The sequence below is a fragment of the Aulonocara sp. 'chitande type north' Nkhata Bay genome, linkage group LG5 (genome assembly GCF_057382095.1).
Source record: "Aulonocara sp. 'chitande type north' Nkhata Bay isolate Kocher_YH1m ecotype deep benthic linkage group LG5, A_spYH_male_GT1.1, whole genome shotgun sequence".
Classification (NCBI taxonomy): Eukaryota; Metazoa; Chordata; class Actinopteri; order Cichliformes; family Cichlidae; genus Aulonocara; species Aulonocara sp. 'chitande type north' Nkhata Bay.
This window is the reverse complement of record NC_141348.1, coordinates 29,636,092-29,888,999: the sequence shown is the minus strand read 5'-3', so window position 1 is coordinate 29,888,999 and position 252,908 is coordinate 29,636,092. Positions and strand designations below refer to the sequence as shown.

The window sequence follows — 252,908 nt, the reverse complement described above, 5'->3', positions numbered from 1 at the left end:
GCAGGACTGTGCTTTTCCTAAAGCATACCTAAAGCAAATAAACAAAAACAAAAAACCTCTTTGTAGGTTTTGGCTTTTTGTCAAAATCTGATTCTGATTAGTCTGAGTACTCAAAGTGAAGCGATTTATTTACAGTACAGTACCATGAATATGTTTAGAGATTAAAATGAGGGCGAAAGAGAGGGAAGGTATCATCAAGAGAGAACAGGCCGGTTTTGTTGGTACAAGAGCAGCTACTGGATCTCTTCAGCAGATTATCTCAGTGAAATGTAGTTTCCATTTTTATTTTTCACCGGGGCCTCTATAAAAGCATCGCAATTACTACACATCACACCACCAAATGTTAATACTCCTGCTATCGATCATTTAAAGTGCTCCCACTAATAACGATCTAAGAAGCAAATAAGCATCGGGTAAATACATAACACACAGTAATTACATCATAAAAGCAACAATATAAAAACAGGATATAATGAAATAGATATTGTGAAATATCCTTTTACATCATGTGAATTGTTGGAATATATACTGGAATAAATATCCACTCAAATCTTGAAAGTAATCATTGAAGAGCAGCAGGCAGTGCGTGATTAAATAACGACTTAAAAAAAGTCAGAAGCCTGTTATGAGAAGTTATTTTAAAATAGAAAGTGACATTGATTGCCCAATTCCCTCAGGCAGTGACCAATCACAATTTAAGTCTGCACTGAGAAGCAGCCAGAATGAGCCAGTGCCAGAGGAAACCTAGATTCTTTGAGGTGAAAGCATCTGAAAGGTAGCAAGACGGCAGGTTTAATGTGTTTAGAAATCTCTCAAAATCAGTTGTGAAAGTGACGGATACCCAGTGTGCGAGAGTAAAGACAGATGTCATGTGGATTCTTTTAGAACCTATTTTGTTCCAGCTGGAGGCTGACAGGACCATTAAACTGATGTAAAAATAGAGGTTGATGCTGCAGTCTTGATGAGAAGAGACATGAAATCCCCTCCCTCGTTTAAGCAGAGATAAGAATAGTTTGTTTTTTTTGGTAATTCCCACGAGTAAAGACTGCTGCTTTGGGTTCTTTGCACCTCAAGTTAGTTTTTAAAAATGCTGTTTCTATGGAATGAGCCAGATAACTGTGGAGAGACAAAACAAAAGTCTTTGTTGTGAGACATTTTACAACATCCAGCTCTGTTTCAAATGAACTCTCATGAAGGTTGTCAGAAATGTTTTGAAAGGTCCAGTGCGTTTCAGCAATATAAATGTTTGTTGTTGAAAACTGCAATAGAGAAATTTAGATTGGGAAAAAACATCAGTTCAAATAGAGGTTGTTAGTCAATCACCTAAGGGGAAAGCGAATATCCTGTTCAGGAGGTTACATGAGCTCTGACCCACTGTGTCGATCGTTTGTTCTTCACTCAAAACAAAACTCCTAAGCACTGGGTTGTTTTTTTAAAAAAAGACAAGAAAAAGTAAGTAAAAATCAACAATATGGTGAATCAGTCTCACTCTTTTTTTTCACTCAGTCTACCATAAAGAAAGATAGCCATTCACACTGACTTTCACAAGGTCTTTAGATCGTATGGAAACCCAAAAAGGTGCAAGGAGAACATGCAAACCCCAGATGACCAGCGGGTCTGATACCACTGCTGCTGCCATGCAACAATGATAGCCACTCCATCACTACACTTTATTGCAGGTCCAAGATGTATCCAAAAAAAGGCAATCAAAAAGGTTAATAAATAAATGGCATCCAGGGAGCACACAAGGGTGGCAAACAGGAACACAACCAGATCCACAATCAAGACCGTGGCAGTTAAGTCTTTGTGTTATATTACCCTGCAGTACTTAAATGTTATTCTTTACTAATACTCATACACTGTGAAATTATCTGTGTTATTCATGCATATAAAGAAAATCCTTCTGAAAATGTGAAAATAACTGACATAGCCCTACTATTGTTAAGTAGTCTACCTCACCTTTATTTAAAAAGAGTGATTCAATTAATGCAATGTAATTGATGTCAGTGTTCCCCAAGCCTCACCAGCATGCACACAGCCTGAATAAATTCAACAGACCTCACTGTTAATCTTCAGGATGTAAAACCAAGAAATTACAGATAATCATCTTTTATTTAACACTCTAAAAGATGGATTTCACTGCTAGAAAGTCAGTCACGTCATGGAGCTATAATACTGGGATATAAAATGGTAACCCATACCTGACAATAAAATAAAGAGACAGCTGTGTTTTAAAGGGGCTTGAAAAGAGGAAATGACCACAATGTCTTGCCGGCCCTCTCTTCCATTATTGTTCAACTGGTAACCATTAGTAGTTTTGTCACGATTGACGCTGGCCAACCGTGGGGATGTAAGGAAGGAGGACCCAGGCGTGGAGTTCTGAATGCAAACAGCGCGTTTATTTACAGTGAAAATGGAAAACACAATAAATCCTCAGTGCGTTCCCGACTGCTTTGACATGTCCTCTTCCCAGTGCTAGTGTTCCTGTCTCCGCTTCTCAGTGTCTGAGCACCCCGTGCTCTCTGCTCTCTCGTCTCCACGCTTCTCCTGGGGAAATCAATCAATCAATCAATCAAAATTTATTTATATAGCACATTTTAAAGACCGAAGTACACCAAAGTGCTTTCCAGTAAAATCCTGATACAGATAAAAATCACAATATAAAATATAAATTACAGATATAAATAAAATAAAATATAAAATAATTAAATAATCTAAATGCAAAGCCAGATGTAAATTACCCTAATTAGCCTTAAATGCCAGGTTAAACAAATACGTTTTTAGACGTGATTTAAAAGACTGAATTGAATCGGATGCGCGAATATGAAGAGGAAGAGTATTCCATAACCTCGGTGCGGCAACGGCAAAGGCACGGTCTCCTCTGGTCTTCAGCCGAGACCTAGGTTGCACTAAGAGCAGTTGGCCCGATGATCTTAGTGCTCTCTGAGGGTTATACAGACAGAGGAGATCAGCTAGGTAGTCAGAAATAACAGAGAGGCCACCATCAGACACACCACCATGCAGCAGACTAAACTTAGTAACTGGTCAAGAGACTAACTTGAAGCCACGCAATGATCCAGCATCGGAGGGAGCTCCACCACACTCTAAAGTAACTCCTCCGACGGGGCTTGATCAGCTGTATGATGGTCTTCAGGTGTGGCCAACCACCTGGCAGGGCCACACCTACCAGGCCTGAAGGCGCCTGTAAACAGGTGCTCCCAGACACACCAAGACACACACACACACACCTGCAAGCAGGGAGAACGAGGGACAGCAACATCAAAAACACATATAATAAAATACAGGTCCATAACTGCTCAGAGACCCTGGATCGCTCAGATCCAGGGTCCCTGACAAGTTTGTATTAGGCTGGTGTTTATTAAGGTTTTTTCTTAGTTCACTGCAGAGCGAGTTAACCACAAGCCCTTTTCACAAAAGATATGCTGACATTTCGTGAACTGTGTGGATCATTAAGTGGATGAGAAACCAAACTGCAGAACAAAGGACATGTAAACAAAGGCTCATTGGGGGGGCTGATGCAAAGCCCAAAACAAAATAAGGTCCCAAAGGTGATCAAACATATCCAAATCTGACCACAAAAGGAATTAGAACCACTAGGGATCTATCCAGGAAATCTCAGAGGAATGCAGGCAGACAAGCAGGCAAGCTACACAAACAACACAACAGAGAACAGAGAGAAGACTGAGGCTTTAAATAAACAGAGGCGTCACAGAGGACTGGACACAGCTGTGTCAAGAGAGACAGGTGAGGACACAAAGACAGTCAATGGGATGAAGTCAAATTCAAAATCAGACATGATTTTAACAAAGTAAAATAAGAAGTAACTCACAGAGCAACCATTAAACACAGACCCGAGGCAGCTAAGCACAAAGCACACACTTCACTAATACTAAACTAGGATTAAATATAACAACTAAAAGGCTCAAAATGCAAGTGTAACTAAATAAACAAAGCAAGAAAAGAGGCTCAGGATGAAACCAAACAGAAAACGCCTAAAGATACAGAACTCAAAGAATATGTGCTAAACATAATGTAAAACGACAGAGGGGAGGTTAGAGTTACATATACAGAACATTAATGAACTCAAAAAGAAAACAAGGGAACACAAAACCAAAGATTCAAAAATATAACAAAGGACCAATCTGAGGAAAATATGTCAACACAAAATCTAAACTATTATCTTCAAAACAAGACTAAAACCTGTGACTCATAGCATTTAATCAATAATGGTTAACGTCAGGGTTTAGCTCCTTCAGTTTGTTGAGGCCAAGTGTTGGTCTTTGCTCTAGAAAAAATTACATCTTAAAAAACAAGAGTCCCAGTCCCCAGGGGGACTAAACGTTTGGGAGGACTTGAGCCTTACATTTGTGTCCCCATGCAGCTGATATTCTAGCGTATTCCAGCTGCCACAGCGCAAAAGCCAGGGAACAATCTATGCCAAGGCCATAGATATGTGAATTTTAACAGTCATGTTTCACCTAAAATACACATCACATCTTTGGCCATACTCATCTTCAAACGCAGCAGCTCAGAATACTTTAAACGACCTTTCATCATTCAGCCAACAGGGGGCAGTACTTAGCCACGGTGATGAGAAGAAAAATCTCTCGAGCTGCAGTGACGTGTTCTCTTCCTTGATCCTTCTTCTCGCTTCAAAATTCAGTTGACAAATGTGTCAGCTGTATGCACAATAAGCTAAATGCGCTGTAACTCATCTGCTGCTGTGTGCACTGGTTGGGTAAACTGTATCCTCCAGTGGGTAAAAGGACTGTGCTGGCCTAACCTGGGCTTTTCTTTTCGTCATGTAAAGTGGTGAGGCTCCAGCCTCTCGCTGCATTATTAATGAATCTTTTTCTGGCATCACATCCCTTCTATACTCTGAAAACTGTGGGAGGAAGAGACAAGCATAAATCTGGCGGTTGTCATGAAGCCTCCACCTATCAAGGCGCCAAAACATATATAATACACTCTGAGAGCCAAATGAGTTGAGTGCAGGTTGTTTTGTTTTTTCCTGAGGACTTATCTGGAGCACACAAAGATACAAATCCAGATTAACCCAGAGTTAAGACTGATTACATTTAACGTATATGAAAATGTTCTCTGCAGCCTTATACTTAAGAGAAGGAGCTTAAAACTATGCATGCTATATACTGTAAAAGGAGTTCATGCCACTAACCTTTGCATTTTTAGCTGTTAAGAAAAATGCTAATAAAACAAAACACTGAATGGGCTCTTCTGAACCTGCTGGGTAGCACTTAAAATTCACTGCAAGATTAATGTCAGGAAGGGAACATGAAAATACTAAATTTACGATTTCTAGTTTTTGGCCAAAGGGGTTTGGGGGCGGGCGTGGAAGGCCGGGTTATGTAAAAGGATTTGTAGCTTGGTAATTTCCTCAGAATAGCTTTCTCTTTTCTCCTTTCCATTTTAAACTCGTAAACTGTTTCCCTCCCTGCAATCCATAAGTCCTCTCCACCGTGTTACACTTAAAACAATATTGGCTTAATCTGAAAGGGCTTAAAATCCCAGTTTCCCTGGATGTAAACTCATTCCTGGTGAAATTAATCGTCATCACTTGCTGGGTGCGAACTTCCCTAAGAGACACGGCTATCGTAGCTGGAATGCTGACACTGACCCTATTCTATCAATCTCGCATTAAAAACACTCAGAGCATTTAAATATTTCAAAGAGCTTCTCCAGAGAAGCTCTGAGTGTGCGTGTGTGTTGTATGTGTGTGCCATTTTCCTACTGACAAACACTATTGAACTTAAAACACCAAATGAAGACTGTAGAGCTGAATGACATAAACTCCAAGTTAAATCTGTTAGTGCAAAAGTAATCCCGTCTTTGTTGTTTCCCTCCATTATTTACACTGTTTCAGAGGATATAACATCACGTGAATAAAATAAACATGCTCAGTGTCTATATACCATAGAGAGGTTTGAGAAACGACTGAAGTGAGAGAGGGAAGTTATGAATATATCATCAAGCAGTTAGTCTGAGATGTTTCCACTGTGCTGCACTGTTTGGTGCATCGCTGTGCAGTTTACCTATCCAGTCTCTGCTAGCTTTACAAAGAAAAGCACTGTGCAAAAGAGACACATGTCTATGTACTTTAAACAGGTAAAATCGACATTGACCTGGCCAGCAACAAAGACAGGTCCGTAGTGTTTTCAAGGCTTTTGTTTGTGTGGTTATGATCTTTGTCCTTGTTTTCTTGATAGCTTTCATTAGGTCTTTTGATGTTTACTTTAAACCTTCAGTGTAAAATCCCATCTGAGAAAGCGGCTGTCAAGGAAACATTCACACTGGCATCAGGTGTGATGATGAAGTCAAGCAGGTCCTCAAAGAGTATGCCTGTAATTAATATTATGTTTCTAAGATAGAGTCAAGGATAGTTCAAATGATTCATCTCATCTCTACAAAAATCTCTGCTCAAAGTCACACATGGTCATTTTATTTACTCCGAGGGTTTTCGTTTTATGAGTTATTTGACAGATGTGTTGATAAATGTGAACACGGCTGAAGTAAAAACAAAAAATAAATAAAACATTTTGTCTGGTGTTGATTTGTTACGTGAGCAGCACATTATCTGAAACTGCATAAAACTCAGGTTCAAAGTTCAGTATTTTGTAAACAACAACAGCTGAGAGAAAGAAAATCTCACCAAAAGGTCAGTGCTGTGCTTGTTTTGGAGCTTTCCGTGATGTCACATGCTTTTCATCACCAGATGTCCTGCTCAGTGAATTGCAGATGTTAAAAATCAGTCATTTATTCTTTTTTAAATAGTTTTTTGGCTAACAACAGATCACATGACTGTTTGAATTTGACAAACTCATCGACAATACATTTTTGGGCAATTGCATAAGTTTTGTCATTTTTACTCTTCACAGAAGATTTTAAACCAAACGATAAAGATAAAGTGCAGACTTTCAGCTTGAATTCAAGAAGCTTAACAAAAGCATTGCATCAACTGTTTAACTGCAGCCATTTTTATACACAGTTCCTCATTTTCAGAGGCTCCAAAGGAATTGTGCAATTGACTGATAAATTATTTTATGGCCAGACAAGCCTTGTTCACAAGTTGTTACATGAAAAGCTTAATAATTAAGCAGAAAAAAAGATTTTCCACGTTGATTCCAAGAGTTGATCTTGCGTTTTCACTGAAATACTCGAAGTCCAAAGAGATTTTGATGTCAGTGAAAGAATGCATGATTGGGCTGAAAATCCAAAATAAACCAATCAGCAAAATTTAAAAAAACAAAAAACAAAACAAAAACTTAGGAGCACCCAAATCCAAGTTAGTGTAGCTCAGTCATCAACTAATTAGAAGGTTGGTTTTTGAATCCCTGCACCAGTCTGCATGCCCAAATATACTAGGGCACACTCCATGGCCACTCAAGAACAAGAAGAGCAGATTAGACTTTGCTGGTGAAAAGAGCCTGCACAGTTCTGGAAAAAGAAATCTCAAATAGATGAAACCAAGATTAATTTGAGAATGATGGCAACAGAAAAGTACGGAGCATATCACATCATCTGTCAGACGTAGTGAAGACAATGTTATGTCATGAGCATGTATGGCTGCCTGCAGAGCCAGGCTGTTGACAGGAGTAGCAGGAAGGCCTAACTGCTCTGTTCAGATTCATCTGAAAGCTAAAAAATAATGATTGGGCAGCATTTCACAGTGCAAATGGATAGTAGACCATCTGAGATAGTAGCCAAGTCAGTCACCTGAACAACCCAACAGAGCAGCTTTTCAAGCTGAAAGACTCACAAACAAGCATCAATTGAAAAACCTATGGACCTAACTATAGCCATACTCTGTGCTTCCCAACATGTTGTAGATTTCCAGCTTCCTACCTCACTGTTTAGATCACTCGTGCCAGTCTCATAAAGACACTATTGAAAAATTTATCAAAAGTTCAACAAGAGACTGTCCTCCCAGGAAAAACAACTTCAGTCATTTCAGCCTGTAATGAAGACCTCTAATGACTGCATTTATTATCATGGGAGCAAAGAAGAAAGTTCTTCTTCAAACTTAAAGTTTGTTTTTCATGTTTCCAAGTCTCAATACCAAAAATAAAACTTTTGAGCTGTATCAGAGGCGAAATCTTCAAATGCTTAAATTTTTGGGGCAACTGGTATCTCAAACTAAAGTGAAGAAAAACAATACTGCAAATGTTTCCTTTAAAACAAAAACGAAAACAAATTTTGCATCAGTTGCACAACAAGAAGTTTTTTCTGCACTTTCAGTTACATTATAGTACCCTGGAGAACATCAACATTTAATGTGTACACACTCTAGCAGAAGTAGAAGAGTAGGATGAAGAGCATCAGTCAATAATTAATGTTTAAAAGGTTTTGAAAGTTCTGCTGCTAGTTTTGGTGCTAAACCTCTCCAAGGGCTCAAAAATGTGTGCAGAAAACCGAGCCGTGTCAATGTACAAGCACCCAATGAGAGCTGGCAGTGGTCTGTTGAGGACTTAATGAGCTGAGGACTATGGGGAACAAAGGCAAATGTCATGCTTGGTATTAACGTGGACAGGCTGTGTGAGTAAAACCTGAAGAAGAAGGACAGTTAAATGCCAAGTCAGGGCAACAGAAAATACGGGAGTCCTTGAAAGCATGGTTACTTGCTGCTCAGACACTTAAAGAACATCTGGAGTAGCAGCCAGTCAGTCCAGCTGTCAGAATCAATTAAATCACAGATGAAGCATGCAGGCCTGCTCATCCTCCGTCCATGCTGAGCTCACACTATATGGGCTGTCATGGATGTTCTGGATCTGGAAGTATTATAAGAGTGGGCAGGGAAGGTAAACACAAACCAGGGTCAAAAGGACAAAAAATAGTAAGGAAAGATAATTTTGCAGCCAAACATAACCTAAAAATAAAGTTGGTTTCCTAATTCTGAGGAAAGGTCAAAACTACTCAGTCAACACATTCAGAAAGTCTGCTCATAAAATGTTACTACTTTGCACCACTTTTTTACACAAAATCAAATTAAATCTTCACACTTTTAATTACTCTGATTATTTGTGAATTTGTATCCATCTAAACCTAAATAAGCTACACTGAAAGGAAAAAAAGATTCTTTACTCTCGATAAACATGAAGCAATAATTCTGAGTCAGATGCAAATGCAAAGGTTTATTCATTCAAATAACGAATCACTGAGGGATGATGTGCTTGGTATAAACTGGATATCGATTAAGTAAATTTCTTTAAATGTAACATTTTATATTGTATTTTGAGCAGATTTTTTTTTATTATTTCAGTGTGTGATATATGTGAATCTCCTGAATTTGAGTTGAATTGTTCAGTACCTAAGTAGAGCAAAACAAGGGTGAGCTGACAATTGTAGAGCCAAAGAAAAACCAATTATATCATAAAAAACGTTAAGTAGTGGAAACTTTTGGGTATTTTAGTGCGGCTACTTCTTGAATTTTAACACACAATATTCTTGGCAGTGCAGGTTTTATTATAAAGTATCCTAGCTGCCCTAGACTGTAGAACACATACATTTGGATACTGACTTTGATATAATTCAGTTATTGTGTTTTGTTGTGTGGAAAGAACTTCTAACATAAGGAGGTTTTGCAAGTTCTCTCATTCAGCAGGGAATGTTAAAAAAGATTGACTCTTACCAATTTGGCATTTCAGAAGCTATTATACTCCAGATTAAAGCATTTTTTTCATGCTTTTGTTTTCTAATTTGGTTATATCATTATTTATTCAATAGAGTTTGTCCATTATTTATAGTTTTTCATTATTTTTGAAAAGGTAAGATAAAAACAATATTTATTTATTTATCTGTTTAACATTCAGTTTAATGGTGTCTGTTGAAAGTTGTTTTGTGTTTTGTTTTTTTTTTCCTCGTGTGTGTATGTATCTATAATAGAAGGGAACAGTTGACAAGCAGATATTCCAGCCCGCACCTCAAAAATAACCTTGCTTTCTAAGATACAGAAAAATGTAGTTTGTGCTGTTATGGGGTTGCAAGTTCTTATTGCCAGGGTTGATTTTGTGTTTTACGGACTCTGACCTCTGATCTGTTATTTAGCATTCTCTGCTTTTGATCATAATCTGAGTTTTGTTGTTTGGAGTTTTTTTGTCTCTATTCTTGTAACGCTTCCTTGTTTAGTTTTTTTTTCTTACAGCTTTTGTTACCTGGTTTTCTGTTAGATCAGTATTGTTTTGACCCTGGTGTTTTACTCTAGCCTTCCCAGGATGGAAAAGCTAGACAAAGGCTTCCTTTTGTGACTTGATAAGCCTTTGCCTCAGTTAGTGATTCCCTGTTTAGTTACTTCCTGTTTGATTTTGGTACTCTGTTTTTGCTGACACCTTGTATTTAATTTTACTTCCTCCCTGTCGTTTCAGCCACGAATCCCACCAGCTACCTCTCCCCTAATTATTTTGTGTCCATGTTGTTTGAGCCTCTCCTTATCATGTTGTCCACATTTCCTAAGCATATTCTGGATGTTTGGCTTCCTTGTTATCTTCTTGATTGTGAACTTTGTGACTTTGTCATTTTTTAATTTAATTTAATTTCTGCTTTTTTTGGACCATGAAGTATTAAAGCTTGTTAAAACTTTATCTCTACCTCAAGAGTCCCACATATGTCAAACTTTGTCGTTTACACAGAATTCTGGACATTTAATGCTGGCACTGTTAATAATAATATGTACATCAAATGCAAGAAAAGGACTTACTAGTTCTAAAATGCCCAGATGGGACACTATTTGGACTAAATTGGGCCAGCTGCACATGACACATTACAGTAGTTTTATTACAACCCTGTATGCATTACAACCCTGATGTTGGATGAGAGAGTCTGGCTTTCAGCCACCATTCATTCCAAAGGAGATCAGGGCCAGTCAAATTCTTCTATAGCAAATTCATCCAACAGAGCCATAATACACCTTGCTTTCATCATGTCCAAACGGGCTTTCTCAAGCTGAAGCATTTAGATTTCGCTTCTCTGGAACTAAAAAGGAGGCTCTCAGGTTCAAGCCCACAACATTTCCCCCCAAAATTTAACTGGCACAGTGGAGAGAGACAGGTAATGTTATCCTGGCATTTCAAAAACTCAGATTTATCCATCAAACTGTCAGGTAGAGAAGCATGAGTCGTCACTCCACAGGACAAGTTTCCACGGTTGCAGAGTCCAGCGGAGACATGCTTTACACCGCTCCATTCAAAGCTTGTCAGTCTTCTTGGTGATGTAAGGCTTGAAGGCAGCTACTCCGACATTAAAAGCCATGCCACACCTGGCTCACAGTTTTTGTGCTGATGTTAATGATGATGTTTACTCACTATGAAGCTCATCCCTCGGTGACCCCTCTTTGTAACTTTACTGCCTGAGTTGCTGTGGTTTCTAAACACTTACTCCTTTGCAATAACACCACTTACATTTGATGATGGAATATCTAGTAGGGTAGAAATTTCACAAGCTAACTTGTTGCATCAGTGGCATCCTATTAAAGTAACATGCTCAAATTTATTTAAGTCTTTAGAATGACCCATTATGTCTTAGTCATCAAATTTGGCATTCTGAGTAAGAGATGTGGTCCAATACTTTTGTCCATATTGTTTTTTTCGTTACCGCAAAAATTTTGTCTTTGTCTTTGTACTTTATTTTTTAAAATTCTTGACGTATAATTCATTTATCCTTTACTTTAAGGCTGCTAGTTTTTACTTCCTTGTTCCACAGCACAAGTAGAACAGCTCCCAATACTTACAAGGGAGTAAGGATCTTAGGAACCAGCAAGTATTTTTAGCTACCGAAAACACCCTGAATTTAGAAGAACTATGGGGTGAATGTTCAGAAATTACACCATGAGTCAAGGAACATATAAGCAAATATGTCCTCTGCTTTTACTTTAACAGAGCCTTTCCATGAAATCTATTTTTGCTTGTTGCTATATTGAAGACGAATATTAAGTAGACTTTGCACAGAGTAAGATCTAAAAGACTGGGGGATGATAACCATTCCTTTCTGCTCTGCTTACAGTGAAATCGAAAGCTTTAAAATCTGTACAGGAAACAATTTTTTTTTGTTAAACTGCTTCAGAGTTATCAGTACAGGTCTATGTTAAGTACTACCATAAAAGACTGTAAGACACTGCAGTGAAGGCAAATTGAAGCATTTTATTTGAGAGTTTGTAGTTCCAGTCAGGATTAACAGGTCAAACAAGCACATCTCAGTCTCACACTCAGGAAAACTGTCTCACTGGAGTTACTATAATTATCAACAAAATGTCAATACTCTGAGCCTCAGTATTTAAAGCTAATGCTGTGAGTACTGGACTGGGGTAGGGTTTCTTTGGGGGGGCTGCTATAAATATTGCATGGAGGACGGATGAAGGGAATAAAAATGTCCTTTTTTCCCTTTTTTTTATTAAGAAAAATGCACTTCACGAGGAGAGCAAGCCACGTGTCATATAAATACGGTCGGACTGTGCTTCCAGTATTGTAGTGTCTGCAGGATTTAAAGTATCACGTGACTTTTCGTGTGCTAAGCTCTGGCAGAACATCACAGATTAGTGTTGCACGAAACGACTTACTACAACACATCTGTACTGTAACACAGCCAAAACGGTGTTTTTGTTTTTGTTCTCTTTTAAAGTCCGATTCACATTAAAGATCAACGCGTTATGCAGCATATTCACACTGGCCCAGTAACTAACAGTGAGTCAGACACCTGGGGGATTCTGTTCAGCTTGAATAATTAATTCCTGTTTAGTAGAAGAAACGCTTGTGTGGTGAGATTTCCTGACGAGAGATGCCAGCACGCGCTGTAACAATTAATTTGTGTAGCTTCAGAGAGGTCGCTCCGTGTTGCAACCCCACCCTTCGACAGCACACGGCATTTTACACCCGCTGTTCTGCATCCCGTGCGCGGCCCGTGCACTTCATAATGTTCCCCATTTCAGTCAGTGACAATATCAGAGAAATCCGGTGGCAGCCATCTTAGGTGTGCCACTGCGTGAAGTTATGAGGGGCTACACTAAACGCGGAGCCGCGCGCGCTTCAGACTCGGATCTTTGCTTAGAGTGCGAGTTCAGGACCACGGCCAGCTCCGGTCGACCGGGTTGGCAGGAAGGAAGAGGCCATCTCCCGCTTTCACCGAAAAAAAAGGAAAGGGGGAGGGAAAAAGCCGATCTCGTCCCCTCACAATCCCTACACTACAATCCCTCCACCCCTCCTCTCCGACTCTTCTCACCTCCCCCTCTCACATCCGCAGCAGCGACTGGCCAATAAAATACCGAAAATACGTAAGCACCGACGAGTGCTCGGCGCAGGCGGAGAATGGTCAGTGTGAAGCAGACTATAGCTCTTCCAGCATTACTCGTATACAGCTGACATCCCTCAGCCAGCGAGTACAACCAGGGCCTATCCCTAACTCGACTTCAGGCACATCCTGCATTATATCTATGCACGGGTAAGACAGCGGCTCGGCCATCATCTGGGGATATATACATATATATATATATATTTAAAACAATTTAAAAAAACCCCAAACAAACTCAGTTAGTAGGTTCGGATTTCTGTATAGGCGCACCACTTCTAGTGCAAGATGTTAGATCCGTCGTCCAGCGAGGAGGAATCTGATGGGATAGTGGAGGAGGAAAGCAAAGAGGCAATGGCTCCTCAGGCCGGATCCCGCATCTCCCCGAGCAGGACCAGCGAGAGCTCGGGTGGACTAGCGCCCAGCAGCAGCCGCAGCAGTGCCCGTCCTACTAGCCCGAGCCCCTCGGCCGTCAGCGAGGAGAAGGAGGATCTGGAGAAGCTGCACAGAGAGGAAGAAGACCGCAAAAAGAAGCTGCAGCTATATGTTTTTGTCATGCGATGCATCGCTTACCCGTTCAATGCAAAACAGCCCACAGATATGGCAAGGCGGCAGCAGAAGGTAAGAGCACCCGGTGCAAAGGCATAACTGATAGCCACATGATGACGAAATACCTCCTTTCATATCGCAGATGTTGTCATTGATGACCTACATAAACCAGAGTACAGGTCTGGCCACTAGGCCCTATCCGAAAGCGCATGGAGACAGCAAGGTGCCAGTGAAAGCACCGTTTGTTTGTTTGACGCAAAATGTTGAATTCATGGAGCATGACAGGAGCATATAAAGGTGCTTCGAGCTTCTGGTAGTGAAGGGGACTCGTGGTGCTGCAGAGCTGCAGGCTGAGTGCAGTCCATGTTCCTCCAGCACTCTAGCTCGTAGATGAAAGCAGCCCTACAGCCCAGCAAGCCCATTAAGTGAAAGGGCGTTCAGGAGATGGTGGATGGCAAGTCACAACAGGACAGTGTCATTGCCCTTGTTGGCCTACATTTTTACCGAACTCCCGATGTCAATTAGATATGCAGCTGTATATTGCTCTGTCCTGCCTGCTTGGCGGATACCCAATCCCAACCCGTTTGCGCCATCACTTATCCCGTCAATTTGGCCTCCCAAGGTGACTTTTAGGCACAGACCTCTTGAGGAGGGTAGCTTAATGGCCTCTCTTCTCTGAAGATGAGCTTTGCTCCTCTCAGTGGCCTGTAGAAAATTAATTGCATTAAAACATTTTCAACGTTGACACATTTTTAACCTTTTACTATTTATTATTATTATTATTATTATTATTATTATTATTATTATTATTATTATTTTAACAGGACATTTATCTTATAAGATTTATATACCTTAGCTACTGTAAAGGACAGGGCCAACACCCTGGCTTCTCAGGCTGCTATGTTGGTCCACTGATGTTGATGCCAGTTTTGGGTCATGCTGTCCTTACTGTCAAAGTCACCATGCACAGGCCTACTGTGCTAAGGGGAACGTTCAACTGATTGTAAGTTAGGATAATGCCCCTTGTATATTTCCTTTGCTGTATGCAGACTATCTGTTTGACTGACCTGTCAGTTATGAATTAAGAAGCCTCTGTATGGATCAGCATGTTTTATATAGAACTGCTTGAATACTGAAACCTTGTCATCACATTGCATGACAGTATCAGGTTCCTAAATCTCTCCTCAGAAGGAAGAAGTTCTTTGTTACTCACTGTGGTCAGGAGGCTTTCAGAAGAGTCATTCATTTTGGTCGCTCATTCATTTTAACACCATGAATACTACTATGGAAATATGCATTTATAAGTGCTGCTTTCATTTAACATGCAGACAACTTGTCTTCCTCTGGTCACTGTTAAGCCATATGGTCTGAATTTTCTGCTGACTCATGCACAAGTCCATGTAGGAGGCATAAACTGCAGTGTTTCCGTCCATTTGTTTGTTTGTAGTCTGTTGAGCGTAGGTTACTGATAGTCTAATGCACGCCTAGTAATGCACTTTCATATCTGGTTGCTCAGGCAGCCACAATTCTCAGTTGTAGGTGAGTGAATATCCGAACAAACAATCAAACCAGGAACTCAGAGTGTGTCTGTCTGCCCACAGTCTAGCTGGTGTTTCTGATTTGATCCAAACATGGATAAAAATCACACATTAAAATAATTGAAAAAAAAAATCTCAATTTTAGGCACAGTGAATTGGTTCAATCCAATCACTTGATGAGCATGGCTTATAACACAGAACTGTTAACAAAATGGTGAGCACCAACATTTACGTTGATTATTTTGAGGCAGTTGTGTGCATTTATAACATCATGGAGTTAGACAGTAGTCATCAGTTCACTGTCTTTTAATTATATTTCTGTCTTGGGTGGATATGGAGAAATAATTTATCACACAAAAAGAATATTTAACATTTGTCTAATTACATTTCTATGGATTCATCTTAGCCATGAACCTCATGTGAATGTGGGCTCCTCAGATGTCCATAGACAATAATTTATTAAGGTAATTCCTCACAGTGTTGGCAGCACAATCTAATATGTGCCCTATTACAATTTTAGCTATTATAGATTAGTCACAGAAAAATGATGAAGCAATTTCTGTAATGAAAAGACTTAAAGGCCTCAGCAAAACATGTGGAGCAGCTCCATGATAATCCGTTATTAGAAGCTCTGGCACACAAACAGCAGTGATGGGCTATCACAGAGAAACAGGCCAGGCTGTAGACTGTGCAAGCTCCACTGCTGCTTCTTGAAATATGTTGCCATAACCTTGTGGAAGATAAGCCAACAGGGCAGGAACAGGAAGGTGACTCTTTTTCAGGGTATAAAAAGTAAATCTTACAGTACAGTCTGAACAACGTCTTAAAAAAACAGCAGTTTGTTCCTGCTCACTGCTAGCTTGGGTGTATGTGCATGACTGAGTGGTGACACATGTGTTTGCTTAAAAGGCTAAGTATCTTGTGACCCACACAGCGAATGTGTTGAGTATTGAGGTTACAGACAGATTGCGTTGGTACAATTTATGAAATTTTAGCATCATTGTGATGGTCCCAGAGGGCAAAAACCTCTTTCATTCAATGGGAATAAACTGCACACAGAGGAGTTAAATAAATAAAATACAAAATACCAAATTTCCCCTTGTGGGACAATTAAAGGATTATTCTATTCTATTCTATTCTATTCTATTCTATTCTATTCTATTCTAAAGACATGTTGGCAATACAGTAAAATCACAATTTTGCATTTTGTTTTCAAAGTATAATGCAAAAAGAAATGTATAGGTTTAGAAAAATATGACTGTTTTTAATGGCTAGCAATGTTGATCTGATGGTTGTCAGCTTGTTTGGTTGGTCAGTTTGACTTTATTCAGAAAATGTAAATATTATGTAACAAGTGTTTGGTATTTAATTGGACTGCCACTAAATGTTTGTTAAAGGAACACCTACCAAATGTGTCAATGAGAGCTTAACTTGTTGATGTGTACAGCTCAAAGCACAAGAAACAAGCAGGAACGAAATTCTGCTTTGATTCAAAAATGTAGCCAAGGAGAATAAAATGTTTGCAGTCTGATTAATCAAACCAAGACCATTTGCTTTTATAGATCGCAGTTTATGTTGATTTTCCAAAGTGAGTAACTGTCCATGTCAGAATTACAAAGTGTGATTCCCTTGAAGATAATCTGACCTAATCAGTTCATCTGCCAGCAGGTTCACTTAATAGAGTTCCTTCTGGCTCAGCATTTTAATACTATACAGTATGCCATTTATACTGTGAGGGAGAGGGGCTGTGAATTGTACAGCAGGGTTTGTGATGTGAATTTGAATTAGACTGAAGTGCAAACCGATGTTTGCCACACAGGTGTTTGCAGAGAACTGTGGGAGTTCCACTGTGAACAACTTTTCAATGAGTGAAAAAGATGATTGTAACGTTGCACTTGGCTCACAGATTGCAGATCTGTCTAAATGAACATCTAATTTTTTTCATTGGTGCTTTTGAACAAAAGCATCAATTTTGCCCCTTTCAGTTTATATTTCTCAGTGTTTCATTTTCGTTTCGATTGTTATCATTTCTGAGGTTTAATCTTTCATTTGTTTAGGGGCCAGACTGAATATGTTAAGAATTGGTATAACAACGCAAACACTTTGTGAAAGCAGTTGATTTACTGCCATGCAGACGTTCCTGTATTAATAGCAGCTGCTGTTAGCTGTGTAAATACAAATTATATACAATTTCAGCTGCTATTTGTTTCTTTAAAGTATGGTAATGTTTTATTTTTGTTAACTAAATCCACTTAATCACACTGACTTTCAGTTTTTAGTTTACTCTAACTTTGGCAAAAGACAGGAGATTATCAATATCGAAACAATAACACTGGTAGCGGTCAGGGTGTTTGCATAGACATTCAATGTTTATCATTGCTATTGACAGCTGCTACATTTGTTTATTGGATAATTATTGTAATATTCACGATTCAAGTGACTACTGCACGGTTTTAAAAACTGCACTGTGTAGTGTGCATTCATCTCTTTACTCAGTGGCATGTATATTGCCCCTATTGCCTTCTATTTCTACCAAAAGACACCAGATTATCTGAATGGTGAATATGTAGATATAAACAACTCAGAGTGAACTGACAAACCTCAATATATTCATAAGACATTCAGTCATATGTGCAAAACACAGTGGCACTAAATGGAGAGCTGAAGTATGGCACTGAAATCATTTGCATTATTATGTAAGATCGCTGAATGGTGTTCTGCTTGAAATTAAAAAAAGACATCCTTCGACAATAAAAGAAGCTTCGCTGTCAATGGCAAAGTCAAGCATTGAGCTGAAAATAAAACATGTCAGTCAGCGCTTGAGAGCTGATAATAGGAAAAATTGTTCTCTCCCATTAAGCAGCAGTCTTGGTAGCATGTTTTAGCACCGCTAGTATAGGAGAATAAAGGTGTTTATTGACGGTGCGGATAAGCAAGTGAATTCAGAAGGGGTGACAGCTGAAAAGCAGCAGGCGAAATACCCCCTCACCCACGATCTGTGCAGCCACGTGTAAATTATCACAGCTTCTCAAATTAAACATCCTCTCTATGGGGACATAACGAAGGAGGGAAGCTTAGATCTTATTTGTCAGAATACTAACAATGTCTTTTCCTAACAGCGCTGTACTTTGAAGGCAAGAAATAGGGATCAAATTGAATAATATGTGCTCTAGTAATAATCCAACATTTTGGTGTGATGCTCACATGACATGTGCCATGTGCTCAAAAAACAGGCTACCAAAATGCAAATGTTAGAGCACAGAGTCCTGGCATGTAAATGCATGGGAGTTTAAAGCTGGTATGGATGGCATCATGTGAGGGATTATTCCACATAGGTGGGAAGACGTGAGCGTGATCTGGCTTAAAAGCAATATCCCACGTAGTATTTTATCTCCTTCAATGGCTCTCAAAATACAGGATGTGCTTGTTAATTATAGTCTCGTGTGTCCTCACCCGGGCTATGAATTCTTGTTGGCCTTTCAAAGCAACAGATACATTTGTGCCAACGAATGTTAACCATCAGTGTGATGTGAGGCAAGATTTGTCTGGCTGAGAATAGCTGCTGTGTCCCAACACTGCATTCATGCATGGAGACAAATTAAGCAGGATTGTTTAATTGCTGCATAAGTTTTCATTCCTGCTCCCAGTATTGCACATTCGCCTTACTGGAAAAAACTAGTGCAAAAATAAGGGTCGGCTTATTGAGAGAAGACCAAACATTAGCAATTCTAAAGCGGCATTTCATTTATCATTTTTACTGGTATACAAGTTTTTTTTTTTACTGAGCTTACCATAATTAAAACTGCTACTGCTTTAGTTTTATGTATTTAATCATTTTGGTCTATAATAAGCAAAAAGCAGGGCAAAGCTGTATTTATTCAATGTATTCTCATGTAAGTTCACAACAACAGGCACAAGCTCACTTTTTATCAGTCAGAAAATTTGACTTTGAAGTTATTTTTGTTTACATTTTTGTTTGAAAATTGATTAATGATCAACGAAATGCTGAAATGTTCCCATTTGCTGTTACATCAGTTGACTATGTGATTAATCAACAAACTGTCTGAGCCCTGATCAACATGCTTCCTGTAAGCAAAGACCATTTTATTGGAAGTGTAGTGGAAGAAAACAGCAGGGATCCATTTGTACTTTGTGCCAAATGTTGACATTTACACTGCAGCAGTTGCAGCATTTATAATGCCTGTCAAACTTTGCAGAGATGGAGAATTCATTCTGAGATTGGTAGCCTGCTAGAGCGAGATCAAAACAGGTCTGCACGTTTGACAAAACACTCCTTTAACCTTGAAAACGTGCAAGGTTAAAGGGCTATTCATAATGACATGTGCATTGCCTAGTCACGCCTATAAGTGTGTCATGTAAAGGAAAGCAAATCGAAACTAAATCAGCTATTGTAACATCTTCCTATTTCTGGCTATAATCGCATACTTTTTTCTTATACTGTAATTGTGACATAATTACAAGACAGTTGTCTCATAATTATGGGACTCTGATTATGCGTTATGGAAGTTATAATCACTCTAAGAGAACTTTTGTGAGTCTTTTGATGGATACTATGTGCGGCTGCATGTCATCACACTTTCTGATCATTGTTGAGTCCCCTAAGAGAACTCAGGCGGCTGTTGGTGGTTATTTAGGGCTCAAGAGTTTGTTGGTGCAAATGTGTGCTGTTATGCTGAACCCTGTGTAACATTGCTTCAAAGGGAAAATTACACAGGTATGAGTAAAAAGGACAACAAGGAGAGATACTGAGAGAGAGATTACTAGTGGTGATTTTCCACATTAAAGACAGAAGAGCTATAGCAGGGCCATTACTGCACCTCTCCTATCAGTCTCTCTTTCCCACTCTCCACTGAGGCACAAAGAGCACAAACAGCAGCCTGGAGCAGGCATGAGGCGGTATGTCAGGTAGATACTCTGAGTTTATTGTCACATGTTCATGCAACCAGTGCTTTAATGGTTCCCTCCTTAACGAAGCTCAAACTTTATACTCTTTCAGAGGCATTCTTCTGTGATATTGATGTAAAGTAACACAGGGGGTGTCATCAAGCAGTAAGACAACATAAAAAACAGACTTAAACATAGTGAGAAACTGTTAAAACATCTCTCAGGACATGGATTAACGCTGAGTCTACAACCTTTTATTGGTGAAGACTGTTAAGCCTTCCCAGCCAATAAATATTGGATGCGCGTTGATCTTTCCTATCACTAATTCTACAAAAGTTTTTCAAAAGCCTGATTAATTCAGTCTGTGTGATCTTTTTTTTCAACACATCTCGTGCCGCTTTCTATTGGTGAAAACCCACAAAACAAACCTTATTGAACATCAAACAAGACTCTTGTGAGATAATCACCTTTGAAAGCTAAAAGGAGGGAACGAAGAGAGAAAGTCGGAGAAATTACAAAGGAAGACAGTAAGTGATTTGTGATGGGAGGGTGGTTGCAGACTCTTAATGAGAGTAATGCACCAGGAATGGAGTTACTGATTCACAGTCAGCTTCGTGTGCTCTACGGTATAAAGTAATGCAGTGGTACTGCAGTGTGTAGCCCTTTAATACAAAACTGTCATGGTTGCGGCTGTGTGCAGGCAGGATGAGGACCCAAACGCAAGCTCACAGAGGCAGGAATGAACTCAAAACACAGCTTTATTGCTGGAGAGAAAAACTATACAGACTAAACTGGAAACTATAACATATTACACAGAGAAACACACAGCCATGAATGAGGGAGATCGCAACACTGATACAGGGAAACGCAGGTCTTAAATACACTGGGAAATAATGAGGGGAATGAGACACAGAAGGGGAGCACAGCTGGGAGAAATCGGACATAACAAGACCCAAGGGAAGCGAAACTCAATACATTCATGTAGGACACAGATCTTCAAAGTAAAACAGGAAATGTAACATAGACGCAGACTTGACTAGGGGAGACAGAGCAACTAAGAAACACAGAGAACAATAACAGCGGCTAACTAAATACTCAGAAAACTAAAGAGAATACAAGAAAGCCAAACTAAGACACTAGACTAAAGAATAAACTGGGGCAAGAAAGAGAACTACGATCATAATACAAAAACTCAGAGACACAAGAAACTCAAAACACTGGGTCACCGACCCAGGACCGTGACAAAAACAAAGAAAAAACAATATCAAATCTTTGCTTAATTGCCTATTTGTGTTAACATATTTGTGTTTGTGTATTTTAAGTTCTGGGAGCATGCTCCAAAGTCACTTTCTTCCAGTTTCCAATTTAACTATAGATTTAGTTCAGGCCTCCGTCATTCGTTTCTCCAAAATTCAACAGAATCTGTGGCTCTTGTTTATCATATTTCGTACGTACATTACCACACATTTCTAAAGTGATCGAGGAGTACAACACATGTGCATTTAATTACAGGTCAACAGATGAATTTCATCAAAATCTGTCAAAGAGAATTTGAGTTTGGTGTTCTTAATTTGTGAGTGTTCATATTCATGTGGTTTTACGTTCGCTTCTGCTAAGCGATTATTTTCATCAAGCGAATGAACAAAATGAAGAACCAGCAGAACAGACTGCTGCCTGTGAGATGGTGGTGTGTGGTAATGGATGACACTTACTAGAAGGGGCTTTGCTGGTTGTGAAAACAGTGTTTTTCTGAATATATCAGCAGCTCCACAGCTCCCGAATATGACAACACCGTGAAGGCTAGTTATACAGAACCGGAGCCTCTTGTTTTATCCCTGTTTGCCGTGTGTCAGGCTCTGTCTGTGGAGTCTGCACCTGGCTGTTTGCTAACCCAGCGGAGTGGTATTTACTCACACAATGCTGTGTGTGCATGTGACTTCAGAACAAATCTACGAGTGCATGTCTGGTTCCAGGATAATAGCTTGTGGATGTGTCTTTGTATAATTGTAGTTTTGTGACCATAGTCGCTACGCAGTGTTGGTGTTTTGTGTTTGATGAAGCCTGCTGTTGGTAGATTTTGTGCAGCTGTCATGCAGTACTTGCTCCTGTACCCTTGTTTGCTGTTTACTCAGATGTGGGCTGGTGGTGTCATCTACAACATGAATAACCTTGTCTGGTGATAGCAGCCACTGATAACATATTTGCTAAAAACCAAGCATTGAGACAGGGCAAACAGCGGCAAACAATAGAACTGAGTTTATATAACACCCTTTCTCCAATTTTTACATTAGATTTCACAAATGTAAAGTTTACATTTTTTTTTATCTCTATTGATATACAGATGTGTAATTGTATGTTTTCTTTTTAAATATTTTATTTCGTTTTAATGAATCGATTACACATCTGTTTTACTTCTGCCCAACACAGAAAGCTGTTCATTTATTTTGCTGCCATTTAATTTGGGAAAGCAGCCTAATTTAACTTCCCCCTCCCCTGACATTATATAACTTTAAGGAGCTCAAGTGTGAGTCAGCAAAGCAAAGTCCTTATCGTGCTAAACTACACAAGCTACAGTACAGTGCACCACATTCAATTAGCTAATTACTCCACCGCAGACAGTGGATACAGTATACATCACAAGCTGATGACATGTTGATTCAGTCAAAGAGATACAAATATCTATATGAATCCAATCATAATGTACTGTGTACTGAAAATTTACTGTGAATCAGGTGTTATCCAACTTACTGTACTTCAGATTACATTCAGGATCTCGGATACAACATTTAATCTCAACAATGTCCATTGTTTTAGTTTTGCACATATTTATAAAACCTTAAATTAATTTACACTTCCCTTTGATGGTTTAAGATTAGATCTCATACATTTAGAGTAGTACAGGTACATTTTTTTTTTCAATTTTAAATATCATGCAAAAATGGCAACTACAGTTGAGGTCATTTGCTACCATTAGATGTTCAGTTTTCTAAATGTAAAATGTCCTGATTAGAATGCATGTTGATCACAGTTTTTAAGATAAAACCAATGTACACGAAGAATCAAAAACAGAAAGACTGGGTTTTTTAATCTGTTTTTATTGCAATTTTTGAAAGTGGTTTTGAGCAAGATTTTTCCAGATTTTCTGAAGATCTTTTTGACAGCTTTTCTCTTATTTATTTATCAGTTTTAGAGAACTTTTGTTTGTTTGATAAGCCGTTTCACTCTGAGCTATGAATTATTCAAACATAACAAAAGCACCAAACTCAAAGGAAGAACCAGTATTGTGTCTACGCATAACAGACAACTGAAATACAACAACTTAGCACTTAGTTTCTAGCAACCTGTCACAAAAACATATAATTTGCTCTGATTTCCTGAGTTGAATCTATGGAAAATGCCAAAGATAACACAGTTCAATAGTTTTACAACAACAACAAGGTCAGTCCCAAAGAGTGATTAGCTGAAAAATTGTCGTATCCCAGCATCATGCACAGTATCCTTAAAAGTTTAAGGAAAATGGAAAACTGGTAGACAAAAGATGAAAAAGTTATGTACAGCAGAGGCACACTTTCTAAAAGTTGTGTCTTTCAACAAAAGAAAGGAAAATCCAGCAAAGACCTGACATAGGACCTGAGAAATGCATCTGGGTCTTTAGCTGAGACATCTACTGTTCACTGGAGCCTCATCAGAAATGGTCTCAGTGGAAGGACAGCTGTTCTTGACAGCCACAGGAAGGGAAACTATGAAAAAAATGGACTGGACTGGAAATCAGTGGGCTGATGGACTGATGAATCCAGTTTTTTTGGCTTAAATCATTATTAACACATTTGGAGGAGGTATAACAGTGACCGTCTACAGTCATCCTTAAAACACGGTGGAGGCTCTGTCATGACTTTAAGTCAGTGGTTCTGCAGATCTGGATCTGGTCAAAAATATAAATACAGAAAAGTGTGGTTCCATAGTGTAGTGGTTTACGCTGACTCAAAATGCCTTGGGGACTGCGTCAGGAACAGCATCCAGCATAAATCTGCTAAAACAAGCATGCGGCTCTGAGAGAAGCCAAAAGTAAATTTACGAACACAGAAAGGCACCCTCAGAATTTGGTCCATCATGTAATGCCATTGGAGAGCATCTGATTAGCAACAAACACAATGGCATTGCAATACAAGCATAGCTGGATAAAAAACATCAACAGCAACAGAAACAATGGATCACAACCAATCAAGGATCGGCCTCCGCAGAGCCTCAACATTATTGAAGCAGTGTGGAATCATCTTGACAGAGAGCAAAGGGGAGCCAAATTCCCCCAAAAAAGAGCTTTGAGTGACCGGGAGAACTAGGACTCGTTAAAAGAATGACAAGAAAGCTTCTCTAAGAGGGTTCAGGCTGTGTTGAAGAATAAAGTAAGCCATACCGAATATTGACTTTCAAGATCATTAGTATAGCACAACCCTTGCATTATTTGATATACTGTATTTCTGATGCAGTAAATCAGAGCGCATTTTTACCATTTTCCTTGTAAAGGCTTTGACCCCATCATGATGTACAAAACCAAAACAGTGTACAAATGAAAAATTAACGTCCTAATTCCAAATAACAAAAACAAAGAGTTATTTCACAGCAAATGCAGAGACCCCGACTCAGACTGTGGCAAAATAGAAACATACCAACAGAAGAACAGAAAATTACTCCATAAGCTCACTGAAGAATGACTAAAGGTCACTGATGTTTTACAAGACATGCGCCTGAGGGAACTTAGTACCGCGAATCTCTGTTAGAGACTCAGTGGGCATTTAGATACAAACTGAAATTATGCAAAGTTAAAGTAGACGGACTTTCTAGCACACAGTAACAAAGAATATTCCCTAGAAAAATTAGCAGGGAATTAGGGAATTTATCAGCGCTAATCCTTCATCGTGGCCAGTGCCCTATCTTGTGACGTAAATCTGCTTTTGGTCATACAAAGTTGAAATACTGAATTTATTGAAGTTTTATGCAACCTAACTATCATCCACATGGCCGAAGTGAAATATTTACTCTCAGTTTAAACTGCAATGAAGCTGCTGTACATGTGCATGGCTCCTCTATTGATATGTGAACGGTGATTAATACCAATGCCCACTTCATTGCCAGCGAATGAATCACTGGGTAACACTGCAATCTTGATAAGAGCCACAGAGAAGAATCAATATGACCAAAGCAGCAAAGTATGTCTTGGGAGTCTGGCAATACTGATGAAAATGCAGGCATTTTCTTTCATCCATTAACACAGCACGGTTCTCCAATGAGGGAATAAATGAAAGCACAAAAAACTCCAAATACTTCCAGTAGTCAAGCTGTGCTTCAGCTTTCTCCCCACATATGCAAACTTGAATGGAGTTAGTAGCTTATTATGTTGTCACATGATCTCAGATCAGCCCGAAGAAACTGTCAGTGGAAGAACTATTAGCTTTGACCTTTCAAGGTAAAATCTTCAAGTAAAACACAAATGTGCTCTCCCACTGTTCCAATCACAATATCCCATCTTTTTGTCATTTTTACTCCAGTACCTTTTTAAATGTTATATTTGAAAAGAAATATCTCACATTCATATCATGTTATTGAGGACAGAAACAGTGAGGTTTTCTGTATTTCATTTTAATTACTGAAAGAACAGATTAATTATTGAAAGAGCTGCCTGATTCATTTTCTGCCAGTTGATACCTTGACTAATTGTTTCAGCTGTAATTACAAACGCTCATTAATATCCAGTCATAATGGTCACAAATCTGTTCTGGTCTACACAACACAGACTTTGTGTTGTGCACAAAGTCTGCAGTATAAAGAGTATATATCAGTGCTTGGCTCTATTTATGCAAGCTACACTATGAATGACCTCAGAGCTAGTATTACAAGTGTTAGCTTTGCTAAAACATTTCAGTCAGCCTGATTCATCTTTGTTTTTTGCCTCTTTTGAAAGCTCAGCAGTAAAAAGCATCTCTCAGGATGCATTTTCCTCTCTGTTTGACATATTATTCACATTGCTTTCTTTGCCTGTTTTTGAAAAACATTGTACATCATTACTGAGCATGCGACTTCAGTCTGAAGAGCCACACTCCTGTTTAGAGTTTTATTACACAGAAAGCTGCTTAGGAAATTTCCATCCATCCATTCACTTTCTTAATTGTGCTTCTAGGCTACCTGTAATAGGAGGAGAGGTAGGGTACAACCTAGACAGGTTACTAGTCTATCACAGGACCAACACAAATAAAAAGAAAACTAGAGCCAGTTTAGAATCACCAGGGAACTTAACGTGCATGTCTTTAGACAGTGGGAGGAAGCTATAACCGGTATAAACCTGGTATAAACCCGATATGGATTTATACCAGATACAGGAAGAAAATTCAAACTCTACACAAAAAAGCCAACCAGGACACTGAGGTCAGACTTCTCTGCAGGTATTTCTGAAATGTATAAGAAATGTGTTATTGGGAGGAAATATAAAGGGAATTAAATCTTCGAAATTAAAGTAACTCAGTTTATTATACAAGTGAAAACAGATGTTTTTATCCTCAACCTCACTTTCAGATATGGATAATATCTGACTATGGACAAGTGTGTCAACCCCAGCTCCCGTGTATCCGCATAGACCAGAGCAGTTTGCATACTCGTGTTAATATTAACATCTCTTGCCTTAGGATGTTCCTTAAACGCCATGGTTTATTAAAACACAGCAGGAATTGCCTAGATTTTTCTTTAATCTCACATCTAGCTGTGGGAAACATGAATTAATCTGAAACCTGAAGCAGAGGGGCAGTATCGATCCCCGATGTAGATGTGCCGTTTTATGTTGTAAGTGGAACTTGTTTGGACGTTAAGTGGATGTATCATCCTGAGATCCTCTGTACCACAACAATCGCCTAAAGTAAAAGAGATGTCTTGGTGAAATGATTTGTGATACCTCCAGTTTCAGTCCATATTATTTTTACTGGACAGGTCATCTCATTTTTAACCTCTGGTGATAGTATCGACTGGCTGGGTGTTTGTATTTTGACCTGAATACGTTAAAGCTTTCTAACTCTGGCACTTGGCTCTAATAGTGAATTCTTAGAGGCTATTACTTTCTGAGCACTATCAAACGGGGTTGGGGTAATATGATGGACACACAGATGGTGTTGAAATTGCCTCACAGGCACACGATATGTGGTGCTTTTCCACCTCACTCCTACACCAAAGTCTGTCACTTGCAATGTGCTGCTGAACGCAGGCAGACACACACATTACCAGCAGGTCCCGTATAATAACAGGTTGAACTGTAAGATTGAAGGCACTTATCAGAGGGAGACTGTCAGTCTTGACCTTTAGATTACTGAGTCAGTAACCATGTGTGAAATCAATACATGGACATCAAGACTGTAATGAAGATCGAAACTGGAACAAAAGGAAGTGATGGAGAAAATCTTACTCATGTGCACAGATGTATCTCAGGAAGTTCACAGATAACAAGCACGCCATGTTATGTACTTTAGCTCAGAATAATTTTATTTAACTGATGTTATAACATGTTATAACAAGTTTATAATCTATAGTGAGCCATTCTGTAATGCTACATAGGTCAACATGATGATGTTAAACAATTTTATATTGACTGTAGTTTTGCAATTTAGCGTGCTTTGCTAGCTGCTAATCAGCAAAATTCGAGAGATTGCTGAGACAAATATAGTCAGTAGTTTTGTAGGGGTTTAATATGCAACCATTGCACACCTTTTTAGCTGTGTGTGATTTATTTAGTTTGGCAGATTTCCACTGTTTAGGTTTCAAGTGGGGAAGCCATTAGGCAACGCATTTCATCTATAAGTGATGGTAAAAAAGGAGTATGATTGGCTGTTGTTCAGAGGCACTAGAGGTAATGTGGGTTTAGGATGTAGATGCAAAGCTGGAGCTAGCAAACACTCAGTGTAACATCATAAATCCACTTGCACTTATATTCTGTGGGCTACGACTGAAGGAATGAGTCACAGAATGAGATACAGTTAAATGAAATGAATTTGAATAAGAGGAGATATTTGGTGAAAATGGCGAGAAGCATGCTCGATGCTTGTTCCGTGATTTGTGTGAATCTGACCGAGGTAAACAATGAAAAACTGGCTTTATTATTTGGTTTAAACATTTTTTTCTCATGACACAATCTTTGTTTGTTCTTGCTTCCACAGATTACCAAGCAGCAGCTTCAGCAGACCAAGGATCGCTTCCAGGCCTTCCTCAATGGAGACACACAAATTGTGGCTGATGAGGCATTCATCAACGCTGTGCAGAGTTTCTCTGAGGTACTAACAACCCACCCTACGTAGCCATAGCAGCACAATCACAGTAATAACCTTTTCATTCAAGCTCAGGCGCTTAATGCTTCCAAATATGCTGCATTTCGTATGATTCTAAATGTTCACATTTTCACTCTTGTAAAGAAAAGCGCTTTTTGTTGTGTGTGCAGGATATTCCGCATTATTCTCTCTAAAATGTGTAGCTTTCAATCTAAAAAGTCAGAAAAGCACTGCACAGCGCTCTTGCTGTTCCATGTCAAAATGCCTGAATTCTGAGTGGTAAAATGGTGGCTGAAGCTTTTCACTGCACAGATTATGAGTCAGAGCATGTGGTTGACACAGCCATCTTTTCCAAGCTCACTATTCAATCTGCAGATGAAAAAGTCATTACTACAATGCTTACAGGACAAAAGGAATTACATATAGGGGGATGTGTTAAATTAGTGATGGAAAAACAAGCCATTATGAAAAACGTTAATGTGAGACTGGAACCCTCAGGAAGCGCACACACAATTACTCTTTTTGCAGAAGTTAATTAGGAGATAACTGACACAGGCGTGACAGCTGAACAGGAATCTCATTTATTTTGTGATATTTAATATTAATGTGAAATACACAACAAGTGTTCAGAATTAAATATTGAAAACCTGAAAGTGTGCATCCCTCTTGCACTCATATGTAGGGTACAAGATGTCTTATATGGTCATTCAGCCATCATTGGTGTCATAGAAAAATTTATGGTAAACACATTTTCATAAAATAAGGACATATGAATTTCAAAAATAAAATGTCACGAGTAATTTACTGCTGCACTCTGGTGTTTCAGCACAGTAGTCACTGCTTTGAGTCATAATGAATGCTAAGAACAAAATTTGACTGTCAAAATAACAAAGCAGTCATCTTTGATAATTGCTTCACAGTGACAATATTGCCTTGTCTGGATGTCTCCCTGTTAGGCTGTCATTAGCTGCACACAGAATGCCTGTCTTGAGTCACAGCAAATGCATACATGCTCTGATTTTTCACTCCAAAGTTATTATTCAGTTTAATGGTTTTGTTTTGCTGTTGAAGACAGATATTTGCTGTTTGAAGCCAAGAGTGACAGCAGAGCTGCCATATAATTACTGATCAACATTTTTTTTTTAAATCCATTTCCTATTCAGCTGCAACTATTGACACTGGTCTTTCACAATGTAGGTATTTCTTAAGAGTGACCGTGTGGCAAAGATGGTCCAGAGTGGTGGCTTCTCAGCCAACGATTTCAGGGAAGTGTTCAAGAGGCACATCGAGAAGCGCGTGCGCAGCCTTCCGGAGATCGACGGTCTGAGCAAAGAGACGGTGCTCAGCTCCTGGATGGCCAAGTTTGACACCATCTACCGTGGCGATGAGGATCCGCGGAAGGCGCAGCAACGCATGACTGCCAGCGCGGCTTCCGAGCTGATCCTCAGCAAGGACCAACTGTACGAGATGTTTCAGAATATCCTCGGCATCAAAAAATTTGAGCACCAGCTGCTTTATCAAGCCTGCCAGGTAAGGCATCACACCTGTGTGACACATGGCTTTGCTCCTTGACTCAAATACATGCAAATTCTGTCCCAAGTTGGGACATGCCAACCTCTGAGCATGGTCCATCGACTTCTAATTCCTTAATTAGACTAACTGTTTAACATTATGCACAGTGCAAACTGTTACTGTGGTTTATTAGATCCCTCCTTTGTGTTTACTTTAACGCTGCAAGTTTATTTCTTCACCTTTTTTTCCCCCTTTGCAACTATACGCCACAACTTCTCGGTTCTCCTGTCTGTGCTGTGGTTAGAACACAACAACAACAACACACTTTATCCTTATAATACCACAGGCTAGTTGCCTTTTTGCAGGGTGTGAACCGGATAATTTGTTCATAGATTATTAATAATAACAGTGGCACATTTATGACTGTAGGTGCATTTAGAGTTATAAATATTTGTCCCATATGGAACTGTTAGTGCTAGTGTTAAATGGGGATATTATAAAAGCAAATTAGTCTCCTTGACATATATCCCTTGATACCAGACAAGCAATGCTCCATTGTAGTGGAGATATATTGTGATTGCTGGTGGATAAAAGTGGACACTTGGGTGCTTGTGTCAGACATAACTCTCCTTCCCTTGCTGTCTTTACTGCTCACTATGAGAAAGCTAAAAGCACTGCTAATGTTGCCTTTCTTTGCGATTTGGCAGCATTTGGAGGAAACCTCTGAAATGTTCGTATCTGGTCACTAAATAATTTCATTTAGTTCTAATGAACACATCTTATGGGAGGCAGTTTAGTTTTTAAAGCACTTAGCTACTTTGGATCAGGTGTCATTCTACCTTCAGCAGCTGCTAAAATACAAGCAGATGGCATGAGATGCTAGTAAGATAATTAAATTAGTTTAGTATTATTGAAATGTTTCAGATGGAAACTAACTATATAGGCAGTGTTCTGCATGTGTGTATTGCTTATGAGCAATACATGGCGCTCATATTCAGTGTGTTTTTCCTCCCAAGCCTTTAAAGATGCTTAACCTATTTTTTTATACTCTGGCAGCAGAGCTGATGGTATAGGGTCACAAATTTGCATGCAAAACATGCAATTTCTTCAAACAGAACCTAGCTTGAACAATGCAGATCAAGAATCAACAATTCACCAGTACAAATGAACAAATACAAATACACATGGTGCATAATTGTATTTCTTCACCCTTGCATTGCAGTTGCAGGTAAGTTGGTCATTTACGCGTCTCCTCGTGAGTGAAACAATCTGAATAAGTGCGTTTGTTTTTATATCTGTTTTCACTGTAACTGTTGTTCCAGGTGTTCTTGGCATCTTGTTTCATTTCTTTTGCTGCTGTAATAAATGTATTTGACTGTACTATTGGTGCCTTGGAGCATCTCTCAGTAAGCAACCAGCTGCTGCATACTGCCCTCTACTACACGATAAAATCCGCACTAAAAGGAAATGCAGCAATCCAGTCTGCATGGCTCAGGGCTGCTGGGATTTGATGAAAGGTTTTCATGGATTGGCTGGGATTCAGAGGCCATCATTTTTTAGCTGTTATCACTGGGTATTTATATTTTTTGCACTTGCATTCAACTAGTCAAAGGAAACACTGGTCTATTTCTGTCTCGTGCTAAAGTAAGAGCAGCCCCTGGAAATGACTAACAGACTGATTAGACGTGTACGGCCAGCTGCTGCGCCAGCCAAACTCTGAGCATGGTCTACTGACTAATGGCTGCACATTTATTTATCTGCAGTGACACCAAGCATGACCAAATAACTTAAAAATGTGCTTGGTGTCTACACTGAAAAGTCATAATTAGTCTAATCTATGGTGAAGTCTGTGTCCACTTGTAATTCTTCATATGATAGCGTTTATAGAAAAATATGTTTGTATTGGGTTTTTCTTGAGTAAAATAGTAATGTGAGAAACCAGTTTTAAAACGTCTAGGAAAACTTTTCATGTATAAGTGTTGAGAGTTTTGTGAGCATTGGTTAACCTGCGATGGAAGAGCTTTTTACTGCTGTTACAATCACTTTTTGTGTGACCTTATTTGTATGATTGATGGAGTGCTAAGTTATTAGCTAACTTGCTGAAACTTGAGTTTCATCAGTAGACTGTAAACAATAGAACCAGGCACCTACCAATTAGCATTCGGTAGCAAATAAAATACTCAAATTTCACTAACCAAAATTGGAGCACAGACTTTCTTGACGGCTGTCTGTATTTTTGGTCAAATATTTGCAATAAAAATGTTCCAAAAGCCATTAGGACTACAAACAAGGATAAATTTGGTCCAAATTTCATGACTCAAATTAGCTGAGGTGAAGCCAAGAAGACACCTACTGTTAGCAAAGATTAGGCCTTTACAAAATTTGAATTCCTTTTGTAGCCAATATACAGTTGTTGTGATTGTTATGGTTAGCTTTATAGACAAAAATTGCTATGTGTTGTTGTGAAGTTTAACATGGGCACCTAGCATGCAGCTTTATACTTGGATGTTAATTCTACAGGGATGTTATAACTAGGGCTGGGTATCTTCACTGAATTCTAGAATCGATTCGATTCAATTCGATTTGAATCTGGGAAATTTTGCCTCAGACAGTCAGAAATATTATAATTCAGATCAGTACATTTACATATTTTTGTATCTATAAAAAGGAAGCTGACGCTTTCCAGACTTTATCAAAGGTGTGAGCGTCACAGCAGATGCCTTTGTGTCAAAGTAGCTGAAGATAAAACACAGAAAAACATGAAGGTGATTTTCCTGGCCTGGGATTTTATAAAAATATTCTGCAGTACATCAAAAACAAAAGAAAACCATTAATCAACATATGAACATTACCTCTGAAGTTACAGCGGTTTTATTAGAGACAGCGTTTTGCATTTTGTATAATTTTAAAAAGTTTAAATTTGTTCAGAAGCCTATTGAACGGCAGAAATTAGGTTTTCTTTTCGGAAGTAAGTAAAAGGAAAAAAAAACATCGGCCGACAGCGCTGTAAATAACGGTAGTCTTGTGCATAACAAGCAAGTGAATAATGCAGAAAACAGATTTCGGGGATAGACGGGAAACTGTTCTTGAAGTACACTGAGAAAGAGAGAGAGAGAGCTGTGCATGAAGTGTGATTTTATCGTGGTAGAAGCAAAACAGTGAAAGTCAGAGGGAATCCATGACGATGTTTATGTGAAGCGCAGTTTGGATCTTCTTTTGCTGCTGGTTCAGTCAATATTGTTTGGAGAGAGATAAAACTAACAGCTTTGGAATCAGCGCAAAAAGGGAGTAAACACAAAGCGCGGACCCGCCGAAACATCAGAATCAGCGAGCTGTCGGCTTTCAGCCTCGACCGTGTCCGTGCCGTCGGGTGAGAAAGGCGACATCTCACTGATTCTGATCCGCAGGTCCGCGCTTTGAGTTTACGTCTTTGTGCAGAAGCCGTGTACCTGCTCTCATTTACTGTTTTAAATGTTTGGTGGTTGTCAAAATTTTGTGACGTTTCACCTGAGATTCTGGAATTTTGGGCAAAATACATTTATATAAAAAAATCGATTCAGGATTTTAATGAATCGATATCACGTTATCCAAGCCAGAATCGATTTTAATCGATGAATCAATTATTAAAACCCACCCCTAGTTATAACCCCCTCTGTGGCATAACTTACACCATAATCTGATGGTGCACCTCTATTGAAATGTAATTGTCACCTTGTCACCACCTTCTTTTATATGTGGCAAATCAACAAGGTAACTAACACATAAAACAACACACGCATGAAAGCTGGTAACAAGTTCAGCCAATTATGTAGGTTACATTGTAATGTAGGCTCTACAAGGATTGCCTGCAGAAGCCTAAATCAGAGAAAACCCACTTTAAGTAGCCAATACAGCTTTTGGCAGTTTTTTCTTTCTTTCTTTTTATTAGCTCAAGAGTTGATGCCTGCTTTTATTGCTATTAGTTTGATTGTGTGACTGAATTTTTTTAAGGTATTAGTTAAAATTATGGAAGTAACACAAATCCAGAAACAAACACACTGCTTTAAAGTAGCAGTCCGGCAGCTCCTATGTTCTGCAAGGTAAAATTATAGCTTTTGTAAAAAAGAGTCTGTTGATTTTTACAATCGGTTATCCATCAGGAAGAACTGCGGTGAAAATAAAATGCAGACTTAAACTGAGGAATTGATTTTTACTTTTTTATAGATTTCCGTCTCTGTCCTCGGCAGTGCATTCTTTAGCTTTGGTCCCTATGATAAGTAGCTGATAGTGTAAACTACAACACAATTTAAAACACAGAAACAAGCAAACAAAGAAATCAAACCAACCCATAAGCACTTATGTTTGCTCTTGCAGCTAACAACAGGACATTTTGTATCCATTGCTAGTGGCTGATGCATTTTTGTTAATGGCATGAAACTCACTTCTCTTGCACTCACCTCAGGAGAAGTGAGCATGAAGGGATGGCATTATGCACGCTTTCAGGTCAACAACTGCTCGGTAAAGTTCTTACTCTCTTGTAGAGCTTGGTGGGAACCTAGTTGCTGAAGGAACTGAAGTAATTAGCTGACAAATCATTTCGGCACGACTAATGCTACCACTGCTCGCAGATTCTCATTCTGAGTTGTTTTAATCACTGATATTTATTCACATCAATGGGCTCTCACTTAGTGAAATGATTCTCTAATCTCGAGCGACTGATTAAATTACCTAAGCCTGGGAATAAGAAGAAAAGCACAAACAAAATGAAACTTTCCCCTCTGAAGAATTGCAAATCATGGCCTGTAGACACCCACCCAGAGCGAAAGATGATATTCCAATCAGTTTGCCTTTGACAGGTTTTTAAAGGAGATCCCTCCTTTTTCCCTTAAATTTGTTATGTCAGCAACTGTTAGTTGGGAAATGAGGCCTGAGCTCTTCCTGGTTTAGCCTGTTGCTGATATAATGGCGTAATGGAGCCTCTTCACTCCACACAGGATTGGGAGAGGATGAAAGCATTTGCTATGCCTGGCAAGCCACCTCTTAGCTGAAAAAGCAGTGATGTGAAGCTTGATGTGTGGATGGAATATAGACAATATTTATTATATGGGAAAACTATAAAACAAACTATTTCCATGTTTTCCAAATCTCCATTATCACAGCAAAATAACAACCTCTTTTCCTGAAAAGTGTACTAATAGACTATTTTATAGTCCTAGCTTGAAATATTCCCTAAGTCCAGTCCTTAAGACATGGTGCCAACTCTCTGTGGGAACACCAAGTGAGTCGTGACATCTTCTTGTTTTTCCTCTGTGCTTTGATGCATTTGAGCATCCCAGCTTTACCTATAAGCAGAAATCAGTACTTGGAAACCCATGTGGAGTCATTTCTCTTTATCCAGAGACACTCACTAACCGGGGAGGCTTTTGCATGTTGATGGGCCCTCTCTCACACTTCCATCTTACAGAATAGCCTTGATATTGATGTGGTTCTGTAGCCTGTTTTGGTTTTCTAGCCACAGATTGCATTGAATCCAAGCTCAGTTTACTTCAGCTTCTTGCATTCAAAGATCTACCATACCGTTCCATCCCATATTCTCTGGAGGTTGCAAAACATATTAGGAAACCCTGATAGTGAAGTTTTTTCTGAAGGTCTCCATCTGCCGTAGCTCAGCTCTCTCCGATCTCAGCTTTTGTTCTTCCCTTGTCTGAGTGATGACCTTCCCGCCTACTCTTGCTGATAGTTTCTCAGGCAACACAAGCCTTTATCTCTGAGACAGACTGCCCTTGTTTCACGGCACACTTTGGCTACAGCGTTGCTGTGCTTGAGCACCAGCTTTGCCTGCTTCTAATGGGGTTCACTCTAGCTCTAGGATGCTTTTGCCAAAAAGCCCTATGACCAAATTTTCCACCATTGTTTCATATAGAGTACACTGCCAAATAAGGCATGGACGTAATCAAAATCACTTACATCATAGCACCAACTTGCAATTAAGTGTTGTTCTGTTGATAGAGTTATTATAGGTCAGCTATAAAGATCAAAAAAGCTATGCCCATCACAATGTATAATAGGCTGGACCTGGTTTAAAAAGATCATGCAACAGGTTTGAAAACAGATTCATCCACATGTCAAACAGCTTCCATAAAATGATTTCTGTGCAATGCTTCGAGTTCAAGGCTCTTATCAAGGCTTCTGAAAAGTAGAGTTACAATCTTAAACACTCATATAATAAGTGTAACGTAACATATCTTATGTGTTGTTAAGTGCTGTAAGCAGGAGCCCATTGATGTGAATTTGTATTTGTATACAAGTCTATCTCTAATAACTCAAATCATTTTTTAGGACTTTTTAGGACTCAGGGTGAATATAATTCATGCCTACTTCCTGTTTTGAGGTGTCCCTAGGTTTTAAGAACAAGGCACTGTGTTGAAGATGAGCAGAAATGAGATGGATGTTCTTGAAAAAAAAAATGTAGTTGCAATTACATTTTCTAACTGGGGTACCTTGCACGATGGTGCGCTCAAATAACTACAGCCTTTTCTCACATCGTGCAGATTAACACACATAAAGCACAAACGCATTGATGCAGACAGCAGCAGTTCTAAATATAGGACAGCTTCAAGTCCTGCAGGTCCCATCTAGCTCCGATCTAGCCCTGCCCGCCCTGTCTTTGGTCTTTATAAAAATCTGCCTCTGGCAATGTTTACAGGCTGCCGCTAATGTCCCAGCATCCACCTGGGAATGTGTTATCAGCTGAGCTGTTAACTACCCGCCTGCTTCTGCTCTGTCACCTTTAACCTGCTGTCAGTCTAGCTAACACTGAGGAAGTGTCACCTTTATTTAGCTGCAATGGTGCTGTAACATAGACAGAAATTTACCTTTTAGCCAGTCTTATTTATATGAGATTACCTGTCCACCTATATTGTCCCTGAGAGCCACTGACAATAGTGACCTTTCAGTAGTTGTAGGCTTGATAAGATTGGGGTGCAGTGGGCCTCAGTAGGTGGTGGCTGTTAGTTCCATCAGCTCTCCTCCCCTTTCACAGCAAGCACTGTCTTTCCTTTTCAAAGCTGTCAGGGCAGAGATGACAGTAACAGGAGAAATGCGACCCCATCCCCCCCTTCACATTGCACCCGTTAGATTCACGTGCTCTTTCCATGTTAGCAATTTTGCAGATGAACTGCAATTTACACATATCTGTAATAAAATATGTGTTAATGCCTTGTTCAATTTCACTTATAAAAGATTTTCCTGTGAAGAGATATTTCCTTGACATATGGGTTTAGGTCCGTCGTATTCTCTGGATTTAGCAGGAGGGGGAAAGCACACAGCACACATACAATAAAAATGCAGCGTCAGACACTAACAGGCTGAGCTGCTGAATTTCCAGGCTGTTCTTTTGGGATTGCAAGAATCAGATGTCGCTTGCACCGCAGTCCAACAGTACCCAGATCTCTGAGCGTTTTGACAGGCAGCACAAGACCAGCAGCAGCAGGGAAAGAAGGGAAAGGAAAGCATATAGGATCATTCAGAGCTGTGGCTGTGGATAAATCTGTTTTTGGGGTTTTTTTGCTCTTGGACAATGAAAATAATACTCTGGTTCATGATATTTCCTGCCACAGGATGCTCTCCATCATTTAAGAGTCTCAGCGTGGCAGAGTACTGCTGTGCTTCTAATGCAGACATTCTGCTGCAGCTGGTGGCAAAGTCTGATTATGTGCTCTACTAAACAGGAACTCTGGGTTATGTAGTAGGGTGGCTGTTCAGTGGCCAACACTGGTAGCACACCACACTTGACAGTTCACCATTTAACACACATCTGAATATATTACAAACTGATAACACATTTCAGTAATGAAAACAATATTCCATTAATTGCATGACTAAGCTTCTAAAATGTATTGCCTTTTTTTCAATGTACAGACCGTGACCACGGGTGTCTGTGTCAGTCTTTTCCCTCCTGTGTGTTACTTACTACACCCCTCCTCTGCTTCTAATGGCTGCACCGTGACTTCACCTCATTCTCTCTTAGAAAGGATTGCTGGAAGGGGCGAAGAATCAATATGGCAAAGCCTGAAAGACAAGGCCTGTTAATGTAATATAAGTGAGTGAAATACCATAAGGCACAGAGAGGTCAGGTCTGGCACGCATTCCATTAGCAGGAGACCAGAGGAGTTTAAAGCACTGTTATCACAAATAGAATCGGGAGCTCAGCTGGTGAGACCAAGTGGCTGTGATACATTACCCCTCTCAAGAACACCATGCTATATGCGTTGCATATTTTATGGTATCCTGCTTCTGTTGGGGCACTATTTCATGTTATTTTCAAGCTTGTCATATTGAAAGTCACTTAACCCAATAAGGGACATATAGTTGGAAAAAGTATTGCCACATTTTCAAATAACTGAATGATTTTTTTAGACAGTGAGAAATATAAAATATTTTAAAGAACTTATATTATTACAGTGCAGCTCATGCTCCTGCTGTGCATTGAAATATTAGAGATCACAGGTTTCTTCTACAATTTTGCAATGTTTTTATCGACAGTCTCTTGTCCTGTATGTTTGGCAAACTGAAGTATTTTTATTCTAGAGATTTACTTTCTCTTGAAAGTAAATCTCTGATACGGTATGTGTGTGCCACGAAAACTGTAGCGTCACATTTTCCCACCAGTTTTTATGCTCATGTAAACCTCAAGAATTTTACAGTTTAACAGCGCCTTGGTGAGACGGGGCTGATTTTTATTTTTCACTGTAAAACTCACGCACACCACACCGCTGGGTGGAGAGGTTTGTGGCTCCCCAGGTGCAACTGTGCTGCAAAAAACACCCCATCTCAATTAGGCTGCAGACCTCATAGTGGGAACGGTGCTGACTGGTGAGTCACAACATCAAATCTGACAAGAATGAGACATTTTGGCTGAGAGAATAACTGAAGGAGTGAAACATGCAGAAGCACAGTGCATGAAAAAGACATCAGCCATTTCCACTACATCCTCGTGTCAGCTAATATAAAACTCTCATTCATTATTGATGTAAGAAAGACGCAGATTTCTCTGCTTATCATTACTCTGGGGCAAATTTTAGGCGAACAGATGTCAGGCCTGCATCTAATGTTGTCCAGTCGAGGCACTTTTCAAATATTGTAAATGAGTTGCGTTATCTCTCGTTTTGATCCTGTGCACCAGAAAACGTTCTGGATGGCTCATTTCAAGACAGAGCTGTTCTTTATCACTGTTATTGTCATTTCTTTTGGCCCACCCAGCTTAGCCTTTCCCGAGGCATCAATTTAAGATCAGCTGTTTGAAATGTGCAGCTTGACCATGGCACATCTACACCAAAAGCTATAATGTGAATGAACCTGCGATAACAGTGAAAGCACTCAATTAAACAAATGACCCAAGCTCGTGTATTTAATTTGGGATGCTAGAACAATAGAAAGCAGCAGCTTACTGATTTTGGTAATTCATTATTAATGGTGGCACAGTGGTGCAGTGGTTAGTGCTGTCACTTTATAGCAGGACGTTCCTGGAGTTTTAATGCAGTGGACAGCCGGGGTGGGTGTCCCACATGCTTGTTATGTTAACTGGTGATTCTAAATTGGCCGCAGGTGTTAATGTTAGCATCTCTGTGTTAGCCTTGTGATACAGGGAGCAATACTGAGATACCCTCCTGCCTCTTTATGATCCTGAATTGGATCAGTGTTTAAGAAAATGGATGCGTCATTAACATTGGATGTACTGAGAGTGGGCTGAGCAGTAATAGCAAAGGATGTGTGTCATAATGGAAAAAATAAATTAATAAATAAAAATACAAACAATTGCCCCGAACAGCTAATTGTAACCAAATGAGCGCCCACGCAGTTGCTATGCTGTATTCCCATAAACTAGTTCAACTAGTAATCGGAAGGTTGGTGGTCCGATCCCTTGCTCCAGTCTGCATGCCAAATATCCTTGGGCAAGATACTGGCTGCTCTCCGATGCATCCATCAGAGCGTGAATGTGTGTAAATGTTAGAAGGCACTTAGGCTTGAATGGATGTGAAAAAGGCATGTGCATGTCTTCAATTGCTCAGGTAGAGTAGAAAGGTGCTTTATAAGAACCAATCTATGTACCATGTACAATAAACAACAGCTTCACCAGTGTCGCAGTATTTTTTAGTAATAGTAGCTTTTTTGTTTACAACTTTTACTTTATTTATATTCTGTTTCTTGTGATAAATTAGATACTTGCTAAAAAAAAAAAGGCCTCTCAATAATTATCCAGTACCTTAAATTTAATTATCTAAATTTAGAGTTTTCTTTGTTCCGCCTCCAGCATCTGCAGCTGAAAGTGTGCGTGAGCCGATGTTGCCCACATCTTTGTTATGTCATTAATTATTTATGACAGCTTGCCAGAGCTCAAAGACAAAACCACATTCAGTAGAGTGTTTTTCAGTATTTTAGCAACACCAAGTCAAGTTGACTGTCCTTGTGTTTGCGAATCCAGTGCGACTTGAGTCCGAGTCCCAAGTCTACAGCCTCACAGTTCATTCACTCAAATTGAGTCATTGAAAGCAACGCCTTATGTGACTCCACAGGGAGCATAAGACCAGCATAAGACCTCGGGCCATGTGACTTGACTCAGCAACAGCTGTTCCTGAAGTGAAAATCTGAGAGTTTAATAATAAAATTAAAAATAAAAATCTAGGGAGCTTACCAGATCTCTGTAACGTGCTCATATTTTCTGTCCAAGGCAAAGCAGTTCAAGGTGGCATTACTTGCTTCTAATCTCACTTAACTGTTGTGGCCCAAATTACATTGTAGGAAATGTATGTGGCAGCGCGTGACATGGAGGAAGACTGCGTGAAATGAGAAATATATGTGTTCCTGCTGTATCAGTGTTGATTGTTTCCTTAGACCATGTGCCCTCGAGGTCTGATAAACATATCAAATTTATTGTGCTATATGTCATTGTGTTTACTACCGTTCTCTGTGTATTATCACCAACAACTGTTATCTGGCTGTATACAATAAGAGCAATATGCCGTGCAGGTCCTGTCTGGTTCCTCATGAGCGTACGTGCACCTCGTCAGTTGCCATGACATTCCAACAAAACTGGCTAAATACCTATATTCCTATGCAACCTAAACAAGTCATTATTAACAGTAACAATAATGATAATATTTCACATTTAAAGCATTGCAATACCTAGTGGGATTCAACTGACTTGCTTTTCTCTGGTTACCAATAGCTGGACAACCTGGATGAGCAGGCTGCACAGATCAGACGAGAGCTGGATGGTCGTCTTCAGATGGCAGACCAGATTGCCAGAGTGAGTCAGACTCAGCGGGGGAATTCATGCTTTGTTATATAGTTAATATGTTGCCAATATGGTGTAACTTTTATAAACATCGTAGTGGAAGAGAGTAGTGTATGGGCAGTATTTACAAATGTTGCTGTATTTACTTTACACATAATTAGCATTGCTATAGGAAACTAATTAAACTGACGTAAATGAACCTTTCTTTGATATTTTTATCATTTTTATTTTACCCGACTTGTAGTTCTCTTCTGAGCCTTTTTATATTTTTGTCAACAGGGTGGAAAGTTCCCCAAATTTGTATCTAAAGAGATGGAGGCCATGTTCATCGAGGAACTCAAGTCTTCAGTGAATCAGCTGATGGCCAACTTGGAGAGCATGCCTGTGTCTAAGGGCGGGGAGTTTAAACTCCAGAAGCTGAAGCGGGGACACAATACCTCTATCATCGATATGGGCCAAGAGGATGAGAACACGCTGTCCAAATCTGATGTGGTCCTGTCATTTACTTTAGAGGTAATTAGATACTAGATATGAGTGTGTGATGATCAATATGTGAAAATCACAAGCATTACAAAGTTTCGATGGTTTTGAGATGGAGTACTGTACAAATGTTTCAGGCACTCAAAAGAAGTAGGGATATTTACAGAAAATAAACTATTTTGACACATTCGCTGCATCCCTAAACCGTTCTAGACTTTTAGAAAGGTTTAGGGATAGACCCTACGGAGATGCATGTGAGAACACAAGTGTCTGATGCAGCTGACATTAAATAGTCTTTAATTTACTTGTTATTAAGTCAGTGTGACATCTGATTGTGCTATTATGAGAATAAAGCAGGTAATAGCCTGTTGAATTAGATACAAGGACTTCTCTTTCAGAGACATCCTTGTATCTTCTTCCTTTTCGAGCCAGCTCTTTATGAATGTCAGAATGAGTCTAGGACTAATCAGACACCTCGATGATGGTATTGTGAAATGGATATCTGACATATAGCCAACTGTCATATAAATGCAAAACTGCATCTGTCTACAACATAACTTTTAATTCATAACTTGTATCAACTACTTGAGACTAAGTATAGAAACACACAGCAGACCTGTTCAGGGGACTGAACAGACGCCGTGCGAAGAGCAGACTGGCATAAACACATACACACAAAAACCCCCTTTTACCTGCTCCTTAACGGAGCAGGTAAATGTGAGTCATCTTGTTATCGGCTTGTCTGAGATGAGCTATTACCATGGAACAGGGAGCTATCGCACCTCACTTCTTATGATGCGGTGCTATTTTGGAATCAGGAAGTACATAATGTGCAGAAGAATAAGACCCTGCTTCTTCTGTTTGCTCACAAACAATTTGGCACACCACTCTAGAGATTGAAGTCTGAAATTATTTGCACAGTAGCAAAAGAAGTATGTGTTTTTGTGAGGTGGCACTGTGATAGGTCTTTGGTAAAGCACCAAGTTTATTTCCAATCGCTGAAAGAATTCACCTCTTCAGAAACTCGAGGTGGAATCACTTGTGATACACAACAAGTCACTTGATTCCTGCGTTGAGTACATAGAAAGAGCAGATGTTAAGATTTTCATGCACTGTTCAAAAAATTTTTAGAGGAACACCTTGTAATCAGAGTACATCATCAAGGCAATTACATTTCTGGAATATTGATCTGATCAGTTAAGTAGCAGAGGGGGTTGTTAATCAGTTTCAGCTGCTTTGGTGTTAATGAAATTGTACTGGAGGGTCAACAATGAGGCAACCCCCAAATGAGGACTTATTTTACAGGTGGAGGACACTATATTTTCCCTCCTCTTGTTTTCTTACAGTTTATTTCCTAGTTTTGCATTTGATTAAGGCTAGTGTCACAACTGGCAGCATGAGGCGATACTTGGGCCCTGTAGAGGTTGCACAGGTAGTCCAGCTCCTCCAGATTTGCACATCCCAGATCCCGGAGCAGATCCCCTCGCACACCGTCTGCTGTTTAGGAGCATGCCGCAATGTTGTTAAGCCATGCAAACTATCATGTTGGTGCTGCAATGAAATTTGAGCACAATGGATTAGCCTGCTGCAGCATTTTTGGCTTTGGTTATTGGGTGTTTTTAAATTCAACCCCTTGTTGATCATTTCCATTTTCATCAAACCATGTGGCATCGTTTTCTTCACAACACGTTATCCAGTCCATATCAGTAAAGATATCTAGCATGATATTTCTCTCATTGAGATCTGATGCATTTTCTACGTGTTCCTTAAATTTTTTTGAGTGCACCCCCCCCCCCACCCCCACCCCCCACCCCCAAACCCTGCAAAATCTGCAAGATGACTAGATAACAAACAGCATAATATACAGGAAAGTTAAGAATTACTTTTGCTAAGTAAACTCTTGTCTTGCCAGCACATATTTCTGCCTTTGGCTCTCCCATTTGAAATTCATGGTTACAATTTAAGAGTTACCTCTGGCAGTGTTATCTCTATATTGTGTTCAGAGTTATTAAAGAGTGAATATAAGACCTGATGTGACAGATTATTCCTACTAGCACTTTTGATGATAGAGAGTTATACTTCACTGGAAGGAAATCTGAAATTATTACAGCCTGTTCCAGTAAAAAAAAAAAAATCAACTACAATCTACATTTTTGTACAACGAGGGCACTGGCCGTAAGCTTAAATCGTCTTTGTGGCTGGCATACTGTTTCGAAAAATTACTGCCTAGAACTGCTAGCTGCTCATAAGATGCTGACTTTTTAAACTCCGTTCAGATAAATCGCTTTACATCAGTAACCTCCACTGAGGTGTCTATGCTTCCCAGGTGGTGATCATGGAAGTGCAGGGCTTGAAATCACTGGCTCCAAACAGGATTGTTTACTGCACCATGGAGGTGGAGGGAGGCGAGAAACTCCAGACTGACCAGGCAGAGGCATCCAAGCCAACGTAAGAGCCTTAGCACGCACCTGCATGGTTTTCCACATGCATATATATGAATGACAAATACCTTAATAATGTAACTCAAATCAGTAGAGCGTAGGCACTGATGCCTACTGAGGAATCTCTGAAGTCAAACCTCTGGTTTAATGGAAGATGAATGTTAATGAAGTGTTAATAATTGATTTTTGTTGTTTCCTTTAGATGAGCCATCTGTGGTTTTGAGCTTTGCGATCAAAACTATGTAATGGTAACACGAAGTGTAATGTAAGATCCATGCTGAACCACACTTTGAGAAATTAATTGGCTCTGAGAAAAATACTCTAAACGTATGCTGTTAAACTCTCCCACAACCCAGTGGCTTCTTGGTGTTCTCTCTAGTGTTCCTCATTCTCTTTCACAGGCACTTTGTATGTAAATGACTGCATTAAAAGGAAATGGAAAAGCACTGTGAAGTTTACCAAAACATGAGTTTGCTTATTTTCTCAATTGAAACCTTTTTTCTTTTTTTGGACCAGGGCAGGAAATTCAGATCTCAAACACCTATATATGGAAAATACCTGCACTTAATGATGATTATATGATTTGCAGCAGTTGTTGGGGTATTATCTAGAAATGCAACATTCAAACTTAGGCTTTCGTTCCTGGTTCAGTGAGATAGAGAGAGAGAAAGTGAACAGCAGTTGAGGAAGATAGAAAGCGAATGAGAAGTGCAAGCATCAATAGCGAGAACAAGAGATATATTTTTAAACATATTTTTTGATATTCTTTTATTCATAGCAGTCATTTTTAAAGCACACACAACCTTTACATAACCCTGTGAAAAAGATTCTCAATAACTAGACTTTGTGTGAATGCAGAGCAGAGACATAGACCGTCTTGTCTTGCAATTTTAATGAAGTCTTCTTCAGACTCTGTACACTTGTACTGGCTTGGGGAGGGGGACTGCACATTTAGAAAATAAACAGTGGAACAGGGAAACACTGTATCCTGGCATTCACATTATGCTTCGATGCATACCGCTTATGTTTTTGAAGACGATCGTCGGGATTGATGGGCAGCAGCAAGTCTAGAGTCTGTGGGAGCCCTAGACAAAAATTCTCATTGTGTTATAAATTATCTATCTACTCGTTATTATCTATGCCATTCAGAATTGCCTTACCTTTTTCTCCTCTTCCTCTTCTTTCGCCTTTTTCTTTTGTCACTCCCAGATAGACAAAAGAAACAGAGAAATAACCTCCTCTTCATTTTTATTGATTATCTTTCTTTGTATTCAGTAGTGTGTTTAAGTGGTGTCATTCAAGCCAGACTGAGTGAGTCAAGTGAGTGGACCTGCCCAGGCTGCACTCTGTTGATGGATCAGGGCGATTCTCAGTAGCTTCCCAAACAAGGCATTTTTTAGCCCATTATATTATTGATGTACTCAAATAATATTATTATGTTTATTAGATTTATATTAAATTCAATCTGCGTACTATAGATGCTATAGATTCATGTTAGCATCATTATGTATAATGTATAGTTGGGACAAAGGTGTGTGTAAGCACAGCTGTGTATCCTATCATTTTTCCAGAGTAAGTTGAAGCAGAAATGCTGTGTTTCTCTTTGATTTTAAATTGGAACTGAAAGTATCAGAGACCACACACTTCTGGTGACCCGTTAGTAATGATTTTGTCTGGGTGGAGGAGGGGGTTGCTTTTGTAGAAGTCTACACATATAGAACCTAATGCATGTTCCACCTTTAATAAAAGTGGGTTTAAGGAAAATTTGTCTTAACAGTAAATCTCTAGACTCATGGGACAGCACAGATCTTTATTATTAAAGCTGCTGGAGTAAGCTATGATCTACAGCTGAAACCAACGTTTTTGACTGGTTGAGGGTTGTTAAAATCCCATAGCATGTTAAATACAAAATGGCATAACATAGTTCCCTTCTGTGAAATTCCCCATGGTTTGTACATATCCTAAATCATTCCGTTGCTTCCCTTCTTGTTACCAGTTCATTAGACTCGATTAACAACAATGACGGTGGTGATGAAAAATATATCTGCTGCTAAATATATCTACCCTTTTTCCTCTAATTAACCAGTACTGCACAGTACAAGATACAAGATAAATGTCCATGAAACATTCATGCAAATTTGAGCTATTTTAAGGCCCAAATGTCTTCCTCTGATCTCCTTAATTTAAGAACCATTTTATGAAGAGAGACGGAAGGACATGAATGAGGGGACGGATTAGAGGAGAACAAGGCAAGGGTAATGTGTGTGTGTGTGTGTGTGTGTGTGTGTGTGTGTGTGTGTGTGTGTGTGTGTGTGTGTGTGTGTGTGTGTATTCCAGCATATTCCATATGTTGTGGGGACATAAAGCTATTTACAGCTATTGTGAGGAACCCACACATTAAAGTTGCTTTTAGGTTAGGGTAAGCCTCCCAGAAATTATTGTAGTGACTAAAACACAACCGTGTGCGGTTGCTTATATGCAGCACAAACAAGTATACACAAAAAACATTGCAAAGACCTATATGAGATAAATGTGTTAATGTACAGACTGCTGCAGGATATTTGCATACAATAATTGGATGTGTTCAGCAGCCATGTGCTCAGACTGACATTGAACTGACTATCGTGGTTCTGATTTAACTCGGATGAGCCGATAAATGTTTTGACATTCATTTAATTCTCTCGTAATTTTGTAACTCAGATTTTTTTCATTTGACCCATTTGAGCAAGCACATAGTTGTATCATATTTTGTAGGAAAAAATTGCAGGAGGGTAGCGCTTGCACATCCATTAATAGACCTTAGAATAAGCCACAAGGTCACCTTCATGCTGGTACAATGGTTCCATCTGAAATCAACACAGCTCACAGTCACTCCTCACTGTCAGTCACCAGCTCTTCTTCTCTTCCTCTACATGCTGTGTCTGCAACATCTTTGTGTACATAAAGCGGCAATTAATTATGAATGTTAGAAATGCTTACAAGAAAAAAATCCTTTTCTAGATTGGAAACTGACACCATGTTTGTCGTGTCTTGCTGCAGAGTGAGAACTTAGAGCGTGGCATTCATGTTGTATTGCTAAAGCTTCATGAGGCAGCTTTGGCACGTTAGCAGCTATAGATGACAATGAGAGATAACAGAGGCTTATATATGTTGTATCCTATGATTGCAACAAACCGCTTAGTTTCTTGTCATTCTTCTTGCTTGTGCATAGCATAGCTGGTGAGATTCCAGATTGATATTAATGGCTTGCTGTTAAATGATAGCTTATTTTAATATTTTTGTAAACACTGCCACACTCATGAATGGCAGTTTAAACTAAACATTTCAAAACTAATTCTGCAGAATCAGATATACAGTCTCATACATTACCTTACCTGTCAAAACATGGTGCCTAATTATTATATTAAACGATACATACAGGTGAAGTATCCTAGTGCCATAGCCTAAGGCAAATATGTTGAGTCACTGACAGATATCTAATGAAGCAAAAGCTCTGAGCTATTTCAGAAGTGAACTGTAAGACTTCACTCTCACTCCTCACATCATATACTGTACCAAACACACCCTCACAGTAACACTGCAAAATCCCACATCGCTTTTGCCGCTCTGGACTGCTTCCTGCTATTTCGGATCCTCCAACACCCGGACATCCATCTGTAGGCTTCTAGGGCATATATGCACAACACTAACCAGTTTTAGTTGGATATAGTTACTTAGAAGTTCAGAAATAGAGCCATACTTACATGTATATTACTTTTCATTTACCCCAACCTGCCTCAACCTGTTTCTTTCTTTCTCAGTTTGGTACCAGGGGTATCTGACCAGTGAGGCCTTTCCCTAAGCACAGTCTCAGACCTAGATCTTACATAGTCTATTGATAAATGGTGCCTTGCTAGTAAATTGAACATATTTGCAAATAGTAATGAGTTTCAAGCCTACATGGGAAACTACATATATATAGATATATACACTAAGATGTAGTGCGCTGCGTTAACCTCAACTATACTTACTGTTTTAAAACACTCTTTGTATTAGGATATTTTCTTAGCCGATTCCCAACTTTCCTAAGTGTGACCTGTCAATAGTCATTTTTGCCTTTCTTTGCTGTAAATGACAACATATGCAAAACAACATCTAATTTCTCTTAATGCAATAACTTATTTTCTCAATAAAACAACTGAAAATATAGTGCTATGCTTTGGGAAAGATGTCCCTGAGGGGACTTCCCCAAGAGATTAAAAAAGTCCTATTCTATTCTATTCTATTCTGCTCTATTTTATTCTATTAAATGAAGATGAGTTGCTGTACAGCCACCTTTATCTCACATATTTTAGCTTAGCAAACAATAGCAGGAGCAATGAATTTATGCAACAAAACAGATGTCAGACTTTTTTTTTTAAATTTTCTTAATTTTCCAGTATGTGTATAAGTATCAGCAGATACCTTGAAACTGCTTTGATCCTTGTACAGCTCACACTGAGGCTGCTGGCTCATGGCTGCCTATAAGCTCTGGATCGCTGAAGTCCCTTTGCCTTTGTTGCTTCTTTGTCCATGTTCAGCTGGGTGAGGGTGATTTAAGGGTCTAATTAGGTTTGTTGTTACAAATGTTTGTCTGGTGATTCCTTTGCAGTTTACTTTGGTGAACTTTGTGTCTTCACTTACAGTGAGTAGCTACTACACTAATGGCATGTTAGTGTGTGGCTGTGATGGCTGTAAGTGTGCGTGAAAGTATTTGCCTGGCTGCTGTGCACATTTTGCAAATGTTGCACACCCATGAAACGTGGAGAATGCTGGAAATCACATGCTGTCAGTGTCTAGGGCTAATATGTAGTCAGTTTACTTACTGTCCTGGTAGAAATGGTAATAACTAAATGACACCTTTGATACCAGTAGATACTGAAGTAAATTTAATTGTTTTTTCTTTCTTTCTTTCTTTGTGTTTCAAGTATGCAACTTTCATTGTGACCAGACTACTCCAGTCTGGCTGGAACAAGTCATGATGGACTATAGATTGATTCACAACTTGTCTAGAGTGTTTACTGCCTCTCACTGGCTCCAATCCCTCCCGTGGATGAATTATTTATAATACAAATATGAACGAGGACACGTTTTGTTTTGTTCTTTTAAAGACAGCTAGAAGTTCCTGTTTTGCTCTCCACGTGGACCACTCGGCTGCAACTGATAAATTGATACTTCTCACAATATCAACAGACTACAAATCGACTCGAGAAATCTTCAGTACCAAAAATATTGCAGTTGCAGTTTGTCTCTATATAGATTTTAAGCGTTTTAAAGATCCTTGTCTTACTTTTGAGTCACAAAAATCAAGTAGAAAAGATACATTGATTTTGACTATTCTCTGGTCTCTGACTGTTTGTTTATTTATTGCTGACAGAGAACAACAGTCAGAACAAATAAATTGTGTCTGCTATCTTGTTTGTTTTATCCTGACTTTGATTTACTGTAAGTTCATGCGACTTTGCCGTAATCGTTGTTTTTTTTAATTCCTTCAATCAGACCACCTCTATCTTTCTCCTGTGATACAAAAGATTGGAGTGTTTGTGTGCATAAACATTGCATTGTATGCTTCAGTCCCAGGAGGCTCAGCTGAATTTATTTGATTAAACCAAAAAGCATCTGAAAACGGTTTAATTTGAAATTGTTTACTGACATTTTCGGTGTAATTTACATATAAAATACTGCAACTAAGGTGAAATCTGTCTCCCAGACTGACTAGCAATTAAAAATGACAATTGATGGGAACATGGACTCACCGTGGTGTCATGGAAACTAACCTCTGGAGTGCTTTTTGTTGTCTGTTTCAGCTGGGGGACCCAAGGTGACTTCACCACTACACACCCTTTGCCTGCTGTCAAGGTGAAGCTGTTTACAGAGAGTACAGGGGTGCTGGCACTGGAAGACAAAGAACTGGGCCGGGTAACATTTCTGCTTATTGTTTTATTAGCGCACTAACACTCTGATGTTGACATAGCGATGAAAATAGTGCAAACTTGTGTTTTGATTATAGAAATACATGCACAGTCACTCAAAGCAGTTTTATTTATGTAGCTGTGCATCATTCTGATTGTAATACGCTCAAAAGAGTCTCCAGGGTCCCATCACATGACTGCGATTTATAAATAGGGTTTTGTTATTTTGCTCTAGTTCCAGTATTTTTTTTTTTATTTATTTTTTTTTCCATGAGCTCCTTTGAAAGTACAAACGGCTCTCACATTTTGAAATTTTCACATTGTGCTGTATCTGAATTTGACTGCTGCACATCTGTTGAGAGTAGACTGATAAAAAATTCTTGCCTCATTCCTAACAAGAGACTTCCAGCCTTTGAGCATTACTCAAACATGACTCAAACGTGAACAAAGCAGAAACATGAATCGCTTCTTTACCCTGCTTTTTCCTGTCGTGTAAATGTGACAGGTAGTTAAGGAAGGTGGTGTTGCTGGTTTGCGTCGGGGCAGCGGCGCCTCAGACGTCCCTGTAGTGGCAGTGACCTTGGTTCTTTGATCTCCCACTGCAGCAGAGTTGGCAGGCTTCCTCAAAGCTCTTTAACTCAGCAAAGAGAGATTAGACCCCCCTCTTCGGGGAGGGAGAGCAAAGCACAGTTCTTCTTCCTCGCTACCTTTTTTTAAATTTCTTTTGAAAAGCAAACACACCACAAAATCACTAATGCATGCAAGCAGACTGATTGACACTGCTCAGTGTTGTACAGATCAAAGATTTACCACCTGGTCATGTATAATTTCTTTTATTTAATGATCTACTTTTCTGCGAGTGCAGGTTGTCCTCCACCCAACTCCTAACAGCCCCAAACAGTCAGAACTCCACAAAATGACTGTGACCAAGGCCTGCCCTGACCAAGATCTCAAGATCAAACTGGCCATACGTATGGACAAACCACAGAACATGAAACACTGCGGGTAAGCGACCCACTGTCAAGCAGCACATGCAGTGGTGTTCTTATTTTTATATTCCACATCTTTCCTATAGAACTCCAACTCTGAGCTCCTTGGCCTCATTTCTACTCACCTACCATGGAAAAGTACTGTGAAGTGCATTACTCCCCCTGGTGGATGCCAATGTGTAGTTTCATTTAATCATTTTAGAAGATGCTAACACATGCAAAGCGTTTGGCATTAATCACATTTTATTCATGTAACAGTTAAAGTGCACTTCTTAAGAATTTCAACTTCTAATTTCTATTTTTTCGTTATTATGTAGCAAATCCACATAACTTAAGATCAAATATAAAAAACTCCGCTTCAGATGGAGTTAGCATTTGTGTTCTTTATGACAGCTTTACTGTGTTTTGTCATCATGTGTGAACAATGTTTTGACAGGTATCTGTGGGCTTTTGGGAAGAATGTTTGGAAGCGCTGGAAGAAGCGTTTCTTTGTCCTCGTGCAGGTAAAAAACAAAACATGTTTTTAAGATCATTGCAGTGTTTCGGGTTTTGGCTTAAAGGTTCCTGTAAGCCTACCCAATCAATATAGAGCACATGTCATTCAGGAGTCCGTGTCGTTGTTTTATATAAAACTAGCATGTCCCAGTTTACAACCCCAAAAGCTTTAACATCCTACATCCCACATTTTTTAACCGCTAATAACAATTAAATAGTAGTTTATTTGGTCTTATTCCTCACTAGTTGGGCCTGGTCACAGTTTGAGAATCACTAGCTTAAAGATTGTATAGAAAGATTTTATTTGTGACTCATTTGACTGCAATTTTTTTCTTTTTACAGGTGAGTCAGTATACGTTTGCGATGTGCAGCTACCGAGAGAAAAAGTCAGAACCACAAGAGCTTTTGCAGCTGGACGGATATACTGTGGACTACAGTGATCCCCAGCCAGGTGAGGATACACACCAGGACATACCTATACTCACACACACATAAACAAAAGACACACACAATGTAAATATCTACCAGCTGATCCTCAGCTTTGCGTTATTAGGCTTAGATGGTGGCAGGGCTTTCTTCAATGCTGTGAAGGAAGGCGACACTGTGATCTTTGCCAGCGACGACGAGCAGGACCGCATCCTGTGGGTCCAGGCCATGTATCGCGCCACTGGCCAGTCCCACAAGCCTGTCCCACCCACTCAGGTCCAGAAACTAAATTCCAAAGGGGGTGCCTCAGCCCAAATGGATGCTCCCATTTCTCAGTTCTGTAAGTAGCCCAAAACACAACATAATCACCCAAGCAATAGCAGTTTTCATCCACAAAGCAGCGAAAGCTCTAACCCATAACTGTCTCACGCCATGCGCTCCACACTGCAGTCACAATACGTGCTGATAGAACTAACACACAAGCACGCACGCACATGCATTTATCTCTCACAGATCCCTCCAGCATCTGATGGACTTCCACTCATTGTCACCACTCCCACAGTGTGTAAAGGTGCGATTCCATGCTATTTCATCAGTCTGTTCTCAAGGAACAACCAACCTAAAAAAGACCTTATCATACAGAAGTAGGCCATGGCGTGCAAAGATTTTATGAAGATTAAATAGGTCACCATACATAAGATTTGAACATTCAAGCCTACTGGGGTTGAATTCAGACTGACAGTGCCAGGGTGTGCTGCTCTTGTCCGAACCATAGCCCTGTTTTAATACAGTTGCCAACTCTAGATGGCTGCTGCGAGGGCAGCTGTTATTCTGAGACAGTTTCTCAGATGGTCCTCATGTTGAAAATTTTAACCAATTTGTCACTGTACTTGCACTTCTAAGCAGTCCACAGGTCAGGTAGCAAAGTGAAGGTAAGACTGTCTACAGTAGTGTGGCATCTCTATCACCTTCTATTCTGACCGTCTCTTATGTCCCCTCCCTCCTCATTAAAGAAGGGAAAAATATATATTTTTGTAACTATAAAATCTAGAAGCAACATCTGTATTTATTCAAGTGGTTACTAATATGCAGTGAGTCATAATCACTAAGTTCTTATTATTCTTGTGCAAAGGTTTAAACTACCTTAAATTTGCCCATGAGAACACTAACACAAAGCTTATTTACTTACTAAATGTAAACTCACATGCTGCTTAACAATTCACAATAATAGATCCTGCTATTCAGAACCAAACACGACTTTTTTGTGTGCATCTTTTGACTCTTTGGGCTGAGAATAATTTCTTTTTCAATTGTAATGAGATTTTTTTTTCTTAGAATAATTATGTAAATTTAATTGGCTTTAAATACAAATACAAAAAAAACAACCTCAGGGTTGCAATAATACTATTCAAAAGTGCAAAGCCCCAAGTTTACTCCACTCTTTTATAAAAGTATCAGAAGACATGAATTGGGTCACTCAATGCAAATCCTGTCACATGAGATTCTATGTTGTTTCTCCATCGGTTTTTTTGTCCAGTATGTGATCGTTCTTGTGGTTAGTTGACTCCTCTGATGCCAGCTGTTGCCATTCAAAGCCTCTCACAGTGGCACAGACCTCCTTCCCCTCCCTGAAACATTGTGGCACACCACGCGTACATGTTTCACCCCCTGGTGGTCTTGAATGGCACTGGGACCATAACATACACAGCCCTCCTGACTCTGCTGCAGTGAAAGGATGGAAAAGAAGAGTGCTATGAAGGTTCTGCAGCTTTAGTGCACATCAATAAAATGTTAAATAACACAGGTTTAGTCTGTGCAACAGCTTTCTGACATAATACTGCAAATAAATATGATAGAGTGTGAGGACATCCGATCAAAGGCCTTTATTTAAAAAAGAAAACCCCATATCTTGTCGTCTGTCCTTGACTGTAATATTAAAAGGGTTGTTTTCTTGACCTGACTCAGCTCCTCCAGAACACAGAAGACAATTTCTCTCGTGAGGCGTTTCTATCGACTCGGTGCGTTTTTTTGTTTTTTTTTATTTGTTCAAAAACAGATGGACTTGTGGAAATTGTAGAAAAAGAATTACATCATTGCAGAAAAGCTTCCATTTCTGGCTATAGCGGAAATATCAAGCGCAACAAAAGGCAATTAGAATCAGACAGTAAAGTGCAGTAGTGACAACAATTACTTGCAAAACGAGTAGAGTGCACCTTTAAAGTGTGCTTAAATTTGTTGCTATAATTGTAAGAGGTTGGTGATAAAAACCTGACCTTCATTTCATCCAGCACCTTCATAGTCTCTTTTTCTTCTAAAAACGATTCGGGCCACCTTTTACAGTTTCCTTTATAATGTAGGTGTTTGTGTTTGCCAGTGTCCCTTTTAAGAGTAAGCCTTGTGTTTGCTCTGTAATCAAACAAAGAGACAGTACTTACTGTGTAGCTCTTAACTCTTTAAGTAGCTGTCCATAACCAAGAGTAAACTGCAGTAGAGTGATGAGGATCGTAAGCTCTGTCTCCTTCCTCTGTCTCTGTCTGTCTGTCTCTCTCTCTTTCTCTCTCTTGCTTTCTGTCCCCCTCTTCCTTTCTCTAATATGCCTCAGCATCTGTTGTTCACATATCCTCACATGTACTCACACACCACCACCCACAAACTATCATGTTGGTATAGGTTGTTGTTTTTGAGTTGTGTTTTCTTCTTCATGCTTTGCCTGGACCCTTCTTAAGTAATGCAGCTGCTAGGTCAGGGTCTCTCGTGATTGCTCTCCTCCAGCCTTGTTGCTAGTCTTTATGTTATTCTGGTTTGTCCCTTCTTACCCTGCTGTCTTCTAGCTGGACTCAAGGGTAAGTGCTTCCCTGTAGCCGGCACAGCTCAGATAATCCCCGCCGATTATCTGACAAATGCAACGTCCTTTTCTCTCTTCTTTCCTTCTTCTCCTTTTTTTTCACGTCTCGCTTCATGTCTTAGATATTAGTTGAACCTTTTTGTTTTTAACAACCTCAGCTCTGAGGATGAAAGTATAAGCATCCATTCGTGCCAATATAGGATGCATGTATTTTATTCTTAGGAATTATTATTTGGCTCAATAATAGTTAAAGTTGATATCATAGTTGTTTCTGCATAATTGCCTTCTCTCTTTATTCTTATTGGTGGAAGGACCCCTCAGAGTAAAGCGATATCAGGCTAAAATGCGACGTGCTATTCATGAAGAAATGATTTCATAGTTTTGTATTACCAAGAATATTTAGTGTAAATGTCTTATCAAAATCAAGAGCTGCAAACAACCCGATTCACAGACGAAACTGTAAAAGACTAATGTTTACATGTGTTTCTTTAAAGATAGAGATATGGATAAATTACGATGACAGCCTGTGTATGCAGTTGTTTCCCCAAAGTGTTTATGTTAATTATGCTTTACTTCAGAGGGCTCAATTGCTTTTAATTCTTTTTCTTTGAACTTTTCTTGACGAGAGTTGGCAAATATGTACGCGGAGTATTCTGAATGCCAAAGACAAGGAGTAGCTAATGCCGCCCCGTCTTATGATAAAATACTCCGGACTCCCACTCCTTCCTCCTACAGTAGATGGGCCTGTAGATAGAGGCTAGACCGGTAACTACACCTCCAGAAAGGAGCAATCTCATTTGATTTCTTTTGACTGCCCTTGTTTGCCTGAATAGGAGAACACCTGTGTCATGTGTCCATACTTTTGTACAAATACAGGAGTTTTCATTCATTTCCCCCATCTCCCAGAGAATGATACAGTTTTGCCTCTGTCGGCTTCATGCTATTTACCCATGTACTTGCACCAAAATTGTATTGCTACCCTATTAGAGTTCTCCGGTAGTGGTATGCCTGTTAGTGTGCTCTGTAGAGATCATGAATACACTGCAACATATTCAAGTATTGTCAACTTGCAAATGCGTAGAGAAGGGAAAAAAAGAGGAATGCATAAAAAAAAATGATCAAAATTGCAAATTTGAAAATGGGTCTGCAGATGTGCATGACATAATTAAAAGCTTTACGAAAAGTCACACTGTTCTCCAGCATGTAATCATTTATAAATGTATGCAAAAGTACTCTCATATTTACTTTGGCAATTTGGTTATTTTATCTTGAGAGTTATAGTAATGTTACTATAGCATTGAGTGTTTTCTGGACTTAAACTCCATTTTTATTCCAACTAAAGGAAATGTAGCCCACTCTCTGTGTCTCATAGTCCAACACCTGACACCTTGTGCTCACTCTTTGGATGTTTTCTCAACGCCTCACTTCCTTTTTTGTCTGCCACAGTGTTTTCTTTGTCACCACTTTCCACCATGTTATTGTCAAATTGAAAGATTTTCTGACCAACCAGATCCTTTTTCATCCTGTCATCATCTCTTAACCAACGCTCCACTCATCTGTAACGCCGTTCACTGTCTTCTTTCATAGCGTTACCTTTATACATGATAACTTACTGCACCTGTCTTGTCCCTCCTCTCCTCTTCGCTCTGTTTCCCTGTTTTATTGTCCACATTTTACTTGTTGTCTTACAGGTTTTCTTTCTCAGATTGGATTAAAAATTTGCTAAAATGTACCTTCCTTCAGGTTCCTTTTTTGGCAAACTTCAGCTAAGTTTTAGCACCCACATTAAACCCTTCCCCTCTTCCCCCTTCACTGACCTGGAGGTTGATAGATGTCACTTGTGCTTTATTCAATATTTTCCTGCTCTACCACGATCAGGTCTCCGCTTCCCTCACCCACCCCCCAAAATCATCATCACTCATGTCAGTGTCTCTCGGACATGACACCTGTCACTCACACAGAGGACATGGCTGTGCCTCTTATCTATTTTGAAACATCTTCGTCCCCATCATTTTTTCCATTTTTCTCTTTGACAGCTTTAATATCTGCAGAACAAGAAATGACTGTTTTGGTTTAGAGGGTAGAAAAAAAAGATTATCCCACTAATGGTTTCAACACCCATTTTTACATTACTTCCATTCCATGTTTTTCATTTTGTCATTGTTTAATGTTACTAATGTCTTTCTTCACTTAGGGAGCAGGTTTAACATTTTGAAAAGTCCTCTTGTTACAGAGAAGGTTAGTGGCAAAAGCACTGTAGCAAGATAAACATTAAAAACCCAATAGAGCTCGAGTAGAGGTTCAGCATCCATATTCAGAGAGAAATCTGCAAATCTTAAGAATTTGTTTCTCAAAATAACTTTTTTTTTCTTTTGTTAGAACTGTTTTTTACAGCATGTTCAAATGATTTCTCCTTTGCCATATTTGTGCCTTTTTTATTAGCACACGTGTCAATATTTATCAGGACCTGAGTGACAACAGTCGCGAATGGCAGAATCTATTGAATACATAAAGAAGAATGGATCTAATATTTTTTTTTACATATTATTTACAGCATTTCATCCAAACACCTTTTGGCTCTTTTAGGATTTTTTCCCCTGCAAAACTTTAGATGCATGAATGCACATACAGTAGAAACACTCGTCCCTTTGAGTTTAGCTTCAGTTTGATAGAATCTCATCCACCAATACAAGAAAACTCTTTACGCTATCTGACACAATGCAAGTTGACAATGTAAGCTGTAAGTGTTTATAATTTGCCCTTAGAAGTAGCCCAAAAAAAAAGCCTCCCTGGTGTTTCTCGTGTTGTAATGAAGACTGTTGCCCTGTGCCTCACTGATGTCGTCTCCTCTGAACCGTGTGCTTTTCCCTGTGCCTTTGGCCGGATAGACGCTGACAGAGCTCAGAAACATGGCATGGATGAATTTATCTCCGCTAACCCCTGTAGCTTTGACCACGCCTCGCTTTTTGAGATGATGCAGCGACTCACGTTGGACCACAGGCTCAACGACACCTTCTGCTGCCTGGTGAGTTTGTTTCCGCTCGTTGTCGCATGAATGACAGTGAGTGCTCTTTAGTCAGTTGTTATCAAGTAGTACACTGTGTGTCTGTGTTTGTGTGGTGTAGGGATGGTTCAGTCCGGGCCAGGTGTTTGTCTTGGATGAATACTGCGCAAGGAACGGAGTTCGGGGTTGTCACAGACACCTGTGTTACCTGCGTGATCTCCTGGAAAGGGCAGAAAATGGGGCCATTATCGACCCCACACTTCTTCACTACAGCTTCGCTTTTTGTGCCTCTCATGTCCATGGGAACAGGTGTGCGCTAAGTCCTTCTTTATGAAACATTATGACATTTATAAACATATTTACATTTTATGACTTTCAACCTTCATTTGTTACAAATTACACTTTGTCAGGCAAAGCTATGCCTCCTATGGATGCAGCAGTTGAGAAATTTAAAGATGCATTAACACAGGATAAGAGCAGAACGGAAAGGTTTTGTTTCCATCAAATTATTTTTGTCATGTTTATGTTTTCTTAATTTTTTATGTTGTTGTACATTTTTTTGGCCTTTCTTTCTGTAATTTCATGTTATGTTGTTAATCAATTGCGTATCTCTACATATTTCCTTGTTTTCTACCACTTTCTTTGTTTTTTTTTTCTTTTCTCTCTGTCCTTTGTTGCCATAGTCTCTTACTGTCCATATTATTCATCCTCCCATGCATCTGTTAAAGTCAGAGAGGGCATCAGTTACTGGGGCCCACTGGGCTATGAGGTCCTAAAATCCCCAAAGAGCTCCCAAAGCCCAGATCCCCGTGCTGCCTCTAAACGAGCATGCATATTCAAGTTTAGAAAGAAAAAGGAGTCCAAAAATCCACTGATTCAAGGTGAAAACAGGTGAGACATGGTCATTTTTTCAATGTGTAACACTGGAGGGAACTCAAGAAAAAGAAAAAAAAAATCACTCAATCAGTTCCCTGGGGTGTGAAAGCTGTTAACCAGAGATTTGGGGGCTTAGATAAAGGGTTATATACGTTGGACTTTGGGGTTGCAGCTGGGTTAACGTTTGTGGGTGCGATCTTCATAGGCCAGACGGGCTGACTACAGTGACAGTGGATGAGAAGGAGCGCTTTGAAGACATCAAGGAGCGGTTGCGTGTGATATTGGAAAACCGGATTGTAAATTTCAGGTGATTGCCGCCTCACTAAAACCAGATTACACCAAGTCACAAAACATCCCGGTTATTGGTATTTTTCTCTGTTATTAAATCTTCGGTCTTCCCTTGTAGATATTGTTTCCCCTTCGGTCGTCCAGAGGGTGCACTGAAGGCCACTTTATCTTTGCTGGAGAGGGTTAGTAAATGCTTAAATAAAAACATTTTATGAACAATGAAAAAGGTGCCCTCTGAAATATTGAGGTTCTGTGAGTCATCTTCGATGTGGCCTGCAGGTCCTGATGAAGGACATTGTGACCCCGGTTCCACCAGAAGAAGTTAAAGGGGTAATTCGCAAATGTTTGGAGCAGGCTGCTCAGCTCAACTACCAGCGGATTAAAGACTATGCTAAAATTGAAGGTAACCAGAACAACACAATTCACTGTCACATAATGACTGCTGGTATCAGGGTACAAATGCTATGCATCTGCTAAACATTCCTACTGATCATGAAGATGTCATGTTTTACAGACTCAGATTGAAGTGCCCAGTCAGTGGTTTGGTAGAAAACGGCAGAGTGAACAATCAGTATATCTCCATATGTTCTTTTTCTTCTGTAAGACTGCCTGTCATGTTATCAATTAATTTACACATGGTAAATTCACTTGGTATATGGTATATTTGTGTCCATATCCCAAATGATTTGTGGCAAATGATTTGTCACAGTCACTTTCTGTCTCTCAGTCCAATAACTCTCTCCTTTGTTTCAGGCCTGCTTTAGCTCTGTGCTGTTCTGTAGGTCAAGTTGGCTTTTGTGTAGAGGTGTGTGAGTAAAAATGCATTCAAATCCAAAGCCCTGAAATCTGTTGATGTGCCGATCTCTCTTTGTGCCTTGACTATTCGAGCTGTGTAGTATCCTGGCTTCTGACATTTGATGATTGGATTGTAAGTTCAGCTTAAATGACTCCCAGCTCCCAGTCGACACACACTCCCTCTCTTCCACTATCTTACTGTTAGCTCCAACCTCTCTGATACCTCCAGCTGACTCTGCCCGCCCCTCTTTACACTCCCTGCCTTGAAATACCAGCAGCTCTCCTGTCAACTGTGTCTTATGCTCTTGCTGAAGACCACTATCTTCTGCTCCCTCCCCTGTCTGCTCTGCTTTTTTTCCCCCCTCTCCACACAGATGTCACTTTTTCTAACCTCTCCACTATGTGATGAGTGGCTTCTAACCAAAGGAATGCTGGGATTGAATGCATACAAACCAGCATCAGCCTTGCATGTGCTTTGAGACATAACACGGCCTTTCTTTACTGGCATGGATTACATATGAAAAAATACATAAAGACATTTTAGGATGTCTTATTTCTTCCTCTTGCTGTGTCTATTTTTCAACATACCAGTTGCACTGACATGCACATTTACATAGAGATCTCTGATGTTGTTTATGCCTTGAAAGAAATCCCTCAGGGTGCTAAAGATACTAAGGATTGAAACCTTACTATCTTTTCATGCTGTGTGAATTTATTTCCACCTGTCCTTGTGAGGCATCTGATTCAAATTTTACCAACGATTTGACCTTATTATTGGGCCTCCTGCCCAACAGATTGTCTCCTTCACCTGGACAGCCCTCTTCCCATCACCCTCTGACCTCTAGACTTCCCCCTTCTGACCCCATCCTTTTGCATGCCCCGATCCTTTTTTATAGGGAAAAAGAGGGAAATGTTTGAGCACCCTGTCTTCTGCTTGGCATCTCAAGTGATGGATTTAACCATCCGTGAGTACCTTCATCATCTCTTCCCATTCCCCCCCTCATTCTTTTAAGCGCACCTTCACCTCATCCCCTCCCTTCTGCCTCTTCTCTTTCTCCAGAAATGTTGCTCCTGCCATGCTTGTTTTTATCTGTGCCTTTGTCTGTGAGAGTGAGTGGGGAGTGCACCAGTCGAGAGATCTGAGCAGTACCACACAGAATCAGTAGGGGTCCATTTTTTTGCACCATCTGTTTGTGATGGACATGAATGAGCGGTCTGGTCTGTAAGCTTCTTTCTTTTGGTTTGAAGCCCATTCCTTTGACTTGAATGCATTTTTATATTGCTTACATTGGTATCTGTTTTCAGTCATTTGGTCTGATCATGTGTCAGTGGTGTGCTGTGCCGAACAGGTAGGCTTGTTTGTCACCGTGTCTCCAGTGACAGTGAAAGAGCATCTGTTGACAGAGCTATTGAATGGGAGCAACAGGATAGAGTGTATGGATGTAACAGCTCCAGTTTGTGTTTTAACTTGACTCAGGTCAACTCAAGTCACTCAGCGTGTCCTGTCTACGGTCCTTTAAGCTGTTTGTGTCCCCTACCTGTTTGCAATAGTCGAAGCTTTGTCTGTTTGTTAACAAAAAAACATCTTATCACCTTTTTGTTTTTAATTTTCCACAGGCTACTGGTTCAGTGTTTCTATTTTTTATTGTGTGTTTGTGACGTTTGTCTGTTGCCCAGAAGCGTCAGTCCCTGGAGCTGAAAGTGTCCCAGCAGATTCATTTAAAGGGTCACGTGGCGATGAACAACAAGCCTGAGTTCCCCCAAGCCCCCATCCCCTTTCGTGAAAATAACCATAGAGCCGTGCTAATTCTAAACATCTCCTTTTTATCTTTTCTCTCCCCTTTTTCTCGCTGAAGTTGAGAAAGGTCAAAAGGATCAAAAGGATCCAGGTGAACCCATGTTTAGCTTATGGTTTAGCTATAGTGCACACTTACATTTACATATACAAATACACCCACACCTTACACACATGTTTACTGCAAATCAGTGTAAGACATATGCATGCATTTACCATTAGCACATCTTCTATACACACTTTAAATATTGTACAAGTTCTCAAATGTCTTGGCATGTCTTAAAAAAGCAGTAAATCTGTAGAGATTGTACTACTTTATATTTTTCCAGATTCAAATCTGGAGCAGTGAATTATACGGCTGAAAATGTTATTCTCACTCAATTCAAATGTAGTGTACTCACACTTGAATAAAGGTGAACAAGTGTGTTTTTCGGTAGACATGTTAAGACACCATCAAAACCATAAAGTAATGCAATCTCTTACATATGGTCCTATATTTTTATCTACATTATAATGTAATTTAAAAAGACATAAGCAACACTTTAATGCAACCTCCCCCCCTCCCCCCCCATCACACAAATTAGCATACATTTTCACCACAGGCCACACATGAAAATGAGCTCATTATATAAAGATATGCATTATGGGGATTTTTGTCTGGGAGTAAAGTAAAGCAAAGATGTAGCACAGATGCTAAAGACAACCACAAAACCTCAAGTATAAGAAATTTGAGACATCTGAAACCATCCCAAATATCCCCCTTGCCTCCCAGTCAGGAGGCCCTGGGTTTAAACCTGGACAGGGCCATTCTTTGTGGAGTTTGTATGGCTTTCTCTTGGAGCGCATGTGCAATGGAATAAAAAAGCAACAACAAAACAAACAAAACTTTGCTCCTCTTTAAACCATATTATATCTAATTCAAACCCTCGTGATCAGGCATTATTAGAAGTCTTAAATATTACTTTACAGCTCAGTTCCCTCTATGTGGCATTTGAAAGTGTAATCTCTACTGCTAGCTTAGGGTTCCTTCATTTAATTTTTCACCAGGCTCTGAAAAAAATATTCATTTGGCTTGAGCAGCAATACCCGCAGAACCCTAAAATAATAATGAAAACAGCAAAAGGCTTCCAGTTAGAACTGCCGACTGCAGACTTCTACTGTTTTATGTAGAGTTATGTATTTATGTGCTTTTGATTTCAGATCTGTGTAGCCATTCAGTTCCATGTTCAAAATATGTCATGCCATATAATCACAGTGTTCAAGGAACAACTCCATTTCATGACACATATCTGTTTTTATCAGATCGTTCTGCCGACAAAGGTACGAGCAAGTGATTTGGAGCTTTTGCTAATCATAGACCAAAGTCACCAGCTGATAAGTGAGGAACAGCTTTCATGAGCACATAAGCACAGTTTAAGAGAAATCCAAAATCAGCACGCTTGTAAAAAATATTCATTACCTTCAGGAATTTCATCAGATAATTGGCAACTATTTTATTAATTTGATCCAAGCACCTGCCTTTTTATAAAATTAGTTCTAACAAAGAAAACTATGAGCCAGCCAATGTGTGTATTATTATATTGAGATCAGATTACTTATAAAATAATATATATTTAAGAAGATTCTTATACACTTGTTGGTCTTAAGAAAAAAATAATTACAGAAATATGTATAAATGTCCCTTTCATGTAGTTCTAGCCACGAGTGTTTGTAGAGAACCCGATCCTTATTAGACATCCAGTACTATTAGCTTTGAATTAATAATCTCATCCAATCAGATAACTTCAAAGAGAAGGAATGAATAATTTTTACTGTGCGTGTTCACAGAGTATTTTTGGCCATGAGACAGCTCCTTATACAGATGGCTTATTCAGTACCGCTACACAATATGCATGTTTTCAATGCTGCATTGCACCTCCATCTCAGCGCCTCTATTCCTGTGTCTGATACTCCTCCAACATGAGTCTGATTATCCCATAAATGCATCAACTCTGTTGCTTTATGTCATGCAGCCCAAAATGCATACACAGTAAATAAGAACACGCTTTACTTGTTATGGGGGGTATGGTAGGTAAACATCACAGCGTAAGTGCTGTGTTTATACTTTTATTAAACGGTCAAAAATATAAACAGAAAAAAAAAAATCTTTTGAATAGTCATAAAAATCCCCCTGGAATCCTCTGTGCTTGACTAACCACTCATCCCTCACCCTCATCCTTTTGTCTCAGAGAACGTAGGCCGCTTAGTCACGCCTGCCAAAAAGCTGGAGGAAACAATTCGCCTGGCGGAGTTAGTCATAGAGGTCCTCCAGCAGAACCAGGAACACCATGCGGAGGTGAGTGAGAACCCTCTCCTCCTCTCCTCCTCAAAGCACTTTCCCTCTATGCTCTCACTCTTATCTCACTTGCCCCACAGCAGGGAGCTAGCCTTATTATCAATCCTCTATAAATAAAGCTGCTTTCATCTATGGGTAACTAAAAAAAAAAAGGAAAAAACTTTCAAAGATTAATTTAATTTCGGAAAGCTCTAATTGGTGTTCAACGGACCATCGCCACATGGAATCAGAGGGCCATGTTTGAGGGTAGACTGTAAATTAGACAGAAATGGTACAATGGCATCTTTTTTGCTGTGATGACAGTGCATTAGTTTTACATAAGTTGTTAAAATGATAGTATTATGTTGAGGATACTCCAGTATAGATGTTTGGCTAGAAGAAAAAACACAAGGTGAAACAAGTTAATGCGCATTTTCATGGCTTCTACTGCGCTGCTTCCCTTTGGTCACACACAACAAGATCACTTATAATAAACCTCAGGCCTTACACTGAATTTAAAGTAGTAAGTAAAACACATTGTTCCCAAGAAAACTGATCTTTGTGAAATTCAATTAGATGCTTTTATCAATAATACTAAACTGCCATAGTCTGTATTGTAGTGTGTTTTGTGACTCTACCAATGAAAAACAAAAACATTACCTGATTTAAATATGGCTGTTATCTTCTCCAGCGCCGTCTCCTTGTACGCTTTAGGCACCGGCATGTTTAGATTGCTCCCTTGCAGTCCACCATTGTGTCAAAATGGTCAAAAGCCTTTAGCTTGAATTGCATTTTGTGGAAGAAGCCAGAGTTACAGGGACCTAAGTCTGGCAAGCTGGCTTAGCGGGGAGCAACAATCGAAAGCATTAACATTTAAATTCTGAGGGATGAATTCAAAGCTGGTGAATTTTTAAAAAGGAAGCATACTCCTGCTCAGGGCTGGACTGGGACACAAAATCGGCCCTGGCATATTTGGTCCAGGCGTCTCCCTCGCTGTGGTCCCTCCTCGTGCACTTTTTTACGAGGAGGAGTTGACGGTGCAGCAGCCCCGACAGCTAACATGTCGGTTAATTTTGCTGCATTTATTTCTATTTTTCTGTCTCAGCATTTCAGCTCCACTTTTTCGCTACCTCATCAACACTAAGCTACTTGGGCGAATGTAGAGGCGGGCTTGGTAGTTAAGACATTTTATTGGGCAATACAGTGGCAGTAATGAAGCTGAATGAATGGGCTGCTGTCAGTGCTTGTGGGGCCAGTGTGCAGCGGTCTTTTAGTTGCCCCATTGGTCCAAAAGTGAGTCGGCCCACTAGGAAAATGCCCGGTATGCCAGTTTACCAGTCTAGCCCTGCTCTTGGTCCCGCTCCTCACCCGATGAGCCACCTTCAGTCTTGTTGTCTGTTGGCTCTTCCACTGAAAACTGTTTTTTCTTCACTGGGTTGTACTGAAAAGCCAGCTCAGTAATGAGTCTCGACAGGTTGAGGTAGTTTGACACAAAAGTGCAAGTTTGAGATTTGCGGTGAAAGGCTTTCCAGAGGTGCACAGGTAAAAAGCCTTCAAGGAGAGATCACCACATTTAAATCAGATAATGTTTTTGCTTTTTCTTGGGGGAATCGTGAAAGCCATGTAAATGAAACCTGAGAGGTTTAGATGGGAATTCACATAGCCACATGTGAAGTATTTCAAAAAGGTTCAAAAGCCTAAAAAACTGACATGTATGGGTTTAAATATAAACAGAGCATTCTAAGTTGTAAGTTCAAATAGGATTTTATGTGAATAAATATAGTCTTAAAGAAAAGATGTGTGTTGAATAAATCTAGTGGAGTCACAAGTATAATACATCCCAGTGAAATGGAGTGGAGTGGAGGTATAAGGTAGCATAAACTGTAACAACTCAGTCAGTCTTAATTTCACCAGTTTATTCCAATGGAGTCAACAAAGATATACTGCTGTTTTGACATTTAGCATATTTTTGTCCCAAATAAAATGGTGAAATTGACATTAGTTAACTTTTTACTTAAACACAGTCTTTGCTACTGTTTTACCTTTAGATCTGTATGGCTTTGGTTTAGCACTACAAGCTAATGGACATGTTCTCATCCCAGGGTGTCAAACACTGCTGTCCTGTCTAATTCTGCTATATATGTTTGCAGATATATGCAAAAGTTCTTCTTTGTCAAATGTGCCGTGACACACGAACTCTAGCAATACAGGACACCTCCACAGATCCTCCTTTAAAGAAACCAATTTGGCATTAAGTGATTGGAGGAGTCTTTGTGGAGCAAATCACTTTGGTTTGTGAGCCATTTGCGCTTTGTGCTTTGTTTTGCTTGTTTTTCACTAACTAATTTTAAGCATTTAGGCATAAAAATCGACTCGGTTAGAAGTAGGAAGAGATCTCACTTTGGATTTTGCCCCTTTACAACTGTGCACACTGACAAATTGCACTTACCCAGTGGGTTTAACTGTGATACGAGTGTCATCACCAGTCAACACCTTGCGCATATCTCAATATATTAGCAGCTTTTGACAGAATGGTAGTATTTGGCACTCTGGGAATGAGAACAAGCTGAACCAATATTCAAGGAAGGCATCTCCTTTTAAAAATCCATCTAGCTTCCTTATTCCATCGTGTTGGCGACTTTAGACATCAAGCTGATGGAAAGCATGATGAACATGTGCAGCTGTGTAGATCTGAAGGTGATCCAAATGTGATCTTAGAATATACAGATAAAGCAGATTTACTGTATCTCTCTGAATATGCTTGACAGGCGGCAGTCACAAGTTCTGGAGATCAATCGGTACAGTATTTTTTTTTCTTTTTTTCCTCTTCAGTCCCCATCACGACCCTCCTGTATGGCATGTGCGCCACTATGGCAAGAAGCACGTTTCTAGACAGAGAATGAACTCAGTGGGTGGGTTTGTAGGCACAGAAGTGAGAGCAAATCTGTTTAAATATAAATTTTTAAAAAAACACTTTAGCTTGCACAACATAATTGTTATCATAAAGCATGTTCATCGGGCCATAAAGAGGTTTCCTTTCTATCCTAGCATGCTGAACCAGTAAATTTCCTAAAGTATGCTCCATGTGAACCTTTGAAGTTTGATCCTCCATAAACATTTGTTTCCCCTCCATCCAGCAGTTAATTTCACAGTCCGCACCTGTTTAAGCATTACTTCTCCAGCTTCTCCTCTTCCATCCCTCTCTGCTGTCTATTCTCAGTTTACAAACCCTAACAAAGAAATGCTTCAAAAATACATTATTGTTCTGAACATCTTCCTGTATTCTCACTGTCATATGATTGGTGACTGCCCAAGCAGGGAAAAGAGGTATGTAGTCAAGTTGAATGAGAAACTCCCGTAATGCTCTGTGCATGTCCAGTAGATGATTCTACATCTCTCCCCTAAGCAAACTACACCCCCTTTAAGACTGGTCCCTTGACATGGTTGCACTGATACAGCACTAGAGTTTGTTTTGGCTGAACAGTGGGTCTGCCGTAGATTTCTCAGGGTCCTGTATGTGTTCCTTAACCACTAACAAAGGTTGGAGGCTACTCTGCCTGGTGACCTTTGAGCCTTTCCCCTTCCCTGTTGGAAGCTATTTACTGTCCTCCCCTTTAGCTGATATAAGAGTATATATCCTTGAATGCGATGGAGAAGAGCCTTGTTTGCTGCCTGTGTTTCTAACATTAGAGCTATCATGATTTTTAAACGTTTGAAGTGGACAGGTAAGTAGGAAGGTAAGTACGGTTCTGACTGCTGCTGTGGTGGTTAAATAAGGTGGTCGATTAACAATAAACAGCAGTAAAGTAGAGCATGCAGCATAACTTGGAAAAATTCAGCTTCATTAATTGAACTTGGCAATATGTTAGTCTGAATGATAAGCAAATAAGCCAAGCCAAGACTGCCAGCAAAGCAACTACTGTACCTCTGCTGTCAAAGGGTGAGAAAGTCCTGACTGTGCTAGAAAAACGATCCGCTGAATCTCAGACACCTACTTAACTAATTGGAACAGACACACTCCAACACTAGAGATGCTGTATGCTGCAGTCTTTGGTGTGTCTAGACAGTGATGTGCATGAGACACATTCACATCTAGTGGGCTATGGGTTTGTTGGTGATGTGAATGGTGGACCCCCTCATCTCTCAGCTGGAGAGAAAAGCATGCAGGGAGATCCACGTTTGCATGAGAAGAGCACCCTAGATGTAAAGATACTGTCATGAATAGAAGGCACAAAGATGCAACCCCACTGTGCAAATCTTCTCCCAAGTATAATCTGGATTTGAATTCATGTACCAATTAGGAAGAGCTGTGGATTTGATCTAGTTGTATGCCATGGAAAACATACACAAGCACACAAGCTGACAGCTGTGATAGAATTTCTGTTCATTTGAAAGGAAATACCCGGCAATTACAGAATTCACACAAGGCACGGAAAAGTCATTCGGTATCCACAAATATAACCAAATATCTTCTCAAATTAAATAACAGGGGACGTCTAATGGACACCTGTAACAGAGAGAAGCAGCTGGACTGCTCAAAGGTAGTAAATCAGTCTTCTGGCAACTCTGTTTACACTCAATTTTAAAATGCTAACCAGATCACAGATAAACAAATGCAAATAGCTACAGGCAGGTTTTGCAATTACTGAAATCATTTGAGAGGGTGGTCTGTGGTGCATTCGGCTTTATATGTTTTCTACTATAACAGGAAATGTATCATCAATGCTTGGTTGAGAAAGAGAAGCGCTAGGTTATACAGTGATGCTAGCAAACTTGTGCATATGAATACTGTGTGACCTGCCAATTAGTGTAGGTAATACAAAAAGCCCACTTAAAAACCAGGAGTGTGCCCTGCCTCTTACCCTGTGCTGTGAGACCCTGGTAGTCTAGCTGCTTCCCTCTGTTTCAAGTGTTTAAACTAAGTAAACCCAACCAGCTTCTGACTTTAGCTTCATATTCAAGTGTTACATCCAACGTATGAAAAATCAAGTCCCAGCAAGAAAGGGTAAGGATATTTGCCGAAATGCCAAACTATTCTCTCAACACACCAAACATGCATCAACCCAGTGGTATTTCCTTTTAAGAGCGATACTGTCCAGTAGTGTTTATTATTCCCTCCTTTCCCTCTCATCTTTTAACAAGAGGACTTGTTCACCTGTTTGCTTTCCCTCCTGCTGTGTCTCTAGGCATTTGCATGGTGGACAGACCTTATGGTGGAACATGCAGAAAACTTCCTGGCCCTCTACGCCATCGACATGGATGCCGCTCTGGAGATCCAGTCACCTGAGAGCTGGGACAGCTTTCCCCTTTTCCAGCTGCTCAATGACTTCCTCCGGACAGATTGTAAGTTCATGCAGTTGGCCCATCTTTATGTTTCAGCTACCTTCAGGTATTTTCATCTAAAAAAAAAAAAAAAAGTATGATATCCTTTTGTAACACGCTTTTTTTCCCCCCTCATAGATCATCTGTGCAATGGAAAGTTTCACAAACATCTTCAAGATCTGTATGCTCCTCTGGTGGTTAGATATGTGGATCTGATGGAGTCCTCCATCGCACAATCAATTCACAAGGGCTTTGAGAGAGAGTCCTGGGAGCCTGTAAAGTAAGGAGCTTCCGTCTTTATAGCTAGGCTGTAGGATGGCTGGAGATGCAAAGCTTTTTTATGCAGATGACAGACTGACTGACTGTGTGGAGGCTGAAAAATCTGGTAGCGCAGCTGTAATGTTCATCCAAGCTTCCTATAGCTTCACTTTTAAAGAACGAGCCAAGTGTGGGCTGAGCAACCTCTTTATCCTGTAGAAGAAATTGGTTTTTCTAGTCTGAAAATAGTGCTTGATTAATGTATGTCTCACCAATTCTCGCCGACACATTGGGGTCAGGGCAAAACATAGTATCCCTGTTGTTCTGTGTGTGAACTAACATTCATGACGTGTGCTTTGACATGTTACCAGAAAAAAATTTGCCTCCAGTGTGTTATGTTGCTACTTTATTTGTTGTGGCTTTAATATGTCTGCTTTCACATTTTTCTTTCATTGCAAAGATTATATTTAAAGTGTATTAAGGTAACCTGTATTTTCTTGGTCTTTATTCGTGTTCATTTTTTGGGTTTTCGGTATTACTTTGCTTGTCTCTATCGCTGCATTTAATACTTTATGTGTGTGTGTCCAGCTCTCTTTACTCTTGAGTATTTTTGTAAAATGTGAGTCTTTGACAGTTACCGTCCCTTTTATGTGCGTTACTCTTTGTTCCAGTCTTCACATATTTTCAGATTTTACTTTTATGATGAGTGTTACATTGCTTTCTGCAGCTCCCACGCCACTGTTATGGATTCTTTTTTTTTCTTTTTGTCTGTCTTTTCTGCAGGAGTTTAACAAGTAATCTGCCCAATGTGAATCTACCAAATGTGAACCTCCAAATTCCCAAAGTACCAAATCTGCCAGTGCCAGTAGCAGGACTATCAGTTAACCTTCCACAAATGCCTAGCTTTTCTACCCCGTCATGGATGGCTGCTATATATGACTCTGAGTGTGTATTCAACTAGTTCACTTTAGATTTACTGAGAAAGCAGTGATAACTTGGTATGAAGATGCCCATGAGTAAGGACAATTAAAAAAGATTTGCCAAATTTTGAAATTGTAGCAAAAAATGTAAATGAAGTCGAAACTGACATTTAAATTCAACAAAATCTGAATCGGTTTTCTCCTGTGAATACTTGCCACTTATTGCTGTTCATGTTCATGCCAAGGTCACTGAGAGGTGTTAGAGTAGATGGGGACGTGCTTTCTAAAATGAGAGGCTGTAATGCTCTCATTTGTCTCAACATGCATGCTGTTGAGCTGAGGTGTGGAGATACAGGCTGAAAAAAAAAAAACGAATCAAGCAAAAAAAAAAAAAAAAGTAGTTCTAAGGCTATTGGAGTTCTACCGTGCAGAAAATGTTCCCCATTTGAAACATCAAGATCTCCATTGTACAAAATGTGTATCTCCCCAGAGTTGTTGTCCACAAACATTTGCTCTAGTGATGCTTAGCGAATTGTAGATTGTACATGGCCGTAGGTTCATCTCTGACCTTGACCACCTGCTAGTAGTCTGATTGGGAGGGCAGACAGAGCGGTTCGGAGTGGAGATGATAAAGTGGAGAGGCTTAGAGGCAGGAGTTCAAACCTCTCCGCCTCTGTTTTTATCTCCTTTCCTTCCTCACTCTAAATGTAACACTTTTCCCAATCAGCTCTACTCAGGATGGCTAAAAAGGTCTGCATGGTTTGTTTGATAATCCTTCCAGGGGTCCCACCAGCCTGGGGACATGGATGTTGAGAGAGGGCCTGTGATGAGTGAAGCCAATTTGGAGATTTTTTTAAATGTTTTTTGGACACTGACTATAAATGCCTTTTTTTTTTCTTTTTTTTTTTGCACGCCCTCCCTCACTTCCTCCATTCCCTACTCCTTTGTGTGATTAGCTACTGTATCTGCAGTGACTTTACCTGCATGTGGCCACTTCACATACCAGTCAATAATCATACTCTGTAGCATGGTTATTGATCTGTTACAGTAAACCCTTCCCGCTCCTTTTTCGCCCATAAACTGACTGTCCAGAAACTCCTGAACAAACAGGAAAGGAGACACGTAGGTGGACCAGTCAGTATATGGCCAGAGCAAAATTGTGTTAAAAAAAAAAAGTGTAGCGGCACAGCATCCACCTCTGCTCCTGCCACTACAACCCCCACCCCCTCCAAACCTTTAATCCCCCCCCCCCAGGTAACAGGTTGACATTTGTCTTCTGACCTGTGTATGTGTGTTTGGGTCAATGGCAGTAATGGCTCCGGGACATCGGAGGACCTCTTCTGGAAGCTGGACGCCCTCCAGACTTTCATCAGGGACCTGCACTGGCCTGAGGAGGAGTTTGCCAAACACCTCGAGAGCCGCATCAAGCTCATGTCGAGCAACATGATCGAGAACTGTGTCAAACGGTGTGTATTTGTGTGACTGTGCGGGAGATGATGACAAACTGCGAGAGACACAAAAGCTCCAAAATGCAAAGAGTTTGTTTTCTGCATAATGAACATCTGCAGCACATTTTCATTTTAGAGTGTATCATTTTTAATTTGCACTGCAGCACCAGGATGGCATTTGAGTCCAAGCTGGCAAAGAGCAGCAAGTCCACAGATTTCCGCATCTCTCCAACATTATGCACCATGTTCAACGTGATGGTGGACGCCAAGGACCAATCAGCAAAATTGTGTGCTATGGAGATGGGCCAAGAGGTAAAAACTTCATCTGGGGCAATGATTGCATGTTGGACAATGAGGCTTTGTGCTTTTAATTTGCTGACGTGAATACTTTTGTTGGAAATTCTTCTGCTTTCCACAGAAACAGTTCCACTCCCAGATAGACGAGCTGATTGAGGAGAGTGTGAGGGACATGATTCAGCTTCTGGTTGCAAAGGTGCAGCTTCATATCAGCTTACTTTGATAACAATAGTAGAAAAAAATTTAACTTGACTTTTTTAAAATATGATTATTAGATTGTTCATGATTCCTCTCGTTTTTCAGTTTGTTGCCATATTGGAGGGAGTGCTGGCCAAAATTTCCAGATATGATGAAGGCACTCTCTTTTCTTCATTCCTTTCATTCACGGTAAGATTTTTCTTTCTTCAGTCCCTCAGTTTATTTTTCTTGAAAGTATTCTTTAAAAAAATTCACTTTATATTCTGAAAAACTGAATGTATTTCCTGAAAGCCTGCTTTTTTTGTCTCATGGGGGGTTAAAAAAGGGTAAAAGAACTCTAGTTTTGTATCTTTAATAGTAAAATATTCCAAGCCCTAATGAATCTGGCGATAATTAACATTTCACCTTTCAGCCACTGTTTGACGGTTTTGTTTCGACTTTCAGGTGAAAGCTGCTTCAAAATATGTGGATGTACCTGTAAGTTTAACAGCCTCCGACTTTCCTGTTTTGTTTGTGAGCATTTAGAGCTGAACAAAATATCATCTGAGTGATTTTGTTCTACCTTTTTGAAGACAGTAATTATTGGTACAGCCGCTTGTTTGCTCTTCTCCTGAGTCGTGACCCTATTCTTTGTCTGTTCTTATAGAAACCTGGAATGGATGTAGCTGACGGCTACGTGACCTTTGTGCGCCACTCTCAGGATATGCTTCGTGATAAGGTCAATGAGGAGGTGTATATAGAAAGGTTATTTGATGTAAGTAAGATGCCGTCTCCTCCTCACAAAAAGGGAGGGGCCTTCCAAAATGTGGCAAAACAACAGGGCAGAGAGGGATAAGTCCCATTTTGAGACCAGGAAATGTATTTCTGCCTGGAAGAAGAGGCTTTTCTGATCCCTTCTCGACTTTTCTGTCTCTCTGTCTCTTTTCTTTCCGAATCTCAGCTGCCCTCTGCATTCTGGTGTGCATTGCCACAGTGCTTTTGGGCCTTTGTGTATTAAAAAATCAAACTTTTACTTACCAAAGAGTCCATAAAAGCATCCTCAGAAAGGATTATCTAAAGCAGTGCTCTCTGTGGAAAGAACAGAACTGTCCATACTGATCATACGCCAGGACACCAAGTTCTTGTATTTTTTAAGTCACCACTGTCCTCTGCTTTCAGATGCTTTCCACACAAAACATGTCAGCCTCCTGAATGAAAATAAAAACCCACTCAGTCCTTTTGTCGTCAGTCCACAGTGAAGCACCTGTGCCGTTTCTGTGTGTGAAATGAAAACGCTGGGTGAATGATGCACTGCTGGACGGGCCTGGGTCAATCTGAGAGGCTGACATGGCAAATACCCTTGATCTGTTAGAACAGTGGTTCCCAACCACCCAAGGAAAATGCGATCAGTCATGACGATGATGATAAATATGAACAGAAAGGAGACATCACACCCCCCTTTTTTTAATTACACCCCGAGCAGTCTGTTGCGCAACTTAGACTGAGGTGAGTGAACAGCAGTGTAAGCATAAACCAAATTTCATCATTTAGATAAAATGCAAGAGAAAGATGAAAATAGATGCACTGGTAGTAAAAATGATAACCTGCAACAGACTTTTCAGTCCTAAAGTGCAAATTTATCTTTGTAACACCTTTTAAATAAACATTGCAATTCAAAGCATCCCCCAGGAGAAAGTAAAAAGGGGAATAAAATGAACACAAAATGAAAACATGCTTTGAAAAAAAAAGCTAAAACTGAATAAAAAACAGAGTTCGGGAGTCTAAGGTATTGGGAAACAATGCATGTTTGACTCATTAATACTTTAATAGGCAATTACAGATCGCTTTATCTTTTAATAAAAATGAATTCAATTCATGCTTATTTATATATCACCAAATCACAGCAGTAGTCAGCACAAGGCTCTTTATATAAAAGTAAAGACCCTACATCGATGTACAAAGAAACCCACTGATCCTCTGCGAGGAAGCACTTGGCGATAGTAGTGGCAAAAAACACAACAATAAAAAAAAAATTCTCTTTTAACACAAGCAAACCTCCAGCAGGGCCAGGCTCAGGGAGGGGCAGCCATCTGCTGCGAACAATTGGGGTGAGGGGAAAGAGAAACGAAGGGCAACGAGACATGACAAACAACAAACCGGACAAAGCACAAAAGACTAAGCTTTTTCAAATATAAATATAGTCCTAAAAACAGCACAAACGCCTTCTCCCTTTTCTATTGTTGTTTTTACACAATTGATGAGAACAGATGATGAATGACTTCCACCTGCTCGGACCAGGTTTGCACTTTTATGCTCTGGGGGCATTAATAGATCTACTTTAGCTTTCTATTGTTAGTATTCTGAGGTCCGAGCCATTTTTAGTCAGTTTTATGTAACTCCCACGCTGCTAAACTGCAGCTGAACTTCCACACGGCTGTTTCCATTGCCTCCAGGGATTTGAAACATTAATGAAAGCAACCTAAGAAGAAAACATGATGCAGGTTAAAAAAGTATAAGGTCTAATGAGGGTTCATAAAAAGGCATGACTTGGATGTGAATTGTTGGGAACCAGTGTGTTACAGGGGGAAGAGAGCACTGTCTTACCAAACATAATCCTAATGGGATACATTGACATAAATGTGTCCTCCATGTGTGATTCAAACAACACATAATGCTGTGATGTGTCTGCTTCATGTCATTTAGAACCTGTTTGTAAAGACCTGTGTCTCCACAGGCGTGTGATTGCTTTGTGTGTCTGACAGATTCTCAGTTCTTTCTGTGAGGCAGTGACGTCACGTTTTTATGTCTGACAGACAATGGTTTTCTATTTTTGTGCCAGATGAATATGACTTTTTTTTTTAATCTTCTTTTTTATTTGGAGCCAGGAGTGATGCTGTTGTGAAGTGGGTTTTGCTTTTGTCTTTGAGGTCCACACTGGCTCCCCTGTCTCCGTGTGTCCTTAATTTTTTCTACTGTGGAGCTTTTTACCCCCTTGTGTCCCCCGTGTGGCCCCAGAGTGCCCAACTGAGATCCTAGTCAGCACCGTTGTGTTGAAATTGACTTTTTTTTGTTTTGTTTTGAGCTGTGAGTGTTTCAGTTTTAGCAAGTTCGAAGCCGTCAATGTTTTTTTCCTTTTGATTTGAATGCATTTCCATTCATTCATTTGCATGCATGTGGAAGTCGTTCCTAGACGCTGCATAGGCTCTACTTTATCTCTCTTTCTTACGCTGATTTATTTCAATCCTTTTAATCTCCTGTTTTCTGATTAACTTCATTCCTGCTGCCTCCTCTAGTCAAAAAGTGGCACTTATCTCTAGCGTTGCGTTGCCTTGTTTTATCACATTATGTTGGTTGGCATGATTTTAGAGTCAAATAATCTTCCTGTGTACATCTTCTAGCATGACCCTCCTCAGAGTTCTGCCTCATTTGCACATAGAGCAGTCGTCCTTAGCACGTACTCAGCCACTCACCCACCCACCCACCCGCGAAGTCTGCATGCACTGCACGCTCAACTCGACTGTGAAGTGGACAGGCATCTGCAAGTTCAAACCTTTCAACCATTCACCTAATCCTGATCTCAATAAACCTCAACCTAAAAACTAAAAACACACCAACTAAGCTAACTCCTTCCACCTCTAATTCGGGCCTTGTAAAGCTTCTCTGCGTTCCTGCCTACTCACAAGTTTAAAGTTGACCTTTTTTGGAGGTATGACGCCCGTTTCTATCAAACATGGGTGCTGTTCTCTTGTAACTTTGGTGCAGTCTGGAAAATTGCCACCCCAAGGAAACGAGAGCGAAAAAGGTACAAGAAAACAGCACCGCTGCTCCCTGCCTGCAAACCATTTACTCACTCTCATTCTATTTTTCTTTTGCTAATGTACCCGTGTCAAAACTATAATTTCAATTCCCCATAGTAGTTTTCTATCCACAGTGTAGGGCATTTCAAACGCAGCACCGCGTTTCCACTTGAATAAATTATAAATAAAGGCTTAGTAATTGCCTTCAGTAATTGATGGGCCATGCAGCTGCTACAAAATATCGACTTGAACATTTTTTAGAAGTTGAAAAGGTAATTGCAGTTCAAGACAGATACATTTTTCAATGCGTTATGACTTCCCTCTTTTTAATTAATTCCTTCAAGTCGCTGTAATATCAGTGCACTCAGGGAAATTCCATAAACTTGCTCCTTCCATCTCTTCGTAGCGCTATAAATGCAGTTTCCTTGTGTAAAAGGTAAACGTGTGTCTGTTTGTGTCCTTGAGTGTGTTGGGATCACTAAATGAAATTCAAGCAGTTTCCATTTACTTTAGTAAACATTACATAGAATTTAATTTGATTCCATCTGTTGGTTTAGTGCGAAGTGTTGTTGGGGGATTTGACACCAAAGAAGCTCTTCTGTTTTTTGTGTGTCTTATTGACCACTGGGATAAGCTTAAAAGTCCGTTGTTTAGTAAAATGACCCGAGTGCATATTTCTATGACAGGGAACCTATTTTGCTCATTTCAAAATGATATTTTAATTCTTGGATATTGTTACTGTAGCTTTTCATGGTTTACTGCTCAGAATAATCATCTTCTGTTGTTTAATGGCCCTTGGTGGAGCCGCTCAATTCACCCACTGTCTAAAAACAAGCTGTCTTGGCTCCCTTTACCCTCCCTTGAAGCCAGTTTTCTTCTGATTGGTTGCCCCTCACAGACATAAGGTGGGTAGAGACTCTGTGCTCACAGCCACATCTGTGTCTGAGACGACCAAATTGACTATATCTCCTCACTTTTAACATCATGACACCGAGTGTTTAGAGCAGTGTGGATCCTGAGTTTTTGGCACACAGCTCAGTAAGGTCTGCTTTTACTTTTAGCTCTTAGTATGACAATAATTGAATATTTCTTATGGATGAAGTCAAAGCAAGGAGACAGTTTATTGCTTCATGTTTTATGCTAAGATAAGTTTTGCACTAACATTGTGCAGTTTCTCTTACTCAGAGCTAAAAAGCATGTTAATTATGTTTGAGCTTTTTGATTGTACTTACCTATTGTTAAAGCCAGACTAGCTGTTTCACCGTTCCCATTCGTTGTGCTATCCTACCTAGAGACGTTGCACCAGTTTTGATCTTTTCATCCAAATTAGAGACCCCCAAAAAGTGAGAGAAATGTTTGAGAAATGTAGCAAGTCTAATGTTTTACCATACAGTTTGAAGTTGTCACCACTTCAGTGCACCAGCGTTAACTTCCAAAGTTTAACTTTGATATCGGCTCAGTGATTTATATTTAATGCTGTCCGGAACTCCGAGTTAAAAGCACGCGATGAAGAGATGAGGCGATCTGACATGTAGAAGTTGGAGTATTATATCTTTTAATCTACGATCAAAAGAAACAGTTGAAGCACGTCCATGTTCTGTAGCTTGTAATACTTCTGTGGCTCGTGAGATTTTATTTATTTTGAACATGATTTCCCCTTTTTCGAAAACCTCTTAACTTGCATTATTTGCTCGTTCTGACTCATGCAAGAATGGGTTTCTTGTGAAGTGCGATACAGACTTTGTACTGAGCTTCAATCCGAGTGACTGAATGCTGATGTTATTATGAAATGTACATGTTTAGTTCTGGTTTTATACCTGCGTCTTAAAGGTTAGCTTTCTGTCATGGTGTCTTTAGTATGTGTGTGGGTGTGTGTTTTGCTGGAGAGTGTTGTGTTTGTGTTTCAGCAATGGTACACTGCCACCATGAACCTGCTGGGGACCTGGCTCACTGAACGCATGGATCAGCAGCTCCACGTCTACCAGTTAAAAATCCTCATCAGGATTACAAAGGTAAGGTGTTGATAAACTGGAAACTTTTTTTTGTCTACAAATCCTAACTTGGTCTATCTTAGAGCACCGTGGGTTCACATGGATGGGTTTTGGACTCCTGCAGCTTACGTGGTCCTTTAAGATCCAAAAGCTGGCCCATGGTTTCACTATTTCTCTGACTTCCATGTATCTCATGTCAACTTTCTTTTGTAGTAGACACAGCAGGAAGCGTGTCACGTGACATATATATTTGTCTTCATGCAGAAAAAGTACCGGGACTTCCGCCTGCAGGGTGTCCTCGACTCCACCCTGAACAGTAAGATGTACGACACGGTGCGCAACAGGCTGACCATGGAGGAGGCCGCTGCTTCGGTGAGGGAAGGAGGCATGCAAGGCATCTCCATGAAGGACAGCGACGAGGAGGACGAAGAGGACGACTAGACACCGAGACTTCAGCCCCGGCCTCCCTCTAGGACCCTCCCTCACCCCGACCCCCTCCCTTTCACACTTTTGACTTTAGCCTGGTTACCGATGCATGTACCAACTCAGATAGCCACTCTAGGACCTCTTTGTCAGCTCGAAATGCCTATGAAGGAACTATTAACTATAAAAATAGTACTTATACTGAAGAAAATCAAAATAAAAATGTTTTAAAAAAAATAACCATGATTGGCAGTTTAGCTGTGTCATGATAAAGATAGCACCTATCTTGGATTCATTCATTTCTAAATTCATTTCTATGTGTTACTAAGCAATATGGAGAACCATTTGTTTGACAATGTTGAGTGAGATTAATAGGTGTGTCCCTGTCCAATGCAATCCTATATGGCGCTTCTTTGTCGTATTCTACATTCATTAATGGTACATTGTCGTGATGATGAGTGTGTGGACCCTTTTCTTTGTCTCGTCTGTTTTTAAGTGAATGCCAACTGCTTCGAACTGAAAATAAAACCTCTGTATTTGTTTACGGCTGTTACAGATAAACCGTCGTCTACTCACTGTTCTTAACATCGACAGTAAGTCTAGACCTGCATTTTTTATCATGTGTCAATGCTATGTGATCTCATCTCAATTACGAATTAGACATGGTTCAACGGGAATCTTGAACTTCGAGTGGGTATTCTAGAGATGCAATATTCTCATAGCTCCATTTTGATAACTCGGGAGATTCTATTTTTATTTCAACATTAAAAGGCCTTGAAACAGGTTCTATTTTAATTGAGTTGCACTTTTACAAGGAAAAAGAGCAAAAAGAATTTTTTTTATTAAAAAAAAAAAAGTTGGTCCGTCTTTGTTCTGTAATTGTGTAGAATGAGATGTCTGGCATTTGTTTGGGTCTCACTGTTGTTTTGTATATATTATATAAATATATATAAATATAAAATGCTGTACATTGCATTCTGAGCCATTGCTGCATGCCCGTGGGTTCCCACCCTCCCCAAATGCTTTCTGTTTTCTGTGTGAATTAGCTGGTGGATTCATTCTTGCTTTTGCCTTATGAAAGCCAACAGTTGTAATATGCAAGAGCTGTGGCCTCTAAATAAAAATTACTGTACATGTGCATCACCTGTCATGTTTCCTAAGATGTACCTGGGACACAACCGTCAACACTGAACACAAAGAGTTCCTGGTGCAAAGTAACAACATTTAGTAGTTTTGAGTATGAGGATATCCGTGATCTTTAGATTCTGTAATATATGTTTTTCCCCTCTGTATTGCAGTTTGTACATTCATACAGGACTAAATTGAGCGTGTGGACTGCTAAAAGTTAATTATGCCTATTTTTTTCCTAGCACGTATTTATCCATTTTAACCTTTTATATAGTGACAGTTCAGATGGAGAGCAAAACGAAAGAGAGAAAGAGTAGAGAAAAGAGCCCGAGGCGGACTCAAACCCACCCCTAATTTACAATACTTTTAACAGTGCCAATTTCTGCCAAAATAAAGTGCGGCATTAGGGGAAAATGAACCTATGGTGCCATTTCAGCTCATTCGGATTTTCAATTTTATGCCACTTCATATGTCTACTCCACTACATTTCACAGGGAAATATTTCAGTCCACCACATTTATTTCATAGCTCGGGTTACTCGATGTATTAGGATTTTACAGTCATTTCATCATGAGTATAAATATGAATTAGAGGATGTGATAGGTTGACACGGCAGTGTATAAAGATTTAAATGAGCAAATCACTTGCATATATTAACACACAGGATTGTGCGTACTTCTTCCACCACTGTTGTTCGGTGAGAGTGTGACAGCAGGGGGCGACATGGAGAGCAGGTTCCTTATTTTATTTTCCATACTTCATGTAATACAAGGATGCAGTGCACCCAAAGCCAGACTTTATTCAATGCAGAGCAATACAATTTACCTAAATGACAGTATATTATAATATGGTATATAATAGCATCATAGGAATAACTATGATACTGTCATATAAACACGTAATGTGACTGACAAAACCTTTTTTTTTTTTTTTTGAATTTTCGTAAGTTACAGATTAGAGTTAATGACCAGCGTAGCTGAAGTGATCCGAGACCAACATATCTGATATCTGATCTAAATCGTCATGGCGGATCTCAGGAGGGCAGCTTCGTTTGTTGGAGTTTTGCTGAGGTGTTTTCACAAAAGTACAATCTGTTACAGGTCCTCTGTACAAACCAAATATTTGTATGAAAATATAAACTTCTATGATCACAAAGGTTACAGATTTTTTTTTCCTTTTTAAGTAAATGCGTGAAGCTACAGCACTTGTGTTTCAAATGTGAGCAGAGAAAGATGCTGGCATTCACACTCACACACACACCAACACGAGGTGAAAATTTAAAAATGAAAAAAAGTTTCGCTGTGGAGTTTTGATGTTTCTCCAAATGTCAGAGGGGTTTCAATGGATTTAGCAAACTCCCGGGTGGAAAGGAAATAGATGTTATCAGATGAATTTAAAAAATATACATGTTAAAAAAATCAAATTGAATTAAAAACAAAAACAAAATCGATCTCAGAAAACACAACCAAGAGAGGAATGTTAAGGGTTGAAAATGGGTTATAATTACAGTTCCAAACTAACGCAGTAAAGTCCAATAAAATACAATTTACAGTCGGAATTTGAAACCTCGTCACACAAGTCTTTGATCTTGAGCTTGTGGAAGGCGAGTTTGAGGCTAGAAGTGAAACATGCTCAAAGGATAAGTTCACACTTTCCACAGGGGAAATCTGCGAGATTTAACAATATGGATTTCAAATTCTATCTGGTTTAATAGATCTCAGGATAAAACCAATAACATGTTCCAAAGCGGGACCACATCTTTGGTTACAAATAAAGCATCACCTCCCCCCCCCACAGAAAGATTTCACCTAATTTGACTTTTTTCAGTGTTTGTTTACAATTTTAAATGGAAGTAACATAATTTTTTTTGACACTGATCAACAGCGGGAGAAAAATGACCCATATCAATATGTCTTTATATGAATGTAGATTCAGATCGATTAATTTGCAAACACATTCACCCCTTTTAATAAAATCTAAATAGTCCATCCTTCCGTAAGTTAATCCACTTTGTGATGACAGTACATTGAGCAATTTCAGTCCCATGAAGTCCAAGTCCTAGTTCCATTTTCCTGCAATAACTTCATTACGAATAAAGATAACTATCTAAGATAACTATCCAAAAAAAACCCCAAAAAACAAAACAAAACCCAAAAACATCTGAACAAGGCACTGAATAACATCTTCACCAGGACGCCTGGCGGGGATTCTCCTCTGTGGTAAAATTGGGTAAAACAATGAACTATAAAGCATGAATTTCCTTAATTGAGAGCAATTTCTACTCATTTCCTGCTTCATCTTTTTTATTGTGGCACTCTAATGGAGCAGCCTTGAATGATTCACAGTTTAAAACAGCCTCAGTTTATCCTCTTTTAGCTCCTGTCTCAAAGTCTCTCTGCCTACTTTCTGTGAAGGGCTTCCACAAACCTTATGCTTGTAAGGCTCACCTCCACATCTCAAGCTCAGGCATGCACCATATTTTATTTTGATTTATTTATTTTTTTATATATATGTAGAGAGAGAGAGAGAGAGAGAGAGAGAGAGGGAGAGAGAGTCCAGATTAAGTCTTGAAAAACTGGCAGTTTCCTCACATCAGCTTGGCAGGATTATAAAGGACAACAAAACTGCAGTATCTTTATCCACAAAACTGATGTGCACATATCCTCAAATGACTCAACCCAACCAACTTCTACATGCTGCCAAAGATCCCTCTGTGAATGTGGCCTTGAAGTCCTTGAACGTTTGTGCAGAAAAATGTGGGATTTGGATTTTTAAATGTTGAAGACTAATCCGCTGCCAGTTGTTTTCACTTTGACGTGAATTTTATTTATTCATTTATTCAATTTTGGTGTTGATCAGCGTCAAAAATAAATTCTCGTTACATCCACTGCATTGCAAAAACACATGGAGAAAAAAAAATGATGTAGAGCAATTACATTTTGTTGGTACAGATGTTTAACAGCTGAGCTTGGACCGCTTGGGTTAGAAAAGCTCAAAGAAATGCTGGAAAAAAAGAAAAAAAAAAAAAAGAAAGAAAAGAAAAACACAGCTGGAGATTTGTAGGCAATACATGACAAGCTACAGATCTCCATTTATTTAAAAAAAAGAAAAAAAAAAGTAAGTTTACACCAAGGCAGGTGGACAAATAAGGAAAAAACAAAACAAAAAAAACAATCATTGGCTGGCTATTAGGGATATAATATTTATAGATATATTTATATATATTACAAAACAATTTAACAATATAACAATATAAATCCCTGTAAAAAGCAATAAATGTTCACATTAGATGTTGTAACACACTTTAACAAAATAAGCCATAGGTACATTTTACAAGACAGCAGTGAGATACTGGGGAAATAATATATAGGCAGGTGTGAGTCTCTCACGAGATAAAAAGCTTCACCCCTGTGGAGCGGAGCCTCAAAACAGTTAGTCTGACTGAAGTGATAAAGTGACATAATTCATGCTTGTAAAATGAAGTGAAGTTTTGTTCCGAGACAATCAGGAAGCGGATCGCTTCAGCGCATCCCGGCCTTCGTGCCTCGCGTTTGTCTCAGCGCGGTCCAAGATCCGAGTTTCCTCGCGATGCCAGGATTTAATGATGTCATACTTTTGCTCACTGGATTTTAGGCAGTAACACTGATAGTATAGTGCAAACTGGACAGAGCTGCTTATTCCTCGTGTCAAATTAAAACAGGTGCAAACGCTCAGCAGGATAACATTTAAGACAAGAAATAAAGGACAAAAACATAAATATCAAAAAACTTTTATCAGTATAAAAAGTAATAAGGTTATTCATTTTAATCAATAGTCTGGCAAAAAGGCCTCAGAAATGTTCTCGGATTTTTACAAATTAAGTGCCTGTAAGAATGTCCTCAGACGAGCGACTCCATGCTCTCTGCGGGGTCCGACTCGTCTGCGATCACCACCGCCCCATTAGTGTCCATGTGCATGGGGCTCAGGCCACACTCTCGGTTACTGACCAGGCTGAGCATGGCTTTGTAAAGGTACTGGTACTGCTCCTGTGCACACAAACACAAAAATAGGCACCAAGTTCACTCTAAAGATCACTTAATTTTTTTAATATAATCACAAGCATGTCTAGGTACCACCATCAAAGGACGTTTCTGTTACAAACAGATGAATGAAAGTAACTTTTGCAGTGAGTCACCTAAAAAGTAGAAACATCCAGTTCGCCAGCCTTTTTGCCCAAATGATCCATTTATGAATTCTCACCACATACCATAGAAAGCTTTAAAAAAAATTATACTAGATGGTGAACACCATGAGGCATTTAGCAGCTAAAGCCAAAGACATTTTGTCAGGAATTGGTGAAGAAAACAGAGCTTAAGGAAAACTGGACAAAGCCAAGAATACTAATGGAGCTCCATCTCTGCTGAATGAAAAGTGTGCTTGATGTGAAGACACCTGGCAATTTGTGTATCTGCCAGCCTGTTTTTCTGCCTGCTGTTGACAAGAAAATAATCAATGCAGCAGTAAATGCAGCTTAAGGCAGTATTAATTGACTTTCTGGCCACTTGGGGGCAGCAGAACAAGCTGTAAACGCAACAATGTCAATCGCAAGCTAATGAAGTTGATATGCAAAAGGTGTTAGCAACCCAATCCAAATCTATTTATACTTCCGGCAGATACAGAGCAACATTTAGCATTAATTCAGAGGCCCATTCGGAGCAGATACTCGTTTTTAGTTGGGTTTTATGGAAAATGGTGACAGTAGACTACACAGTAAAGCACTGTGCAAGCAGACAATCCACTTCAACTTCAAAGGTGTTTGACGTGCTTGTTAAAGGAAAAAAAAAATGATAAAAATATTTGACAATTGTAACACAAAATTTTAGGCACTCGATGTTTTACCACAGTGTGAACTTACTATGTCAGTGAAGACTCCTGGCCTCATGAGATTGATCATCTTAGCCACCTGATAGATGTCGACAACACCCTCGTTCTCCAGCTGCTGGGACAGCGTGGTGAGGGCACAGAGCATTCCTGCTGACACTGCTCCATACCTGAGAGGAGATACCCAGAATCAGCTCTGCTGGCTGTTTTCCTATTTTTGTGTTATCGCCTTAATGACTGCATATGTAGGGCTAATTTCTTGTATGTCGCTTTATAGCTTGAATACAGCTACTACAAATAAGCTGCTGACGTTATGCATAGTCACTGCTGGTTTCTGGACTACTGTTTTGGTTTTGTTGGTTTTTTTAAACCGCAAACACTACACGTTCGTTCTGCAGCAACTTATCAAGTAAAATGTTGCCAGGCCTAAAAGTAAACTTTGCTTTCTTATTTATTCAACTCTAATTGGGACAAAATGAACATCATGTTCTATTAAGGAAGACTTGAATGTAGCGCTTGTGACCACAAACTCATACCAAAGGGTTAATTAGGCATGGCAAAATTATTAAGTGTCATAAATTGTTATTTTTGCCCTGCACATGCATACTAGTCAAAGACGTCGGAAAGGTTCTTCCTCCCTCCCCCAAAGTTAACGGTTTCACTTTGCCATGTCCCTTTCACATTGAATAGTTCCTTGTGCTTATATCACTCTTAAACTGAGGTTAGATCATTGTGATCTTCATTGTGTGCTCTAAAGACTGACATGTCACAACACAGTATCACTCAAGGTTATCGGACACTGAGAGAAAGGGCTGTCAGCGAGTACACTTGAATCACAATGCCTCGGCAGTCTCTGCACTAGAATCCAGTTGAACTGCATAATGTTTGATTGAATGGTTTAACATTACCAGTTAAGAGTCATGCATGCAGTTGCATATAGAAAGCACTGATGGAGGTCACAACTACATTTGCCACCACTGTAAATAACTGAATAAGTAAAAGTGAGAAAAACGTCAAATTAATTAATATAAAATAAAAGGTACAGTGCCAATTTAAAGGCAAAGTTGTAAGCAAATTAAATTAATTGGGCAGTAAGATGTGTTTCCCACTGACCTCTAATACTACTGGGTGTCTTTCTGCAAGACTCACAACAAGTTAATTTATAAAGAAAAAAAAATCATCACTGCACTGAATCAAAGAAAGCAAAAACCTGGCTGCATACAGCTTCCCTTGTAAGTCATAAGCATCCCATCATGTTCACACCTAGTATATAAATGAGTGGGGGAACACTGGGGCTGTTTTTTTGCTCTTTGACAACTACAGGGAGCAAACAGATTTATTTTTCATTTTGAGGACATTGTGCAATGAGAACTATTCTGATAGGCGCTGCTGTTACCAACAGCAGCTAAGTATTTGTACAGACGTCTGGAGGAAAGACATCAGCTGGGAACATGGAAAACGTTTTGGTTGCCTGGTTACTAAAAACACTTCTGGCGTTTTGGTTTATCCTCCAAGTGCACACACTTAAGGATTTTTCAAAGCCCAAGCCATGGAAAGCACTCCATCTGTATCCCACTCGTGAAGACCCTACATGAAGACCCTACAATGTCACCACATCTACCAAAAATTAAGTTAACATCTGAGGAGACCTTCCCTTCTGAACTCTTCACATTTAGATTAACTTAACTTGAACCTTAACCCAAAGATTATTTAGTCTTTTCTCATCACAAAAGCCATAAAGGTAAATATAAACATACTCATCATGCACAATAGTGGGGCCATCTCGAGTCATGGCTTCCTCCTTGATGACACTAATGAGCTCGAAGGTGCTGCTGAGAGGGGCATCAGGGTTTGGCCATTTAGGGCACTGGAAATGCCTCACCTCCAGAACGTAATCGTCCTGTTGGAGAAGAAGAGCGCACACCCATGACATGTTTAATTAGGATTCTACACATTACAGCATTTCCCCACTGAAATAAAATGTAATAAAGATGATGAACTCCTGACGTGATGCGTCATGTAATAATAACCCAACACTGATGTAATGAGGCAGAGGAGCAGCTACCTGTGTGGCCTCTAGAATGAAGTCATGGATGATGATCTGCTCCTCGTTGGAGAGGCACAGTCTGTCCTTACTGATGAGTGTGACAGTGAAGGCGATGCAGTTCATGGCCTCTTCGCGACTCGGCCAGTAAACAAATTCATCCTCAGCCTGCAGGGAAACCATGAAAGAAACCTGGTATTTACTTTTTCACTAATGATTCATTTTCATTCTAAATGTTCACGTACAAACGGCGCACGTCCATCAGAAACTGCGGGACAGACAAATAAGAAACTTCAGAGAAAAATTGTATATTCTTCCTCCATTACTTACCAGGCCGTGGTTGTCGGGCAACATGACAATAATTTGAGCGTTATGGTCCCAAATCATTCTCCAGAAGTCTGTGGTGGTATGAGGCAAAGGATGCTGGGTAATGATGAACTCATTGCTCCTGTAGTAGCCCTGAAATGACAGACAGTGAGCTTTTAGTTTTTCTCAAGGCCACAGCACTCATGCATATGAAATATTTCCCACACTAAAAAAAAAACCTTAAACGTAGTTAGGTCCATAATTTGTGGAAAAAGTAATTTTGCCTCTGTACACCACCACAGGTGATTTTAAATCAAACAACTGAAATGTGAATGAAATGCAGATTTGAGTTCAGTTGAAATTAAATTTCGAATTAAATGTTTAAGAATTCCAGGCATTTTAATACAAGAGATCCAAAATTTAGTAAAGAATTGACTGACGACCACATTTCATGTCCAGGTGAAGCTTTGTAATTTCACGACAAATGAAGAAGACATAACATCTGAAGCAGATTCAATGTAGTTTTGCAGTTTTTCCTTGTAATTTGAAATAAACAATCAGGAGACGCTTTCATGAATGTAAATACAGAGGGTTTACGACATGGTGCAAACCACTGGTTACGCTCAGGAACGAGAAGAGCAGATCAGACTTTGCCGGGAAACATTTAAAAGAACTCTGAAACAAAGACTTCAGACCGATGAACCGAGACTAATGTACCAGCATGATGACGAGACAGGAATACGGAGAAGGAGAGAAACAAGCATGACACGTCATCTGTCAAACAGGGTGGAGGCAATGTTAATGGCATGGGCATGTATGGCTGGAAATGGAACTCAGTCCCTAGTTCTTATTGATGATGTGACTGCTGACAGAAGCAGCAGGATGAAATGTGACATGTTCAGGGCTATACTCTGCTCAGATTCAGCCAAATGCTGCAGAACCGATCACATAGTAAAGACAATGTGGTGGTTTTGTGAGGTAGAACTATAAAATTCATGTCTCTGCTCAACAAATTATGGACCTACTTGTAACCTCCACATCACAATCACCATCATTGTCATTTAAATATAGATCGCTCTTTCAGAACTAGCCAGGGACACAGCTACAAACTAGTCTCTAGCTCTAACTCTGGTTCATTTATAGCTATTTTCTCAGACACTCAGCACTGTCCCTGTCAAACAATTGCAAGACAGGAAACATCAGTCAATAAAATTCTTCAAAAAAAGACCACCCCAAAACACAAAAAACCCCACAATGACAAAGAGTAAACAAACAAAAAATAAATCTCTCAGGAGCTATCACACTGTACCATTATGTAGGATGCATTAATGTAATCTGTTCCTTTCATGCCAGGCAGAGTGGCGAGTCCAACCCTTGCTCGCTCCGCTGTTGAGAGGCAGAGATAGAAAAACACATTTTGAATCAGAACCCCGGCCTCTGTAATATTGCACTGACTGATAATGCACACATTTATTACCAGTCCCGACTGTTGCTATAGCAACAAGGACCTCCTTTTCCATCATCAGGGTTTCACCAAGGCATGGAAAGATTAACTTATAGGACTACGGCAACAGATTTTAATGTTGGAAATATGAATAAAGAGAGGCTGCAAAATCTGCCATAAGCAAATCTGAGTCCAATTCTCATTTCCTTTCATTTACAAAATTAACCAACACAAGATTGATACGATTCGTGGAAGATTATTTAAACACATTCTTGCCGAGAGCTTGTTCGACATGACCTTGGTTCGCCGAAGCCTCGGCTCCATGTCAAGTATGCTGTTGTAAATACTCACAGGGAACCACTGAGGAATTGCGGTTCTTTTCCTTGTTGCAGTCTTTGTGGGCGCTGAAGCACTCCACAAAGCGTGTGTTGCACTGAGTCAGCAGCTGGCGAGAGAGAAGGCAAAATTAGATTTTAGTCCGGAGAGTCGCTGTAAATTAAAATCAAACACATAAAAACTAAGATATAATACTGTTTAAACCCCAAAATCAACAGCAAGTCTTTCACATTAATAACAAGCATGTGAATCTCAGGAGGAAGTGACATTATGTGGGAGCAATTAGTTTGTCTCTCCTGATGTTGAAAGAGCAGGAGCTTAATGAAACATTCATCAAGCTTTGCATAAGGCGGCAGGGGTGACAGACATGACTTTATTAGCATCAACATCAGAGACGCTCTCAATTTATTTCTGTCTGCGAGTGGAAAGCCGCCTGCGTGTTGCTAACAAGCTTCTGAGTCAAAGACCACCTCAAATGCAGCTGATGGAGCCACTGCTGACGCAGACAGCTCGTCTAACGCGACTAGTTAGACTTGCGCGCTTACTAACCCTGAACTGCTTCTCCAGCCGTGTGCGGCCTGTTGAGTTGGGTGTAAGGACGCTGTTGACATAGCTGTGAAGCTGCCAGGCGGGCACCTCCGTCTCTCTGCTCAGGATAGCCTCCATTAAAGCATCGTGGATGAAAACATACTGCTCCTGGTGGGAGACAAAAGGTATAGAGCATTCAGAAATGTTTCAATGTATCTTTATATTTTGCTTCCAAGGAGCCAGATTCTCCAGCAATATCTCTCCAGGCTTTTTGAAGGTGTTTCAAAGTTTTTATTTTGACAACGCTCTCTTTTCGCTCATTTTCAGTCCAGTCGTTATACCTAAACAGTCTCACAGGAATTTTTTGTTTTGTTTGTTAAGTCACTTGACACTGACCTACGAATCATTCAAACATAAAAAGGCACCAAACTCAAAGGATGAATCAGTGATGTGTCAACACATAAAAGACAACGCAGCAAAGAACTGATTTTAAATTGTATCTTTAGGCACTTTGCTACTGGTAACCTGCTGCAAAAGCACAAAATTTGTTCCCATTTGTTTTGTTGAATATGTGAAAAAAGCCAGAGACAACAGGCACAAAATAGTGTTTTCCCTCCAACCAGATGATTCCCAAAGAGCTTTAAAAAAAACAGAGGAAGATGGACATGTGGAGAACAAAGGAGCCATTCTTACCAGAAAAAGCTGATGTATCCCAAATTACGTAAGAACTAGACTTCATCCAGTTATAGCCACCAAGCCGATTTACTTTTATTGACAAAAAGTGAGTTTATTAATTAAAATGCTTATTTAAAATGATTGTTAGGAAAAAAACATTATTATTATTATTATACATTTTTAATTCCAAGTACTCTTCCATGCCAAGTTTTAGCATTGTTTACTGAAGATAAAAATCAGACATCTACAGACATTATAAAAACAATATATTTAATTAAAATATAAATGATTAGATCATAAATATTGGATTCTGCAGAGTAACTAGTAGAGTCAGTCAAAAGAAATAAAAAAAGAAAACAAAACATTTAATCTGAATTTGTCCGATTCCCCTTTAAAAGTTGCTTCCTGGAAATCTTTCACTGCAGACGTCAAACTGACAGCAGGCAGAAACCTCTCTGTCAAACTGAACCTTTCACGGTGAGGATCATCAGTGCTGATCAGAGCTGGGTCTGCCGCTATGAGCCCGATACCAAAAGGCAGTTTTCAGTTTGAAGAGTTTGCAGGTCAGGAGCGTGACCAGGAGTCTGCTTTTTGTTGGACATTCTCAGGGTTGTATGCCGTGAGGTGGGTCAGCCTGTCATTGTGGACTTCTAATGTAACATCCAAATCTTTGACAGTGAAATCAAAACTACAATACCTGCCTCTAACATTTAGTGAGGGTATTAAGATAAAATATGTAATATCTGGTTAAATTAACTGTTTTTTCCAAGGTAAACTGGTACTAAAAAGCTTACATGAAACCGTGGAAGAGACAACAACATCACATTTCCTGACAGTTGTCTGTGAACTGATCTCATAGAGAAGATAGCAGGAATATAAATGGATAGGGGCAGCAGGTAACTATGACCAATCATCCCATAGTTAAAAAAAATGACTAAAGTGCTGCCAGAGGACAGCCAGTATGGACTCATTCTGGTCTCACCACATCACATTTTGCTCTGCGTGTTGCATTGAAACTGCAGGAAGCGTGACCTTTACCTGAGCTTAGAGTATCAAAGTGAACAGCTTTCATAACTCCCTATCCATCTTTAATCAGAGATGACCTTTAGAGACATTTCCCAGAGTAACTGATTATTTAGTGCTTCTTACCTCAGTCTGGACTAGGTAGTTGCGTTGTGTGCGGATATGTTTGAGAAAATCCAGGACGCTGACTGTGCTTTTGTCCTTGATTTGTTGCAGCATGCTGTCAATGACAATGTATGTTCCGGTGCGCCCCACGCCTGCACTGAAGAGCAGAGCGACAAGCAATATAAGCAAACCCGTACAGGAAGCTTTTGGCCAGGTCAGCAAATATGAGCCTAATGCTAATAAGTAACACTCATCTAGCCCAGGAGCTAAGTAATAATGATGTACCTGCAGTGCACCAGGACAGGGCCCATGTCTGCAGCACGAGCTGCAGACGAGCGGTTGATGAAGGTGAGGACAGGAAGGGTGTACTCCGGTACTCCCATGTCAGGCCACTGAGTGTAGTGATACTGGACCACAATGCGCTCGTTTAGTTTCCCTTTCGGGTTCCCCTTCTGCCCCTGAAAGACATCAGAAACAACATTTCTGAGCACGGAACAAAATAGTCGGGAGATAAACAGCATAGCATTTGAAATCTCCCACTCAGCATTTCTAAACAGAAAAAAATAAAAAAATAAATAAAAATAAAGCCTTTATTTGTTCTTTACAACATTATAATGCGTGTCCTAGCGTAAGCATGTACAAAAAACTCTGGATCTCCCCGTGGTTACCCATGAACTGTGTACGGCTGGCTACTGAAAGAAAAATGGGTGATGAATGAATAGAAAAACTCGCACCGTTCACCTTTACACAAGGACATCCTGTGACTGCTCTGTGCTGTTTGGGTCCACATAATCCCTTAGAGGGTAGGGATACTACAAATCAATATTTCTCAGTGATTGCTTTTATTCTGTCCTGACGCAAATTTGGCACGGCCTCCGTTCACAGGACATGAGGGCTCACTAATGGTTTGATGAATATGACATTTTACTCTGTAACCTGCCCACAATCACTTAAAGTTCTATCCCCACAACAAAAACAAGTTCTAATATTAAGAATAGTTGTTACTAAATATTCGTTTCCAGGAAATGACTGGTGCAAGGTAGTCACTATGGTTACTGAATGTCTGGGGGTGGGGACCATACCAAAATGAATGATAATGAAAGCTGCGTTAAGATTTAACAGTCAGAGAGAGAGAACATGTTGGATAAATGTGACCTGATAAATCTGATTACCCTTATAAATCTGTCCTGATTTCATTTTTTGGGAAGGTTTTTAATTATAATCCACAAACCCCCGCGCCCCCCTCCAAAAAAAACATGACGCATCTCATGTTACACATGGATACAACCTTGGCTTGGATCCGTTGATCTGTTCAGTGTAATCAGATGTTTCCCACTAATTCCAAATTGGAACAATATTAATAATTTTCAGAGTACACAAAAATTCTCTGCCATTAGAGCAGATTCATATTTACGAAATACATTTCTGAAGCAGGCAGATGTCGACCAGTGTTTTCTTTTGACTGGACCGTGATGTCGATGTTTCAATATTTCAGCAGGTTCAACCCACTAAGACAAAGTTTATTATAGTGCAAGTGTCTGGTTACCTTTTTAACTTTAGTGTTCCTAATGAGGAAACGGCGCAATGTGTAGCAAGCGTGCACTTTGGTGCTTTTCAGGGTCACCACGATGCTTCCATACTGCTCGCTGTTCTCTGTTGGCCAGTACTGGTCACATTTCCTCTGAAACACACAGCATGCACAGAGTTACATTTGAACCTATCTGAATTACAGTCAAATGTTTGCTTCGATTATGCGATAGATCAAAGTGAACCTACTCTTCCTTTCTCCACAAGGTTCGTGATCATGACTATGACTCCAGTGTTCTGCTCCCACACCATCCTCCAGAAGTCCTCGAATGTAGACTTGAGAGGGCCCTGAGCAGCTATATAAGCTCTGGGCTGGTTGTAGCCCTGAAAACAGGAGAGTGGAGGGAGTGTTGTTTACTGGTAAGATGCAATCACTCCTCTATCAATATTCCTGATATAGCTGATGCAACCGATTTACTGGCGAAACATTTGCCGGTCATGAAATTCACTCCTTGAGCTGACAGTAATGATACGTATTCATGCATGAATACATTTCTCAAATATAAATGTAAAAATTTTTTATTACTATCTGTCAGGTTTATGACTTGGACACCTCGATTGATATTTTAAACAAAGCTGTCAGCAAGCCGTTTAGCGCTGCCAATAACTCTTTCACATCGCACTATTGCTTCATTCAAGTCGCTGTTCAGCTGAAGCGGTTCAGACTCGCAACCTTTCCATTTCAAAAACAAAAAAAAAAGAAAAGTAAACCTTCAACAATGTTAAGTGGCTGGTTGAACTCACATCCACATAGTTGGCATTAATGTAATCCGAATGTTTGGCATCTTTTCCTGCCAAAGCCCGTAATTTCACCCGGCTGTGGTCGTCTAAGGGGAAGCATTGACATATTTGTGAGAATTATTAAAAAGATGAAAACCCGTTTTATGAACACTATTGGAATCCAAAGCGGCAGACGTAATCAGATTTTACAGCTGACTCACAGGCCACAATGTTGATGTATCTGTTTTTGTGCTTGTTGTCAGGATGATTGGAATGTTCTGCTGTGATTTTCAGGTCGGCTGTGGAGCGTTGGACCTCCTGCAGGGAGGGAAAAAAAATAAACAGAAATTGATTTTATTAAGGAGGCTAGATCTAACAGAATTACATTCTAAAAAGAAGTTATATTTACTCAAAATCTCAGTGTTCTTTCTGATACTATATTGTTGGGGAAGTTTTATTTTTTTCCACCCTACAGATCTCCCCTGTGCACAGCTCATAGCCCCCAATTTAAAGCCGAACCTCTAGCATGGATTCTGTGCCTTATTCAAGGACGCTTCAGAGCAGATGCTTGCTGCAACTGGGGCTTGAACTCGAGCCTCTAGTAGAACAGCCTTCTTCTTTTCTACAGCACGATGCATTCAGTCACCCCCCCCAAAAAAACAATCACGTCCAAAACGGCTTCGTCGTGGTGCATTTGAACATTGCGCACACAGGCATCACATTACATGACCCCAATTAGAAGGAATACACTGGGGGTGAAGCTTTTGCCTCCTTTCTTAACCTAGTTACACAGAGAGTGTGTTCCCGTCCGGTCAACCGGCAGACAGACCTTCTCTAATTAACCTTCATCACTCTGGTCTCTCTCTCCATCTTTCTCTCAACCATCTGTTCAAAATTAGCAACCCCGCGCACGAGTGTGTGCATGATATAATGTCCAACCATTGTTCAGATTTGGCAGGCCCATTTGGAGAGAGCGTGCACAAAAGATAAATTCTGCGCTCAGTAGTTTAGCAGTATCAGCACTAGTTTATGTGCTTTTATGCAAATTTACGTAATTTTTTCTTTTTTTTTTTACTTCAAAGAAAATCTGGAAACTTCTCATTTGGTTTGTTGGGTTTGGACTGGTGTGAAAACCCCTTAGTAGATGTATCTAAAATAATGGAAAGTGAAGATTGCAGTGACAAGATTTTCATAAAGCTTGACCTCTGACCTTTAGATTGATCGAACTTGCCTGAGATTACATTAGATACAGATACACAGCCTGTCTGACTCGGTGACAACAACATACCATTGGCCTTTTATGGCTGAGCGGTAAACTACACACAGGAAGACTACGAGGAAAGTTCTTCCCTCGAGCAGAGTGTGGCGAGGTTTGTGGCGTGAAAGCAAAGCAGATCCACTGGATTGGCTCGATTTTATGGTTCTTTGTCTAAGTGAAAGAAATACATAAAACGCAGCAACAACACAGTAATTATTTTAAAAAGCTTTTCGTACCCTTTCCACTCGCTCATCTCCATTCATGGTGATGCTCCTTTATCAATAAACCTTCAGGACCTTTTCTTTTGTAAATACAAATGAGTAGTAAAGGACTGCAAGACCTGCTGTCAGCACAAAGTTGTCAAAACTGCCCAATCAAAGAGCTGCATGTTGGCATACATGACCTCTTGTTTAGTTTGTAGGTAACGTAAAGCAGAGTAGAACTAAAAGGCAACAATGGATGTTTTAGCTCCTTCATGCAGACCAACAAAACCCAGCTCTGATGTAAAACACGACTCTGTACGCAGCGAGGGTTAACAATGCTTCACAATGTTGTGTCAAAAGAGTACCTCAAACTCCTCAGCAAAACCCTGCATGTTGTTTTTGTAGAGCTCCATGACGTGTTTCACAAACTGCTTAACAGGGATGGCCTCCATGTCATCTGCAGGGGAAGCAGTAAAAACAGCAAGTGCCCATTATGTCATCGCTTTTTTACTCACTAACAGAAATTAAAGAAATTTGTGACTTTGTTTACTTTTACGCGGCATCACTACATCAGTGAGACTGGTAGATTATTTTTAACAAAAGGAAAAGATTTAAAAAAATAAATAAATAACCAAGTGACCTCTATCACAAACACCTAGATTTTGGCATTTTGAGCTGTACAGGAAGACACATCTGTCTCATCTGAGCCAAATCAGCTCCAAATCACACATGAAAGATCTTTGATAAGGCTGGTCAGCATCACACAGGGACAGTGCAGGAGACCCAGCTGTCATCGCTGCCGATTCTGGCCAATGTCTTAACTAATACACACTAGCAGCTGGGGCCTCCGAGGCTTTTACTTGCCTCAGTGGCTACAGCATAGAGGTGAATTCTTGCCTATTAATCTGGTCATTTATCAAAGTGTCTTTTTTCCATCTATATTAGTTTCAAGAGACTTATCAGCCTGATCAGTTCATCAGAGTAGCTCTGGGTGAAATGTGGCTTTGTGGCAGCTAGAAAGTGTAATAGACTAAGGCTGATTAGGCCCATTCTTGACAGGACATAAAGCTGAACAAAAGGTGGGCTTAAAGGTCCCACGGCTCCATTTCAAACTTCTGAATCACTACAAATACACACAAATAGATAAGCAGAGAGAAAATATAGTGGGGGGGAAAAAGAGAGGAACAAACAAACAACAAGAGAAACAAGGGAAGAAACGAAGAAAGAGCAATAAAAACAGAGTGCATGCAGAGTCAATACTAGCATCATGATTATAGCTCGACTGATGTCACAGCCTTGAAATGTCCCTGAGCTTAAAGCGACTGTGAAAGTAAAGTCTGATATCGACTAGCTGCCACTCCACTGCTGCCTGGGACAATAAGGGCTAAGAAAAGCCAGTCACACAACTTCTACAGTGCTGTTTCCGGAGTCAATTCACATGTAAATGAACAGAAACTGCAAAGCAGACATTAAGGTAATACAGAAAACCCTTTGAAAAGATTTAATGACGCCTTGTAAATGTGCAATACATCAGTAGACATAAATCGATAAAAGTCAGTCAAGATTCCATTAGTCCTCTGTTTATGTCTTAAAAAAAACTATTTTTAAGGTTACAGAACAGATTTAATAAACTAAATTTAAGTTTTGTCTTAAATCTTTTTATGGTTAAAAAACAGATTTATTAGATCAGACTCAAAATTTCTGCAATGGGAACATCTGCAACAGTGATTCCTTATATTTGTAGTCTGATAAATTACCTCTTCACTGGCACCATCATGTACCTGAACCATTTATGGATTACCTTTAGCAAACAAATGCTGATCTGCTACTGTTAGCCTAAAGCGGTGGAGAACTTGAGAAAACACTTCAGCCATTACTTTATTTTTTGGTTCATTTAAATCACTTTTAGCAAACTTCAACTTGCTTGTTGTCCAACTTTTTTTTTGCACATTAACTAATACAATACAGTACTTTTTTAAAGCCACAACCTCACATACAAATCATACCAAACAGGCTTCATGCAAGTCCCGTTTCAGTCTGATGTGTGACAAAGTACACGCTGGCTCGTTAAAACTGATAAATTAAATTTCTGGCACAGTATAGAAAACATAGCTCACCTGGTATAGGGATGACTGGGATATTCTCATTGGCCACCACCCGTGGAGAGCTGCTCTCCTCCACATAAAAGTGAGCTGTCTGGAAAAATCTCCTGCAGGGACCCAGAGAGATAAGTATAGTGAATGTGGCACAGTAAACCCACCCACTATCAGCTCAAATGATGCAGCCAAGTGTATTGAGGGAGTCGTTAGCCGGTTGTTCTCAGATCCGGTCCGTCAACATCAGCATAGAAATGTTGAACAGAATGACAACAGCAGAAAACTCCTAATGAAAACCCCAGAGAAGTTAGGACACAGCTGATCGCACACAGAGTGAGTGGCTCCTGGAAACAGAGCCTTCGCTGACTATAGGGACCAGGTAAACAACTCACGGTGACACGCTGCAGCGCCGAGCCGAGTTTGGCTCTTTATGCAAACCGAAGACAACTAATCCAAACACATTTTCTCTTCTCAGGGCCTCTTTCAAGGGACTTTGAGGACAAGGAAATCAACTTCAAGATGCATTTTCTGGAGTAAATACTCATTGTTGGCAGCAGCTGCTGCCTCTGCTGCTGCTCAAAAAGCTGTTTCAAAAAGCCTGGATCTTTGCAAATACTGCCAGGACAATTCAATCAAAATTTTCATACAGCCTGAAGTTCAGAGTTCACAGAGTGACAAACTGCAAGCAGCCATGCTCTTTCGTAAGTATTGAGGTTATTTATCTGGTGATATTAAAACAGATTTGTAAAAAGGTCAGCTGTGCATTAAAAATAATCAGCAGCTCTAGCGTGACTGACAACAACCAGTGAGGAACCGGAACACCTGGTATACCAACTCGCATGCAATCTGTCCTATAAGACCCACGTTTCATCCCAGTGCTAACATACCCCAGCTTTAACCCTACCTGTACGCCATGCAGAGGAGGGAGCAGATGCTAGTCATTCTTAGAGAGATGAAACCGAAACAAAAAGGTGGAACTGCATTTAAAAAGAAAATGCACAAAGAGAGGAGCCAAACAGAGACGGTGACAGAGAGAATTGATAGAGAGAAAAGAGAGCGCGAGAGAGGAAAGGTGAAAACAAACGGGGGAGGAGCGCTCCCCCCGGTTTCAGTCGCAGCCTCCCGATCTAATGGCCTCCTTTGAGGGCAGATGTGGTCCTGCTAACTAATCGGCATCGTCCATGTCGTCTTCCTGACTCTCAGAAGAGCAGCTTGCATTAAGGCCAGTTTAACAGCTTTATTAATGAATTCCAATTAAGAAGAAAAAGAAAAGAAAGAAAGAAAAAAAAAGAGGTGGGACTGGGTTTGTTCTCGGTTTTATATCTGTCAGTTTTCAGCCAACACCTTGAGCCTCACAGGCTTCCAGATGGGCAACACCAGCAATTAACACCAGACTCATAACCTCAGATAAACCCAAACAGGGAAGCTTTAATAGATAATTCACTGGCCACACATTTCTCCATAGACGCCTCTAAAAATCAAATGTATGGTGGAATTAAGCCGATATGATAATGAACAATGAAGCTGACTAAATATTCACTGATAATTTATGGGACAGGGGTGGGATTAAATAAGTGTATACTTCTTCCCACTCCCTTTCAACATGTAAATTAATCAGAATGTTTTTTTGTATGTAATTTGTATAGTATATATTTTTTTCTCTCATTTCTTTTCTAAATGTACTTGTATATTGTTCACATGTTGAAATAAATTACCAATCAATCAATCAATCAATCAATCAAAACAAAACATCTGGAACTAGAGAAACTCACGGGTTTAGCCTCTGTGTCACTAAGAGAGACCACGCAGAGGATGAAGAGTAAACGGCTTGATTTCATCTTTCACCGTAGCCTTTTCCCTAAGGGAAGCAGGCATTGTCTGTGAAGTGTCTGAGCTGTCACAACAGCAGCTGCGATGGCCATTTCAAATCTCAAAGCTGCCCCTGCTTTTCTACTCAAATACCCAAACTCTCGCTAACCGAATCTGTACAGTCATCTTGCTTTCAGCTCTGGTTTTTTACACCTCTGTGGAGCCAATAACCCCGCTTTTAATTATATCTCACTGTTTTATTATCTGTCACAGCAAGGTGATATAAACATTTGCTGTGGCGATCAAATCAAAAAAACAAAAAAAAAACATTTAAATGCATTTAACACATTTCAAATATTTATTTCTAAAGAGTCTATAAACAAATAAAATCCTTTACAAGTAGCGGCAGTAAATATACACAGGACCAGCTGAGGAAGTAGCCTACAGTGCCATTTGTTACTCATTAACCAGCCGACATGTGCTTGTGGCCTGGCCTGTGTAATTACTCGGGCTCCAATAGCATGGCTGGAAATTAGCCCAGCAGATGAAGACACAGCTGGGACCCATGCTGGCATTGCGGGGCCTTCAGGTCTCCTGCCCCTCACCCAAGTGGGTGATGGGCAAAATGTACAAAGCAAAGGGAAGAAAGCAGCATTAGTACCCTTGCTAAGCCCAAACCATGCTGAGGACACTTAAACGCAGGTGGTTTACTTAGTAGAAAACATGAACAGAGAAAAAAAATGCATTCAAGAGGTCCAGTGTGAGTGAGGGGCAGCTGTATTTTTATACCTCTAAAGGAGGAATCAGAGACATCATCATCCCCACACCCAGTAAAGATAAGGCTTTTTATTTTCAATAAAAGGCTACAGCACTTCATCATAGCAATTTACTGTTCTAACAAACTAAGATGGAGCCCCGGGAATGAGGTTGTGAACTCTCTCTCACCTCCAGTAGACCATCACAATTAGCAGCATGATGAGGCACAGCAGAGTGAGAGCAGACACCACCACCAAGGGGACAATCCACACCATCCTGCCCATCCCCGGGTGAGGTGGCGGCATCCCATTGGACATGGTGGTTCTGTCTGAAAGACAAAACAAACACATGTTAAATGTCTAAATATGTCGTAACGACTTATACAGTTTCATCTGTGCTCTTATAAAGTGCCTCCGTGAATATATTTAAAGGCTATTCTGATGTTTTGTTCGCAGATAAAATGGAAATCTTGGAACAGAGTAGGGTTAGTCTTTGCGTCTTCTCTTCAGTTAAACGCTGGGACACTATGCTAGGCTTTTCTCCATTAATTCTACAATGTTCACGAAATAAATTGTTTCCTAAAATTAAAAGCCTAGACAGAAGTCATTATGGAAAAAAAACAAAAACAAACACAAACACAAATCAAGGAGAGAACAAACACATTTTACAAGAGCTCAAGATTAACTCTAATTAGATGATTAAAACAATGTGATTGGGTTGGTTGATCAGATTCAAAAGAAAACCGCAGTGTTGTTTGTTTATATTGTTATTGATAATCACTAACGGCAACTGCCTTTTAACATTTTTCAGTGCCACTTCTAGTATTTTCATGGTTTGTTGAGGGGGAAATAAGACAAAAAAAAGAGGCAAAGACATCTTCATAAATGCTCTCCCTCGAAACAAACTCTTTTAAAACATGCTTAAAGGAATTCCTTGAGGCGCAGTCCCTCTGGCAGACAGCCTACTTCTTCCTTCAGGTCTCTGTGTTGTAGTGACACAAATGCCTGGGGCTCCGTCTTTGACCGAGATGGTAACCAGTGTAGTTAGCGTCTTATATCAAGTTATTTGTTCTGCTAAACTGGTCTCTGTAAGTGCTGGTGGTGTTTACAGAACTGTGCTTTGGAAAGAAGTCTTGCCTGGCACAACAGCCGACAACAAGGGAAAAAAGGCTTAACAAGAGTTCAAAAGATTTTTCAGTATGAGGAGGGGAAAAAAAAGAAATAAAAAACAACAACACAGGAATCGAAATGTCCTGCTCACCAGTGTGGACAGAGAAAGGCCAGCTGTTTGCATTTTCATTTTCAGTGGGGATCTTTGTAGGTAAATTCTTGGGAATTTGCGTCTTTACGCTGCTATTACGCGGCTCCTGAGTGGACACTGGGTTTACACCTGTAGGGTTGCTCTCCACGTCTTCACCAGTGCTCGGAGGTACTGTGGTGCCTTTAACTGTAGGTTTCCCTTCTCCTTTCTCTTTGGCTGTGGATGCGGGGGTGGGGATTAAAGGTTTTTTGGCCAGAGTGCTGTTTGCTTGTTTCTCCCCATTGTCAGTTCCAGTCTTTTCCTTCTTCTTCTTCTGCTGCTCTTCCTCCTCCTCCTTCTCCCCATCTTTCTCGCCTTCCTCCCCCTCCTCTTCACCCTCGTGCGGAGCATTATTCTCCTCAGACGCGTTGTCTGTCTCGGAGCCCTGAGGTGGCGTCTGCTCGTTGTTGGACTTTGCGGGCGCGGTGGATGGACGAGTGGGGTTCTGAGTGGCTTGAGGCGCCTGCGTGGGCCAAACAGAGCTGGGCATGGAGGAGATGACCCCTCCGCCGACACCCAAGCCTGCCAGCAAGGTGCTCGTCACTACCGATGCCACCGTGGCCTGGCTGCCACTAGAAGAGGGGCCCATCCCTGTTGCCATGGAGACAATGGAGAAGTGGATACCAGAGGACGTCCACGTGGAGGAACCAGAACTGATTGGAGCCATGTCTGCTGAGGACGCAGGAGAAACTGTGGGCTGAGGGAGATGGGCAGAGAGGGGGGGGGGAAAATGGTTACCCAACAGAATATGACATGAACGTCACTGAGATGCAAAAAGAAATGTGCACTGCCATCTTCTGGTCAACTAACCATCCCAGTCTTCACAATTCGAGATCCTTCAAAAATTCTTGTTGTATTAGCTGTGAAACAAAAGAGGGAGGGACATAAAATATTTATATATTGATCAATTAGTGCATTTGAAGACGGAACAAAGGCCTTAGAGTACACCTGCTGTGACCACATACCTCTGAACAACAGTGTTTGGCTAAAATCACTGCGCAGATCATGTTGACACACTGCCTGCACTCTGAACAGGTACAGGATGTCAGGAGAAACGTTAGTGATGACTGCTTTCTGTAAGAGAAAACACACATAAAATACTGTCAATTCTAACTGGAATTGCATCGTAATAGATGAACACATTTGAAAAGGCAGATGCTAATAATTCAAATAGCCTCCAATGAACGCTTTCCATTTTAAACTACTGCTTGTCCAATAGTCTGTGGCCCACAACTTCCAAGCTGTTTAGAAAGGTTATTTTCTGTTTAATTTAATTGTGTTTTTGCAGGTTGCAGATGGCTTAACTTGTATTCAAAGTGCCCTCAGAATAGGTGGGTGATTGCCTCTGGTGTTGCAGAGCCAGTATTTCTCCAAAATAATTCAGATAAAGGTGTCCAGAGATAGAAACTGAAAATTGAAATGGAAATGAAGTGAGCAAAATAAGGACTTTAGTGCAGAGAGGGAGAAGTGGACAGAATAATGTGAGAAAAAGAGGCTGATCGACTGTATTAATGGAGTGTAACTGCACGGACAGAGCACCACACGGACACTATAATCACTCTCTCAGTCAGCCATTTGAAATCAAAGCACAATGCAAATTTACAGGTCTCCCACTTCACCACGACAAATAAATCATGTTATTACATTAATGCATTCCACGCAAAATAGTCACTTAGCCTCACGAGCCCAACATGGTTCACCAGTCACATCATGGGTAATACATCTTCCGTAACAAAGTTTAGATGACACTTGATATCTAAGTAAGCATTTTCACAGTGCAGCAGCCTTTATGGAGAACGCGCTGCTCTTTCGTGGCCACAGAGTACAGAAAATGAAGACTGTAGAGATATAAGAAGAACATCAGGGTGCAGTAATCATTAACAGAGAGCTAAAAAGAGATGAAAGAGAGAAAGCTATGGGTAACATCAGGTATAAATATTGTTGCTGCAAGTGAGATGTGAACTTCTGTCCACAATGAGCGGCAATAATTCAACAAAGGGAATAATATTAACTTATGGTATGTTTTCTGATGAGAATAACAGTTTATTTTGTGGAGGAGTTCTTGACTGCCAGAAGCCTGGTTGCATATTGATTTCAGCTCACTTGTCCATCATTTTCTAAGCTTCATTAGCTACATTCGAAGCTCAAGTTCTCCTCCAGGCATGTTTTAGGAAACACAGTATTAAAGATAAGCTGCGCAGAATAATAATTTGTGTCTGAAGTGTTTTTACCCTCACAAAGTAGTTCAATTACCTGGTTTAAAATTCTTAAAATTACATCTCCTCCTCCTTTCTCCCAGAATCTATGAATATGCAAATCATTGTTCATTGTGTAACTGCTGAACACAACGCGTCTCCTTATTCACAGAGTGTGTGCGCGCACCGGAGGCATCGAACTCGTGCAAGTTCCACGCTGCAAAATTTGCTTCATAATGTCATGAAATCATCCTGTAGAACGATTGTTTAAAAAAATTTCAGTGCCAGACTCTGCAATTGGATCCTTCTGCACAGTGAAGGTTAAACATCAAAGTGAGGCAAACACGCTTGAGTGAAGGGGGTTATTACCTTAAAGGATTAGCCAGCTCTTGCTCTCAGATCTCACCCCTTCTGTGCAGTTACCCACACCAAATAGGAGTCGCTAGTGCAGCAACATTACAAGATCCCTCACGAGCTTCCAGCCCATGACAACTGTGTTTATTGGAATGCGCCAAGCTGGAGGTAGCATTGCCACCAGGGAACTGATCCCAGGTCTCTGAACTGGTGAGATGAGATTTTTCTCCTCTGCACTGTTTATATCAAAAAGCCAGTCATGCAGACTATAAAAACAGCTGGGGGTCAGTGGGCTTTAAAGAGATGCACAGCTGGGTGTTGGATTTCCACAAATGCAAAAATATGTGACCAGAGAGAAGAATATATAGAGTGAAAAAGAACAGCCCTGTAGGTGCAACCTCCTGCAGAGGGAGGATATATCTGTGGACACCACTGAATATTCTGCTGAAAAGCTACAGTAAGAACCGAAGTGTGCCAACTCACTGTTTAGGGCAGCGAGATGAATTATATGATCAGTGGAGCAAAGATCTAAAAGGGTACATTTGCTCTGCATATGTTACTAACAGAAGTTTCTGTTGAAAGAGCTGCTCGTACTGCCTGAAAACTGAAGATTTTTTTAAATGATTGCTTTTTAAATTGGGAAAATAAAAGCAAATATATTATTTTGTTTACGCCGCCTTGGTCTGTATGCGTTTTGTTTTTTTTTGTTCACCCTGTAATAGAGGTGCCTACTTCTGAGGCTGATTCAAACCTAAATGCAAATAAACAGAGGGGTAAATGCTACACCTGGATAAAGGCCACAGCTGCAATTTTGAACACATTATATATACAGTATCTCAGTGTGACACGTCAAAGTTTGTGACGGGCCTGTGCTTCTATTCTTAGACAGGTGAGTGACAGCAGAGTGTCTGGGCCCTCATATCAGCCAACAGCCACAGGCAGAGTTCATCATAACCTGTCACCTCCAATACACACCGTCACTGATCTGGCCAACCTCTGATCCTGACAGATACATCTGAGGCTCTGCACACCAATCGGAGCTGTTTATGCAACATTTATTGTAAAATAAATAAATAAAAGCTTTTAAACAGCCACACTCACCATGCTCTGATCCCCGGTCTTGGTGAAGGTCTTTTCATCAGCGACATCACGTTTCACCCAGCTGTAGGAGACCATGTAACTGGTGATAGGTGGGTGGTAGACTGTCAGAGGGCGTTCCCAGCTCACCATCAATGCCGTCTGGTTTAGTGGCTGGATCTTCATGCTCACTGGGGCACTGCTGCACACTAAAAAGACCAGAGAGGGGAAAAAAAGAAGGATATGAGAACAAGGCAGCATGAAAAGAAAGAAAAGGGGAGGAGGGGGACGAAAAAAAGATTGACAAGGAAGTAAACAGTGGTGTCACTTTTTCACTGACTGAATACAGCTCGGTGAAGATGGAAGACTGTGATTGGGATGACTGCTTGACCACATGTGTTTTTGTCTGTCGACATGTGTGGGTAGAATGAAGGTTGCCTTTTAACGGGCTTATTACAAAATCCCGCTTGCTTTGACTCAAAGCCATTTCCACTTGAGAAACACCCAGAAGTGCACAAAGCTAAAGTAACTCAATAACAAAAATACTCCTGAAGGCTTCAGTTGGGTCACGCACAACCTCCGGCGTGTGCAGATTGTCAATCTGGACGCGTTGTGCCTTTTTCATGCCAAAAAAAAGAAGAAGGGGGAAAAAAAAAAAAGCACAGGCAAAATGTAAAAGAACCAAGCGCCGCGTGGCGGGCATGTGGTACAGATTATCTAGCAGCAACATGCCCATACCCAATTTGTCAGATTAAACACTACGCACAAAGGAGACAAAAGATAATCTGTAAATCGTCCTCAAGGTGGCAGTGCAGGCTGCAGCAAGGATATTTACACAGGGCTCCATCAGTATGGGTAAGGGACAATCTGGACATGCTTCTCAGCAGATCAGGGCAACAGCAGTCAGGAAATAGTGTCAAATGATTATGTGCTCTCAGAGTTTCTGCCAAATTGAAATTGTCACCACAGTTTTCTCCATTTGCACACTGAAGCTATGACACAAATTATGCACCACGATATGTGAAAGGGAGAAAAGGGAGACAGGGTGGAAAGAAATCAGTCAAGAGAACACGGGGGAAAAAACAAAAGGAAGAAAATCTCGGGGTGTTGATTAGATGTGACAGGTGCGAAATGTATTATAAACCTGTCGGATGTGTGTTGTCAACCTCAACAATGATAATTTAATAGCAGCTGAAGATGTCACTGCGGTTTTACTGCCTGCATCACTTCTGTCATGGCAATCATCATCCTTTTAACAATCAGCACGCACGTATTAGTAACCATCTCAGCTTCTCCCGTTCTGCATATTGCAAAGAAAACTTAAAAAAAAAAAGAAAAAAAGATTCTTCTCCTAAAAATGTGTCATCTGAGCAACCTTTTCTTAAATGTAGTCAAGTTATGAGCAAACGCTGCGACCCAGGCACTGATTTCAAACTTAGATGTGCACGTGTTCGTTTTGTGAAAGTTGCACTTGGTAAAAACCGGCGCAGAGCAGGATCGAGTGGAAACAAAACCTTAAGCTGACAATAAAATGTACATACTGTTTTAAAAGTGGAGGAATTCTTTTAACACTAGCATCCCCAGGCTTCTACCTTTCTGTAACCTTCGCTGTAACCTTCAAAATTCGTGTTTCATAGAGGTTCCACCTCGGTCTACAACACCACTCAGCACAGAGCATGAATCTTTCTCCCGGCACTGTCTACCGAGCGGTGATGAATCGACGGTTGTCAACAAACAGCAGTTCCAAAGCGTCTCACTTCTAAAGCCTTTACAGTATTTTTTTAAAAGAAGCTGTTTGCAGCATTGAATGATCGAGGAGACAAGGATTTTACTCTAAACACAATGAGGGGGGGGGACAAAACTATTCATTGTGAACTCTGCAGGCGAGCTGAGTAATGCGAGTCATCTCAACCACCAAAAACCAACGCAGTAACTACAATAATCATTTAACGGTGATGCTCACTGTCTATAGCTTTAACCATAATCTTAACACCTACTGATTTTTTTTAAGACTAATGCTCCTTTAATTAAAATGAAAGGCTGACTGGGTGAAAATCGAGTAACTGCCTACTGTAGGAGTAAAATGCCAAACATTCTTCGGTTATAATTGTTCCGGAACAAGGACATGGCAGCCTTTCTCCACTTTATATCTTTATACATTCATTACTTTTCAGTTCTGTGCTGTAAGTGACAACACAAGAAAGTTTAAAGCATCATTGTGGGTTCTTGGAAACTGTCGCTGTCATTTTCTACAGTTTCGAAACATATTATCAGTTCCCTAACCTGAGAATATAATGAACACAGCAATCTGATAAGACATATAAAAAGCATTATCGCCATTGTCTCAATTAATTAAATTTTAAATGGAGGGTATGGCTTTGGCAGAGCTGGGGGGTTTTTTTTGTTGTTTTTTTTACACATGCAAAGACACACCAAAGATAAAATAAATAGTGCCCTATATATCTTGGCATTATTACTGGACAAACAATGACAGTGCACCACCACAAACTAATCTGCAATCTCTATTTTGCATCTGAAAGGTTAGCTCTGCATTTGTAATGGCCAAACAAATTCCATTGCCATAAAAGCCACAGCGGTGGAGCATTCAGTGAAGGCGCGGCCCTGGCTCTCATACGCCATTTACAAGCAAAGCCATCATTTATTGTGCGCGGACAAACAGGCCCCGTTGCACAACCTTGACAGATGTCATCCTTGCAGATGAGATTGACAGTGTTTAAACCTCCATTCGCCTATACATTCTTGCACAAAAATATTCTTTGATAAAAATGCAGATTCGATTTTGCAAAACAGAAAATAAATAAATAAATAAAAAGACGAGGGAGGGGTAAACAAAAAATTAAAAGACACTGGTTCCCATTCATTCTGCCTACTGACATAATGCCACAAAAGCAATTTCACAACTTAATTTGTATGGGTCTATTTTAGCTGTACCACATATTAATGATGATTGCTGATCGGCCCCGTTAGAGTGCTCCAACTTCATCACAAGCATTCCCAATCAATTCTCCCTGCCAGACACCAACAACACCACTTTAAGGAGCAGCAGCCTTTCTCATTAGTCTCCATAGTTCCTGTACTGTTCGGTTAAAGCCAGCACGGCAAGATGCACACATAAAAGAGAAAGACAAACAAAGATACTCTGATCAAGCACTGCATGAGGTCCGTGCCTGGTATTAATATGTGCTTTGAAGAATCAGTTGTATCAGTGAGAGAATCAAATGTGCCAAGTTTTACCCAAAAAGCTCCTGAAATTGGAATTATTACATTAAACTACTGATTTCTCCTCTGTTCGACTTTTATCTAACAAAATACGAGAAAAAACCCCAAAAAAAACCACAATAAAATTGTCCCTTTACTGAGAGACTGATTTTAGCCGAGATCTATGATTGGTTCCCTATGGCTTCATAGTGTAGCGGTTTAGATATTTGACTAACAAACAAAAGATCACCAGTTTGATCCCGAGAGAAGAGACAAATCCTTTTGGGGGTTGTGTAAGGAAGCGCATCCGGCATATGCCAAATCAGACATGCGGCGCCACGCGCTATGGCAACACCTTGTGCATAAAATAGCAGCTGAAAAATATTTTTTTCCCTCTGATTAGTTCCTGATCTCCCAGGATTCATGTTCTCTAAATTCTAACGATGCTAATGTTAGCCTGATTAGCTAGTTAGATACAGCAAATAAAATCTGCCTCTATAATTTCAGTTGGCAAAAATCAACACTTGCCAGCTAACAAACTCTTTTATCCGTTGGAATCTAGGAACAAAATCCAAACAATGCATAAACTAATTTAAATAAAGCACTTTATTCATATTATTTTATTTACATGTATGCACCGAGTCTGCTGCCCTCTTTGCACATTTCATTTAATAATATCGATCAGTATAGACAGTTTCACACACGCCCAGGCACACAGGATTGTTAGACTTTAAGTCGAAAACACACACACACACACACACACACACACACACACACACACACACACACACACACACACACACACACACACACACACACACACACACACACACACAAATTAGGGCCCATATTGCATAGTGAACGGACTCAGTTCTTAAAAATCTGAAAATTAAGTGTTTTTCATTAGCATGTTAACATTTACTGAGCCAATCGAGTATAAAATGAACAGGTTTAGATTAATGCCCACTTATCTTGCCAGTATATATTTAGGTAGACTGTGATTGAAATTAACCCACCGAGATAGTTTAAACACTCATCTCCCATTTAAAAAAAAAAAAAGCATAAAATCCCATCATCATATTTAAAACCCTGATAGAAGTACTTATATTTAGTTTGCCCTTTCTAAGCATTTTCCTGCTTTTCAGTTTTTTACTTGTATGACTTGTAAGACTGTTTCTATCACAGATCTTGGTCCATGCAACATTGGCTTAATGTCAACACTATTCTGCACAGTGTGCATTTACAACATTAATCCACGCTGCAATATTAGCTACCAATTCAAGCAACTATTCCCCGCTGAAAAAGTAAGTAATAATTGTAATTATGGGAGCTCCGTGGATTACGCAAATCCTTTTATAGTAGTGCTGCAGCTGAGAAAAATCTAAAAATCATAGAGAAAACAAAGCTTACCTTTTGAAGCCTCGGTGCTATGAGGGCTTCCCAGGATCTCGGTCAAATCCCTCTGCCATGCATTTTCTACAGCCGACTTAAAAACTTTGCGACTGCCCAGGTCCTGCAGGGGCCTGAAGTTGTTCCTCAGGTACTCGACAGACTTGACGTGGTCCTGTTGCTCTGTTGTAAAGATGGAGTAGAAAGCCTCCAGCTGGATAGAAAGAAACAAAGAATAGCTATTGAGGCAAATTCAAGTGCTATTGTGCATATGTATACGCGTCTGTCCACGCGCTTTCAATATATCATGCAGAACTGCATTTGGAGCTGCATGCCAGTAGCTGACTCTTCACAACTGGAGTACAGCATTTGCAAGTAACATTCACACCACAGGCACCAGTAGACACAGACTTCAATCATCACCCCGGGCTGCATGCTGGGCTGTAACTTCTCAATGGGGCAAATTTGTGGCCATTGATTGCCATGAATGATCTCCTGCAGTGTGCTGTAATGACTACACATTACAGATACTGTGGAATCAATGTGTCCTATGCGTGCTTGGAGAAATGAATTACAGGTTCATAAAAGACTATCTGTGAGCGTCACAAACATTGTAAAGGTGGGTCAATATTCTTGCAGGAGAAGTCATTTCTGAACAAAAGATTTGTCCTCTTGCAAGATGATGGAAATTCCACTGAGCCTTGCAAATTTCTACAGCACAGAATTCTCTAGAGGATATGCAGCTGGGTAACCTAAGAATTGTTTGTATAAAAGATGCAGCAAAGGACTGTGTATGGGATCAGCAGAAAGCACTGGGCATGGCTTGGCATATATTATCTCTCAAATCAAAACAGCAAAAACCATGGGAGGCAAGATGCTGTAAAGCACATAAATGAATAGTTTAAAGGCATTTTTTTTTCATTACACGTGTCAAACCTTTACTTCAGGTAAATGAGAATTTAAATTGATGAACCTGAACAACTTTAATAATATGATAGCCAGCTTCCACACAGAGCAGTATTCCATTTAGGAGTCTTTAGTCAATGTCTCACACTAACAGCACAATATATGCATAGGTGCTATCTCACACTTACTATCATTCAAATGCCAGTAATTGGCTCTCCCTTCCTGCTTAATCATCCACTATATAGGCAGTGATGGTTTCATATGCAGAGGAGTTGGAGAGGAACGAAGGAAAAGGGAATAAGGAGGGGAGGCAGATGAGGGGAAAAATTGCTTGTGCACTGACACCGTGGGACAGCAAGCGATCCACTGACTGTGCGCAAATGGGATCTGACTGTGCGTGGAGAATAGAGCTGTATGGACAAGTGTGTGTGTGTGCGTGCGCGTATGTGAACTTGACGCACCTGTGAGTGGGACAGATACACAGGCCTGGAGAAGATGATCCACTCCACTACCTTGCTGCAGGGCGGAGTGGTCAGAGAGCCGGTGTATCTGTAATAACTGTCCACCGACGATGGCAGCAGATCCCTCAAGACGAACGACCTGAGGTAGGTCTCCTTTTCTGTGTAAAGAGATCAAAACCTGTCAATACACAGCGCTGTAAAGCATATCGCTCGGCGCACTAAAACCCTTAATGTGTCAAGTTACAATTACACCAACATTAACAAGGTTGTTTCATTTCATTCCCGGTGTGGCATAATTACTGCTTTCCTGAAACCTCCACGAGTGGAATGGCAGTAGTTAAAAAGCCTCACCACTTGTTATCACTCTGGCCAGATCTCTGTACTCAGATGGACTGAGAGAAGAGCAAAGGGAGAGGAGTGTGATAAAATGGCCAGCTCTGACAGCTGATCTGTGGCTGGGTGGTAGCGTGCTCTGCTCTGTGCAGCAACTGTGGCATGGGCCATTGGAATTACGACAGATCATAATGATTGCTGGATCTCTTCAGTCCTCTGATCAGAATCAGGTAAAGCTGTGCAGAAAAACAAACACTCAACAAAAAAAAAAAAAAAAGCAGAAGCATCTTTTAGAGGAAAATTCCTATATGTCCTGCGATTATGTAAAGTGGATTATGCAAGTCGGTTTGATTGTTTTTTTCTCCTTGAATTATGATGACAAATATCAACATAAAGCCAAACTTAATTCAGATATAATCTCTCGTAGCTCATGGGTTTAGGGTGTGGTTTATATTCAGGCTGGTGAGGTACGGGAAGCTTCGCCCCCGATGCCTCATCTCTACCCCGACTGAAATTCAGCGCGCACAGCCTTTCCTCTCTCCGTCTTCAGACAGTGTACGTGCCCTATCGCTCATGGGCCACCGAGATGTTGATGGATGGATGACTGCGGGATAACGAGCTAGTTGAAAAACCAAGCATCCTAACAGGGTAGAAGGCACGGAGGAAGACAGGCCAAAAACCACCACACCCACACCAGGCTCTCTTTCAGTCAGGAAATGAAATAATGTGGTGCAAGCACGGACATCTGTGCAGTCCAGGCACTTGGAGACTCAAAATAATCAAGTATATGCAACATGTTTGATAATCTGTCTTTATCGAGGTTATATAACAAAAGAAAAAGGGAGCTTAACTACATCTTTGGAAAATAACCACACGCACACACGTTATCCTGGTTTAAGGCTAATCAGAATATAGTTATTTAAAATTTGCCAAAACAAAGTGACCCCTTTCCTGGTTCTGAGGCCAAATTCCATGTGTTCCTGTAGCCTCCAGTGGTTTGCTATGGTCAAATTTTTACCCTTATACATTTATCTTTAGCAAAAAGAAAACCGCTAATATTTTTTTCCCCTCCAACGTGAATGCCAAATGTCATAACCTCGCTAGCCCACAATGCAAAACATCGAAACGCCTATCTCCAGAAAGTTGAGGTTGTTGAATTATAATTAGAATCGATTCAGTGAAGCCCAGCGCTGGTCTTTCAAATCCAGCGTGAGTGAAGCGCAATTATGTTGCGCTTCTATATATCCTCATACTCTTACATGTCCTTGTCTGTTTACGATTATGGTCACAAAAAGACCGTCAGCTGCAGGCTGTAAAACAAGTCAAACGTGTCCGTGTAAACAGAGCTGTTGTGCCCTCATCTGTAGTAAAGGATTACACACTCGTGATAAAACATATGCTTATAGACTGCATAAGCCATGAATCCTGTGACGCCGGCCCAGCAGCAGTAATTTAAAACAATATGCCATGAAGAATTGTGCCATAGCACAAAACACAAGACATTAATAGCTTAAATATGAATATAAGCCTATGCAGGAGCTGCAGTCCATGAGAGCTCATAGATTTACATTTGAGCCTGACTAAAACAAAGGGTTGTCTAATTAAGGCTGAGATGTAATTAATAGTTCTTTCTCTGTGAGTGAAGCTCCTTGGAGGTCTCCTACTGTGGAGCCACAGTAGCACGGCAGAGGCGGGATCTTACAAATTTTATCTCCTTTTGAAGTTAAACTCTGCTCATAGCTTGTGTTTAGACTCATTTGGAATTTTTAAAATAATAGTGCTTAAGCAGCTGAATGCAAGAGCGTTGACATTTTGTTCCTGGAGGAGGAGGAACGGCACCATATCTGCAATGGCAAAAGGATTTTACCTCTGCGGATAAATCAAAACATCTATTACGAAAACATCAGAGGGATTTTGTAAGGGTCAATTGCTTTTCGAAGATCCCATTAGAACTTTATTTCCCCAAATGTAATGTTTTTTTGCGAGATTGAGAGATTATGGAATTAAAGTTAAAACTATATGAAATAAACAAATAAAAGCATCGCAGCTCAACAAAGAATGACGAGCACTCAACGGCATGAAAACTATTCTTCTACGGAAAGTAGAGTGTGTCAGGGGTTACGTGCCCGTTACTTACCATGATGCACGACTCCCTTCAATCCCTGGATGATGGGGTCCACAGCTGGGTTGTCTTTTTGCCCCAGCTGCAGGAAACATCCAGAGACAAAGGATTAGAAAAGGGATTAACAGACTTCTATAATAATCCAAATAAAATACCAAAAGACAATCGACATCAGCGGACTAAACTGCAGCACCAGAAGCCATCTTTTTCCATTCTGCTTCTTGTAATGGTTTTTGTTTCGGGGTTTGATTGTTCTGGTTTACTTGGAAAATAACCACCAAAAATCTGAACCTATCATCACACAGTTTTAAAAATGTGTTACAAAATAACCTTGATGTTTATGTGCAGTACCCACTCGCCAACATAACCATAAACGACGTCTCCAATTCCTGCTCTGCCTTTAGTATGTTAACCTGCTTTTGATGCTTTGATTGTTATAAAAGACACTAAACATATCTGATCATTTCAAAGACTGCGTTCGCCTTTTTAGCTGTGATACTGTATGTACAGTAAAACCTGCACTACTTTAAAAGGACAGTCACATCTGCTGCAAACGTGATTTAAAGCAAACTAAATTAAATCTCAGCTACAAAACATGCTTTCAACAAAGTTTCATACGTCTGTTACTAAGGTTCTTTGGATTGAACTTTTCTAATTAAAAACTATTCACAGCACAGGTCTGATAGAGTGACTTCATATCAAATGTCTTTGCTCATCTGATAGGATTTTCATTATGATGTAGATGCATGAAAATCATTTTTAATAGTGTACATTTTACAGATGAAGGTAGGGAGAATGAGCTCACGAGTGTGTTTCCTAATGCTACGAAACTCAATAGAACGAAATGGTGGCAAAAATAACTCAATATCTGTCTGCTGAGGCACAGGTTTGCCGAGGACTCGGTGCTTTTACAGTCGAGCCGCAGAGTATACTGATAAATTCTGTCTGAGAGAGCTGTCTCATCCATTTTCCTAAATGCCAAATATTTTTCCAAACAAATGCACATTTTCTGGTCTTTGCAGATCTACGGGTAGTATCCATGTGTGGCCTGTGACCTAGAATGTAGATCACACACAAAAGGGGGAAAATGGGAAAAAGAAAACTAGAGATGAACATTGTGATGTTCACTGAGCAACATTCAGGGAGACACTTTCTGAAACTTTTTCCGATTTTTGAAAAATCCACATCTGAATTTCTTTTTTTCCAGATGATTTAAAATGTTTTAATGACCACAGCCGTCCTCCTCCTGTGCCGTCTCCAGAGGACTGGTGATGATGCCTTCTTTATCTGTTGGGCTGGCAGTTCATTGTTTGAAATGACAAAAGATGAGCAATATTGCTCAGTCCAACGCTTTTAAATATTCCCAGCGTCCCACTTAAGAGACAAGACTGGACAAAAACAGTGTTGGGATGCGGGGACCAATAATACCTTGCTCGACATTAATTCAGGTCAGTCAGAGGAGAGTAATTGTTTGGAGCCGAATGCTGAATGTGGATAATATGCACACCTTAGAGGCCATTAATAGGCCTTTGGGGAGCAGAGGAAGAATACTTTTCATTGATTAGAAATAGTAAATCTGAGCCAGTGTGTGCATGCCCGCTTAAAAACCTTCACACTGTAAACTGTTTTTCCAACAAATTGTGTATGGTGGTGCTAATTGCAGTAAGCAATAGGGCTGTCAGGACCCAGCGGAGCCATTTAGGTCCTCGTGCACACGCGGTTCATCATTGTCTAAGAGCAGACCTACATTGCAAACACCTGTGTCCCGATTCCAGCCTACCTCAGTCGAAGAACAGAATCTTTTCTATAAACTATTAAGGTGAAGGTTAGCAGATATACATCAGCTGCCACCAACTGTAAAGTTGTTGCTAATAGAAATTAGTCTAACAGAGATAGAAACCGCAGAGTTCTCAGTGCTGCTGCTTAAATCTTGGAGGTGTTTGCACACCTAATAGAAATTAGGACCATTGTTGCCCATTAAGAGCTTACGTGCTCAGATCTTCAGGGGACAATTTGTAGTATCTCAGCAAACAATCTGCTGTGTGCCACAGAACAAGAAATGCAATCAGCAACCAGCTGGAGAGGAAATTTCCTATCGCAACGCAGGTGCCAAAGATCATTCCTAATAAATATTTATCATTTACGGACTTGAAAAATTTATATGATTACCTTTCTCAAAATTGGACCAAAAACAATCCCAATGTTAAATCCATAGTTCCAATGCCCCGTTTTAATCCTCCTGACTCCTACAGGCAGCTTCCTTTTATCTATTCCATTTATTCCCTCATCTCCTTGGTTTTGTAAATGATCTCTTACAGCTGGCAGTAAGTCATTTCATACAACAGTGAAAAAGGATATTTTCCATCAATATTTCCAGCAACTACACCCAGAGCTACTACAACGAGGTTTTACTCTTCTGAGACCTCCGATGAGGAAACTAAGCTGTGCTATGAAGGATGCACACTCATAAGGCTGATAGTAATGTCAGTAACTTTTACTGATATCTGCTCATAAAACCCCAATGATGCCATCCATCACAGTTCAGCTGAGAGGAACTTGAATGTGTATTAAATTTCATGGTAGGTCATCAATTGGGTATTTAGTCTGGACCTAAATGGTTGCCCAGTCCAAAAGACAAGTGCTGCAGTGCATTGTTGGATTTTCTTGTGCACCTCAAACTCCAACTCTGCTGATACTTTACCTCGAAGAAGATGGCCATGGCAGCAACGATGCGTCTTTCCTTAATGGCAGCACTGAGGCTGTCAAAGTCATCCGGATTGTAAAGGTAGATCTGCATCTGGGGTGGGAAACAGAGCATAAACAGCTTAAGGAGTGGACAAGGAGAGCGAACAGTCCTGTCATCAATCACTTGGACACACTGCTGAGGAGCTGATGAAAAGCTGTTTTGAGGGGCATAAAAGAGGGTGTATTTATCACTCCTATAAATCTCCCATAATCTGTGTCATTCCTTTTTGTGTGCTGCCACTCCTGGAGGATGTTAGAGAAATACAGCATCCCATTCCTCAGGGTGACTGTCCTAACAGACAGTCACAAGCAGAGTGGAAAAGCTGGAGGAACGTGATCCCCCTTGTGCTGAGATCTAACAGAATGGCATTCTTCTGATCACTGCTTAAATTACCTTAAATCACCCACAAACACCGCTTCGGATTTCAAAACAAAGCTTTGGGCGTGTGGGTTGTAATGGAAAACCAGCATACAGAGAATACACCATATATAGCATGTACCATGCCTTGGGTTTTCAATTAAAAAGAAAAAAAAAAAAAACAACCCCCTCTTCTTTCCATATTTCAAAGCAGACATAACCGTAATGCTGACCAGAATCAGCAAATGATTCTAAAAGTAGCAATTGGAGCTGTCTATCATTGCACATTCAAGCCTCTTTAAATTGAAAAACCCTTTCATGTCACTGAACCGAGTTAATTGGCAATAAGAAAAAGGTTCTAGATGTTGATTTAATTAAAGGGTATGCACGTCTTTTTTCTTTTCAAAGGAAAATTACGAGAAGCCACAAACCACACGTGGCCATGCTGACAACAGATTCAAAAAGTCAAAGTAAATAAGTGTATAAATCCATTAATGCTAACCATCAGCTTTAACCAGGTACAAAATTACTCAGATAATTTAAGTTAATCAGTTTCCTTCAGAGTTCCTTTAACTGCAGCCTTTAATGGAACTAATTTGTTGTCTGAGAACTCAGCAAGAAAGAGCATCGGCCATTCATCACCCTTCAGATGTTATTAACTACTTTACCCAATTAAGCTCACCCCCTTAGGCTTCATTTACTCAGAGAGACTGGCTCATGTGACCTGCTCTTGTTAACAGCACACTTTGGAAAACTGGATTCTCCATCGCAGTGAAAACCGTAAAGGAATTTCAATTATTTGATTGCAGAATTACAACATTTTGTTTTTAGGTTTGTCAGAATCCCTGCTCTTTAGAGTGAGCTTTATCCACGCTTACAGATAGCGCTCAAAGTCGTTGAAAAAGGAGCAGATGTGGGGTCTGACCAATCTTTAAGCTATGATAATGCATAGAGATATGCTGTCCACATACTCTGAGCCTCCATCTATAGCAACCCATTTTTTTTCGCCACCAAGTGACTGTGAACACAAGTGCTGAAAGCTGTTCTGCAATCCCGAGTTCCATTTAGGCGCACACAGGTGAAAAACAAAGTCATGTTTGGCGTGATTTCCCAAGACGGCAAAATATTGAGGCAAGACACAAAATCTACAAGAAATAAGTTTGTTGGCGGAGGGAGCTTAGATGTTATTCACAGTATCACAAATGCATTTCTTCTTTCCTTTACAACAAGTGTGCTACCGCAGCATTTTGTCATTAACAGATAAATCTCTCCATTCTTGCACTCAAATCGCACATGATCATCTACGTTATCATTTTACTTGGGCACCTACAAAGTGCTAGAGATTTCATTTTCAAGACGAGTAAAGTGTCAATAAAGTGTTAATTTGCACAGTAGGTGCTGCTGAACAACTAAATTAAACTTAGTATTTCACATTACAAATGACTGACAGAACTTTATAGACAAAGTAAAAGACAGCACATGATGGAAATCTGTGAACTGTATCTAAAAGATGGAAGTGTCAACTATGACGCCGTTTCACATAACTTGTTACTGACAAATAGTCAGCGAGCCAGCACACCCCGTTTGACTCTAATAATGACTGTGACATACAAAATAAATTGAATTTTAGTCAATAAGACCTGAAAATAGTGATTTAGACTATAAAGTCAACAGAAAAATGTTTACTGAGGTTATAAATCATAGAAACTGGGTGCAACTTTTCATAAGCATCTATAAAAATTAAGCACCTTGGCAACCAGCAGCTTCTCAGCCAGAGAAGCTAAGCTCATCCAGTCTATGTAACTAATGCTGTGTCTCAAATTGCGCATTTCCATGCTTAACACAGTGCTAATAGTGAGCGTAAGTGTATTCACACTGACAAATACAACTACATGAGGGACCTGTAGAGGTACCCAAATGAAATGATGCAACTCATAATGGCCATATAACTGTGTGTGCTTTTCCCCTTTAACTCACCCATCTCGGCTGTGAAGCAGAAGGGAAGGGACCAGCCAGGAGGGGGAGAAGCTGCTGTCAGCGACAATACTGAATCCAATGCTAAGCAAGCGGCTAACTTTTTATCTCCATCCATTAAAGTAACATTTGTTGTGGTGTTGCTTGGTGTTTATGCGCGTTGAAAGGTAGTCTTCGTTGTAGAAAAATCTACTATTATACGAGTAGTCAGAAGACTGAACAAGATGCTCACGAAATGCAGCAGCCATGGAGGAAATGATTCGAGTCGGCACTATCCTGTCAGAATTTGTTTCGTAAGAACGCGTGTTGTGTAGTTAGTCTCTTGAGTTATTCAAAACAAGACAATATATGTGTCAGTAAGTACATACAGTACAATCTATACTATAGCTAGCTATCTAGCTCTCTATTTCTAAACTTAATTCACATATAAATATACACACATCCATATTTCTTTTCACCAGTTTTGTTCTTGTAACACTATCTGGATTTGTTTGCAATTTTTGTAATTGGTTGTGTGTGTGTGTGTGTGTGTGTGTGTGTGTGTGTGTGTGTGTGTGTGTGTGTGTGTGTGTGTGTGTGTGTGTGTGTGTGTCCTCTTTTAAACATCTTTTGCTTATTTGAGTTATCTCAGTGGTGCAGTACACTGAGATTTCAGGCTCAGCATACATCGGCTGGCCAATATTATCGACTGTTTCTGGCCTATTGAGGGGCTTTACTTGGCCCAGAAGATAATTCAGCAAAATATGCTCAAGGAAACGTTGCATCAGAGATTGTTAAGCAAAACACGCTCTGACTGCATTATTTCTGATCATCTCAGCACTGTCTGCAGCACAGAGTACCAGAGTAGGATCCATTTAGAGTCACTGTAAGTTACTTTTTTTTTTTTTTTTTATTAATACGCATATATTGCTGTAAAGCAATTAACTGTGATCCTTTTATTATAACATCCAACCACTAAAAACAAACTTTTCTTTTCAGGAAATTGGCATCTTAATCAAAATCTAAATAAATAATGCCAGCCAATATCTGGACCGGCCCCATCCTTAAATCTTTTCCAGTAGTTATTAGGGAGCTGAGGATATCTAATGGAGTGGCCCTTCGCTCATTGGACACTCATCTTTACTCAACTTCTCCCTTTCTTACTGTACACTCACCTCAACACTTTTCATACATCCCTAGTCCTGTGTGCAAACGCATACCCTTCGAAGGTGTGATTTGTAATCCATGTATAATTAATCTAACCTTGGTGACACCCTCATATATTATTAGAAAAGATCTCCCTATGGTACCCTGAGGGAGAAAAAAAATTCCAGTTTCATTTTTCACTCCGCTGTTTGAGCGAACAGGTGGTCCATCTATCGATTTCCCCACTTCACTCCCACGAAAAAGACCGCGGTTAGATTAATGTCAAGCTCAGGAGCCCATTGTTTTGTTTCCCCCCTTTACTTTTTTAAAATAACCATGGTACAAAGCCAGACCTGCTCTATAATACAGCTCGTTGAATTCAAATTTTGTGTTTCGACCCTCTGGACACGTGAACTACATTTGTATACACTTTAGAGCTTCTGGGCAGGTGGGACAGTAAATCCCCCCCCCCCTCCTTTTTTTAACACTGAAAAAGCAAAAGCTTTATGCACAGTGTTATATGTGAGTCAGAGCTCAAAGTGACGCATTTAAAGTGGAGAGATAATTGGACAGCAGCAGATTGGAAAACGGTCTCTGTTTAGCAGAGACAAATAAGCCCTGGAGCTCAACCTCCAAGGTCATGCTGTTCAACTCTTGAAGAACAAAAACATATACACAACAAAAGCCAGCCTCTGCTATAAACGATCACTGGGTACATCAAGCACAAACATTTACCGGTATACATAGGCTGTAACACGCAGGGATTGGCTGCACACATCGTGTCAGGTTTGATATCATCGTAAATACATCAAATTCTGCCAAGTCATATTAAAAAAAAAAAGGAGAAAAAAAAAAGGAAATGGCTAAGGGCTATATCCTACACAACCTCATTTCCCTTCAAAACATATCACTTTATTTCATGTTTGCTTTCTGGTATCTGAGGTAATCTATCATTTCTGATGTACAGTATGCCAGCTGACTGTTTGATAAGAGGAAAAAAAAAAAGGACCTCCAACTCAGAGCCGCTTTTGTGCTGCACCTTGTACATACATTTCCTTTTCCTATACAGATGGATGTATTTGCTGACGTCTGGAATATTCCTTTTTGTACTTCCTATAGGAAATGTCATCGGGAGCAGCACATTCTGATACAATACGGTCACTATTTGTAGTTACGAGTGGCTTTTGGTGAGCCTACACCCCCCAACACACACACACACACACACACACACACACACACACACACACACACTCCCCATTATACTGTGCCAAGTCAGTCCTATCTGGGTTACATGTTCTTGACATGCTTGTTCAAAGAAGACATGGCACAAGAAGAGGGTCACCCATTATTTAAGTTGCAGTGCCCATCCAGAGAGAGCTTCTTTTGAATGAGCCGACAGCACACTTGCTCTGATAAAACCACTGCAGTGATAAAATAGAAAACAGAAAGTAGGACAGCTGATAGCTACAAAGATTTGAGTTCAGAAAAAAAAAAAAAAAAATTGCAAACAGTGTACATATATCACATTCACAATCAAATATGAGAGAGCCCTCCTTTCTACTGCCGTGCCCAACTTTTCTACAGTTTTATTATGTCTGTGAAGGTTCTCAGTCATCCAGGTCATCGTAGTCAAAGCAGCTTGTAAAGAAAAGCAGGAATTTGCATGATAAGGTGGGGCCAGGTTCCACAATGAGCTCATCCGAAACTCTGGCTGATTGGGACCCACACCCATTTTCACACCTTGGCTCAGGCGATTAGAGGATCATCAGGGGGTCCTTTTGTCCCTCTGTGGGGGATATTCCCACTAGGTTTAAATCTGGGACTCCCCACCATTTCACCTTAGAACTGAAGAAGCTTCTCGGATGAGAGGTGAAACGTCTTCAAGCAACTTAAGTCCAGACGCTTTTCTTTACAAGCTCCTTTGACTACAGTTTTATTAATTAACCTCTGCTGTTGGGTGGTGCGTCATCAGTCACATGTGGCACCACCTATCAGCAGAGGTTAATTAATAAGCATACCCTAGATGTAGCTACAGTTTTTAAATCTAAATAGCCTTACATGCCTGATGGTAGACACTACAATGTTGGGACTATCAGTGTTCAATAATGCAATCTATCAGTACAAGCTACAATTAACTGAAGTTCCTGAAATACTTCACATGCAGATGGTAACAGAAAACAACTGACAGCCACTTTACATTCAACACCCCACTTCCTTTCATCCCCAGCAGTGTGAAATAGACTGTAAGAAGATTTGCTGAGAAATACAAAGGACCCACATGCACACATACAGAGACTCCTTCATTTATTAGTGAGATAAAGGCTATAGCAGATGTCCTTTGCAAATGGCAAGAGTTTCATTCTTGATTGCTGCCACACATTAAGGAGCATTCAGTCTAGGGTGCCAGTACCATACCCACATTTTTGCAATTTCACTGTCGGCAGACAATTATTCAGTAATTGTAGATGTTTAGCTTTATTTTCTGCGTGTTTGATGATGGATGTATGTGCTGGCATTACAGCAGAAGTTTATCTTGTGCAGCTGTAACAATATTTTTTTAACCTCTGTATGTATGTATATATTTCTATGACTTTGGAATTTTTCCACTTAATTATTATATCATTTATGTGTATTTAAGCACCGCCTCATGTATTCTTTGACAGAGGATTCAACGCAAAACCTTGGCGTATAAAAAAAAAAGTATACTAAGCTACAAATCTATATTTCTCATCTATAAATTGTATTACTGAAAGAAATGCTTTGTTTTCCAACAGCTGCTCAAATTGGCTATTAAAGTAAATTCTTCAGTCTTATTAGGTAGCACACCATCAAAGGAGCCATATGCACAACAGCTTTATAATGGCTGTACATTATCCGGTGCCCTTTAACACTACACTGAACACAAAATTATGTGGCAAAAATAAATCTAATTACCCAGCCATTCAGCATCAAAAGCTGTGCCTGCAGAGATGGCTCCAAAGAGGAGGGCCAAGAAACAAACACAGGAGGCTTCTAGCTGTGTGTTTGGAGATAGGACAGAAAGGCTCACTAACAGCCACTTCCTGTTTTCATATGCTGCTAAATTTAAACTAATTATCAACAATTTGACATAAGAGGGGGTAAAAACCGTATTCTATGACCCCACTTTGCAAGAAGAGCATTACACAACTGCAATTCCAATTTTAGACGGCGACTAGGAATGGCTGGCATAAATGATGCATTCAAAGTCACTAATACCTCAATCTATGCATGATATTAAATGTGAAATTTGTGCTTTAATACGTGGAGACAATCAATAATTCAGAGGGGCGTCAGTCTTTACAGCCATGTTACAGGAACTGAACCACTTCCAGTCAGTTTTCTCATGTTTAGCCAGTTCCGTAATGCGATCGTAAGACGCTCCCTATCGCATAAAATCCCATGTGTTTTGAACAACATAATCCCAATTTATTAAAAAGCCTTTCTGTATTACAAATGTCATAGGCTGTCAAAATGAGGCAAGACACAGATTTCTATCATCAGGGGTACTTTCTCACCAATTATGGCATACGGCTATTTTCTAGTAGACGTGTGAAGACAATCTGTAGCAATGTGGCAGCTAGCAAAAGATCATTTAAATAAATGCAAACTAAAGACGATGCACTGTCTCTCATTTTCCTTGGATCCAGAATTTACTTTAAAATATGAAGAGGATTTACTTTGATCCAATGATCTGCCTCAAACTAGTACCGTGTCTTGACTTGAAAACTAATGTTTTTGTGCATCAATATGTTCCCTTAGCTCAGTACAAAGGCTTATGACAGAAATGCCTGCAAATTTTTTTAAACTACCACCAAATCCTTGTCATAAATAATTTGGATAAATATTTTGGGGGGGGGGGGGGGGGGGGGGAGACTTAGATGCTGGTGTTTATGGATAAAAAAAAAATGCTATAAAAATAGTTCAAGCATAAACTTGAATTCACTAATCTCTCTCCAACATTCATTGTTGACCTTCAACACTCCATATCGCACATTTATCAGATTGCATGGTAGCAACATGGCACTTTACCTCTACAGGGAACCTTCTGCCATTTATGCTGTGTTCTGAGCCTGCTGATCCATTACTCTGGCCCCAGTGAAACTCCATCTTCTCAGCCTTAAAGCGCCCTGGCAGTCCAGCCCCTGCTACAAAGTACTCATCCTTCAGGAGTATAGCAACTGGAGAAAAAAAGAAAAGAGGTAGAAAGAAAAAAAAAAAAAAAAAGAGAATCGAATTAAACAAGGGAAGAAAATAAGCACACTTGTGTTAAGGCAGGGCAAAGCAGATTACTCATCAAAGAACATGGTCTACAGAAGCTCAGATGGGCAGTCTAAAGTTAGAAAAATAATTTCTGTGCCTATTATTATTACCCGAATCCTGATTTGTCTTTTATTTTATTTTTTCCCCAATGACAACTAACTCAGTGGCGAGACCAATGTGACAAATCAAACTTGCAAAGAGTAGCTAAGTAGCTGTGATTTGCTTTAATGATTAATGCTCGGATGAACTGTCCAAACTCAACAATTCTTTTCTACAACTTGCATTTATTAAACGGATTAACTAAGCTGCGTAGACTGCAGACTTATTCTGAAATAATTAAACTAAAAAATATATATTCATTAAAAACTAAACTAAATTATCTGGCAATAAGAAATGTAAAAACCTCAAAGTATCTTAATCCTTTGGGGAGTGACTGATGCAGGAGACATTTTCTCACAGTCAGCTCATAAATTGTCATGATTTGTTTTTGTAAGACCTGTAATGCATTTATTAGTGTTCAGACCCTTTCACATTTTCCACAATTTCAAATTTATTACACAAAAAACACATTGAGACTATTTTTAAAATATTAAAGATATAAGAATGAAATTTTCAATTTCCTTAACATAATTAGCAAGTGTAGACACCGCTCTATACAGTGTGCCATAATGAAATGGATGTATAAGAATGAAAACAAATAATTGAGGGTGGGAGAACTCCACAGGTTTGACAGGATTGTGAAAAGGTACAGATCTAGAGAAAGACATCATATTTCTGCAGCAGTGAAAGTGTCACAGACCTCTGTATCCTCAAATCATCTTCAAGTTTTGCAGCCACCAGTCATCCTCAGTGCGAGTTTTGCAGGCTAACAGGAACACAACAGTAACTCTTTTGTGCAGACTGGAGAACCTTAATGAACAACAACCATCAGTGCAGCACTCAGCTAATCAGGCATTAATGGTAAAGTGGCCAGAAGGAATCCATACTTCACTAAAAGGTAGACTGAACTCCCAACGTGCGCGGAAGAAGCCAGGCACTGAGCACCGCCTCATTAATACATTCCCTACAGTCAAACACGGTGGTGACAGGATCGTGCAAGGAGCGGGAGACTAATCAGGATGGAAGTAAAGATATATGCAGCAATCTTAAGTGAAAATCGTTTCCAGAAGCAGTCGTGATCTCGGACCGAGCGAAAGCTCTAGAAAAAGTTGTACCCAGCTAGATCTCAAACATTAACCTGCCAAAGCATCTGTAGAAAGAACAGCAGTGCATCGATGCTGCCCCTCCAGCATTGTTGAGCTTTATCAATTGTGCCAAGAAGAATGAGAAAAACTTGCAAAAGAAAAGTCCGCCAACCTTGTACAATCATTCCAAGAACACTGCTACTTAAAGCAAAAAAAAAAAAAAAAAAAAAAAAAAAAATCAACCCTATGATTAATTATCTAAATACTATGTCAACTCCATGCTAATAAACAAAAACTTGTTTTTCCATTGAGCATTGTGTGTATGCAGATTAATAAGAAAAAACTCTGCCTCTATAGAATGATTCATAAATGAATCTGCAGAATTCGGTGGTGAGCAGATGAGCAATGATCACAATGACGCATCTCAGAGAAAGCTTGCACCGGCCGCCTCCGCTGACCTCGACATTCCACTAATCGACTCCAAGACGCCGCTTCAAAAGTAAAAGCCAGAGTTTCTTTAAGTTGTTGCATGACTCGCTAAAAGACACAACAGCCTTCTCTCGCATTGTGAGCTTCTTCCATGCGTTAGCTTTTCACAAGGCTTTAATGCCATTGCCTTTTCTTAATAGCAGCCATTATTGCATTCTCTCTCAAAGGATTATAAACAGTTTCTGCAAGCAAACTTTAATTACATTTTGTGGGGAAAATTAAGCTTTTTGTAGCATTTTAAATCGTTCTATATTAGATAAGTTCATTACAATACTATTTAAGTAAAAGAATTTAATTAGCTTACATACATTGATGTGACTTTAACAGGTCTACAATTATAAATTTGCCCCCCCCCCCCCCCCCCCCCAAAAAAAAAAAAAAAAAAAAAAAAAAAAAAAAATCAGTTAATCTATTTCTAGAAGCTCATCTGAATGTTGCTGCTACCTCTTTGAATTTACATCTGAACTTGTGATTTTATTGCAGAATGAACTAGCACATTCCCTACAAGCCTGCCATTTCTATCAGGGTTTTCATGCAGGATGTAATTAACTCACAGCGGTATTCAATACAGACATTTTTTTTTTTTTTGCCTCAGTTCTCTGAACTGAGTATCAAAAGCCTAAGAGACAGAAAATGAAGCAGTATAAAAATATTTCCAGCTTGAGAACTTTATGCAAAGTTAAACTATGTAGAAAATTACTTAAACATCGAGAATATCATACTCAAAAACTGATACTTATGGACCATGTTGGTATTTGAGAGAGAGAAAAAAGAAAGCTGGTTGTATCAAAAGTCTCACACGGGCAGCCCATCAAAAATTTTCAATGTGGAAATTCTACACCTTTTAACAAACTACTTGTCAATAAGGTCATGTGACACAGTTGCTGTAGATTTGTTGGAGCCACATCCATGAATCCTTTGTTCCGCCAAATCTCAAAGGTGCTCTGTCAGATTGAGATCTGGCGATTGTGGATGGCATTTGTGGACAGTGATGTTCATGTTCAAGAAACTAGTGTGAGATCATTTAAACTTGGTGAACGCCGTTTTATCCTGCTGAATGCAAGGTCATGAACACAGTTACCAACAATACTCAGGTAAGTGTTTACATCATGTTCAGTTGGTACCAAGGGTCCGGAAACGTGTGCCAAGAAAACATCCCATGCTTTTATGTCGTTTATGCCGCATTCTGACCCCACCATCCAAATGTTACATCATCAACGTTTTTCCTATTTTCTATTGTCCAATTTTGGTGAGCATGTACAAATTGTAGCCTCAGTTTCATATTCGCAGAGACGCTCTTCTGCATACCCTGGTTGTTATGACTGGTTATTTGAGTTGCTGTTACCGTCCTTTCAGCTTGAAGCAGCTCATCCATTCTCCTCTGACCTCTGGCATCAGCAAGCCATTTTCAAACCAATAACTGCCGCTCACTGGATATTTTCTCTTTTTCGCACCATTTTCTGTAAACTCTAGAAATAGTCAGACCACCCCATCTACCACCAACAACCATGATGAATTTAAAGTGACTTAAATCACCTTTCTTCCTCATTCTGCACAGTTTAATGTTCAGCAGGTCATCATCTCCATGTCCACATGCCTAAATGCATTGAGCTGCAGATGTGTGATTGGCTGATTCATTCAATTCAATTTTATTCATATGGCACCAAATTACAGTCGTCTCAAGGCACCTTATATTGTGAGGTAAAGACCTTACAGAAGAAAATGAACCTAATGAAGTGACTGGAAAGTACAGATTGCTCAGATTATAACCTTACGCATCAATGGAAACTTTAAATATGTAACTTAAAGGCTGATGTGCGAGTGGAAGATCTGCAACCCATCTTCAGAAGTTAAAAAATGTTCTTATGTTTTCATGCATCCACAGCTACTGGGATTCACCTTAAAAATTCAGACTATCTGCCCGCTGTTACACTCAGAAAGATCGTGTAATGTTGAGTTTAAGCTGTGTTAAATTTCCACAGCATCTGAAACACCATGGCACAGCAGATTATCATCCCTCCCACTGTCCTGGCTGAGGTTATATGCTAATGCTTCTACAGCCCTTTACCACATCTATGTTTGACATCATTAGCCAGATTAGACCTGGTGCTCCGTCAGTTGATCCCTCTAGTTACAGAGGATTTAGTCAGCCTGTGAATAAGAAAAGCCCACTTTTAATCATTTCACAAAGCAAACTAGGAGGATGAGCATCTGAACAAGCAAACAGACTGTCACTAAACAGATAACATGGCGAACAAGTTGTCCTGAGCGAATGAATGGAATCAAAGTAAGTCAAACAGACCAGTGACAGGTATCAGGAAGAAAATGAGTACGAGATCTTGAGAAAAAGAACCAAGAGACAAGATGATCTGAAGAGAGGAGAACATTGTGTGATGAGGGATGATCCGAGCCCCTGTCGTGAGGCAAGAAAGAATCTGCCAGCAGCATTAACGTGCCAGTGCCGCTTAAGCTGAAGGCCCACAGCATGAAGGAGAAGAAATGATGCCGGAGATTTCCAAGACTGAAAGCATCAGGTCAAAGTGAAGGATCAATCTGCACAGGAAATAACTACCCACGGTATTATCATAATTGTGCAACTGCTTTGCAAAACCGCAAAAAACATTTACATAGATGGTAATAAATCCCTGTTACTGCCGTTGTTGAAGTAGTGTAATCCTGTGTGCAACACAAGAAAGCCAAGAAAAGGGGTTGCTGGCTGGCCTTGGGAGTTTCATTAAAAATGCGGCCCTGCGTGTGTTTGAACCCTCCAACAGCAGAGGAGGAATTAGAAGCTAAGCCAAAAAGACCTTGAATCACAGCCTGTGAAAGAAGGGGAGTGTGTGTGAAAGTAAATCCTTGATCAATGCAAATGTCTCTGGGGCCTTCCGATTCCCCATGAATTTGGTTGGGAGTTGTTTGAAATTTTACTGAGAAATGTTTTGTTGAGGAATACTGCTTGAATGGCAGCCAATCAGCCCGATCTCAAAGCAGGTCAAGGCACAAGGGAATGCCATGAAATCAATCGCAATGAACTTTTAAGATCTATTCACTCACTTCTTAATTACAACACTGACTTTTAAATAGTGTAACGTTAAAGCCACTCCCTGGAGGAACTCTGCACTTTGATTGCAGCACCTCCTGGTGGCGATGATGGGTTGAAAAACGCAACGCTCGAAAGAGTCGGGCCATCGATCTCGAGAAAAATGCTAAAATTGCTCGAATACTTTGCACAAGTATTGGATTTTAAACGCCAATTTCAAAACTTAAGGTATTTGTGCCATTAAATCAATTATAATGTGTCAAATAACACAAAAGCCAAACATGACAACATGAAGAGTCAATAAAAATGACAAACGTGCGTGAAATCTGCAGCTGCCTTTCCCTTCACAGAGCTCTATACAAAGTGTCAGCTTTTGTTTAGCTTTCATTCTTGAGACTTTAATGTTTTGTTCAGTTTTCAGCATCAGCAGGCAACTGCTTTCAGCAAAAACACTGTGAAACATACTACACTCCACCAGCTCAGCTCCAAATGACAGGAACAGTTAGCGGCTAGCTGATGAACATGGTGGAACAATCGGCTCCAGAGAACAAGATATTTCTTTTAGAGGGAAAATAAAACAAGTTTGGCCAATTTGAAAACGCTCCAACTTCAGGATGTCTTCGCATGGACAGAGATGGAGCAGACTTGGTGTATAGACCTAATGTGGTTATAATTCATGATATCAACAACTAGGATGACAAAAAGGGAAATGTAAAGAGGTTATCACGGATCAAAATGATGATTTAGAACATATTAACCTTCATGAGAACATAGCAAAAAAAAGTTTGCCAATCTCACCTTCGTTCACAAAAAGCAGTTGAAGACTGCAGCACGGCCAAAATTACGCTAACTGTTTGTGATAATGAAGCTATTAAATGTGATAAATCAGCTAAAAATCGCAAATCTGTAGCAGTCTGTTCCAAATGCATTGCCAACTACACATACAGAAATTCACATTACCTACTTAAAAACAGACTCAAGCCAGATCGGAAGATCTGAAACTGAAATTCCTCTACAGGTAGTGGAATAGTTGCTGCAGGATGGTGATTTCACAGCAAATTGACAGTCAGTCAGTCTTGCTTTTATCTTGGAATATAACCAGAACACAACTAGCTGCGACCAGTTGAGTCCAATCCCCGATTGCAAGGAGACGTGTCAGACAAGTCGTGCTCATTGGTACAGGCTGAATTTGATGGTGACTATTTGCAGACCTTTGCCAATGTCAGTGAGTGTGACCACAGGCAGTCTGAGTCGGACCACGATTACAGTGGTCCCTCTCTATAAGGTGGCCTCGCTGTTTCGCTGATTTTTTTTTTTGGTGCAATTTTGCTTTTTGTTTTTAAACACCACATTGTGTTCTGCGTCCTGATTGGCTGTAGACCAGCGGTCCCCAACCCCCGGGGCTCGGACCCGTACCGGTCCGTGAGTCGTTTGGTACCGGGCCGCGAGAGTTGAGGCTCAGGTGTGAAATTAATAGTTTTCAGGGTTTTTAAATCTGTTTTCAGCGTTATTTTGTTATCGTTTACTCGGTTTTCCTTGGTCTTTTCACGTGTGTTATGAATAAATTCTTTTTTTCGATACCGGTACTAGTTTTATTTTATTGTATTTATCCGCGACACCTTAAAGGCCGGTCCATGAAAATATTGTCGGGCATAAACCGGTCCGTAGCGCAAAAAAGGTTGGGGACCGCTGCTGTAGACCATTGTCAATCAATCTCGTGCCGTGTCTCCTGTACAGTACAGAATCCGTTCAGCTTGTCAAATTTACATAAATCTTCGATCGCTAGCAGTGTGACTTTGAAGTGCTGTACCGTATATTGTAAGTTATCTCCCCAACAAACACAATGTCCACGAAACGTTTTGCACTGTCAGAGGCAGCTGCAGTAGCACCAAAGAGTGTTTAAACAACAGAGAAAAGTGTGAATATGTTCATGCCTGTCTGAGAAAAGTGTATAAAGTGTTTAGTGAGGGCTTTCACAGCCTTAAAACAGCTATAATAATTGTAAAAAATAAAGTTGACTACTTTTCGGATTTCACCGATAACAGGTTATTTTTAGAACTTAACTCCCGCGATAAACGAGGGGCCACTGTATTTGTTAGGTTGCCTCCCAAAAGACGACCTGTCCAACTGCCTTGCTATCAAAGGTGATCAATAGTGTTGCGGGCTCAGCCTCTGGGCAACCAGTTAGTCGACTGGCTATCCGTCTCTGACGGTCTCCATTTTATTTTTAAATAAATAAAAACAAAATATATATGATCACAAGGAAACCATTGAGTTTTCCTAGTTGCAAGGAGGCTGACGTTCTGTTTCTACACTAGTGTGACTGAGCCATAAGCAAAGAGGATGAAACTATCAAAAATTAACAACACAGTAAAAAGCTATTGCTAAAGATCAAAGGTCCTAAGCAGAGGTTACAACTTTATAGTAGTTTCATTTCGTGCGTGTCTATATGCCAAATGTAAATGCTAAAAAGGAAAATTTTAAAGTTACTTGAAACACTGACGAAAAAAATGAATGGAATTGACGATATTTTTATTTGCTCATTAAAAAAAAAAGAAAAAAAAAAAAAAATTATATATATATATATATATATATATATATATATATATATATCTCCATGTTAACATAAAACTGCTATGACTTTTGCGTATTGTGTTAGCTTTATGTTCAAAATTTGTTTCCATTGATAAAACTGGCTAAGAAAAAGCAGAACTAACAAAATTAGAAGTAGATCATTTAAAAAAAAAAAAATCTTATTAATACAAGCTATTTCTTTACTGGCGTTAAACATCATTTATTCACACAAAATGGCCATATGGTAGTGCGGTTTTGACTGAAGGTCATACCACTGAGACGAATGATTTGACAATAATGCTACCCCCTGCTTTAGTCTTTTGAAGCAGACCTTGAAAACTGAAGAGCCTCGAATAAAAACTGTGATAATCTAACAGGCAAAAAGAAATGTTATATTGCAGCCAAGCGGAGAAGGGATACAAAATACTAACATTTGACACAGGTCAGGAATAAAGGACCGCTCTACTTATTAAGATGAGTTAGTGGCAATAACAAGAAACCAAGACCCACAGCACCATTACAATCAATGCACTTGATAAACTTTGTCATCTCAGGCATAGGCTGAATTGAGAACCATCAAAAGAACAAAAGATTGTATTCCTGCTATTCTGTTGACTGAGCTAGACCAAGTAAATATCAAATCAAGGATGCAACAAGTAATGATGTGGAAAACAAAAGATGATGAATGTGAAGGCCAAAAAGTAATCTTCATGCACAGCTTTGTTGAATAGTTGGATCAATAAAGTATTGACAACCTCACCCTGTGAAAATATTTCAAGTGATGATTTCAAGGCCTCTGAGAAGCTAATAAAAGTTTACACACGGATTTCAAACATGTTGTGAGCTTCTCTTTTATTTATTTATCTCTCTCTCTATATATATATATTTTAGGGTTGAAAGAAATCTATACCTCCATCCATACAAATCTGATTTTCACACATTTCAAAAGAAAAATCATGTACAGTGCTATTCAAAAGTCTTGAGCTGCTCTTCATTTCTTTAAATTTGGATTAATAGGAAATTGGTGCAGCAATTATTCAAAAATGTGGTAAATGTAAATACAATTTATGAGACAAAAAACAGTAACGAAGAGAAGATATAATTTAAAATTGGTTCTTTGCTAAGTTTTCTGTTATGTGTAAACACAACACTTGTTCATCCATTGAGTCAGGTGGGGGGTTTTATGTTTGAGTGCTTCATGGGTCACTGTTAAGTGGCTTAACAAACAAAAAAAAAAACAAGAAAAAAACCACAGTCCTCTTAATATGGTCAGGAACAAGGACTCTACTGAAAATGAGTGAAACTTTTTCTTTGGAACTTGACTATCTTTTCAAAGACCTTCAGAAAGTCTATTGATGAGACTATTTAAAAAAAAAAAATAAATAATACAAGAGTGTGGTGCCTTGAAAACAAAATATAAAGAAATGAGTGGCTTTAGATACTGGCATAGTACTATATCTATATTTCATCTTGGAAATGTAATATTTTCAGTAATTCATCAGTCAAGTCAACCTGTCCTCTCACTAAAAATCCAAAAACCTCCATTCAAGTGAAACTGATTAAATCACATTTCATGAGACAATGACATGAATTTGCTAAAAAAAAAAAAATTAAGTAGACCTCATCTAACTAGCTTTTGCACTGTAATATTCTGTGGCAGTATAGTTTCATGTTCCTGATTTGGACAGTGCTTTAACAATGCAAAATACCCTTTGTACTGTAAACGTCCAAAAATTGCACCCAGCCGTGTTAGTTCCATTTTTGTAAATAAGCACCCCGCAGCACTGCTCGGCTGTGTCAGTGGCCTTGGTTGTCATGGAGGCTAAAAACTCTCATTATGATCAAATGCAAAGGATGACATTACTCGCAGAGAGAAACCGTGCCAAAAGCGCAGATATCAATTAGGGTCAAGGTTTTCACACCAGTGGTCCACGGATTTGCTCAGTGGGGGGATAAAAAAAAAAAATTAAGTTCACGGTTTGAAGTAGCAGTCAACAAGTAAACTTCAAAATGCATCTGTAAACAAGGCACTGAACACAAAGAGAATGAGCAGAGCAGAGGAGGAGGACAGTAGAGCCAATATCAAAGAAATCTCTGGATCCACTGATAGATGTACAGAAATCTTGGCAGATACTACTGCGCGTAATTTCAGTGTTTGTGCTGCTGTGGTTTGAAATTTGACATTTCAAGTATAAAATCTCTGAAATCCACATACTTAAATTCCTGTGTTTAACATGTTCATATGCAATTTTTTTTAATCACTTAAAGATTTACATTTTGATATCATATTGGATAACTTCAGTCTTGCATCACATCAGTGAAATTATATTTTAAAGCAGTTTCCAGACATAATGACCACATTTTGACTAATCTAGTGATTACATGCAAAGTGAAGCTACATGATTACAATGATCCTGCAAATCAGAGCCCCATATTTCCAGATGAGGATTTTCCTGCTGTATGAGAGTAGCATTACTCCCAATGGTCATAAACAACTACAGATAAAACACATTAAAGCAATCTTAAGTCATGTTGTATAATATAACCGTAGTATGGAAAACTCTGGGTTTCCCTGGTCAGTAATTCCCATTACTGCAAAGAGCTAAGTGAGTAGAAGATGAATGATTTCCACATACTGTAAAGTAAAAGATAATTTGCATTTTTTTAAGCACAGGAGAGAGAAAAAATAGAGCCCCACATAACCGTCTCTACACCCTGAGAGATTTGAGCTCTCCGATATCTTTTATCAAGGTCTCGGAGATAAATTAGCTTTTTAGGGATTTGGCTTTTTCACAATCATCCTTAGGAAAGGCCAGGTGATTTAAATATCAAAGCTTTAACTATACAGCGACTCTTCAAACCTTGTCCCAACAATCAGAAGCAATTGGCTCCTCCAAGCAGCGTTTTAGTATGCTAAAAGCTAAAATCCTCCACAAAGCAGGAGAAGGAAAGAAACAAAGGGTTTTCATGTAGCCACTTCCTCAGTTCATGATATAATTAAGAAATAGCAGTGAACAGGAACCGTAGGGTCAATATAAGTTCAGAAAACTTTTTTTTTTTCCCCCCCAGAAAGAACTGCTATAAGAATGTGAGCTTTATGGAAATGTCAGGTGGGAAAAATAAACTTTCATGCATCATTATCAGAAAAGTCAGCTTTGGAAATCTGCAAATAAACAGCTAAACAAGCATTTTAGAGACTAGTTCTGTGGACTGGAAAAGCAAAAAAAAAAAAAAAATCATTTTGAGGCTGCAATAAGCAAAGCTGTTTTGTGCAGGATTTCATAAAAAAAATGCACTACAGTAGCAACTGCTAAGCAAGGGGATAGATCGATCATACTTTTGGCTTGTGTTTCAGCCAGTGGCACTGGAAACATTTCGGTGGTAGAGAAAAGAATGGATTCAATGAAATACCAGCAAATTCTGCAAGCAAACATGAGACCATCTGTATAGATGCTGTAGTAGGAAAGAGGATGGCTTCTACAACAGGATAATGATCCTAAACACACTTTAAAATCCGCAGTGGAGTATCTCAAGAAGCACAGGCCCTGACAGCCACCCCAACTGTGGATCACAAAAGAAAAGACGGTCAAAGACTCTCACAGAACTTTTGTAAAGAAAAGGGTTGAAAAAGCACACCTAAAATGAAAGACTCTAAGCTGGCTGAAAAATGTGTTTACAAACTACGATATTTGCCAGAAGGGGTGTTACTAAGAGCTGACCATGCTCAGTCTCATGCTTCAGGTTCATGTTTCTCCTCTATTTTGAACAATAGATGATGGAAATGATTACCGTATTTCCCGGACTACAAAGCGCACCTGAATATTAGCCGCACAAGCTAAAATCAGGGGAAAATCCTGTTTTGTACATACATTAGCTGCACCTGACCAAAAGCCGCAGGTGTTTCAATGTTGACTTATCATATGTAAGAGAATATGCACAAAGGGAATTGTCAGGAAAGAGATGGCTGTTTGGAGACATCACTTTTATTAATATTTTGAAAAACAAGTTATGGGTACATATTTGCATAACTTTTTAGGTATAGGTACAAGTAGCGGTAATTACAAGTACGAAACATGTACTGTGCTTCATAAATGAGTAACAAATGCAGTACATAAGAATAACCTACAGCACAGCAGAAAAATAGATTCGGACTACCTTTTACGCTCAGGTGCAGTGACACGGCTTTAACAAGAAGAAAAGTCAGTCATTCACCACCATCTTCCTGCGCACTAAAACCACCAAAGTCCTCTTCTCCAGTGTCGGATACGAACAGGCTCAGGATGGCTACTTCATCCACTCTCCGCTTCTTTCCTTCGTTGTCACTTTCAAAACCAAACAAATCCTCGCTGTCAGTGTCAGAGTCGAACACCCTCTGAAGGGCCGTGGCGGTGTCCTCCTCTCCATCATGCAGCAGTCCAGCCCTTCGAAATCCGTTGGTGATCGTGGATGTTTTCGCACTTTTCCACGCTGTCAGATTCCACCGGTGGAGTTGAGCACAACTTGCTTTTCGCAAGTTTATCGCCGCTTGTCATCCACGCCTCCCGCTGAACGTGTAGCGCTACTTTGAAGTTTGTTTTTCGCGCTACTTGTACGGCACTATGTTGCCTGGCGGATGGACATGTGACCAACATACTACTCTTGAACCCCGATACTGTGTGTCTGATCACATGCCCTTCCGCCAGGCAACGTAGTGCCGTACAACAGCGGAACAAACAAAACAAATCGTCTTACGATATGACAAAAATCATGGACAATCCATAGAAAAGCCGCACCTGACTAAAAGCCGCAGGGTCCAAAGCTTGTGCAAAAAGTAGCGGCTTATAGCCCGACAATTACGGTAAATAATCCTGCTCAAATTATCAAAGAAATGTATCTGGTTTGAAAATCAGGTCATCTATTACTCACTTTGTGTATTCACGGGAAGAGAAATTTTAACCAAGGGTACCAAAATCTGCAAGCCACTGTATATAGTTAGGGATTCAATTATTTCAACTCCAGCTGATTTTGTAGGTCAGTCTAGAATTTCAATGGAAGGTTTATTTGAACAGTGAGCGACAGGAACAATACCACCCCCCCCCCCCCCCAAAAAAAATCCAGAAAAATGCATTTCAAAAAGTTGAACAAAATAAGTATTTGATCAATCAGCAAGATTTATGGCTCCCAGGTGTATTTTGTACAGGTAACGAGCTGACATTGGGAACCTTCGCAACTCGTTACCTGTATAAAAGACAGCAGTCCATAGAAGCAATCATTCTATCTAGATTCCAAACTCTGCACCATGGCCAAGGCCAGAGAGCATTCCAAGCATGTCAGGGACAAGATTGTGAACCAACGCAAGGCTGGAATGGGCTACAAGACCATCACAAAGCAGCTGGGTGAGAAGGTGAAAACAGATGGCGTGATTATTCGCAGATGGAAGAACCATAAAATAATTGCCGATCTCCCTCAGTCTGGAGCTCCATGCAAGATCTCACACGTTTCAATGATAATGAGAACGGTGAGGAACCAGGCCAGAACTACTTGGGAGGAGCTTGTCAATGATCTCAAGGCTGCTGGGACCATAGTCACCAACACACTACACCGAGAAGGACTGAAATCGTGCAGTGCCCGCACAGTCCCCCTGCTCAACAAAGCACGTGTACAAGCCTGTTTGAAGTTTTCCACTGAACATCTTGATGATTCAGAGGAGGACTGGGTGAAATTGTTGTGGTCAGATGAGACCAAAATCGAGCTATTTTGGCCTCAACTCAACTTGCTGTGTTTGGAGGAGGAAGAAAGCTGCATATGACTCCAAGAACACAGTACCCACCGTCGAACACGGAGGTGGAAACATTGTGCTTTGGGGGTGTTTTTCTGCCAAGGGGACAGGACAACTGCACCACATCAAAGAGAGAATGGATGGGGCCATGTCAGCTCTTGAGTGAGAACCTCCTTCCCTCAGCCAAGGCATTGTAAATGGGTCGTGGGTCAGTATTCCACCATGACAGTGACACATGGCCAAGGCAACAAAAGATTGGCTCAAGAAGAAGCATATTAAGGTCTTGTAGTGGCCAAGTCAGTCCCCAGACCTTAATATGGTAAAAGGTAAATGGCCTGTATTTGTACAGCGCTTTACTTAGTCCCCATGGACCACAAAGCGCTTTACACTACATTCAGTCATCCACCCATTCACAGACACATTCACACACTGGTGATGGCAAGCTACATTGTAGCCACCGCCACCCTGGGGCGCAATGACAGAGGCGAGGCTGCCGGACACTGGCGCCACCGGGCCCTCTGACCACCACCAGTAGGCAACGGGTGAAGTGTCTTGCCACAACAACCAAGACTGTCGGAGCTGGGGCTCGAACCGGCAACCTTCCGATTACAAGACAAACTGCCAACTCTTGAGCCACGATTGCCCCATCAAAAATCTGTGGAGGGGGCTGACGGTTCGAGTTGTCAAACATGCCACAAAACATTAATGACCTGGAGAGGATCTGCAAAGAGGAGTGGGACAAAATCCCCCCTGAGATGTGTGCAAGACTTGTGACCAACTATAAGACTGGTCTGACCTCTATGATTACCAACAATTGTTTTTCCACCAAGTACTAAAGCATGTTTTGCAAATACTTATTTCATTCATGCAAATGCAAATTAATTTATAACCTTTCTGAAATGCATTTTTCTGGATTTTATGGTTATTGTTTAAATAAACCCACATCTGAAATCATAGACTGATCATTTCTTTGTTAGTGGGCAAACTTACAAAATCAGCTGGGGTTCAAATCGTTTTTTCCCTGACTGTGTAACCATCACATGTCATGTCTCAAAATAGCAGTCGTGGAAATTAAAGATGATTGGTATTGCTGCTGCACTGCTTTTCGAATGAGGGATAAACAAATTCTCTACTGCAAACCTGTCTTTCCAGTGTTCTTCATCGTGGTCTGGTTGGAGGACTCTGTGTTGAACTTGTCAAGCTCCAGCTTCAGGTACTCCTGAGAAATCTGAGCTTGTTCATCTGCAATGTCCACAGGTGATTGGTTGTTTCCGGCACATTCTGGGTATAAGGCTGCCCAGCCTCGAGGTCCATGGCTTCCTGCAGAAATAAAAGACACAAGATGTATGATGATTATGCACAATGCACACTAGCCCCTAGAAATCACATCTGTCTAAGCATACTGGCTCTGACACACACATAGAAACCCTGACAATATTACTGGAACAGCAGCAATAAGAGTTCTGTGCTATATTCACTGAGCTGCAGTGCCTTCTAAATCTGTTCGCACCCCACCCTCCCACTGCAGGGAAAACATGTAAACATTATGAAAATTCATCATCTGGGTAAAGGCAATTCCAGTCTTAATTGTCTATGTATATGATATACATATCCATAGGAAGCATAATCCCATCGTGCTGCACTAATTGAAATTGAGCCTACAGTGGGCACAGAATTGATGGGCACCCATCTCTCCTTCCATCCTTAAAACAAAGCAAAATATAGAAGAAAATAGGGGGGGGGGGGACCTACAACAAATATTTAAACATATTCAACAGAAAATACTTCAGATTAACCATTAATCTGCTGTGTGTGCTGAAAACGAACTTCCTGTAACATCATCATCCACTGTCTGCACTTTTCTAATCCTCTATCCCCTACAGTGGCGGCGCTACAAAGGAATAATCCACAACCAACAGGGGTCCCCTTGATCTCTTCTCGGGTACAATTGGCCAATGCAACAACAAAAGCTGAGGGGATCAAGGGAACAAGGAAGCATGCATGGATTTTAACTTTTCTGGGTTAACACAATATTCATGATCCCATTCCCCACAGACATAGGGCAACTTTGCTACAGGCTTATGAAAAAGATATAAGAGCTCCCCTTCATGAGAAGACGCCGAATCAAGGGTGGCTTTAGGGCTTGCTGCATTGAAATACCTTGAGCACAGCCTCATTGGCTGCGCTCAAGTCTCTTAAAATGATAGTGTGACATTTAAGATTATTTGGAAATAATCAGTGTTTTAACATATCGACCAGAGGACAAATATGCACTTGGAGTGTGTGCAGATCCAGAAAGAGAAGTTGCTTTATTAATCGCTCAAATAAAAAGGGCCAGGTTCTTAAAAGTGCACTAAAATCAAGGAAATATCTTTGATTTGTCCACCAAATTCACAAGACCACCTACAAGAGTATAGAATAATAAGGTCTGAATAATAGTGAAATATTTAAATGGATTGGAGCTACATTTCTAACTAATGAGTACATCTATAGAGCGGGATTATATTTATCAGTCATGATTGTAGACTCACCAATATATTTGTACCAATATCAAGCCTAATATTTCATAAAATGAAAGAGGACTCCATTATGAAAAACCAGTAATACTATGAAGCAAGTGAAAGCTGCTTGCCAAACATAAATCCCGAAAGGATTTGCATAAAATGGGAGCAAATGTCGACCATGATGCAATACAATGTTACGTGCACAGAAGTTTGTTAAGCCTTTATATAAAAATGTACATTTTTCCCTTATCATGTTTAACTTGTATTTTAAGGTAGTTACTACCTTGCTATCTAAATGGAAAGTGTATCGAGACCAATCTTTTTAAAAAGCTAATTTTTAAATGAAAGTTCTGTAATCTATTAAATTCCCCAACAACAATGAAACAACTGCTTCCTATAACGTAAAAAGCTGCTTGTTACTAAGGCAAACCACCAAATATCTAGCAATTCAAAGTGATTTTATACAGCAACCACAGCAAAAACATCCTCGGGATCACTAAGCAGTTGGATTCTCATATTGCTTCATTTAAAAAAAATAAATAAAAAAAAACCAAAAAACCCCTAATGCTTAGAATCAAGAAATTATTTCACTGGTTAAAGAAAATCCATCTAACTCAATCTAAATCAAGACAACCTTTCAAGTAGGTAATCTCGTTCAAAATTCTAACAATCACTTCCAAGAAGGTGCAAACCACTGGTTACACTCAAGAACAGGAAGGACAGATTAGACTTAGACAACTTGTAGCTTCTGTCAGAATGATAGGAAGAGAAAAGAAGCAAAAGAACAGCTCATGATTGAAAGCATAACACATCAATCTGTCAATCATATTGGAGGCAATGTTATGGCACTGGCATGCATGACTGCCAACAAAACCAGTCTGTTAACAGAAGTAGAAGGATGAATTCTGAAGTGTACAGGGCTATGCTCTCTGCTCAGATTAATCCAAAAGCTACAAAAACTGATTGGACAGAGCTTCATGGGGTAAATGGATAAGACCCAAAGGACACTGCAAAACCAACCCAAGAGCTTCTCGGTGCATAAAAAAAGTCATGATATTCTTCAGCAGCCAAGTCAGTCACGTGATGTCAACCCAACAGAGCTCGCTTTTCAGTTAGTGAAGACAAGTTGAAGGCAGAGAGATGTTCAAACAACCATCAACTGAAGGTGACTGCAGTGAAAGCCTAACAGAGCATCTCAAGGAGGTTCACTGACAGTCACTGAAAGCTAAGAATTTTCATCCAAGTATTAAAAACAATTCCTACATTTAAACGGTGTAATTTTGTCCATTTAAGCTGCCGGAAATGGAAATGTATGAAAATTGTACCATGCAATTTCTAAATAGTTACAGCAATATTTTGTTTAAACCTCTTAAGTTAAAGCTGAAAATCTATAGTTCAATCACATCTTGGCTGTTTGATTTTAAAATCAACTGTGGTTGTCTGCAGAGGTGTAATTATAAATGGTTTTCAGATTGAAAATTTGTTTGGTTACCAATGTTGCTGATAAAATTACACATTACACACACAATTACACAAGTACACATTTGAGGTAGTCGTACAGTTTGCTACGACTTGCTTCAGTCTCATTTGTGTTTGCAGAAAATGTATGTTTTCTTTGGCACAGCGGTCTGAAATGTCTCCAACTGCTCTGCATGCTTACCATTTCCCTAACTGATAAAAGCGAGCTATGGGGGCTAGCAAAGCTACAGATAAAAAAAAATTAAATAAAAAATCCATCACCCTAAAAACTGCTCTGGTTCTGCAGTGGGCAATTTCAATCCTCATTCTCTTGCTTTCCCGTTCTCCCCCTTTAGTGAATCGTTTCAAACGACAACAAATTTCAGATGTTACTGAGATCCACAAGGCTTCACAGACCTTGATAACATATTTCAAAATGAGTAAGTCACGGAATATAAAAACAACTTTGAATTATTGTTGGTAAGCAATATGATATTCAGTCATAAAGTTCAGGTGTAAATGTTATTAAACTAGCACATTGGATTGACTGTTGTTTCACAGGTTTCTTTCATTTGAAGTGTAAAACTGTGTAATCTTTTGCTAATTTTCCAGTGAAACAAACATTACATCCCATTTACTGCAAGAGAAATAATTCAGCCTTTCAAGAAGAGAAAGGGAGGAGCAGTGCTAAAATCAGATAAGTGCGGGTTACACAGCAGTCGATTAATCTGTCTCATCACCATCCATCAGAATGACTATAATCCTAGCGGTTAAGCCTTTCTCATTGCAGCCTTGCCTCTCTATAAGGCTGAGGTGAAGAAATTAAAAAAAAGGTACTGGTTCCAAAATGCGGTGAAATGATTTATCTGAAACATTACACACTATAGGTATTTTCAACTACACTGAGTACGTGGCTCTGTGAGAAGAGCTCCTGCAATATGCTACATGTCACATTTATTCTACTGAAAATCTTTTGTGCCGTCAGGTAGTTCAATGAGTATGCTGGATTTTATGAGCATATATTTGACAAACAAAAATAAATGACTTGCGCTTATGTAAAAGCTCCTATCTCAGGAATATCTCCAGCTTAAACGGAAAATCACAGCATGGTTCAACAGCTATGAATCACCGCTCACATTTACAGTTCGCCGTGGGATTCAAGAAGGGGGAAAGAATGAAACTAAATGGCAGTTCAGCTGGTAACTGCAGGCGTGATTAGAAGCATGGTTGTGTGACTTTTCGAGACTAGTTGCAAGTTAGAAATATCAAGTTCTTCAGTTCTACAGAATAAGCTAGACGCTGCTCAGATGCTGCGCTGATACTAAATTAATAAATACCCAGTGGTATCAAAACAAAAGCTCACAAATGTGATCATATGGTTAAAAAAAAGAAAGAAAGAAAGAAAGAAAGAAAGAAAGAAAGAAAGTAGCAGCTAAATCATCAAAAAAAATGTTTTATTTAGTCAGCTATTTCTAATTCTTTGCAAGAAAAGGGATGGTGATGAGTGACAAGTGGCTCATTTATGCAGTTTGGTGTCTTTGAGGGACTTGCAACACACTGCATTCTTAGGGGGCATATTGTATGCAATAACTGCTTAACAATTAACTAATGATTATAGGTTATTATAAGGTGTAATCTTGGTTCAGAAAATTCAATGCACACAGCAGCAAACAAAACCTCTGACAAGAAAGAATAAATAGCCGAACAGCAATCAGCTCGAAACATGCTGAAAAAGCCTCACCAAGGTAAACCTATTTTTATTCCTGCAGGTTTAATGCTAAAATGTCTATATGCCGACATTTTTTTCTGATGGGTTAAAATGCAGGCTTACTGCTAAAACATCACCTCTAAATATGGATTTTATGTAATCATGCCTTCATCGGGCTACTTACAATCTTCGCTAGAATTAAGATGGGTGAGGCCTATAACATTCTTCGCTCATTTTTGTTAATCCGAGCTGTTCCGGGCTTAGCTCTGTGTGATGTGACTCTGCTCTCTGCTATCTACTTGTTTTTAAGTAAAACAGGCACATGTTTCTCTCAATCTGGCACTTTCAGTTCCAGGCGTCATCCCATTAACCTTGGGATAAACAGCCGTGCCTGTGCTACCATGGCAATGCTGACAGAATGGCGATTGCCTTGTCATTTCCGTTTTGTCCCCTGCAGTGAAAGCACACATGCTGTATGCCGGCTGGCAGACCTCCCAGAATTGGCACACTAGCACTTGCAAAAATCTACGCCGATCAGTCCATATGCATGAGTACCACTGACAACAAAACATGGCCAGAAGATAGAAGGCACAGTGTCAGCAGTAAGGAGGGTCACAGCGGTTGTATAGATGGAGAAGCGCAAAAGAAGATCATCCTATGTGTGTGCTGCCTAATCTGTTCAGTGAATGCAGGCGCATCGGATAACATTTCGAACAACGCTCCTGCTGTCAGTTTCAATATGCTGATAACACTCCAGAGGGTGGAGCCGCACATGCTGCAGCACTCAGGAGTATCAAATGTCCAGGTTAGACAAGCGATGAGCTCACGGCTTGTATGATGTTCAGACAAGCCAAAGGAACAGACTGAGTCGCTAATCAGACAACGGCTGCCAAGGATGATTTCTTTTTTTTCTTGTGTCCTCACAAAATAATGGCGTGGTAACATTAACTTTGTTTAATGCAATATCGTACTGTGTGAGATTAGACCCAACACAGTAAAATCGTGCACATGGTGTACACGTTAAACTAGATTATTTTGGCAACATATTAAACTAACTGAAGCTAAAACATAAAGTATATCATTACCAAATAACTAAAAGGTTATGGACCAGCCAATGGACTTGCTCAATATTGCCATTTACAGAATGGTGTCATCAGCACAGCTCATGTATATATACATGTTTGTTTTTTTTAACCTTCAAATTAAGATACTGATTCACAGTGAGGTTAATCTAATTATACATAGCTTTTGAAGCCTGGATGGGGCCCTCGCTGAGGATGTAGAGCGTTTAAGGGTTTCTATATTAAAAATGAACTTTTAGGCACGGCAAGTAAAAAGCACTAGTCTGTCACACTACGTGCATTTTACAGTCCTATCTTCAGTAAACTGCTAAGCCGGAGCTCCTTTGCATAAAACAAACCGACAGACTTTATCCCTTTGTTCCACTTTCCCTGTGTCAGGCAGATCTCCTTACATGCTTCCTGGCAGCTCTGTGACCTAATGGCTGGGATGTGATGTGATGAAGGAAAGAGAGAGCGAGTTCAGAGCAAAAGCTGAAACAACTGAGGGAAGGGTGGGGGGCAAAAAACAAAAAAACAAAAAAAACAATTCAGTTTACTGAATGATGCTGATTGTGAGTGTTTAGCAATTAAGATACAAACTCCCACTGCACCAACTATAAGCTGCCAGGAACGGTCTGCAGTTCATTGTCATTTCTTGGATTTGCTACAGTGGGGCTCGGCCTAACACCTTTATTTTCTATGCAATGTGGGATTTAGGTATCATTGTAAAACACAAGAGGCTTCTTTGAAAGAAAGAACAGAGGGGAAGATCTACCATAAAGCTCTGATTGCAAATGAGTCTGAATACATTTGAAACTGTATCAGACAGCATGCAACTACAATCAAAGTGAGGAAACTCATTCTGGCAAAACTGGGGCAGCCAATTTTGGTGACTGACTGTTCCAGTCTAAATGGGGTCATGCTGCCAAAACTACCAATGTTACACCACAGTGAAACAACATTTCAAGCGGAGACAGAGTCCTTTTTGCTGGTGTTCAACAAGAGAAATGTAATGAATAAAAACTGGTACTCTTAGAAGTTTCAATACGTCCACAGATGTCTTACCCAGACATATAATGGAAACTTTCAGGTAACTGGAAAGGTGTTTATGAAAGTGAATCATTAGTTGCAACAATTAAGATTTCTATTTCCTGTACTCTCAAAAGGAGTTTCTTTTCAGAATCCTTTACTGGCTAATCTGCATAAGACGACTCAATTATCAGTGAACCATGAAGGTACAAACCATAATGCCCTCAGTGGACGTCGGGATGCTTCAAAGAAAAGTGAAGAAATACGTGAATAAAAACAGTCAACCCAGGAATTGCAAAACAAGAAAATAATTGCAGTCGGCCTACCCACTTTTAAAACATTTTTCTCAGCGTTCTCAACCAATATCCACTTCTTAGTGAGATCTAGTACTTGTATATCAGTGCAGTTGGCGAGAATGAAAAAAAAAAAAAGGCGTCTGGGGGTCACTGTGGGGGTACGTAGAGGGTGAAGCATGAGTGAGTCTTCAGTTACACTTCACCAAATTAAATGTGCATTTGCTTGACCTTGTCAATTCTGTGATGAACAAAGAGGTAGAGGAAAGCAAGTACACCAAAAATGTCTCTGTTCACAGTACTGTAGTGGCACTGGCTCAACTAGGAGAATTAAAGCCTCAGAAAGCTAATACAATATGGCAACAATTGGGCCTCCAGGAAGAAGGGGAAAAAAAGAATCACCAACAAAGCATGCATCTTTAAACTTTAGTTTACATTTTCACAAATGATCACCAGATTTTTATTTTGCGTTTATATGTAGGGCTGTGCGATATGACAAAAATCTCATATCGCGATATAAGACATTTATCGTCCTGACAACGATATAAATCACAAAAATGTAACATTTTCTGTCAATTCTGTGAATCTCGGGCAGCTCGACTTGAGTGAAGTTTTTCCAGCTGGGCGTCCTTTACCTGGATTCGAGTGTATTAACCGATGCATGAAACGAGACATTTTTAGACATAAGTTGTAACGGTCGCCATTTTCTTTCAAAGTTTAAGGTTTATTTTTTATCACCTGACGGCTCTTTTTTTTTTTTCTCCATCTCATCCATAAACTGCATACTCTTTCACGTGATTCAGTTTATTTTGAAAAGTCTCAATAGGATCTTGAGTTTTATTGTGAAAGGTTTATGTGGAAAACAAACAAGCGGACAGCGGAGCCACGCGATGGTTTTACCGTCATTGTTACTAACGACAACCCATATAAACAGGCGCTTGTCCGTCCATAGTGTGGTTATATTTAATATAAGAGAAAGAGAGAACTTTAAGAAATTAATACAGTGACCATCAAAACGATGCCGTAAACAGTTTATTTTACGACACCACGAAACAAACGATAGCGTAAAATGAAACGATAGACGTTTTTATATCGTCATCCAATATATATCGTTATATCGAACAGCCCTATTTACATGCACCGTATTTAATGCAGGTGATAGTTGTACATGTTGGTACATGCAGACTCTGAAGATCTCCATGTAAAAAACTAATATAAAAGTTGAGTCGTTTTATAACAGATTAGTGCAACAACAACATTTGCAACTGGTAATTGAACATCACAGGGCTGCGTTATTTTAATCTGAATTTTAAATGTTCAAATGTTAAGATTCTTCAGACGCTACAGAGGAGGATTTTTTTTTTCAAGCTTGTCAAAAGGAAGAAAAAAGTAATCAAAAAGCAAATAAAAGTAAATTAAGCAAGCAAGCAATTACATTTTTTATTACAGATTAAATCATACCAGGTTTGGTTCCTTCTCATGATACGTTCACAGCTATTAGATTTCTGTAAGTTCAATATATGCAGTGTTTTAAAATGTATAAAAGTAATGTGAAATGTAACATTTACTTGTAATAGAAGCTTTATTATGAAATAAACCAAATTCAATTGTGTATGTGCCCACATAAATAATTCATTCAACTCTATACTTGGTTTCCATGTTAAATAGATTTACATTTTAACAATAACACTGTAAAAGTAACAACTTACAGTCTTAAAATGATCTAATTAACTGTAGAAATGCATTTTAGCAGATAAGACAAAGTTAAATTGTGCTGCTACCCCCTAGAAAGCATTTGAAAATATTCAACTAACAGACACAGTAAACATTTTTTTCCCCTCTGTGAGAGAAATATTTCATCACTCATTCAAATGACTTACTCAGTTTCAGGTGACTGCAGGTTTCTCCAACCTTATAAACAGTACTTTAACATAACGACCAAAAACTAGCACCACTGACTAACAATGAGCTGAATTCAATTTTATGATCATTAATATGCAAATTGTCATGACCACTGATCAATGGCCCAGAGTGCCATTCACAGAATGTTAGGAAATAGTTGCAATCACAGCATTGTAAGATGGTAAAAGATGTACCCTTAGGCCCCCTCCTCAGTTAATGGCTTCCTTGACTCCCTGCTCAAACCAGTGATCCTCCCTATCCAGGATATCTACATCCTCAATACTGAAAGAGTGGCCACTGGACATTAGGTGTAATAAGACTGCGGAGTCCTGGACTGATAAGGTAGCTCTTCTGTGCTCCACCATCCTCTTAGCCAGAGGTTGTTTGGTTTCCCCGATGTATAATTCACGGCAATCCTCCTGGCACTTAACCGCGTACACTGTATTACTCGGTTTGTGTCGGGAGACCCGATCCTTGGAGTGCACCAATTTTTGGTGTAGCATGTTTTGGGGTTTGAAAGCCACAGAGATGTGGTGTTTTTAGAAAAAGCGTCTCAGTTGTTCCGATACTCCCACACATAAGGGATCACACTAAATGTTTTCGCTTAGGCAGCGGTTGTCCTTCTCTGCTGGATTGCCTGGAGCATTCTTTAGATGCCTTTCCAGCTTTGACAAATGTCCAACTGGGATAACCACATTTATTCAGGGCATTTTTTGATATGTTGTTACTCTGTTCCCTGACTGCTGTGTCTGTGGGAATAGGGCTGGACCATATCATACCATTCACAGTAATACCTGTATAATGTTGGGCAATGACAAGAAAATGAAATATCGCGATAGAATCTGGGTAAAACGTGCATGCGCAGTGCCTTTGTTTTCATACGCACATGAGCATTACGGCTATCGTAGGCAGGAGGCTCGCGGAGTGATACGTACTGTGCTTCATAATATTACCGTATTGTGTGTGTATAACCTCTTTTTTTATGTCGGCCAATTTCCACTGGAAATGCCTTTTGTATTTGCACTGTTACATTTTTATATAACTTTAATGCACATAAAAAACAGCACTAACAAAGTTGTGGAGTTGTAAAGCATTTTGTCTAGTGTCAATTATATCGTCAGTTATATCGTTATCGCAAATTTTCAAATGTATATTGTGATAAATATTTTTGGTCATATCGCCCTGCTCTTTGTGGGAATCGTGTCTGCTCTGTGGTGTCATCCACATACCTGAACCAATGGCTCAGTGGTGTTCCAGGTTATGATAACAGAGCCTGCTTTTCCACTTCCTCCACATACAAACTGCCCACAATGGGTTAAACTTGGGAACACATGACACACCCACACACACATTTCTGCCTGCAGTACTGACCCTTGAAAGTAAAATACGTACATTGAAGACCGTTCCAAGAGCAGACACACTTAGTCAGTGCTTAGGGTGGGGTCATCCTGTAATCTGTTATGGACTGCACTGCTTCACTAATTGGAACATGAGTGAGGGAAGATGAAACGTCATACGAGACACATTCTGAACGTGGCGTTTTGAGCTGCCTACCAACCCTGCCTTAAGACCAAAGCTAGAAAAATTTGTAATCAAGTCAGCTGAGACTGAAGAGTTAACTTGGGTGTTTGACAAAATGCATTTCCTACTGAAAACGCTACAAAATGAACAATATCAACTTTTTGGAATTTCCTTACTTTGATGATTGAGCATGCATCAAGACATGCTTGGACACATTACAAAAGTTAGCACTTGAAATTGAAAAATACCGTGTTAAACAAAATATCAGCCCGCTGGGTCATGAAAACATTTTTTTCAATTTGTGAAAAATTTTTTTTTTTTTTTTTTTAACTTAAAATTACACAATTCACTAAACTCAATTCATATTTTTAATAACAAAATTTAAGCCACCAGACTGGACTTTTCTGGAAAGTAAGAGATGAATCAAGCATAACATTTGACAATTAAAACTAATGTGGTTTACTTTTTTGCTGCTTTTTGGAAAACAGTAAATTGGAAAATTCATGGATAAGCTCACACACTCATTGTCTAACCCGTACCAAACCATAAACAATGATTTTGCTCATTACTAGTACAGCTGTGGCATAAACCTTTCATTGGGTGGTGGTAATGTGATTTGTAATGTGATGCAGACATTTGTGCATCGCATTACAAAAAGAACTATTTCCTGGTTATTGTAGCAGAACAGCAAATGGACTTGGGCTACATATGATCCTGTAGCCAGTAATTGTTTTGCCATCATTTGGAATTTTAGCAAGAAAAAAAAAAAACATCCAATGAAACATTAGATCCAGCGGGTCATTAATCCATGGCCAACTTAGCCATCATATACAAGTGCTTAAGATTCATTTTGAAGTTGCCTTTTATCTATGCTGCAGGTCATATACTGACCCATTTTTAAAATAACAGGAGGCCAGTTGCTTTAGAATTTAGCGATGACTGACATGATAAGACATAGGTTTCATTAAGAGATTGTCCTTTCAGTTTCAATCACACGCTTTCCTCTGACTGCTTCTTGGGTTGGTACGACATGGTAGCTGCTTGCCAAGTCTGGAAGATCAGCATTCATATATCATCCTCGACAACTACAGCCAAAGTCACCACTATGCCTCTAACAGACTCTACCGAAGGCTTTCCTCTGCTGCTATCCATCTGCCATGGAGGTTGTAGGCCAAATTAATTTCTTGTACAGTCCTCAAGCACAAACAAGTTTTCTGCCACTGAATTAGACACAGAGTGCTTTGGGTTTAGCTTGACTTCTTAAAAGCTTTGCCTTCTTCAGAACAGTCAGCTTTTCTAAAATGTGAACAAGCTTGCTGGCTCATCCAAAAAGGATCAAGCAGTATGGTCATCACAAGAAAAGGGGGGAAAAAAAAAAAAAAAAAAAAAACGCAATGAAGTTAACCTGTGTCAAGAAAAAGCTTTTCTCCTGCGGGGGGCTTCCCTGCGTCCAATTAGCGGGACTGAAACCAAATGTTCCAGAGAGAGAAGTGCAGGTCAAACGCATTATCCCCAGGGAAGTAATAATCACAAGCTAGAAAGTGATGAACCCATAATATGGAACTATGATAGGAATGGGCTCTTTGAAAGCCCGTTCATAAGTCCGGCCAATCTGCCTTTTCCATGGGAAAGTTACTGTTGGAGAGCGGCGATTCTGAGGGCAGCGCTGACACTGGAATAAACTCACTCTTATAAAAGTAACTTGCCAAATTAAATCATTTAGAATCAAGCCAAATAAGAAGGTTCCTCATACACTGAAGATCAGTGACTGGAAGTAATGCACATTAATGTTACTGACTGGCCCTTAATTGGTCTACTGAATTTACTGCTACTGTCCCTTTAGTCACAGTCTAGAAAGCCACAGCTTCACAAGAGTAGGCAGGAAAAAAGAGAGAGAGTCTTGTAAGTCAATAGACCTTTCAAGAAAGTCACTAAGCTGGCAAAAAAATTTCCACCACCCCCTTTCTGCAATAAAGAACAAAATACTCGTGTCGTACATGATTTCACATTGATCCGATCATTACAAAAAGAGAATTAAAACCCAGGAAAAGTCTATACACAACCTAGCCAGATGAGTACTTTTTATTCCGCTTTCTTGTAAAGAGCCATTAGCATCCTGTGACATGTTAAAGGAACTGACACTAATTGACAGGTAACACTGAGGGCCCAACCACTACTAGACACTGGAATCTCATTTACCTTGAAGCGAGCCACTTTGTGTTTGCAGTAAAACATGTGTTGTGTGACTAAAATCTGGAGACTTCGCCTGTTTGCGGAGCAGACAGGTTAGGAGGAGGAGCAGTAGCGGGAGATTTTATTTGATTGGCTTAATGGCTGAGAAAATGACACTGTTTTTCCAGAAGTAATAAAATTAAGAGATCTGTAAACTCGGCCGTAAAGGAAAACTGCACGTTTTCATCTAAATTTAAGTCCGTGCTGCTTTTAGGTTACATAACAGTTTCTTTGAAGCATTATCTTAACCCAGACACGTCTCATTATGCAATTAGCAGCGTGACCTCATACCCCTCACTCCACCCAAACATTCAAGATCTCAGCTTCGCCTCCAGCCCGCGTCTGCAGTAGAGGGTGGAGGAAAAGACAAACAATGCATTCGTCTCTGCCCATAAAACAATGTGCCCCACTAAGTGCTTTGAAAGACAAAGGGCCGCTAATGTTTATCTACGGAATCGTTCAGCGATATTAGGCTTCAAATTATTAACTATATTATACATTTTCAGGTAATTTAGATCAGAGTTTAGAGTTTCATCTGCCTTTTAGAACTAATAATAGAAAGCAATAACTTTTAAAACCCCACATAAACACGAAGCATTGAAACGAGATTGTCCATTAGACGCCTACATGAAGCCCAAAAGTCGATTCAAGATCCAAGACCTCTGTCATTATGGCAGCACAACAAAATTACAATTACACCAATCTCACCTGGTGCATGACATTGAAAAGAAAATTTAAAAAAAAGGTATAAAAATATTCTCTGTAGTATAATGTGGTTTTTAAAAAAAAAATAGGCCTGTTAACGAGGGTACGAGCCCGAGAAACATTCCCATCGCCATGAATTGCTTTCTACAAAACTGACAATATTCAAATCAAAATCTAAATATGCTCATTGTCTCACTGCGTCAGTGTGAGACTATACATGCATTGATTTCAGATGGTCTTGCTGAGTTCTGAGAAGAAGGCATCTGATAAGAATGGCGCCACAGCCGTCTCAGAGCCTGAGCTCAATCTTTAATCAGAGGTCATTGTGTTCCACACAGCAGCCCCAAACACATAAAAGCAGGTAGAGGAAGTGCTAAATCATACAGGCATTGGGGTCTAATTGGCCACCAGAATGAGCTCCAGCCAAAATATTGTTTTCCCTTGGCGCTATCTGCTTCCATCTCGTGGGCTTTCATAGAAACTGTGGCTTCCTGTTCTTGGGTGTTGGCCACTGCATAAGTACAACATCCCCTAGTCTGTAAAAATAATCTCCAGGACCTTGTGTAAAGAATGAGAGGGACAGAAATACATTCTGTCCCGCGAGGAAGAGCTTCCCTTACAATTCAAAAGCTCTAACAGTTTCCCCTTTAATTTGGCCAAAAGCCAGCAAGCCAACAAATGCTTTGGTCACTCTGAAAAGAATCTGTGGATGGTCAGCACATAAGCAACTATAGACTCTTTTTTTTAAATTAATTACAAAAGCATTACTCAAGCTTGTTGGCATGCCACAGAGATACTGAGAACAGTACCTTCAAACACATTTCAGATGTGCTGTGCTACAGCGTGTGGTGTGAGTAAAAGATGATGCAAGACAATGAATCATTGCAAACTTAGCATTTACACCGCACACTTAACTTAACCTTTAACCCCAGCATGAAAAATTCCCAAAATAATCAGTCCATATTTACACACTCGAGGCCGATTAAACTCACTCTGGGTTACATTTCCCTACTCTTGAATAAAGTGAGCGTTACACAACTAACACGACTAGCGAGGAGATCGGTGAAATGTCTGCCCGTTTATTTCCAAAGCAGCTCAGTGCACAAGAATTAGCTCACCTCTGTGCTTCGTAACAACATGCTAGTGGGAAGCTGTTACAATTTTACGCATTAGTGTCCATTTTATGTCATTTATTGACTGTAAATTGCAATTTGAATTCATCTATATTGTGTTGTAATAAAGACAATATATTGTTAAATGCAAGGACGTGACAGAAACTCATGCTTTGTTGACATTGGCTACTGAAGTTAATTCAGTTACAATTTTTTGCTTTGTGGTTTAAATATTTGTTGTATAAAAAAAAACAAATAAAAAAGTCATTGTACCAAAAAACTTATGAGTGTAACATGTAACATCAAGTCCAGATAGATGCTTTATTGTGAAATACACATAGAATTAAACCTCCGGTGTGCCGATGTAAAATAAAGCATTTTTTAAAAGAGCATATATCCAAGAAGAGACATGCTCATTATTCTTGTGCATTCACCTCATCAAAACAGGAGATAAATGGGGGGAAAAAATATTGTTAACATTATGACAAGCTTTACAAAGGTTCATGTGTATAATTTAACGTAGGTGTTAAAAACTGACCAGCAACATAATCTGGGCGCAAAAAAAAAAAAAAAAGTTGCTTAAATGCCGTATTGTAAAGAACTGTGCTGGAAAGGTTGACAGCATTTCTAGCCCCAGGGTATTTATACATCTAGCTATGCAATTTAAATGAGTTTAGCTTTTTTATTATAAATTTAGTGCGAATTGTGAATTTGGAAGTACTTTATGTAGATTTCTTATAACACGCTTCCAGCTAATTTACGTCATTTAGCTAAGGATTACAAGCCTTATGATTGCCTGGATAATGAGTAGGTTTGAGAGAGTAGGGCAGCGCATAACTAAAATAAATAAACCGAATGATTAAAAGCCTTTTCCTCTTCACTTTATGGTTGTTTTTCCTGCACATTTAAGTTGTTTTTTTCCACACAAAGACCAAGTGTTTTCTCTCTGGGTTTTGCCCTCTGTGTATCAGTGCACACTGAAAGCAATCCAACACTGCATCACTGTAAGGAAGCCTCCTGCTAATTGTAAACAGGAGAGGGTGGTGAGCACTCTGTTGAGCAGAACGCAGATCTCCTCTGTAGAGCTGCAAAGTGAAACACTGATTAGTGATGCTACATTACTCTGCTTTGTCCAAGGGCAACTGTTCCATATCAGCCAACTCTGGGAAACGCAGACGCTAACCTCAGCACTCATAAATGCCCTGCAGCTGCGTGTGATGGACGTTTTAATATAAGAGAGAGTGATTGTATTCAAATCACAGTCAAAATTACACTGAGGGATAATTAGCATTTCAGGAGTAGTAGTAGTAAATGGCGATGAAGATGAAGCACTGAGGCTGAAGTATATAGATACGCTAATGTGGCACGCCATCTGTGCTATATGCATTTATGTTAGTGACGGTCCTCAGAGCAAACACTAAATAATCATTCCTGCATACTCTTACTGCAGAGGGAGCGCTGGTAGATGCCTGCCACAGGGTCCTAAGTCCATGGATGAAATGGTATGAGGCTGAGATGACTGTGGGTCACTGTGCAGCGATAAACCAGAACAAGCATAAGGAGGCTGCCGCCTCTCAGGGGGAGAGAGGTTGTGAGACAAGCAGAAACCTCTCACTTACCTGCCTGTCTGTGCATCGGGGATGACCCCACAGTATGAGGTCAGGACTAAGCAGACCATTAGCCACAGTCTGCAGGTGGAGGTGAAAGATCTCCACCCACACAGTGCCCCACTCCAGATGACATGTTATCTGGAATTATATTTCACCAGCTTGTATTATTTTGTAAGAGCTCCTATTTTAAGCCTTTGGTCATGCAGTGCCATTTTTACGGTGTGAAAACCAGAAAATGTCTGGCAGTTAGAGTCAGTGTGAGTCGTTGCAAAATGTACGGGGAAAAAAACAAGACTCGTTTCTAACACTAGTCAAAGTTTCAATATAGATTGTGGAAGAAAAAGAGAAAAGCATGAATGACAGTGAGGAATTTTGACTTTAATCGCACAGCAGAGATCAGCACTGCGAATCACTTGTATCCAAGCTGCCTGGGACTGAGATCCATTGTTTACCCTTGTATAACAACCTCCTACAGGCTTATGCCCTCTTCTGTTAATCCACCAGTATTAACAGAAATAATAAATGTGCAAAAACACGGGAGATTCACTGGTCAAAACGAAAGAGAAAAGTAAAGGACAGTTACTCTAAGTAATGGCAAGAATTATTTGTACTAGTTTAGAAAGAAGCAAGGCCAAAAAAAAAAAAAAAAGAAAAAGCCTTAAATCGCTCCACAGTTCCTAAACATTTTCCGAGGCTGCTGTTACTACTTCGGTGTCTGGGTAATGAATGCAGTAGAATGGCTGGTTATAGCCAAAGTTTGTGACCTTCCCCAGACAATCACCCAAAGTCTCCACTTTTAATAAGCGCCTTCCTCTTTGGTTCATGAACTCCCTAAAGAGATACATCCAGCAAACTCCGAGCGAACTCAGCCATTATTGCGAGATATTTAGGTAACAGAGCAAAACAGACACCGGTGGGCCATCTCTAAGACCTTCTTGGCACAGGTAAACATCACCTTGAGCCAAATGATCTTTTCGATTTGCTCCGGTAAAGTTTGACCTGAACTAAACACACGTTTTCATCTGCTCCACGCTGCACAGAGAAGCCTCCACAGAGCCGAACCGTTATTTTCTCAGCTTATTCACACGGATCCAGTCATTCTTTGTCCGGATTTTTCCTTTGCCAGGTCGAGAGCTAAGGCAGAGGTGGGTTTTCAGCGTTTTACTGTCTTAGCGTGTGTCAGAAAGCCTTCATAAAAACTAACACACCACATTTCCTGAAACTTGGTGGGGTTGTGGAGCATGGCTTAAGCAACTCATTAAGTTTTGGTATGAATCCAGACCACTTTATTTAAATTTGCAAAATGTGGCATTTGCCTTGGCACAGGATAGGCTCTCTCCAAGTGCCCTTTCAGTTAAAGCTCAGCAGAGCAGAAAATCTGTCCATGTGTAGTTACAAGTGCGTCAGTCAGTAGATGCAGAGATGGAGGGAGAGAAAAAAAGTGGCAGAAATTAAAACTGAGGGAAGATGAGAGAGCAACAGTGGAGTTTTTTAGCCTTGGGTACCCCGAAACCGCTAATTAGGCCACAAACTCCCAAGATTGCACATGACCACATCCCAAGACAAGTGTTAAGCTTGAGCACAGCGAGCAGCCATTTTAAATCAAGCCGTAATCCAGTCCACGTCTCCCCCTCCTTACTACCCCACGGCACCCACAAGCAAAGTGCTGCTCGGAACTGAGATGTGGTCAGCATTAGGAGCGATGGATGGGGAGGGGAATTTAAGAACAGAAACGAGGCGGGCACTCACATAAAGAGGCAGAAAATTGATTCCCGGGGAGAAGAGAACGCTGCTGAAAACCAGCTACGTTCATTTCAAAATAAAGTTGCTGTAGGCAAAATAAGAGTTTGGAAAAACAAGTTCTCTATTCCCCGTCACAGACTCGAGTTATTCCGTCTCCACTACACCTCACAGATACATGCATTAAGCGATCAATAAGAAGTCCATCTTGTTGTGAGTCCCAACTCACTCAAATTAATACAAGATTGGTGACGTCAGCAAAGTGGCTAATGGATAGCACTAAAGATGCTCGTGTTCTCATGGATGACTGATAAACTGGTCCTTTGCAGTCTGGCTTTAAAGTGGAATTTTTCCTGAAATGTATTGTGTGAAAATAAATGGCTTTATTTATATTCTCAGCAAAGTGTAGACATTAGCCCACTCGCTCCCCCTCCAACATATGAATTATTTTTTTTCCTCAATTCAAACAAAGGTCCTTTTATAAACCCTACTTACTGCGGGAGTATCATTTTCACCTTTCAGCTTTAAACCTACTGAAAATAAGCGGAAATCAGAGAGGATGTTTGGGTACTGCACAAAAGGTTTAGACTACCACACATTTTGCAATGCAAAGAACAGCTTCTACTCCAATAATTTCATGATACATCTACATTATTTATTATCCCTCGCAGGTATACGAGCTCCAGCTTAAATCAGTCATGAGACTCTGCAAGACAAAGGATGACAGGCCTGAGTGATCTTCTTTTTTCTCCTACTTGCTACCGTGAGAATATGAAGCTGGGTCACCCTAAATTAAAATAAATGTCTTTGTGTTTGCAGAATGATAATGATACCGATTGTTGGAATTTCATCGCAGCACTTCTCAGGGACTATATTTAGTTTTCTTGAATCAGCAATACAAGAGTAGTTATAATTCATAAAGCAAAATTACAGACATTAACCCAGTCACCAAAATCTCATACATGCATTTTAATTACAGAAAAAAAGAAGACAAAACAAGATATCGCACATCCCACAGGCACAATTAGCTCAGAAAATACAGTATTAAAAAAAAGGCCTGAACCACTCTGAGCTACAGCCCTCTGTGCTCAGCTCACATCCTCAGCAGCTATTACTCTTGGAGTTGTTCTGCAAGCTAAGCAGGGACAACAATGGCTACATGTTTACACAGCAAGTGTCCTTATAATTTAGACTCTAGACAGAAATCAGTGTAACTCAGTAAAGTAGAGGTAGTAGCGCGGCATAAACAATCTAACAAGCCAGGGAAAGTCAGCGAACTGGAAGCAGTGCTAGACCTCATCAGCTACTTCCATTCAGTTACTCACTGGTTTGAAGGTCTAAGTAGAATTTTATGCCAACATACCTCACTGCACTTGAACAAATGATCATAAATCAAACGTTGTTTTAGAATCCGAGGGAAGCATTACACGTCTTCCAAAATTGTGCCATTATGCCACTATTATAGCCTTGCCCCCTATAGTTAACTCCTCACCTCTAGGGGGATGTGCGCTCATTACAAAGTAAGTCATCATGATTATGAGTTTAAAAATTTGCTGAACCGCAATCTAGCTCATTCTAGCTCATCAGCATAACCATATTAGTGAGGAAACCTGTGGGCTGGCAATCTCACACTTCCTCAATATTGCAGTCCCAGCAGGCCGAGCATGTCCGCATCCATTAAGTTGGACCTGAGCCACCCACTAAGCCTAATATGGTGCCACGAGGCACACTAACACTATGTGACGTCTGAAATTTAATTAATTAGGTTTACACAACAAACATGTCAGTCCAACGCATCAATCTGCTCTAAACAAGGAAACCAGGAAATTTGGCTGCGCTTATCGCAGATGTTGGACTTTGGACTTTTTGCTTTATGCGTCAAGGTGGTGGCGGCCGAAGACGCTGTTCTCCGGACATATCCGTGTATAAACGCAAGCAATTAAGTTCTGCAAAACCTCACTCATACAGCATTAACTCAGGGTGCAGGAATCCCTAATTTATTTCAATTCTTAATATATTTACCTCATCTAGAAAAAGGAAACAGATTGTCAGAGGCAGTGGGAAGTAAGATGATTTGGAGCTCAATTCTGCTAAATTGGTTGCTGCCAGTGTGATACATCATGGAGAATTAAGATGCCTCTCCCCCAGCACAGAACTTCGGCAGCCATATTGGCACATCTGTCAAGGGCCCACCCTTGACAGAGACAAATAGACCAATTCTGGCACAGGAAGGCTGATCCAAACTGCTAGCAATAACCAAGATGAATAATGAGCCAGCTTGGTCCCCTCGCAAAATTCATTTTTAATAATTAGTGTTCTTGCACCTCTCATTTTCTCTCAAAATGAGTGCAGGTACATCTACAGGTTGATACACACAGCAGCAAGACTGGAGGAATATAGATGATGTTGTGTTAAGCTTCCATCATCACGTAGAATGCCTGCGACTATAAATGCAGGGTGTAAGACAGATGAATCTCTCTCTGTACTCCTAGGAGGAGGAAATTAATCAAGTCGCTCTGTGGGTAGGCAGTAAAGGAATCTCACAGGATGAGCACAACAAAGTTCAGGAGGACCTTTCGTTTCACAAACTGAATACTGTAAAGGAGCGCAGTCGCTACTGTGGAAACAAAGAGAAAAGTGGAGGAGGCGCTGAAGAGCAGAGAAAACTGATTCCTACTTTTCTGGACAATCAACACTTGTCGTTGGATAATAATCTTTGTCAGGAAGCTACCAGTATGCACGTATAACTAGAAAACAATGCAGCCACACACTGTCCGTGCGTTTCCCTCAAATCCTGGAATTCTGATAAAAGCTCCTCTGACTCATTGCTTCAGGATCTAATTTGTATTTAATATTTTTCTTTCCCCATAACAATTCTTTGAGTTATTAGTCTGCGCACACTCTACCAACCAGGGCTGATCGAGCATGCTCAGGCCCTTAGGGAGGATTCGCACATATGTTCAGCTTCAGTGCTCGACAGTGGGCATGCCTGACGTTTGGTGGGGGAGCAATCTTTCCTGGCGCTATTGTTGTAAGCTAACAGAGCTTTGATCGGCAGCTAGGGTAAATCAAGCTAGCTCGAAAGCAACGTGGTGGTTGCTAACATAAAAGATCAACTTCTCCTTCACGCTTCACGCACAAGCAGCTACCGCGCTCTCACGGGATGCCCTCATGTCGCGAGCTGATTAGGCAGCAGCTGCGGCGTTCTTCGTTCACATTGGGCAAAAGTTAAACTTCTTCCAACTATTCATCACGAGCAGCATCAGTAAATACACGACTCAGCCGAGCAAGAGTTAGGATGGCATCCCGTTTAAAATGCCTGCGTTATAGACGTGTGACTCTTTCCTTTGTTTAGCAAGCAAGAAGAATCAGTGCGGACACTTCAACAGTCTGGAATATGTGAGCGGCCTCTGGGTGAGTGCGCGCAGCAGTTAGGTGACAGATCTGTTTAAAGTGTAATGACTCACTAATGCACATTTTTGCATGGTTAGTACAAACATATTGGATTGTAATATCAGTCATTCTGATTGGAAACTCAAACGACATCGCGTCTATCTAAAAATATCATTCGACTTTACTTTCATTGGAAATTAAATCTAACTGTAATTTCTAGCTTACATTCAAAATATTTCATCCTTGGGGGGGGGAAAGGATCAAACAAATTTTTTTGTGTTAATTCGGAGAGCAAAATGATTCGTTCTACATCATGATTCAAAACAATCAGGGGAAAATCACCTCCATTTATCATGAAAAACTTGTTTCATCACTTGGAGCATGGTGAGCCGCTTCTTTCATCGGGGAATGAGAGAGAGCAGGAGGGGGAAAAAAGTCATCTTCATCCCTGAAGATTACGTCCTGAAGGCTATGCCCCGTACATTACCCTCTATGCCTACTCATAGAACATCCATATAGCGAGGGACCTTTACTTTAAACTCAAGTGCTTCTTATACACGGAAGTCTACTGGGAGCAATCCTCCTCTCGATTCATTACCTCCAAGAGGCAGAGCTCCTTCTGTTGGGCACCATGACAACATGGCATTGCTCTTTTCCCCCCAGCAGTTGTAAGGGGGTGTCAAAACGCAGGAGAAAAACTGCACTGCCTTCAAAAGCACCGAGCCAATTTAAGGTTACATGAATCACAGGGTTTAACATTTAACCTAACTAAGCAACCGGAGAGGAATAGACACATTTTTGAAACCAGCCCAATCACTGGGCTCTAAAAATCAATCCTGCGGCGTGTTGTTTAAACAAATGTATGTCTTAATAAAGATTTATTTATAGTAAGATCAATTATACAGCGGCAGAGTAATTTGCAATTGACAAGTTTATCTTAAAAGCTAGGCAACAATTTTTTGCTTATTAGCTATGAGGGAATAACGCAATACATCTCAAGAGGTGAAGCCAAAAAATAAAAAAAATTAAGAAACTCAAATCGCTCGCAGTGCCAGAGCAGAGGGTTAATTCAAAACCAAAATAAACAGCCCTGGCAATCAAGAACAGTGAGTTACCTAATCTTGTTCTGTATCCTCTAAAGTACTAATTAAGTTGGATCAACATAGCAGTTGATTGAAAATGACACTTCATTCACTTCATTATGTGAGACATGAGTGGAAAGATTGCTAATGATCATGGGCAACCTCAGTGAAGTGGAATAAAACAGTTAGGCTGAGGGGAAACATAATCCACACATATCAGACAATCCCAGGTTCATCCAGTTGCTACAACTGCTTGTCGGGGTGGCTTTCATCCAAACACCCATAACCGCTGCATGAAAGACAGTAGGAGCTCTATTCATATGAAGCACTGAGCTATTAGTAAGTTATTACTGTGAAAAATTACTGAAATGCAGAGCCCTTAGCTATGTTATTAATTTGCGGAGGTGGACTACTAGATCATCTGAAGGATTATGGTTTCAGCGTGTGCCCTTTACAGCATTTTTAATTTCACCAATTTTGCAGAGTCATTTTTCCCCCAAACCAAAATCATAAGTTCCTACAGTGATCAATGGAAGGACCGTTTAAAAATAAAAATAAAATTAAACAACGACTGCTTCAACAGTCTGAAATGACATGCGAGATAATTCAGCGACTACAGAAAATCTCATAATACAACGGAGGGGGAGGAGATGACAATTTTCTTTGGGACGCTGATCTATAATTTTCCCCCAACATCTAGTGCTGGTATTTCTTCACTGTGTTTTTCTTTTCCGTTTCTCATTCTACACACTGTTACAGGGGATCAGGCGTAATGCTTCTGCAAATGCACGTTAAGGTACTCCAACTGTTGTGCTGTAATTAAACTAGAACAATAAATCCACAAGAGACCAATCAAAAGCAAACTACTGCATATATTGGCCAAAAACATAAAACTTATGATGAAGGAAGCCAAAGAAACTAACAGAGATGATGTGAAAACCTGCAGAGATATAAAAAGGGGAAAAATGATGCATAGCTATGTTCCTGTGGGAGTCTTACAGTGAGTATGATATCATCCCTCTTATGAAAAATGCCTCCATGAACACTACACGAACACCCCCCCTCCCACACACACACACACACACACAGCATGCCTTAAATAACTTTTAATCAAATTTCAGGGTGCAGGTTTCGAGGCTACTTTTACTGAGGTTCATAATCCAAGCACACAGGAAGGTGATGTGTCATGTGCTTCACTCCTCAATGCACTAGACTAATATGTACAAAGTAAGGGGTTAGCACCCTCTTATGGAAAATACGAAGCAATAATGATTATTATTAAAAGCCAACTCACATCACTGTCACGTGTAGCCAGATTTTTTAGAGAAAAACAAAAACTGCGCAAAAGTCACTCGTCCTATTGATAACGCAGGCGAGTTTAAAGAAAAAAGATCTGATCATCAAAAATAAAAAAAAATTTTCATCACTATGTTTTATTTTGGCCTGAGAAACATCATTTCACATTCTTGGAATGCCCTCGCTCCTAAAGTAATCACACTGGTGGCACAATGCTCCTCTATAGGTTACGTTCAGTACTCGTGTGTCTCGCTCACAGTGCTAGTCTATCTATGCAGTTGCTTCTAGCTTCAGGCTAGCCCGACTGTGTGCGTTTCTTTTTACACTCACTTGCACAGAGCAAATGCCTTTAATAACCATTTAGCTGCTAAGGCACGCTCCTCTGTCCTCCATTCACAGCCTTAGCCGCTAATTACCTTCCCCAAGTAATGACCATTTCTGTATTCCCTCAGTTCTTTCCTTTTATTTTTTTGTACAATCTGCCAGCTGTCTTGACTGGTAGGAACTGGTGGTCTACACGGACCTGAAATGAATGTCCAAAAATCAAATCGTGTCAGCCAGTTGCCTATCTTGATCATTTTTTTTTTCCTTATTTGTTTTATTTTATTTTTTGGCCACCATCCCAACATAGAAAAACCCAGATACCCAATTACCGGCCCTTCTCTTGCCAACCATGAACAAACAGCATATCAAAATGAGACCTTAGCAAGATAGTTATAAAAAGAAGTATGTCAATGGTGCTGCAGGCTGTTTATTAACGATACCTAACATACTGTCAAAAAACAAAGCCCTAGAATTTAATTGACCAAAGACGCATGCCTGATGTTCTAATTAGAAAATAAGAAGGACCTCAGCATGAATATCAAGATTGTGTCCCACAGGAGTGTGGACTCAGGTGTGGTCAAAAGATGTTCCTGGCAAATAATTTATAAGTCTTTTAAATGGGAGGGGGGATGGCGGGAGAGGGATCAGACTAGCTGCATAGCCTAAAAGTAAGAAATCATTATCATCTCATTTATAACTGATATTAGCCATTTGCAAAGTGCCGTCATCAGTATTCACAGCAGCTGATAAGAGACGGGAGAAACACCTCAGTTATGTTATTGGGTTTTGACATTGTACAGTTTCCATCAGAGGGCAGTCTGCAACAAGTAATCCATAGCACTGAGATTGTTAGTAACGACTCAAACAACTACACATGACAAATGTTACTGAAATCTGTTATTGTGTCTCAACGAAAAAAAGAATATGAGCGATATATCAGCTTTATAAAATCATCAAATATTCACATTTGACTTAAAAATCCTATATCACTCGTGCTCCATGTACAAGGTTAAACAAACTGGCAACACAAACATTTCAGTTTTCATTCAAAAATACTTTAAATGTCACTGTGAATAGAATTTACCCATTACCAGGCATTGCTAGCAGCAGCTAGCACTTGCTTCCCTGCAGGTTAACGTCCGTACAGGAAGAATGTGGTTACGCATCATTTGGGTCAACTGGTGATTTCACTTTAAACCCACGCAGCAGACACTTTTCATTTTCTACATCCAAGTACTGCAGACATGTGTTGCTTAGCATGACTAATACATGTTTACATTTGGTCCTGAAGAAAACAAACAAACAATATCATTATTGGAAACAGCTTAAATGTTCTAAGGCTTTTCAGCTTTTTATTCATGTCTATCGCTGAACATTTAACCAGTGTAAAATTGATGTGTGACCCAAAACAAAAAGAAGCAAAAAACGGTTGCTCTCATCAGTATTTTGTCACTTCATTTGCTAAAAGGCAAATTTCAAATTCTGGTCGATGAATGCATGACAGGACAGAAATACCAATGAAGCGCAAGACACAGTTACAGTGTTTTACAAGAGTGGTGGACCATCTAAACTAAATCAATTATTACAACCACTAACATCATTGGAAAAAAAGAAACACACACTCTGACCTTTAGGGGAAAAGAGCAGAAGCACCACTTCATGCAGCAAATGCCATATATTTGGAGTGTGGCCATTACTGAAGGTACAAATTAAAGTCATGTCAGGTATTTGTGATGTACCGCCTCACTTAATCCTTGCTACAGGTGATTTTTCCACCAGGCTTACTGAGCCTACTGCCATTACACATTGGCACAAACACAAAATACTAAGTGGGCTAGGGCTGTGCCACATCATCTCGTCTATGATAATCCTGATATAAATGTATTGTTGCTATGGCGATGCCATGCATTCATGCCGCCTTGCACGCAACAATGAGACAAGCCCAGGCAAGTCTGACAGCAAGACCTTCTGATGACAATTTCGCACCTATAAAGGAAGCCACTTCAACAACCTCGCACAGAAACGCAGTCGTTTTTAAATTATGCACGAAAATTGTTTCCAGCATTAGTGGGAACAAAGTCGTTTCAGCGCTTGAAGCGGGGAAAAAAAAAAAAAAAAGGCAGCACACCGTCAAGCACGACCAGGCTATGAAGGAGAAGACACTAGCAGCTGGTGATGTGTGACCCAAAAGTAAACAAATGAGTCAACCAAGCAACACTTGCTGCACTCGCTAGTTGCATGACAGGAAGAGCAAACGGTGGATGGAAATCACTGATGTGAAAAGCAAAGCTTTAAGCAGCGAAGCTCGGCCCAAGACAAAACATCACAGGTAGAAAATATTTCTCCGTTTTATTATGTGACAATACTATATAAGAGTTTAGTTTAACAATAAAGTAACTCAAGTGTTAAGTAGTCATGTTGTATTTGTACTTAAGATTTCCATGGAAAGCATCATTTAGGCTACTTTTGTGCTTACATGTGACTTGAGCTGTGTCACTGGATATAATGCTGTGTCACTGCCACCACACTAATGCTGCTGCTGGAACCTCTTTTCACTAGATTCACACTTCAAACTAGGAAGTGTGTCAAAAGATGGAAAATGCCCTGTATTTGCCTACATTTAAAAAAGCTGCTGCATGTAAGCTGCGAGCAATAAGTCTAATTCTTTATTCCTTTCTTAATCAGAAGTATCACGATATAATTTTGAGGCTATAATGCCCACCGCTAAAGCAGACCAATGCCAAAAACACTGTATATGGCATAATGTTGCATCATTATCTAATTAAAGAACCAAAGTTGTTTATATGATCACAGTTAAAATGTGATCAGGGCTTCCGTTTTTGTAGGCTGCACAGAAAACAATGGCATCTCTGAAGTGACCAGAACTCCTAAAACAGGCACCACACACCTTGTGGCGAAAGAGCAATCACGCTTGGATAGTCAAAGCAGGCATTCTTTTCACTGCCTTTACTCAACAACTGGGAGAGACGAGGGTCACAATCAGGAGTGACATGAATACCAAACAAACTTGACTCCAAAGTAGCCACAGTTTGTTTTTGTTTTTTGTGTTTTTATTTGCACAATTTTCTTGCCTAAAACCACAAGAGTCTAGGTTCACAACTGGAGCGGCGAGGACAAAATATTCCATCAGTATATTCATTTTCAGAGCCACGATGCACTCCGCCGGCAGAGGGGCCGAGTTAGTTATTTGCAAGGTGGTGTTTTTGGAACTTGGAACCTGTAAATACGATTTTACCGAGTGCTCCTCCCTTCCTGAGCTCTTCCAGTAAAGTGCCCTCCATCAAATCACATAACCCCTATTTCCCATCGGAGCTGCTTGATGGCCTACAGAGGGCTATGTTTGCGCCGGGGTGTGGACGTGTACAGCTGAATGAGAATGAATGCTTTGAAGGAACAAACTGGATATGCTTATCAATTCACCACCACAAAAACATCTTCTGCTCTGCATACAACTGTGCACACATTTTGCATCCGAGCCCAATAAACAGCAAATTTAAAGACTTTTACCATTACAAGCAGTGCCAAATGTTGCGTGCTATAAAAAGAAAACAAATACCAAGTGCTCAGCAGGTACTCAGATACATTAACTCATGGTCTTGTAAAGTGCTGCTGATGAGTCAAATAATGAGCCATGCCATTATAAATGCATAGAGCCCAGTGCTTTTATACTTTTTTCTCCCCTTACAGCAAATTTAGATACCAGAAAATGGGAAAAATTAAACTCTTAAAGCATTTAAATACAGCTTTAGCTTAGAAGTTGATAAAATATGCTTCTGATAGTTTAAAATATTATACCGTGACATACCGTTTTAAATATTTTGATACATTATTTGAGCTCAGCTTCTTTCCTTATTTACAGGTTTATAACTCTAAAAACTTTCCTCCAAGACTACCACCCAAAAAGATGTGATATGCAAATTTATACCCAACTGTGAGATTATTTACAAGCATAAGAGTGCGCAGAATGAATCATTCATTAAAGTATACATCAGACAGTTCACTGAGGGCTGCTATATTCATCCATCTTCCAAATGTGTTAAGGTAAACAGCTAAGAGATTGCAATACAGAGTAAGCAAGTCTTCTCAAAAACATTTATTTAGATTAAAAGCAAAGCACCAATAACGCGGTTAGGAATTAAACAATTACATTTTCATAGTACTGCTGACAGCATCCATCAGTCCTAATCTATACTTTTACAAATGAGATAGTTAACTCATTATTTCCCGTTATGAATCTGAACATAGACTCGCTCCACAATATGTCACTGCTGTTCACTCCAGAGTGCATTTGTTTAATTGCTCTTATTAAAAGCATACATCACAGGTATGCCATTATATGAATCATAAATGCTTTATTAAACCCATTTTGCTAAAGCGAGGAGGGGGTGGGGGGTGGGAGTTTGATGGCGAAACAGCAGGAAATAAAATGGAAAATGGTGGGTAAGGTAGAAAAGGTAAGCAATTTCCCCTCCTACTTAGGCTCCAGCCAGAGCATAAATGAGAGTTCACCTGAATAGGACCAGTAGGGGTCCTCAACTGTCCTCCTCTCCCTCATTACGCCTGTGCCTCCATAATGGTTGCCTCCAGTGTGGTGACCCGACGCGACTGTGGGAGGGAGAGATACAGGTCAGAAAACTCAACAGGGAAAAGAAACATTTCCTTTGCAATGCAAACACATACTATGACAAAGCTCCTGTCCCTGCAGCAATTCAGTCTGGATTTTTACTAGTTCACAAACTACTGAAAGGATTTCACGCATAATCAGCCGAACACAGATAATTGCAATAAAATCTCCTGGTTTTCTATTTGAATACGATTTGATGGATATTAATCAGAAGGCTTGTCAGTCGATGTTAGCCAATCAAAGATGTATTCATATCTGCGTATCTTGCATTTTTGTGTGTGTGCAGCAATATTACTAAAATGATAAAAACCACATCGTTTTCTTTTTCCTCACATAAATTGTTGGAGGGACACATAGAGCACAAAGAACACAATTAATAAACCGGCAGAGCAAAGCCAGTATTCCCCCATGCATGAGATTTACTTGGCCACCCAAGAATATTACATGCCACCAAAATATAAGTGGCCTGTCATTTTAGCATTTCTCCATTTTTTTCTTTGACAGAACTGGAATAATGTGCTCTTATTTGTGCACTAAATTTTCACACTGTCCATCCCTGGCTTTTCTAGTCTTGTGGTCCCCTGTCAGCAGGCTGACCAATCATCGCCGTGGCAGTCCTTGACATAACTCAGCTACCCCGCCAAAGAAGTGTTGCATGCAGACGGACTCCAGCTCCACTGTTTTAGACCACAGCCGGAGAAGGTAGTCCTGTTTCTCCTCTGCTGTGTGCTGGAGGGTCACTAACCAGAACTGGATTAATCCAAGCTCACAAAGGCTCCAGAGCAGAACAAGGACTACCATGGTTAGATGAAGTACATAGTAATGCAGTGGGGACTCTGTACATGTGATAAGAACCTCGCTGAAGAGGCAGACACACACGCACTGGCACACACACACACACTGAAAATACTGTTTTACTTTGTGTTTTTGCCTGAGATATCTAAAAACCTTTTTCGATCACTGTTGATACACACATCAGGTCAGACTGCCTTGAATGTGTGTTTCAGAGTGCAGCTACTCTAATCGTTTGAGTTTGGTAATGATCACCATCACCAAGTTTACCCTACAACCCACTCTGGTGCCTCCTACACTCTTGCAGTTATCATTAATCACACCCTTTACAGTAGCAGTTGGTCTAGAAAAGAAACAGTCTAATTAGGCTGGACTGTCATTATGCTAATAACATATGCATGGATCTAACAGTATCACAGCAGCTTTTGAGCTAAGCTCCAGTAATGTTCAGACTGCCACATTGCTAGGAGTGCAGGCAATTGGTCCCATGTCTTTCAGGCCACAACTGTCTTTCACTTGTGGAAAATTACCAGCAAGAAATCAAAAACACTCAAAACACAATGGTACAACAACGTTAGGGGGACAGATTGTTCTTAAGCATATCTGCTCCCTAAAGCATGAAACCCCAAACTACAACAACCAAACTCATTGGGGAAAAGAAATGCTCCAAAACAGATGCAGCCGGAGGGCTAGGATGGAGGGAAAAAGATTGTCTAGTTGAAGTTATTGTGGGATGAGCACACCTAAAAATAAGAATGTTTTGTGTTGCTTTAAGGATTCAAAACCCGCTGTAGGTTTCAAAAGGTGGAGACGTGGTAATTCTGGTTCGCTGTTGCTTCAAAGATGCAAGAAAGTGGGTGAGCAGATCGTTTCTGTGTAGGAACAGCAGGGCGAACTAAAAACAAAACCAGAGACGACAATCTGCTCGACTGAAAATGGAAGAAGCCACTGTTACTTCTTTCAACATACTTTCTGAATCCACTGAGATTATCCATGTTGTATTAGTTTTTGTACAACTGGTTGGTATGTTGAGTATTGTGTTCTCACCACTTTACATTCAATTGGACACAACAGCCGTTAATATCACTTTTCAAATGCAAAAAAAAAAAAAAAAAAAAAAATCTATTCATGTGGGTTCAATCATCACTTCATTCTCACACAACACTTACTAAAGAGTAAAAAAAACAAAACAAAAAACATTTAGCACTTAGATCACAACTTAAAGTGGGCATCATTTGCTCACTTGTACATCCCTAGTCTCGTTTGGTCTGGGATTTTATTTGATTGTTAGGCAGTGATAAAATGACAATGTTTGGATAAAGCTTTTTCTTTTGGATGAAATCATAAATGCTACAAATGAGTAATTTTAGCCTATTCATAGGCTGCTGCTAGGTAACATGATGACATCATAACATAATAGGGACAGGAACCTTCAGGGGCCTAAGCTGTACCTGAGCGCAAGGTCTGACTGTGTTCACAGATACTATAATAGACCATCAGACAGCATTTGTGAAAGGTTTTTTGTTTTGTCTTGGTTTTTAAGCAGACACTTTTCCCCTCAAACAGTGCTTTGTTGAAGCACCTCTTCAACAATTTTAGTTTCAGCCTCTCTAAGGTCTCTCTCTCATGAAAAACCTGGTGGTGGAGGAGGCTGGGGACAGTGCCACTCTAGCCCCACCCCTGAACCGTGCCTAAAGGGTGTTTTTTGACCATAAAGTCCATCTCCCAAGAGCGACTCCCGGTCCCCACCGGCATGCCTACACCACAGGATCTCTGCGGCTGCATGCAGGAGTGAAGAGAAGCCCAGAGGCAACAGACTCACTTGCCTCAGGGGGCCTGTAGAGCAGCAACAGGAAGGGAGATGAAGAGCAAAAGCCGACAGCCAAATGTCACGTGCCGTTGAAAGCGGCTGGTTGAGAGACCCTGACCGATTTGGAGACAAGGGCGGCTGGAGGTTATCATTAATAATCCTTTCACAGGTTGAACTGCAGAAATCCTATGACTTTTAATTCTTCTGTATGGATCTTGTTGACCAAGTGACTCTCCCCCCAAAAAGTCAACTTGGCTGGAGCTGAACAAAACAGGTTGGGCTTTCAGGGAGCGGCAGAAGTGCACCACTGTAAAGAAAAGCACTTGCTTTCCAACACAAGAAATTATCTTGTTATTACAATAATCGTAAATTAAGTGAAAATTCCATGAATCGCTCAGCCGTATAAGAGCTAGTGCAAAGGAAGAACCCAGATATTTCAACACAGATCTGGATTACACAACTGGCCTTGTTGGCAACTGTGCTCTTTTAGCTGGTCCATGTGTGCCACGCCAGTGAATGCAAAAACGAAAAGCTGGTTATAATAAAGCAAGAAGTCAAAGACAAGAAAACATAGCAACCCACACCCAGTATTTGTTTATTGGTTTAAATAAAAATCAGTCTGAAATGACACAATTTCTGACTGTCCACTACCATTACACTTCAGACAAAGCTCTGGCCTTTTTCTTTTTTTTTTTTTTTTCCTTTTGTTGAGGGGACATTACCATCAAAAATAAAAAATAATCCACTGTGTCTTCAGTTCCTCAGATGCTGAGAGTGCACTAAGACTCAATTGCATTTGCTACTGAAGCCAACAAAGAACATTTGGCGTGCTCCGCTCGTGGCAGAGACGTTTTAGAGTTAGCAGAAGCGGCTCTGGCAAGTAAATAAAGGGGCAGCCTATAAGGCAGCTGCTAATCCTTTGAGGTTGAGCCAAACTAGCCGCAAGGTGGGCATTATGCAAATGTGTAACATAGTGACTTAGATAGGTCTCAAAAACAAAATAATATGGACACTTTAAAAACTCTGTGCATTAGCTGCCTAGCATTATTTACCAAAAGACTGAGAAACAGATCATATTTGTTTTAATGAATTTTCTCACAAAAATCACAACAAAAATAAAGCTTTAATGTCTCAATTTGCAACACAAATGTGACAGGATTTCCCGGCTCTTACTGTATTAAAAGACGCAACACTGCATCAGGATGTCGTAACAATAGCTATTTAATATCACACTTGTTAGTGTTCTCATGAGGTTAAAGGAAACTTTGAAACAATAGCAGAACTCCCCGGAGTCCTGAAGCCGAACCACATTTAGACAGTGAGTTGTAGTTGGCTTGATCAGCATCGCCGCTCATCGAATGAACACACACACACACACACACACACACACACACACACACACACCCCTCCAGCCACTTAAGACAACCGGAGCTCTTACTAATAGTTGCATCATTACCGAGGATTAATTAAACTAAGCACAACTTCAAGCCAAATCTTTTCTTGCACTTAAAGCCAGTGCATTACTGTCTCCAAAATTGGTTTCCACTAAGGCGTGAGCTACATACACACCATTTTCCAAATCAAATTCATTGCTTGGAGGGAGGTCACAGAGGCTACATAAGGAAAGGCATAAACAGCTTCTTTGTCTTTGTCAGATGTAGCGATTTACCACGGGGAGTCACGGGTTAATAACAAGTGTGAAACAGAGAGGCAGGGAGTCTGTGAGACTTGGAGCATATTTGAAGGCAGGTTGTGAAACAGGAGGGCTGCACCGTCTTTGATCAGAGAGCATAGGAGACAGCACCATGTCAACAGTTTACACACATCCATGTCAGCCGTCCCCTGTGGGCAAAGGATTAAAGCCACAGCATCTCTGATAGAGCAGAGCAGACAACACAGTCGGTGCTGGGCCTGAAGGAGACTGAGGAGAACCGTGCTGCAATTAAACAACATACTTAAATGCGGAAAGCACATGTGGAACACAGGTAGTCAAATAAGATATTTTATACCATATATTTTTGGCCTGCATCGCCCCACCGTGTGGAATCTCACAAAATAAAGGCTTCCAAACAACTACATAACAACAGTACACTGTGTAGCCTACAGAAACATTTTTCCCCCCTTTTTCATCGCCCCGAGGGCAGTTAAATCATCTGCACCACCATTAAGCCCTACTATTTGTTCCATAATATCACACTCAACAACAAGCCAAGAACCCCTGAGAGCTCTTGAAAAACAGGAGCCTAACAACAACCACAGGAGCATTTAACTTGCATTAGTCATTGGGGACAGAGATAAAAATTCAATCTCATCACCAGCATTAGTATCAGGTATGTGAAGGATAGTCGGGCTAGCACATCTATGTCACCAAGAGGATTATTTGAGGATGGATTAAGCTATCAAATACATCCTGAGTTGCAATGTCTGTGTAATTTGGATAAACCGTGACAGAGCGCTGGTGTGTTTAATGAGGTAAATTCTATCATCTATGACTGAAATGCACAGCGAAACTATCTCAGTTTATTACTGTAATTTGCTTAATGCAGTCAATTAATAAACTGACAAATTCTCTGCACAGATAGTTTTTGTCCTTTGCCTGTTATCGAGGCAATTACACATTGTATGGAGAACCAAAAGTGCCAAAATAAAATAATAATCTTTTTTTTTAATCATTAATTTTCTCATATTAATTAAAATATCAGTGCATTAAAAACATGTTGAATTGTTTCACTATTTAATAAATTATTTCATGGTTCCTGTACAACATGAAATAATTTCAACTGTCACTGCAGCTCATCAGCAGACCCAGAAGACTATATAGCAAGTAAAGACAGACCATTCCCCGATAACGGTCTGATACAGTGGGTATCCCAGTGGTATAGACAAGTTTGAAATACTACTGTTTGGGTCATCAAATATACTTGGGATCTTTTTTTAAGGTCAGAATCTAGTGGCTTAATCTTTAAATATCTAAGCCTTTATTCAAAAGTGCTGCGTTTTCAAAGGTATCAGGTCTCATCAGCCTAACAGCCAGCTCGCCTCTCAGCTGACCAGGTGGTCAGACCTCATGATACCCACCAAGAAAAGCCTCCTCCTGGCACACTGTTTTCACAACCCAAACACTCACTCAGCTCTCAGTGGAGGGTGAACACGGGATATAATTCACTTCACCGGGGAATTATGCTTTCTGTGTCCGTGAGGGGCCATTCAGGGGCTGGTGTCATAAATTACATCATTAGACAGTTAGCGCGAGGGTCCGTGTGCCGGCCTGTTTTATGTGATCGCGCAGACTAATCTGCGGATAATTGACTTTACAGTGCAGCAATTATGCGCGATCCTCAGGCGGCACTGTTGCTGCAGATGTCGGACTATAATCGGAATGACTACTCGGCCTTCAGGTCTCCAGCCACAACAGAGTATAATCTAGGCTTTCAGATGACATCTAACAGGTGATGTATGGATTATTGCAGTGTTTTATTTATTCCACAATAATTACATTTGGCCGAGTTAATCATAATGTTTCTCCAGAGTGCTCTCAGTACATTATTTCATTAAGTTCAGATGTGTTATATTTGTTTATAACTGTTTACTTTCAATTAAAAAGTGAGAGTAAACATATTTTAAATACAAGGAGGAAAGAGTATTTTTCACCAGGAGCACAAACATCCGGACCAGGATGTTAACGCTGCATGTGGATATTCTGATGACAAGCCTGCTCCATAAATAATTATATTATCTCTTTTTATTATTTATTCAACTGTATTCTAAACACCAGCTGTCTGTTAAAGGTTTTTCTACTAGAGGTAAAATGAATAAATTGTTCTTTGTTTTTTTCTTCAATGAGCATTGAGTTATGTAAAAAAAAAAAAAAAAAAAGTTTTTAATGAATCTGCTGTTGATTAATCAGAAACACTGAATTTAACATACCAGTGTACTCCAGTCCAGTGTTTGACCTTTCAAAATAATTTCATATTAACCGGCCATTTATAGTTGAGCATTTTGCTAAAAGCTTTACAAAAACGTATATACATTTTAAAAGAACACAGGTAATTAGATCTCTTATGTGCCATTTTCACTGTAAAAATTAGTCAATAGTAAAAGAGGCAGTAAACTATGCAGTGAAGCCACGCTGATGTTATAAAAGGATGCTGCTGTGTTACTGTGAGCCGTCCTCAAATCTGGACCCCTGAGAGTGGTTGTCAAGTAGAAACTAGAAAGTATGCAAATACAAACTCTGTACTTGATATTGAGAAACTTAAATTAACTAAAAGGCATAGTGTCCACTTGATTCCCCGGCAAAGTCCCCTAACTTTGATAGCTGACCCATGAAATAGATTCATGAAGCAATGCAGCACAGCAGGCATAACATATATTTTTAAATATTGGAAATTCTTAATTTATGTAATTATTATTAGTATTACTTAAAAAAATGTTTTTATTAAAAATAAAATATCAATATTTTAATTGGTCAATGGTTCATTAAGCAATTTTATTTAATTAACAGCATATTTAATTATGAAATTATTTAATTTTGAGACTCTTAGCTATCCATAACAGAAAACCCTGCCAGATGATATTTAAAAACAAAATCCACACAAACCCAAGTCATGCAGTTTCATTTAGTGCTCAAAAAAAAAAAAAAAAAAAAAAAAAAAGGAGGATAATGCTTCATAATCTAAAAATGGATTTCCAGAAATAGACGACCAGGCCCGTTTTTCATGATGTGTTTTGGTTTCATCTAACGTAAAAATAAAGATCAAATGTACTTGTACTAGTACATGGAGAGCCTTCGGGTAGTCTATCATTTGTTTCGAACCTCAGTGGCAGCGTTTGGCTTTAAAATATAAACCTGTCAATATTCTATATTTTAGCCATTAAAGGCAAATCCCATAAAAACACCAAACCCTCTAAAGCACCGACTCTGTATGTTAGCATTTCAGGCTTTACCTGCTGAGAACAAACCAATTACACAAAACACCTCAAGTTTTTCAGCAAACTTGAGTCATTAACAGGAGGAAACAGCATATTAGTCCAGAGCTATTTTCAGTCACAGATTTTGTTCGCTAATATTTACTCCAGCAGGACAGTGTATGCGGGTCTGACGTAAAATAAACTGCCCGTGTTCGTGGTAATAATGAGAATAAGTCACGAAACAACAACAGTGTGGCTTATTGATGTATTTTTAATTAGTTTTGACAAAACTATGCTGCAATATGCAACATCATGCTTTGAAAGCTGAGACTATATTTGCTAGTAGGATCAATTTAACACTGGCCTCTCCATGGGATTTCTTGAACATAAGAGAAACAAATGATCAAGGGCTGCAGCGATTTAAGCACTCTCTTACCAACAACTTAACCTTAAAGGGACAGTTCATAACAAAAATTGAATTTACTTAATTTTCCCTGTAGCCTACGGTGCCATATATCCTGCTAAATCCTTTTACATCGAACAGTTTTGGAGCAGGTTATCAGGTGATGGGAAGAAAACAGCACTAGCTCGGTAGATTGTTTGAGTAACCAGGTCATTATTTCTGGAAAGCGATTGCTGCTGAGTTTTTACTGCTCCGAGCATCACGAGGCATTTAGTTCCTTTATATTCAAGAGAAATAATCTCTGCAGCTGATCTCTCCGAAGCTGGGGAACTTGCATTGTCACAATCTAAATGGATAACTAGCATCACAGGCTAGGGGGGAAAGATATGCATTTTATTATGGGGAGAATTGTTGCTTTAAAAACTGAGAAAGGCTTGTTCCAATCCCTGTAGCATCCCCGATGTTACCCTACCCTAATATGCCTGTTTATTTCAACTTAATTATCAAAGGAAAAACAACTTGGCTCACTTGCACCATTTCATTAACATAGTGTGTGTCTGCCTCACCATTTCACCAGGAGCTTTTTAAAGAAGGAAAGAAAAAGAAAAAGAGAGAGCGATAAGAAAAACACCTTTTGGCAACAATAACATCCCAGAAAAGTGCGCACTTTGAGCAAGGTATTTTGCATCACCGTCATAGCCCCTAATGGATGCGCCGATGTGTTTGAATGAAGTGGATACTGTCCAACGAGTGCGTCAGCACTGATCCATTTTTCATATTCTCCTCCACATTTGTCCTGCTTTAGATTCACACAGCGACATACAGACATTTTGACAGTAGTTGTTGTGGGAGAGGGAAGCTTCACTTCACCCGCCCCCATTTTCTCAGCCATCCCCCTAATTAGAGGGAGAGAGAATGCATATAATTAAATGTACTAATTAGACAAACTACAGCCTAAACAACTTTTACATTATTCTGCCTGAATTCAGACTCACGAGAAGCGAGCTGCGTTTTTACAGGCATCATGAGTGTCTAAAAGGCTAGACTCGCGCATGCAAAATCTCTATCTATATAAAAGGGAAATGTGTATTCTGAAGGAGACAGCTGCTGTCAAATGGAAGGACATCTGCTTCACTTTCTGTTTAACGGATATCTTTTCGCCAAACACACGTACATTTCAAATGGCTCTTTTTTTATTTGATATGCCAAGTACCTCAGTCTATCCGCAGCGCACGGTGCATAGTTCCACATCAAGCCACAGTGGTAAAAACAAGGTCGGCAATCTGACTGTGAAGCAGAGAAAAATAAGTGGAGTTTGATCTTGTGAGATCATGTGTTTCTCATTCCTCGGGAAGCGGTCACACCAAGACCTCAGGAACACGAGAACTGCCAAGATCAGCCAAAGATATGGCGCACGGGGAGCCAGGCCTTAGGGCTAAGACATCAAACTCAGAAATAATAAAACAACAAATATAATCCCAATGCAGATATTTAGAGCTACACAGCTAAAAGCAAATGAGCAGCTTCAGCAACAAGGACACCGACATCCTTGGGCAAGAGAAATGTAGTTGTAGTACAGTAAAATTAAGCCCATTAGTCTGGTGCTAAAATTGTTCCGCGACTGAAATTTCCAAAATTTCCCTTGACACCTCTTTTTTTTTAATGCATATTAGCATATCTGTTAACATGTCCAGATCCATCTAGCTTCGTGTTCATCATGTTAATTGACAGGAAGTGCAGCCGCACATTCAGTACATGGCTGTTTTGTCAATGCCACACAGAGTGCTGAAAGCCTAAAACACGGCTCCACGCCGAGTTGGAGAGACGGGCAGAGATGGTGAAGAGACAAAAACTCGCAGCTCGCACGAGTATACGAAAGCTATCAAAACACACACGACGGTGAGCATTGTGTGCATTATGGACCGCCTCCCAAACAGAAAACATTTTTTGTTTGTGTTTCATTAGGAAACCTGTACAACAAAGCAAGCTGAATAGGAGGAAGGGCAAAGGAGGCCTACTCGACTTTCTCATTATGCCACACTTGCTCTGCAGTCTTGTCTGTAAACTTCTCGGGCGAAAACTGGGTAAGGCCATCTCATTATAATCAAAGCTCGCAGTTTATGCGCATGCATTCCTAGCAGTTTTTCGCCAATTAGAAAGATATACTGTGAACATCTGTGTCACTTGCGTTTTAATATTATATAAGTTAGAGGTGATGAGGCCTGAGCAGTGCAGTGTGTCATGTGTTAAACCTTTTACCACAAGAAATAAGTGAGAAACGCAGTACATCAAATGTCAGACTTTGATAACGCATGTGGGCGAAAAGGTCTAGATGAAAGTCTCCAGTGTATTTAGGCTTCCTTGAAAATGGAAAAAAAAGGGGGAAAAAAGAACAAAGTACACATCCTGACATTTATTCTCTACTCATTAGATGCCGGTAAAGAATAGAACTGTTCTATTGTCTGACCAAAGCCGGCTCTTGCGAATTAAAATTGGACGGCTTCCTGTGGGGGATTCGGTGTTTAACATTGCCACTTACAACCAGGCTGAATCTACAAGGCAAATCTATAGGGCAAAGCTAGTACAGTGAATTAAGTGCATTAAGAAGCCAGAGTGTTCACTGATTGAGTGCATCAGGGCTTCTGATGAAAACCATTAACAAGATTAAAACAAATTCAGGCCTGCGACCTTTACTAGACCAGCTATAGCTTGTTCCTTTCACGGACTACAATAAAGCATCCTCAAATGTGCCTCCACACACAGTGGCAGGACTGGACATAACAGCTCTGACAGTGTCAAGAAAATTTACTGTGTAAAGTGAGTTTTCAATTTTCAATATGTGGCAATTGGATCACTTAAGTGCCAAGAGCTTATGAGGTCATTCCTCAGGACACAGTGTGCAGCCCTGCATGAATTGTCTAGTTATTGATTCTGAAATAAATTCAGCTGCCTCTGGTGGATGCATTACACTCCTCGCACATTACTGGTGTTCCTGAATGGTGATGCTTGATTACTGGTAATATAAATGGGTCCATCTAGGAGCATGACACCGACACCACCAGGCCAGATATTTGATCGCAGTGACTGTAGGACAACCTAGCATGAAAATGTATGTTGACATAGCTTCACGAGGATGATTTAAAGACAAGCATCTACAAAACAATTGTCAATTTGAAAAATATTGCCCGAAATTCATTAAATAGTTTGGAACTAAATCAAATACCTGTAGAAATGTGCCTAGCACCGATGAAAAATACCCAACCTTCGAGTTGCTAGCCAAATGACTCAATGTTAACCATAAATAATAGCAACTGCATAGGGCCTTGCATCACTTCCAAACAGACTTTGTATGCCTGCCTGGGGCCATACAAGCAGTCAGACCTCCTCCTTCCCCCTTTAAATGCTTTTTGATGTTGGGCTCTAATCAATACTTGAAGGCTGAATTTAGAAACGATAAATAAAACCATGAAGTGCAATGCACTTGATACATCTCCAACGCTCTCTCCAGTAGCCTCGCTAGTATGCAGTGTCGACTATTTGCAGTTCATTAGGTTTTTACCCCACCCTGCATGCGGTGTACAACAACCATCGTGCACTTCCTCAAATATTCAGTGTATCAGTCTGCTGCTGCGCTACAATGTATTCTTTATATAGTAAAATAATCCTAATGAAAAACTTTGGTTTGCTACAGCAGGAAGTGTGCATTAGCCCATTCACTGACGAGTCCATGCAGCCATTGAACAGCATTTCCAATTACAAGTTTTCTTACTTAAACTTCCTGCATGATAGGGTCAGACTTGTCCCGTAGATTTCGTGATGCATGCTTTGGTCACATTCATCTAATGTCACTTTGTAATGCGCTAATTTCCAAGAAATAACATGCTTTAGAAAATTTTATTTTTCCCTCACATTGAGACGTCCTCAGTTCTCTGTTCCCATTGTTACCATTTAACTGCAAAACTGCAGTGCTTGTTTCCAGTAATTACAAACTGATTGATTTTGGCTTTGAAATTAAATTTTTTAAATTTCTAAGATAATTTCAGAAAAATAAAAATAAAAAGATACCCTTAGAACTACCTGTAGTTTTATTGGGAATGGCAATAAAGCTAATGAATTCTAAAGTGGCCCCTTACTGGCTCAGCATCCAAAGCAGTTTATTTTTTATCCGCGATCTTAAATCTTAAATTTAAAGCATAACAGGTCCAAACAATATATAAATGCTGATTAACTTGGGAGGTATTACACAGGAATCCGAGTGGCATGCTGCAATAGGGTGGCCGCTAATTAGCCAAAAGGGATTACAAGACTGTTAAAGCACCAGTCATCTATGCCAACATATCAATCATGACAAATGAGGACATCTGCTCATAACAGCTCCTCGACATTCACTCTTTTTTTTTTGGCCTTGTTTTCATATACACCAGCTTGGTGATTTTGGTGCCTAATCATTGGCACTTTTCTGTTCATTCAATGTTAGTCTATCAAAAGACCGCCATAGACTTTTTACAGCAGACTCACTAAAACCAACATGGCACGGATGTAATCTACATGTAGAAAAAGCTATTTAAGGCTGATAAACAAGAGATTCAGAGCACAAAAGAGCAGGCAAAAACAAACAGCATTCAATTGAGAGGTACTTGGCTGTGACTCAAGGTAATGATTCTAATCAAACAGCATTAGAGCCAGCTCGCACAGGCATTTAGTTGCAGTTCTTATGACCGAATGATATGGTCCAGAAAGTGGCTGCATGTGCCAAATTCCAAGTTGACATCTTTAGATTATGTTAAGATATATTTCATCAGCATCCCTTAAGCACGAATGACAACCATCCCAGTATATTTATAAAGCTGGAAACTGGGCAGTGTTTGCCATCATCTCTCTAAATATTGTCATAATAATTTCCATCTATTGACAAATTTATGAAGCAACTAATTGCTGCTCCACCACCACTACACTGCTACCCTTCAAATATGGTGGTGGAGTTCAGCAAAATGGTGAGCCTTGCAAGTAGTAAGCTGAATACCCCCTAAGTGCCATCATGCTTATTGGAAAAAGTACTTTAGTCAGTCTATTCAGAGAATATTCACATGCTTAAATACATGATTAACCTTTTATCTCAAAGCGGCAACTTCCACTTTAACAAGAAGACACTCAGTAATGTTACTGGTACCATAAGGCCTATTCAAAGCATTTAATTCTAAACATTACAGCAACACAGATGATTGTCTTGAGATCTGAGAGGCTGAAGCAGCAGAGTGGTTGCTAGCTCCCACCTGCTTGACGCTGGCTGTTAAGCGTGGGGACAGATGATCTCTGCAATCCCTGAGTGATTAGTGGTTACCTTGGGATGGATCTGCTCTGCTTCAGTAAACACGTGTGTTGTTAGGCTTAGATTAGCTGTGACAATAACACGGAGCAGCTATCACACTTTCAGTTTATGCCGGTGTTTGACAGATAAGCGGACACACGAGAATTTGTGCGACAGCGCAGCTCAAACTATCCAGGGTTCAAACAGAAGGACTTTTTTTCCCCTCCTTTTTTGGTTTTGATAAATGTTCGATAAATTCAGCTGTTTACTGTGTTGTCATAAAATTTCACTGTCTGGTGAATATGAGAGTTGTCTTTGTTGAGGAAGCATAAAACAATATCTTTCTGAAATATGGAAATGTCAAACGTAAAGGCCACGGTATTCAAATCCCTAGTTAATTAGGGTCCTACTACCAGGAGTGTTTGTGTTGAAGTACAGAAACATTTGCATTCCCCATAGGGAAGCGTGTCAACAGGATCGATAGCGTAGACTCTAAACTCCTGGTCTGACTTAAAAAAGCCTCCAACTCAGCAGATCTTCTCCCCAGGAATCCCCTGAAATTAACCAACACCAAATTTTCCCCACTAGCAGCCTATGGTACTTATTTACAATATCCATTTTGTGAATGAGTGAAACATCCAAAAGCAGGCCATGAATAATGATATATTATGTACCTAAAAGTGGCTTAGGACCACCACAGTAGAAGATGGTTAAAAACCCAATTACCCTGAACCTTTTACCTGTTGGTTTCTGGCTGAAAAGAACATCGATCTCATTCTCAACCCAAAGGAAAGAGCCTTGGGACTCATCTGTTAAGGTGTTAACTTAAGGAGTTTAATCATCATTACAACAATGGCGATTGTCTGCCCAAAAAGATTTGGGTCAGATGAAAGCACAAGGGGCGCCGAGCCAGCTCAAACTCCTTAAACAAATAGGTTTCCGGGAGTCAACATTGTAAAAACGGGGCAAAATAAACAATACCAAAATTTTACGTCATAAATCAAGAATGCCCACAATTACGTGTAACAGTTTGTGTTGCCTCTAATGGCATCGTTTTCATTAAGTCATTTACTTATGGCTTTGATTTTTGTAGTCGTGGTGCTCCATAAAAGCAATCATGAAAATGAAGGCATATATAATATATATATATATGTGATGGCTATATAATACAATCAGACTAACGTGGCACCATGTCAAGCTTATGTTAATGTTCATTTGCTCTTCCATTCAAATAAAACACTTTCCCATCTCGTTGAAGGTCAAAGGCTGAATGATGCGTACAATTTCATACACAAGTCCTGCCGTGACCTAAATTTGAACTAGCAAAAAAAGAAAGGAAAAATGTCGCGCTGGCTTTCTATAGTTGCTCACGATAACAAGAATATAATTTATGTAAAGGTTAAAATGTAATTCATCACACACACACACACACCTTGACTCTCATTCAACAAGCTTATTTTGCATTCTGCCAAGCACTCTGAGCTTGATAAAACATGCACCGCCTAATCCTATATCTTCAGTGATTGTCGCCATAATTCATGACAGGGAAAATGAGCCTCGTGGAGGAGATAGCCTACTTTTGAATTTGTTTTTTCCTCGCCTCAGAAAAAGACAATCTTGAATGTAACCCACATTTTAAAAAAATAATAATAAAAAAAAAAAAGAGCAGAGAAACACACCAAGTGTGCACAAAGGAAATACATATGGTCTGTTGACACACAACACTAAGCAGCACAAAAAAAAAGCCCCATTGTTTCCATTCTCCACAGGGCAACACTGACAGACAGTTCAGCTGTAAGTAAAGCCGACACGGTATCACGTCGAGGCAAGATTTTTATTTATTTTTTTTAAAGGGGAAAGAGGACACGGCGACGGAAGGACACAGGACATTTATTGATATAGCCAAGTCCTCCAGTGCAGCAGTAGATGTCCTTCGGTGAGAGTGCGTTATTGCCTGGACATTAATCACTATTGTCATGAAGCACAAGAAATAAGTACACGAGTTTCCCCGGCAGCATTTTCCCCCCCTTTCTTTTAAACCCGCCTGGTCCGTTCCAGTGCGCGTGTGTGTATGCGTGCATATGTGTATGCGCGTGCATCGTCGGGTGTTGCTAGGACAAATGAAATGATTTGGAGTGAAGTGGCCGTGAGTCATTCTAAATGATTAAAATGCTACTGTGACCAGCTCCGAGTATCTTGGCTGAAAGAGTGAGGGAAGTCAACCATACACGCACCAAGTAATGAAGTGATGACTGATTGCCTTGATTAACATAAGTTACACAAATAAACAGTTTAATCACCATTAATATCAAATTACAGTAATTATCTTATAAAATAAACACTCTTCCCAGAACGTTGAGCTCATATTGAAATTCTCCACTTCAATATTAATTCCTGCAATTTCAGGCAGGGCAATCTCACCCTCAATGTCAATGGAAGCCAGTGAGCTCAAATACACAAGGCCTTTCCGCTGTGTTTTTACACCAGATCAGTCTCTGCCAGACAGAAAATGTTGGGGGGGGGGAGATGCCTATATTTATAAGAAACAATTAAATTCATACTTAATGACGCTTCTCTTTTCTTATTAATTTTCCTCCGGTTTTTGTGGGAGGAGAAGGAACGCTGCAGTCACACTTCCAATTAAAGGAGTGGAAGTAATAAATAGAAGTAAAACAGTCACAAATTGTCTCCAGCCACATCAATTTTAAATGAGCTGCAAATGTGTCTTCAATACGCCTGTAAAACAAAAGGAAATCCCAAAGCAACTGACAACAATATTGGAAATGCAGTTGCTAAGAACAGAGTGCTCGATGATGCTCCATTTCTGAAACTTACATTAAGCACTACAGAGACATAAAAGAGCCGTGGCACAACTGCAAATCGATGAAGCTGTATCGAGTGGACAAGAGTTGGCCTTGGCACTCAGATCTACAGTCAGACACTTTATTAGGTAAACCTTTCTAGAAACGGGTTGCACGCCCTTTTGCCTTCAGAACTGCCTCAATTCTTCATGGCACAGATTCAACGATGTGCTTGGAAACATTCCTCGGAGATTTTGGCCCACATTCATGTGATAGCATCACAGAGTTGCTGCACATTTGTCGGCTGCACATTCACGATGCAAATCTCCTGCTTCACCACATCCCAAAGGTGCTCTATTGGATTCGGATCTGGTGACTGTGGAGGCCATTAGAATACAGTGAACTCATTGTCATGTTCAAGAAACTAGTCTGAGACAATACCGGCTTTGTTACATGGCGTGCTAGAAGCAGCCATCACAAGATGGGCATAAAAGGATGGACATTGTCACCAATACAACTTAGGTAGGGCTGTGCTATTTAAATGATGCTCAGCTGGTACTAAAGTGGCCAAAGTGTGCCAGAAAAATATCCCTCACAGCACCAGAAGCTTGAACCGTTGATACAAATCCATAACGGTTCAGGTTTTTATGCTGTTTAGATTAAATTCTGACTCTACACATTTAAATGTTGCAGCACTAACAGACCTGTCAGACCCATTCCTCTATTCTTCACTGTTGTAACACATCCTTCCTGCCCTTAGCTGACCGGGACAGCACCCAGTGTGGTCTTCTGCTGGTGTAGCCCAACTACATCAAGATTCGATTTGCTGTGCATTCAGAGATGCTCTGCAGTGTGGCAATTCTCCTCTGAGTTTTAGCTAACTAACATCAAACAATGGTATACCAAGTCGTGACTAAAGGATTTCTTTTTCAAAAAACAGCAAATGTATATGGCACTTGTTAAACAGAGCAATGAAGACGGTGAACTAAAAACAGTGTTATTTAAAGGGTTAGCGAATTTGGTCCAGTTGAAATAATGATCTGCTACCTGGTGGCTATCATATTTATATTAGCCTGAGAAAAACACAGGATGAGGATTAATACAGTCTCAACGAAAGTACACGTGGATTCCTGATTGACAGAGACAATTAATGAAAGAATAAAATGAAAAATTCAGACAAGAAAACTAAGATGACCCCATTCACAACACAAGGTTAGTCATTAATACGATGCTGCATGGTTTGGATTACTTGCTATATAAAAGTTCTGATCCTAAGCTTAATGTCATCTTAATTTGGCGAGAGAGTGATTCTTTCCTAAAGATTAAAAGGAAAACGTGTGCGCATGGGACACTGAGAGAACACAGGCTGTGGTGTACACCCTGTGTTTTTAAAAAATTTAGCTTAAAGACATGCTGCGCATGAAGAGTGCTAATAAAAAGCTGTAGAGGCTGAGAATGACAACTGAGTAGTTTTAGAGGGCTCGTGTCTACTCAAAACACAAGAGACAAAGCACTGCAGCACACTTTAAAAAAAAAAAAAAAATCCAACATTAAAAAGCCTCCTCCAACTCAGAAGCAGCTTGGACCCAGAAACGAGGTCAATAAGTCATCACTTAATGAGCAGATTCCACAGATTGACAGCTGGTAGTTAATCAACAATAACGTCCCTAAAAAAGGCAGAGAAGAGAAACACCCCAGCTACCAGGAACGCAGATAATGCGGGCTTTGAAACCCACATTATCTTTTTATTAAACAAACCAGTTTACTTAATAAACCATAAGTAAGGAAACACATTCAACATGTTTGATTAAACAATGTGTAGGGGGGGAGCTCTAAATGTAAACATGTCTTTTGCTTGCTTGTTCTTTGAGAAGAAGCAAAGCTTTTCTGCTTCAGAATGCACACAGTGTGTTAGTGCTGGTACTTTTCCACAGGAGAAAGCACACTTTAACATAAAAATGTTGGTAATCTGTGAGCACTGATAGTTTAGACAGCCAGTATTTGCAAACCTTCTACAATCTCAGAGTGATTGCAGTCAGTCCAAGTGAGATGGCAACTGTTTGTAGAAATATCGTCTCCTTTCAGGCGACCTGGTCGACCAGCTTGCAATCAAAAGTGGTTGTGAGTGTGCAACATCAACAAACTCTGGACAACCATTATAGTCCTCACAATTTTCAAGTGGTCAGAGAACGGGAAATATTTTTAACTTAATACAATCACCATCCAACCATTTATTATTTTTATTTTTACTTTTTTTGTAGATGCAACAAGGATGCTGTCCTCCTAGTTTTACTCATAGGACTGAGTCATTAGCTTCCTCTGAATAGCTTTGTCAAGATTAGCGTGTCCAGTGTTGGATGGGGTTTTTTTTGGATTGAGCCAATTTAACATAAACCTAGTTACATGTGTGCATCAGGACAGGGTCACCCCAGCTTAAAATGCACAAGCACCAGGTGGTGATTAAACACTTCAGCATGACTGCTCAGCATATAGTTATGGTAATGAGCCTGGAGTACCTTACAAAAAAAAAAAAAAAAAAAAAAAAAAAACATGGTTGAAATAGTTTTCATGCCAGTCCTTGGTGTGGGCTTTTTTTTGTTTGTTTGTTTGTTTTTTTGGTACAAGGACAAAACCTCTTTGGTGGGTGCTCGTATGTTTTTGTTGTTGCTGTTTTCCTATGCAGGAAAAACCCTGGATAATCTTAGGCCTGTTTGGTGCTTCTCTGGCACTGACAGCTACAGCGCTTGTCACTGTGGTTATTCTTCACTAGCTCAGTTGGCCTCTCCCTACCGGCCCTCTCCCTGCCTACACTTTCATAACCAGTGTGAGCACACTGACACAATGACACACGAAACAGTGCATTTAGCTGTTACTGTGTTCAAAAGATGAAGCGGTCAATAGCCATTTAAGTTTAAAAGGAAAAAAAAAGGTGTACAATAAGAAGTAGAACGAGAGAGAGAGAGAGAGGAGGATGTAGAAATCGAAAGGGAGGCCTGACTTATAAAATTTGGGGGTTTATAAAACTGACCGGGTGCAGGGGCTGGCAGCAAGACACCCCTGAGCCACTGAAGAAGAAAATAATCACAAGTGGTAGCAAAGTAGTTGCGAAGCAGTGTGCAAGTGGAATGCCATGTGTCTATACATACTGCCTGTCCATTGCAGGCAACTCTAAATTTTTAACAATGAGCTGACACACTCTCGTGAGGTGAAACGGGAAGCAAGAAGTACATCCTCTCACACTGAGCTGAAACACACCATGGACTCCACACTGCCATTTTGCTCTTGTCTTCACTTTCTTCTCTTATAAATCTGAGGAGTTTCAGTTTCAAAGGGAGGGATTCAAATGCACTACTATGCAGGCTCACGGGACCAGCTGCCAAAACATGGAACCAAAAACCTCAGGCTACAACTGCACCTTTACATAAAATCTCACTTTTAAATGGCTCAAAACACCGAGCTCCACCCAATCCCTCTCAATGGTTACTAAAGTACACGCTTCGTTTTATATGCATCTAAATGTAACAATTTATATAATAGAAAATGACCAATTTTGCCCGCCAGTGCTCGTGGCACTGAAACATAGCCCAGAGATTAAAGTGCTTCGCAAATATCAAGTCCTGAGTCACTGTCAGTCTTTACATCAGTGAAAAATTAGACCAATTAGGACAGCACATAAGGCTGACTAACCACACTGCACCAAATGAAATCACGCGCAGGGGCGACTCACTGAAAGTTGGCAGCACCAGTGCTAGGACGGGGAAAGTTCATCTTGCGCCCTGATTGGATTTTCAGCATTTCTTGGAATTATTTTCACATATGAGAATATGATGGAGTGCCTTTCAATTTCATTTCACAATGACTATTCCAGGCGCACAGAAAACGTATGTCTGGTATTTTCAGTACATGACCAAACGCTTCTAGAATAGAAAACAGAACAGAACCGAAATAGAACAGGCACAAGATCTGTGTGTGCAATATTAGCACTAAAACTGAAAAGTATATATAATATATTCATGCATAAGAAATGTTCATCTTAAAACTGACACGATTCCTCAAATGTTTGTGAAAGTCAGTCTCATTTGTCCTCACATCCCTTTAAAGTAACAGCTTCTTTTTAAAAAAAATGTAAATGTCCTTTAAATGTCCTGCATTTAACATAATTGTCCTATTACTCCAACTGTGCTGCCGCATAAACAAAACTGACTCTTAATAGCAAGTACAAATTCTACATGAAACTGTGGAATAATAAAAAGGTAGCTCATTTCACAGGTAAATGAGGAACATTTTTCACAGATGATCAGTTAGAGGTTACACGCTGGGGTGCTTTCTGCACACCACAATGGTTGCCGGTTGCTAAGTTGGCTCCCTCGTAGTTCAAACAATCACGGTTCAAATACTTTTACCAACAATACTGCGTTCTTGTTTTAAGGTCCCCCCCCCCAAAACTCTAATTAGAATGACAGATAAGCTAGTCATTAAATTTAAAAGCAATAAGCAAAGGATGAGCATCACTAGCAAAGGGATAAACAGCGAGTTATCTGCACACTGCACACAAGTGAAAAGTGATTACAGTTGCAATGTTTCCCCATCGGAGCATTTAGTGGGTGGCACAGGCAGCTGGTGGAGAGACAACAGATAACACTGCGCTGAGCCCATCAAAGATTGAGAATGAGCATATGTTACTGATGCTATTTAAAAACCACGAGAGTCCGTTTTGAGACGCGGTGTCAGTACTGTACATATTGAACCAGCTAGCCAGAAAAAAAAATATTAAAAATACCGAGGACCTTGATGATAATGATGCTGTTGCCAGCTTCAGTGATGTCCAGACAGCTGGCATCCTGCTGGCCCAGCGGTATATCAGGACCTCATTAATTAGATTAATAATTTGTTTGCTCGGTACTATTCTATTTGCAGCAGGCAACAATGATGTTATTTGAAAAGGGTCATTTTTACAATTCAATACCTTTGAAAACATCCATTAAGCCGCACATGGTTATTTTTTAAATCTTTTAAAAGGTCCTTTCTCCTCTCCCCCCCTGTGTAACCAATTATTCCACAGCTGCATCGCAAGGCTGTATTACACACATATTATAGAAATAAGTGAATTTCTATAATTACCAGTGAGCAATTCCTATGATGGATGCAGAGGTGCAAGTCCAACCACACACCATACAGTTTCTTTTTTTAAAAACACAATAGTAAATAATCTTCTTATAAGTCTTTATATACACCGTTTTACTGAAGAGAATTACATTTTGGGTGGAGGTGAAATCATGGTGCTTGCATTAGTGAGAAAAGACATGCATAACTGCCTTTGTATCCAAAGAAGAAAAAACCCCGCATAGGTTATCATGAAAATAAATCGGCCCTGACAGCCATTTGTTTAAATCTTGTATCCTTTTTTTTTTTTAAGCAAATAGTTTCTCTTAACCTTTTAAAATTCATACTTTCACGTTAACTTCGGCAGTAACGTCTTTGTAAACCAGCCTAAGAATAGCAGAAGAACACAGATGAGAGAAACTGGAGGACTTATCCTCCCCCAACTTCAGGTGGTTTCTCAGTAAGCCGGTGCGGTCTTAATGCCGTCTTTTGAAACAACAGTGTTGTCACGACACAGGAACTGATATTCAAAGCCATTTGTAAAACCACGGGGCTGACGATGGCAAAGGACTTTTGAATTTCAATGAATGATATATACATAAAGATGTAGAGGCCGGTGAGTAAGGGAGAGGAGGTGGGACCGTGTGGACACTATGGTGTATGTGTCAACTCCCTGTTGGAGGGAGAAGAGAGGAAGAAAGTGCAGCTGGTACCGGTGTATGGCTATTGCCAAAACACAAGAAACCGTTTTAACTATTTAGAAATGATGTATCCTGATGGCATTCCATATTCAAGACACTGAAAATTGGGGCCTTTTTAGCCTACTACTTAATAAAACAGCTAACTGAGCACATGAGGATATGGAAGTGTGGAACTGAAGGATCTTGGGGCAAGAGAGAGAGGGGGGGGCAGCGAGGAACCATTCTCAAGTGTTACATCACTGCTACTTTCTATAGAGGGTGATTGGTGCCACAGGAGCGGATCCATTAAACAGTTACAGACACTAATATGCTTGTACAGCGAAGCCATTTCCATGCACGCACAGCAGCTTTGACCTTTGACATCGCCGAGGGAGCCGAATGCAAATGTCCAAATCATTAAATGGTTTTTACCCTGCCAGTTTAAAGAATTTCCATAAATCGTTGTTTGTCATGTGTCCTGCCTCAAGTATGCTCTATCCTTGACAAAAATCAAACTGTGCATTTTCCACTACTGGGAATAAATCTGATGTAGAGAACGTCCTTTTGAGTGTTACATATATTTAAAAGTTCACACCTGTCCCTGATTTTTCCACATTTTCTGGAGGACATATGTGTAAACAGCTTAAGTATTACAGCACAGATGATGGTGGAATCTATAAAAAAATGTGTCTGTTTATGGGTTTTTAAATCTCTGAATAGCTGTTTACGAACCACATCTGTAAAGACAGAACAGGGATGTCACCAGAACCGATACTTACAACATCTTTCAATAATTCAGAAAAGGCAACGCTACTCATTGGTTTTGTTTTGGGGTTGTTTTTTTTACGTAACGTAGGTACCAAGGCTGCAATTCTTCTGGAACTGATGGGGGCAGAATCCACCTACAACTGTTCTAACCCATTGTTTCATACTGAAGAAGGAGACACCCCCAGCCCAACAAGCACACCAAAAACCACCTGTGAAAGATGGCAACTAGTGTGCTCTACCTCTAGCTAGTTTGCTGATAAGAAAGGCAGTATCCATGTTTGTGTAGCGATCCTGAAATGTTCGAGGCTGATGGCATTGCCGTTGTGAAATCTGCCACATTTCATAAGACTGAACTGTTTGCAATGGCTAACATTAAAGAAATGCTTAAGCTAATGTAACTATTGTTGTAACTCATTGTGATGCTACTAGGCTACCCAGCAACGATCCTTAAATTTCAGTCTGTATCCCATCAAATAAAATATAATGTAAATATTTTTAAAATAAACAGTCTTTGACCACCATCTTATTGATTTGAAATGATTTTAAAATAAAGGAGTTAATATTTAATGACAAGGGATATTCATTTTGTTTGTCTCTTTTTTTTGTCCATGGTATCAAATTGGGCAATGAGAATCATATAACTCCACTAGCACTAAAAACTACATTTCGGATATATGACACCTAGTACTGTGTCTTTAAATACCTTTAAGTATGGGAATAAAAGGGTAACAATGCTCACAATATCATACAGTAGAAAAATTATCCAATTATCCTCATGATGAAAGCTGAGTAACTGAAGAAAAAAAAAACATTTGAAAGGGGAAAAAAGGGGAATGGTGTTCATTTATGTGGTTAGTCATTCAATACTATTGTGTTAACCTTATTAACATGCCAATTAGCCGATTCGTTTGCCCCGCTAGCTGCCACTATCTGGTGAATTTCGTTCACTTTACATTTATCCACTTGTTAATGCACTAACAACAGAAGTGATGAAGAAGTGACGCTCATAAATCAAATTGCCAGGAAACTGAAATGTTGGTGTCAGCTTACAGATGCATTCGTTGTCCAATACCTACTTCTAGTCCAATCCGTTCATTTATGAGCAGCTGTCTTGGCATATGTTGGCTTACAGGTGCCAAACAATTGCAATGCACCACTCCCAGAGATACAGCTGTTGTTAAGAAACATATTTTCATGTTGCAGTTTGACCACTGAAAAATCTGATTTTAGTTAACCCCCTACCCATCACAATTTAATGGAGCGTAATAAAAAATTAAAACATAAGACGTGTTTAAAACTTACATCAGCTGTTTTAACTGTAAAATCCACGTCACTCTTGGCCTGGTATACAATACAGATATCATCCTTACCCTATCAATAAATCTGAGGGGCCATGAAGCACAAAGGAAAAAAAACCTTCAATATCTTAAAGTGTGTCATTCCACTGATTGTTTTGATCCATCTTAAAGGGGATATAAATCAAAACCTAATCACAATCCCTTTGACATTTGACCTCAAACCCAGCATTAGCCTTCACTCCGGCCTCCTCTGTGATTCCTGAATCTAAATGAAGTCCAACCTCCCCCCAACCACAAAGAGCACTTCGAGTGGGAAAACAACATTTAAAAAAGGGACACAGGCTTCACCACAAGACCCAGTGTTGCACCACACTCAGCAACCTATGACATTTTGTCATTTTTCCCACATTTAATAAAACATACTGAACGGGTGGCTGAAACAGCTGTGGCAACGGATAAAACCCCTTAAACGCTTAAAAACGTCAATATTTAGTCATCCCTGTCTCTTTTCCTTTTGTTTTTGCACAGGACAAGCAGCCTACAGTCCAGACCTGCATTCGTACTCCAGTGGCATTAATCGCCTCTCATACATGCACATCCATCCACGAACCAACAGCGCTAACTATCGTCCTCATCCTCGCCTCTACCTACGCACATGACAGCGAGGAAAAGCACATAATATACCGCCACATAAACTAAAAGCACAACTACTGTGCGTCTGTAAAATAACTTATTAACCCCGCGATAAAACTGCAGGGCACCCGGATAAATCAATCTTCGTAACCCAACGTTAGAAGGGGGAAAAAAACACCAACGTGGAAACACCGGGCATAAAGTATAGCCACAGGAGTGCCTCCAGGAATGTTATTGTGCATTTCCATACATTCATATACCCCGAATCGCTCTGTGCGACTAGCCAGCTAACGAGGGAGAAGGGTCAAACGGCAGCTCGGAGACTAGAACCGGCTCTGCTTGAGTGTTCAGTGTGGCGTTAACGCAGGGATACTTTGCGCCATAGTCTCACTGCTTAATCAATAACATGCACACAAATCACGCAGGCTAAACGTCTCGGCGGCTGGACGTTGAACTCGGCTCGGCCCTGAAACCGTTAAGCTAAACCCTTCATCTCCACAAGCAAAACCTTTATCCGTTTACCCTTGAAAATATAAGGGGAGGGGGTAAAAAAAGAAAAGGGGGAGCTAAACTAACACTGTAGCGCGAGGCACCGGAGGAGTTGGGCTGAATAAAAATGATAGCTAACGCGTGTGTTTGCGAGTACTTACCAGGCTGACAGTCTTTGTGTTTGGGCAAGGTTAAAAACATTAAGGATAAAATCCACCAGTAACTCGGTTCCCGTATTCTCCGCATGTTAGTCTACTCATCGAGAGCAGCAAGAAGGCAACGGGTGACAAAGTTTGTCTTTTTCTTCTTCTTTAAAAAAAAAGAGAACAACCAGAGAAAGCGAGAGAGAGACAGAAATCACTCACACGCACACCACCTAAGCTAAAACGAAGTTGGCACAGTGGCCACGAAGGCAGAGCATCAAAGTAATGGTTGGCGGTCAGGACACAGTCACTGCTTTTTCTTCCTCCCCCCTTTTTTCCTTTTTTAAAAAGACAAAATTTTTCGCCTCCGGTCTGAGCACAGGCTGCTCTTAGCTTCGAGGAATACAACGTTACGCACGCTATGGCTGTGCAAAAACAGTTCAAAATCTGTTGTTGGACTCCTCCGTGTGTGCAGCTGCGGGCTTCCAGATAGCGACATTCCCGAAGTGTAGCGAGGTCAATCGGCGATCAATCGCGGTATTTAACTACAGGAGGAAGAAGCAAGGGGGGAGAGAAAAAAAAGTGATCGAATAATATTGACTACATGCGGTCATTATTAAGTGATTATCCGCGGCGTCAGCGAGACGAAGCCCGAAGCAGAAAAGTGGTGCTGGAAATGTCCCATTCTTCCATCCAGGAAGTAGACTAGCGGTCAGGCGTGCACGGATATGTGGCTACTGGTCTGGTCCCATCCTACCGGACAGGCTGCGTGTGTGCAAAAGAGAGCGAGAGAGGGAGAGGGAGTCTGCACGGGGCGGGAGCTGAGAAGGGAGAGGAGAAGACGCGGGGGGGAGGCGGTTCTTGGATTTGCTGAATGCAAAATGACTTCTAACGGACCCAGAAGCTGGTTTCTGTCTAGGGTGGCTGTGATAAGAAAGACTTCAGAAATCGAGAGCTTATGTCCACCATCCACGCGACACTCCACTGCCTCTTATTAAAAAAAAACCAAACGTGTTTCATCAAAACATGTTGCATCAAACAGAAATGTTGTTAGATGTCTATCTGAAGCGCGGAGGCGGAAAACATAATAGCCAACCGGCTAATTCCACTGATTGCACCCCACCAATGCTGTCCTCTCGCAGTTTCGTTGCTTCCTCTCAGGTCCTATTATTAAAATGACCCCTCTGTGGCCGCGCAGTGAGGGCCCCTTGCCTCCTGCTGGCAGAACTGTGAATGGAATACTTTAGCAGCAATCATCACCTGGAATATCCTCTTGTGCAAGTGTGTACTGATTGGAGAATTATGCATCCACTGGTGATACTCCCTTAGGTAAATGTGTAGTCAGTGGTGTTCTTGCAGAACTATCCAGCTGGACATTTAATTTGAGGAATCTGATTAAATTTCTCATTTAATTACCCAGTTCTCTGCAGGGCCATTGAGGACAGTCACAAGGGCCCTTTGCTTTTAATGTGGGCCATCTGCTTCCTCTCCAAAATGCCTACCTTTTCAAAGCCCCCACAGCCTCCTGGGCATCCTCGCATGATCCTCCAGGCTGCACTACCTCCACGTGAACAGCAAAACACCATCGTGGTTGACAGTTACTCCAGACCCTACTGTATTCTCACTGATCAGGTGCAGTTAACCTGAACAGAAGTTTACGATTACATTTTTTTCCTCCCCTTTCTTGTTCTGGCACATCACGCAACAGTTCCCTTGCCTCTTTGGTTTTCTCATGCAATCTCCAAAAAAAAAAACCCTTCTGCAATAGATCCAGCACACTGACCCTTATGTGAAGAGGTCAATCTTCTTAAACCAAAAGAACATCACACAGTATACTAAATAAGGATGATGCTAACTGTGGCTCACATTAGTGTGAATGTATAAACGTCAAGCCATCCATCCTCTTAACAGCTTATCCAGTTCAGGGTCTTGGATAGGACGTGGGGCAGAGGATAGGTTGCCAGCCTATCAAAGGGCTAACACAGAGATATATAGAGAAAATTCATGCTCACATTCACACTTACAGCCCAACCTAGCATGCACGTCCTTTACCCAGAGGGTATACCCTGGGAGAACATGCTTACTCCACAAAGAGAGGCCCCAGCCAACCAGAAACCCTGAACCCACAACCTTTTCCACTAACCACTGCATCACCACATCCACATTAATCATCTAATTATGCTGCAATCATGGGTCAAGCTCCATGTTTCAGACATTCATCAACATTTTATTGGTAAGGTGAGTTTTCTCAGTTGAATACAGGTGGAACAGATGCAATCAATCAATCAGTACATGTACTGCATCTGCAGTGGGAGGGGGGGTTGTTTGTTTGTTTGTTTTTTTGTTGTTTTTTTTTAAATATACTGTTCCGACAATTTACTTTCCATGTAATGGGTATATGCAAACTCAATCAGATCAAATTTAATTAATTGACACCATAAAATTAAAATGCTATGATCACATTCATGGTCATAATCTTACCAATAAGTCTCCTCAAAGCCAAAGCTTTGATGTCCTTGATTTTCTTTCCAAAACGTTGCCTTGCAGCTGTTTTGAAATCAATCATGACATGATTCAGGCTTGTGGATTTAATAAAAAGGATCTAAGTGTGTGTATTTGTGTGGGTGTGTGTGTATGTGCGTGCTTCTTTTTCTTTTTTTCAATCAATAGCATTCAAATAATAGTAAAACAAAGCAGATGGGTGACATGCTCTTTGCAATAAATCCTGACTTGAGAGTATTAAAAACAAAATGAGATCTTCATCAGACGAGTGTTTGTACTTGTAATTTTGCAGTCGCATCTCAGCCCCTGTTGAAACTCAATTTTCTCCTGAACAGCAGCACTTATTGGCCTCCCTACATGCAGTGCACTGTGGGCTTCTGAAACATGTAAATTAGGGGAACAGGCAATACATTCAAATCAATAATACACCATTAAGGTGCATTTGTGATATCCAACCCCAAAGTCTGAAAAATGCCCCAGGGTAATACTGCACTAACTCAGTCGAGAGATGGCTTTTTTCCTCTTCTTTTTTTTTTTGATATACTTGCAAACATATAAAAGCATAGTCACGACCAACCTAGTTTTTAAAAAAAGAGTCATAGGCGGGGTTTTTTCAATCCTAAAACATCATCCTGAGCATCATACAAAGGCCTTGATATATCAAAGGAGCGCAAGTCTTACCGGTTTTCTTGTAGTTCATGAGACGTTTTTAATGTTTGCTATGACATTTGACATTCTAATCTTGTTCCCCCTTTGGGAGTTTAGACCCTAAAGGCACCCTAACACGTTCTCTGGCAGTTAAACTGCACCCTGGATTTAAAGAAAGAGGAAAAGGACAGAAAAGCTGAGCTATAGGTGAGTGTGATACCAGCATTGTCCCACAGGCATCTCCTTCCCTGTCACCCTTAAGTGGTTCGAGAATCACACTTGTATTATTTTTTCAAACATATTTCACATGTTGACAGTTGCTACATAATGTACGACCGTGCGCATCAATTATGTAATGCAATTCAGGCTATGAACATATATAATTTATTTCATTCTCTTTCTCCTACATTATTTAATCAAAAGCTATTTTTACAATTATTACTCTCCCCAAATAGTTTTATCTTTTGTTGGTCTGTTCTTTAGTTCCCCCCTCATCGGTATGTCATGTTGCTGCGCTCGAATTCACGGCGCATTAATGCTGCAGGAGGGTGTCACGGGTGTCTGTCAGCCTGGGCAGGACACCCTTAAAAAGGGTAGCACTCAAAAACTGCAAAGAGGGGGTTCAAAGGAGTTCACAAGGTTGCTTCTAGCAAGCCAATAACAGCTTTTTCCCTCTAAAATGCCTTAAAGCTAAAATGTCAAAAAGAGTGAGAAAGGGAAAGTCACAATTAATGTAAAATAATGTGAGCTTCTTGTCGGTTTGAATTAGCGGCGAATAACTTGGAGGAACATGCATTTTAAAATGTAGGTTAAGTTATATTTGCATTTGAACAACACTATAAAATGATCCTCATCTTGTTGTGACTGAGCTGCTTTTGAAGCTGATTTTCAGAGACAATAACAGGCTTGGAATCAGAAGGGAAAAAAACCAATATGACTGCAACTATCTTTTAATTCAAAGATTAAAGGACCAAATCTGTGTTTTGAATGTTGTACCAGTTTTCTGGAGCCACATTTATTTTAGACTACTGCCAACAGTCTCTTTTGCTGCTTTCTTGGCAGCCACTCTTTCCATTTAATGTCTGCGTGACATGACAGACAACTTAATCCATTACAAAGAACATCATGTCCGATTTTATTTTTGTCAAAGTCATGTTACGCTGTGTTGAAATGCATTTGAAAAGTCTGCCTTTGTCATGCATTCATGTGCTGCGGGATGCCAGTTGCCAAACAGATCCGCGTTCATGATTTATTCTGATAAAAAGCTGTGAACACAATCAATTAGCAAATATGTCCCAACTGCAAAAGAAAAATATGAAGTAGGTACTTTTCCTGCAGCCCAGCTAAGCCCTGGATTTTAAATATGTTCACGGTTTTGCTTAATGTAGCGACTTAAAGTTGAGTTTTACTTTTGCAATTGTGCACGAAAACAAAGTTCCCCCAGAGGACAGAAGGGTCTTAATAGTGACAACACTCAAACAAACAGGAGCAGAGAACAGATGGGAACCTTTGAAGTATAAACTTGTGTAAACAGGAAAGTACTTCTCCAATGATATGATGTGCCACTACTACCCCCTGAATTGATTACTCATTATATTGTATTCTGTCTCCTTGAGCATAAAAATGTCTCTTTGCAGCTGGTGTTGAAACAAATAAGATAAAATCTGACACCTTTTCATGCCGCAAGAGTAAAATGCCTCACACGGTTTTTTTTCTTACAGTCAGTTTAAAAAAAAACAAAACTTTACGAGATCATACAGCTGAATCATATGTACAAATTACTTCAGTCATCAAAGTAATGGAGTAATCTCAAATGCAGAGAGGTTTCGCCATGATGTAATATGTTGGTGCAGTTGACCCAATTCTGTAGGCTGGAGAATAATTTTCTTTAATGTAGGGATAACGAGAGAAACATGGAAAGTTTTAGTCTGGGATGGTCAGTTAGATCAAAGAAATGTGAGGAAAAAGAAAGATGAGGTCTTTTTTTTGGGGTGGGGGGGTCGGAATGAGAGAGTTATGTGAATGTTGTGAATGATTTGAGGCGGTAGTAGTTACTATTTGAAGCCAGTAGAGGGTGTCTGCAAAATTCATGTTGCCATTAATCACTGCAGTTGTTCAAACCACCAAGGACCATCAGTGAAGCTCCTGAAGAATATAATAGATTCATTTTTCACAGAAGGGCATCGAATCCCAGCACTGAACTTGTGTGTGATTTAATATCCAAAAAATAAATAAATGAAGAAAAAAAAAAATCCAGAATAGAGTGTCATCATGTTTAATCTGGTATATTGATGTCGCAATAATTTACTTTATATCCATTAGGGAGGCCTGGCACAGTGTTTGTGCAGTTGTCTTAACCAGCACAGAGAAAAATAGGCATCCTAGAATATTCAGTAACACATCTCTGCTCATAAGGTGAAACATCTCTCTTTTCTTTCTATTTTCCCCTCTCCTTTTATAAATAATTTGTACCAGAATCAGCAAAGCTCATGGATCAGTTTTTCTTTTTCTTTCAACTCTTTGCACTAATTTGCGAGTCACAGAGGATTGTCGAATGCTAACGCCGTGATGCAAAAATGCCAGAGAAAAATGGAGAGAGGGAATAACATGAGAGTTCTTGAATTAAGAAGGCAATTTGCATACATGCAAACATGGCTCCTTCAATTGAATTTATTCAAATCCCATGTAGGATGGCTACATAATGGTTGTAGGATATTGAGTTACAGAGGAAATAATAAGCTTACAGTTTACAGCCACAATTTCTCTGCCTGACTGTTTCGAAATGAAAGCTACATCTCAGCGAAAAGCTTCGGTGGCTGCATCTTGGTCATTTTTGCAATATTAGATAATTTGGCCTGATTTTATTTGCTCCGCTGTTTCTATAATAGATTTCAAGACGGCTCATTGTTTAATTAGAGAGCGCTTATGTCCTTGGTGTGGTTGAAAAGAGCATTGACAATCCTCAAATTCCCCTCATGTCCAAAGTCATTAAAATTAAGATACCTCTCACTTTCGTCAATAATTCAGATGTTGCTGCATTCATCTCCCTGCTGGCACTAGCTGGCATCTTTTTAGACACAGAGCAACTGCAAGAGCTGGCAGATGTTTGTACACATGGCCACACAGTGCTGAACAGAACAAACTGTCAGAGTAACGCGTAAAGGAAATCAGCTTGTCAGCATCGTGGCGGAGAACTGCATTGTGTTGTGTAGCACATCCATAACATGATTTGAGCATGATATCCCACATTAGTGCTTCATCTTGTGGGTCTGCTCAAGTCTTCTGTGTTAACAGCTGTGCACAATAGGTGTGAAGCTCATCAAAGCTTCCTGGTTTACATCTGTATGATGTTAATCCATAGCCACCCCCAAACACCAGGTAACCCAAGGTCTTCTTCTTCTTTTTTTTCTTTAAACCAATTTTTGCCAACCTATTATTTAAATCAGTCACCAATTACCTGCATAATTCCCACTATAAAACACCAAACACGAAGCTGGCAGTGAATCCCATCAGTGAACTTTCAATTTATTCCATCACTCACAAAACCTGCTGAGGTTAGCCTCATGCACAAGTTCATAGTACTATCCTTGTGTCAGCATTACATTTTTATGTGTCCTTTTCCTGCTCAAATGAAACGTGTTCTCAATCAGATACCTGCACTTTCTGCGGACTTCAATTAGCTTCATAGGGCCGGGGAGGTCTGAAGAGATGACCTGACACACATTTCTTCCTGCTAACAGTTCTTTAAGTGTGAGCTATTTGTGTTGTCTTCGGCTATATTAATTCCTTGTAATATATAATCTTCTCAGGTGAACCAGGTGAATTACATTTTGGATGTTTGAGTTGGCAAAAAGAAAATATTCTAAATATATAAGTGAAAATGTGAAATCACATAAAGACATTTCAACAAAATCAGAGGCGAAGGCAGTTTAGGATTTAAAGTTAATTACGCCACTGCAGATGAAAGTGGCATAACATTAATAATTTCTGTAAAAGTATGCAGCTGTATGCATAACCTATTATGAGATGTAATTTATGCAAAACTGAGGAATGAATATTTTACTAGCCTGCTTTTTTTTTTTCCTTTTTCTTTTTTTTTTTTAATCTCCAATGCGAGTGTGAAAAATCACTAGCCAGAGTCTGAATGCAGCATAAGTGAAAACACAGCCAAATAGTGCTGCTGGGCAGGTGCCTGGAGTTCCATTTGAGCAAAGCAATTATGAAAATTGAAGTTATGCAGATGAACAAAAGGATTGCTTTTGGGAGATGTGTCATTGTCCTCTACCCGTGTCACACACCGCCAAAAAAGGTATATAATCAAATGTATTTGGTGGAAACTACAGCTCTGTTGTCGATATGTGGCCACAGTTTTGCGGCTGCAGTTAAGAAAAGAAAAGCAGATTCCAGGCAGTCCCTATGCTGTGCTGCGAACTACAAACAACCCAACAGCAAGGTCAGACTGCTTACAGCACTTTATTAGGCTGAATTAGGTTTGTTTACTCTCATAATGGGTCTTTCAAAACAAAAACGAACCTAATGTCTGAACGCTAAATGGATTTTAAAGTCCCTATATCTATCTTAATTTAAACATGCATCTCTCGCAGAAGCATGCCGTCTTTCCATTTCAATTTTCCGTATTTAGTTCACTTTTCTCGAGTTAGCGTATGCATAACTTACTCAACTTTTATCAGTCACAATTTCATCCACGGATTCTTTGTAAAAATAGTTTTCCAGTCCCACTGCAAAGTAAACTCCAGCGGCTCCATGATGTAGCGATTGGCAGTGTTTGGCTCGCTCTTGTTACTTCAGTGCCTGTTACTCAAGTCTGTTCTTTAGTTTCTTCAGTTCTCAAGAGATTCTTGCAAGAGAGAGCATGGCGAAGACAGCTTTCACACATTCACAGAAACAAATGTATTGCTGCCATTGTTGTCGCGCTTATGCTTACATACCATGTTATTTGCTCTCGGCGGCAGTCGGGACGCGCTGTGTAAAAACGGCGTACACAAAGTATACAGAAGTCCATGCATAATCAGAAGTGCAGAAAATGAAAGACCAGAGACAAATTTAGACCTGTGATCTCCTGTGAAACAATCTTTATGTGCTGTCAGTGTAATTTGTCACCTGGATTCTTGGCACTCTGAAGGAATTTTACTCTGCATGCTTTATTTGAAGGATAACATGACAACACCGCATCCTTCACCTACTTCAGTGTGAGATTACTGCATACTGTGGTGTTTTGGTATATGAGAGAGACGATATTATATGGAGGAGAAAGCAAAAACATCAACTTTGCCATGAACGCTCTCTCATAACTCTTGATTATGTACTTTAAAAGGTCTCATATTATTGTATTACTGTGGTGGTCTGGTTGTAATAATTAAACCTATTTCAGATCTATATGGTGACCTTTATACAATACATCATCAGCCTTTGGGGTAATATGTTGATGTTGTGCAGAAATGATGGCCTCCTATGTTAGATATGTGTTACAAAGTATAATCATATGCAATCCTAAAGCTTATTTTACTATTTTATCTTTTCACTTTGTTGCCCAGAGCGACTATGCGCTGTAATTTGTTTGTTTTGCAGTGACAGCTTTGGAGACAAGCTCCATTCAGTCTCCCCCACCTGAATCATTGCTGGATTGATGCATGCTGAAGATCATTTTCTGAGCTACTCGTCTGTGTGGTGGCTCATATCCAGCACATGCTTTGTTTTAGGTTCCAGAGAAAAAAAGATGGATCCAAATCCAAGAGTAGACAAATAGAAGCCTTCCCCTACCTGGATGCCAAGATTCTGCCTCGAATCAGATTAAACTACATTATCGGATGCACAGAGTGGACCGAAAATAAATCAAGCTTTATTGTGTGGAGGAGACAGATACATGTCCCACGGGAGAATAGCAAGCTGAAGACATGCACAAGAATTTTACATTTAAGCAAGCACACAAAGTGCTGCAGTTTTCAATAGCAAAAAATAAATAAATAAAAAAATAAAAAACCCAAACATTTTTCCTCCAAATTATGTTGTCCAGATGTCTTGCATTCTTACACTTAGCACTCAGGAAACATTTTGAGTGGAAATATGCTATGGAAGATAAGGAAGGCAAACACATTTATCTAGTTTTTAAGTTCCTTTCGTAGCAGCAATCATTCACCAAATTTCTTCTGCATTGTGCTGCAATAACAATACTGTCTTACTCTGCAGATATATGATACGGGCCAGCATACAGAGCATAGATTCAATATAAACGTGATAGCAGGCCTTACAGTCGAAAAAAAAAAACAATGCACTTTCCCGGACACTCCCCGAGCCTTTCTTTCATCGACCAAGCTCATGCTGCAGTCATTGTGAAGTCTATAATAAAAATGCATCAGATGCATCTCCCTGTCCTCAGCAAAACGTCACTCAGGGGACGCCATGTAGACGTTTATGAGAGCTAATGACCAACGGCTTTTAGAATCCCACGACCATCAGCATAATTAGGTTCAGTGCCTGCTCTCAACCCTTCGTTTATGTGCCCTTGAAAGAAAAAAAATGCCAAGTGATATTGACAAATGGACAAAAGAAACCTACTCAGATTGCAGAGTCTGGACATTCAATGTGATGTTGCCAACAGCAGGAACTCCACCCTGTAGGAATTACATTTTGGGTAACACTTCACCTTGAAAACTCTTAGATGGCCCACATGGACGTTCACTTAAATGTTTATCGTACTAGATAATGTGGTTGTAGGATAGACAGATAAATTGCAGTGAGGTTTAAAATTTTTATGACAGCATTTCTCATCCAATAAACTATAACACAGCTATAACTGGTTTAAAACAGTTATTCAGTGGCAATACATCAAACTAAATTACAGGGTGTTTTAAAAAAATAATAAACTAGATATGTACAAATCATTCAAAGGCAGGTTAGAGACCTATGCAGACACCAAGCCTGTTTGGAGCTTTAAGGCATGCTATGTGCATTTCATTAAAAGATTGTTTGCCAAGTTGTCATCGAGAGTAAATAACAACAACAACTGCAGATACACGGACTGCTGCACAAGTCTCAGAACAGAAAAGCAAACTAATAATATAACAATAAAAATAATAATTAATATAGGTGTTATAGAACAAGCTCATTCACAAGCTGATAACAAAACGTTACAGAGAAGCAACGTAGTTCAGCCTAGCCGGATTATGAATACTATGAAATGATGAAGTTTGTGAGGAAAAACATTCACAGTATGATTGGTATTTACGAAAATGATGATGGTCTAATCAGTTCAGTTCATTTTACTACCCTGAGCTCAGTCCTTTATGTTTTAATTTATGTTAATCGTGCCGTATTTGCACAGTGCAGATTTACTGTGTATTAATGCACAAGACGTTATTCGAAGTTCACAAAGGCACTTTTTTTCTTACCCATTTGTGATTTAAATTCATAGGTAAAATAATGAATTATGGATGCGATCCCTCGTGACTGGTTATACCTCCCACCCAACCCCAGGAAGATGCATATGTAATTAGCACCTCATATCAATGTGGGATTTGAAAAGTGTTTGGATATGCAGCAATATAATTATGATTATCTCATTTGTTTCTGTAATTTCCTCTTTTTCAGCTGACATTTTGCTCAAAGTGTGTTGCATAATTGAAAAAAAAAAAGCAGGAAAAAAAGAAGAGCCAGTACCGCAGGGACAATACTTATTTTCACTTCTTTTTGGTTGATTTTTGTCAAGATGTTAATTGCTCTTAATTTCTCAATATTGGTGAGTTAGTAGGTTATCGGGCTGTGTTTCAAGTATTCAAGTTACTGACCCTCATTTAAAATGTGCTGAAAGAAACTGAAATTCTTCCTGTAGCACAACCTTTAATTATTTAATGTTCAGCTTTTGCTCTTCAATGATGGCTACATCATTTGCGTCTGCGCACGTGAAGACAGACTCAAATCATCGTGACTAGTCATATTCATGAAAACTAATCTTGAACATAATACACATAATTTCTAAAAGAAATCTAAACTAACATTTCAGAATGTGACATAATGTCTAATTAAATCTTATCTAACACCATATTTTGACTGGAAAAGTCGGTAAATTGGAAAAAAAAATGCATTATTTATCTCAAGCACTCCGTCATATCCATAAAAACGGTCTACATTAGACATGCAATGAAAAGCGTCATCTTAACTGCAATGGAAGGAGATTGCAGATTGTCTGTATAGAAATTCCTCTTCTATTTCCAAACATCTTCTCGTTAGTTTTGAATTGTGAGGATAAGTGTTTCCACCACAGTTGAGTGCATGTTGTCTCCATTCGACACTGTCAATTAAAACTAAGGGAGTTTGCGCGTGCTGACATAATTTCAACACATTTCAGTGAGATTAAAGCTGGACGCAGACGCTGAAAGAACGCCACGCTAGCGGGAGAGTCCAAACTGGGAAGAAGTCACTGCCCAAACAGTCTTAATAATTATATGTAGATGTTTTTAAAAAATATAAAATAACAAATGATGCTAAAAGGTTTCGGGCGTTAAACCTTAGTTACAAGTCTTTGCATTTCACATTTTATTTTTTAGATCAGCATGCTATAAGAATCACAATTTCAATCACACTTACATTCAGACATAATTATAGCCATTGTGAGGCAACACTGACACTACTGGCAAAAAATAAAGAGCTCAGATCCATTTACAGTATCTCTACAGTCCAAAGCATAGACACTGTTACACTTTAGCTGTTCTCCAGACACTCATGTATAATTTTAAATTGTTAAAAATAAGGCATTATGTTAAAAGCCCAAGTCATATATACATATAGAGAGAAATTTCCAACACAGTGTTTAGACCTTCAAACGTAACATACCTGCTGTCAAACAAGATAATCATGTTTAATAGCTTGTGGAGAATCTTTTGCAGTCGGCCACTGCAAACTGGCATCAGCAGACGTTTTGCATATTCTCTACACTTCTCTTGTAGTGGGATATCCTCCCCCTCTTTATTCTGCACTTCATCAACTTAAAATACAGCTCAGTCCAATTCAGGTCATGTTACAAATCTTCACCACGACATACTCTCTGGCTGCCTCGGTCGTGCGCTTTGAATTGTTTTCCATCTGAAAGACAACATGTTGTCCAGTAGGTTTGATGCACTGGGCTGAACAGGAGCACGCACAGCGCTCCCTGTATGCTTCTGCAATCATCCTGCTGCTTCTGTCAGCAGTGAAATCATCAATAAATGCCATCAATAAAACAGAGATGAGGTGCTTTATTTTGGATCATGCTCAGTGCTTTTGTTTTGTTTTGTGTTAATCTCTTCCCTTTTCAACGACGGTGATATAGACTCAGTTGAGTTTAATGCGTCCATGCTTTTGTTCCCTCTCAAACTGATGCTTTTGTGAGGATTCGCATCTGGTGCTGAATTGTTCAAGGTCAAGGTAACAAAATGCCCCGCTGATTATTGACGAGGAAACATTTGCACCTTCATCCCAAAGAGCGTTGTTGACTTGCTGTGAAGTCATATAGGTTTCTATGCGCCATGCTAATGATTTTCTGATCATCCTTGATAGTCCTGTGCACACCTGCTTTTATAAAAACATGAACTTAAAGGGAGAGTTTTGCAGAGGAACTACTTTTGCTTTCTCTCTGGCATAGCGAGGGCTGTTAAGGACTCGCTGTGTATTGGCAAATGATAAGGTCCATTCACAAAGAGCCATTTATTTAAAAAAAAGAGAGAAAAGGAAAATAAACACGTTGGGCTAACAAAATGAATAAATGAAAATAAATTCATCTCTTTTTCTTCTGTTCTTTGTCTAGTTCCCTGCCAATTTTGTGCACCAATGTCATTAATTAATTAGCAATTAGTCTTCCCACTATTTATATAATCTGTTTTTCAACTTCTTGTTGCCTGGTTGTCATATTACTTCTTCCAGTTTGTCATTCCATCTGGTTTGTATTCTTCGAGCTTTTTGATGTTTTTCCTTTTTGTGACATGCTTCTAGTAGCTATATTTATGTGTGATTTCCTTGCTTCCTTTTGGAACATTGCCTTTTAGGTAACCCTTGCTGGAAATGTTTGCTAAACCGATAGAGCTCTTGCGTATAATCTCCAGCCTGGCAGTAAAGGCTTAGATTTTGGATTGCGGCCAAATTATCCACCATGCCTTTACCTAATCACTTTTCTGTGACTTTGCTGGAAAAATCATGAGGTGAAGGAGAATTCATAAGAAGGCTGGCAAAGAGAAGCACGGGGCTAACTACATTTAGCCTAAACTACTTTATAATGTGAAGGCAGGTGCTGTTTGCATCGGTCTACTGTGGTGAAACCACAGCATTCAGAAGATGGGCTACATAAAGCACATCTTAGATACCTTTCCCTGTGAATTCTTGTTGTTGACAGACGCGACCTCATTACCAAGGCTGAGCTCTTTGAAAATAAATACACAGAAACTCACATTAAAATTAGCTGCTCATTCTGTCCACTCACATTTTCTCTTCAGTCCTGACAGATGATCGAGACAGACTCCTGCTTTTTATTAAGGCTTTCAACATATGTGACCAAAGTTAAAATAATTAATGGGAATCCATAAAGGCTGGAAATACAGCAATATATCATAACTAATGCAAACTGAATTATGGGAAACCTTATATTCCTTTAAATCGTTAAGAAGAGCATTCGGAGAGCATTTATAAAAAAAAATCCATGATACAAACGGCCTCATGCAAAGCAACGTCTTCATAATACAACTGATTAAACTGTGTTAATAGCTTTCCTGCTGGTTTAACAAATTGTTGAAGGCTCAAAAGATATCTATATAATTTAGGAGGTAAAGAAAGGGGGATGCAGTCAAGCACCTTTCCTTAGTATTTAGAGAATTCAACCAGATCTTATTAAGGCTGCCTCACAGATACTTCTGGGTCACTTCACTCAGTTAGGAACCTTTCCAAAGCAAAATTGACTATTCTACCCTGGTGTCCTGTGTTCAGGTCCTCTTCTATGTGAACTCTCTTCAAATGTTACTTTATGTAATAACTTGAGCGGCTAGAAATCCAGCTCTGCACTCCATGCGAGCTCCAGTCAAAAAGCTGCTTCTGCCATGGCTGAGTATTTCACTCATCAGCCTACACTTCTTCCAAGATAAGTCCTTCCCAGGATGTCTCTCTGCAGCTGAGAGCAAGAATGATGCAAAGGTTATTCGACTTTCATTGTGTCTGACGTGACCTGACTGCAGCAGGCCGTTTACCGAAGTGGTACAGAAGGTCAAACGGTGATATCACTAACTGTCATAATCTGCAATCAGCTGTAATGTATTCTCTTCTGTCTCACACTACTTGCAAGGGATGAGAAGTTTTAAAAGCGACGGTTGTATTCTGAATCACTGCAGAGACGACGACCGCTGCTGAGAACAAGAAAGTCTCACTGATCACGCTCCCTCCTCCCTCATTTGTCATCCGGCCCTCTGCTTTGTTTAACGACACAAATCAGTGCGCATCATGCTGTTCAAGCTCCACTTGTGCACTGTTTAAAAAAGAAGCCATGCTTGAGGATACTTATGGAGTCACCGCTAGCTCGCACAAACCCGAGTGGAAGCTTTGCATCACGGTGCGTGGTGTTTTGAGCTTGAGATTACTAGCTTGAGAATCTTTAAATTGTTGTGGAAGCTTAAGATTGCAAAAATAGCTTATGTGCAGTGCAGAAATATATTTCAGAAAACAAAATAGGTCATAATTTGCCATTCATCATATGCTGCCATGTGAGGCTCAAATCTCCTTAATGAGCAGAGTTTGCCAGTCATTGTGTCTGCCATCACTAAGTGAGGCTATTACAGCGTCTAATGAAGCTGATTCATTTTTACTGGACTTCCCATTATTTTATTCCAAGCTGTTATTCTTTCTATAGACAACTGAAAATGAGTTTCTTTGTACAGAATTACATGGAATAAAGCTTGTTATGCTGGATCTAGAGAGAGGCGGCATACTCCTCTGCGTGTGCGGAAGAAGTGTCTAAAAGCTATTCCACTGTTGACTATCCCCCTGTGTGAGCTAGCGACACTGAAATGCAGAGAATTTGCAATAGAATCCCATTAGATTGATGGTTCCTTCTTCTTGGTGCATGTTTCATTTCCCTGTTGTTTGCCACTTACAGCAAAGCTACACATCCCAGTGTATTTTCCCTGAGTATGGCTGAAGTTTTGCAAGTCTAATTTCTGCCCTTGAATTGAATTACTCCCCCCCAAAAAAGGAAAAAGAAAAAAAAAAGCGGTCACAGCCATACAGAGTATTTGCATTTGGATCATTTAATACTCCACCTTCAAGGATCATTAATCTTGTCTATGCTTCATATACAAACTGGGCATCAATAACATTGGTAAGGTAGGAGCGAGGAGGGTATAAATCACACGAGCAATATTTTCAGTTAATCAGGCATCCATTTTTTTAAATCAACAAAAGAGACATAAAAATTAACAACCTTGTTTCTGCTCATGCTCCCATTTAAAATAAACTGTGTAGTCAAGATCCTGTGGCACGTTGGTTTAAACAACAGACACAAACACTTTAATTTGTTACTCTCTGCTTCGGATAATCACACACTGTGCATAGATGACAGTAACATAACAGCAGCCTCACATTTAGAACCTGTAGCCAGCTCATTTAGCGCCACACAACACCCACAGCTTAATTAGCTCCGTTGGTATCATCTGCAATTCTGAATGCTTTCACAGCATCTTTTTGATGCTTGGCTGAAAGACACATTTTCTCTGTAATTTAGCTGGCTACTAATCTAATCATTACTATATCTTGGGAGTGTTTTCTCACTTTTGCGGGCAGTTAGCTGTGATCTGACGACCTACATTACAGTCTATGCTGTGACTGCACAACGCTAACTGTGACATGTTTGAGGCTCTAATTGTCGTGATGATTAATGAGAAAAGTCACAGGACTTATCCCACCTAGCTGTTGTGGAAACAGTTATTAGGTGGATTCCTTGAACGAGCTCTTTCTTGTTACGCTAACCAACATATTGGATCCGCTAACAATTAGCAGGCTAACTAAGTGTTATTGCCTGGATAACTGTTAGCAGTTATGTATTATTTTATTGCATATAGACATCCTTTTGATATCTAGAAGTCCAATGCTGATATTTGGAAAGGAAGTGTGCTACAGAAAGAGGAACACGAATGCTTGGATGAGGTCACATGTTTCAAAAACATTTTTGAAATATAAAGTCAATAAACGATCACCAACTTTGCCGTACACGCTTTGCTTCAGTTACCTGCAAAGCAAAAACTCTGTGCGCTACATTAGTTATAACTCAGGTGTTCCATTTTCTGTTTTTACCTTTAAATAAAATACTTTAAATCTTTTGGATTGATACAATTTTTTCCTATAAGCCAGGCATCACCTGTCAAACCCTTTGTTTCTATCCCCACCATCTCCTTGCCTCCTTTTCCCCTCTCTCTTTCTTATGTGTTTACTTCTGTGTGTGTCTGATTATAGGAGTGGGGACAGGTGTGCTGGAACCTAAGCTGAGCTTCACCAGCTGCAAACACTTCTCCTATCAAGTCTACTTTCAGTACCACCACTCTGCCAGAACGTAGTCTCTGCTTAAGCACTTCCATAAATGAGTCAGCCCCCTTTTCTTCCTGGTTCACTCTCTTTGTTGGCTCAGCCCGATTCTCAGCTAACTGGATCCTTCTCTGCCTGGCTCTCTTTTTGCCTTTCTCAGTCCAGCTTCCAACCGTGCCTCGGTCGCATCTGAGGTTCGCAGCTACTACTCTGGGCGATCGTGGCTCAAGAGTTGGGAGTTCGTCTTGTAATCGGAAGGTTGCCGGTTCGAGCCCTGGCTTGGACAGTCTCGGTCGTTGTGTCCTTGGGCAAGACACTTCACCCGTTGCCTACTGGTGGTGGTCAGAGGGCCCGGTGGCGCCAGTGTCCGGCAGCCTCGCCTCTGTCAGTGCGCCCCAGGGTGGCTGTGGCTACAATGTAGCTTGCCATCACCAATGTGTGAATGTGTGTGTGAATGGGTGGATGACTGGATATGTAAAGCGCTTTGGGGTCCTTAGGGACTAGTAAGGCGCTATATAAATACAGGCCATTTACCATTCACCCAAACCCAAATTTCAGTTTTCTTGCTGCCAATCAAGCTCCTACAACTTTTGCACTACTTTTTTAACTTGCTTTATTTCAGAAGTCTTTTAGTGTCGTCCTCTACGCTTGAGTACATCGGCCTTGACGTAACGGTACATTCTGGCCAAAAATGCGGACCCACCAGACGCTGGACTCCATTTGTAAAAACTTTAGTTGGTGACATACACAAACTAGTCTCGAGTTGCCTCCATGAACCTTAGCTCAGTTATTGCTCCCATCAGTCTTTAGCCAGCAGCCTGGTTGGTTAGGCTGGGCTCACAAGAATTAGTTCGACAGCCAGCTCACCACTCTGACCGCTAGCAGTCAGCCAGATGGTTTTTTGCCAGCCTGTCCCTGCCAGTTTTCAGACCAGCTGACTTAAACCCCTGGCATCCCGTTTCTGGTTGACCTGCCTCGCCTCAAAGGCCTCCACAAGAAGGATGTCTCAGCTACCCCTATGCCAAGTCAGTTCCAAGGCCTCTTCCATGGTTGGCCTACACAAGGTGTAGGTGTTTGTACCTGTTTCTTCTGCCTCTGATAGTTGACACGAAGACCGTCTCAGAACTGGCCTTCTCCTTACTTGAGTCATTTGACAAATCCTATGTTCAACTGGTCAACACAGAGTCAGCCAAAGCAATATCTTTCCCTGAGCTGGCCTTTAGCACTCATACCCAGAGGAGGCTGATGTATTAGTTAGCCCTGCCTGAGCCAGCCTATGTCTGTCCCTATCTTCTCCCCTAAGAGGATTCCAGTCTGTGGCCCTGGCTCAACCTGCTCCACTGCTGCTGGACTGTGCACTCAGAGCTACTGGTTCCCTGCTCGCCTTTTGCTTGGATCAGCTCCAACCTTGGGTTTCAGTCAACGAGCCTAGGTTTCCCAGGTTTCCAGCTACTTAAGCCATAGTTTCAGTTCTCTTGCTGCCAGCCCAGCACCTCTTCAGCCTTTTCCTCTAATCCTTTATTTACCTTGGATGAATCAACAGTCTGTTGACCTGTTCCTTTGCCTCTGTCTGCACTCGGGTTCAACAGCCTAGCTGTGATATCACAATCTACCGTAAACCCTGTTATGTTTACTTTCAACAGTAAGTTAATTCTACTGCTGATACTTCACCACTTCACGTGCTTCATGTGCATTACAAACAGCGGCACGTGTATGGCTGCATGCCTTTATCGTGGAAGAGAAAAATATAAAAAATGGGCTTTGCTGTTATCTTTTAATAAACACTTTGTTCCAACTAGGTTTTGGTAATGATTGATTTTAGACATTTTAGGATTTTTCTGTTGTCGGTATAACTAAAATAGTTTTAAAATCGTATTCAGTTTGACACAGGTTGAGACACACACACATTCACACACGAACAAAAACACAGAAGCACTGATGGGCCTGATAATGTCTCTAAAATGAAACAGGAGCTGACATTTAATTATGGTGGGGGGAAGTATGTTGCCTTCCATTTTTAGTTTTAATTTTTGCTTCATAAATGTTATCTCAATGCTTTCCATGTTAGAGCACTGAGAAGTGTGCAATTAACTTGGTGAAAACAATCACGGCATAACTGACAACATTTTGTGAAAGCTGACGAGGTAAACTTGAGGTAAAATAGAAGCGAGATAAAAGGAGATAAAACGGCCTCTGATTTCTCAGTTTGTGCGTCCTCTCCTCTCCTTGAATCTTAGTCCTTCCCAATAGAGATAAAAGCATAAACAGCATAAAAGAGCCACTGTGATGTCAGCCTCTGATTAGGCCTCAGCATTAGCATTTTGGCTGCTGCCATGCTGGCTTTGTGGAGCCAAAATTTACCGTATATCGATGAAAGGATGGCGTGCTAATTTATCAGTTAATGTTAGTGAGCTTAGTTAGCAGATGCATTGATAATCTTTATGGGTGCAACACATTAATGCAAAGTATCAGACACACCAAAACCAAAGCACAAACATCTTGGATGGTCTGTAACATATAGCGAGGGACAATATTACTCATCTATTAACAGTGCTGAAAATAGTACCAACTCCTTTCACACACACACACACACACACACACACACACACACACACACACACACACACACACACACACACACACACACACACACACACACACACACACTAAAAGGTCTAGTTTAATGACTTGAAGTAGGAGACACTGATCACCTCCTGCAGCCTGGGGACACTTTTCAATCAACGTGGCCCATCCTTAACTCAATTATCCAGGTGGATGAGTTATAAAAGAACTCCCCTCCTACAGGTGGTATGAGGGTGGTATTATCCATAGAGGCCAAAACCATTTTTTTTGGTACCAGGTTGTAAATATGGTTTTTAATGCTGTAAAGTTGGAAGTCTATGTCGATTTTAGAGCCAGCTTCAAGTGGTAAGTAGAAGAAGTGGAGTTTCTGCCACTTATGCATTGCAAGTGATGGAGGCGAAGAAGAGATGGGGGAGAGTGGAGGCAACAGGCATTCAATAAAATGAGACATCCTTTCTCTGGAGCCTCATTTTAGAGCGATGACAATTAAAGATGACCTTTGACATGAGAACATCTTACTTTTAAAAAAAATACAGCTACTACTGTAGTTTCGGAGGATATTCAGGACTACTTTTGAGTAGTTCTGAAGGGCAGAAAGTCTAATCAACTTAACAAACTCAAATTAAATTAATACAGCTACAACCATTTATATATTACAGCTGTGCCACACATCTTTTAAGCACTTAATGTAAAAAAAAAACTTCAACAAAAGATACACCTGTGCATCTTCAATTTTAACACATCTGGTCATCGCTTCTCTGTCCTCCAGGTGCATTTTGGGAATTGAGACATCCTTTACCATGGTACACTGAGATTGATTTCCAGGTCACAGACACGAGGAAGAAGAAGGAAAAAGAAGCGCAAATTAGACAAATGTGAAAAGCCTTGAGACTTGATGAGGACTTGGAAGGGAAAAAAGGAAGCAAAGTAAGAAGGGACTAACAAAGAAAGTTATTAGCAAAAGAAGAATATGTTAATTTCTCTGAGACACGCATAGACAAAAGAGAGGGGGTCAAAGGCACAGAAAGACAAGAGAAAATGTAAAACACGAGAAGGAAAACGATTTAAAGAAAAATGAACCAAAACCCGACATCACTACAGAATGAATTGTGTCGGGATTTTTTCATTTAAATCACGGGTGACCGTGGGAAACGCTAGTGACCAAAGCAGCACCGTATACCTTTCAGCGAGCGACCACCAGCAACTTCCACCAACTCAGCAACAGGTCAGGGGACACACAATTTTCACTAGAGATCAGAGGTTGCCAGAGGTTTGCTGACCGGTCTCTGTGTCTCTGAGAGTGCTCGAAGGCATAGACTAAAGTGCTGTGTGAGTGGGTGTTTGTGAACTGGTCAAGGTTGCTTGTAGTAAAAAGTGCTTTAAGTGCTCAGAGTAGAAAAGTGTTAAGTACTAGTCCATTAACGAACTGAAAAACATTTCTCAGTGTAAATGTTGTTTTTCGTATATTTCTTATTTGGTTTTCACACATAATAACAAACAATGAAACACAGGTGCATTTATGGACTCCTCTACAATTTTTTCCAATTCTTCCACAGTTGACCTGTTCCTTTGTACCTGTGATTGTGTGTGTGTGTGTGTGTGGTGTTTTGCTGTTGTTGTTCTTTTAAAATATATGCTAATAGCGTATTGTATTTTTGCTCTGCATTTGATTATGCACACTGGAAACATTCCCAGCCTCATTAGCTAGTTGAGATAAATCTTCCCATCCATGCTTTGGCGTTAATGAGATTCTCAATTTCTTTATCTCACACCAAAGCTGAGGAATTGGCCTGATGATAAAAGGTTGCTCCGAAGAACATCTTTCGATTGACTTTTTAAAAGATAAGTGTCTCTCTGGAAAATTAAACATGATTATTAAACAATAATTAGTCTATTGTTCAAGCCAACAAAAGAGATTGGGTTAAGGTTTGGTGGTTTGTGTCCATGAACTAAATATGACAAATATCTGAATTCATTCAAAAGGCCTCCAATTCTCCAATTCTCATTAGTTAACTGAACTTCTGCAGTGGGTTGCAATGAATAATGAGGAAAGCTTACACAACTCGCTTGCACTTGACCCGTGAAAGGGTGAAGAGATGCTGGGCGGGAAAAAAAAGATTACAGCTTTTTATTGTTCTTTACGCAAACACAGATTTAAAGTCATTCAGCACACAAGCTAATGTTCCACAGCAGAAGAGACAATGTAGCCATCCTTTCCTATGCTCAGACTTCTTATCAGCAAATTTAGTACATATGAAAAAACATTTTTCAAAAACAAAGAAGCCTGATTTTACCTGTGGCGAGGCCGCTGTTGTATAATGATGTCAATCGCCGAGGAAACAGGATATATTAAACATCTAATCAGTTTACCGGACTGAAGCAAAACATAATTTTCAGATAAAATCATTACTGCACTCCTCTAGTGTTCTCTTTGTTGATATTCTTTCCCTAATTTGTGAACTTGCACCTTGCAAGAAAAAAAATACTTATGAAGACATGGCTGAGCTGACTGAAGGTTTTATAATCTGATAGCTGATTCCTGCATACTTCAATTTATTTCTGTCTGGACTATATGGTAATTTGTCCAGCCCTTAATCAGCTTGCATGTCACTGTTGTTTACACAACAGTTTGCCTACTTTCTGTGTTATGTGGGAGACGGGGACCAAGTTTCTGCTGGTTTCACACAAGAAAGCGGGCACGCATCTTCGCATAAAATAATAAATTTTTTCGTGTATCGCCTCTGACATCATTATCGTGCAATAATCCGAATAAATGTGCATCATGTCTAAGGTTTAAAGGCTGCAAAAAAAGTCAAAAATCATCTTAAACATAACACAAGTTGCAGCAACGCCTTAATTGGTCAACTTAGTTCTTTTTAATGTTCATATTTTCTATGACAAAAGATGTGTTGCTTTTATCTTTGGTGTAACAGTTTTCATGTGGCGAATCAAAAAACCGTATTTGTCCTCTTGCTTTACTTAAAGCTATCTTTTGACTGAAGATGAAATCCTTTAAGCTGCACTGATCATCATCATTTCTGTGCCCGGTTTCAAAAAACCGACACAAACACGGTTTGTTCCTCTGTGCTTCAGCTAATCACATACTATAGTGTATTAGGGACAACTGTAATGTAATAGCAGCTTTATATTTAGACCTTTAGCCAGCTCATTTAGCACCACACAACGCCCACAGCTGAATTAGCTCTTTGAGCATCATCTCTTTTTCTGAATGTTTTCATATGGAAAAGTCCTTTTACTTTGTAACTTTTTCTCCAGTATTGAAACATTGCAGCAGGTTTTGCTTCTTTGTTGTTACACTGTCTAGCACAGACTGCCTTTCCCATCTACAGGTGTTAAATCCACTCTACTGAAATGAAGAGTGAACCATATACCTACTTGCCACTTTATTAGGTACCATTGCTAGACCCCCCTTTTCCTTCAGAACTGCTATAATTCTTTGTGGCACAGATTCGACAAGGTGTTGAAAACATTCCTCAGACATTTTGGTCCATTTTGACATGACAGTATCACACATTTACCGCAGATTTTTTGGCTGCACATCCATGATGAGGTTCAATCACTTCCCAAAGGTGCTCTGTTGGATTGTGATCTGGTGACTATGGGGGCCATTTGAGTGCAGTGAGTTCACTGGGATGTTCAACCACTTTGAGCTGATGTGATTTTTGTGATATGATGTGTTGCCCTGCTGAAGGAAGCCACCAGTAGATGGTTATAAATGGATCAGCAACAACACAGGGGTACGTTGTGGTGTTTTGACTATGCTCAGTTGGTATTAAGGGGGAAATAATACACTAGCCTTAACTGTTGATATAAAGCGGGGCAGATCTGCGGTTTCATGTTGTTTGTGCCAAATTCTCACCTTACTGTCTGAATGCAGTAGCAGAAGTTAAAACTTATCAGACCAGGTGACATTATTGCCTCCATTTCCTGCTAGTTGACACCAGTGGCATCAGGTGTGGTCTTCTGCTGCTGTACGCCCATCTGCTTCAAACTGTCAATGTGTTGTGTGTTGAAAGGTGCTCCTCTGCATATCTTGGTTGTAACAAATAGTTATTTGAGTTCATGCTGCCTTCCTATCCGCTCAAAGCAGCCTGGTCATTCTCCTCTGACCTATGGTATCAACAAACCCGCTACTGGATATTTTATCTTTTTCAGACGATTCTCTGTAAACTCTAGAGATGTTTGTGCAAAATCCCAATAGAGCATCAGTTTCTGAAATGCTCAGAGGAGCCCGTCAGGCACCAACAACCATGACACACTCAGAATCACTTAAATCCCTTTTCTTCCCTATTCTGATGCTCAGTTTGAACACAGTTTGAGGTCACATTGACCATTTCTACATGACTGAACATACTGACATGTGATTGGTTGATTGTATATTTGTGTTAGTGAGCAGTTCAATACGTAACAATGTGGACTGTGGATTTTGAAAAAAGTGTACTCTAATGGTAGCTAAGCTTAAAAGATTCAGGTAAGGAAATGTATTCAGAAAGCAGAACTTGCTAGTGAATTTCAAGAGTGACCGTTCCAAAAGAAAAAACAAGTGAAGGTTGTCAGGCAAGTACGGCAGTCAAATTCAAAATATGAAGAAGACGATCATGCTCCAAGGTTTGCCATCAGCGTAGGAGGAGAGTCTTGTTTTTGTAAAAACTCAGTTTGGGCTTTAAGTTTAAATTTCTTTTTGTTTGTGCAACTTAAAATGAATAACAGCATGTAGAGTTCCACCCGATTCCTTTTGTTTGTAGTTTTTACTGTTATTTTTATGGTCGGATAATTAAAATACTATCAATTCACTGTATAATTTGTTTTCCAAAACAGAGCATAAAAGAAGAAAACCTTGGGAGCCACTGCCACAGCGAAACAGTGAATCATATATATAGATAGTTGTGTTTTGCTCGGAGCACGCAGAGCTGACAGATGAACAGCTGGGGTAGATTCAGTCCTGATGAACAGTTTGGTACCAACACTTAAAACCTTTGGTCTGTTGACATCAGAACAGTGTGAATTCAAGCTGGATCAGTGAGCAAACTGCCTAAACCTACGTGTGTCACTGATATTAGTTCATATTTTTATTTACCCATCGCATTAAGATGGGTTCCTGATCCAAATTGGGCGCTCAAATAAAGATCGCATCAATAAGTTTAAAATAGGGTCTTGAAAAACACCTATTTTTTCTACACATTCACCTAACAAGGGAAAAATCTGCCAAATCAAACATGCGGAGCTACCCGCTGTGGCAACCCCTCGCAAATATGGGAGCAGCCCAAAGTAGCTTCTTTACATCCTGTAAAGAAGAACAAACACATTCTATACATGTGCCTTACATTGGAGAGAGTACAGGCGAGCCAACAAAGGCACAAAACCTTCACATGTAGATTATTTTGAAACTAAATAACAATATCTCACGTTTTGAACTTGTTGAGCTCTAGAGTTACTTTTGAAGTTTCCACACATTTACACCTCGTCTTAGTGCTTACTAAACCAGGAGTTCATTTTAAGAAATGGTATTATTAATGACTTTTCTACATTTTTAAGACAATGCATTTTTCACACTTTGCAAAGCCATCCATTGTGCTGAATTAGACCCTTTTTTGGTGCCAGCTCAGATCCGTGGGCTGTGAGTTTGACACCCCAGTTTAGAGTTTATTAGTATCCTACAGAATCTAGTGGAAAACCAGTGTCACTTTGAAGATTCAATCCAAGATACAATTTTAATGAAGATTGCTCGCTAAGCCATGAAAGTTTATGAAAGTTTCTAGCTTCTGAGTTTGCTTCTGCATTGATGTTACGGCACTGCAGGTGGTCACTGGGAAACTTGTAGCAACACCGCTTCTTGCTCTGTAATGCATCAGTGGGCAGAGCCTACAAAGGAAATTGTGTTTATCAAACGTTTATGAAAAACTTCACTGAATCCATTCATCAGCATCTGACTGACTAACACAACTCTAGTTATGCGCTTTTTGGATGAGTAATTTGAATAAATTCGGTTTTTGATGCCAGATGGCGTTCTTTTTAAAATCTTCTTTAAGCCTCAGAGAGGTTCGACAAATTAAATGCTGACATCACTTGGTTTATTAGAAAAGATTGCAGGCAATGATGTGAAACAGTCGGCGGAAGAAAAAAAAAAAACAACCTTTAGGGACGTTTCCACAGTTCCTATCAGCTGAAAAGGTAAAGCTGATAGATAGCATAGATGGAACATTTTTAATGAGGTAATATTCCCAGCTTCATCTGGTGTAGAAATGATTTGTGGACGTAAACGGCTTTCGTACAAAGCTCTCACCGGCTTGCTTTCCAGGTGCTAATAATAAATATAACCCTCCCCTTTTTAAATGAATGCATTTATTTATTTATTTTGTGTCCACGTGAACACAGCGGGAGGAAATTGGAGAAAGTTTGTTGCTAAGAAAATCTAAATGACAAGTTATTCTCTGTAAAGGTCACAATTACTTAGAATCACAGCATCATGAAGGAGTAGAACAATTTTCCTTGGTAAACATGATATAGCCCATTACATTTAGTGGAGGCAGCAGGCAGCAATTTATAATATTGTGTGAGCTGCCAAGTGCAACCTAAGTCTGTCTAACAGTAGCAGGTGTGTGAGTTAGATGTGTTAAGCTGAAAACAGCTTGTCTTCGTTTCTTACCGCAGCAGATGGAGAGTGGCTTTCAGCAGCTAAGCGGGGTCATATGCAAGTATGATTATACAGATGACAGTGAGGAAGTGGAGAATTGGAGGAACCTGTTTTAAGCCCATTTTATGTAAAAGTCTGTATTTATTGGCTAGTCGTAGCATTAAAATCTGGTCACGAATACAATGAGTCATCGCTGAGAAGCTGTAAGTGCAGCTGGCCAGATTTAGATCATGACTTTAAGTTATGGCATGATGCTGTAGTGGTAATTGCAGTATAATGGGCCATCAATGTAAATGCGGATGCTGGTAATTGTAGCTGTCTGGCAGAGAATACACAACACGAGTGCAAGTTTATTTGGAATTATTGGTAATAAAAAAATGTGTTTTCTTTTGTCACCCGTTGACATGGTTCAACTTTACCGTTTCATTGTAATTAATTGTTTTGATTTCCTCTTTATTGTGCCAACAAGATGAGAAGTTAAAATCCGACAAATTTAATAGGCTAAAAACATAAAAATAATAATCACAATAAAAGGGGGTGGTGATGAGTTGCATGCAGACGCTGGGTTTGATGATGTGTTTGGGGTTCATTAGCACTGGTCACTCTTTTTAGCTCAGTCTAATAAGCAGAAAACTGGCAGGCAGTGTGTGTGTCTCAATTAAAGAGCAAAACACTCACATTTATATGAGAATCAACACCACCACTATGAGAAATAATTTAACACTGCGAGTAATGTTCTGCTTGAGTGAAAGGGTAGCACAGGCCCTGCATCACAATCTCATTGGTATGCATAAAATAAGATATGGGCCTGCCAGTATCCTCTTCTTCACCTCAGCATTAATTGTTAGCAGCAGTAATGACTTTGACCTTCACCAGTGAGTTAAGTATATTGTGTGTACTTCTTCTACACCTGTCCCACAGCAGGCACTAGCTGTTATTTACACACTGACAAATATGTAAACATTTTTATGGGTTACTTTACATGAACTTGCATTTTTTTTCTTTTCTGCAGTGGTACGGGAAACTACTCAACATTGGTGCTCTTTTTTTGTTTTTTGAACAAGTCATTGAACAGAATTGGTGTTTGATTTTATAAGATGTAATTGACCAATTTTCAGCTATAACAAGGGTGCTTCTATGAATTTTTATGGCAACCAGGAATCGGTTGGAAAAATTCAATGACTTGTAACGACAGTTGTGGACAGACCTCCTTCCCACCACGATAATAATTAACGGCGAGGTAATGGAGCTTACAAAATGGAGTCTGATTGCAAATGTAAATATGCTTACTTCTAGTGAGTGGCACTGTCTCACGCTTCCTTTGTTTAAAGTTTGCCTTTGAGAGAGAGCCACTGTGAGGCATATGAGGGGGAGTCAATTTTTCAAAACTAAAAAAAAAAGGTTTTGTTTTGCATCTTTAATTAACACAAGAGGGCATATTATGATATTATTTACATTAATTATATTTACAATGATGCACTGGGCAAGAGAACACTGTTTTTCACAGAAAATGGAAATCCAGACTCCCTTGTGCCCATGCAGCCTGGGCTACAACCCACTTGTTGGCTGGTGTGCACGAGTGGAAAGTCACCAAGTTTAGTTCATTACACAGGCTGCTGTAAAATCTGATTCGGTCAATAACCACAGCAGAGTTGCAGCCTGATTCTGTCATAACTGGTTATAAGAAATAATTGTAAAGGACACTAAAGGAAGACCCTAGCCCGTACAGTGATTTATTGATAGGAGTTTGAAATTCACAAATGAGACTTGCAAGCAGAGGTCAATGGGAATTTAGGTCAACAGCTCAGGAGTTCACTTCTGCCAGAAAAAAATGTGATAGATTCAAGTCGCTTGGAGCACTGAAGCCCTAATATTTAAACTGAATTCTTATTTGGGTTTTCTAGAGAAGAAGAGAGAGAAGGTGGTGGAAGGAGCCAGGGTTCCTCAGTATCTGTGAAGGACGGACAGGTATTCAATTCAACTCGGTGCTATAACAACAGTCACCTTGTACTGTCAGTAAGAACCTGATAATAATAGAGAGAAAACCCCAACAATCATATGACCCCCTATGAGCAAGCACTTGGGTACAGTGGGAAGGAAAAACTCCCTTTTAACAGGAAGAAACCTCCAGTAGGCCCAGGCTCAGGGATCTGCTGTGATTAAACTGATCTTTTAATACAGACAAATGATGTCTTGATGACAAACAGGTTTGTAAGCTGAAACTAGGAGACACCACCAGCAGGTGCAGCCCAGGGCAGGCCTTGCCCACCTCCACCTAAGTCTTAGATTAATTCAATTTTATTTATATAGTGCCAAATCACAACAACCTTCTATTGCAAGGTAGATCCTACAATAATAATGATGGATTGGATTTATATAGCGCTTTTCAAGGCACCCAAAGCGCTTTACAATACCACTATTCACTCTCACATTCATACACTGGTGGAGGCAAGCTACAGTTGTAGCCACAGCTGCCCTGGGGCAGACTGACAGAAGCGAGGCTGCCATATCGCGCCATCGGCCCCTCTGGCCAACACCAGGGTTGGCCAGAGGGGGAGTGGGGGGATAAAAAACAACCCTAACCAGTCCACGACCATGACAAAGTCCTCCTATCAAACATGTACTTTAAATTCATGTAAAAGAAAAGGGAAAACAACAACAAAAATTGATGCTTCCTCCTCACTCCCAAATGGATGGCTGCCCCTGCCAGACCCTTGTTTCTTCCTGTTAAAGGGCGTTTTTCTTTCCCCCAGCCGCCAGGTTCTTGCTCATAAGGGGTTGTCGGATTGTTTGGGTTTCTTTCTAATATTGTAGGGTCTTTACGTGACAGTAAAAAATGCCTTGACACGACTGTTGTACTGAAATGGCGCTCTACGAACGCATTGAAGTTTCGGCTAGCATACGCAGCGGTGACTGCAAACTCAAGAACTTTGCTTTTGAAAAAAGTGCAGAGCTATACTAGTTGGTGACCTGGAGGATGTTTTTAAAAGCAAGGAAATGAGTTCCTGCCATGCCGAGTAGATGTTAATTGACTTCCGCTCGCTTTACATTGAGATGGAAACATTTTACCTTTGTGTCCTTGTGCACGTCTCTTAATCCGAAGACTGTACACTGTGATGAAATTAAACAGTTCCGCACCGGTGTGTATTTCGGCGTGTTTGTCAGGTAATGTAAGCCAAACGGCAATCCATTATGAAAACACACAAGATAAGCATCTATTATTTTGTGTTTTGTTTTGAAATGCTAATTGGTAAACATTTACTCAATATGCATGTGTATGTCTGTGTGAAAGAGAAACGGAGAGAGTATGCATGGCATCAGGAAGTTATTTGGTTTGTCGAACAGGTGTCTGGTCTGAATAAAAATGTTATGCTCATTTGCAAGCATAATTCAATATGAGATGCAGGAAGGGTTTTTATAGAAGTTATATAACTCTGGTGAATAAGCCAACCTGGATCAGCTGGATTTTCTATGACAAATCGCTTATTCGCCAAATCATCACATAAACAGCTTTTCCTGATACTCTGTATGACCATTCACTGAGAAAATACCAACTTTTTCTTTTTTCTTTTTTTACCCTGGGCTTCATTATCAATCCTCTTAGCATAATGTGAGATTGAGCTTTGTGTCGCAGCGTATTCAGAAAGGTGCAGCAGCATAGTGACAGGCACAGTGCGCCTCCGCTGTGAGCAGATAACAATCATCAGCTATCACAGCTCATTCAGAGCCCGCACCAATGTCAGAAGCAACCTTTTCAAGATGTTAGCGATTAGCATGGGTTGGCCTCATCGCTAATGACATTTCAGAGCATAGCCCGGCGACAATACTCAATACCCTGCGCATTAGAATTCAAGTCACACTAGGCTGGGTCAGAGGTGGCAGGGAGAGAGGCAAGCAGCCTGGACAACATGCCAAAAGCAGTACAGCTGTCCACTTTTCTGAAGACCACAAATGACCTCTCAGTCATCCTCGGAGTTGTGATGCAGCCTCACCCTCTGATGTGCAGGTTGCTGCTGAGTCACCCGCTGCATACAGTTGCCACAAACAGACTGTGATGAATGGGCAAGTATGCTGGCAGGTCCCTTCTTCCACCTGAGTTATTTCCTCTGCAGATATACTGAATGAGTGGGGAGTACAAGACATCAGTGGAAAGTATGGTAGAGAAGGTAGTTAGCAAGAGAAAAGCAGCATTATGTAGCTCTTAAAAGTAGTTTTTCTTTTCTCGCTGCAACTGCTCTCCGAGACACAAAAATCCTTTGATGTAAGAATACAATGGGGGTAAAGACAGACAAATTACTCAAGAAATGACACATTTAGAAGAATGCAATCCAGTCTGTTTCTTTTAATCTTTCTGTCAAATCATTGCGAGAAGTCTTCTTTAAAATCTCTCGTTCTCGTTAGTTTTCTGGACATAATGCCATGAAAATAAAGGCTGAACAGTCAAAGTAACAGATGCTGACAGGTAAGTTGACAGATGGTTTTTGGAGTCCACTGAGCTCAGTGAAATAAATAAATAAAGAACACTCCATCATGTCAGGGATTAGGTGCTACTGTTTTCAGCTCCACCGCAATAAGCAGAACCATTAGCATTCATTTTCAGTACTAAGATGGAAATCCATGCTGTCTTTCTGCCCATTAGAGTGGCATTTAACCCCATACAGGTGCTGCTTCTCATGCTGAGTCAGAGATAATCTTGTGGTTAAACACAGATACTGTAGGATTTTTATGCTCTTAAAAATGAAAACGGCAAACCTGTCTTTTAAAACCGACCTTCACCGTCAGTGTGTCTGCGTGCGTGCACGTGTGCGTATTGGGTTGTGGGTGGATGGTTAAAGGGGGTTTAGGTGGGTGGGGGGAGTGCTGATATTCAAAATGGTAATCACATATCTTATTGCATGTATAATGAATGCACGGACAGTGAAATGGGCGATCTAAACCGCAAGCAAAATATTGTGCAGCTTATGTGCCATATGAAACTGGATTATCTGTTTACATGTGTGCATTTCAGGATTAAGGTTTGACTTTTCATTTGACTGACTGAGGCAGGAATTATTTATTAACTTATTTCCATTTTTTTAAAGACAGAAAATCTTAGAAAAAACTGCACACCTTCTGTTGTTTTGTCTCTAGATGACAGCTCACCTAAATCAATGCAGAAAAAAAAAAGAATGGACATACATTTATTTTTTTTCAGTATGAGTCAGTTGTAACATATTCAGTTTTTTGGTTCTTATCAGACAAATACTGCAAAGAAAAGAAAAAAGAAAACTCAAGGTATTTGACTTAATATGACAAAGAAAAACCCTCCTAAACCTCACCTCACATTCAAGAGAAACAGCAATCAAATGGGTCTGTTTGCCTAAAAATAAAACCCACAACTGATTCATGAAATATATACCATATAAAAATATATTACCAAGAACATAAAATAAATGTAAAATATATGGGATATTGTATGACTGATATAAAAAAAAAAAACGTTAGCATTATCCGAATCTGAATATTTCATTAATCCCAAGAAGAAATATTCCAAAGTTAAATAATACATACAAGATGACATATATATTATGCTATATATTATGAAGCGAGACTAATGAATTATTAAGATTTGTTGATCTTAAAATCCGAATTTTCGGTGTCACAAGACAGCACTCTTTTTTTACCTGGCTCTGTTATGCTGGTAACTTATGCTAACCACATAACCTGGACAGGAGCAGGCTCAACGTTTCAGTATAAAATCGACTGGAAACGCCATCTTTTCACTAATTTAGGTTCAGGTTCAGGCCCAGGTTCCTTTACTTGAATAATACAGCTTTTATTTGAACCCGTAGATAGATTTGAGCTGCACTGGTGAGTCATCCATCCTCACTTGTACACTTTTTAATACAAACACAGACAACAGATGAGCATAACACAAAATACTGAATAAATAAATAAATAATAATAATAGAGAATTTACCCAGCCTCATGCAGGATCGCAGAGCTATGATTTGTTCATCTGAATGATGGTTGCTGGAAAAAGGCTGTTTTTAAACACACTATTCTGCGCTTCCATCATCCAGGAAGAAACCGAAACTCACAGCATCTTTTAAGTGCATTATGAATCACGTGCTGTAAGAATATGTTTTATACGTGTAACTTGTTAAGGTGTAAAAATTACAGACCGAAGCCCAGCTGTAAAAAATGCACAAAGCTGTGGTTTGTATTGCTGCTGAAATTTCTCATGTATTCAACAGCTAAAGCAGATAAAATATAAATGTTCTTATAGTTTTAATCTGTTCTACTTTTGTTTCACACTGCTGGAACTGCAGCTGCTAGAGCATAAATTAGAAAATTGATCAGGCTATTTATCACCAACAATACCTATTCAATCAAAAAAATTAATCTTACTTTGATCTGGTGACAAATTAAAGTGAATTCCATGTTTCCTTTATTAGGCCACGGGACAGTAAACTTTAAAGTTTCAGAGCTTTAACGTGCAGTTTGATATAAACAGCAGCGTTAAAATAATCAACTTGAATTAAAAACCTTTATTTACCGGTCTGTGCACTAAATCCCAATATTAATGATTTTCTGCTGCATTAATCTCTCGTCTTATTTTCACCATGATGCATTTTACTGTCATGTTTTTATGTCCTTTATAAATTTTTAATTGCCATTTTATCATCATCATCATCTGATAACGTCTCTGACTGGAGTAGGCAGCATTCGCAGGGGTCACTTTGTGTGGAAGAAGAGTCATATGACGCATGAAACGCCCTTTTTTGTGTGAGTGCACACAGAGCCTGAAGCACTTTTGTCAAGGCAGCTAAGACAAAGAAATCCTGGCTATGTTGAAATTCCTTCACAGTCTACCCCTCAGGGGTCATAGGGAGGAGTTGTAAAGTGTGATGGCTTTGGTCTTTTACTGAGCTTGCTCCTGTGACTGTCCAGCACATCACGGAGAGATGGTGAAGGATTGATACTTTATACTTGCCAAAAGAACTCAAACTCAGGAACACGGGGGAAACGTAAGCCTGTCATGACCACTGGGTCTGAGGATCAGTGTTTTAGAATTTTACTCTATAGATTATCTTTTGCATTCATTTTTTATGTCTATATTCTTAGTTAGGTCCTGGTTATGAAGAGTTTTTTCAAATGACTAGTTACTTTCATACTTGTGTTTTAGTTATGATGCTTTTCATTTCCTGTTTTACTTTGACAGTCATTTGTGACTATTTTCTTGACTGTCAAAATGATGTCCCCTTCCCATGTTAGTCATCTATATACGTACACTTCACAATAAGACAGAGTCCAGCTCTGTCCACGTTTTAACAATCTGCTGTCCAGCCAAACACTGATTTAGGTTTGTGTTAATAAATCAAACAACTTATATATAGGAGTTAACATATTAAATTCTGAGCTGGAGTTTGTTAGAAGCTTCCCTCTGCTTTCCAATCAAAGAAGCTAAGCTAGTCTGACAGTATTGGGGCAATCGTGGCTCAAGAGTTGGCAGTTCATCTTGTAATCGGAAGGTTGCCGGTTCGAGCCCCGGCTTGGACAGTCTCGGTCGTTGTCTCGGACGCTTCACCCGTTGCCTACTGGTGGTGGTCAGAGGGCCCGGTGGCGCCAGTGTCCAGCAGCCTCGCCTCTGTCAGTGCGCCCCAGGGCAGCTGTGGCTACATTGTAGCTTGCCGTGAATGTGTGTGTGAATGGGTGGATGACTGAATGTGTAAAGTGCTTTGGGGTCCTTAGGGACTAGTAAAGCACTATACAAATACAGGCCATTTACCATATATTGCTATACAAAAGCCAGTCCATGTGAATTTCATTTAGATGATATTATGAAATATATCAATTTAGTATGTTGCTTTGTGAATGAGTCATATATAAACAAGTTTCTCTCTGAGAGAGCTGAGAAGACAGTTTAGATTAGCACAAAGACTAGAGAAATGGGGGAAAGCTCTTTGTATGAGGATCCCTGTATAATGATCTGTATAATTAAAATTCTACAGATCAACAACACACACACATACATAACATACATACACACACATATATATATATATATATATATATATATATATATATATATATATATATATATATATATATATATATATAGCACTACGGGCAATACCTACAACCACGATTACCGACACTAACAAGCTGATCTACAATACGGCAGCAGTGATCAGTGAGATGCTTGGCTACAAGTTGAACAGCCACAAGGGGCAGTACCCTCCATGGAGAAGGAGGCTAGAGGGCAAGATCAAAGTAGCACGGAGGGAAGTTAGCCAACTAACGGAGTTGCAGAAAGGTGCGACAAATAAGGTGCCTAAGAAATACAGCAAGCTGTCCATACCTGAGGCCTTGGAAACTGCCAAGCAAAGACTCACAGCCTTGGCCAGCCGCTTGAGGAGGTACACCAGAGAGATAGAAGGCAGGAGAATAAACCAGCTGTTCTCCACAGAACCAGCAAAGGTGTACTCTCAGTGGCAAGGGAACAATAAGAGAATAGCACCACCAAGGCTGGAGACGGAGCAATACTGGAAGAGCATATGGGAGAAGGATGCAACCCATAACGGCAATGCTCAGTGGCTAGAGGATCTGAGGGCAGACCACAGCGACCTCCCTGAACAGGGTCCAGTAACCATCACAGTGGCAGATATCCAAGAAAGGGTCTTCAGTATGAAGAGTTGGACAGCACCAGGGCCCGACATGGTTCACGCCTACTGGCTGAAGAAGCTGACTGCACTCCACGAGCGTCTGGCAGCACAAATGAACCAGCTACTAGTTAACGAAAGACACCCGGAATGGCTAACTGAAGGCCGGACGGTCCTGATCCCCAAGGACCCCAAGAAGGGACCGGTCCCCTCCAACTACCGACCAATAACCTGCCTCAGTACTACATGGAAGCTCCTGTCAGGCATCATATCGGCTAAGATGAACAGGCACATGGGTCAATACATGAGCGGGACACAGAAAGGAATTGGCAAGAATACCAGAGGTGCAAAACACCAGCTACTGGTAGACAGAACAATCAGCCGAGACTGCAAGACCAGACTGACCAACCTGTGCACTGCCTGGATTGATTACAAGAAGGCCTATGACTCAATGCCCCACAGCTGGATACTGGAATGCCTAGAATTGTACAAGATCAATGGGACCCTAAGAGCCTTCATCAGGAACTCAATGGGGATGTGGCGTACAACACTAGAGGCCAACTCCAAGCCCATAGCACAAGTTACCATCAAGTGCGGGATCTACCAAGGAGATGCTCTGTCCCCACTGCTGTTCTGCATAGGCCTGAACCCCCTCAGTGAGATCATTAACAAGACTGGCTACGGATACCGACTACGGAACGGAGCAGTTGTCAGCCACCTCCTGTACATGGATGACATCAAGCTGTATGCCAAGAGTGAACGAGACATCGATTCACTGATCCACACTACCAGGATATACAGCAATGACATTGGAATGTCGTTCGGACTGGAGAAGTGTAGTCGGATGGTAACAAAGAGAGGGAAGGTAGTCAGAACTGAGGGGATTGAACTACCAGAAGGCAACATTGCAGACATAGAGGACAGTTACAAGTACTTGGGGATCCCACAGGCGAATGGGAACCATGAAGAGGCCGCTAGAAAAGCTGCAACCACCAAGTACCTGCAGAGGGTCAGGCAAGTCCTGAGGAGTCAGCTGAATGGTAAGAACAAGATTTGGGCCATCAACACATACGCCCTGCCCGTGATCAGGTACCCTGCTGGGGTAATAAGCTGGCCAAAGGAGGAGATAGAAGCCACTGACATAAAGACAAGAAAGCTCCTGACCATGCATGGAGGGTTTCACCCCAAGTCCAGCACCCTGAGGCTGTACGCTAAGCGGAAGGAAGGGGGCCGGGGACTGGTGAGTGTCAGCACCACAGTCCAGGATGAGACAACGAACATCCAAGAATACATTGGGAAGATGGCCCCAACTGACCGAGTGCTCAGTGAATACCTCAGGCAGCAGAAACCCAAGAAAGAGGAGGGAGACGAGGAACCATCATGGAAGGACAGGCCCCTGCACGGTATGTACCACCGGCAGATAGAGGAGGTGGCTGATATCCAGAAATCCTACCAGTGGCTGGACAAAGCTGGACTGAAAGACAGCACAGAGGCACTAATCATGGCAGCACAAGAACAAGCTCTGAGCACAAGATCCATAGAGGCTGGGGTCTATCACACCAGGCAAGACCCCAGGTGCAGGCTGTGTAAAGATGCCCCAGAGACAATCCAGCACATAACAGCAGGGTGCAAGATGCTAGCAGGCAAGGCATACATGGAACGCCATAACCAAGTGGCCGGCATAGTGTACAGGAACATCTGTGCCGAGTATAACCTAGAAGTCCCGAGGTCAAAATGGGAGATGCCCCCAAGGGTGGTGGAGAATGACCGAGCTAAGATCCTGTGGGACTTCCAGATACAGACGGACAAAATGGTGGTGGCTAACCAACCGGACATAGTGGTGGTAGACAAACAGAAGAAGACGGCCGTAGTGATCGATGTAGCGGTTCCGAATGACAGCAATATCAGGAAGAAGGAACACGAGAAGCTGGAGAAATACCAAGGGCTCAGAGAAGAGCTCGAGAGGATGTGGAGGGTGAAGGTAACGGTGGTCCCCGTGGTAATCGGAGCACTAGGTGCGGTGACTCCCAAGCTAGGCGAGTGGCTCCAGCAGATCCCGGGAAAAACATCGGAGATCTCTGTCCAGAAGAGCGCAGTCCTGGGAACAGCTAAGATACTGCGCAGGACCCTCAAGCTCCCAGGCCTCTGGTAGAGGACCCGAGCTTGAAGGATAAACCGCCCGCAGGGGCGTGCTGGGTGTTATAGTTATAGAGGCTAAGCCTAGGCTTGGAGCCACTAAGGTATTTGATGGGCGGGGTTGACGCAGTGATGCCACAGTTATGAATGAAAGCTTTTGGTATTGAGAAAGTCCAATAACTGCAGCATTCCTTATCTTGTCACTTTAAACATTTATTGCTCACCACTGATTGCATTTGCTGTTTCATAGTTCATCTTAATATCCAACATCATCCAACATAAATCACAACAGCACAACAGTCACAAACTGTTTGGTCCTTCTGCCCAACAACACCTGACCCTAATTAAATGTTCCGACCTTAAATGCAATCATTCACGTAAAAAAGTGACATCTGGCGGCTCACATAAGGTAATAAACAAAAAACCTACATATGTCATTACTACAAGTCTGAACACCAAACCCTACTGCTGTGTAAGTGCTACTGCCAGACAAACCTACTGGTATAATAACTCAAAAAATGCAGCACGGCTTTGGTTTGGGAATCAACAGGCTGACCCACTGATCCACTGGCACAACAACTTAAACAAGCTACAGCATAAACAATTCCCACAGAAGGCATTTTTAATCACATCTGCTGAGGCTGGAATTGCACCGCCTTACAAAACAGCGCTGACAGTGGGCCTCATAATTGGACCTGTTGGCCTATCAGTGCCTTGCTCCACAACAAATGAAGCCCCCTGACACCCAAAGAAAAGAATCTTACTTCATAATTAAAAACAAAGCAAAAAACAAACAAACAACCAAAGACATGAACAAACAAACTAAAAACTACGAAATGTATCGTATTTGCCCCCCAAGAAAAAAAATCATCACAGCTGCTAAATGCATTCAGAAACAGCAGCATACACAATGTGAGCTACACAAGTTTACAAGACTGAATCTTTAAATTTATTTTAGCCTTAGTTGTAATAAAGCACTTGGTCAGATTTTTTGTGATAATAGCCTAATTGTACTTTTCAGGTGGAAAATTACGCTAAATAAGCCGTCATTGTAAAAAAAATTCATTTGGGGAGATTTTGACACCTCAGTAACAGGTGCCACTGCTTTTCCTCACATTGATTTGTGTGTGCTCTCAAAGTGTTTGGAGGGTTTAAGCAATTAAAGCAAAAGCTTGTGTACTGTAGAGCCAGACTTTTTTTTTAAGTGGTCTTGAACAAGAGTTCTTTCAGCCGAGTTCTTTCACCCGGCCATGCTCAGATTAATTGTTTTTTTTTAATCTGTTTGGCAACTTAACATTGACCTATGATTAAAAAAAAAAAAAAAGCGGGGGGGGGGGCTAAAAGTCATTCAAGGGATGAGGCAGTGTTGAATCGACATGTAACAGACAACTTGGCAGAGAAACAATTTTAAATTGTGTCTTTAGGCACTTTGTTACTAATAGCCTGTCACAGAAACACATAATTTATTCCCATTTCTTTAGTTGAATTTACGAAAAATGCCAAAGATAACACAGTTTGACAGGCATAACTTGTATTTTTGCACTGACAAGATGATTCCCAAAGAACTATTAGCAGAAAACATGGTGTGCGGTGTGTCCAGTTCTCTCAAAATCTTAAGTAATTTGAGAGAACTGGACTAAAGGAGGGCAAGTGTCAGGCCTCAAAAGCGATCTACAGATGACCAGTATCTGAAAGTCCTTAACAGGGAAAAAAAACCCTGAAATACAACCTGAAAGATGAATCTACTGTTGAATCCATCTACTGTTCACTGAACCCTCATCAGAAATGGTTTCAGTGGAAGGGTTGATTGATTGATTGATTGGTAATTTATTTCAACATGTGAACAATATACAAGTACATTTAGAAAAGAAATGAGAGAAAAAAAATATACTATACAAATTACATACAAAAAAACATTCTGATTAATTTACATGTTGAAAGGGAGTGGGAAGAAGTATACACTTATTTAATCCCACCCCTGTCCCATAAATTATCAGTGAATATTTAGTCAGCTTCCTTACTGATATAATTTGTAATAAAAATAGTGAACAGATTTCTGATATACTATATACTATAATATCACATCATGAATTTTTTGTTTGTTTGTTTTTAAATAGAGACATTCACTTAATTTAAATATTTTCCTTTTCTTTATAGATCGAGAAGATCATATTTTTATAACTCTTTTTGAACAGTTTTATGTTTGGACATTGCTTTAATTCCATATTCAGTTTGTTCCATAGTTTCACTCCTTGAACAGAAACACAAAAGCCTTTTCTTGTAGTACGTACCTTCATTGTTTTGAAGTTACAAAAACCCCTTAAATTATAACTTCCTTCTTTCAAAAAAAACATACTCTGAATATTACCTGGCAGTTCTTTATTTTTTGCTTTGAATAGAATTTGTGCTGTTTGGAATTTCACTATATCGTCAATTTTCAATATTTCAGACTGCAAAAATAGTGAGTTTGTGGATGTCAAGAAGCCATTCTTAAGAAAATGAAACCGTGAGAAAAGATGTGGCAAATTACACAAAAACTGCACTGAAAATCAAATGCAACAAATCTTATGGAAGGATGATTCCAAATTTGAAATCCTTGGTTCAAGTTGTCATCAATATGTACGAAGGAGGTCAGCAGAGAGGTGCAACAGTGAGTGTCTGCAGTCATCTGTAAAACATGGTGGCAGCTCTGTCAAGGTTCAGGGCTGCATATCAGCTAGTGTCTTTGGAGAAAAATGATGGAATTATGAATGCAGAAAAGTACAGTCATTATTGAAGCAGTGTGGGATCATCTATTCAGAGAATGGAACAAAAAGCAGCCGACAGCGAAAGAGCTTTGAATGTCCTTCAAGAAGCCAGGACAACTATTTCTGAAGACTTCTTAAAGAATGCTCATAAAGAAAGCTTTTCTAACAAAGTTCAGGCTGTATCGAAGAATAAAGGTGGTCATACCAAATATGGACTTTCAAGGTAGAGACCATAGCTTGCCGTTTACGGTATTTGCTTTTGTGTTTGTATGTTTCAATAAATTGCTGCATCTGTTTGCAATTTTCATGGCAGTATATAAAGAATTGAAGAATGGCTTAACACTTTTGCACAATGCTGTATTTCAGTGTTTCTTTCTTTCTTTTTCTTGGTTTAGAAAGATGTCCTATCATAGGAAAAAAGCCCCATGGCAACAGGATTTCTACATGCAGTAAAATGCCTATGGTTAATTTTTTTTACCCTGAATACTGATTATTGTATAATTACAATTTGAGTAATTTTTACTTACTGCCGATTTTTTTTTATCTTTCATTGTCAAATACTTTTTAAATTAATTCATTTCTGTAGGGACATTATCAACCCATTTGATATGCAATGTTTTCTTTGTTTTGTAAATGCTCATTAAAACTGCGCCTCCGGTTATATACACAGGTACATGGTCTACAGATGTGGCTCATCACATGCTGTGTGCATCAAGACACTTTGCACCTCGGAACAGAGTCTCTGCATGACAAAAAAATCAGAAACGTTCCCAAAGCAATGTCTTTGATGCAAAAGATCTACATCTCGGATAATATCTAGGGGATAATAATAGGCTACGCACCAAGTGAGGTCTAGAAAATGCATAAACAAAAACATTAAATGTAAGAAAAAAGATGGCGATGATGATTTGCAGTTACATAAAACCCTTCAGTTTCTTCTTTGTTCGGGGTATTTCTTTGCAAGTCTTTATTTTTTGCATGGAAACAAAAAACACAATCATACTTGGAGTTCAATCTCAGCTCTGAGGAGGAGGTATGCTTGCATATGATTTAGAATAAGTGGTGCTTCATAGAAATAATTTCTAAGTGACTAAATTGCCTCACCATTCACAGCACGAGTCAATGGAGATGCCAAAGAAATCAAATTACATTGAAAATTTCAATTATATCTCCTTTTTTCATCTGGACACAGTTTAGCTGAGTGCTTTGGGAGATGTCAGTCTTTTGTGCAAATCCTTTTTTTAATCATTTTTTATGCATGTAGATGGAAAGCATTCTGTGAACAATCACACCAGGGTCACGAACACACCAGTTTTAATGAGGTATCCTTAAATATTCTACAGGGGGTTCACGAGTGACTTTGTGTGACTGCAAATAAATGAAAGCGTCGTAGGAATATTTATTTGAGGAATCTCACTTTTTTTAAACAAGCGATCTAAAAAATGATTTGTGAACTTACTCAGAAACAGTCTCTATATTAGACATTAGCGGGTAATTGTGCTTCAGGATTCGAAGCATAACCCAGACCTAGGACAGCGACAGTCATAACCACTTATTAAATTCCACATTTCGGCAACCACGTCTCCTACAGATTGCATTTATATACTGCTAAATTGTTTTTTAAATTACATTTAAGTGCAGCATTATCTCTGGTTGGATTATGCTCAGAGCAGCCTGATGCCATGAAATGGTATAAGAATAACACCATGATTTCACATGTTATTAAAGTGCGTTTTCTTTTAATGCCTTTTTCATTTAATTTCACACTGACTTCATTCACTAATCAGAGCCGAAGGACAGCCAAACCCTGACCTGAAAATGCTTCCTATCATTATCATCAGGTAACTGTTTCCCTTAAAGGTTTTGGAGGATTACCTGTGTAGTTATTTTAAAAGCTATAAATGACACGCAGAAAGGTCGAAATGTGCAGAAATGACAATGTGGTGAAGCGGGGTGCTATTTATACCCATTGCATGATATCATCATGTTCAGAGACAAAGCTCCACGTTTATGAACTCCTTTCAAGACGGAGCGGTGGTGATTGGAATGAATGGTGTTTGCACCAAGCATCCAAATCTCACACCAGAGACCGGAGTCTGCATTCAAACTCCCGTCTGTGATTAGCCTTCATTAAGGTAATAAAAGCACTTTGGTTAAGGTTAATAAACGAAGCATTTTGATTAAAGGCAAATAAACAATTCATCTCCTAAGTCACGGTAATATCAAAGCAGATTACAATCTTTTCCTGTGCTTTACAAAGTGCCATCAGTTCCGGAAAAGGATGAATAATGTTGTGCTAACTATAGGCGCATCATATTATATTTGCATATTAGAGCCATGGTTTTATGTTGAGTTTGGGTGGATGTTCATGTCGAATGTTGAATTTTCTTGGAATTTGGTTTGGTGGGGTTGATTGTGATTTAATGGCAGCTTTGAGCTTTTAAGTGTCACTCCAGCAGCTGGTAAATGGAGAGCAAGTTACCCTATTACAGCCAAGCAACGGGTAAGTATCACAATTTAATTCTCGCTACAATCTTTTGTTATGGTAAAATTACACATCGAGAGTTCACTATATTAGAGCTAGGCTAATGTGCAGCTAAATATAGGTTTTTTTTCTACTTCACCATTATCTATCTATTGTCTCTATGTTTATCATAGATCAGAATATCAGCAGGGTGCAAACTGCAGGGAAGCCAGGGGGCGCCTGACTGTGCCTAATGAGCTGCCCTGAAAACATGATTTGTAAAATTTTGGAGGGTCTCTAAAATGTGTGGGTTTTTTTTTTCTCCCATTGCATTTCTATTTTTTTCCCGTATCTTAAGCATCATAGATCCTACTTGAAATTAGGCTATTACAGATTTATGATTCATGCATATGGGTGATTCATCACTACTTCACTTTAATGAAGATACTAGCATGTATGCTATTCTTACCAAGCTTTTTCTTCTTACCAATGTAAGACAAAAAAGAAAAAAAAAAGATGGTATAATGCATAAACCAGAGAAAACAAACAGGTCTCCACCAGCTGCAAAGAGTTCTATTCTTACATAAAAAGCCCCTTCAGTCACTCTCAACACCTTCATTATCTGTTTATTATTCTCTTTACTCGTATTTTTATTAATAGAAATAATATTGCATCTCTATAGCAAAGTGCTTTAGAGATGCAGATGTATAGCTCCTTTCTGACTAAAATAAAAAGTTCCCACAGAGTAAGTGCTATAGTTCCCATATCACATGGCAGCATGCACACGTGATTCCTTGTCAACATCAGGGCATGTGTGGTGTATATATAGCTAATTTAAGCAGCAAGTGTCAGATCAAGGAGCATTCATTATTGATCAACACATCATCAGTTACTTCTTAGGCAATCACACCTCAGAGATGGGGATCATTAACTTCTTTAGTAACCATACAAGGGTATTAGGTTATCTTTATGGAGCTCTATATTATCCCGTGATCTAAAGAAAATGAACCTGTTTTATTCTGATAAATTAGCTCCTTATCTTCCGAAAGCTGCTTCTTTTCCACAAGATTATGAGATAAATTGACTCATTATGACAAAAATGGTATAACACTATCAAATCACGGTTGCTTCCCTACTAAAGATGAAAAATCAGTGATCAAGAGACACTGTGTGGGAATCTGTTTTCATTTGTTAGGGTAAACTAAGGTAGGCTTTCACTCAGTTGATGAGGTAAACTGATGCAATCCAATAGAACAACCCTGTAATAAAGCCTGCTTTTTCTTTTCTTTTTTTAATGATGGTTAAAATAATCAATTTCTTTTAAAAAGTGCAGGTGTTAATTAACATTAAGGTCACCTTGGAGGCTGTCCCTGGCAGTGTTGAGCAGGACTGTGTGATATCAGGAGTTGTTTCAAATATTTATCATATTTTCATTGATAAATGAAGCATAACCAAATTATCATAAATTCAATCAAGAAACTTCAATCTGCAGGGCCTTTGAATTTGAATTTCAAAATTGTGGTTTATTGTTCCCCCAACTGGCTTCAGTACAAAAAAGAGAGTCGTGACTTGCCTTTATTCAAACGTAATTGTTAAAGTGGAACATTATTATGCCTTCTGCAGAAATTAAATATTACAGCGACTACAGATTTTTGAGTTAAGGACCGAAAGAATCGAAGGGCAGCAAAGGCATCTGCCGTGCATTTTTTATATTTCTTCTTTCCAGTTCGATTCCTGGGGTGTCTGTGGGAGCACAGAGGAACACAGGGGGATACGGCTCATTTGTTCAATGCTAATGTGATGGAAAAAAGATGAGGTCAGCATGGCAGCGGAGTCACCAAAGTGGGATTGATTCTGGATCACATCTCACTTACATGAGAAACATGTGTGTAAACGTATCGATTACGAGTGCTTAGAAAACTTCAGTGCCGCTGGATAGCTTAAAGCTGCCCGAGCCAGAATCAGCAGTGTCCTTCTCTTCTGGCCTCGTCCTTCTCTGACAAGATCGTGATTATCAGGGATCGGATTATGTCAACTCTTCCCACTGTTGGGTTTGGAGCATTAACAAGCAGACAGTATACCTTTGCAGGATATCACACTTGCTGAGGGTGTTTAATTAATAGCTATAAATTTCATTTGCAGGAATATTCCCCAAGTGTTACATCCAGGAAACTCAAGAATGACACATAAAACAATGCAACTTAATTTTTTTGTTATTTACATGACAGCAAATAAAAAATGGAATTCTATTGAGACGGCACAAAGGTTTATACGCCTGCCAGGATATATTTTAAGATGTCTCTGTTTTTCTACGGCCATATATTTTTACTGAATTCAGTAGAATTTTAAAGCTACAAGGAAGGAAAAGTGGCTTCTGTACAAATATCTAATCATTCACAAGGTGACACTTGTAGACCTCAGAGGCGGCCCTATTTCACAAGTCTCAATAATAATCTGCACTTACTTACATCATTGATTATGTCTGTGGAAGAGAAAGTCCACCGGGCATTCAGTCCCGCTATTGCACAGAGAAAGAGAAACACGAAACAAACAAGATTAATAATCGCCTGCGGTGCCCATCCCTGGGGCCAAGCGGCTAACAACTCTTGACAAAACAGGGTTTAGAGCAGCAGATGGATTGTCTGTAGAAATGAAGGGAATGTGCACTGGGAGTGTAATGAAGAAAGAGCGTTAGGTGCGCGCTTTTCCCCGAGTCCCTGCGAACGAGGCTATGGAAATTAAATCAGCCCGTGACAGTTCCCGTCAACTGATTCCACCTGGGGACAGTGACCACAGATATGAGCATACACTAATCAGCCTTTGTTTCATCTGAAGAAATGAGTGCATTTAATAATCGCAAACAATACTCTTGTGGTTCAATAAAAGACATCCAGTCCTTGGGAGGCTTACTCCTGAGAAACTGAACACGGCCGTCAACATCTTTGCTGCCTACAGGAAGAAACGTGACGTGCATCTGTTAATAAAAAGAGGTAAAGTCAGGGGAGAGTGTTGGAGAAGTAGTAAAGAAAGCATATTTACTTTTAAAAAGAACCTAAAGGTGAGCTGTAAAATCTTTACCCAAAAGTTTGCTTTCCCTCACAGTCTGGTTCATGTTTGACCTCGGGTGTCGTGGAAGAATGAGAGCGGCCTTTTCAGCCCTGAATCATCAGAGGTGCTCTTGAGAATGCAAGCGGGACATTGAATGGACTGTAAACAGACGGCTGCCTAATGCAAAGGTTGTGCTATAGTATGTTAAACCCACAGTAGTCCATTTGTTCTAAACATGTAGCAACCACTCCTAAACATAAAGTTTTCCTGTAGTGAGAGAGCATGTCTGAAGTGAACTAGCCCTTGTTGCCGCATGTTAGACACTGGATAATACCCTGACCTCATTCTCACAGCATTATCAGGCCTTAGATTTAGTGTATAATGTCGGATTTTTGGTAACATTTCATACGTGCTCACAATTTTGCAGGATAAGTACAAAATGTATGTTTTTTTTTATATAATCAGTGGTTGGAATGAGCTGTAAAAAGCCTCCCAGAGTGAAAAAATGAGCCACTAGCCCCGTTACTCTCCTATTTAGTAGACCACCTACTGTTTCACTGTGTGCTGATGTATTTACAGTTTTTCCCAGCCCTATCACCAGACAAGAAATACAGAATTTGATGATTTCTGCCAAAACTCTGTATTATGTTCTGTGGCAATCTTTCTGTTTTTTTATGTCAAGAGTCCATTTCTTCAAAAAAATAAAAATAAATAAAAATCTCTCATTCTCCAAGATATGTGCTTGGCAACGACAACATGATTAAGATTAGGAAGAAATGGTAACAGTTCATGGTGTCCTTAAAATCTGCCTGGTACTGTGGTACACACTACTTCCTTCACTAACACCGAAAGACAGATTGGACCTAATATGTCACCGATATGAGTATAATTCCCATTGTAGTACTTGTTTCCCATTGTTTTTTTGCACTGCAGTGCAACTCTGCCCCAGATTTGCTGTGGGGTTTGATTAAAGAGATTGATTGGGGAATGTGCAACATATGAAAAGAGAAAGGATGCCGGTGCTCACTGATAAATTGTCTTCCTTTTTTGTGGGTAAAAAAAAAAAAAAAATGTGTCTCAGCTATAAGCCATCATCAGTGTAACCCACAGTTTGGCTATTATATAAACCAAGTGAGGTTTAAAAATAATTCAGCGAAGAGAATACATGAAACCCCCCCCCCCCCCCCCCCCCCCCCCCCACAAAAAAACACAATTACTTACATGATAAACCAACCAGAAAGTGTCCATAAATCAGGAAGGAATCCTGTGAAATAATATCCAGCATCGCTACATGATAGTCTATAGTATATATAAATTCCTCCACTTGTTAATGAACTGGTGCTGCAGCAGGCATAGAGCCCATCACAGCTGAGGTGGGGTAGAGCCTGAACAGATCAGTAGTCTGTCACAGAAAAACAAACAATCATCCACAACTGTGGCAAGAAACCATGGAGAAAACCCTCACAGGCACAGGGGAGAACATGCGACAATGCTAAATGATGCACAGCAGTGGAGCCCTCTGCAATATATAAAGGCAAAACTGGAATAATGTAAGTCTTAACGCTCCATACCGCACTGGGATAGACTCTGTTTTGAAATCTTTCTTTATCTTGCACTTTAGTTAGTTCTACTTCTGCCATTTGCTTTGCTTCCCACCAGTTTTGGGCCAAACTCGTGCTCAATCAGCTTATCGCTCACTCAATACTTTCTCCCTTTTGCTAGACTGGCTTTGTACTCACAGCATTTAAGATTTCCAGTCATGCCTAGTGCTCCTTACTTTTTGTCTTGTTTAGATTCTTATTGCATTTCCTCATTAGTTTCCTGTTTTTAGATTTTTGCTGTGTGCCTCCTACCAATTTCGTTTCCTTTGTGTAGTGATCTCTGGTGGATGACCTTTAGCCTGACTCAGATTTTGGACTTTTAACTACATGTGGCACCAAGCTTTTTAGTCTTTCTCCCCCTGTGCAATTGTCACGCTAATCACATGACTTATATATGAAAGCTTTTGCTTGTGTAATGAGTTCACTAATAATCATGACCCATTTTCACAGCATAATAATAGGCAGAAAGCTAGTTTTAACAAAAAGCTCCCAAAAATTCACTGCATCCTATCTGTCCAGCATCAAACAGAAGAAAGACAAAGTCAGCAGGTGTTAGAAAACCCCACCCTGATTCTCCAGCAGGAACACCCATCCACACTCTGAATAACAATCAGATCATGTCTACTGAATAAAACAGTGTTAGGTAGCTTTAATCACAAGGTATAACTGTTAATGTTTTGCTCATGTCTGTAAAAAACAGTGATCAGAGATCAAATCCAGAGGCTGTCAGGAAACTACACCCACTGGAAGCCCCCAGGCAGCTGGCAGCACTGCAGTGATGTGAAGGCCAAGTACTACCCGACACATTTAATCAAGTGAGAGGGTCTACATTTAGACAGGCATGGTCCACAGGGAACGTGAAGGTTCTCACGGCAAAATGAAGAAAAAGGGAGAAAAAGACCAACTCGTCTGTGCTGGATTGATTCTTTCTAGCCTTGATTGAAATTCACCCACTGCTGTTTAAACACATCACCAGAAAAGGGGATTTATTTTGGTTTAAATGAAACAGTGAAACCTTGTAAAAATGAGTATTCATTTTGTGATTTTTTTTAAACAGTATTTTAGAAATTGTAACAGGAATCATTCAACTTTAAAATGAATTTTTTAGTATCTTACAGTAGAAGGCAACCGATCAAACATCCTCCGAGTTACGGATCTTTTAGTGACGGAGAAAACTAAAACGTGATCACACGATCCTTTGAACATTCGTGGTACGTTCTGGATTGCCGATGCTTGGGCAGCCAGGTTTGGAAATTCAATAACAAAAAAAGTGCATATTCATCGTTAGCAGGTCGAGAAATTTGTGACCCCTCTCTGAGAAAAAATGCCTTCAATTTCTGATTGTTTCTGAATATTTTAAAAGAAAGACATAAAAAACACCCAAATACTTTCATGTTGGCCTTTGATGAATTAGAAGCAGTACATTTCAAAGACTTGCATCACTATAGTCTTAAAATAGAATAATCAGTTTTTATTCGATTTGAATATCAAAAACTATGATTTGCGCATGGCCTTAATGCTTAGAATCATGAATTAGATGTAGCATGCATTTAAGGTCATAATCATCAGTAAAAGTGATGATTTAAAGTCAGAATGTAATTGCCCTCAGGGCCTGTTATCTGGAAAGCACATCATGTGGTCGGACATAATGCATGTTGAAGGTGTGGACAGTCCTCACAAAAGGCAACGTATTTACTGTAATTTAATTAAAGGCATCAATCTGTGGGCTAGTGTGAAAGTGCCATTGTGCCCTCTACTGCTGAAATTCAATATGCCCTGCGCCTGAGAATGAATGCACTCGTGAGTATGTCCACCTTGTCTATCTGGAAAAGCAACAAACACTACTTGGACCGCAGGTTGCCGATGCCAAGCGTGATGCGAAGATGGAGGTGATCCACACAGGTCACTGTGCGATTTAAAGGTACATCGGGAAACGTTGTTGAGTCCGATCATAAAAACAAAAACCAAGCATCTTGCAAAGATGCCATTTTTTCTTTAATGTCTTTCCTCCTTTTAAAAGACACATCAGCAGTACACCTTTACTGAACTTTTCTGTCTGAATGAAAACATTCAGACAGTGTTAAAGAAAGTACCCGAGAAATAAATAGGCACCAGCTAAAGTAAAGTGAAGTGTATGTGCATTGTGTCTGGAGCGTTGGCCATCAGGTCACTGGTTGTCTCTGCAGCTAACAATGCCCATTCACCCTTGACGTGGACCTTTCTGGTGGCTTGTGTTGCAAAACAAGCATCCACTGTTGGCTTGCATTATATTACTTTAAAGCCACTTAAATCGAGTTTTTTTTCTTCATAAGAGCGATGTGTAAAAAGAAAAGAACATGTCAATGGATCTATAGAGCTTTATTGTGAGTTTTCATCTCATTGTCTATCTATCTAGCCTTTATTTTGGTCCAAGCTTCCCACTCGCGTACTGCTGTAACAGCAGGGAGCTGTTTTCTTCTTCTTAAAAAACAATTTCGAGACAGTCAGAGCCATTGACTAGCTAGTGAACATGGCAAAACATAGCAGCTAAAGAGCAATACTCTATTTTCCCCACAGGAGTGGGAAGGGAGCAAAAAGAGAACTAAAAAAACAACTAACAATAAAACTCAATGCTGGACTTTTTCTGTGGGGAAAAAAAGAGAGCATGCTTTCAAATGAATGATGAGTGTAAATACTGGATAGTTAAAATGGGACCTCGAGTTCCTCGTCCCCAAGAGTGGCCAAACAATCTGTTACGACAGGTTAAAAGGAAGGTGTGGGATTTGGGCTGGTACACAGTGGTGACAGAGTTTTCCCTCCTTCTGCAAGACACAGCAGCGAGCCAATCCCCAGCATGTTGTTTAGTGGAGTTATGTGGCAGGAGGGCATCGTTAAAGGCATCATGTGTAACCGGAGGGTGATTAGAGACACAAATGAGCAGATTGAACATCTTTAAGTTGCCAAACCAACTGCCAAGTAATCCGTGTTTACGTTGCAGCCTAGCAGTGCCAGCTACAGTATATAAGAAAGTGTTGTTTCAGCTCTTTAACAAACATACAGTACATGCCACAATTATTCACTGTCGCATAATGAGAGCGGTTTTCAGTAAATCATATGAGAAATAATATACTTTCATACCTCCGGGGTGAAGCTTCATAAATTAAAGTGAGAATAGCATCTTTTTCAACCTTATCAGGTCATGTTCATTATTCAAGCAAACAGACTTTGGCACAATTTCCTTGCAGCTTCTATAGTCACCCTGAAATCAGTCATAAAAGTTGCATCAAGAAAAAATAGAACACACTGTAATGAGATTGTTTGACAGTGAACTCCGGTAAGCTGATATAAAGTACAAATGAATAATATACTTATTTGCATCTTAGCCTGAAGTTATCACATATTCGAAATGACTGATTTATGTATCCCCCCCCCCCCACCCCATTTTCTTCTGTGCCATTATAGTGTAACATTGATGTATTTAACATGTATTTTCCATATTCCATCTTGACCTCATCAGCGAATCATCTGTGCTGAATTCACCACCGTTTTTAATGAGGCATTGACAAGATTCATCAGTGATGGGGTCTTTCATCACCCAAGTGACTGCATAACACTTGAACTCATGTAGCCGAACATATGGAGAGCATCATCAAGGCCTTTTCAGCGGTTTTCAGCTGAGACACATCTTATCTATCAATCCAACACAAATGACATCGGCAGTGGAAAAGAATCAAGCCAAGGGAATGTGTATCGAACATACTCTTCCCCATAAGCACTTGCAGACAAATCGCTGCCAACAGTGTTGTAAATTGCTCTTTGGATTTCTGGCTCTGAGGGGGGGGAATAGCCTGGACTATGCAGAGAAAGACAGCTGAATGAGTTCAAGATAAGCACTTTTTAAAGGCCCTTTATCCATTTCTGTCACTCTAATATCCTGTTAAGAGGAGTGTTCTGTTTTCCACAAACAAGTCTGTTATTAACTATTATTTTTCATTAGTAGAAGTCATCACACTGGATCGATGCATACATCACCTTGCCACATTATTGATTTTCATTTTTTCTCCCTTGTTTTCCTCCGTTCCCTCTTTTTCTGTGCACTGTGTCATAATTAAAACAACTCAGAGGCATCAGTGATGATTGCACTCTTTTTTCTGGCCTCAGCTGAGGAGGTTCATTTTTGCTTTTCTCTCTGTTTGTTTGCAGTAAATGTCAAAAACTCACTTACCTACCGCCCAAAATACAGAGCTGAATAAAATACATAGGCAAGATTGTTGGAGTTGCTGAGACTGATCTTTCCCTCATGAACTGGGCTACTGCATTATAAAGTATCATACTGGATGCATGGCATCTGTCGTTGCCTGCTATTTTGTGCTGGATGTGAACAGATAAGAAAGGGAGAACATCGGTTTGTAACTTTGACATGTTTTAACCACACACACATTTTCAGAACTAGATGTTACTTTCTCAAAATGAAGTCTTATGCACTTTCTGTTTTTTCTTATATAAGCCTTTCCAGTTGGGTGTGCCAAACACTGCATGAAAAGATGTGAATGTTAACCTAACCCTAACTCAATTTTTTTTAATATGGTCTCTCTATTTGGTAGGTTCTCACTATTTTGTAGGCCTGAACGGAAGCTCTAGCTGACTTCAGTTTGATGCTTTTGGTTATGCACCTCCAGAGGTCTCAAGGATAGTCTGGCTGCTCCAAAAAGCTTACCCACTTTCCTAAAACATACATGGGGGTAAGGTTAATTGGTGATTCTAAATTTATTGTAGGTGTTAATGTGAGTGTGAATGGTCTGTCTCTATGTGTTAGAGACTATCAGCCTATTCAGGATGTGCTCTGTCTCTCGCCATATGACATCTGGGATAGGCTGCAGGCCCTGTGACCCTAAATTGGATAAGTGGAAGAAATGGATGATAATCTCTTTACCACTATACTGGTGGTTTCTATGGTCACCATCATACTGAACGCCTCTTATCTTTAAGAATAATTTTAAACCTGCATCTGCAACCAAACCTTAACCAAAGCAGCAGAGTGTAAGACTGGATATGGTACCTGATAATGTAGTGCATCTGCTTTTTCTGTGTCTGCAGTGAATAAAAAATGGTCTTGCATGAAGCAGTGTTTTCTGGGTAGGTCTCAAGGACTTCTTGGCCTTTTATTCCCCTGCCTGGACCACCACACCAGCAGGTTTCAAGTACCCACCTACTAATAGTAATGTACAAACTGTAATTACTGGCCTTTATTGCCCTTAATTTCTAAGTGCAGGTGAGGTTGAAGTTCACATGAATTGTTTTTATGTAGAAATGCCACTTGTCTGTGGCACAAAAGGAAATGTCAGAAAAATAATGAATAGATTATAAAAAAACGGTGTCAAATTAGACGGTATCTGCTTATTGTTAAAAATCTGACATGTCTGAGAGGTCTCATACTGACTTCACAAGTAAACATGTTATATAACATTCATGTGTTTGTTTGTGTGTGTGTGTGTGTGTGTGTGTGTGTGTGTGTGTGTGTGTGTGTGTGTGTGTGTGTGTGTGTGTGTGTGTGTTTGATCACAGTGTTGGTTTTAGACCGCACCGTTACCTTGGATCTTGCATTTACCCATCCTCTTCTTTCACCCCTGCAGGTCACCTCGCTGCTCTGATATGTAACTGTAAAGCCCTGCATTTTATTTCTTTTGTTATTTTTTTTATTGGATTTATTTATGTCTTGAAGAACTTAGGAGAACTTAAAGAAGCAATTGAATGTGGTCAGGTGTTAAATGCACACTTCCACATTACTGTGTAATACAACAACAAGATGAACCCCAGAGTAACTACCTCCACCTCCACTCTCCCACCACAGAGTCCCTTCTTTTGGTAATTTCCATTACAAATTTGCATCTGATGTTTTGAGTTTGGATTTTTTTTCTCTTTGCAAACATCTTGCTGCACTGTGTTTTCATGCAGAAGGGCTCATGGGATCACTTAAAATGGTGTGAGCACAAAGTGTATTGTGTGCCTACACCAAGCAGTGACCTTGCCTTCCCTTAAAGAAAACATCCTTGAAGTAAAATAACTGTGATGCTCTGGGGCTCGGGAGAGAGCTCCATCCCCAGAAGAGATGTTAGCACAGGCAGACCTGCTTTGGGAAGAGGAGCGTCACAGCGCCTGCGGGCTGATGAGTCACTTTGAAGCAGATCTGAGAATACCGTTATGGCTGCAGGGGCTAGAGAATTGTCAACCAAGCGTTCTCAAACCTGAAGAGCTGCAGGAAGGAGTCTCCCCCTCGCTCTTTCACCAATATTGAACATCAGTGAATATTGAATCGGTTTTTTTGTCATAGTTCACGTCTATCCACGACTCAAGTTATTAAATTATTGCTGTCGTGCCTTCACTCACATAACGATGCACTGGTGAAGCTGGGAAATGACTATGTTTCCTCTGCAAAATACACCATAGAGCAGATCTCTAATAGTCTCTAGACTCACAGATAGTGAAGTAAAGATTCTGTCTTAAGTTCAAAATGCCACATAGCAGAAAATGAAAGAGTTTCCGTAGGGTCTTATCTTCATGTGTATTAGAAATTACTTTTTTATCTTAAGAAGACTGTAGAAACCGATGAACTTAATGCAGTGCATAAGGTCTCCTCTAAGCAGTGCAAAAGATTACCTTACTCTATTATACAGTAATTTGAAAGTGAGGTAAAGGTTAATGATGAAAGAAGGGCTGCTGTCTGTGGCCAAAGGTGCCATTCTGGCTGACAGAGGATTACCCACAAATGTTTTACCGAAATGACTCAACATTTAGGAAAATGTTTCAACGAATAGTAGCGGCTTGTATTTATTTAATATTTTTTTTCCAGACAACACTGAACATTTTTCTCTTGCATAAGTGGAATGTAGTATGTGGTAAATGATTTCTACCACACTGACTTTCAATAAAATTCTCTTCTATATATTACAGATGATGTCTGAGGTATTTTATTGTTATAAATACAAATACAAATAATATGATATAGAAATATTTAGGGTAAGAAATGTTTATCTGGGCTTTTGAATTTTCCAAAGTTCATGCTTCTGCTTTAATTCATTCATTTCTGTGCCGTTTAAGCTTCTTTTGATGTAAAACCTTCATATTTGTCTTTAAGAAGCCACTTTGCATTTGCCCAGCCAAGTCAAATTTAAACAGAAAAGTATATTTTTCATGTCTGATTTCAAGACTTCCCAGATTTTGTATTCCTTTCTTTAAGAGTCTTGTTGATTTTTCAGGTTGAGTTCTGTGCTCTTTGGGTGGAGTCTCTCTGCACAGCTGTCCTTCTCACACCTGCTTCAAACAACCTCACCAATCCCTGGGTATTTTATGGGTGGATGGTGCAGCAGATCACTGCCAGATTGTCTTTCATGGTGGTAATCTTCTTGTTAGCTGCATGTGCTTGTTTTTCTGTCAACTAAACTTTGTTGTTCCATCATTCTTCTAGTTGTCATCCCAGGTCTTTTCACTCTAACCCGCTCTGCTCCGAGGAAATATGTATTCACCAACAGCCACTTAACTTTAAATCTTGTTATTGTAAAGAGGACTTACCTGAAACGTACGTGCCTGCCCACTCTTCATCGCTGCACCAGTCACCTTTCTGGAAACTCGCCTGTCCCCCGAAGACCGCTCCTGAGCCTCAGTCACTCACTCGCCTCCAAGCCAGACTGTTAAAATTGACCTCCACCTTTTACTACATAATTCATACCCACCTTGGCCTCATCTAATCCATCTTCTTCTCCTCCTCCTCAGAGATCCCAGTTGTGTCACCGCTGTTAAACCAAAGTCTCAAGTTTCACACTCAATATTAAGAACTGCTTGCTTTTCAATAAATCTTTTAAAACTGCCTTTGGTGCCCTGAGACATACCTTAGCCCAAAAATGACGCTTCCAGATCAAACAAAAAGAAACATGAGCTTTCTGATATGACGCCTCATCTACAGAATAAGACTTTTTTTGTGCTTTACATGAACGGACAATCACCTTGCTCCTATGTGAAAGTCTGTTTTTTGTTTTGTTTTTTAATTCATCCCACTCATGGTGTAATAATGTCATCTGACTTCTTCCTTTGCTCCTATTTTGTTTACTTTGCTGGTCACACTGTGTGGGATGCGTGGAACACTGATGCTGCTGTTCTGTTTGGGGAGTGTCCAGGTAGCTGTGTTTGTGTTATGTATTTGTTTGAGGAAATATAGTATAATATATTTCCTTATTGTTAAATATAATATCAAGCCGTTAATACAAACCTTACCTCTGGTGTCCAGTTCACAGATGGTCTGAGATGTGTTTAGCACTTTAAACACAAAGACTGGAAGAAAAATGAAATCCCCAGTTATGTATTTGCACTTGAGATTCTGTTGCTTTGGTTTTGCTCTGTTAATGTTTTTTTTAAAAAACTCCAAGTAGAGCTTAAGCACCCATTAGAAGCTAATATCCATTAATGGGTCCAGTTAGCAAATAGCCAAAAAAATAGAGATGCAGTGTCTAGTCATAAAACTCTGTCTGTATTCTGTACACATGATGTGCCTCTTTATGGTACAGAAGGCTACATTAGTATTACAAATGAGTTGACCTCAAGGCACCTCACATATCGGTGTTACTATGGAAACATAGTAACCAGCAGTAAATATAGCGGAGAAATGTACAATTTTACAGAGCAAACCGAAAAACTTATAAAGCAAACTTAACACCACCTTACTCAAAATCCAACAAAACAAAGCAAAAAAAAACTCAGACTATTAATACACCTGAGAAATGAGACCTGCTGAATATTACAGACTGAATCACTCCAATACAACAACTCGGTGAAAGGATTTGATTGTGTGTGCTTGAAGCAGGGATCAGAATGTGTTAATTTAGTGATGCCAACATGCTCTTTATTGTTGTCTGTCTGTTTTGGAATAATGCAGATCTACAAAATGCAAACACTGCATTTTACATGTTATCCTGCACTAAATCCTGTTCACCAGTGCCTTAAGACTTGGCTTGCAAGTGCACACTTTATATGTATATCGCTTTTTACTGGAAATTAGACGGTGGTTATATTGAGATTATACTTCCCTTAGGGTGGACACATTTCTCCTGCATTTCTTGTAGTGTTTAAGATGACATGAATATCTATATCATGAATATCATGAATATCAACTACACTGCTCTCTAGATAAATGACCCATCATACTTGATTGTAACGCCCAGCTCAGGGTTAAAAGAAAGCTAGCATTGTTCTGAATGGATGTACATTAAAATCAAGCATTCAGTTAATACTTCAAAATGCATCACAATGATCTGAGGTTGGAAAACTGAATGAATGCCATTTATTAAAAAACAAACAAACCACGAAACAAAAAAGACATAAAACAGCTGTGAACAAAGAGAGATCCTCAAGCACAGAGGAATGTTTTCCACTTTTTCCAAAGAGGTTTTGGACCGAGTCAAGCCAAAAACACCCAGCAGTTTTATTTCACTTAAGTATTTTGGAATTTTAGTTGATCAGAAACAGAGGACAATGAAAGCTTTTATCTCAAATAATATAACAGAAAATCGTCACTTTTACTGTACTCAGAAATAATTTGACTTCTGGTCTAGAGAAACCCTGACACGTGTCAGAAAGTGTGCTAGATTTGAATGGCAAGCTTTGAATTAAAGTTTTAAGACAAATTTACAAAATGCTTTTTCATTTTTTTCTTCTCACCTCTGCTATAAAATTATTTTAAAACTGCTTCAATTTATTTCCTGGAAACAAAGTGGCTTACCGGCTACATAACCATGGCAACATGCAGAAAAGATGATGGAGATGGAATGACTAACTTCTGCTTCATAACCTCTCATTGTGTTTAAACCCTTCAACGCACACCTCACTGTGTTGAGCATAATAGATGGTTCCTTTCTTACACAACTATATACCACTCAGGAATAACTGTATTACATCAGATAATCTTAGTTTGTGGCAGTGCAAGCATATTAGATGACTAATTTCTCCCAGTGGGCCGGACATTATTATGTGCAGGCATGTGTTTAAGATATAGCTTGCTTCAGCAAATGCCTCATACTCAGTAGCAAATTAAATTAAAATGACCAATAGGGAGTATAGAAAAGCTCGAGCCAAGTTAAACAATTTTTTTTTTGTCTCTGGCACTAATGAGGATAAGTCATGTGTCATGCTTTGATGAACTTTCAATTTGTATTCTGTGACACACAGATTGTGAATACTGGATCAGTTCACGTAAGGGTTAAAACACAGGTGTGCTGTCTATTTTGGCAGCTCCTCATTAAATGTGAGAAAACGTAGCAACCAGACTCCATTTGACAGTAACCACTCTCTTCATTTACAATGTATCCACAAAGTGCCAGATGCCAACAACTCCAGGTGTGTACTGCTCTCAAGATTCAAAGTTAAAACTCTTAAAGAAGCATCAACAGCAAATGTATAAAGCTGTCCATATAGCCATCAGGGTGCTCTTATATCAGAGCCAAATCTTTGTGATACATGTACACAAATCTCATTTCTATCTTGTTGACATTATTTAATATTTGCATATACACTCACTGGACAATTTATTAGGGTCATCTTGTTAGTACTGATTTGGAACTGGTTTTGGTTTCAAAACTGTTTTGGATTGAATCTATTCCATGAAGAGTCGATCTAAAGTGCAGGAAATGTTCCTCAAAGACTGACCCACAGCTGCAACATATTTATTTGCTGGACTTTCAGAATGTGAATGTCCCAGTCTACCAGATCTCAAAACTTTGCTTTATTGGACTCATATTTGATGACTGTAGAGACCATTTAAGTAAAGTGAACTCATGGTCATGTTCAAGAAACCAGCTTGATATCATCTGAGCCTTGTGACATGGCGTGTTATCCTGCCGGAAGCATCCAGCAAAAATGGGTACACTATGGTCAGAAATGGACAGACATGGTCACCAACAATATCCAGGTCCGCTGTGGCTTTTAAACTATGCTCAGTTGGTACTTAAGGGCTCAAAGTGTGCCAAGGAAATATCTCCCACACGATTATATCACCACCAGCCTGAACTGTTGATAAAAGACAGGCTGCATCCATGTTTTCATGTCATTTATGCCAAATTCAGACCCTATCATGTGAATGTTGGAACAGAAATTGAGATTTATCAGACCACACAATGTTTTGCCAACCTCGTGAGGTGAGCCCAAGGAAATTGTAGCTTCAGCTTCTTGTTCTTAGCTGACAGAAGTGGAACCCAGTGTGGTCTTCTCATGCTGTAGTCTCTCTGCTTCAGTGGTCAATGTGCTGTCTATTCAGACGTGTTCTTGTGCATACCTTAGATTATCGTTGCCTTCCTATCAACTCGAAGCAATCTGGAAAATACCTTCTGATCTCTGACATTAACAATTTTCCCTCAGAGAAATGCTGCTCACTGAATATTTTCTCTCTCTCTCTTTGACCATTCTCTGTAAACCCTAGAGATGGTTATGAGTATACACACACACACACGTAGAAAAACATTTAGTATACGCATCCAGAAATTATTATTATTATTATTATTATTATTTTTTGCATATACTATTATATATTGTACATATATTTATTAGTTTCAGATTTAGCCATTCGTATATTTTGCCTGTTTATGTTATTGTATTTTGCACAACTCTGTTGCTTGTGAAGCTCGCACATAAGAATTTCACTCGCATGTGCTGTACCAATGTACCTGCACATGTGATGTGACAATAAAAGTGATTTGATTTGAGGGAAAATCTCTGTAGATCAACAGTTATTCAGACCGGCCCACCTGGCACCAACAACCACACTGCCTTCAAAGTCACTTACACGAGCTTTCTTTGCCCTTCTAATGCTTGGTTTGAACTTCAGCATTCCTCAGTGCATTGGAGTTGCTGATCAGATATCTGTGTTAATACACAGCTTTTACCTAATTTAGTGGCCGGAGTTGTGTTTGAAAACACAAGTTATCAGGCAGCTGAGAAGGGTAATGCAGCTGCAGTAACTGAATAACCACATAACAATAGCACTAAGTGGCCTGAGTACAACATAAAATGTTTGTCTAAACAGCTGATAAATGTAATGATAAGACTTACTCACTTTATTTTAAATTTCCTCATAATTTCCACATGGCATGATGTGTGAGGTAGTAACAAGTTTTATAAATGCTGGTTATGTGAGAGGAAACAGTGCTTGCATGGCTTTTATTTGAACACTTCTTTTTCCTCTTGCTGTCATTATTGATCGTTCATTGATGTTTTATAATCTTTTCTGTTCATACATTCAGGCATTAAAAAAAAAAAGCTGTAACTAATTATCACCAACATTTTAAAGGGGTTAAATTCTCAAAGAACAATTCCTAAATCACAGCTGAAGACATATACACACACAAATATATATCCAATCTAAGCTGACTGAGATGCAGTCCTCTTCGTGTCATTCAAGGTGACTACGATACACTCTCACACTTGTAAACACTTTGCATAAATTGTACTTGAAACACAGATCAGGTTTCTCCTATGAAGTGAAATTTGCCGAACCCCAGGATGACCTCACTGGGAATCCACTAAGTCTTCAGCAACTTTGGAGCTACGGATAACAGAACCAGTGTTATTATGTGTAATTGCTCTCCTTCTGCCAGGGCGTCCAGTATAGTAGCTTCCAAACAAAGACCCCAGTGCGCACACAGTAAATGATTTAAAATTACTGACCCACAAGGTTACATGTGCATATTGTTGAAAAAAGATGCTTTCTAGTCTGTATTTTGTTCCCCCTCAATTTGGCAGTGTGTCATAGACAACGGGGTTATTAACAACAGCAAAGCAAACAAAGCAGCACATAGACCAAGTTACTTGCAATGTAAATGCATGATTTTGGTCTGCTGATATGGGCTATCTCAACCTGCAGGAAGATACTAACAACCATAATGCTGTCATACTGCCAAGCTTACCTCCAGGGGTACAAACTCAAACACACACACGCACAAGCACATACAAACTGGCATCCATGAATGATCAAGTACATGAAACCAGTTCCACCGAGACATATCTGCATAAATTACATATACACATGAAATGTAAAACTACCCCCCCCCCCCCCCCCCCCCCCCAAAAAAAAATATATATATAAGACACCCACTTTGATCAGGTGAAAATGACAGAGCACTGTTTACTGGCAGGTAGTTTAGGTGGGTGTTGGTAGCCAGTAATGTGCCTCTGTCAGTGCCGCTGAGCTCTATCAGGGTTAAACAAAACCACCACTGAGCTCTTAGTCAAGCTATGCCAGCTACCACAGAAAATATCCAATTCTGTCCATCTGTCTTATTCTCTTTCCAGCTCTCTCACACACAGCGCACACATGCAGCTACAACTGTAATTTTTACAAAGACGGGTTGGATGAACCAGTCTCGAATCTATTCACAGCTGTCCAACAACATGAAAAGAATTGAGCTGGTTAGAAAAATTGGTCTTCCCCTACTGCTTCTCGCTTGTCTGGACTGTCCAGAAGCAGCATACCTCTTATTTAATAAGCATAAAGCCTCTTTACAATCATAGATTCAGACAGACCTCTAGTTTAATTAATAAAATATCTACAACATCAGAAAGATGAATAGCTTTTCACTATCCCCTTTCAAAACAGCCAGTGTGCATAGACTTAAATGCTACACTGACAACCTGATGTGTATTTGGCTTTGGTAGTGTCACTTTTAGATATAGTTAAAGAAAAAAAATGACAGAAAAAATGGAAAAAAATCCACAATGTGTTGTAAACATTACAGTTTACTTTAAATCACATATAACAGTGCATTATTGTTATAAGATTAGAAATATTTTTCTCATTTTTTGCATTTTGTTGTTACACTACCATTCATGAAAATCGCACAGATTTTTCACCTCTATATAAACTGTTATAAACCTGTGACAGATTGTTATGTTACATTTATCAGAATCCATAATACTACTGTCACACTAGGGACAGTGGTTTGAGGCTTTGGCACAACCGAAACTACTGTGACTGTTTGCCATGAAGCTCTTGTCTTGTTGTCTATGATATGGCTGCTCTGAGGACAGGGACTATATCTGCAACTCCTGGCAGACAATTGTTGTCTTCAAAGCAACTTTGGTACATCGAGTTGGCAATAAGACGGGATGAGTCTGCTATCACTCTGTTATCAGTCTGCTACTAGTTTGTTATTGAATGGGGTCAAGCTGGCAATTACATGCAATCTGTTTGTGGTAATACACTGATTAACTGTGATAAATTGGATAAAATAGCAAATCTGTTGCCATCTGTTGCAAGTCTACTGCCATCTACATAGCCAGAAATTCACATTAACTATTTACATTTAGAGTCCAACTAGAACCTCATAGATGTGAATCAGAAATTCAGAAATTCCTCCATAAATGGTGATGTAGCTGCTGCACAATGGCCGGTTAAGTGCAGAATGATATTGAAAGCAATGTTACCTTGCTTTCAATACAGGAATATAGCCAGAACACAACCAGCTAAGACTGACTCAGACTGATTGCAATATACTGGCAATCGGTCTGCATTTGTAAATTAGATTGAAATTATTTCCAGCTCTTGCCAATCTGTCTGAGAGTCACTCCGAGTCGGACGGTGATTATTTGGAGCAGGTAGTTTGCCTCCCAACAGGTGACCTGTTCACTTGCCTTGGAATGAAAAATGACCAGTTTGGTAGTGCAACTACTAACAAATGGTTATCAAATGTGAAAAAATTCAAAGAAATCGCTTTAAAATTTTGGGGAATATATCTCACTATTTCACACATATTGCACATTTTACAAGCCATCCAGTCAGTGAAGGATAGCCAGTGTTGTACCAGTACTGAACAAATACAATGTGGTAGTTTATATTGTGTCTCTGAGTGTGCATACATAATAATATGGGAAATTGGGAAAAAAAGCTTTAAGTGCCTTGGTCACAAGGTAGATTAATCAGTCCAAAAAAAAAAAAAAAAAAAAAGAAAATCCAACAACAACAACTCCAATATATGATTAAGCAAACCTATCCCCTTTTTAAAAGTATTTTACTTGGGTTGCTGAACAAATGATCAGCAATTGTGGCAAAACAACAAACAGATCCAGAGTGGGAATGAATAAAGCCTCCAAATCTTCCATTGCC

The 252,908-nt window shown here is 39.9% G+C and overlaps 2 protein-coding genes across 13 annotated transcripts; one reads left to right on the top strand and one right to left on the bottom strand.

Annotated features, from left to right (window-relative positions):
- Positions 1–13,312: 13,312 nt before the first annotated feature.
- cadpsb (Ca2+-dependent activator protein for secretion b) lies at positions 13,313–79,838 on the top strand. 12 transcript variants are annotated; one of them, XM_086292874.1, is made up of 32 exons: positions 13,313–13,929; positions 28,493–28,606; positions 29,798–30,130; positions 41,319–41,399; positions 41,667–41,900; positions 44,194–44,315; positions 50,134–50,245; positions 51,104–51,243; positions 51,664–51,730; positions 52,065–52,173; positions 52,276–52,488; positions 54,980–54,991; positions 57,882–58,018; positions 58,119–58,306; positions 58,730–58,888; positions 59,079–59,180; positions 59,280–59,343; positions 59,441–59,564; positions 61,813–61,845; positions 63,980–64,086; positions 66,834–66,863; positions 69,252–69,408; positions 69,526–69,667; positions 70,429–70,590; positions 71,876–72,031; positions 72,178–72,325; positions 72,432–72,506; positions 72,614–72,697; positions 72,953–72,985; positions 73,155–73,262; positions 78,192–78,296; positions 78,540–79,838. In XM_086292874.1, exons 1-32 carry the CDS (start codon positions 13,597–13,599, stop codon positions 78,714–78,716), a joined length of 4,161 nt encoding a protein of 1,386 aa, XP_086149000.1. In that variant the 5' UTR covers positions 13,313–13,596; the 3' UTR covers positions 78,717–79,838. The 12 variants fall into 12 exon arrangements, with proteins under 12 accessions (XP_086149000.1, XP_086149002.1, XP_086148999.1 ...); XM_086292876.1 differs by lacking the exon at positions 54,980–54,991; XM_086292873.1 differs by lacking the exons at positions 54,980–54,991; positions 61,813–61,845 and adding an exon at positions 60,853–60,921.
- A 1,467-nt stretch (positions 79,839–81,305) lies between these two features.
- Positions 81,306–191,990, bottom strand: ca16b (carbonic anhydrase XVI b). The gene is made up of 29 exons (XM_086292872.1): positions 191,232–191,990; positions 165,960–166,055; positions 137,600–137,779; positions 123,184–123,332; positions 115,633–115,728; positions 112,947–113,013; positions 110,477–110,634; positions 109,131–109,323; positions 104,526–104,710; positions 101,841–101,949; positions 101,686–101,735; positions 100,837–101,572; positions 99,766–99,904; positions 97,033–97,124; positions 95,281–95,372; positions 93,676–93,772; positions 93,479–93,561; positions 92,924–93,058; positions 92,694–92,828; positions 91,433–91,605; positions 91,169–91,304; positions 89,366–89,512; positions 88,832–88,925; positions 88,346–88,422; positions 87,061–87,189; positions 86,752–86,898; positions 86,444–86,586; positions 84,721–84,856; positions 81,306–83,851 (listed from the first exon to the last, which is right to left on the bottom strand). The coding sequence occupies exons 1-29, from the start codon at positions 191,314–191,316 to the stop codon at positions 83,705–83,707; spliced, it is 4,206 nt and encodes a 1,401-aa protein (XP_086148998.1). The 5' UTR covers positions 191,317–191,990; the 3' UTR covers positions 81,306–83,704.
- Between the last annotated feature and the right edge of the window lie 60,918 nt (positions 191,991–252,908).

What these genes read in the sequence shown, in the direction of transcription:
- ca16b (XM_086292872.1), bottom strand. Translation starts at nt 191,316, where the DNA reads ATGCGGAGAATACGGGAACCGAGTTACTGGTGGATTTTATCCTTAATG. An exon ending in GGAACACTAAAGTTAAAAAG is followed by an intron (nt 91,606 to 92,693) that starts GTAACCAGACAC and finishes GATGTCTTTCAG; the next exon opens with GGGCAGAAGGGGAACCCGAA. An exon ending in CCCACTATTGTGCATGATGA is followed by an intron (nt 84,857 to 86,443) that starts GTATGTTTATAT and finishes ATCTCCTCTCAG; the next exon opens with GTATGGAGCAGTGTCAGCAG.
- cadpsb (XM_086292873.1), top strand. Translation starts at nt 13,597, where the DNA reads ATGTTAGATCCGTCGTCCAGCGAGGAGGAATCTGATGGGATAGTGGAG. An exon ending in CTACAGTGATCCCCAGCCAG is followed by an intron (nt 52,174 to 52,275) that starts GTGAGGATACAC and finishes TTGCGTTATTAG; the next exon opens with GCTTAGATGGTGGCAGGGCT. An exon ending in AGTGATGGATTTAACCATCC is followed by an intron (nt 60,922 to 63,979) that starts GTGAGTACCTTC and finishes CTTTTGTCTCAG; the next exon opens with AGAACGTAGGCCGCTTAGTC.